Source organism: Labrus mixtus, chromosome 7 (genome assembly GCF_963584025.1).
Source record: "Labrus mixtus chromosome 7, fLabMix1.1, whole genome shotgun sequence".
NCBI classification, from domain to species: domain Eukaryota; kingdom Metazoa; phylum Chordata; class Actinopteri; order Labriformes; family Labridae; genus Labrus; species Labrus mixtus.
Window position 1 is genome coordinate 8,344,305 of NC_083618.1, and position 228,731 is coordinate 8,573,035.

The 228,731-nt window shown below is 39.0% G+C and overlaps 4 protein-coding genes across 6 annotated transcripts; 3 read left to right on the forward strand and 1 right to left on the reverse strand.

The window, feature by feature from the left end:
- Positions 1 to 12,759: 12,759 nt before the first annotated feature.
- foxp1b (forkhead box P1b) lies at positions 12,760 to 144,376 on the reverse strand. Of its 3 annotated transcripts, none has more exons than XM_061042530.1 (18): positions 144,101 to 144,376; positions 107,802 to 107,867; positions 89,463 to 89,627; positions 65,468 to 65,578; positions 46,073 to 46,210; positions 45,737 to 45,832; positions 42,872 to 43,016; positions 37,329 to 37,518; positions 32,955 to 33,062; positions 28,423 to 28,510; positions 26,978 to 27,061; positions 22,770 to 22,974; positions 22,495 to 22,571; positions 21,705 to 21,806; positions 20,854 to 20,975; positions 19,958 to 20,027; positions 19,600 to 19,766; positions 12,760 to 17,039 (listed from the first exon to the last, which is right to left on the reverse strand). In XM_061042530.1, the coding sequence occupies exons 3-18, from the start codon at positions 89,613 to 89,615 to the stop codon at positions 16,895 to 16,897; spliced, it is 2,001 nt and encodes a 666-aa protein (XP_060898513.1). In that variant the 5' UTR covers positions 89,616 to 89,627; positions 107,802 to 107,867; positions 144,101 to 144,376; the 3' UTR covers positions 12,760 to 16,894. The 3 variants fall into 3 exon arrangements, with proteins under 3 accessions (XP_060898513.1, XP_060898512.1, XP_060898515.1); XM_061042529.1 differs by having other exon boundaries at positions 45,737 to 45,835; XM_061042532.1 differs by lacking the exons at positions 65,468 to 65,578; positions 89,463 to 89,627; positions 107,802 to 107,867; positions 144,101 to 144,376 and adding an exon at positions 53,282 to 53,514 and having other exon boundaries at positions 45,737 to 45,835.
- A 19,514-nt stretch (positions 144,377 to 163,890) lies between these two features.
- On the forward strand, positions 163,891 to 166,426 carry prok2 (prokineticin 2). The gene is made up of 3 exons (XM_061041853.1): positions 163,891 to 164,051; positions 165,262 to 165,387; positions 165,902 to 166,426. The coding sequence occupies exons 1-3, from the start codon at positions 163,980 to 163,982 to the stop codon at positions 166,022 to 166,024; spliced, it is 321 nt and encodes a 106-aa protein (XP_060897836.1). The 5' UTR covers positions 163,891 to 163,979; the 3' UTR covers positions 166,025 to 166,426.
- An 11,704-nt stretch (positions 166,427 to 178,130) lies between these two features.
- On the forward strand, positions 178,131 to 188,879 carry shq1 (SHQ1, H/ACA ribonucleoprotein assembly factor). The gene is made up of 12 exons (XM_061042533.1): positions 178,131 to 178,237; positions 179,221 to 179,389; positions 179,584 to 179,648; positions 181,880 to 182,008; positions 182,111 to 182,259; positions 182,402 to 182,514; positions 182,595 to 182,692; positions 184,654 to 184,811; positions 184,961 to 185,014; positions 186,417 to 186,540; positions 187,419 to 187,539; positions 187,999 to 188,879. The coding sequence occupies exons 2-12, from the start codon at positions 179,247 to 179,249 to the stop codon at positions 188,612 to 188,614; spliced, it is 1,770 nt and encodes a 589-aa protein (XP_060898516.1). The 5' UTR covers positions 178,131 to 178,237; positions 179,221 to 179,246; the 3' UTR covers positions 188,615 to 188,879.
- Positions 188,880 to 198,784: 9,905 nt separating this feature from the next.
- rybpb (RING1 and YY1 binding protein b) lies at positions 198,785 to 218,492 on the forward strand. Its single transcript, XM_061042534.1, has 6 exons — positions 198,785 to 198,942; positions 199,535 to 199,660; positions 213,903 to 214,208; positions 214,291 to 214,338; positions 215,790 to 215,885; positions 216,169 to 218,492. Exons 1-6 carry the CDS (start codon positions 198,917 to 198,919, stop codon positions 216,416 to 216,418), a joined length of 852 nt encoding a protein of 283 aa, XP_060898517.1. The 5' UTR covers positions 198,785 to 198,916; the 3' UTR covers positions 216,419 to 218,492.
- The last annotated feature ends 10,239 nt before the right edge of the window (positions 218,493 to 228,731 follow it).

The window sequence follows — 228,731 nt, forward strand, 5'->3', positions numbered from 1 at the left end:
TGGAGACAACATAGTAAGAAACGTCCTAATGAAGCTGGTGGAACAATGTACAGCTACAGAGCCAGCTCTAGAGTTGGTTAAGTCTAAAGCCAGTTCTAAATAAGTATGAATATTTAATTATCTGGGTGTGCAGAAACACAAGCATCATGTCCAAACAAAATCAGAGTGTTGCTAAACTACTGGATATGTAAATAAGCAGCTGTATGCTAACAATTCTATTACATCAAATTAAATTGCAAGTTAAATCACATAAAATACTGACAGGATGAAGCTGAGCCACTACCCCACTCCCCAACAGAATTAGGCTAACATTGTCACAAAATGATGATGATGATGATGATTTGAAGGGCAATCAGATGTTTATCAAGGAAATCTTTATGCTTCATGGAAGGAAATGCACTTGTTTGTGAGTCGAATCCAATATTTAGAAAGGTGATCAATTGTATTTCTTATTCCTCAGTCAAACCCAAAACCAGTCCTTACCTTAAACTTTCACAAAACTACAGTATAAGTATATGAGGGCTGGCTCTCCGGTGGTGCAGTGGTTTGGGCTGTCACTTCACTGCAAGAAAGTTCCTGTTTCCAGTACCCGGTCCGACAGGGGCAGTAGTTATTTGTTTCACCTGTACTCGTCTGGGTGGCCTCAGAGTATACTCATCCCACAGTTCAAAGACATGATTAGTGACTCGAACATGCCTTTAGTTGTGAGTCTGATTGATTGCTTGTCTCTATACAGTATGTCTATTTTCCTGTATGTCTCTAGATGTCTCTTGTACAATGATAGCTGGAATATACCACCTAAGGTCCAGACACTGGTGGTGGTGGGTGACGACTTTGGCTAATGAAAAGATGAAGCTTATTAAACTGCATAGAATGGGCAGTAAGGGGGAGGGGCCCACATAATAATGGCATAATGAAATGAATGAGAGACAAAGAAGTCATAAAAGCAATATAATACTGAGACTAATATGGATTTAACCATTAAAAAAATAAAGCTAAATGGCAATTCAGTTCCATAGTCAGAGTGTCAGACTTGAAGAATCCCAACAGCTTCTACACTTCAAACATGGTTTGTATATTTAAAGTGTATGTTCATGTACCCCCCCCCCCCCCCCCCCCCCCACAAACAGACACACACACACGCGCGCACACACACACTTGTAACTTAAAAGCATACTTTACTACTGTGTGACACATACACAAGCACATAATTGCTAACAACACAAACTATCACTAAACACTGGGGTTCTGTTTTTTTTCTGATTTAAAGTGACATTTGGAGTACGACTTTAATGTTTAGAGGCCATGACATGATACACTGATACACTGCTTAAGAGGAGTGACAGCAGGATCACTTAGCAGGTAATGAAAGCTGACATATGGATTGAATCAGTATGCATGGATTTATTATGTAGCTGACACAAAGCATTTTTTTATTTTGCCTTACAAACAACTTCAGAGTGAGATTGCAAGTTTATATATATGTAAAACCGATTTGTAAGGTTGCAAAAAATATGAAGCAGTGAAAACATGAAGTATGCAGTTAGAAGATTATTACACAGTATTTCCTGCAATCTGGAGTATTTTTTGTATTTTTGTAGATTTTCAGTATCAACATATATATAAAACTTCTAAGCTGTGGCTCAGTGGCAAAGTCTGTCGTCTCTTAAAGGAAAAATGTGCGACTTTTTGATCTGTCGCCGTGAGCACCAGCATGAAACACATACAAACTGCTGTTTGGCGACATCTCCGCCCGGTGAGTCCTCCGCTCTCTGATAGCGACACACTACCAACCTCTCTCCCCTCACGTTTGCACGAAGGAGTTATCAAAGTGGAAAAGCACCATAATTAAGCACTAAGCGCAAGCGGCGGACAATGTTGTCCTTGTCTTGAGCTGTATTGTTGTGTTAGCAGGCTAATGGTAGCGCTCTTTCGTTTGCTGCTAGCTTCACACTGCATGTAAATTTACACGGAATGACCGTGATCTAAAAACGCTTAGATGACATTCCAATAAGCAGTGAGTACAGTGTGTTGTTCTTCCTTTCTGGTCGACCTTCAAGCCCATACCCTCTACAATAATCAAGTTTGCCTCATATTTGCACTTTTGAGGCCTAAAAAAGATTTCTTCAAACAGTGACGTGGATTCTTCGAGCTACCGTCCAATCAAAGTTAACTCAGGGTGCCATATGACATCTAGACATTTCATTTCATACTGTTGCTCCCAAATGATGCCTTACTTTTTAATTTTGCTTAACTGGGAGAACAAAGCCAATTTGATGTAATGGGAAAAAATGACCAATGCATCACAAATGAACCTCCAAATGCCATATGGTTTGTATTCATCTCTTAGTTCATTTCCCATAAATGTTTATTAACTATTCTGCAGAGTCAACATTTGTGACTTGGAAAACAAAAGGTAAAGGAGAGCAGTTTGTGGCAGAGACTTTTATTCTTCTTGCTGCATGTTAGATCAACTGCAAATCGTTTCCAAAATAAGCGAACGATAAAAAATGCAAAGATTGCCTTCAAAGCTTGTGCCAACACAACCATTAGCTAAGAAATAATGATTGAATATGGCTGACAGATGAATATGGTATTACCACTGACAGGGAAGTCAGCAGGTGTTCAATGCTAGAGGATATTGATGTGAAGATTTTCAATACAGAGACTTTTAGTGCTTTCACACTCAAACAAGCTCCTGAAAAACTGCTGATATTTACCGGAGGTGCTGAATGTATGAACTCAAACAGCCAAACTTTTCACTTTGACTTTACCCGGATTTTCTCCTGCCAGCCTCCAATGTTTTTTTTCCGTAGAGGGTTAGGGTTAGTCTGAGTAAAGCTGGTGTGGGAACGCATCAGGATATTATCAGGAGAATTCACTTCAAGTGAGATTGTAGGTTGTGGTGACGTTTATATCCTTTGATGGGTTCACTGTGCATATAGACTGTATGCACGAGACCGCTATGATCTCTGTGCACGTAACTGCTGCATTATGTTTCCTGTTCTCCAGTATGTTCTTCACCGCTCTTTGGTTGATATTGTGATTCTGTTGAACTACGTGTAGCACTCCCATCCAACAGGGATAGTCTCTCGGTGTAAGCTGCTGTGAACAGCCTGGTCAGGAGAATTTCAGGAACAGCCCCTCCTAAAATGATCTTGATATTTGAAAACAGTCATGGTTGATTCCAAACAGTAACATTTGACTTGCTGTCTATGCACTTTACTTGGATCACAGGGAGTCCAACATTTGTCATCAGAAGCTGCTTATGTGGGAACACTACATTTTGTTCCATTATTATGCTCAAAGATATCAGTAGAAAAACACAAAGGAATAATTACCTCACATCAAGATCAACAACAGACTATAATAACCCAATGTTCCACTTGCTTCACCTATACCACAACAATTTGTTTTATGTCAGCAGATGTTTCAGAAATAGCTTTAGTAATGACGATGATTTTCTCCTCTTACATTCCAACACACAGCAAGAAAACATTTAGTTACAACAAGTAAGTAGGAAGTTACAACAACAGCAAAACATTATGAGTACACATGAGTGCTGGACATTAAAATGCTAAATCAAAGAATCTGTCATAAGTCATTTGTTGTATAAGCCAAAATGAGACATTATAAGCAGTCTGTGGCTCTTGGCATTGTGAGTGTATACAGAACAGTGAGCTATTAGAGGATGCACTTCAAGCATGTGACATTTAGCAGCACAGGGTAAATTTATACCAGACAGAATATTCATGCCTATCCCTCTGGTCCCACCAAAGGCATTTTAGTCTAAGATAGTAGATCCCTGTATTTACTTTCAACAGGGTTTGAAGAGGAGAGCTATAATCACTGATTGAAATGTAAATGTAGGCCTGCTAAATGAAGTAAAAGGGGCAGCAAGCATGCAGAGTGGAGATATGAATTACAATCTGTCCGACAATTTTTTCTTGTCGGACATTATGTAAATGGAGGTATAAGTGACTAGTAGTATTTGAAACAAAAATCGATGCAGTAGGCGATAAGTGAGAGTGGTTAACAGAGTGGTTCTGGATATCCAGAGATATTTTAAATTCAGGGATGATAATTTGATCATGCAAAGTGTATTCATTACATAAGGGCTCCTGCATGATAATAGACGATGGCATTCCATAGAGTTAATATTGACCACAGTTGATGATATAAAACCTTATGTTATTATTATAGGAAGTTTTCTGATAATTCAAAAGCTGAATTTAAATTTAAATTTACTGTCAATAAAAAAAAGCTATTATATTGATAGTTTTACTTGTGTATTCATTTACTCTCTTGGGGCTTTGGGTTTCTTTTTTTAAATATAAAGCTGATTTTTTTCTGGATTATTGTGTTTTTTATTTTTTATTTATGGAGTAGCCTTGACAGGAGGGAGTTCAGGGGGAATTAATCAGGGTGGAGCGGCCCCGTCTGCACCCATCCCAGTTTTCCCTCTGTAAACAATATGGGTGTGTATTAGTTTGGAAACAATGTGTTTATTTGAAAAGCCCGCTTCCTGTATGGACTCAGCAAGTCTCCCATTAATTATATTTGCAGTGGCTCCAGTTCTGAGAATCATTGTTTAGAGGGGTTTAAGAAACAAAACATGCGAGGCAAAAAGGAACACTTTGCATCAGTGCTTGTTTCCTGTTTGATAGGATGACAGCAATAATAGAATTGGTGGTAAATTGTTGTGTTTTTTAATCATCTGGAGAAATCTAACAGTAGGTTCACAGGAAAAAAATAAAATGAGGAAAACCCTCAATGTTTTTGTTGAGTCTGCTTTGGCATAAGTTTGTTGCTGTGTGCCCTTAGTATAAAGACGTGAGTTTTATGAAAAAAAAACAAGGTCAAACAGTTTTTAAGCTTAGTCTACCATACTGCCATAAGCTGTCTACAGAATCTGCCTGCAGGGCCTAAGATTCATCTGAGGGCTGTGGAGCCAGGAGCAAAGCCCACCATGCCTTAAGCCACATCCTGTCCAAAAGGAAAAGACTTGCACTTTCTCCTAAGGAGAAACACATGCATTAATGTGATATCAGTTACCCATAAAGAAGTCCTGCAGCAGCACTCACACCTCACAGCCTCATTCAGCACATCCTGCAGTACACACGCTTTTTTTTTTTTTTTAACTAGTTAATCTGATTGCTCCTGTGGAAAGTTTTTAGGCCTTCAGAGCAGAGAACAAACAAAACTCCTTATGTCATTATATCAAGGCAAATTTGCTCTACCGAGAGTCCCAAGTGAAGTTTATGAGGTGTATTCTGAGTCTGACAGATATGGGGGGGGGGGGGGGGGGGGGGGGGGGGGGGGGATGAAAAGGCATTAAGAATAAGCAGTGCAACCTTAGCCCATCCAGACACTCGCTCAGAGGCCAGAGAGTAACAGGTAAACTCATGGGAGGGTGGTTAAGCCCTAGTTAGGCATGTAAATCCCACCCTTTACAGGCAATGCGCTCTAGTAGATCCCTGTCAATTTCCCGCAGCTGTGCTCGGGCAGATTTACATGAATACACTCTATCACTTGCGCTTAACCCCCTGTGTTATACATTTACTCACTTTAGTGTGGGTTTAAAAATTGCTTATTTTTCTTTATTTTTGACTTCTGTAGAGAGAAAATGGTTTTATTGACTGCATACCCAGCAAGGCTTCTGTTGTAAATTGACTCCTCAGTTTTGTCCACAGGCCAGTCACAAGAAGGTTAGCTGCCTGTTTCCTGATAAGCTGGCAGAACCTATCAAACCCCACAAGAAGATAGTGCTCTGTATTTCTGTCATGCTTTATCATCAGCTGGTGTGAAACTAAACCGGTGTTAAGCGAGAGTAGAGGGACCATTTCCCTGGATTACAGGCGTCAACTTTAATTTCAAAGACCAATGATGTATCCAGGGAAGGTGCAGGCTTCACTTGCCACTGATTGGCAGCAGGCTTCTGATAAGCACCCAGTAGCGTTGTTTGTATTCACTGCGGGGGCCTATTGATCTCAGAGCCGCTGGTTCATTTCATAAAATACAAGGCAAATGGTGTTAGTGCAGCAGTATGACTCCCTATTCACCAGACTCACAGCGTGGTGAGCAGGAAACACACTGCAGGAAGACAGTAATTAAGGAAGTAGGTGACAGTTCATGCTTTTTCTTATAGAATACAGAGCAAGAAGCATACGTGGAAAGAGAGTTTTCTTTACAACAATGCCAAGTGAGGTTGCCAGAAAAGTTCTATTGAAATGTTTTTTCCAACTCGTCCAACTATATCCGAATTAAAAGCAGAAATACAATTTTGAGTTACGTTCCTCTGAGAGTAGATTTCATATCAGCGTATTGAGAACTAATGCATTTTGAAATTTCTCCCTTTTTTTTCTCTCAAAAACCAAATTTATGAAAAGCATTTTATCAGCATGAGGACCCTATTATTTTATCACCAGTGGGTAATATTATTATAAACCATTTCAAATGATATGTCACATGGGAACAAATATCATTTACAAACCACTGATGACTTGCAAACACTCTTCTAGCCTCCAGTGTAGAATGACGCCTTCTCACAGTGTGTGCTCTGCTTGCCTCTCTACGGGAAGGTACAGACGGGCACTGCTTGACTTCCAAATCTAAAATGTACAGGAAAACCTTTATCTTTTAGCAGAAACCATGAAATGGCAATAACACATTAATTCTTAAAAATCAGCCCATTTGAACCTGTCATTACCACGGACGTCTAATGGTTTTAAGGTGTGTTTGTTGCAAAAATTCAAATGAGTCACTAAAATATGTACATATTCTCTGCAGAGATGGATTAGGTTTGGGATATTAATAATTAAGAAGGCATTATTACACTTTGCATCTTCTGCGTGGATCAAACTCACCTCACTGCTGGACTGCTAATAATGAGCTATCAATAAAACATTGTCATAATGCCAGGAAGACAAGTGTGTAGATGCACAGTCTAATTTTACACAGGCGGACTTGGTCATTAGTTCACTACAGCGTAAATGCTTCACAATGCAAAATACAGACGAGGTCACACAGTTGGCCTGATGTAGCCTGACAGCCAGTGCATCAAGCGGCTTCTTCATTAATGTTAATTATCTTGAAATTGTGAATAACCAAATCAGTGCACCTATATGCAAATATTTAAAGCATTTTACTTTTTAATGGAAAAGGTATTCTATGTTTCTGGTGAGATCATTTACATATAGCCGCTCTTGTGTTGCCGCAGACCGCCCTGCATGAACACTAAATAGTCATCTCTTCTTCGATTGACAAATAACATCAAATGAATTGATAGTACACAGATCTTCTGAGAAAAAAAGACGGAAAATCCATGAAAAGTTTCCTTCTTCAGGAATCATGCAAGCTGTTGGTGTCTCAACCTTCGGAATAATGCAGAGCTGTAATGAGAAACTAAGAAAAGCACGGACCAGAGGGAGAGAGCTGTCTTTATTGCCAGCCAGACATAATAACTTAATGCAAATTGTAACTAGTTAAGCACAGCAAAATAATATGATACCATCGTCTGAGGCAGATTGATATTATAATGTTATCATTTGCAAATAATCACATTTCCTCCCAGATACAATTACATTATTTGTTATGGTTGTATCATACACCAATAAAAGCAAACATCATATTAGGATTCATGGCACTTTTCGCATTGTGTTATCAATATGTGGAAATAATTGTCTGCTGAGAGGTTAAATTACATTATTGTGTATCTTTTTCATGCCTAATAAATAATGATGGATGGCTCTTATTTTCATCACCACCTGCAACCATTTTGTCTTCTTCTCCGTGCAAGTTAAAAATGAGAGAATAAATAAAGAAATAAAAGATGAGAGTTAGGAACCTCAAGCAATACAAACCCGGAGGTTCTTAACATTGAAGTTTCACAACCGCAAATTCAAGCCAGATAGACACCCTTAAGGTCAACATTACCAGTGTTTATTCATTGATAGTTATTCTGGCATGCAAACATAATAGATAAGGAATATCTGATTGACAAGGAATAGGCCTAGCATGGGTTTTGCATGTATTTCCTGAATATGACATGTTGTCCAATTCAACTGCTGTGCATCCCAGCACTGTTAATAACTGTCCAGACAGGCTACACAAGCTAATATTAAGGCTTCCATATTTAGTCATTTTCAGATGGATTAGGATTAATCGGGATCCTTTTTCTCTGAGGTTTTAGGTTTGATGTCTAATCATTTCACCATCCCTAAAAGTGTCAATCAGATTATTTTAGTTTCACAGTATCATTTGATAAAAAACAGGTTATAGGAGCCACTATATGAAATCCAACTCTAGTTATTTGAACTTGTTCTCGCAAAAAAAGGCAACTTAGGTTGTGTTTCCCATGCTTTAAAAAAATGTCAGCCTAAGTATCTAGAGTGAGTTTTGCTTGTGAGAAAAATGTGATCAAGAATGTAAGGATATATAAAATATCTGGTTAAACTTTTAAAATTAAGTTGCTATGACAAAAAGGAAACATCTTTTCAGATTCTCAATATCAAGATTTCTGTCTTTATTGATTTTTTTTTTTTTTTTGAAACATCACACCTTCCAATAACTATAAAGTGTACAGTTACTCTAAAAATATGCATCCAGAGTGAATCTTACTTTAGCTGGTTTAAAACAAAATACAAAACATAGACAAGTACACCAAACCTGTTAAACAAAGTACGACCTGGTCCACTTGACAATACCAATGAGCAGGGGACATTCATAATGAAGTTGACCACAGAGAGAACAATGATTAATAATCAGAGCGAGAACAGACAAGAAAATTCATGCTTAAATAATAGATGAATATGATTATGAATATTAAATGTAGTATATCAATGGAAGTTGATCTTAACAACATGAACGTATAAAGTTTTTATCCTGATGGAGTAAGTGTAAATCCCTCAAATAATAAAATAGAAATAATAATCATAATAGTGAAAGTTATAATATTAGAATGCATCAAATCAAAATGATAAACACTGCCCAAGTACAGTACAAGCAGTGCAGTTGTTTTCTTGTCCTGTCAAATAGTCTGATGTAGCTGTTTTTTGACAAGCAGCAGCGGCCAGTAACTTTAACTTGTTTCTTTAAATCCCTTTAATTTGAATCATTCCATTTGCACTATAAAGATAACAGAATGTATTAGCCACCACTCACCACACAGCTTCATGTTTTCTCTTTTTCCTCCAGTGCCCCAATCTTACATGTCAATACCTGAAACTCTTGTTGCATGTAATGCATTTGTTGTCGCACTATTATACAGCGATAAAACAAGGTAAGGACATTAAAGTCCTCCCACCAGTTAATTGGCATCACAGAGAGCAATGCTGTTATAACTTCATAATGTCTTAAGTCATGCCTTGTGCACAGCTAGACGTACAGGGTTCTAAAAAATTTACATTTTAATGAAATATTTGAATAAGTACTTGAAATTCACTCTGCCAGGTCTCCCGTTCTAAAACCAACATTTCATGTTTGTGTTTTGAATGACAGCTTCAGAAAAATTAACATGCCAGTCATAAAGATTAGAAGGGAATCAGTGTAAAGTCACATTCTTTCTCAATCAAGGTTCACAGCAGGTAAACACATGTTTTAATGATAGATTTTTTTTTCTTCTTCAAAGAATGGAGGAAACTGGTTTAGATTTGGGGGGGAAGGGAAACTAACCATGTAGGTATAAAAGCACCCAACAAGTGAATAGAAATGTGGACTGTTGGCAGTGAAAGCTATCTACAGTTTACAAAAATGCAATTTAAATCCTGACATGAGTGGCGCTAAAGTAATGACAAAGGAGTTGTGGAAATTTGTTTGGGACTATTTGTTAGAGTATTATTTTGAATTTTATTGAAGAATAAACTTACTACTTGATATCAAATCTTACTATAATGGCCCCTATACAATAGGAAGCAACACAAAGCAGGTTAATATTAAAATAAAACTTAGAATGGCTGAATTGGGGGTGTTTTGTGTTACCATAATAACATCAGCAAGTGTATCGTAAGCCAACAGTAAATTCACATCGTAACAACTTAAGTGTATTGCTAGTTGTCTCAACCTGTAAGTGGATCAAACAGCTCCTCCAACCCAAACCTTTATCAGAAGAGTGGGTCATCTGAGCATCTCAGTTTTTTTTTTTTACTTGTTGAGCATAATTAACATTGGCTTCTTACATGAGGCTTTCTAACTGATGTGATAAGTACCTTTGTACTTCCTATGCTTTCCTCTTTAATTGCTTGGACTCTCTTTCCAGTCCATCTGTGCTTATTAACAAAGAAGAAAGTATGCCCAGCTGCAAGTAGCTGATTGTTGTGTTGGAGCTGGTGTTGGTAGTGAAGCAAGCCTTGAGATATAGTTTTGTGTGTGTGTGTGTGTGTGTGTGTGTGTGTGTGCGTGCGTGCGTGCGTGCGTGCGTGTTACTGTGTTTGTGTTTGTGTGTGTGTGTGTGTGTGTGTGTGTGTGTGTGTGTGTGTGTGTGTGTGTGTGTGTGTGTAGGGGTGGGGGGCAGCGAGGCATGGCTTTTGAACAGCAGGTGGTAATTGAAACAAAACAAGAGCTGATTAGGGAAGCGTCTGGCAACTCATGATCCAAACAGCGAGCCGCCGAGGAGTCCCAAACACAAGAGCCCTGGAATAAAGTGGTCATCATCTAATTAACAGAACACGTTTTAATTACCGGGTAAACCAAGCAGTGCAGTGTGTCAATTTATCTGATGTGGTAAGTGCCAGTTTACAATATCAGAAACAGACAAATAATTGTAATCTAATTACAAGCAGGTCTGTTGCACACAAGAGCCCGAAGCGCATCTTAATAAACAAATTTTAACATCGAATCATGAATAACAAACACTACAGGACTGCTAATTGCCTCTCTGCAATGTTGGGAGTTTGCCAGCTCTGACGCAAGCTCTTTTGTGAATGGATGAGGCTGTGCCGCTTTAATTAGAAAAGTGAACAGCACATGTCTACATTTGTTTTTGCTATCTAAGAGAATTTAAACACAATTTGCCCAGTGAACTGTGATAGAGGCTCAGTTCGGGGGCTGTGGCTCAGTTGGTAGAGTCATCGCCTCTCAACCGGAAGGTTGGGCGTTCAATCCCCAGCTCCTGAAGCAACATGTTCACTGTGTCCTTGGGCAAGACACTTAGCCCCAAATTACTCCCGCTGCTTAATCGGCGGTATGAATGCGTATGAATGGGATTAGTTACTTCTGATGCTCTCATTACATAGCAACCACTGCCGTGAATGGGTAGGTGTGACATGTGGAGTAAACGCGCTTTGAGTAGTCAAAAGATAGAAAAGCGCTATACAAGCTCAAGTCCAGTTATAGGGTCAACTAAGAACACCTTCTAACTTAAGCTCAAGTGCTATCGAAGCTTGTAGATAGATTTTGCTTTGATATCTGAGAATTCGGATTACACTCAATATTATACTCAATGTTGAAACAGGTTGGTTAATAATAAATATTTTCTTAATTTGTTTTATTGTGTTATTCTTTTTTAGTTGGAGACTGACATCATAGGGTCACTGCCATCTTGGATTTGTTTCTCCAATACAAATTAGGTGGTGTTAAGAAAAAGTTGGGAATTGATTTGATTTTGTTAATTTTTTCCAGTGTAATGTTGATATCTGAACAATTCCATTATCTTAATGCTAGGAGTGAATTAATGATAATAAAGTATACATTTACTGTATATATTATACTGGACATTGAAAAATATATGTTAAAATATCTATTGTTCTGATCATTTTCATCTTATCCTTATGGACTATGTGTTCATTTTGGAGGTTACTATTCAAATATGTATTTGGATGAAAGCTTCTTCACCTTGCACATGCAAACACTTTCCATTACTTTTTTTTAACCTTTAACTTTGTGTGTTCCAAACAGGTTTGTGATCAGTGCCATAAAAACACCATAGATATACATATATCCTGACCATCCAGTGAAATACTGCTTACCCAAAGATTGCTTGTGATTTTATATCGTTTCCATTAAATCTTGTCTTTCAAAGGCCTTAATTAATAATATACTTGACATTTATGTTTTCCAGCAATAAGCTCGGAAAGAAAGGATTTATGCCCCCTAAAGCTTTTTAACAAATCAATGCAAGTATTTGTAATTGCTTGTTTCACAAGATTAAAAGTGCTTAGTCTTGAACTCTGTCTCCTGTTTAGTGGCTATCATGACCTGCAACACTGTCATAAAAATCGTCAGTGTTAGCTCCTGTTGTCAAGTCCATATCACTATTATTTCTGGAATTTTAATGTCGTTCAAATTTATAGCTTATCAAATGCAGTTACCTAAATTGCTGTGAGGAAAAAGACATTTTTACTGTCCCCTTTTAATTACGATATAATTTAATGTTCAGGTTGAGCTGAGAGTTCTACAGGAGATGACAAAAACGTCTGTATAAAAACTCGCCTGCCAACATAAATAATAAGAGAAACAACACAGGGAGGACATGACTGTTACTGTTAACCTGTTAATGTATCCGCTTAGATTAATTCATGTTGCAGTACACATTCATCTTATTCACTGACTTGCAGTTGAATGCCTTGCAGAAGATTAGGAAAAGATGTAATTGTGGGACAGGTGTGACTTTGATGCAAGTGAAAATACAAGTTGTGTTCATTCTTTCAAAATGAGGTGACTCTGCCTTACACCTTACATTATTAGGTTTATTTGGCTGTGATAAAGTAAAATGAGCAGCTCTGTGTTGCATACTGAACCAAATATACAATGAGAGACTTGGGAGAAAATCTGAACAATGAGCATTTTATTGCATGTTTAGAATGCTCACTTCAGTCAGCGCCACTGACTACAACAGAGTGGTCTGCATCAGACAAATGGAATGATGAGAGGGTTACAGACTGATGGAATTGATCAGCAATTATACTTCTCTAGCGAAAATAACAGCAAGAAGAAACTAGAAAGTACATATTCAAGAAAAAAAAAAAAACAGAAGAGAAAGCTCCAGCAGGATGACAGAACCCTGACAGCTCCTGCCTGACTCCCCAGATGGATGGCAATGCATAAAACAAAGGTGCCTTAGCTCAGGTGCCAGCACTGATATTGAGAGATCAAATGCCTCTAATTTGCAGTTTGAAGGACGCAAGTCTTCAGCAGCATCTTACTTTTTACCTGCCTGCAGTTCTTGGTTTGAGTCATTTACAATGACTCTAAAAAATATTCATATTTTTATTGATGTCAAACAGAATCTGACTACATTAAATGGATGAGAAGCACACATCTTTGATGCATGGAAAAGAGATTATTTTCAAACAAACAATAAAAAAACAGCAATATTCTTTACATCTTGGCACTTTTTAAATTTCCTATTAGTTTCATATAAAATATTATCAGATTGATACACCCTTTTATTATGACTGACCAGTTAACCCCCCCCACCCCACCCCCCATATTCCCCCATATCTCTTTGACCCTGGGATTAGCCATGCAAGATATCTCAATCTTGTTGAGGAAATATAACTGTGTGCCCTTTTATTAATATACAGCCACAGAAGGCAGTGGTTGGACCATGAAAATAAGTATCAAAAAACAGCTTAACACAATGTGGGAAAAATCTGTACAAAATGCTTCGGTCATGGTAACAGAGAAAAGTCTGTTTACTATATTACAGTTAAAATCCAAAATCAGGGTTAATCCCCCTCCACCAGCCTTCCCGTCCAGCTCAACCAGAAGTTTGCGTTGTAGTTTTTTTTTTTTTCTTATTTTAAAGCAAGGATTAATAAGTAAAATTCCTTTGCGGCACAGTTTGCTATACCAATACATACAGCAGAGTTCTCTTAGCTTTTTCAATTGAACAGTCAATACAAAGCAATTGGGATAAAGCAAACACCAGACCACAAATTCTTTTTTCATCCCAAAATAGGAGGAGATGAGGAGAAAAGGATAAAGAGATCATGAGAGAGAGAGAGAGAGAGAGAGAGAGAGAGAAAGAAAGACATGAGCTAAGCTGACATGTATGTACACCTATTAAATCATCCTTAAAATATACCCATCATTACATCAGAGAACAGACTTAGACAGGATTGTGACTCATAGCTGGGTGATATTTCAATGAACATCAGGTGATCGGGTTGGCAAATAAAGAAGAAGCCTTGCAAATGAACAATTTCTAATTTGACTTTCTAGTTTATATTTGTCTCTCTACAGTATCAGAATACACATGCAAGACATACAACTAAGTGCAACTGGTGTGTTTAGTTTTTTCCTCATTGAATTGAATCATTCTATAATGTTTGAACTGAGATATGCATACAAACAGTTTTCTCATGCTGTCATTTTAAGTCATTTTAAGCTACACATGCTGAGAATGTTCTAATCCCACCAGCACTTTTTTCCTCCTTTTTGAATATCAAACAAACCAGCAACATGACTACAGGGAGGTTTATGGATGAGCATTAGCCTTGTTCTCACAATCCACATCTTGCTTTAAGTGACTCATCCCACAGCTGCCTGGATAATAAATACATCTTCTGGAAACCAATGATTGCCCTTTGCATTTTTAGTAAAGGAGCAGTAAACTTAAAAATGATAATGATAATAAAAACAATGTCTGCCATAAAGTACCTTGTACCCAGCTTTTGTGTGACAGGAGTGGTTTTTTTTTTAATATAAAAAGTAATTAAATGACAGAAAACTAAACAAAATCATAAAGTCTTGTTTACTCAAACCCCACAAAGCGGGATAAAATCATTTTGAAAAGGATACAAATGAATTCAGAATAAAAGCAGAGTAACATTGAATCATTGTGTGGTCCAGTTGAAGTATAGAATCCATTTCACATTATTGTCTGAAAAGCTTTTACCATCTACTCATATATTTTGTCCTTTATCTACATACCCTTTGTGAGGCATACAAATCTGCCTCGGACCAAATAGCTCCCTTTTCAACTCACTGGCCTAAAGACCAAATTTTTCCCTAATTTGGTCATCATGGTGTCAGACTCTCAGTGCCTCCCATTCAGTATTGGACACTGCAAACATTACCGCAGCTGTCCTGTTCAAGACACCCCCTTTGGTTTTAATATTAATGAAAACACCAGGGTTTTTGAGGAGTATTTTCCTATTCAATCTGTCACCGGCTCAAACCCAGCTACTGAGATTGTGCGATGGGAGAGAAAGAAGGAGAGATATTTGGCCTCATCTGCTATTGCATGGAACCCACAACATTGACATTGTAGTTTATCTTTGGTAAACATAGAACAAGATATGACAACACATCAATAACTAAAATAAAACTAAAGAAAACATACAATAAAAATGCTAATAATAAATAAAAAACAATTAAGTGGTTGATTGCAGTCTTGAAATTCATGGTCTCTTCAAAATGTAACTTTCTACCAAAACTAGAATTTTTGGTGCAGCATCACATATCTTAGTGGATACCTCTTTGTTTAATGCTTTGGACTTTTACTTCTAGATTTGGGATGAAATTCAATATTGAGGCATCCACATCCTGTGAATTGCATGTGCCTTGTGTATTGGGCTGTCAGCTACTGGAATGCGTAATGTGTTGGTGAACAATAAAAAGCATTTTTCCAGTGTTCTATTATTAACAAGGCTTATAATTTTACATTTGTCATGCCTGTAATAGAAATAAAAAACAGGGAATGCCTCTTTATCTTTAAACACTGAATGGAATTATAGTGTAGGAAAGCAGACATGTCTAATTAATAATGGCAGTTTTGTATATCACAATTAGTTGTTTTTAAAACATTAATATCACCATTGCACTGTCATTTTAATTTTCCTTTAAAAATAAAAAGAAGCCTGCAAGTGATTGTGTTGCAGCTCAACATGCTTGGCTTTGAGGGGCTGATCTAAAGTATAATTTCATAAGGATAAATCATAACCTGCATGATTTTTCTGTCATTCATTCACATCTTAAATTAAACTTCATTGATGCGTGAAGAAAGCCTTCATTATGATTAGTGCATTGCCAATGGACTTCATGAGCAGGGGGAAAAGGAGAAGAAGGGAGGGGTGGACTACACATCAGACTGACGATTTTTTTTTTTTTTTTGAAGGCTGAAAAAAATAACAGAAAACTACTGCTTGGACAGTCCGCTTCATGCATGAGTTAAAAGAACAACATGAAAGGAAATCATAAACATTCATCAAGTGCTGACTATATTGAATCTCAACAGCTTAGGCATGAGGTCTGATCAGTTCAAATGAAAAAAAGCAACAATTAACAACATTAAATGTAAAAAAAAAACACATTTTGTCAATGTTTATAAACTCTCAATACCAACATAAAAATCGCCCAAATAAAAATGACATCCATCTCAAAGTATAAAGAACTAAAACAATGAAAAGTGTTGAAGGCAGTGACAATTAACAGAACCCACACTCTTCCTCACACACACATAAACATAACCTGCTGGGGGTGTAAATTAAATGTCAGTCATGTTCTCTCTCTCTCTTCAGTTTGTGGTCAGGTGTGTTAGTTTGAGAGATGGAGGGAGAGAAAGTGTGGTTGGGTAGAGACCATATCACTCTCACAGTCAGCCAAGTACAGTCTTCCCTGGCTCATTGAGGGTCTCTGACCACCAAACATGTCACCCCTGTACCATACAAGTGTAACAAACACAAGATAAGAAAACAAGCTTTTCAGTTTCTGAGCTTAACTTAAAATAAAAGTAAAAAGTTATCTGCAAAAAAAATGTTGGGAGTATTCAGTGTTTTTGTGTATGTTTTATCTTGTATTGTAATGGCACTAAAAAGTTATCTTGGAGACATTTTAGAGCTGTCAACAGTGGCTGAGACTGCAAGTCAGTGTTTGTTATCTGCAGAGGGTTTCTGTTCCCGAGATGACCCAGACTGCCTCTGCCTCTAAAGCAGGGGAGGGGGAAGCATGAGTGTTACTGCATGTCATCTCTTCCCTGGTCGTCATCAAAATCTCGGTGGTGTTCAAAATCTGGACTGTGATTGGCAGTCGTTACCAGGGAGAGGGGTCCTTCGTGGTCTTCGGGGTCCAGTGGTTCCTCCTTTACGCTAATGTGATGCCTAGGGAAGAAGAAGAAAAATGAAAATAAAATATAGCTCAATTGTTTTAACTTCCATCCTGTTTATAACCTTTTACAGACTTGGGCATAAAATATATAGAATGCAAGCCAGCGCTGATTCTGTTTATAAAGAAGGAAACAGGGGAACAAAAACAAATGTTGGGCCTCACTGGCGCTGATGATCATTAAAGCTTTCTTTTGAGGTTTTCCAATCCCGGCAAAGCTGCAGGCTTTTTATTTCATGGCAACCGACAACAGGGTATTCACTTAGAACTGATAAATGAGGAAGATTAACAATGTGAGACGAGAGGAGAAGAGAATGGACTGTCGGGAGTGAGTGGACTGCTGTTGTCAGCCTCCTGGTGGCGAATGATCAGCGGCGCGCTGTGTGTTCTCCTTCCTGCTCGTTAACATGCACAACCTGCAAAGCGGGTCTCCAGAGGACGACCCTGAGCCGGCTCCTATCATTAATCAACTTCAAGCAAACACAGCGACCAGACGCTGCTGTACATGCTTTAAACTCCAGAATTAATGCATATTTTCAACCAAGTGTCAATAAGAGAAGAAAAGCTCTGGCAGAAAAGGCGCGCAAGGAGAGCAGCAGCGGCGCACTCGGCACAACACTGTGATAAGAAACAGAGCCCTTAAGAGAATAATAACACTGTCATTTGTAAACAAGGCAAAAAACATGAGCCCCCCAGCTCACAGCCTGGGCAAAAGAGCCACTAAAGAGATGAGATCTGCCAAATTTCTCATTACAGAAACAGAGCAGGAATAAAGCACAGAGGGAGAGGAGGCCTGGCTGTGGCAGAGAGGAGGGAAAAAAAAAAAACATTATAAGCAGCTACAGGGGACCTGCCGTTCTAACCCGTGGTGCCAGGCTGCTGAGGTAAAGGTAAAACAGTGTCAGGATGAGACACTGGGCTCATTTACTACAAGAACAAGGAACAACTGGCAGATCCTTCATCACCAAAGTCTGCATTTGATTTATTCACAACAGGATGTGTGATTTGCAACTATTGTGATGGAGACACTTATATGCAAATGAGCTGACATATTTTTGTGTAAATTATAAAAAAGGAAAAAGTAAAGTCAGCTTTTGTATCATTTTCACATCAAAGTAACTCCACAAGTGCCATTGCCTCAGGTCTGACTCTGTGGCTGCAGGGCAGACATGAAATTGTTATTATTATTCTATTGAACTGCATGCTGATTTTACACTTTGCTTATAATTAGCCGTCTCTGGAAACATGATTCTGTGTTGCTGTTAAAGAGAAGTGCCCTAATTTCTCCACAGTGTTGAACAGCTGCCTCCTGTCAACCAACAGCACACTTCATAACATATGGAAAACATGTGTTTTTACATAGTTATCAGTGATGATGAACTTGTGTTTGGAACACAGTGAGCTCAAGCATCTTTAATAAAAAAAATAAAAAAAGGATATTTTTGCATTTGTTAGTTCAGTGCTAATTCTATGAAAAAGGAGGAGACTCTCAGGGATTTTGCTATTGTATATTTTTTTTGCTAAAGCTCAAAACATTGTCATGAAAGCGGTAGAATGTTTTCTTTAAAAAAGGGGTAAAGGTAGATAGTTTGGCAAGTTTGTAATCGAATAAAGCGTATACACATAATTACAGAGAAAGAGATTCTGAGGTCTATCAGCCTAAAGATAGAAAGCAGAGGGAGAAGCAGGCAGCCTTTAGGCCAACACACCCATCCTGTCTCTGCCTTTCCTGTTCCACAGCCATGCTCAGAGCTATGTTCACAGTGATTAGGGATGGCACTTTCCTTTATTTGGCCAGGAGCTCATTACAGCACCTTTTTTGTATTCAGGCAGAAATTCCTCCTAGCTCAGACATTTCAGGAGGCCATCCCTGAGTCTATGCAAGCTGTACATTGATGGTCTGCCCCCACATCTGGAAATGATGCAGCGTGTGCTGTATTATGCTAGGCTTCAAACAGCTTAGCAGTCGCTACTGTACAACAAGTGAATGGGGAGCTGTGGTTTCCAGGCTGATTGCAAGTTTCCCATATAATAAATAGTTTCTTGTCTTATTTTGATTGGGGTGGGGGGGGGGGTGTTCAGAGAGTTAGAATTCTGAAGGCAGTTCATGTTTTACAGTGTCAGACCTGGCATTAAGAATATATTTATATACATATTAGAAATTGGACTGCTGATTATGAAGGACTCAGACAGACAGCAGGACACAAGTTCATAAACTTGCTGTTAGAATAATAGAGCGGCTCTTGCCTTTTCTTTATTCAAAAAGGTGGAGTTTCCTTTTCTGCTCAGAGAGCCAGCCACAGCTCTGGCCATGACCCCACACACACACCTCTCTATTTCCTCTCTACTTGATTTATTGTCCTGTCAGCATTGTTTCTGTTTCATCTAAAGCCATGCCTTTGGTAATACAAGTCCCTTTTTGGTCAGAAAATACAATTATTTCCAAATATATTTAGCATGTTGCTGTCACCGTGGAGTATCAGCTGGAACTCTTTTCTACTCTTCTGATTTCTAACACTGACTTTGGTGGGGATGGAAAGTGTGAATGCCACTCACATAGCTGGCAAGGGAGAGCGTCCTAGGCTACTGTCACTGCTGTTGCTGTTTCCATGGTCCATTGCTCCATTCATCTCCACACGGATGGCGTTGGCAAGGGAGTTGAGGGTGGGACTTCCAATGGAAGCAGTAGTGTATAGAGGTATGTTGTTTTCTGCCATTGAAGCCTGAAAAGCAAAGCCCGTAGCATAAAATGTGAAACTGAAGGGAGTTGTCAGCACTTTCTCAGTTGCACATTACTCCTTTCAAAATCCTTCAAAAGAAAAACTCTGTGACAGGGCAAAGGGGTGGAGAGGTTTTTTTTTTATCTACTGTCTTTTGGAGTTCTTCTTTATATGAAGTAAGTTTTTATTTTTACCTGGAAGGCAGCAGAAAGGGTTGGACCATAGCCTAGGCCACTCTGAATGTTCTTCACTAAGGCTGGACTTCTGCAAACAGAAAAAATCTAATTACAACCGCAAACACATGGCTCACCTAACATGAATTTCTCTGCTACAGTATTGTATTTCAAAAAGGAAATCAATGCACTTTGTATAAGAAGTAAATACATTTACTGGTGTAGTGGATATTAAGGCTAAGTCCTAAGATGATAAATCACTTGACACTATCAAACAGCTATCTTTAACACTTTGCATTTCATGGAAAGTCAGAAAAAAAGAATGAAAGCTGATTTTAAGAAAGCATGATGGATGGCAAGCTTGCAGGCATGATGACAAAAGGGGAGTGGGGGAGGGTGGGCTTTGCCAGTGGAGTTTGCCAGAGCAGGCGGAAGTGCTTACTGTACAATCACCTTGACTATGTTCTCATCAGCGTTGTTTTTCCGAGTGACCTCGCTGTATGCGGGGGCCACGCTTAAATTCCTCACCATCCATAGTCCAAAAGGACCCAAACTCATCCTCTACTCTCACAAAGCACTTATGCAGGGAAAGGTTGGTGCGAATGGCACCCTGGGAAAGCAAATCAGGGGGAGGGGCATCCAGATGCATATGTAGTGATCAACAGCACAGACACAGGATGCAGATAGACAGACACAGGGAGTAGGGAAAAGGGTGAGGATCAAAATAAAAAAGCCATTGGGGTTTATGAGAAATCACCACAGGGCTCCTGAAATCATGAAGGGGGGGGGGGGGGAATCCAGCCAGAGCAAGCAGAGACTTATGGCACAGAGACAATGAGAATGTGTAGCAGCAGCCTCTTTCTGAATGTGAACAGTGAGACAGACGCTAAAGTTGAGGTTTTAAAGGCTGAACCTACCCACTGATCTTTTGAGGCCTTCTCTTTTGGAACTCAATTTCATCGACTGTCCACACAGCCCCTTTAACGTTTTCTACTCGCACAAAACACTTGTGAAGACTAAGATTATGCCGGACTGCATTCTGCGGTTGGTGCAAAAACAAAGAGAGAAAGGAGAATTTTTATCAGTTTTGTGAACATGTCTGCATGGGAGAAAAAAAAATGTTACTGGGGAGACATCTTTAGTTTTATATTTTTTTAACAAACACCAAATGGTTCTTTTTTTTAGAACTGCCACTTCTGATTACAATTTTTTTTTTTAAAGATTATTAGCCCTGCAACAACGCCTGCATCGTCCCGTTGTTTTTCCACAAGCTAGTCTGAGTGCAGATGTAAAAGAGTTCAGTGTGCTTTTGGTAGTTTGTTAAGAATCTATTATTATGGCACATGTGCCTCTACTGAAGGGGAGAATAAAGTGTTTTTTAAATTCAAATAGGTCCATTCAAAAGTTAGTGTAGAGGCACAGTTGGAGGTAATTGGCAAATAACTGCATTGTCAAACATTTGCCACCATTACTAAAGTTAATTAACCATTAATAGAGACATATTACAGTGATATTTGTTTCTCTTCTTTTTCCCCATTTAGAAGAACGCACACATCCCTCTCCTTGTTTATTCAATGTGCCGTCTATATTTGTTTAAGGGCAGTTCATTTGGACAGATTAGTTGACTATTGATATGTATTCGGACAGAGGTTCATTTATAGAATTATTATCCCTGGACATCATTTAATCCTCCATAAATATAATTCTCCCTAACATTTGCACAATGTTTCCTTCTGGGGTAAAGACGTCAAGAAGAGCAGCAAATTACCTTCCACGTTGCTGCATTCCGCCTAAAATATGCAAACATTCGTGTGAACCAGTTGTAGATTTCATTTAGTGTTAGCTGCTTTTCTGGAGATTCGAGGATTGCCTGGATGGGGAATAGTGACAGAAAAAAACATTAACAATTTTGCCTCCATCAAAAAGTGATCAATAATTCACAAGAGGGATGTGTGTTAGTGTGTGTTCTCTTGAGAGAAAAACACACACACACACACACACAACAGCGCAGCAACTGTCTACGTGAAGTATGCTCCCCACGACTCTGTTTATAGAAGCCCTCTGCTCTTTTTCATTCAACAGGGCAGATTTGAATACATTTTCTTTTGTTAGTAAAAATGAAGGGCAAGCAAAAACATTTCTCAGGCAGATTACAGGGCAGCAATTATGGCCAGCTCAGATTAATTCCTAAGATCCCAGATTACTGTGGCCCGCCTGTAATTGACTGGTCATCTTAAAACAGGTTCATCCCTACTGTTGTGTGAAATGAATTTAGTAATAACCACAAAAACCGAAATGCTTAATCAAATGCAATTGTCATATTTTCCTGTTATTATTGGATCACGTACTGCTTCACTCATTTACAGATGACTAATCTTGTCTCTGTCTAGTTTGTATTTAAAATTTTACAACAACGACTCAGAGAAGATTTGACAGAGAAGACAGAGAAATGCGTTTTTTATATGCAGTTTGTGACCTATCTGAGTGTATATATGCTGACAAGGCAGGTTGATATTTCACAAGAATAAATGCAATAAAAGCACAGGGAAACTCCTTACCTGTCTTATTAGTGAGGCATATGTAAATGGTGGTCTAACATCTGCATTCATGTAAAACTCTTTGTTCTGATTTAGATCTGAAAACAGAAAATGAACACAAACTGTGTTAGTATAAAACAAATGATCAGGTACCAACTGTAAAGCCCTATCAGGGACTCACAAGGCAATTCATAGAAGTGTAAAACTGCTGCATGTTTATACAGATGCGGTTTTGTTTGTGTGTCAAGTGTAAAATGTATTTGTACATGTGATTCTGGGTGTTCTTCCTGACGTACCTGGAGAGATGGGCATATTGTATTTGTCTGAGTAGCGCCGTCTCATGGGACCTACGCTGTGGATGCTGTTGGCTGTGATGACAGAATGGGTCTGGGACAGGGGTGTTAGGGGCTCTGTTGGTGTGGTGGGGGTCCGGGGCAAGCTCAAAGGGGGAGAGGCCTCAGGGGCTAATTTGGACAATTTGACGTTGGAGACAAGGTTGAGCTGAGGAGAAGAAGGCCAAAGACACATACAGACAAAAAAAAAAAACAGGAGAAAGATTAGTCAACTAATTACCCCTGTGTCTCAGACGCCTTATTGATTATGCATGTCTCCTCTCTAATTAAAGGTGGCCGCTGAGTGATCCATGAACTTCTCCAAATGTTTGGAAAGCGACCCTGGAGTGTTGCTTCTCCACCTCCTCTATTCTTCACACTTTGCTCCCCCTTCCTCTCTCTTGTTGGCGTATCAGGCTTGAACCCGCCTTTCTTTTTTCTCTGCCTTTGTTAAATCTTTTGTTCCTCTTGTCCTGTTTGGACAACACGCCCCCATCACAATCACCCACTGTGGCTCCGTTGCATGGGAACTATTTGGAGTTAAGTAGAAGAAAAATGACAACACGGCTAAAAAGGAAGAAGCCAATTTGGTGAATAAAAAATGGACTTGAGCTTCTATAGCACTTTTCTAGTCTGCTGACTACTCGAAGCGCTTTTTACACCGCAGGTCACACCTACCCATTCATACACATTCACACACAGATGGCAAAGGTTGCTATGTAAAGTGACCATCAGAAGTAACTCATCCCCATTCATACACATTCAGCCACCGACAAATTAGAGGGAGCAAATTGAGTGTCTTGCCCAAGGACACATCGGACATGTATCTGCAGGAGTTGGGGATCGAACCCCCGACCTTCCGATTAGGAAACGACTGATTCTACCAACTGAGCCACAGCAATTCAAAGACAAAAATGTGAGCTAAATAAGGCAACAATGTTAGTGGGACACTTCCTCTTTGACATAATTTGTGCTTATTACAATATCAAATTGAATTGAGAGGCTTTGCGAGCTGCTTATTGAGGTGACCTGATGATTAACTACTCCATTTGACTGACCCATCATTATGGCCTTGATGGCTGTGGTAAAGATTGCCTCACAGACCTTTTATGGAAAATCTTTGTAGAGAACGTTTTGTTGTCCCACTGAGGCCTGCATCCATGGGAAGTTTGGATAGGCTAAGCAAAAGCATTGCAAACGCAAAGTTTAGCCATTAATGACTAAGAACAATGTGGTGGTTCCAAGCCAAGTGCCAAGCTTCCATGCTGGGGCAGCAGTCAAGCTGAAAATGTTAGCCTGCCCCCCTGCTAGAGCTATAACTGGCAGGACAACTACTGACACAGATACATATTCCCAACAAAATTGTTCTAATTGCTAATTTGCTGAAGGCAAGTTTCAAAATTAAACATGACTATGAGATAAAGGGAAAAAAATTATAAGACAGAAAAGTAGAGCTAAAAGGGGCAACACTGTTAGTGGGACACTTCCTCTTTGACATAATTTGTTGATGATTTGTGACTCAAATCTTTGATTTCTGCTGATAATGGTCGGAAGTCATGGGTGGTTTGAAAAAAAAGTGTGGAATCCCCACAAAATCAGTGGTGATATAACACTGCCTTAACATTTCATTTTGAAAATAATATTTTTATTGTTAAAATGTTTGCCATTTTAATAGGTAAAATAGACATTATTTAATGTTAAAGTTGTAAATAGCTACCAGCAAAATAAGTCACATTTCTGTTTTCTTAGTCCTTGCAAAATGTATTTTTGTTTTGAAGGGCAAACTGGAGGATCTGCTCTTATAATTTGCATTAATACTGTGATGTAAAAATGCAGACAACATGGTTACCATCAGTAGCAGAAGACATTTTACTTCAAAACATGAGCAAAATAAATCACACTTGGGCCTGCATGTTTCTTACACAATGCTATCAATAGAATGTGCTGCAGTGTTGACTTCTCTTCCTGTGGATTAGCAGGCTTTGTTTCATGTTTCATCCATATTCCGTAGCAATAAACACAGAGAGGCTTCAACAATAGGCCAGACAGGCTGGTAATAGCCTTGCCTTTGTTTGCCTCACCATTTGGGCTCACTCCAGTGCCTAGACAAAATGAGACTTCAGACTGAAATTAATTAAATGGTAATTGGTGATCTAATTATACTGGCTTTGACTCGGCAAGCTGCTAAAGAAAATAAACAAAAAGTCCCTCCTTAATTATGTATGGCGTAAAAGGTCAGATTTCTGACAAGAATGCTTAGTGACACTGAGTGCAGACACCCACCCACACACTCAGAGGCAAATACAAACACACACAATAACAGGCTTAGACACAAAACACGCATTTCAAATGTTCTACATTTGTTTTGATATACCCCAGTCTCAGATGAATAAAATGAATCCAATTATTTTATTTTAAATTTGCATGCATAGTATCAGTTTGTTTGTCTTTAATTGTAACTAAATGTAAACCAGCAAATTCATCTGAGCTGCTTTGTTGAATGACAGTTTCTCATACATGTCTTTATGATATGAAACAGTACAGCGCAGCTGAAAAACAAATCTAGCCATTTTGGAACACAATTCTTTCTTCAGAGGATGTACTGTATCTGCTGTCAACTCAGTGAAAATACTTTCATTCTGCATCTACTCGGATGATTTTTGTGTTTTTCAGTAAAGATTCAATTGAACCTTATCAAGCTTAAGTTGGGCATTAGACCTGTGCAAGTTCACCGTTTACAAAGTTGAAGCCAGACGTACTCATCACAGCATTTCATAGTGGCACACAGCAGGCAAAGCAGCAGTGGAGTAGGGATTGAATTTATTTGAATAACAATGCCCCTTTGACAGTATTAATGCTAGGGTCTGACACAGCCATTCTCAAACCCCGGGGAGAGGGGAAAGGAAGTGAACTCAAGATGCTATCTGCCGTATCTACCACTTTTCATATACAAATGTCCCTGGGACATAGCCTTTGTTTTGCACTCAAATCTACACAATCAGTGTGTGTGGCACACGCACAGCTTTAAAACAGCCTATTGTCCTTCAGTAGGCGCTACTAGCGGTTGAACTTGGTGGAGTGGCGAACATGCAGATTATGTCTGTCCACGGCCACCTCTCCGACTATAAATAAATCATCTAATGATCTAGGTATAAATGATAAATAATCTAAGTATGCTGAAAGACTTGACTGCTTCATGTATACTCTGCATCTATGTGTGATCTCAGATTCATGCCCTAAAGTAAAATGATCTGACCACGTTGAGCTCTCTGAATGAAGTGCTATTAAGATGAAAAAGGGTAGTCCCTGTCCCGTCTGAAACGTGACTAAAAGGCAGATACTAGAATGCCATATGTTTGACCTATCCCCTATAAGATAGGGATTAAGCTGTAGGCCTTATTGCATATAATTTAGTTTATAGAGTTTTAGAGTTATAACCAAGAAGTCAGGAGATAGTAAATTGACCTACTCTTCTATTTATTCTAAATTCCTGTAGTTCAGCTGCAGCTCAATCAGGTAAAGCACTACTTGTTTTCTTTTCTAATCATGCAGTATTCTAATGTTAATAAAATAACCTGTTTACTCTTCATTGTGGTATTGACTTTGACAATAAATTTTGAGAAACATCTGAAAATGCTTTTCAGATTTGTAAGTGTTTCAGCAACTTTTATTATTTTAAATGAATATTTGACTAAAATGCATTATACCTTGAGCCTTGAAAGATAGCTGTGGCAAGTTCTTGACAAATGTTGACCCATGAATGAGGATAAATTGGAAGCATTTTATACATAAAAAATTAATATTAAAATCAAAGTCACCATCCCTGTTGCCAGTAAGTAATTCATTAATAAATAATTGTATAATTTCATACTATCAGCAACTACTTGTAATTTTGACATTTCATGTGGGAATTTGGCATTATATGTATTATTACATTTATTTTTTATTTTTTCATATATAGATTTTTATGTATCAACATGTAGTGCCATTACAACTATTTATTTTATTGCTTTTGCATCCTGTTCATAAAAAGGTCTATTATTGTGAATAATTAAGAAGATGGAGGAAAAGATGAATGGATACTTAATGGAATGGATTAATGTTTGCCAATTAAGACAAACAAAAGGACGGGGGAGGGCAAGCGGTGAAATGTATGACAGGATGATACTCACCGGCTGTGGGGTCGCTTTTGGTTCCGTGGACTTGACATGGAGGTGCGTCATCATAGCTTGCAGACGCTCTTTGTCTTTTGCCAGCTGTAATGAAGATAGAGAACATTCCATATCTTTAATTAACAAAGGCGAATAATTATCTGTTTCTCTACCTCTCTTAATTCATTTAATCCCTATGCAGTGAATGGAGTTAGAACAATATTTTTGCCCCTTAGAATTGTGTAGTTTTGTGTTTTGAAAATTGATTTTGTATGACAGCCACTGTGCATTTGAAAGTACTGAACTACTGTCTCTAAGGTTAGAAGTTAAAAGCCCAGAACTCTTCTGTCTAAAACTCAGCTCTGTCTTGGCTGCTAGCTTTAAACAAAGTGAGCTGCCTGCAGAAAAAGACGGTCTGATAAACCCTCGTTTATCATTCCGGATAATGCATAACCAGAGCAGAAATAACAGGATGTCAAGAGGTGTTTTGTTTTAGCAACTGAACACACACTGTATAAGTTAGACGTTTTCACATTTCTTACACTCATTATCAGTTTGTGTGAGTGTGTGTGTGTGTGTGTGTGTGTGTGGGGGGGGGGGGGATTACATTAATTGTTTTTATTATTATTGTAAGATAATTTTTGTGCTTTTTTGCCTTCATTTGATAGGACAGCTGTAGAGGGACAGGAAATGTATGAAAAGACAGTGGGGGTTGACATGCACCAAAAAGAAACAGTTTAAGAGTTGAACCTAAGACGAGTGCTTGGAAGCTTTGCGTCTGTACATGGGGCGCCTGCTGTACCAACTCAACTTAACCAGTGCCTCTATATGAATCATTCATGAGAATACTGCATAAAAAGTGGAACAAATTGTATTTCATCGTTGTATTTACTTTGAAACTGTGAATACAGTTTATTAAAAAAACTACTGGTGAATGACATAATTTGTTTCATAATGATGAATGAGTTCAACTTTAGGCATAGCCTACCCAATGACAGACAGGCATGACAATGCACTCTTTGTAGCAGTAGTACTGTGAGTGCAGTTTAAATATTCACACACATATTTTAATTTGTCTCTAAAATGACAAAGAAGGATCACATGTAAAGGAATCATAATGAAATCCTCTGAATACCAAAATTGAGTCTGCTGTTTCAATCATAACTATAGACTTATCCACATGTTATAATTTCACAGAGTATCATTATTGGTCCCAAACTATAAAACATCTTTAAACCTAGTTAAATAAATAAAAACCTTCTATACCTAACCCCTTACATTCCCTTGCTATCCAGCATACATCACACATTTCTGGTGACAGATTATTTGCAAATGTTAAAATTGTAATTTCATCCCTCCCTCTTCATGAGTGACCCCATGGCTGATAATAGACTGACAGTGAGAGGTTCAGCAGACACTAAAGAGAGGACATAAATATTTTGCCAAAACAAACTCAGAAACAATACCTGCAACTCCAGCTGTTGTACGACCTGCATTTGCACCCGACACTGGGCCGTGCTCCTGTCATCCAGGGCGTGCTCATTGTTAAGATGCCTGGAAAACAAAACAGATAAAAGATAATGTGTTAAACACAATACACATAGAACATAAGGTAACATCTAGGTATATTTGATGCAGAGTTTTAACATAAAACGGTGCTTCTTTTAACATACTAGAATGAAACCTGATCATTTATGACAGTCAGCTGTGATTAAATTACAGTTTACAGATAAGTGGAGAGATTAAAGAATTACGTTTCAAGTCGTTATTGTTGCTCTTACTTATTCCAGCTTCTTGTTGCTCTGTTGGATATGCAATATGTTTTGTTTGTCTGATAATTTTGTCATTAAAATTAAAAGAATTGAGTATAGCCTGAGTGTACGCTGAGGACAACAGGACAAAGAGATGAGATCTGTCACAAACTTGAATTATGACTATAATTATTCATGATTATTTTATATAGAGAAGATGTTCTCTTTTTCTGTACGTTTATAACTAATCTAAATAAGTAGCTCACTGTGTTGCAGACAGGCTTTTTTTCTGTGATTTATATAAAATGGTGGAGATAAGGTTCACCAGTGAAGGAAATGTGATTGGAGGAATTTTATCAGCAGCCACATGAATTACTGTTTGAAAATGCTTATGCAGGGGCATTTCATTAATCATTTAATCATAATCCGAGCAGGATGTTTGAACTGATTTCACAAATACCCTTTCATTTCACTACTTCATTATGCTCGCTAATGGATCCAATATATTATATATATCATAAATTATATCACATCTTCGGTGACCATGTAGGTCACTGTAGCAAGGCATGTCTGTGTGCACGTCGTGAGATGGGAGAGAGATGCATGCCGTTTCAAATGCACTTTTTGTCATTTACTGCAAATTACAAAAAGGAGCCAAAGTCAACCTGCAGTGGTGGCATTGCCGCCGAGATAGCCCATTACATTTGATGCCATTTCTTTATGTACACACAACACATTTGCGCATTCAACACCATCCTCTCAGAAAGCAGACACATGAGTACAGAAGGAAACATTTTGAGCTGCTCCTAATGTCAACGTTGCTGTTAAGCTACTCTATTTTCAAACTTGAGGTGACCAGTTTAAATCTGCGAGGGAAATGTGTTCTCTTACCCCCTAAAGGTCTACCTATTGTGCTTTGATTATACTTTCTTTTTTTTTTTTATGAAAGTGGCATAACTCAAAGTTATATATTGTAGCTTAATAGAAATCAAAAGGCGTCGTTGTGAGCAATAACCCCATTTGCTGAAATTAATTCAGAGTTCTCTGGGCTTCCCATTTCTTTGAGCTAAATAAATGCCAATTTAATTAAGTAGGTCAGAAAATGAAGCAGGTAAACATTTCAGGACATCTTATTTAATTTCAATGGAGAAAATAATAGGTAAAGACATTTCAACTTCAATTTAACTGACAAAGACGGAATTTTCAATGAAGTGTTGCCTACGTGAGCAGCTTTGGAATTTCTGCGTTCATAGGAGACATGTGCCTTGCCTCTTTTCATCCTTTGTTACATTCCACTTTATTTTTTTTAATGACATGGAGAGTCACAGTGCATAATTAATAGGAAATGAAATATTCAAATGGCCCTAATGCAGCCTTGAGAGGAGTGTCTGGACACGGGAGCAGGGGATACGGGGAATTGACATCGAGTGAGACTATGAACGTTGGCATGTGTCACTTTCTGGACTTCAAATGAAGCCACTTCTAAAAGCTCTCTGGCAGGATGACAGTCCCTGATGTAAATTGCCACAATAAAACAAGTTAAACAGACATTCTTGCAACAGTCGGCTTTTTAACACCTCACTTACATTTCCTGCTATTTTTCTCTCTAACAAATTCCGGTTATATAGACTAGAGGCAGAGCTTAAGTCTGTCTATGAAAAGGTTTATTAGCTACACTACTTGGTCGCAGTTCAAATTAAATAAGAAATCCTTTCAGTTTCTAATGCATATGAAAAAGATGCATATTTTTTAGCTATAAAGTATGCGTAAAATAAAATAAGCAATTTTGTAATAAAAAAAAAGATTATATATTTCATCATTATACGGTGGCATATCAATTTTTCGTTTCCATGACAGTCCGAGTCTGAATAATACACAAAACAATAAAATACTTGCACAATACATATGTCAAGTTGAGGTGTGAGAGATACATAAAATGGTTGAGGCAGACACTGTCAAGATTTGTTGGTGTTTAGTTTTGTATTTTGTTGAGTTCAGTGCTGAGATTTCCTTTATTGTTGTCTTTTGTCTCATTCTTCTCTGGTGTTGCTTGTTTCCCTTTTGTGTATTTTTATTGTATTATTTCCAAGTTTAGTCTTCAGTGTTACCCGTTTTATTTTGTAGTTTTTGTCCCTGTGTATAATGCCCAGTGTTATTCCTCCCTTTGTCTTTTTTCCATCCACTAAGATTGTCCCAATTAGTTTCACCTGTCTGTCACACCTGTGTTTAATGACCCCATGTATTTAGTATCCAGAGCCAGAGCTTCCCTGTGTCCCTGTGTCTATTTTCCTCGTGGCTCTGTTTTGTCTTCTATTGCATATCTTTTTGGACTTTTAATGGACTTTGTGTTTGAACTGGAAAAAGTAAGCTTTTTTTTTTGTTTTCCTTTTAGTCTTTTTGTTAAATCATTTCTTTAGTTTTGTTATCTGCACTTGGGTCCTCTTCTTTGTTTCGCATTGACATGACAGACACAAAGTGCTGCCCTAGAGGCCGCTGCATTGTTAACAGGCTCTGACCTCTGACTGGACATTAGGAGAATAGTCTTGACCCTATTAACCTTACTGACTCATAACACCAGGCTCCAGTGTACGCCCGGCCCAACCCTTATGTGTGCTGAACCCAAAAACAAGAACAGACATTTGATAGAGCATGAAGGTATGTAATGTTTTCTTTGAAAGATAGAATAAATACACACACAAAAAAAACATTTCAATCCAGTTTTGGTTGTTGATGTTGGCAGGTGGATCTGAAATCTGGTTGAAGTTAGTTACCTCGCCTTTCTCTCCTCTAGTACATAATAGACTGAGTTTTGCTGACTTCATACCAACACACACACAGACTTCTTGACACAAGAGTTCGTTACTTCTTACAAAATTTACAGACTTTCGTAACCGATATATAATGCCTAGTGTATTCTTTGTTTTATCTTAGATTTTTTTTTGTTGGGAGGCCCAAAGGATCAGTCTCTTAGATTCATGTGGAAGTGCTTAAGGGTTTGATAGTTAACACCTTGGTGAGCTGCATGCACTCTAGCCTGCTGTTAAACAATGGCAGCTTTGTGCAGACTCTCCCCTGATGTTTTCTTAACATGTTCCAAGCAGTTTGAGCAGGCAACTTAAGTAAACAAGATGTTGCCATGATAAACACACTTGTGAAAACATAACACAGTGCACTTAGGGAGTCTTTTGGAGGTAGAGCAAAACTGGGCCCATTGAATTTCTTCTCTTCTCTTCTATAAACAAGGGGTGAGGCAATGCCGGAATACAATACATGGCGATGGATTCAAAAGTGCACTGAAACTGTAAAATGTGTCGGTGTGTCTAAGGGTTTGTTTGTGTCATTTGGTGTGAGTATTTAAAAAAACAAAAAAAAAACAGGATTTTAAATCAATGCAAAAAATTACATATTAACCTTTTTTTGATTTCCCTAAAACATCTCATCTTTACAACAATGAAATCCAGAGTAATCATCATTTAAGGGTGCCCCAAGTTGTTTAAGTAAACCAAAAGGAAAATACAAATCTTGACAAGACAGGCAAAAATGTTCCGCTGCATCTGAGGTGTTGGTAAGAAGCACCTTTCTCTTTTGCATATGTGATGAAAGAGCTTGTTTTAGAAAAATATAACATATCTTCTTTAAAGTGTGACCGATCCCAGGTTACAGTGAGTCATTGATCTGCTGCCACACATTGGCAAAAAAATGTTATCCTCCCTGTAACTATGGCACTGTTATGTGCTGGATTACCTAGATTGGTAAATGTATACACAGGGCTGATAGTAAACCAGCAGTGTGTGTCAGAAAGAGGTACATGGTCAGACCACACTTAACACTGAAAAGGTGCAACAAAGCATAAGAAAGGGGAGGAAAAGCAAATAAACCGCTGAGAAAAAGTAAGATACACACAACAATCCCCCTTTCCAGTGACAAGGGCAAACATGCAGAGCACCCTAAGCACAGACTGCAGCAGATAAACATCCTAGCATTGTTTGTTTGGGAAAAATGGCCCCTGTCACCATAGGAACTGCACTTATCACAGGAATTAGAGGTCCATGCCGTTCTCAGAAGGAGACCCCTCCACAGTACCCTTGTCAAGGAAAGGCCAACCCAGGCATCCACTCTCAGAAATAACAAACAACTGCACCTGTAGTGCCTCTGAGTCAAAGGGGGTCACCAAATGTGTAATTGACCCAACAAGAGAACAAGCAAACTGTGATAGAAACACACCTATGACTATAACTCATACTTACTTGAGAAATGAGTGGAAATCGTCAAATACAGCCTCACATCCAGGCCACTTGCAAACACCATGACCATAGAGAGGGTGACAGTGGGGGGACAGCTCTTCTAGTGTGGATCTAGAAGGGAAATTCACAGAAGAGCAAAGGTTATTTAACAGATTTAAGAGTTTTTTTCAGAACACTAACACCACCTCAGGTCCTTGCCAACTAAATATGGCAAGATATGAAGGAAGACCAGTAAAGTTGGTGCCTAATAACGGCTTTCCTGTTTGTACTGTATTATGTTTCTATATGAAAATATTGACTTAAACTCAATCTGTGGTCTTTTTGTGCTGACTGATTCATCATGTCTCAGAGCCCACCTGGAGGAGGGTTTACAGCAACATGGAACCCCCAGGAGCATCAGGGACTTTCCCCAATATGCACCAACTGTAAACATCCCTGCCGAGGAAAAACAAATATATACTGGCCAATCCCATGTCACCAGAGGCTGACAAGCACACATCAATTGGCAGAAAACAGCTTTCGACACTCAGTCTGCAAAGCTGCAACATCCCTCAAAATACAGTTTACAACATCTTCCATATGGTAAGGTGTGGTACCACAATCAGTGATGAGAGGAAGGGGCCAGTGCAAGACGATGTCTGCGAAGAGAGGGAGACAGGCAGCCATATGGACACGTGCGCAATACAAGGCACACAACTTGCAGCAACAAGAGCCTAGGGGACTGGCCTATATTGCTACCACCTGTGCTTGTGGTTGTTTGTGAGCACAACATTGATACAGTTTGAGCCATGCTCTCTAAAACATTGAGACGGATAGGGAGATTTATTACAGCGAAACTGTAGTAGTGCCATGTAGGACTAACTCCAACTACTAGAAATGATTTCATACACTGTAGATTTATTGAATAAAAGATAATGTCTAATACCAATATTTCAAAGGACCTCTTAAACATACAAATTTAAATACTGGAAATAACATTTGACATTGCTTAGCCCAAAATCTATCTGCTGTGATTTTAAAATTGATTTCAAATTACTTAGTAAGAAAGAAAGTATACCTTTTTGAAGAATTAACAAGACGATGGTTAGAAGAAAATCTGTATATATCAACAGTAGTAAATCTGTACCTTAAGTAGGCTACTTAATTCTACACAGGTTTCTGTGTTTTAAAGACTTTGCTTAAGCGTTCAAAAGAGTTCATAATATGTGAAAATTGCAATTGGGGAGCCGTCAAGCATTCATGGATTTGGTTTATTAACAAGTCAAGGAGTTATTTTCTCCTTCTTTCAACAGTCTTTATTTCCAATAATAAATTCTGCATTTACATGAAGACCTCTGTCTTGATACGGTTAATAAGTAGTTGTGGGAGGTCCTATTAATGTAAAATAATTTTTAACAAGAAAATGTGTGGACAGGAGCAGGCAACCCTGGTTTTCAATTTAAAGAGCTTTATAACCGGTAAGCAATATTGCTGTTAATAAAATGATATACTTAATGCAAAGACTTCTAGAAACACAGTGTGTGTGTGTGTGTGTGAGCAGTGAGAATCCAGCCACAACCCTGTTCATCCCTGATGGGAGTTAATATACCTTTTAAAAGAAATCCTCCATCCATACCCTCTACCCTCCCCTTCATTCTCATTATCCATCTTCTTAAACAATTGTTGTATTACAGTCTCAGAGCTGTGGTTACTGATTATTGTTGGGAAGCAAAGTGGGCCACTTTTTGACGATGCTTCCGTTTACAGCGCTGATGCCGAGCTGTATTGGGAATTGTGTCAGACACAGATCAGACACATTTCATTCAATTAAGATATCATTTAATAAAGATGACCTCCTTCACAGGGGTATACATCTTTCTATGCAGTTCTTGTGCTGTAAAACAACATGGGTTAACAATTTGAGGCACTCGGTCTCTGGTCACATCAGGGATGTTGCTCAAACAGATATTCAGCCCGCTTGCCAGATTGTTCTTTGAGACAAGTTAAATCAGAAACACGTGCCTTGTCTTCTTGTGTCAAGCCAGCAGTGATTGAATTTCTCCTCCTTCCTTAAGACGGAAGTGCAAAGCCGGTGAGTGATTCCTGTGGATGCACTTAAGGTTTTAGTTGCAGGCGTCGTTGTGACTGGGTAGATTTTATATGACACATGAAACTAACTACATGGTACTTAGGGTCTGCTGTAAACCAATCTGAAGCCAGCCGGGAAAACAGGCCCATCAGCACAGAGGCTTGTTTCTGGTTCATGACAAAAGGACTTGCAAAACAGCATCAATTAAAAGTTCATTAAGTTCAGCACCAGGAGGATGAGTGGATGCTCTCTATTAACAACAAGACCGGCCCAATCCATTATCTTCAACCTGATTATTCAAATCCCTGGATTATAACAGTCTTTTCTCAGAGCCTTGCTTGGAATAATCTTACTGAATGATATTTATTTTTCCTCCCATAGAGTCTGATTGGAATTGAGTCAGCATCATCAAAAGAGGAACGATGGTTTCAGGGTTTCAGGGTTTCAATGCTCTGGAATGTAACACAAAGATTAGTTGGTTGTATGAATCTATGAGCATTTAAAAAGAAATGTTTGTGTTCACTTTGCATGACTTATCTTGTCTTAGTTACTACACAGTGAAATCTCTGAGAAGGTAATCCTCAACTTCAAGGAGCAGCAGGGCTGGATGAGAATAAACTGCTTGATTTTGTGACAGATTTGTGATACTGTAAGAACATTTAAAGCTAGACTGCCTTCTTCACTTAAGCTTGTGCTAAAGTGCTGTTGACGTATTTTTTAATCTCTGTCAGCCAGCACGAGGCAAAGGAAAGGCCACCTCTTGCATTATGTCTTTTCCAATGTTTCATGGTGCCCTCAGGAGACAAGGGATTTTACCATTCCCGCTATCAATACACACCTTGTTTGCTTCCTTGATGTAGTGTAGGATGGGGGGGATATAGTTAATATCATCATTTGTGATTTCTTCTTTAAGTACTTAAAGAGATTAAGCCAGACCATGTTTTAAAGTTTTTTAAGGACTAGAAGCTGGTGGATATGATCAATTCTTGGAGCAATAATTGTATTACCTTTATCACGTTTCATTGTATAAAGATGACTTTGAAACATAGCAGGCCTATAGAAGAAGAATTGTTGACAGGTTATATAAAGTTTAGAACTAATTCCAACGCCTCAAAAGAAATAGATCTAAATTCATTTTTATCTCTCCATCAGTGCATTCTGTTTTCTATCAAAGTCACTTAGATTCTCTCAACAACCCATCCATCAGCAACCCCTCCTCACCTCCAAAGGTCTGTTGGTTTACTGTGATAAATATTTCCATCAAACATATTTTCATCTGCTTTGCTTTTATAATGACAATTAGGTTTTGATCACGGGAACCCAATGCAGATGTTAGGTTGAGAGCCAATGACGCCTGGAGGCTCCTCACTCCTCACTCCTCAGTTCAAAGATTAGACTCTTGTGCAAGTAAACAATGAAATGTGTGAGAATGCTGTTTTTAGTGTTTTTGTAGATATTGCGTTTGTAGATAAGGAAGAGTTTTTGAGTTCTGAAAGAAGCTGGCAAACATTGTACTCAAGGAAGCGTATCTGAAGTCACAGCTGCCCTTGTGCAACTGAAATAATAGCAGTAAGGAGTCAAAACTGCTTACTTATGTAGAGTGATCCCACTTTGACTCCATGCACACTTCTCCAAATCCTTATAATCCCTTTTAGGCGTTCTTATCAAATACCCAGCAGTATTGGCTCAGAGGTAGAGTCGGTTTTCTCTCAACCATAAGGTCAGGGTTCCCCAGCTCCTGTAGCCATATGTCGATGTGTCCTTGGGCAAGACACTTAACCTTAAATTACTCCCGCTGCTGCGTGAGCAGTGTATGAATGTGTGTGAATGGACCAGTTAATACTGATAGACACTTTACATAGCAGCATCTGCCATCAGTGCGTGAATGGGTAGGTGTGACCTGCGGTGCAAAAGGCGCTTTGATTAGTCAGAAGACTAGAAAAGCGCTATATTTTCAAGTATATTAACCATTTAGGTAATGACGATTATAGTTAAAGCTAAGAATTAATTGCAATCTCTGTGCATATCCAATTAGGACATGTCAACAAATGATATGTAAGAGATAGTTATCTTAAATAGGAATATGAGGCACATGGGCCTTTTGATTGCTTTACTCAAAAATGACCGTGAAGACTGATTCTCTTATATCTTTACCAGTTGTAGACTACAAATAACACAGGGACAGTGCTTTCGTAAGCATGTGTCCTTGCTGACCTATATTCTCATTATGAGGCCATGCAAAAGATGCAGACAAATGCAAATTATACAGAGAAAAAAAAATGTAGGACCCCACAGAGGGAAAGACTCACCCTTCTCTTTTGTGACTCATGTACTGCCCATTTGTGGAGACATGCTGGTTGAGTTGTGTGTTCTTTGGCTGGGCCGGGGATGACAGGTCTAGGCCCCGGTGGCCATTGTTGCTGCTGTTGTTGTGCTCCTCCTTCACATGAGCATTTGTCACCTCCTTCCACAGTTGCTGCAGCTCTGCTGGAATCATGCCTGTGACCAACAAATTGGATAATTAAATCAATTAGCAGCTAATCAAACTCTCTTCTTCAACACTTAATTAAATCAAAGCATCTGTAAACAAAGCCAAGTATTAATTAGAAAACATTCCACTACAGGGTATTGTGCAGAAGGCTCCTGCCCAGCCCCCCTCCCCCCTCCTTCCACCTTACACTCTCCCACCCATTTTTATTCTGTGATCTTGAGTGTGTTTGTATACGTAAATCCCTGGCATTCACGCCAATTTCATGCGAAGGGTAAATAATTAACACCCAGACAAGGCATGAAATCAAAATAATCCCTAACATTTTCCTTTAACAGCAGAGATGTGCAGAAACATACACCACAACAAAAACATTCAATAGCAACACAAGAAAACATCCAAACCCTGCCTCCTTGAGGAACAGAACCCTGGGGTTATATTCTCCAAAGCACATTAATGTGCAACATACTTAAAGCTCTGCACCACCTCAAATTGACACAGACGAATTAAACCTCATTAACAAGTCAAGCACACTGCGGCTCACACAGTCCTTTCAAAAAGAATCCCTTCAAGACAGAAGACGTTTCTGTGGGCTATAGCACGGTGTGTATTTACTGCCTATGAGTGACGGCAAATCCTGACAACCAGGGTCAGAATCTGTTTGTACACCCCACTTTTATGTCTGAGAGAAGAGAGCCTTTGATGGAACACAATATATTTGTGTCGATCTATGGTGTTTTTTTGTTCATGTGCCAAAAAGATGCTGTCATTTGACACATATATGAGGATCATGGTTATGTCAAATAAGATTAAGCCTTATAGGCACAGAATTTCACCTCCTTTATTTTCAGTAAAAAAAAAAGTATAGCATTGTGGTTGCCATGATTTTAATAGCATAAAGATGTAATAGTTTGGATTTATTTGGATTTTTAATGGGTCTTCAAATATGTGTTTAAATAAGCCACTTATTTAAAGCATTGGGAAAATGTGGCAATACAAATCCCTTTGAAATGTTGTGAAGACCTCTAATTTAACATTACAATCTAATAAATCCACTGTCAAATTGAGAACTGGCAAATTAATGATGATCACATGCTTATCTTATTGGGGTTATACTCTCCAGCTCCCCCCCCCCTCCCTTTTTCTCATCGCAAGCTTAATAGATACCAGAAGTGCTCCTTTCAAGCACCAAATTGTAATACATTGTGTGTAAAATGCTTAGTCTTCATTTACTCCTGTTGTGGAAAATAACTGTGAGGTGAAGATCTCAAGACGATCAGCAAAAAATATTTTTAATTTGATAAGCTACTAAAGATTTTAATTATGCTGGTAATGGAGGACATTGGCCTAATGAGGCAGAGGACTCCAGAGAGTCGCAGGGGCTAAGAACTGTGAAATGAGTCTGATAGGATTGCTGTAAATTCACACTGGATAGTTTGCATATCAAAGAGCAGGAAATGATTGCAGGACAAATCAATAACCTTTGCACGTTCCAAGGAGTGTCTTTTCCTCATTAGAATATTTCAACACCATCGCACCATCGCTCTATTCTTTTTGCCTGTATTCTGCCTCTTTCTCTTTCATGTGCCCCAATTAAAGAGAACATCCATGCAAGTCTGAATATTCCTAACATACTGTATATTACACTATGTTATGATCCACTGCTTGCTGATCTCCAGTTGTCTTATCAAAGTATAGTGTTGTTTTGATAGTTTATGAAGAATTTTAAGTGTTTGTTTCCTCTTTTCTGTGATAGCGATGTAGTTTAGAATCAGAAGGTCACTGGTGATGTGAGTGTCCTGTGCTCCGACAGCGGGAACAATCATTTTCCCCCACTTGGTGCACGGTGACAGTGGGCGATGTATTTTTAGCCGATGGGCTTGACAGGGCAGCCCGCTCTGGCTCAATTACCCAGCAGTCCTGGTGACCCCAACACCACTGTTTACTCTGATATAACTGCAGAGGAAAGACCGGCCTGATGAGCGAGGTAACGGAGTGGGACAAGACTGTCTCTTTCAGGATCAAGTCCTTAGTTTTATAGCTCTCCGTTCTTTTCCTTTTCCTACCACTTCTATTTTAGCTTAACCTCTTCAAACTCAACAATAGAAATGGCACAAAATTCCATATAAATGAAAAATAAATATCATTACAGTAATGTCTCAGGGGGTATTGTTTTAGTGTTTGGCCACAATGCATTGACTTCCTCTCCACTGAATACTGTAGGACATACAATGACATATATCTGTAAATCTTCTTTCCTGGGTCCCCAGTTTGTCCATCCCTTAAATGCTGGATTGGTTTATCTTTCCTCTTTCCATTTTTCAACACAACTTTTCCACTCATTACGAACGGGAAATACGGACAAGCACTCTAAAAAATGTATGTTGTTGGGACACTTGATTGATCACCAGCCTCCCAACTTAATTTTACCTCTGCAGGTAGCTCTGGCACCAAGACAGGCCGAGCTCTTCAACCTTTTCATGTCCTTGTCCCCCTGTACCCAGGTGACCATGTTCAAGCAAGCAGAAAGTTGATTTAAGGTTTATAATGACATCAGTTGCAGGCCATCATCCTCCAAATAAAAAATGGCCCCCAGTGCTCCAGGCTCTTTAAACTGAGCTGTTACTTCTCACACACAGAGTTGGTGCCATGGGGAGGAAAGTGACATGGCTATTAGTTTATTGTTCTGTCACACTGGGACTTTTACTGCACCCCTGTTTATGTTGCTGTGATCACTGTCCTTCTGATATGCACCCCTTAGGCCTGGAATATGTCCTGTCCCAATGCTGAATGAACTATCACCAGTAACTAATTGCTTGTTTTGTCAATCACTGACAGGTCCCACATTACCCGACCCCTATCCCCGATGTGCTGCTGTTCTGTGAGCAAGTCATGGTTCGCAACATTCTTTGCTTTCACAACACCACCAAATGTTTCTTGTCACTGTCGCCCTAGCCTCTCCTTGCAGCTGAAATGTTGTTGTTCAGCCACAAAAACCCACTTTCTTTCATACAAACTTCAGAGGATGAGTGTTCATTTTGGAAAGGACTTGCAGCAATTTCTAAAAAAAAAAAAAATGGGGAAACAAGACAGGGCACATGCTCACAGGTGCATATACTTGGCAGCCAGACACACGCTTACACACGCTTACACACGCACAAGGTCAACGAGAAAAGGGTTTTGGAGGGTCAAGGGCGAAAACCCAAACTGCAATCTACAAGAGTATATCAGATATATTACAATGTTTGATACTAATTTACATGTAATCCTTCATTCCATCATTTTTGTCAGAGAAAATGACAGAGATTTGTCTCAGCCAGTTTTGTAACAAAGCAGAGCAATGATGCAAACCAGAGGTAAAAACTACATACTTAGTACCACAAACATAACTACAGGTTATAACTGATAAGATAGGCTTCATTATAAGGAAATCTACATTTTGAAATAAAAGTAAAAAAAAAAAAAAATCATCATGCTAATTTACCCTCCTCAAGTTTAATCCTTTATCACTTGAAGCCAATAGGGCATCAATCAATCGCCTACAATGCAGTGCTAACTGCTAGCTGAATATTGCAGATAAGATCTAAGCACCTTAGGCATGGCCTGCTGATGCATGAAAGAGTTAAGCGATGTGGAAAACAGAAAGGTCATCAATAGCTTCAAACAGTCAAGCAGAAAAATTTGTAGAATAGGAAGAATAACTGAGGGCCTCAAGCACAAACCCAAGTGTTGAATAAGCTGTCAGACCAACAGGACTGGCATTCCATGTGTTGCAAAGACAAACTAACAAGGTTCAACTAGTCATAACAAACTTGAACAAAACACATGGGAACATTTGGTTCCTTAAATTGATGTTAATACCATGAACAAAGTTTAGATTTAAGCACAGCTCATTCAGTTCATTGTTGTGGGGAGAAATAACTAGCACAGCTCAATCAGAATTTAAACATGAGAAATATTGAAAACTGAATGTCCTGGTGAGATGCCTTAGAGGAAGATGACATTGTGGAAACAGGATGTTCTGGGGCTGTTGCTAAATCCATCATGAGTACAGTTCCTAGTAATACCAACTTAAAATGCTTTACTCAAGGGGCGTGTGTATGTTTGCCAGACATCTGACACGGAGCAATTCAAGCACACTCACAACGCAGCAATGATCCACGCCTGTGCCCATGGCAATCGCCTGCGAGTAGATGAGTGACTCCATACCCAGTCCAAACAATAATACCACTGTACAGACTGTGTTTGTGTTTGCCTATAAGCAGTTCTTCCCCTAGCTCTCCCCAGTTTTTATTGCCCTTATCTTGTTATTACAGAACTGTTTGTCTTAGCTGTGGATGAATAGTAAATGTCATATTCCATAACCCCTTTGATGATGCCTTTGTTACAAGGCTGCCACTTCTTTAAAGATTATTAAATAATAAAAACAAAGAAATAAACTTCCTGGACCCAAAAAGGGGCATTGACTCTACCAAGTTTGAGACACTTTAACACTGATAACTAAGTTCACTGATGGTTAGACAATAGATCCAGTCTTTCTCCAAGATGAAGGAGATTGCAATCAAGGAGTCATTCACAGCCACTGGATCACAAGTTCAGGAACAAAGCATGGATAACAAACTGTATCATGCATGACAACAGCATTTGACTCGCAAAGTCAAAGACAGCGATAGACAACATGAAAAACAAGACTAAATGTAATACACTTGCTCACTTAGAGAGGTTGATTTGGGACAGTATGGAGTGCAGTATGTGGTTACATATTTAAGAAGTGAATTATTCACTTTGACCATGATTATTTCCACAGGTATTGCTGCAAAGCAGTAGCGGATCAAATCTCTCTGAATAAACAAATACATGAACTGGATGTCAAAAATGCCAGACCAATACCTCTGTCAAACGGAAAAAAATCTAAATAATCTCATTCATTGTTACGGTATTTAAGACCTATAGGAGTACCTTTGTTTTTACACTGTGGATACAATAAGTTTGTAGCAAGAAAAGAACTAAACAAACAGGACCAGATCTGTGTGTGATATTTCTCCCAAAACTATAACAATATAGATTTCAAGTGATAGCTGACAAAGATTTATTGTTGATTAAAATTCTCATACATGAAAACTGCATTTTTTAAATTTAAATATAAATGGCAAACTCTCCTTGTATGTAATGTTTAGTGAACAATTCCTTTATTACCAGCTGAAACAAATCAAATGACCAATATTGTTTTCTTAAAGACAATAGGCCAACCCAGAATCATCCGATTTATAAAACAAACAATTTTAAGTTGTGGGCTGATGGATAGATTTGACGCAGTGCTCTACGCTATTATTTCAGTAAAGTGGAGTAATCTTAGGTACTGACCCTGAGTGAGCGAGTGCATTTGTAGGCCAGTCTGTCCAGGTTGGATTGTAAGCAGCCCTTGCCTCTGAAGGTTGAGCAGATGCTGCTGCTGGACCTGCTGGACCTGCAGGAGTTGCTGCTGGAAGGCCAACTGCTGTGCTGACACCTGCCAATGAACACGCACACATGAATATACACAATCAAGATAAAGAGACACACTATCAGAAAACTTTATAAGAATAAGAGTCAATGCAAACATGTAAAGCTGCTTTCTGGTTTGTACATCACTTTATTAATGTAAACAGCTTGTGATTCATTTTGTAAAATTAGGACTTGAAAAAGGTACTTTTTGTGATTAAACACAAAAAAAATCTTGAATAATTAAACATTGTGCTCCTATCGAGGGTAAGTCTCAGCCCACTGAAGAGAGGTTGAGTATACATCTCTCGCTCTCTTGACTAATGAGTCGGGAGGCAAATGACAAAGAAACAACAGAGTAAATCATTCATAATTAGAAGCACACAAATTTAATTACAGCCATTCATAATTCAGCAAACAATGTGTGACAAAATCAAAGTGCTTTATTACCACCCTTGCAACTGTAACAACTATACGAAGCTCAGCGCAGAGCTCAAGGATATACCCATACCAAACCTGTGCAGCACGCTTTGCTCAATCACATGCTGCTGATTGACTGAGACATGGCTGTTTAGTTAATCTAAGGCTGTTTCATCAAGACATAATTGATGAAAAGTTAGAGTCTCTTAACAGATTTATGTGTTTGGGTGGATATTATCTTTTTTGAAATGTGTGAACTTTGATAGGATATAAAAGTGATACGAGTGTAGAGAAGACAATTGGAATTAGAAAAACGTTACAACCAGAATACTACATAGAGAGTAAATTATCCTAAATTCCAAATGAGTGTTTTGCGTGTGAATTTTTTTTAATTGGCTTTTATTTTCTTCATCTCCCTCATAAGGCTCTACACAATGCCATCTGCTCCACCACTGGATCAGTAAAAAAAAAAAAAACCTCTGGGACACAGTGGTCCATTACATTTGAGCATGGTCACCAGAATTGGATTGTTGACTGAGGTAGCTCATAAACTTATGAGTAACCACATTCATTCACATTGTTTTAGTAAAAATTTGGGATGCAGGTGGCCTGTTATTTCCTTGATATATAAAAGGATGTTTGTTCTTTAACCTTTTCATCAGTGTTAGAAATATGACAACTGATTTTCTGTTCTGCTTTTTCCCGTCATAAGCCAGATACAAAGATAACTGTGCCACGGGTGTGGCTTCACAACGGTTGAACGCAACGCATTCACAAGGACCAATGTCTTCCATCAGAAATGCTAAATAACTAGATGGTTTATTTTCAGAAAAAAAGCGGGGAATATAAAATAAGTATTAAACATAAATTTCCCTTTCTGCCCTTTACTTTGTTTTCTTCTCGCCCCAGCAGATGACAGCTGTTATGCTCCCAGCATGAAGACTGATTAAAAACCTTCGTACCAATAGTCCAAATAAGAGGTTAACTAGAAGTGGCATGAAGGAGTGAAAAACACAGTTGCAGACAAATGATAAAGAGCGGCACTGGCAGGCCTTTATTGTCAAGGTTCAAATATAAAGTTAAAGATCTTTGAAAAACTAAATTTTGATGCCTTTACAATAAAAGAGGCACAAAGCAACAACAGGGGGTTATTGTCTGGCAGCCACAGGGGAGTCACTGCATAATTCTTGTTCTGTCTTTTGATGGCTGCTAGAAATGTGACTGAATAAAGAGGGAGCAATGCGGAGAGAAAGAAAACATCGGCAAAGGGGTAGAGCCTCTCGAGGTTGCATTCCTGTGATCATACATAATATGCTTCAAAAAAGATTTTTTTTTTTATTCTCATGCCTAATTCAACTGATCAATTGCAACTCCTTGTGTCGCCCCATCACCTCCCCCCTCTTTTCTCCTTTGCTCATCTAGTGTTTACATCAGATACGACTCGGTGACAGGCCCTATCTGAAGCCGACAAGCTCCGCTGTCATGTTGATTTATGGGAGAATCAGGCTACAACTTGTCCAAACTGAAGCCTGCAGTTCATTAATTAGGGAGCAACGACTTTGAAGTTGGGAGCTTGGTGTAGATGTGTGCGTGTCAGCATTTAAAACTGGTCTTAATGTTCTAAGCTTCCTCATATCATCAAACAGGGAAGTCAACAGGGACAAGAGCAAAAATTCCCAGATATTCTTTGAACTTCTTCTGACCGCACAATAATAGTTTGCTTTGTCCACAGTGATCCCTGTATGCTCCAATCATTAACACGCAGTATGTTGCTGAGTACATCCTGCTGACTAGAGGGAGTGAAAGAGAGACATTGATAAAGACGGAGAAGAATAAAAAAAAAAAAACTAAACACAGAAAACAAAGTTGGAATCACTTTCTGCACTCATATCTTACGATTACATGGCTTCTCTTAATCTGCCATTTCCATGTTAAGTACAGAGAGTAGCCCGTCAGATTGACGAGTTTTGAGTTCTTGCTTTTTCTCCCTTCTTTCTTCATTAATATCCTAAACAAGGCCAACATAAACAGTCATCTCTTTGTTAAATAATACACTTATTAAACTTGGATAAAAAGTAGAACAAAAATCTAAGGACGGGGCCTTAAAACATTCTTTTGCTTTAATGGGGATGATTAGAGAAAAACAGACAATGTTATCTTAGCAATGCACCGTTCAATAAATGACCATTTATCTGACATTATTGCACTTGATTCTCCCCCTCCCCCTCTGCTATAACCAAAGCCTGGAAGCAGATGAGGTTGAGAGATGGAGCACACATGACTTCCATACTCTGTTAATGTTAGGCAGTAGAGGTGATGTCATCCTACCTCTTTACTAGGCTTATTGCCTGCATGATGCTGCTGCTGCTGTAAGAGCTGGAGGTGGAGCTGTTCCTGCTGCTTCTTGTAGAACTCTTGGAGTTGCTGCTGCAGGAGAGACGGGAAGGCGAGTGTAAGTGTATCAGTCATGTTAACTAAGCAGTGGTAAAGAATGTTGTCTTTAAGGCTTGAGGGTAAGAAAAGAGAGCAGCTCAAAGATGATTTCTCTGTTTAACACTTGTATTTAACCATACCATGATTTTAAGTCTTAAACTGAAACATTTATAATTTTTCATTTAAATCATGTGATGACTTGTCTGACAAAATGATTTCCTTTTACATTACCTGCTGTAACATGAGGGCTTGTTGCTGCTGGAGAAGAACCTGGAGCTGCTGAGGGCTCAGGACTTGCTGCTGAAGTATCTGCTGCATCTGTTGTGGAGTTATAACTTGAGGTGTCATCATAGCCACTGACACTGGAATCTGCACAGACGGAAAAAAGAAGCAGATAAAAGTCAACTGAAGTAGTCCACGTATTTATCTATTTATCTATCTGTCTATCTATCTAAAAATAGCTTATGGATTGAAAAGGAAATTAAATTAGCTAAAATGAACAGAACAAAACTGAAATGTTGAAAGTCACAGAAGGTGTCTAATGGCACAACATAGTACGCGATGAATGCAATACTTTAAAAAAAAATTAAATGTTTTAATCCCTTACAAACACATTTATCTCTCTCAATGTCTATATATATATATATATGTGTGTGTGTGTGTGTGTATATATACAATATATAGATAAACATAGATAGACATCGAGATAGATAAATAACATTTCAACTCCTCTGACCGTTAAGACATCTGGTAAATAATAAATAGCTTCTTTAGTGCTTTTCTACTCTTCTGACTACTCAAAGCGCTTTTACACCACAGGTCACACACTGATGGCAGAGGTTTCAATGTAAAGTGACCATCAGAAGTAACTTATCCCATTCACACACATTCATACGCTGCCAACAAAGCAACTTGAGGTTAAGTATCTTGCCCGAGGACAAATGGTATATGGCTGCAGGAGCTGGGGATGGAACCCCCGACCTTCCGGTAGAGAGATGACCGACTCTACCAACTGAGCATCACAGTCACAGCCACATCTAGCCCACATCACAAGACTGGGGTTGGCTACAGGACGAGCTGCAGACAGGCATACATCATGTCTATGGAGTATCAGACCTTCACCTTGCAGCATTCCTCTCTCACACAAAAACCAGGATACTTCTCAAAGCTGGCCTTCAATACAACATGCTTTACCTAAGGACATGGAGGATTGCCTTAAAAAAGCTATGTTAACGCTAATTGCACAACGTATCTTGTGAGAATACTTTATTAGAGGCAGGGTCAAATGTGAACTGCTTTTGAGGGAGGATTTACAGTGAATAACAGGCAGGCCTCAAAATCTTACTCCAAGTAGAAGGTGTGAGTACTTGACTCAAATCAAGTGATTTGTTATGACACTGAAATAGCACCCACAGTTGCCAGGGTGACTTGATTTCTCTGGCTGCAAAGGGGACTCTGAGTGTGTCTTGATGCTACTGATCACTGCTTAGATTGTGATCCCATAAAAATCTATTTTCCTGCACATTTCAATGACATGCTGCATTTTTGTAGTTAACCTGTTTGGTGATTCTTTTGGATGCACCTTTACATTACTTGTGAATAAAGGTGTGACATGCCTTGTTTAAGTCTCTCTCAAGAGCCAATCAGCAGCTAAAAGAACATGCATAACGGGTGACAGTCTGTCATCACCAAGGTTACCCAAATTGTGTGACCACCCTTATATCTAATGACACCCTTTGAATTTTTCATGCTTTTCTGAATCTGATTTTTTTTTTTTAGAATCTCCTCTGATAGCAAAAGGGGCTTCATGTCACACACCCCATATGCGCATCACCTTAGTTATTCTCCCTAATGTAGCATAAAACGAAAACAAAGTGCAGCCATAATGAACAGCCTGTACTGCAAATACAGAGGAAAGGGCAGTGATGTCAAGAAGGAACAGCTTTGATGCTCTCAGGGTAATTTACTGAGCTGCTGTACAACAATGTGCTGTACTCCAACCCCTGAGAGAATGACAGAGGTTCAGCCCCACCCAGGACTAACACACACAAGACATTTCTTATTTCCATCATTAGGTGTATGGAGAAAAATGCTAAATTAATCTACATACATACACTATTTATAGTATATATATTAGGTATATAGAATTAGGTCCAAATACTAAGAACGTCTTGATTTTTGCACGACTTGTCATGTCATTTGCATAGCCCACGTCGTTCATGTTAAAATTTTACAGTCACATAGAACTCCTTTATTTCTGGGCAATGCACATTTTTATAACATTTTTGAAGGTCAACTATGCAGCCATTTCCTGCATGACATGCAAATGCCATGTGTGATATATATGTCCTCTCCAAACACAAAATGTATCCCTTTGATCACTAGGATATAAATAGTGCCCCTTTTTTAAGTGCTTTCTGTCATATTTTTGCTACCATTTTCAAATCACAAATGTAGTCTTTTTTATTTGTTATATATTTTTGCCAGATCATACAAAGTATGATGTGAAAATCAAGGAGATCAAATGACAAGTGAGCAGATTTTACATACTTAAATTGCTCTCAAAAGCTGTCAATTCCATCACAGAGATTTCCATCAATTCACTCGTCTTTAATCCTTTCTCCTTCTCATCAGGATCACAATTCTTGCCAGGAATGTCTGGCTCACAGTCACTACTGCTAGAACAGCTCCCTCTGTACAGAGCCCTAGCAAGACGCTATTACAGACCTCCATTTTATTACCCATTACTCCATTACTACTGAGGTCATTAACAGCAAGAGGAATTGTCTGCCTCTTAACCTATTGATCAATGCAACTAATGCCATTTAATCCTGTGTTGAAGGAGTGAAAATCTACCTAAGACTGGTTCCTATTGATGGGAAAGACTGGGGGAGCACTTTTACTGAACAATGTTAACCTGGCGCTGAATCATGCCCCATTTAAAGCATACACAGGACACCTGTCACCATTTAAAGTGCTCCCATATAGTGCAGTCCCTTATCACGATCCACAAAAATGCATCACCATCCAAAGATAGTCTAAAGGAAGACATGTACTGAGCTAATAAAGAGAGGGATCCGCTGACCCAGCTGTAATCTTCTATACAAGATGAGGGTATAAAAGGGGAAATTTTGAGGATGCCAAAAACAGTTCACGTTTATGAATTTCACAAAGGTGTGGTGTTCTCCAGGTGCCTCCCATATACATAAGCATTCTAACCTTGAACATTCTCACACAGCTGCGGAGTCTAGAGGCAATACCAGCATAGGCCTGCTGGCCAAACACACACATATCTAGACTTTGGCATGCTAACTTTCACAAGCACACACAGGCACATGTTGAGCGTATAATTCACTGTATTTGAGAGCAAAACCATATCTTTGAAGAAAGAAGAAATATGCAAGTAAAAACATTTACATGGAATAAAACTATTAAATATTGAAATATTTATACACTCTTCTTTAAGAAGTGTCACTTTTACAACACTTTTTTTGTCAAAAACAGAAATATTTCCTTTTTTTAATTGCCAGCACAGCCTCTAATATGCATTACCACAAACAAACACACAAACAAACCAACAAAAAACCATGGCAAGACCCCAACAGAGAATGGAATTCTCTTTGAGATACCTTAAAAAATAGCCTATCCTAAAGAGGTAATAAAAATTAATCCATACATCCTCAAGCGACTGATTCTGAGTGAGTGAAGATGCTCCCTAAATGCCTCCTTCTACCATAAGACAGAGGTCAAAGCCTGCCGAAAAGGAGTAGGGATGAATGAATCCGAAAAGAAGTACCCCCAGGTGATTAAGGGGCAATGAAATGAGGGACAAGGAGGTGAATATTAGTGAGACTAGCCGAAACCTTTTACTGGCTGCATATGAAGCTTCACTGAAAGAAAAAGGACAGAAAAGGAAAATAAATTAAATTTTAATTTTAGCCCCCTGTGGCTATCCTGTTTGTATGGGCATCAAATGGAATGGAAAAGTAAAAAAGACATAACAAGCCCTTGAGAAATTACCAACTCTAGTCTGTTTGATGCTGTTGTTTTACCTTGGCCTGAAGTGGTGTAAGAACACAACTATCCGACTATTGTCTCTTTCCATGAACATCTTGGAGAATTCTGCTTTTCATATCAATTAAATCTATCAAAATGAGAAAGATGAATTCTTCCCTAATAATAATAATACAAATACAAATAATAATAAAAATAATAAAGCTTTATCATAATTATGAAAGGATTTATTTTGAGTACAAAACAACAATTTTCTTCTGTAACCCTAAACTGGACTAAAAATTCAGGACAGAGTTCAAACATGTGTCTTATGTACAATCAAGTAAAAAAAAATATATATATATACATATATATATACATATATTTATTTATAATTATATATTTATTTATATATACATTATTCACAGTTCAGATGAACAGACTGTCACAGCTATGTTATACCACCATTTACTGTAAACTATATAAATATTCTGATTTGGGTATTTGGGTGTGTGTGTGTGCTAGGGCTAAAATTATTTGCAGCATGTGCAAAAACAAAAGTCAAGATTGTATTTTAATTAACGTTTCAACTACAAACAAACAGATTTTCGCCAGAGCTTTCCCAGTGTCTGGTTTAAGCAAACAAACTGCACGCTGAAGCGACTGAGCTCTCACCCCAACAATAACAGCTGAGCTGCAAGTTAAACGCTGATTCCCACACTGGAGGCATCCACCACTCCGGGCAACCACTGCTGACCCTCAACCCTCTCTCTCCCCCCCACCCCCCCAGCAACCAAACACACACACATACCATCCTTTGTGTCACCACCAAGTTTTGTCTGGCAATCCAAATATACTATTTATATTTTAGCCTTCGTAATTGTGAGTTTATTGTATAACAAAAAATCAGCTAAAATCACAGGGACCAGGTGATGTCTGCATAATGAAATATAATTTTTAATATTGGTAATATTATAGAAATAGAAAGAATACAACTTTTATACAAAAAAGTTCCCTGTGAGAGTATATTGGAAGTGAATTTGTAAAATATGACGGGAAACTGGATATCCTGCCCCTCATTTTTACGTTTAAAGGCACACTTCCATTTTACTATTTCTTTCAAGTTTGGAAACCTTACTTAGAAAATCAAAGTGACAACCACTATCCCCCACACAACAGTTACCTCTTTTAAGATTGCTTATAGGGCCTTACATTCAGTGTTCGGGTGGACTGCATACTGTATCTGTGAAGTATTCTGTACTGTTAATAACAATGCATGTTATCCAGATCAATTATTCTAGTCAGATAAGATTTAATTAAGATCACAGTCTCTAAAACCCCTTAAATTTAAACTACAGTCAAAAGACAATGGCTAATACATCATCATGCAGATTGTTTCTATTTTCTACACACCAGCAACGCAAAGCTAATCCTTGTTCCATTACCGCAGACAAGGGGGCTTTAAATTATATTCAAGACAATTCTAAAGTTGCCGTGTTATCTGTTTGCCATGAAGTATAAATGTGAAAAAAATGCATCTCTTCAGTATGTCTAAGCATAGACAAAAAATGAATGAAATTATATTTGTCCAAACAAAACACAGATGATCAAACAATATTCCCAATGAGTCAAATATAAATGTCTTCTTGTCCTTTAGTGATATACAGACATTTAAGTCAGGGGGGAAAATGACTGATGAAAAAGACCTGCTGCCATAAAACACCACACCGTGTAATCTCATCATTATGCCACCATCTCAAGCCTTTGAAACACATGGCATGTCAAGTTTAGAGTTAATATCCCTATCTGAGACGGAGACACACTAAGGCAGCATTGTAAGAACCCTTTCAAATGAATGAAAGCCTTTTTAAAGAAAAAACATATATCAGCCTGTAAAGCTATGGAATAAAAAACAAAAGGTTGACGGCTCAGTGTATATCTGCTTAAGAATTCTGTTATCTCTCCGCTCTTTTTCCTGCCTACTTCAGTAAGTAAAGACTGTCCCTGTAAAGGATATCCCACCCTTGTTTCCCCCTCTCTGGGTACACAGCTAATATCTGGTTGCCTATGTCATGGTTTAGAAATGACAGGTGCTGGCAGCCCTTTGCCTTGACAGGCCACTGCACAAATAATACTCCTGCCTGAAAGGGCTAATGCACTACTAATGAACAATAAATCAACTTTGATTACAAACTGTCAACCCAATCAGCTCGCACTCCAGCTATCCCAAACTGTGAATCTCGGCACAGCTGCACAGCATTACTGTGCACACTGCCCTGTTAAGGCTTCCTCTTTCTCCTCCTCAACAGTCTGATTTTCTCCACACTACTTCCCACATCTCTATTTATTTTCAGTAACACACTTTCTAAGCTCTGATGCAAGTTCCTAAAACATGTATCCAAAACACTTCTTCAGTAAAATGGGAAACTCAGAGGCAAAAGAAAAACTTTAACAGAGGGACCACAAGTATTTTTAAAGTTGCATTGCATAACTGGAAAATATTTTTGAAAAAAAGCACTTGTTTTTAAGGACTTCGATAACTGTAAAACCTCAAAGATTGCCAATAGCACTCAAAGTTTAGTGAAGAGCAAAAGTACAACAAGTCGCCCCTCGTAAATACAAACTCTTTGTTTCAACTACAGGCACACATAAACACAAGCGCATAGAAAATGCTCAATACACTTTCAGGGAGACATGTGTGATGTGATTTGAATTGCCAGAGTCTCTCTAACATGATTGTGAGGTGATGGTCACAAGTATAGAGCTGTGCCAGCCTGTCTTAATTTACTGTGACACCATGAGCTGAGTAAGGATAAGTCCAGGCCACAGCCTCACGAGCAAGAAAAGTCTGAGCTGCATGTATTCACATAAAAAAACTAACAACTTAAAAAATAAATAACAAAAAAAAATAAACAACAATGTGTAATATAGACCTGTATGTGTCTATACCCTGTAAGTATTCTTTACAATAAAACAAAAATAAAAACTAATTCTTAGAAACAACACTGTAAAAAGGAAGACAAACATGCCGTCTGTTTTTCCTGCAACTTTCAATAATCCAAACTACATACACTACATTTCAGATCCTGCTTGACTGGTTAGCTCACTAACAGAAAAGTAAACAAAACTAAACAAACAGTTGAAAATGACAGTCAGGAATGATTCTAAATTGTTAGGTATATAATACTGTAACTGACAAACAAGCAGGCAAAAAGACATATCCTTGAACACAAGTGTTAAGTTTTCAAAACCAACAGCCCAGCACCGAAACAAAAAAGAGGCAAACAGTCCAATTTCCTTATGCACATTCTTATAAAAATCTAAAGTACATGAGCGACAAACAGACACAAGCTTTCTTTAGTCTTTTTACCCGTGTCAAATTAAATTGTCAAGTTTTTTAACACAAGAAAGCTGGCAAAATCACAGAAATCAATCATATTGACAAACCTGACAAACTCCATTTAGCTGGCAGGGTAAACAGAGTGCTGGGCCACGCGGTGTGGAGTGAAGCAGAGCGAAGAGCTGAGCGGAGAGGGGAAGAGAGAGAGAGACAGAGCGAGAGAAAGAGAGAGAGAGCCTGTGAGTAAGTGAGTGAGAGGTCGGGAGAGATAGAGGCACACAGGCAGGGAGGCTGAGAACTAGTGCTGTTGTGTTGTGAAGTCTCCAACCTTCCTCAGGATACAGACAGTTTGCACGCAGATGGTTGCTCCCTGGCTGACAAGATACAAAACTATCCAATCAACCACACCCTTCTCCACCAATCACAACCAGCCCTCTAAACATAATCAATTCAAATGGGGCCACACAATAGGGAGCCGCGGCTGTGCTGCAGGTGAACCCGTGCCTTTGTGAGGGGGCCCCTTTAAAAAAAAAAAAAAGGACACAGTTGACGGCTGTTAACCCTTTGACCCCTTCTGGGACTCCGGCCATGGTATTGAAACAATGGGAGCTGAAAGAAAAGAGGCCCTTTAATTAAAAAACAGATAAGTAAACAAAGCTAGCAGAAAGAAAGAAAACTGGCCCATTTATTAGCCCCGTTATTGTTATGCTTGATGGAATGTTTACAGTGCAGGAACAAAACCACAACTCATTTCACAATCTGAAGATAAAAAATACACATGGACATTAACAATTACTTTTCCTTTCTTTAGAATTCCAAGGTTGAGACATCAACACAAGTCTTCATTTTAGAGTTGAAATATATATATATTTTATTTTTTTTTAAGTTTGGCTAAATGTGTCTTCTGTTCATCTCTGTGTAAATTATTGGATGAAAGCTTTAACTATTTACAAGATTGTTTAAGACAAGTTTGTGTGTATTGGTTCAAAAATATCTACAAAAGCACTTCTTTTTTTTTTAGCTATTCTTCAATTAACAGACAGACCTGCTAAGACCACTTTCATTAATAGGTAACATTACACACGCTTTCAGGCAATCCATCGACTCCGTCCCAATGAGAGCAATTAGCTGTCATAATATCATCTCAGTCTTTAACATCCATATGCACTTAGAAGAAATGCAGGAATTGGAAACAAGACTCTGCCACCTACTGGAGATTCTTCTGAACTCATTCAGGAAGGGAAAAGGCAGAATAGGAATCAGGTCTGATCATGTAACTGACCAAAACTCACTTTTTATCATTCTTTCAAATTGAACTAGAAACATGGGTCTTTATTAAATACATAAAAACATACATAAATGGAATGAGTTGTTAATCAGAACTACTTAAAGTAATAGTTCTATAATCTGGCTCACTAACTTGTGCAATTCACTTAAAAAACTAAAGGAAAGGCATGAATGCAAGATTACCACCTCCCTTTGTTAATTATCATAACAATAAACACAGAGCTGAATAACAGAGCTCTAAAACACAGCTCATATCAACAGCTATAAACCCTTGGCAATGGATGAAGGAATGTTCATAGGATACATTCCAGTCCACAAACACACTGATAAAATAAACAGAGTGCCTGCATAACAAACCACTGCTCTCATCTGCTAATTACTTACAATGAGCTCTGCTAAGCCGGCCTGACCTATATAAATTATTGACTTGGACACCTCAAGTGTCAAAGTGACAATTCCAATACATATCATAGTGAATAATTAAGAGGAACAAAAGGACACTTTTTTTCTATCTGACATCGTCAAGACAGCTCACACAAAAAGACACTGACATGCAGGCATGCACTTATTGCTGCATGCACGCACTCGGTACACACACAAACACACCTATGCACAAAGTGGTTTAGGAGGTAGCCACACTCTTCTCCCTTAGCATCCTCCCTGGGGTAGTATGTCGGCGTATTCTCAATAAAACACCTTCTTAGCAGTAATAGGCCACTGTTCTCATTTCAACGCTCCCAAAGGCCTCATGATAAATTTAGCCGACGCACAGTTCAAGCTTCTACTTTCACACACTGTTTTTGTAATCCATTGCCTGTGCCTGTGGAAGATAAAATAATTACATTTATGTGAAGATGTGATACACATGCTATATAGATTTTTTCCCCCTTGTGAACGGAGAAACATCAATATCTCTGAGCCTTCAACCAGTGTCCCTTGTGATAGTTTACAGAGTGTAACGAGCAGTTTTGCTCATGACAGAGTGGATGATATTATAAAATACTCCAATTTCCTGCTTGAGTAAGAGTGAAAGTATGAGTTAATGTCTGGCCTGGCCTGGGCTTTGCTCTGCACATTTCTGGCTAAAGATCATTTGGGCCTCATTCACAAACAGTGTATACGCACAAATCTGTTCTTAAACCATTCATACGAACGTTTGCCGCACAAATCTGAGATTCATAAATATGTTTTTACTTAAATTTATTCTTATTCTGTGAACAAATATAGAACTTCCTCAGACCATACGTACACACCCATGATTGACCAGCTTTCACAGAATATGTTAACATACATTCTCTAAAAATACATTCAGTAAGAAAAAAAAATATATATACATATATATAAACAGTATATAAAAAACGTTGAATAGGCAATAATTAAAACCGTTAATTTACTAATGCATGGACTATATGTATTAAATAACCATGAACTGTATGCCTTTTAATCCTTATTATACTTCTTTTATCCAAAATCTTAAATCTAATCTTCGACCACTCCCACCAATAGTGCCATGAAATATCACATCTGTTACTAAAACCAGCTGATTAATTTGAGCCTATTTAAGGTCATGCAGGGAACATACATGATTGTGATATATATACAAGAAAGTGTAAAGATCCAGCTTTCAGAAGAGAGTGCATCAAATCGTCAAAACATGTCTGTCAGTTGATTCTGACTGCCAAGGCATGTACCCAATTGCTGCAACAATGTTATTCCCTGTAACGGCATCTAAGCCCCCAGACACACCGCTCTTTTTAGCCTTTTGAAACCATCTCTTTCAACTTCTACATGTCTCCAACATAGACTGAATGTCTCCACCTCACCACTCCCGTCCTGATACACCAATCGGATGTCCTTATGTGGAGAGAAGGGGGCGTGGTAGAGAGCTGATTGCAGGTTGCGGGCTGGCTGGAACGCAAGTGTCTGGAATCCGACGGTAGAGGGCGGAACATGGGGTTAAACTACGAGAGCACATTTCCAGGTGGATCGTGATATTTAGAGGGAACATTGCGTGCAGGTGTGCGCATAATAATTAAATGATTTAAATGATAAATTTAAATGATTTATAAATCTGAATTATTGTGCGCACGCCATTTCCGTGTTTTTCGCGCATGTATGGATTCTACACATTGTTTTATAAATGAGACCCCATGTTCCGCCCTCTACACGCCCACATTCAACCATAAACGGTCAATGTAAAGCACCTCATGACTAAAAGTTCATACAAACGAGCGGGAAGATCAAAGGATTCCAGCGCTGGATCGCAGTGAAGACCGGGAAGTTTAGTCAAAGAAAATAAACTTTCTGAGCCAGTAATGGAGGAGCTTGTGAATGAAGTGAAGGTTAGAAAGCACATATTGGTAGTCTGCTGCAGTGGGAGGGTCAAAAACAAAATCAGATAATGACACCACGTTGCTGCTGCGTTCACGCTGTCCTCCTACAGTGCCAAAACATCCACCGTTCATCACACACACGAGTGTATCTGCAAAATTGGGGATTTTGTCTAGTTTGAAACAGGCGCGTACACTTAAATGTAGCGGAAATCAAGTATATCCTCTGAAAATAAGTCATGACTGTCTACAATGAGTGTCACACCCGCTATCTGTGATGTTTTCTGAGCCGTATCTAGATCGTGTTTACATGGACGGGACGGCCGGCCGGCTCATCACCTTGCGTAGAAAAGTTGTTTAATTGAGGGACTAGAGAAGAGAAGAATAACATACTGTACTCACTGACATTTGAATGTCACGTAAGCACTTTTAGATTTTTGGTCATTTCATGTAAATTTACTTGCAGTGTGACGAGACGAGCAATATAAAGAGCGCTAGCATTAGCATGCTAACACAACAATGCAGCACGAGTTGTTTTGGTTTCATGCTGGTGCTCAAGGGCGACATCTGCTGGATCAAAAAGTTGCATATTCTTCCATTAATTGGTCTCAAAACCTTAAAAAAAGACAGCTATGAGAGACATTTGAAACGTTACATTATGGCTCGTTTTGCATTATTAGATGATTTAGCAAAACATGCGCTGCGCAGTTTAGCTCCTCTTTTTTATTATGTTTTAAACATTGACCTCTATAGGTAAAAATAGCCACAAAGCACTTTATTAAATAAATAAATCACATCTACATTTAAAGAGCAATATGTAAGCTATCTACTGAATTAAATCTTAGAATGACCTTATTATATGATCAGACATTAAGCAAACATGCTATTTTGACGTGCTGGCTTCTCTGACAACAATACAGCAGCCAGTATGTCCTCCTTTGTTTGATTCCAGCATGGATTGGTCTTCTTTTCTTTTCTTTTTTTTTTGACCAAAGAAGGTAGTCAGTTTTAAGAACGACCCTCGGTTTGCCAGATATCTGACCAGTTATCGCGGCATGTGTCGCAGCAATGGAAGCAGGCAAGTGAACTGATTCAGATAATTAGTTGTACTCGACCTAAAAAGCCTCTGCATTTTCCTTAAAAGCTCCACAACAAGAAACGTGGTTTAACTAGGATAAATATTGGAGATGCTTTAGAATGCAGAATGGTTTCAAGATGCATAGCTGGTTAAACACTGAAGCTTCAGTGTCCGCAACATGTCAACCTGCATGCGCATCTCTATTCTGGAGGAAATTGGACTGCAGTACCAATTTGAAACGCTAGGTGAAGTGACATAGTCATTGCTGCTGCCGCTCCATCTCTGCTGCCTGCCTCCATGTTATGTGTTGTATGTGCTTTCAATGTGGCCCGTGATTACTCTTTTTCCTCGTCTCCTCTGTATTGTCTTTATTGCATGAACTGCTTTGATGTCTTTGCTTCATCTGTGCCTGCTCCAATTGTGTGTGACATCCTGTGTGTCTCTTTTCCTGTTGCTTAGGCCTGCTTTAATTACAAATGTGAAGTGATTTATTGTATTTTACTTGCATTTGAGGTTGCCTACTGACAACTGGCCGGGGACTACAGCTGGAAATTAGCCGGAAAGGCTAAAGCTGCTCCTTTTACTGTACAGTTAATTAAAGGGGACTGTCCACGAAACAATAAACAAATAAACTGAACTAACCCCCAATTCACGCATACTCTGTGAACGCCGCGGTACGTCAGCGCCACAGTTTTGCTCCTTCAGAAGGCTTTCTGAGGATGATTTGTTGTTCATTCGGTGCATGGTTAAACGTAATGTTGATAAAGTGATGAAAAGTGACATGATCTCAAGTCTGTATACTGAGTTTTATTTTGAAATTGACCGGATGCTCTGTGCGTTTCCTTGTCTGACTTCCTGTACGGGTTGTCATATCATGTCCAGCTTGACGCTTGCCTGCAGCATACTCTGTCGAAAAAAGACTCGCAGCGTATTTGAAACGGAGCAGAGCGTAGTGGCGTTGGTGGCACGCTCCGGAGACGGACCGCGGCGCTTGCTGTGTGCTGTGCGCGGTGCTGATGGACCACGGCGCACAAAGTATCTGTGAATTGAGGGTTAGTGTCAGAGTTACATATTTCTCCTTTAAGCGCATTGCAGACATTTCCTCCGTTTGAATCTGGTGACCCACTCACTTGCAATGATAACTCTCTGGAGAGTTCCATGTTTGTTTGTGTTTGTTCCTTTGTTTGATTTCAATAAAACAAGAGCATACAACTTTTGGAAGAGGTGAAATAGTCCCTCTGTATGTTCAGTGTTCCAATACCTTTATACTGTTCTATTTAGAGTTGACGTAATGTTAACAAAATGTTTATTTACAACGTAATACACAATATAATAAGTAGTAAATGAGGTATTCACATGAAGCAGAGTGGAGTTACAGTAAGTCATGTCCAAGTCACCGAGTTCGTCCTAGTCTTATATTGATTTACTTTTATTATCAGTATTTTGGAACACATTTATTTTTGGAACTCTGTTTATGGAGATGATTGTGTTTCATCTTGCAGAAAGTCTGTCTTTTCAATACTTAAACACTGAAGTGTTTGTGCAACATCAATATAAGGAGAGAAAAAATGTGTTGTTTGAATATTGATACTTAATGGTATGACTGGAGTCAACAAGTTAACACTCATTAAAATAATTTTTTAACAACAAAGATGAATGCAAAAGTAACAGCAAACTATTTGTCGATTTGACAAACACTATGTTGATGCTGACTTGACGGAACCTCACATTTAGCTTTTAGTGTTTATAAATGCCATATCTGTGCATCCATCACTCCTTCCCTCCCTCTGCAAATGGCATATGATTCACTTCAAACAAAGACGCTTTGACATCAGGATGTAGTGCCAGAGGACGACACAAAGATGCATCAAATTTTAGGGTGTTGTTGTGTGTATGTGTATGTATCTGGGTGAATGACTAAGTAGGGTGGAGGGTTGAGACAGTCTATGGTTGAGAGGATTCACAGCTTGAAGGGAAAGATCAGAACTGAAATACTAGAGGGGTCCTGAAAATGATAAGTAGCTCCTAGTGCTGTGACTAGAGTCAATTTGACAGTCATCATCTTGGCTGAGGTACCCCGCTCTCCGCTCTCTACTTAGCCGCATGGAATTGGGACGTATGACTTCATTCTGACAGCATTATCCCAAACCTGGTTCTATCTATCCACTACACATAATGCATTTTTACAAAGTGACAAGAAAAACAGGCAGCAAAACAGACAGCTTGATCCTGGGGTTCAATGCTAGCACCGACCTTGGTTTTGATATGATCATACCTGACAGAGTTTATCACCTCAAAGGCAGACTTCCGTCACAATGCGGGTTTTATTACAACATCACCTTGAGACTTTTTAGAAACCAAAAATGATATACTCCTTCTGAAGATCACGCATGGAACTGATGAATAAGGGGATTTAACAGTTGGAGACACTTTGCAGACCGATAAGGGCACTTTTTCCCTAATATATTTATGGTGACAGCATATCCTAAAGGTAAAGAATCAAAAAGAGCAAATGAAAAATAAAACATAATTTCATTCAAGAGTATGAGGGAGAAAACACTGATGCTCAGGAAGGAATTTGCCAAAAAAAATTTAAATGTACCATTAAAAGTCTGTATGTATGATTTAACATTAAAGTAGCCAGGTAGTTGGCTCTGTTTTGCTTTTAGAATATAAACAGGAAAATGATGACTCCCTGCTCCATCCAAGGGTAACTAAATCCAACTACGACCTCCTTGAAAGCTCATCAAATAACACCTTCTATCTCGTTTATTATTTGGTGCAAAATTCAAATATGCAAAGTAACATCATGCTACTTTGGCTTAAAATCAACAGCTCATTGACTTTCGCCAGGGACAGTTCATTATTCCAATCCTGGAAGTCAACGACCAGTTGATCGACAACAAACTCCCATTCAAGGCAAACAATGAGATCATTTTTTCCAAATGACACTGAAACGTTTTCTTCTTACTCTGTAAATGCAGATCAATCAATCAGTATAACTTTCTTTTTTCAAGTGCTTCATTAAAGCATTTTAACCTCAACCCTCTCAACTACATCATTCAACTTAGCAGTAAAATATTGAGTCTTAGACTGGACTTAGAGCAGCATCTACAGCAGAAGGAATATAAAGAAAGAACTAGAAATAGCCTCAGACACCTCACACACAACCAATACACACCTTCAGGGCCAAGGTACGGATCTCTACATCTCAAGTCAAAGCAGCCATGGCGTTATGCCCAATTCTATCAGACTTAAGGCTAGTCTGGGTGCTTGACCCACCGCTAACACAATTATTATTTATTAATGGACATTTTTAATCTTAATTATTCTTACTGGTGAAATTATAAATTGCCTTTAACATTTCACGTATTTAACTTTTCATCTTGTCAATTTTCTTGTCTTCACAGCTTTGTGTTGTGTGAAGTTCTTAAATTAAATAAAGTTATTTTAATTGAATTGAATACAATACTATTTTACCATATAGTCACCTTCCCTTAGCTGGTTGTCTAGCTCCCCCTGATTCTATGAGCTTGCCGTTAAGTTAAGCTATAGCTGCTGGAAGTATAGCTTCATGGGAAATGACAGTGGAATTAACCTTATAATCCACACCTAGACAATAAATAAGCAAACCAACCCCCCCCCCCCCCCCCCCCCAGTGGGCTATACCATTTCCGTGAACTGCTGGGCCATTTGTGGTAGCGGTTTTGGGAACCTAAATGCTGCCTCTGATATCCAGAACTGGCTAAGCGCACAGGCTGTGGACTAGTGCCCTGCAGACTTATAGACTGGAGTGTTGTGGCATAGATGTGTCAGAACAATACTATGGCCAAACTACAAAACAGTAGGAGAGTGAGGAAAAGACTTCGCTGGGGACTTCTCACCCTAAGACCTGTCAGATGTGATCTTGGCCCCTGGATTGTGCATCTCATCATGCTGTCCCCCAGTGGACCACAAATTAAGGATGTGAGGAGCAAATGTGGGGAGGGAGAACACCGGAGAGGTGCTGTGCAACTTAAAAAGGTTTCATCTTGTTAACTAAGAAGACATTGTCTTTTGACCTGGAGATGACCTTTGTTGGCTGAGCACTACTTTCTTGTGTGTGTGTGTGTGTGGGGGGGGGGCTGCTTAGGGACCCTTTAACAACTGAACCTTCGACTGCTTAGGGTACTTGTTCATGTGCAGCCACCTAACTCTAATGTCACTCCGTTACTGTATGTCCACTATATGTCCGTTTGTGCTTTTGTGTTTCTTTCAGGCCTTCGTGTGTAAAAATGAAATCCCCCCTCAAGTCCTCATAAAGTATCTCTTTGCCTTTACTGTCTTCATCAGTGAAAAAAAAGAAGGAAATAACTTGAGGGATTTAAATTAATATGTGTATTAATAAGATTTTTTTCTGCATTGTTTCTCAAAAATTATCCGTTGATTATCTGTGTTGGAACAACTCCAGGTGATGCACCTTTGACATCATGACTTTTCAATGCAAAATTGACAAGAAAATATTGATTAGTGTAATCAAGAAACAAAGGCAATCACAACATTCCAATAAATAGGTAGCTTTCATTTTTTCAGATATAAATTATGCTCTTTAAGATCAAACACAAAAGCTCCCAATAATAAGTTAAGTAAGGTATAATTCCCCCCCCCCTCTCTTATAAGCAGACACTGTGAAAAGATGTTCTGTCAGCATATCTTAACTCTCCTATATTTCATATCTGCTTCTACACAACGTGGCCCCACAATCAGTGAACAAAACTTCAAACAGAAACCAGAAACAATGAATGTCATTCAAGCAGTGCCCAGAAATGGAACTCAAGCTGTTTGCTGGCCAATCTGCTCACTGTACTGATAAATTAATAATAACCTCACAATCCTGGATAGGAAACAATCATGATAATAGTATTTATTACAAAGACAAAATGTTGCGATGACGTCTTGATACCAGGTGAATGGCACATAATCCCCAAGAGGATGTGCATACCTGAATAAAATCTCTTGCAATGAGGTGTAGTTAACCAGCTAGGTTTGTGTGCAATGCAACAAATGAGCTTAATTTCCCCCCTCCCCCCAACTTTTTTTCCTGTGGACTATCAGTGAGGGTCCGACAGTGTTGTTCCTAATTACCTTTTTCTCCACTCCTGATCCTGGCTGGCATAATTAGTTACCTGGGGCTGCAATCCAATTTGAAGTGATGACAAGAAAGTGATCCATGAAAAAGTAATAAGTTAAATCCAATTTCAGACTGCCACTAATTAAATGCACATGGAACTAATGAGTCAAACCCCACCATTTCACAGATAATGGTAATTAGCAGGGTGGGAGTTGCCGGCACTCAGCATTGTGCCACTGTAGGTGTGAAGCGCATAAGGTAATAGCCGCATGGGTTCTTTTAATCACACATGTCATTCTGTCAATGTAATTTACCTGCTTTTTGACCAGTCAAGTATGTTTAGCTGCTTCCCAGCCCGTCTAGCAGCTGTTTGTATATCTCATATGATTAAAGCACCTCTATGCTGCTGAGTATCCAGCAGAGGGATCTTTATCAAGAGCAAGAGTGGGCAGTGTGTGTGTGTGTGTGTGTGTGTGTGTGTGTGTGTGTGTGTGTGTGTGTGTGTGTGTGTGTGTGTGTGTGTGTGTGTGTGTGTGTGTGTGTGTGTGTGTGTGTGTGTGCGTGTGTGCGTATGTGCGTGTGTGCGTGTGTGCGTGTGTGTGTGTGTGTGTGAAAGCGTGTGTGTGTGCTGGTTGGGGGGGGGACTGTAGTTGAAGATATAAAACCAAAGAACCATTTAATGTGGATCAAGGATCCTGAGGCTTGTTTGATACATATTTTATTCTCTTATGTTACTTTTTGCAGATATTTTTTTTTCTAGATGTTTTGTGTATAGCGTGCTTCATTATTTTTCACTTGAATAAGAATGAATTTGAAAGTGAGTCACATCTCCAAAGTCTCTGCATATATCCTCTTGCCTAATGGGAAGGCGGCTGAGATGAATGGAGCCGTGTGTGCAGATCAGGTGCTTTCATGGGTGTCAGCTTAATACATAGCCTCATGATTGTTGGATCATGTCTTTTGATAACCAGTTCAACATAGACTCATTATTTAAGCAGTTTGACAGCCTTTTGGTGTTTCACAACAAATGTTTGTTTGAGAGAGAGTGGGGAGAAAAGGAGAGAAAATAGTAAAGAGATTTAATACATCTCCCCACAGAACACGATTTTGCTAAAACAGCGTGTGTGTACGTGGTTAGTGTTTGTTTGTTTGGCAGAAAATGTAATGCAGAGATTCAAAGAAAAACATTTTTTGGACCTATATGGGTTTTTCATAATGGCAGTTTCTACCCAGCAAATTGCAACACCCAACATTAGAGAGCAGACAATTTGCAATGATACTTTGGTAGCAAGCCTGTGCTCTCTTTATAAGAACCGGGCAGGAGAGGGGAGGGGATGAGAAGAAGGGGAAGGGCCCGACTCTCTTTCAATAGCTGAGTGACAGCTTGGCCAAGCTCTCTGTATACATTAATAAATTTGAATTTTAATTTAGTCTTTGTCTGTAGGAGATGGTCTAGTAATTCACTATGTACCAACAACTTGTATTACGCTGGAGTCTGCTGTTCTGGTCCCCTCTGTTGACCTCTGCTGTACAATTCCCTGCTGCAAGGCTCGGGAAACCGTTTAGTTTGATCCTTCAACTTATTTGAATCCTGACAAATACGTACGCAACAGAAAGGTCATCACAGTCATATTTCATTCACTGGTGTTTTGCGTCTGCGCAACAAAGAGGCTTTTTCAAAACCTGACATTCAACCTAGTGGCTCCAGTTGCTCATTAAAAGCTGCTCCAATTGCTCATTAAAAGCAGTCCCCCAATGGGATAAATTATGAGCATTTGTTTGTGTGTGTTTTATATATATATAAGGGCTGTCAGCATTAACGCATTAATTGCAATGAGATTAAGGACTGAAATAAATGCATTTATTTTTTAAATCCCATTAACCACGCGCTATTTTGTCCCTTTCAACGCACCGTAGTTATACACAGTGTGTGTGTGTGTGTGTGTGTGTGTGTGTGTGTGTGTGTGTGTGTGTGTGTGTGTGTGTGTGTGTGTGTGTGTGTGATCATATATTCATGTCCACAGTCCAAATCACTGTTCCTTTTCCGCTTTATCACTCCCTAAACTCATACTTCCCCAACCCATGCAAGTCTTTCTCTATTCCAAATCAAAGTTCTCCAGCTTGATCATCTAACCCACTGACCTCCTGTTGTTGGTAGGGACCTGACTCCTTAGTTTGTTTCTACTTTTCAGGTACAAGGTTTGGACAAGACATTGAGTTCCCTCAGCATGACATAACTCATTTCTCCAAGACTTTCTCAGTTCTCCCTAGTCTACCCTTTTTCAAACTGTTCTTGTGTCACAAAACCTGTACAATTTTGAAAATATCAGAGTGGAAAGAAAAGTTGTAGACACCAGAACAAAACTGAAATGTTACAATTTTGATTATGTTTGATCAACTAAAAACCATATAATGCACCTTGATAAGTTTGGATTAATAAACAAGTAACACGTGTCAATAACTGAGAATGACAACATATTTGGAGTACCTGCAGGCTTTGGTGCTTTTCGTTGGCTCTTGGGGATTTGCGGCCAGCGTTTTGCTGTGACTGCTGTTGATGTTGCTGCTGGAGGAGTATCTGCCGAGCCACTTGGAGAGCCTAATAAAGAGAAAAATATAAAGAAATGTAAAAGTACATAGGAACATATAACAGTAGATATAATGAAAGACAGTTCAGTTTATGGAGTTAACAAGCTATGGAGTGTCCCAGTTTATATGGAGTTTACAAGCTCAAGCAGGAGGACTGGTTATATTCTCTCACACATTCATTCAATTTTCTTCATTCAACTTGGCCACTCCCTCTCTACCACCTCCACCATCTCCCTGCTCTGGTGATCAGATGAATAATCCAACCTGATTCTGCTACAACCTCTCTCAACCAATCATCCTGCTGTGGTCAAATTTCAAAATCTGTTCTCTCTCTTCCACAGTCATCTTGTCATTTCAGTGCGATCCCTCCTCCTCCTCCAGTCACCTCCATTCCAGCTCAGCAGAATTCAGATACAGCCCCAGAAACCCACATCCTCATCACATCATGCATGCTTCTATCACCATCACCACCAGTGTCTGGACTCCATATCTTCTCATGCTGTCGGCCTCGCTACCCCTCTGAGTGCATGAGGTCATCATGACAGAGTGTAATCGCCAAAGACGTAGCACAATTATCTTTTCCTAAACTGTTAAATAAATAATAATAAACTCTGACTTAAGTCTTTCCTGGTTGAACTGATAGAATACAAACAACATTTTAGAACTTTGTTTTATACTCTAGTATTTAGAGAAATCAATCTAAGGCGACATAGACAACCCCTCCACAAACATACAGTGAGACTGCAGGAGCTGGGGATCTGAGAAATGACCGACTGAGCCAAAGCCAGCCCTCTGTGCATCTTACAGGTAGTAATCTTTATTAAAGCTAAACTTCACACTTGATGTTAAATGCATAATATTGGATTAAAAAAAAACTAGTGGCGCTATGATTTTTGTGTTAGTCTACTTTGGATCCCTTCATCAGTGATTGTGTTAGTATACAGGCCGGTCCTCTGTGCTAAGGTGGGATAACGCTGATGAAATGTGGCAGATTTTAGTATTTTTATTTTACATTTCTATCTTTTCATGTTGAAAGTTACTTATGGAAAATGGCCTACTACATGTCTGTGTATAAATGAAACTGCCGCTTTGTATGATTATGATGACGTGGATCTGTCAGTAAAGTTTAAAATTCAATTCACCACATCCCCTTCTATCGCTTATTTCCCCTGCCTCCAAAATGTTCGTACAGTTTGCTTATCGGTGCGCACACCGTCAGGTTTGTTTTAAGAGATCACAAACTTAGCGTGGGAAGTGGCATATGGCAGTTTAAGGCCCCGTTTTGTGGGTACCTGTAAGGTGTAGACAAGTCACAAAGACACTCCTCATAAGTGCATTTGAACCTGCAAACTCCCATATAAAAGGCGTTATTGTTGCTTTAAAAGGAATCACTTGACCTTCTATCAGGAACAGAAATGCAACGCAGTCACATGTTTATTGTTTCAACAACTCCCTTTTGCCTCACAATAAATAATCAAACATGCAGTCCAGAGCAAAAAAAAATGAGGAGAGCAGGAGGAGGGGGAAGGGGTGGTCTTGAAAACTCTCAGCAATACCAAGAAAAGTAAGCATTGTGTTCCCACAGTGAGCTGGCCAGCCTCACACCTCCACCAGAAAACCATCTGGGTAAATAACAGACCTCATTCTTTCTGTGATTCTCAGATGATTGCTCCCACAACAAAAACAAACAGTCAGGGGGCAAATCATTTGAGAAGTTCAAAAAAAGTAAACGTATGAATGCTTAATAAGAAAAAGTGATCGAAAGAGATGAGAGCACAAAGAAGTAAACAAGAATGACATGCAAACAATTCATCAAAAAATTGTGAAAGACTGAATAAGATACCAACAAAGAAAGTGTGAATAGAATGCTCAGAGAACAGATCATTAGCGAGAGTTACAAGAACTGGTCTTCCAGTGCAAGTGAAGTCTGACAATTCTGTCAGACAATGAAAAAGACTAAAAGGGGGAAAGACATTCAGCGTGAAGGTTGTAGTAAAACAGCAGGTGGATGTATCTTTTTTATTTCACAGAAAGATAATAATGCTTGGGCAACATATCTCAATCTGCATTACTATTCTCCTTTGCTTTGAGATTTTTGTGGGGAAGCCCTGCAAGCAAGTATACAATTAAAAAAATGTGTATATTATAACTGAGAGCTATGGGAGCAAGATTCACTCCCACACAAGTGCAGGAAAAATTTACATTTTAGTCATCTAGAAATGTTTCCAGGGCAACGTTCAATCAATCAATTAACTATTTTTGTTTATATAGCGCCAAATTGGAAATAAGTTATCTCAAGAAGCATAACGTATGGAGAAGGTAGTAGACATAACTATTTGTTAAAAAATATTGAAACAACATCAACAAGAAGCCTGGAGTAGCACCATAGTCCAAAAATAGGCTAAAAATGGACTAAGTGACTGGTGGCTGAAACTGGAAATAAAAACATGATGTGCTAAACAGATTATGAAGAGGAAAGGAAGTGTATGAATGCAATATTTAATTGTGAAATAATGTCTTTCATAATGTGAACTGAGCATTGTGCACTGTTCAAAGAATGGGTTGCTTATGAGTACATTAATGTTCCAGTATACAGTATATTTCTATATTTCTATTATTATGCCTATTATTATTATACCAATGCTTTACTCAAAGTAAGGCTGTTTGAAGAATATTATTGTACTCAGGTTTGACAGTCAAAAGTGTCCCAACAAAGCAGCAAGCAAATTCCTGCAGTTTTTTTTGGGGGTCCACTTGAGGCTGGCCCCAAATGGAATTGCAAACTGAGTTTCTTTGCACATTCATTCACTGTTTGTGGGTGGACATGTACATTAAAACATACACACATATAGAAGAAGTGTTCCCTCCAGGTGCCTTTGATCATAAAACAGCCTCAAGCACATAGCAAAGGTTTTATTAGCAACAAAGCCAGTACAATTTGGGATCCTTTCAGTTTCAGTCATTTTCATGTTCCCCTTTTTTAAATGTGTTTAAAGTTCACACCCTCTTCCCCATTTGAATGTAACTTCCTCCATAAACAACAGCCGTTTCATTTAGATCTACTTCACACCCTATTAGTGAAGAGAGGCAGGAACCTCTCTTATGTCCCTGAGCTATCACTCTGTGATAAGGAAACAGCTAAGTACTGGATGTCTTTATGTGCAGTCTGCTCATGTGGATTATTTACAGGCTTTGGGGTTTCCTGCTGCTAAAGCCAGCTCTGGGTGTCTTACAAATCCCAGCTCAGAGCTTTGCAACATATTCAAGCATGCTCTGTGCTGTATCCGCCACCTTTTTTCCCACCGTGTCAAAAAAAACAAAAACATGTTTCACACGTGACTGTTGTTTTCCTAATTCATTGTAATTTGAGGTAATAAGCAGAAACTGTAGCAGAAAGCAAAATTGAACTGTGCATAAAAGAAAGGGTTCTCAGAGAATCCCTTAATTAACCTCACACATGAAGGACCCATATAGCTGTCATAACATTTTTCAAATGACACTTTCGTAGAAATCAAATGTAATAAAAAAAAAAAAAAAAAGACAGAAGAAAATAGAGATGATCCTGATAAGTGTTAAGGAGTAAGCTTCAGGGGGATATCAATCAGGGGGTGGATTTGGATTCTCCCTCCTCCTTCACTATCCTCTTTACCTTAACCCCGGGGAAAACATCATGAGGTTAAGGAAAGATGTTAGGAGAATTCATAAAGGACTTAGGAAAAGGCGATCGCGTTGCTCTGACAATCCGACCGCATTTCCACTAGGCGATGTAACGACGGCGGAGGTTATTGACGTGGGTCTGCCGTGGTGAAACTACAATGTTCCGAATATGGACTACTAAAAGCGCATCGAAAAAACTTTCCTCTGTGCCTTCTTACTGGTGAAATAATCCTAATCACCACAAGGTTGGGATTGAAATAAAAGGCATATAGGCTACCAGGCTACAAGTAAGAAAAGTGAAACCATCACATTCCTGTCCACTCAGAAATCAACATTTATCCAAAATAAATATGATTGTATGAAATGAATTGTTACATTTATGCAAGATATACATAATGTTTTAGGCATACAAATGTACAACTGCACAAATAATTCTTAAGTGAATTAAATATGTTGAATAAAACATCATCAGGATAAAAATGTCTTTTGTCCCTTTTTCCTGAAAGACAGTGCTCCGTGTTATGGTGATTATAATCTGATTAAATGGCTTTACATAATAGCTTAAGATCTACCACACAAATCAGTAAGCACTGTGACATGTAGACTTTATTGTGCTTTGAAGTTGCTATGACTGATACAGGCAGTGCATGTGCAATGTGACAAAATAGTGGATTCTCTTTTCGGTCATCGTTAGTTTTAGTGAACGGTCGGATGCGCGAGTCACTTTGAATGTTGCGGCTGCAAGGAATTGTCGGACGACATTATCTGATCTCCGTTCATAAAGGATGGTCCAGTGTACCCTATGCTAAAGGAGGAAGCATTGACGCACCTTTTCTTAGCTTTTAGAGAATTTGAACGGCAATTATCATGGCCGCCACTTAGATGCTTCTGGGTCATTTCACTCAGTTAGGAACCTTCCTAAGCAATTCAAATGCACCCGGGGTCTCCATTTGAAGGTAGACATAGAGAAATGGGCCAGCATTGTTTGTTCAGAACCAACTAAAAGAAAGACCTCTGTAGTATTATGACTGTCCAGCTGCCCTGGCCTACGCAAATGAAAAGGTTCAGAGCGGATAGCTCCTAATTGCTCAAAGATGTGCGAGAAGGTGTAATTGGATAAGGGATGTTCATAGTGATTAATTTCACAGTTGGTTAAATTGAAATTCTGACCAGTGTTGTAGTCTTAAGTTAAAAAAACACCCAAAAATCTGCCAAAATTGATCACAATTTATTTTAACACAGCTAAACACAGGATCACAGTGCCTAACTTTAGCAGTAGTAGCACCACTAGCCTTCAATCCTCCTTATTGTCCACATGCCTGTGCTGGTTACACATCCAATTAAGTGATTATTCTGTATGCCAGTTTAACCTGACACAGCCTAAAATATTGGCAAACCGTGCTGCTCCTACGAGATCTAGTCACTGTTTACGTCTCAGTGGTAAAGCATTGATATGCCAGTAGCCAATAACTCAAGCCACAGCTCAGGCTCAGGGTGTTTTTCTGGGATGGGGGGGTGCCTTTTTTAAGATAGGTCAGCTGAGGACAGACAGGAAATGGTGGGAGGAGAGAGTGTGTGTGTGTGTGTGTGTGTGTGGGGGGGGGGGGGGGTGACATGCAGCAAAGGGGCGAGGTCGGATTTAAATCCAATAGCCACTGCAACGAAGGACTACATACATGGAGTGCACAACATAGACTTTCCAGCGTCCTGGTTGGTTAATGTTTGAACACAGAATTTGACTACCATTTTGGGCCTGAATTGAAAACAATATTAACAATTAGTTAAACTCACTAATAATCCGAGTGCCAACTATAGGGAGGGTGCCTATACTTTTATCATTTAGTCAGCTAATCATGCACATGCCTAAACTGGACCCCTGCGGAGAGAACTTGGAGAGAAGGAGAAGTGACCAGATCTGTAGCCTATGGTTGTGTGTTAGCTGTATTCAGGTATGAATTTTAGAGTTAAGAGATTTAATTGTGAGTTGAAAGTTAATTCATTATGGAATACATGTCATTTAAATCTAAATGCATAGTCACAGATAAGCAATAAGGATCATGTCTATTTATTAACTCTAATTTATTTTTTCTCTCTTCCTTAGACATTTATCTGGGATGCAAAAAAGTAAATACATTTTCTGAGAAAGAAGGTGTAGTGTGTTTGTGGTCATGTGTGCATGTGTGCAGGCATGCATATTTGTGTGTGTATGTGTGTACATGCATGGATGTGTGTGTGTGTGGGGGGCGGGGGGGTGGGATGTCACACACAGGGATAAAGAGAAAAATCATTTCAATATGAGAATAGACAGGTAAAAAGGAAATAGCAAGAGAGGCGAAAATTGCAGAACAGAGGCGGAGGTTGGAGGCGTTGCAGAGGTAAGCCAATTTGGGTGTTGGAGCCTGGTACAGAGAGGTCAACCCAAATTCAACCCCACCCTCTTCACCCAATCTGGCAAGGTCAGATCAGCTATGTTGCTTCCGGTTGCTGTTTGCACTGATTGTTTGGATAGTACAGACTTGCCAACAGTTTAACAACAAATGGCCAAAGGCCTCTATTCAAAGTGGTTCACAGCAAAGAAAATTCCCACCAAGGAGGGTAAACAAGCTGCAGACAATATACAAAGACATAAAAATTGCTAGCATATAAATCACATAGATTCCTAGAGTTGCACATGCTGCAAAAGGGAGAATAGTACATTTGCATGCTGAAAACAGAAACTTAATTTGCCAGCAATGATGCAATCTAACACAGTGATCTATGATCTAACATGCAACACATACAAGTGAGCAGATATAGGTGTTGGCATTGTCTGATACCAAACAACTTTTAATGATTTAATAACTGAGCAGTCTTGAATTAATGTATACCGTTATTGAGAATACCATGTTTTTTATAGCGTAAGTGCAATGTAAACTCGTCCTTGAGTACAACAGGAGTTATCTTCTAAATATTGTTTCTCTCATGAGTCACGCTTCCACCTCAATTACGCCTTTCAACTTCACAGTCTCAGTATGATTAAGTGGCAGTTAAAATCATTCACATTAATACACCATTGTGCATCTGGTGCTAAAGGTAATTAAAGAAGTAAATGACTCATAAGAATAGACATATTAGCCACAAAATGAACGGCAACTGGGCTGCCTCATGAAAATATGTACCATTAAGATACTGCATTTTCTTATTGGGGTAATCAGCTCCACTAGCCTGATGCTGATTTAATCCACTCCAGCGGAAAGTCTTTCAGCGCACAGCTGCGTGTCACTGTCTGTCTTATGTCTACTCACCAAGAGCAAGGAATTGTAGAATAGTATAGCCTTTGAAATGCCATTTAAATGTGCAGAGGTCTCATACAGGCAAATCATTCAGAGGAGCAGGCAATGCATTGGTTTCATACAGAGGCAAGTAGGGAGTAAGAGAATGAGCAGTAGGATGATAAAAATCTTAAAAGAGTAAAAAAAATAAGAAGGCAAAAGAGAGAACAATATGGGAACAATGCAGAGGGCAGATCTCAGCAGCCCCACTCTCCCTGACCTTAGCTTTTGTTCTAAGCATTTGATGCCTCAGGATGCCCACCATTGAATACAGCAATAAAATCCATCAAGGTGATAAAGTGGGAGGAAAAGAGCACATGCATGCCAACTGTGCTGGGTACTTAGATGGAGTACACATGCTCCCCCCCTATTGCATCTCCATTGGAAGTGTTGCATCACTTTGTAGCAATGAGTGGTGTGCTTGGGAAAATGGGTGCTACCAAAAGCCCAGCGTGAGACCCAGAATACTGTGAGCAGATTTTATCATGCATGAATGATATTGTTTAGAATGGGAAGATCTATTTGCCCTGGTCTCATAGACGGAGGACTCAACATTTTTGATACACTCGAGACTTCCGGGATACAACTAGTAAAACCCTTTATCTGCCAATTTAGTTGTGTTGAATATAGATGAATGGAATCCACACGCAGCTGTAAAATAGTACTTGAAGGGGAGGAGAGGGATCAGACAACTGCCAAGGCTATGAGCTTTAATAGTTAGTAGTAGAATTGTAGAATTGTAGTTATACCCCACACGGTTTAATGATTAACTCCATGTGGAATTAAAAGCAACTCATGAAGATGAATAATCCAAAGAATCAGTAAAAAAGAAAGCAAGCATGACACTTCCAACATCTAATTTTGCCTTAAAGATGGAATATAAATTACATCTGCCCAAAGAGCAGATGAGTATCTCCTGAAAGAGCTATGTTCATTTTAATAAGATGCTAAAAGCAGAAATCTCTCACTTGCGAACAAGCTTTTTTTAAATATGTATCTTGCATCAAACAGCTGTGTCATAGAATTTTTGGTAAGGCTTACTATGATTTGAAACTTTATATATTTTCCCACTGAAGCTCACTGCCCGTAACTGTCCTAACTTGTGAAAAAAAAAAACATTTGAGCTGCTAAGGGAACATTTCCTGCATATATGTGTGTGTAGTGAGAGTTCCTCCAAAGGAGAAGCTTTTTCTATAAATCATAGGCCTGTCCAATTGGCTATGGATTGAGTTGCAGCAAGGAGAGACATCTCTCTGGGAATAGCACTGTCTCTGTTGAAGTCATTCCAAGATGGGTAATATGATCAGATGCCGCCAGGAATAAAGGCAAGGAAAAGAAACAGAGAGAAAAAAATGATTTCTCCATCCATAAAAAGGAGTAATCTCCAGCGGGGTCAGATACATCACCTGTCATACTGGACTGTAATGTGTTCTGGTCTCACAGGTAAATGATGTGATACATGGTGTGTCTTGCTTTTGGGAGGTACAAGAAATATATATTTTTAATATTATTTTTGTTTTTACTGGGAATAAATGTGTATGTATGGAGAACAAAGGATTGTCACTTCTGGTCACAAGGAAGATGAAGACCCTTTTTTAAAAAAAGAAAAGAAAAAAGGTGTCCGTTTTACACCAGATATAGAAATATTTACGGCTTGGTTAAAATAAAAACAGGCCGTAATAAGCTCTTTTCTTTATTGAGTACGGATGGTATTATTTTATTAACATATCTGTTTTGATTGTATTAACGTTTAGCGTTATGTAAACATTTGCATAATTAGGGGCATGGTTGAGTTGACTGACAGGTTGGTGGGTTGTAGCTGTTATAGGTGGCTTAAGGCCTGTTTCAGCTCCATCTCTTTACCTGTTATTAGACTGACTGAAAGTTAGAAGGAGAACCCTTCCAAATACGACTACCTTCATTGTTCAGTTTCAAAATGACTCTTCAGAAACCAATGGGTGACATCACTGCAAGGTCGTCCATGTTTAATTACTACAATCTACAAAAAAAAAGCAGAATTGTATTTTAATCTCTTTTTTTCTGAGCACAAGGATGGTTTTTATTTTTTTTAAAACCATTGTTAATTTACAGCCAGTCATTATTCTCTCATTAGATTACCTGATATTATAATAATGAAGTATGTAATTAGTGAACCTGCAAAGGGTAACCCGGGAAGAGCAGTATCTGGTCCAAAGTGTGTGGCATTTGATCGAATCAATCAAACAAAATGAACATTTTTGCATAGGGAAAGCACTGTCACTTTTTTCTGGTAATATGTTTCGAAAGAACGTTCCTAAAAATACTCTTCCTAATAAAATTTACAGAGCCCTAACCGAATCAACTTCAGCAACAGAAGCTATTTTAAACTTTTATAAATAGGCAGAAAACAAAATTGAACTGACATGATGGCGGCCACCTTCTTCCACACAGATGAGCATCAGAAAAATAAATGTCTTTTTTTTTTTTTTTTTGAGAAAGCAGGGAAATGCTGAGATTTATTACCTAACTAGAAACTGATTGACTGCCACAACACAAGTAACACACAATCAATTCCTTTCATGCTACCAAGACTTTTGGTCTCTGGCTTCTGTTATCTGGTCCCAATAGTATTATGAAGAAGGATGTGAAGAGACCAGACTACAGGCTTCAGTAAATATTGCAGAAGATGATGATCATAAGTCAAATTAAATAATGGTATAAGCTTGAATGACTTATCACCCATCCCCCTTTTCAGATAATGGTATGTAGCAACTGTTGGTGTGAATACGGTTTAAAAGTAAAATTCTGGTAGCAGAAGTAGCCCAAACAACAAGCTCTGCAGGAACCAAGGGCATGTGGGCTATAGAGCTGTTGGTGTGGTGGGCGGGGGGGATGACAGACTGCTGTTCAAGTCCATTAGCTGCTATGTGAGAGGGGTGCATCTAGCAGCACACGACCTGTGAAGAATCTTAGATCTCACTCTATCTTGAAATGGGGATTGCTGCATTAATTCTAGGAAACTGTAATCTCTCAAGCAAATCAAATTACTCTCATTAAGCGCTAGAAGAAAACTGCTACTGTTAAATGTATGTATAAAAAGTATTTATTACCAATAATCACCTATTTAACATGAGGTAGCACACAATGGCTTTTACTTTTGCTGATTAAGTTTAAAATGGGGAAACAAGATAGGGCACATGCTCACAGATGCATATACTTGGCACTGGGACACACACTTACACAAACACACATGCAATCGTACACAAAAACACACACACACACACACACACACACACACACACACACACACACACACACACACACACACACACACACACACACACACACACACACACACACACACACACACACATACACATCCACATCTCGTGAAGTTTATGAGAGCGGTTGATGCAGTGATTAAAGGGGTGGAATGAGGGATACAGTGCTTAGGGGCCTTGGAGAGGACATGCCTCACCTAGTCATAAAAACACACCTCTGTCTTTAAGCTAGCACAAGAATCACCATGAGTGGGGTCATTTGGAGGTGAACTGCAAAATAATTTACATGTAAAGTAGAACATGTCATCACCCAGACAGTGCGCTTGCACTCATAGTGTTACACTTTTACTTGGACTACTGACCGCCACATATTTGCATTGTTGAGTGTATTATGGTCTAACCCGTGACAAGCATTTTGAACAATGCTTTTTCTGAAATACACACAGCTGCATTATACTATATCTTTGATGTGTATGTTTGTTTATCTATCTAGACTAACTAATCTACTATACTATTCAGACATTAAATAAAGCTGAACAACTTTGTGAGCATAATGACTGTGATGGGATGTGAAGTCTTTGCTCTCCTTCCAAGAAAGGATATCTTTCCACAAAGCATACTCTACCAGCTATGATGTTCTGGCTGGTAAATGGGATAAACACATATACCTCCATCCTGTTTCAAGTATTTTATTCTTCTTCCACCAGTTAATTACATAAAAAACAGTACACAAAACCACACCAAAGTGGTTGATAAAAATAATTTGCCTAGGCAAATTCAATTATGACTAGGGGTCAGTGGTTCAATCATTTACTGTTTCAGCATAATTACCTGATTTTACTTTCCCTCATTTTTTCTTATTCATTAGAGACGCTGATGCTCATGCAAACACACAAGAAAAAATGACTTTTTTGTTATCATTCAAATTAAGCATCAATTCCTGAGAGAAAATTTCTTTCAACTACAATGGAGCAAAGCTAATATGGTCTAAAAACAGTCCCCTGAAGCAATGTAGGGGAATTCTATTAGAAGCCAACCTACATAGTGTTGGTTTCAATTAGATTTTCTTAATCAGATAATACATATTTTTTAAAACATCAATTACAACAAAACATTTGGTCTTTTAGAATATGAACACTGATTGGTCTTTTAACAGAAACATGTATAAGGTCAGGTTCCCAGGTCCCTTGTGAGGCTTGTCTTCCCTGGCACATCATCTGATTCAAATATGAGCCATGGCTTTAACTCCGAAGTTTTAAAGAGACTTGACATAAACACACGTATAGAGGTGGGTAACTTTAATTTTTTCCTTTAGTTTATCATTTCTTCATGCTCGGTGGTGAATCAGCAGAAAGATTTCCCACATTGGGGCGCTTTCCCGCATGTCATTCCCAACTCTGTCTCCCTGATTTCCGACTCTATCCACTTTCCTATCTCTCCATTAAAGGCACAAAAAAGCCTAAAAATCTAAGATTTCCCAGATTGCACTTGCCAGGAAGGGATCATTCTCTCTGTTTCCAGAGAGGCTGCTGGGATATGCAAATACATGAAGCTGAAGCAGGAGCATTTTAATTCATGCTTCTACAGGCAGGGCAATTGAACGTATAGATACATTTTTGGAGTTCCCTTGAAGCAGTGAATGGAATCAACACAAAGGTATCCATAGCCTAACATTCATATGACGGCAGCTTACCCCTGAACAGGACCTCCCCCCTTCATAACAAAAGGAAGAAAAAATGTTTCGGTATACACTACCGGTCAAAGGTTTTAGAACACCCCAATTTTTTAAGTTTTTAATTGAAATTCAAGCAAAAAAAAAAGGTAAGGTTACCCAAAACTGAAAAATAATGTACATTTCAGAATTATACAAAAAGGCCTTTTTCAGGGAACAAGAAATGGGTCAACAACTTAAAGCTGTTCTACAGCAATGGAGGTTGATCAAGCCTTGAAAGTTGCTGTTATATCTGCCAAAGGTGGCTACTTTGATGAGTCAAAAGTTTAGAATATATTTTGGTTTATGAATTGATTCCATGATTTCTTTTTTAATTTCAATTGTTAATTTGTTACATGCTTTTATTTCAGAGTACAATGAGACATTAAACTGCATAATTTTCAATAAAAAACTGGACAAATTGGGTTCCACAGCTTTTAACCGGTAGTGTATATGTCATTTCTGTGCCATCATTTTATTTCAGCAGAACCTGAACATAATACATTTGCTGCCATGGTAGGTAGGTAAGAGTTAAGTTTTGTACCAAAGTCAGACATGAGCAACTCAGTACGCATTAATCCCAAAAGGTTTCAGGACCGTATGCCTTTCAGAGTAAACGTCTGTTTCTGTAAAATAAATAGACTTGTTTTTCATAAGCAACATTCTGCCAATAAAATGGTATTCTGTCAAATTAAAAATAGAATGTGCATCTTTCCTTACTTTGTAATAACTTTGTAATCAGCCTCTTTGTCTCAACGGCCTGCTTTAAAGGCTTAACAAGCAGAACAGCTTAGGGGGGAGTGTGGTAAGATTAGACAGTTTTTTCTTATGTGGTTCTCCAAGCAAGGAAAAATGAGATGGAAGTACAATGAACATATTTTCTCTTATTTTGGGATGTTGCCTATCAACTGAAAATGTAAAAGTGCTTCTAAATTCTGACAAAAGGCCTTGAAAATATGACTTTAGAAAAAAAGTGCTCCAGTGACTAAACTTACCCCAGACTGTGGGTAAATTGAACTGTGTCAGTGGGTAAAATTAGCCATCTCAGGGTAAACTGATCATCCTATTTCTCTAATTTGAATGCAGGCATCATTTAAAGAAAATGACAATACTATTTTGAAAGATTTATTTAATGACACATTTACCTTTCCAAAGGATCTTGTTAAATTTTTAAAGCTTTCTTAAACAAAACAAAACAAACCAATTAAAGTTTTATAATTAGTTTGATATCCTTCTTTTTTTTTACAATGCTTAACAAAAGCTTTAAACATTGCTGTGAAGTGAGGGTATGGCCATCCTCAGAATTTCCGTGCCCCCATGAGGAAATTTCACATTGGGTCCCTCCACCACAGCCTTGGTCAACCCCTATATTACTATAACCACACCTTACTATAACCACACCTTCATTATGCAAATGACACATTCAAATATTTAAATTATATTCCCTTTAAAATGATTTTGCTTGGATGCGTGCACACTAGTGTTCTCTTTATAAATCTTGTAGTTACAAATATCTGATGCACAAAACCCAAAGTTGCAAACCCAAAGACAGTGTCTAATTCAGATAATTTCTTGTCACTGAAAAGAGAAGAACACCATTTATTGTTGTCATGGAGCTTGAGTTCTAAAGGCCCTAACACACCAAGGAGATCGTTGGCCGTCGGTGAGCAGTGGTCACCCTAGTTTTTGCGGTGTGTCCGGCTCCGTCGTTACCCATCGGCCTTCTTTTTAGAATCGCCATCGTGAGAGGAAGCAATCTGATTGGTTGATTCATTTATCTCCAGCTCTCGACAAAGATTCAGGAAAGCCCCTTGAGGATGCCGCTGTAGTATCCATGCTTTCACCGATTAGTGCAGTTTCTCCTTATTTGTCTCCCTTGCCTCTTCTTTTCTTTTTCCACTAAAAGACCAAGGGCTGACAATGCCATTGCCACTTTCAACTTTTTATCAGACATTATTCTCGATTAGTAGGCTACCTATAATACGAGTGATGGCCGACAGCGGTGTGAAAATGGTCTTCTCGTATCATAACAATGGACTACCACCGCCTGCTGGCATGGAGAGCTATTTCCTCTCATGCATGCGCAGAACATACGTGGTGGTTGGCTTAGAAATAGTCCATTAAATGTGGAATATGCATTAATGTGGCTTTTACAGCTTTGATCAAAATGAATCAATAAGAGGATGGACCAAATTTTGATTACCATTTGATTATTACATTTTTCTTACATTTATTTTATTAATTCATAAATGAAGTGTGCGAGGAGAGAGATGGTGCCCCTAGTAGAAATGCTGCTGAGGTGAGGGGCTGCAGAGTCAAAGATGTATTTTCTGACATGGTTATCTTGTCATTTGACAGGTAGAACCATTCAATCAGCCAGCAATGGCTGGGCACAGGCAGGCAATACTCTCAAATCCCCCATATTTCTGAGGAGACGTAAGCGAGGCCAACTGTCTCTCTATTGGAAAGTAAGGAGACAACAAGCCAGAATGTGTCTTACTCCCTCCACCAGATCAAAGAACAAAGCATTTATATGCCACAGACAGCCTGATATTAATAATAACAACCGTGAATTAAAAAATAAAAGCTTGACTGTCCATTAACGGGACATACCGATTAAAAAAAAACTCAACCTTGCATAGGAGTTGAGATTTCCACTGATTTAAAAAACAATATCTTACTGAAATGTATTTTATTAAAATTTAAGAGAAATTTGCATTTAGCACAAGGGATAAATAAATATAAAGTTGAGTATGGACATAGGAGCTCAGTAATTAGGGGTAGACATTGCTGTGGTGGAAAAAATTGAAAAATGAACCGACTAGTTTGTTTCTTCCCTTGCTGCCCTACAGATATCTTACATTATTCAATCCAAAATAGCATCTTTCTGGTTCTTACTTTTCTTTCTTATGTTAATGTTTAATAAGAGCCCTTGGCTATCTATGGGCACAATTATTAGATTTCCGCTGAGAGAAATTGAAAAATTAATCATACTCTCAATTTTGTGCTTCTCTTATCCATTGGAAATGGCTCTAAGAGCTGTGGCTTCTTCCCTGTCAGAAGCATAATCTAATGACAATTAATCTGCTGCCAGGGATAGGTTGCTTCTGCCACAGAGACAATTGCTTCAATAAACACAACAAGCTGATTAGCTATATGCTGGTACTTGTACGAAGCTAAGCCTGTTAAGTGATGATCATTACAAAGATGGTCTGGAAAGGAAGAGTGAGCATGTGTTAAAATATACAAACTATTATCCGCAGTGGCATATTGGAGATTCATCCCACAGGATGTTGTTTCAATAAGTGCTGGCAGTTGGCCTGAAGCACATATTATCAGCCAACACATAAACACGCTAAAACACTCCCTCGATTACACACAGCACCCTATTAGGATTCATATGGACTGACAAGAATTGCAAATATAAAATTGCTAAGACCAGGTGTCTTGTGTTTCTTTTTCTTTTTTTTCTTTTTTTTTTTACTTTTATACAAGTCAATTATTTATATGTGGGCTTGGTAGGATTACCATAATCCATGTTTTGACCCTTGCAATTACTGCATGCAATCTATGACAACACAGTAAACGGAATATAAAATATCTGCAGAAAAAAAAGAGCATTGAATTCAAGCTGACAGAGAAATTTATTCAACACACTATGATGATTTTAAGTGGCAATTTTAGCATTTCAAGGCAAAGGTATAATAAGGTATCATGAAGTATCTGATGTAACTAAATTCCAATAATTTGTGAATCCCCCAGTGAGATTTCCTGTACCTTCACTTAGGCAGTTTTGTAATGTAAAATTCCAATACTCTCCTCTACATGCTTATACAACTATGTTCAGTACAAATATGAAAAGTGCATCTATTTGTTTTTACTTCTGATTTACAGTAGCACTATAATAATTGCATCTAACAACATACTGCCTGTTATCCATGTGACCCCTCCAAGGTAAAAGGGACCACCCTGAGAGTCAGTTCAGCCAGCCTGTCCTTCATTGGGTGTTTTTTTTTTTAAGTTGATATTATCTATTTTGTCTAGTAGGGAGAAAATAGTCAAATGAATGCATAATTAAAGCTGCAGCCTTCATGTGTAAGGATTCATCAATGCATACACAACAAATAAAATAACTAATTAGATTCAAGAATTGAGTTAGAAAACAACAAACTTGTAGTCTGCCTTTTTTAGCATCATTTAAATATTTTTTTGTGTTTCGTTGAACAAGACATATGATGGATCTTGTGCACTCTCTGTCTGCCTCCCAGTAAACACATTGGACTGACTATTCCCTCTATCATGCATCAATCCTGACCCCCAGCTCAATCCAATCCCATCCACAGGCACATACACAGACATGCACAAACAGCCCCCAGGCAGAATGCCCTCCCTTCCTCTCAAAAAACTCTTTCTTTAACATCTGCCAAGAAGCAGCACTGCTGCCTATTGTCCACTCAATGTCTCCTAAGGCATGTCATCCAACTCTAATCAAGCAGAAAATGGTCATAAATATTTCTTTCTGCTAGATTTCACATTCACATTTCACGCAGAGACATAACATTTTCGCTTCTCCTCCAGGGACAACCTAATGCAAAAAACAGTTACTTATATTCAAGGCTCATGTTCGTTCAGTCAAATGCAGAACATGTTTTTCCCGTTTGCAGGGGCAAAAAAAGGAGAAAAGAGGAGGGGGGAGAAATAAAGGGCTGTCTTATTTTTTGTGCCATTTGCTGGTTAGTAAGGTGGCACAATGTTTCCATTGCATCATGTAAAGGTTGTAAACAAGCAAATAACAACAGTGCACAAGAGACCAGCGAGGGAGCAGCACAAATTGTCCTGCTCTTGAGGTCTCTCTGCCAGCACTGATGTGGAAAAAAACATTTGTTTTACAGTCCATTTAAATAATACATCTCTTTTTTGTACACAGGAAAAGGTAGCATAAGGATTTATGGGAAATATTGTCTCTGGCCAGGCTAAGTATTTATGTCATTCACAGGGTGCAGACAAGGTACCATCACTATTATTTATGTCAAGACATCCCATCATGGCCTATCATTCTCTAAATGGTACAAAGGCATTCACCAATAAATGCCGACCTGTGCCATTTTTCTCTCAAATAGAGGCCATGTCACTGCTGAGTATGCAGAAGAATCGTTATTAATCATTGATACATTTTTGATGGGTGAATACATGTCAAACAATCTTATTTACATTAAGAGACCTATACAAGGTGTGGCTGTCCATGCCTATTTACTTCAATGAAGGTTCATTTCATGATCAGAATTGATTATTCATCATATAAGAATCAACGGGGCAAAAACACAACTGTCTATGTTTTTCTGTCAATGACACAAAAGAGGATATACACTTTGTCATGACAAATGAAAATCCATTACCACCGCAAATTTACACAAGATTAAACTCAATGTTTATTCATTTGTTTTTTATTATGTTTTATATGTGTTTGTCCAATTTGACAAGATACATCTCTTCTTGGCCATTGACAATCTGTTTCTGTTAGTGGTGATGATGATGATGATGATGATGATGATATTGATGCTTTAGCTGTTGATGTTTTTGGGAAAATAAATCATATATATATTTACATATACAGTTACACAGTTGAAACCATTGTCTCAGGGTGCCTATGGGAGCAATATCGCTCTACTACTAGCAAATGAGCAGCAGGTGGCAAACATGCATTTTGCATTTTCAACCAAAACCCAAGTACTTCCTGCAGCCAGGGCTTACAGGCCGACACAAAGATTGAATTGTGATGTATTTTACTAACATCGTGTCGAGATTATTGATAAAATATTACAGTCAGGCTCAATACAGGATTTTCACATGTGTCTGTCTGTGTAATGCCCGCTATACATACATGTATACATTTCAAGATGCCTGCTTGTGCCATGTACACACATGCACACACTTTTACCATAACTTGGCATATAACAATCAACCCTTACAAGCACATATTGAGTCTCAGTCTCTATCAAGCCTCCGAGATAGCTCTACCTTTAAAGCAATTTACAGTTCCACCAAAAAAAATGCCATAATCTGAAACAAGGATTAGTGTTTATTGAAACAAACAAGTGTTTTATGAAGAGACAGTCCCAGTTTCAATTTCAATAGCTCATTTAACCCTTATCTGTCCAAATCTTCAGGGACCATTCTATGTTAATTGGATCTACATTGCACTAGCATTGGGGGTGTTAACAAGCACAGTCCATGAATATTAATTACCCAAAAGTTTTCCGTACAGGAAAGACTTCAGTGGTACATATTAATTCTAAGAACTTTTTAAAGTAATGCTCTTATTAAAAATGAAAAGGCCCTGTGCTTAAATGTTTTCCCAAGAGGAAATGTGCATCATTAAGTCTATTACCAATAAACTGGGTCGGATTGGCTCTCCTTAAAGAATAGCTTCTTTTTTTTTTAAATGGCATTATTATTATTATTATTAAACTAAATGTAAACACATGTCAATAAAGGTTTTGTTTTCATTGTGTTTTGACAAAGGCTATTAAAGCCGGTAATTTCTAAATGTGTTTAGTTACACAGTCTCCTGGGGCCCTTTTAAAACTGTTACTTATTTACATCACTCAACATACATACAACATACAAGACATACTAGTTGTTCATTTAAACAACACAAATTCACTTGTGTTTCTGCGTGTATGTGTCATGTGTGATGATGTGTTTGGGACTGGCTGTATAGAATTCAAAAGCAGATGTTGGCATTGCTCTAACTGAAACATTTAGAATGCATTAGTCCTCTTGCTAGCTAAGGCCTCTCTCTGAGGCATTTATTACTGAATTGACACAGACAAGTTTAGAATATGACCATCAATTACATTTTAATTAATTAGTTAATAAATGAGAGAAGTAATGAAGATAAAGGATGAATTATAAACCAGTCAGGGATAGACACGTATAAGTTCATTTCATATTTACACATCAACATTCTTTCTGTTCCTTTTCTTTTGCTGGAATAAGATGGAGATGTGAAATGGTTGTGTTTGTGTGTGTGTGTGTGTGTGTGTGTGTGTGTGTGTGTGTGTGTGTATGTGTGTGTGTGTGTGTGTGTGTGTGTGTGTGTGTGTGTGTGTGTGTGTGTGTGTGTGTGTGTGTGTGTGTGTGTGTGTCTTTGAACCTCCTAAAGCCAAAATATTTAACAGGATCTTTACCTGAGCAATAGTAAAACGTTTAGAATTATGGTTGCAGCATCCAGTCAACCTGCGCTTAATCCCTCCCATCGGAAAGAGGTGGCTGGAGGTAGTCTCAACAAAATACCTGTGTTAATAGGCTTGGAATTCTTAAAATGCAAATAAAAACATAAAAAATAATAGGCTTGCTGTTGTGAAATGCATTCCTAAGAGAAACAAGAGGTGCTGGCTGAATCACCTCTAAATGGTTAACATTATCCTAGTAACAATAAAATGTGCACCTAGATTCATTTTTTTTTGTTTTTGACCCCAAAAAAAATGACATTTTGTTTAAGAAAGCAATATGATTCAAGTGAGAGGAGATGAAGATCGTATAAAAGCAGACCAGATATTTTCAGTGAAACGCAGCATATTTTTTTTTTTTTTACCATAATTATTATTTTCCCTTCTTTATGGCAGCACATCACTGTTACATTTTCACCTCCATCTGTGTGATTATTAATCAAATCATAGATCAATTGCCAGAAACAGCAAAGAAATTCAGCACGCAATAAAACTGTCATGTGCTGTGCTACAAAGACAGATGTTGCGAGTTGTGTGATAACATAATTAAACCGTTCTGTGAGGGATTCCGTAAAATTATTTAAATTGGACAAGCACTATCATTTTACTAATAAGACAATTTAGGGCAATATGCAGTGTCATAACACCGATATTATCCTCTCCACTAGATTTTCCAATAAGTTGCAGCCTCTGCCTGTTCCCCATGATTTGATGAACAGTATATAAGATACCTGGGAACACCTTTAGATAGAGGAGTACAACACCAGTAACACCATGTGGTCTCACATCCTTTCAGTGGGTTCGTTTTCTGGATCCACTAAAAATGTTATATAAGCCCATCACTAATATGACAAGGCACAGAAAAGAAGCACATATTAAGAAGTATTGTGCAGTCATTGGTCAAAGAGCACCTAAAGTAAAGAAGCCATTATCACACCAGTACTTGTCAAATATTCAGCAGTGAAATAAACAGAGAAATAATTCTGCAGTAGAGGGAAATTGCATTCATAAACGTGGTGATAAGAAGGCTGTGTGCTTTTTGTCAAACACACATTTTCAAACCAGGCATTTAACACCCTCTAGCCCACCCCCTACTACCACCCTTAACCACCCACCACCTCCTGACCTGCATAGTGCATGGCAGTAAAGGCTTTGTCCTCCCCTCGATCTGACACTGTTACTCTCTGAGTCTGACTGTAGCTAATAATGTAGATCATCTCTGTAATGGGCCTGCTCTGGTCTTTCAACACACTTTACACGTGTCACTCTCTTCTCCACAAGCAATACAAAAGACACTTGGACCACGCAAGCAGATAAAAGAAAAATAAAGTTATTGGCTGACGTTACAGTTCAATATGCAACAAAACTTTAAAGACTATTGTTTTGTTTTTTTATGAACGGATGTGTGTCATTCCACCATTCATCCTTAAATCTTAACTATTGTGATATTGTGGGCATATAAGAATTGGAATTAGCTTTTTGTCACTCTACTAGGGTACAGTGAAAATTGGAATGCCATCTCTCTGTGTAGTGAAGTAGCAATACAAAAATAGTAAATCTATTAGTAAAAATGTAAGAAATAGAGCCATAAAAACGTTAAAAGTGACAATGAAAGTGGGCATTGTAAAGATATGTTATACACAGAATGAGGTGTTTTATAGCAGCACTCCAGCTCTGTGGGTGGAAGATGTGTGTTTGCCCGAGTCCAACTTCCTGTAGAAGGACTGTGCAAAGTGACAAACTAAGACCTAGGTGTCAGTTTCTCACTTGCATGGTTAAACACATGACATAATATAAATGCTATGCTGAACACCTATCACCAAATATGTGTTACAAGTTGAATGTCAAGAATTTACAAGACAAAAGTGTTATCATCACTTTATATTTGACTACTAGAGCTACAGAACACGCCTTCCTGTTGCAAAATTGTGTAAATCACAAAACAGGTTGTTGCGAAACAACCCTCTTTCATGCTTGTGTTTTTGTTGTTGTCAGTATCTTCACTTCCTCATGAGGATATGTTAAAACCACAACTTCTCTAACACAAACAAAAACACAGACTGCTACACAAACTAAAAAACAACTACAGTGAAAAAGTGACAAGATGTAAAACAATTATTAATTACAATATCCAAACACCTAACCCTGCAACACTAAAGTGAAATATTTTACATTTTCGCAGCCTCATTAAATAAAATGTTAGACCAGTAGCTCCTTACTTTTTCTGTTTTTTATTTCTGACTTAACAGTATTTGATTTACTAATAGAGCTGCTTAAATCATGCTTATGGTCCCCCAATTTTCATAGTCTACAAGATGAATTCCCCTGTCACAGTCAAAATGATCAAACAGATAACAATTATTTCATCCCCCATCTTTATTAATGAGGGCTGTCTTTCATGGTAATGCTCCATAACAACAATAAATGATATGCCACTGCCAGGTTTGTTGTTCCTTCTCACTCAAGGGACTTTAAGACATTTGCACTTAAATTATAAGAATATTTTAAAATATATTTTTGTGTTCCCAAAAGGGGTAATAAGCTGCTAAATGTTCTAGGGGGCAAAGGGGATGGGAGGGGGTCCTTTGTGTGTTAGATTTGTAACAGTGCAAGATGCAAAAATAAAAAGAGAGAACATAAGATTTCACAAAGTGAAGTTATTAAGTCACTGTGAAGATAGTAATCCTGGGTACAATTAACGATGATGCACAGTGCATGAGTCTATATCCTTGGTTTTTCTAGACCGCTTGCCTGAATCTCAGTCACACTACACTATGAAGTGCAGTTACAGGAGCTGGAAGTAAGACATCTCGTCCTTTTTCCCAATCCATGATTAATTTATCACACAAATATTAATATATATTAATATATATATTAATATTAATATTAAGAGCCTGTTTCAAGTCCAACCACAGTCCACAATTAATCACTGGGTTAGTCAAAAAAAGCACAAGGAATAAGTGCTATTGGTACTGTGTTACTGCTATTTAACACAGTTGAAAGCAGAAGGCAGGAAATGGGACTTGCTTGTTTTGTCTTATAGATTATAGAGAGTACCAGCTCTTTTTGGATGACTAGAGATAAAGGAACATGCTGTGACGAGTGGCTCTATACTAACAGGGAGGATTCATTTCCATCCCTTCTAGGTGTCAAGTGCCCATCCATGCCCCTTGTACTCTCCTCCACTCCCTTGCCTTAATATATCAAAGTTGTAACCGTTTTGTCTTTGCTGAGCAAATCAGAATGTGCTGCTGGCAAAGTTGTAAGGAAAAGTCTGGAGGAATTCAGTTTCAGTCCAACTGTTTACTCAACTGTGGCCTGCAGTTAGTGAAATGTTATCCATGGTTTCTCATGAGTACTGCAGTAATGAATTTGGTATGGCTGTGATTTTCTTTCTGATGGCATGCTTATTTTGAGCTGGAAAAAAAGGTGGACAGAGGGATGGGGTCTAGGACCGGGATGAAGAAGATCTTTGGCTAACGGCCTATCAGTGTGAACTAAAGGCGATCATATCACATTTGGTCTGTTTCCTATATTTACCCCTTGCCAGTTATTAATACAATCCTTTCTCCTCTACAGGTAAATAAAGCAAACATGAAATAGGAAATAATAAATCTACCATTGAAAATCAAGACGTAAAGGCAATTACGCTTATGCTGTAAAAAATTATATATATGCACAGCCAATCCATTTTAGTCATCAATTTCACCATGATAAATTGTGTGTTAACAACTCTTTACCCATGCAATTATCAACATATTACATCAAATGATATGTAAATCAACATCTTCTGAAAGAAAACATAGCTTTATCTTGAAGATGTCGCTCGTATACTATCAAAATGCTTTAAAAAAAACATGAATGAATTTCCTTGTTATTATCAGTTCTGGACACAGAAGGGTGTAACACAGTGTCGCAATATCCTATAATAACTATGTCCTGATGGTTCTTCAGAAAGATGATACATAATAAAACCCCATTATTGCTAAGCTTAATATGTTGCCCATTCTGGCAGTATTGTTGCCCTCCCTGTTCAAATACTGATTAATGTACTGTGACAACCGACAGCGACACAGAGTCTGTGCATCATCACCAAACAGCTCTTGACAACCACCCAAGATGTCAGATAGACTGAGATTGCAGAGGACACCCTGATCTTTTCAATGCTGTTTCCGTAAACACACTGTCGTGTGCCACACATAACACTGACACCAACAGAAAGTGCTTGTCTGTTTGCCTCAAGTCTAAGATGGTAAAAATGTTTTGGGCTTCACAGACGATAACAGTGTCGTGCATCTTCAGACTTCATTGGTTAACACAGCAGAACATTGCATTAGTTATGAGTGTACGGTGTGTTTACATTGGGTCAGGAGAAGGTGCTGGCATCCTATTGGATTTAATGGTTTCTTAACTGTCAACAAAATCTTGTGGCACCTTAAACTTTAAAATATGCTAGAATATCATGATAAATATTTCACTAAAATGCAGATACTGTATGCTGTGATAAACACGCAAAGAACTCAGCACAATCTCACAGTGAGAGCACTTCCACTTTTTTAAAATATTTAAAAAGGCCTCATTATGCATAAATAATAATAATAATGTGTTTATGTACTTTGAGTTGGCATTAAATATTAAGTGGCACTATACGAGGAATAGGCCTGCAAATGAAATGGCTTCATAAATTTAGGACAGGTGTGAAATGGGGACTACAGTAGTTTACCTGGTGCTGTTGGAGATGCAGGAGGTCAGTTGCAGTCAATTCAGCTGACGGCATGACACTCTTTGGATGTCCATCCCTGGGACTGTCCTCTGCACTCTCTGCTGCATTTGCTGTTCCGTTGCTTGTCACCTCCGCCCCAGATTCTTGCATCATGACTTAGTAAACCTAAGATAAAACACAGAGAGAAGAACAGCAAGAGGGACAGGGAGAGAGACACAGTGTGAGACAGACTTCAACAGTTGTGAGAAAAAACCCACAGCAATGAGGTTGCACTTTAATCCTTGGCCAGACGATACATTTCTGTCAAACCCTTCCCACAATATAACTAATTGTAGGATTTCCTGTTGGTTTGTGCATTGTTTGTTTGTGTTGTAGAATACGTAACGAGACAAACTACCACACACTCTGATCTAATCTCCTTTGACAAGTTCAGAGAAAAGGGAGGGACTTAGGCTTTGTTTGTGTTCTGCATTAGGGGTATATACAAGGGTGTCACACACAAATTGGAGAGGAACCCAAACTCAGTTAGTGAGAGCAGACAAACCAAGTAAACAAAACACTTTCTATGGAAATTAATATGTTTACTTAAAATGCCCCATAAGAAACATATCAAACTGTTTTTTAATCAGAAACAGGGTAACTATACACTATGAGACCTTTCAAAGGATTTCCATGATAAAGGTCCTATTTGAGGCTAAGCAACAATTCTCCAGGGCTCAAAAATTCATTTTTTTCTTTACAATTTATTCATCCTTTTTCAGTTTTTGAGGGACATGTCTTTTATACCTAAATATATAAAGATGATGCAAAAATACTAGCAGGGAAGCTTTTAATAGTGCATGCTTTTTACTTTACATTAAGTTGTAACACCAGTGATCAGCCAGTGTTAGATGGGAAAACGGCTAAATGCTTCAAGCAAGCCAATGAGTATTCCTTCATTGCTCCTCCTCCTGATTATATCAGCCTGCTCCCCTGTTATTCATCAAGTGATCATATTGCGGTGCAATTTTTTCTCCATTCAACGCTAGATTGTTCAATAAACCAATAGAGCCACATTATGGCCAACTAAGTTGTCCTTGTGATCATTAATGGAGTTTATTTGTGTGAGGATTGTTGCTATTCTCCTGTGCTCCAGGATAAACCTCTGTCACCAGTCTGCCATCTTTATCAATCAATCAATCAATCAATCAATCAATCAATTTTTATTTGTATAGCGTCAACTCATAACAAGTGTTATCTCGAGACACTTTACAAAAAGCAGGTAAAAGACCTTACTAATTGCTATATTACAAATTACATTTATCTCTCCACTTAGCCAATCACTGCCTACCCACCTCTCGTTCCCCTATGTGAAATAATGTTGGTTTGTAATTATAATTTTCTTAAAACATCATCCACTAAGACAACTGTGCCATTGCTCTGCACAGGGCCAAAGACAGCCATTTTTACATGACAGTCAGGTTGACACATTTGGAATTGGCTTAACATCTTGAAGCAGTAGAGAGTATTCACACAACATTGGTGAGATTAAAGTCGAGACATAGTCTTTAAAAAAAGTAAAATAAGCAGCCCTGCTCTCTCATTGCATGGGACAATAGCCCATAGCAAGAAACATATCCAAGTGAGTCATTCTACACTGGCCTGTGCCAATTCAGTTGTGTGTCACAACACCCCTCCAATAGGGGGCCTGTCTAAGCATCTTGGACGCAGCCTACATGCACTTTTCTCTAGGCAGTGGCTAGAGCCAGCACATATGTTGACATATGTTGACCTGGCTCACCCCTCTGGTCTGGGGCACTCTCTCTCCATAAATTGATTTTCAAAACAGGGAGTGAGCAAAAGGAATACTGTCCAATAAGATGCGTCTAGCTAGCCAAAACTCAATTTACAGGCAATTGCTTTCAACATCTCACTCTCCACGATGCCAATCAGAAACTAATTTTCCATTGAAATTAAATGCCATTTAAAATCAACCTAAACATACATTATTCTTCCCCTGTTAAGTTTGAAATAAAGACATGTTTTGTCCACATTGTTATCTTAAGGCTGCGGCTGGCACTAGCCTACACATATTCTTGAAAATCTTGATATTGATTTGGGGATAATGGCATGGCTGGCTAGCAAGCTAGAATTGTTGTTAAACATACAATGAAATTATAATTACTGTTTTAGTACGCCAAATTATTGACTTTAAATCTCGCTAGCAAAAAGTTAGCTTTCTGGTTCAAATATGAGCCAATCTAGTTCGTAGGTGCCCTGGTGCAGACTGCTAGAGTCTCATCACTCAGAAGATGAAGAATGAAAAAGGGAGTTTGGGGGACCAATTAAATTCATTTCGGGCATGGTCAAGGCAAACCCTTGCCCCGCTCTACAGATGCACAAATCACTGTAGTGTGCTCCTGTAGAGGCAGGGGCCTCGCAAACTTGTTATTTGTGAACGGAAGACCAGCATTAGAGACTCGTATAGTGGCAGATTCAAGCAGTTGCAGTTATCGACTTGTGTTTGTGTTAGAAAAATATCCAGGAAAAAATGTGAGAAAGTATACTACAGGTGTGTATCTCTTGTTGTACACCAGGTAAATAAAAGGAACGAAACATAGGGACAGGGTGCAAATTGCTGGGGGGGAAATGTAGGATTGTCCCCCTTCTGTTTTTAATTCCCCCCTCCTCTCTGATAATTAATTTACATCCCCGGTGGGCATACATTTTATCCCTGCTTCTGCGTTGACCACATGCATTTCCTATACCCGACAACAGGTGGCAACATTTAAAAATATTAATATTTCAAAAAGGTGTTAGGACTGTAAACCGTCCAGGTGCAACCGAAAAAAAGCAGAAGTCAGTCTTCAAAGCAAACTGATCTGCTAAGCAAATTCAAGTGATCATATGAATACATTTTGTTGTATTTTATTAAACATATATATATATTTTTTTCCATTGCTAGACATTACATTTTTTTCTTTAGAAAATGTCTCCTCTCTGTATTTTTAACAAATCGCACCCTGTAGAGGGATATGTGACAGGCAAAACGTAAATTGAATCTTCAGCTTGTTCAGCTTGCTCTGACACTTAAGAGCAGAACCAAATGGAACCCATACACTTAATATCCAAATGGCAGCACCTCCTCCTCTTGTCAAAGAGCATGTCAATACAAAGAAAGTTAAATGTGGCACAGTATTCAGGTTAATTTGTGCACTCTCTTCTCCAAATGTGATGATTAAAAGAAGCAGGCTGGGACTTGTGGTCACAAGAGAGGTTGCAAATACTGTAACTGCCTACAGTGATATTGGAAAGCTCCGCTAATTGTAGCTCCGCTAAAGCTCAGTTAATTTGATGATTAACACTTTTGATTTTGAAAATGTCATCACAGTTAAAGTTACCTGTTTTTATTTTGCGGAAATGCCGTGAAACAGCCGTATCCGGAAATGGGGTGTTTTCAGCATTTGCAGTGAACATAACTCCTTAGACAGTAAGCTAAATCAGATGTCTCAAAATGTAGACGCACCAAACCAAATTTCTACATATTGTTTCTTTAATAAAATTAACCCATTATCATGATCAGGCTCAGATAAATTAGCAGTATTTGGGATGATAGATGGCAGACTCCAATGAAAAAGCTGGGTGCAGATCCATTATTTAGAAAAAATATAAAAAAATCACTATAATATCCTTTGATGGACCCAACTGAGACACACCTAAGTCTAAAAGCACACTGAGTTCAGACAAGGATTCAATAGAGCAAAGTCAACTAAGGCAGGAAAAAGATCAACTAAAGCCGCTGTATACCAAGAAAATAGAGAAATCTAATGAGTTTAAATCGGGTTGTCTATGAATGGGAATTATAATTATGAAATGTGTAGCCTCTTAAAGCAGTGAATCACCACACATTTTCTCATTAACTCTCCTTCATTTGACTTTATCTCACTCACATGTGGCCCATGCCCATTAACACTACGGCAAGAGGATAGACACCAGGAGACAAAGGGCCTCTTTTTATGACCATAGGCTCAATGCAAATGAAAAACCCCATTAACGCCAGCAACTTATCTAATGATAAGATTTGTCAAACAACATACCCAAAGAAAAAACACAACATACATTTTAGCATCCAATGGGATCTTCAAAGCGCATTTGTTAAAAATTGCTTAAAGTGTGTGACACATTTTTAATCTTTCTAACAAGAATTCATGAAAGAATTGTTCCTTTGGGTATGGGAATGCAAAGTTATCAAGAGGAAATGTGTCAGATGCATTTCCTGGGATAACCAAGGTTAGCCTTAACGAGTTTTTCTAATTAATATTGCATACTTATGCACAGAGAGGACAATATTATTAGAACTGCTGTCTTCTGGGCATATGTCATCTCACTGGAGTGCAGCCTTCTGACATCATTCTTTTTGGGAAGCAAAGCTTGTTATTTAAGAGTGTTAAATCAGACTTTTGCCAAACTACTGCTTTGGACGTAAAGTAAGACACTAATTACAGTTGAGTAAGCCAACAAACAAGATGTTTTAATCTTTTTTTATCTTAAGTACTGCTGTAAGTGTGATAACTGTAGACTTGGTTTCAGAAGTAGCCTCTGCCTTTTAAGTTATTATTGCTGTGAAACTAACATTTTACTTGAAATACAAAAATACAAAGTCAATTTCCCACCTTGCTTAGAGGCTGTTTAAGGCTGTTATGGAAGACCCTACTGGAATGCACATGTTCACTCTTTTGCTAAATGAATTGCTTTAGTGAGCAAATGACCCCACATGGCAGCTTTAGATACTACAATAGGTCAGCCTTTGGCACCAGTTTCACCTACAATTAGAAAATTGGTAGGCTTATTTATCACGTCAAGTCATGATAAAATGTTGCTTATTGTCGTGGTGAAAACCCAATAGAAAGTGAATAATAATTTAAACAAACTCCTTCATCCAATCTTCACAAAATTTTGACATATTTTTGTAGACACCTACCTACCTATTATGTTTTTGTTTTTTTTTTGGTTTTTTTTGTCAATTTGTCAAATGATCAATTGTAACTCTAACATCTTCTCAAACTTTAAATGTAAGAGGAGAGTCCTGTCAATTAACATTTCGAAAGACTTGCCTATAGCTATTGCATGTTTTATTGCATGTTTTACCCTATTACTGTGTGTATTCCTCTCACCCATTGATTATATCCATCTCAAATGTGGTCAGGTAGGCCAAGAAATATGGAAGTTTATCCGTGTCATTCAGTTTCAACACTGAATAATTGTACATTGAAATTATGTATCTGAATTTTTAAATTCTATAGACCAAATTCAGATGCCAAAATATGTTGTATAAAATTCAGCTAATATATTTTCAAGATGCTTAAATTGGATTGGCAAGTCAAACCAACATCTAGCCTCACAATATGCTCTATTAGACACGTGACCACGGCTATCTCGGTCCAAATTCTCCTGCACTCGCTAGGAAAAAGTTTCTCCCCTCGGTTTTTTAGTGTTGGTTTACTTCTAAATAAACATTCAGTCAATTATCAAAACCCATGGTAAGCATGTAGAGGTGATTCTACTCCGGGGCAGCAGCTGGATAGTATTGGAAATGTGTGTGTTTGTCGAGCATGCCACTCCCTATGGCAGCAACACCCCATTGTGCACTAAGGTGAGAGGGCCTGTTCATCGCTATTTGCGGCTTTTATTTCAATTGTTTCTCATCTTCAGCTGTATATGTACTGTGATTGCTTAAAGTTTAGACCAAAGGGCAACCTCCGGTCTTGAAAAATGAAGCCTGCAGTTGGTCGAGGGTCCACTTAAGGCTGGCTCCAGGACAAAATACCACCACAGCAAAAAAGCCAGTTTTGACAGTAAAAATCAACATGTTTACAGCCTGGTACAAAAAACAAATAGGTCTTATTAGTTATGGTCATCATGGGAACACACTGAATGGGGGTGGATTTATTTTACTGAACAATACGTGTTATCAATAGTTAGGCGCTTAGCTGACATGATTGACAGGTGGGAGCTATGTAATGGTTTGTCATTAGGCTTTAAACCCGCTCCAGCTCTCAGCCTCATTAGGTTAGCAGTCGTTAGGTTGACTTAGGTTGAGACAGCATATCCAGCATGGCGGCTGCTGCCATTGAGCCTCTGGAGCCCCGCTGCCGCAACAGATGGGTGAGGTCACTCAGACTTTGTCCATTAATATTTACATATGGTTTAGACACATGCAGAACAATAGTCACTTTGCTTTTATGCAACTGATTGGCAGCTTCACTGTTTACGGTATGGAAGTAGTTCAAGCTAATGACCCTTCCAGCTGCTTTTGAAGGAGTATTGCAGAGGGGTTGGTTTACGCCTTAAATTTATTTCCAACAGCCCCATTTTCCAAGAAAAAGAAAATGGAGGGTTGAAAAGTAGAGTAGTTTAGCCTTTTATTAAGCAGTTACATTGAAAATATACAACCAAAAAGCTAAATACCAAAAGACAGTACTGTACATTTCAGTTTATTTCAGTGTTGTAATAGAATTGGGTTTAACAACTCTTTTTTTGTCTAATACAGCAGCATGTCAGGAGGATGTGGCCCACTAATAAAGCAGCACAATGGCAAATTGTAGTTACAAAAGGACATAGTTCATCATGACATTTTCTGCTATTCCCAACTGATTAAGGTCATTATGTTGGAGGCCTGATTTATGCTGTCATTTCCTCTCACCGATACTGCATCAATGAATCTTAATGAATTGGTAAATAAGGGTGAGGATTAAACTGTGTGACACTGCAACATTTTTCACCCACTACGGCCGAGATTTATGTAGCCAATTAAAGACTAACAGGGAAAATAGGCTAGCAGAAATAATATTCTTACTGGTACAAATGGGAGCAAGATTCTCAGTGAAGGACAATTGCATTGTCATTGTTAAAATCCCTGTTCTAGTCTCCTGACCTAACCCATCTTAAAAGTGCATAGGGTGCTGTCATATGTTTGCAAGCATGGGATGTAAGGACAAGTTCACAACATTGTGTGTGTTGACCACGTGGTGAGCCCAACTATTCAACATTCATTCGCCTTCTCCCATGTGTGACGTAGCATATACAGATGCCTGTGCATCAAGCATGGTTACCCACATCCAGAAAACATCAAACAATCAGACACTATAGCATGTCAAATGAAAACACATGCAGGAGCTTTTAAGAGCATTTGTCAAAAGAAAATACCCCATATAATTCGCTCTTACAGAGAATAAGGAAATATTTTTGCACTTAAGTTTTGGTGATAGGCAATAAATTCTTAGTTAAAAAAACATTACTATTCCCTCTATCTTTTAAATACAATGAGTGTGGAAAACAAATACTTTAAGACCACATATCTTATCTGAACTACCTAATAACAAGCTCTTAAAATACTCTTAGTTAGCATTATGCCTCAGATTAATAAAACAATTTTTGAATATTATACTGTATACTGAGAAGAAAACAAGTTTTTGTATCCCAACACGGGATGAAAAGCTTGTTTGCTTTTTAATACAAGAGCATTTTGAGTTATAATGAAACTCTTTTTGTGTTACATATTGTGACTAGATTTGTGTGTATGAAGAAGCGCCTCTCCACATCAAACACACTGTCCTGCTATAAGATGAAGAGGTTGAGGGATGAGGGATGCAGTGTGGAAAATTAGAGCTGAAGCAAAGCAGAAAAGGGCTTAATTTACTGGCATGTAAAGTATGCAAATGAGATTACTCTCAGCTTAACTGTATCATTCATGTCCATAAAACAGCATAATCATTACAGGACTCAATTTAAATTACACAGTAATTAGCATATCAAAGTTATTGGTTAAAGGTTAGAAACAAATACCCAATTTAGGGAATAATTATTTGCCATCACCATATAGACTCTTAGTAAATACATCCAAAACAAATCTGTTTGGAGGGGAGGAAGGAATATCCTATCTATAAGACATTACTGTGGGCATACATGTGTTTGTGTGTGTGTGTGTGTGTGTGTGTGTGTGTGTGTGTGTGTGTGTGTGTGTGTGTGTGTGTGTGTGTGTGTGTGTGTGTGTGTGCGTGCGTGAGTGCTTGGGTGTGCGTGTGTGTGTATCTCTGAAGGGAGTGTTCACCTGGGGAGCTCCACTCACTCATAATATATTTCCATAACACCAGGAGATCAAAGATCCAATTTCCCACACTTGCCACTTCAGGAGCTCATCAATAAATACTAATCACTTCACGCTTGATTCCTGAATGTGGCCTCAGTCGAACACTTAAGTAGACTTCCGAAATCACAAAAAAAAAAAATTTTACTATCTTGACTGTTACTAAATATATGCAGACACACTTCTGCATAGACACATATCATTTGCAGCTAGGTTTATTCAATAGCTGTGCAGCTTCTTTTTCTTAGATAAAACATAGTGAATTTTTAGCATATTTGCACTGTAGCTCAAAAAGCCTTCCTCAGAGGCACCCTTTTTAATATGCAGGTAAATGAAAGTTGACTGAATAGCACTTTTTTAGTCCAAATATAAATGATATAATACACATTTGAAAACAAAAGTTACTAAAAAGTTAAAGCAGCAGCTGTGATGATGTACATTTGGGTATGTTGCAACCGCAGGGGAAGCTGCGTTGGGACTGCAGCTATTAATAGGTCAATTTTGAGGATCAAAGAATACATGTAGAGGTTGTTAGGCTGGCACTTTTATGAAATCTGTAAAATTTGGAGCTAAAATATCAACCAAGTATCTTGAGGTCTGATGTCTTTTCTAACCACTTTTGGGCTGTATAGGCTCCAAAGCAGCAATACATTTAATTTCCTACTAGCACTAGGGGGCACTATGACCTTGTACAAATAGTCACACAAAGGTGTGGTCAGGCCAGGACTCTAATCATACATGAAAACATTGAAGAAGAATAGTGTATGAACAGTGTTCTTTCACATGGTGAATAGAAAAACATTACACTTTGACTGCACGCCTTTTACTGACACTAAAATCTCTCCCTTGCATGTCTACAAACTCCCCAATTATGAGAAAAGTCCATCCTCTCTGTCTATTGCCTGCTCCACTTTTCAGTAAATGTGTTCTCAAACAGGCCGTTTGGAGTTTTGCCCGTTGTGACATCACAATGGGAAGTAACCCCTCCCCCAGGTGGGTGACACAACCACAGCTAGGTGTTTGTTCTGTCCTCTTGGTCCGCCTTCTCATCGTAAACAATCGTGCATGGAGTGAGAGAGCCCAAGCCACCCAAGCCCTTCCAGGCGGTCAGAAACAGCTTAATTGCATTGAAAGCTATAGACACAGAAATAGCCTTTTCTGAGCAGGGCTGAAATAGTGTGGGGTTTATAGGCATGCTAAAATACAGGATCAGAGTGGATTTTAACAAGAAACTTCAAAGACATGTTTTGTGAAGCTCTGAGACTTATTTAAACTGGTTTAAAACAAGGACAATATGTGACCTTTAAAGAATGCTCAAGCTTTAAATAACTTACTTGTACAAGTTAGTACAAAAAAGTACTTTTGTTTGTCATTCCTGTTTTCAGTGCAAGAGCACCCCTGCCTTTTATAGCTTGCCGGACAGTTGAAAACAAGGCTAGGCCAAGGCTAAAATGTGAGAAAGACAAAGAAAAACTGCCTCTAGTTTGACCCATGTCCCGTCTATTGAGGAGGCAGGGTTTACTCAGTCCATTTTTAATATTCAGTCTTTGTAAATCACTGTCCTCTATAAATTCACATTGTTGGTAAATAGTAACTAAAATGACCCCTCTAGAAAGTTGTGCTCCCAAAACGCAGGCTAGCCTGTGGCACCTATTGTATCCAATAGTTTTATTGGAGGAAGTTAGTTCATCTTAAAGGAATTATATGGTTGTGCTCAGTCATATATTACCTTACAGCAGACTTCTCGGACACAACTTGAAGGATAGTGGCTGCAGGAGTTTTACTTCAGCCAAGGCTTTGAGTGCTGCATGGACATCTCAGTGTGAGGTAAGTTCCAAGGCCCTGAAGTCTAAATTGGTTGGCCCCTGTGCTGTCCTCTGCGGTTTTAGAGGTCGGTGCTAGTCATAGTGGCCTTAGGGCTGTCCTCTCACAGAAGATGCACGGTGATGTGAGACTGGTGGCTTAGGCCAGTAGAGATCCCAATGGGATCACCTGGTGGAGAAAGACAGGGTGTTTTTACGCCAGCTCTTCCGTGTTGATGAGTTTCTCCAACTGCATTCCTTAAGCAAGATACTTTAAATCTGCTTGACCAAGAACATGACTGCTGTGTCATGAAGTGGTACGGAACGCTGCTGTTGGCCAGGTGTTTAAAAATCCTGTACCAACCTGTACCATCTTGTGGGTTACAGTCAATGCAAATGGTTCCACCGAACTGTTCAACACTGTTGACTTTCTCCTGGGCCAAGTCCACGACCCAGTACCAGGCAAGGTACAAGATGGGGTCATCAAAGACCAAGCTAGACTCATGCAGCTGGTTGACGGAAAGAGCAGCATGATGAGCAGGTCCGGGATGCAGCTCTTCCAGTGAGCCAATTGGTGTACCCGAGAGACCACAGCCCTAGGGACTGCCACAAAATCCAGGATCTTTTGAGGTGAGAGTTCTACCAGGTTTTGAGGGCCCCCTATGGTGAAGGAGCAGTTTACACTGTGGCACTTGTGTATAAGGTCTTGAATGTGTATAGGGACATGTTGAACCCTGTGGTCTGGCCTTAGGCTGCCACTCCCCCACTGAAGGTGCCATCTCCATCTGTTGGGAAGTGTTGGACAAGACTACTCCAGTGATGGCGATCTATGGCTTTTGGTTCCTGAGACCCCTCTTCCACCACCCACAGCTTGCGTCTTATAAGTCCTCCTGTCATGACCTCGTTGCAGGCCAGGCCCAATCTGGTAACACCTTCTGCAAATGGAAGTTCCACACTGCCAGCCCTGTCACTGTCCCCTACTGACCAGCCAAGTGCTAGTCAGAAGAGATTGCTATGAATGCCTCGTTTTCCAGCTGGCCACCATTCTGATGTCCCCTGTCATCCTTGGCCTGCTGGCAACAAGAATAGTGCAGTCCCTCTGAGCAAGGAAGCAACAGAAACTTATCTTAGTGAGATGGAGGCGGGGTTGACCCTGTTGCTAGGTATGACACTTTTTTTCAGAAGCTGTGATTTGTTAATCCAAAAAATTTAGGAAAAAAAGTGCTCTTTTAGTGATAATGGGCATAGATGAACAGTCAAATCCACTGGGCCCAATCATAGGATCTAGTCTGCATTGTGTAATCATGAACACTATGAAATTAACATCTCTGTTGGATAAATCGTAAGACATACTTTAAAAGTATTAAGCTTGTTTGAAATAACACACTCCCTTGTGCAGCATGCTGATAATTATGCAAACATGTAAAGAGCCTTAATTAGTGATTGGAAGCACATGTGGAGGTAACCACATGTAGAGAAACTCAACATGCATTTCTCACTTTGCACTGAAATAAGTCATTGATGGATTGAAATGTCAGCATAAATAACTCCAGTCTGTTACGCCCACCTATGATTCAACAATATACTTTATTTAGTGTTTGGAGAACATTTCTCAATTCAGGAAATTCTGAGAAAATGCCTTTCGTAGAATGTTGTCACATAGGAGTAACTCTTAGTATTTGAGAGGCTTTGTGAATATGACCCCTGGTCTCACTGGAAGATTTTGAGGGGATTTGAATGACTTGAAGGTACAGTATATACATCTTAAGATGTTCTGCCTGATATATTTACGATTGTGGTCAGACACTTTGATAACTGTGCTGCTGCCATGGCTTTGTCAGGACACTCTTGAAAATACTTTTTTAATCTCAATGAGTTTTCTCCAGGTTGAATAAAGGTTAAAGGTTAAAATGAAATATGTCCCTGATGCAGTTAAAAAGGGTTTCTGAGGTGCATTGTAACCCTGCGACTAAAAAATAAAGATAATGTAAATAAACACCGCTGGGAAAGAAAAGACTTGACATAAGTGCTCAGATGATCCAATGTTGGTTGGTCTGTAAGTGGTCAGCCTAAACACAAATGAGAGACAAATGCACCACAAACAACCTTGAGGTGAACAGCATGTAGTGTTCAATCATTTCATTCTGCACTGTGCATGACATGCAGTTATATCTCCTGGGCAGCCACTCCCAAGTTGCAGGTAATAAATAGTCAGCTCAAACAAGTTACCATAACTGCACAGGGGTGACAACAGTCTCTCAAAGAGTAAGTCATTTGCATGCTAAAATGTTCTTGACCTGGAACAAGCTTCAGAACAGCATTCTACAAAGTCCAACAGCAGAGTATTGATTGGAGTGCTCTCGTATGTGGTATTCTTGCTCAGAGTTTCGAGATAAAGAGGATTTTTCATGCTCTCTAAATTTGGTTCAGTGTTGGGGCCAGAACTGCTGCTGGTGTTCCGACGGATGGACACAAACGTAACTGAAGCTGAATCGTACACAATTGTCCTTGGAAGCTTATTTTTGTTATAAAAATATAAAATTCTATTCTGTGACATTTCAAAATGACCAGCAATAGTAGCTACATTGTTGTTTTGTGTTCTCATTCACATATAAATGTACATAATGTGATGTATAGTTTGAGTAACAGTGTTCACATATATGTTATATAATGTTTATTTTATATGCACTTGAAGAACTGTATGTTCAGGTTTTATTTTATTATTCATGACGTGACTTATTGTCCTCCTGATTTCCTATTACATCCACTGTCCTCTAAATGAATGCAAAAAAATATCTTTAAAATTAATATTGTGTACTCGTAAAAATATTAAGAATACGTTTGAATCATACTTCCTATTCTAATTATCTTTCCTTTTCTAATTGTATTATCTTTATACTTTTCCTCAAGGATCAATAAAGTTTTTCTGATTCTGATAGGATGACAAACTAAATTCATTTGAATGCTCTCCTGCGCAAGTACATGCTGTCTCATTAAGGTGGAAGCCTGATGTGATTCCCTATCCTAAACAAGAAGAACACAGCAATAAAAGGGATGAAATGATGTAGGGGGGAAATGTTTTATATTTTTCGAAACGGGTTTGAGCTCAAACAAATAGATTTAATTTACGTAAATGAACACCTACTGTAGGTAGCAATTATTGAGGAACAGAATGAATGAACTACTATTAAATTGAACGATTAAAATCCAATATTGCAAATTAGCTTTCTGATTCCTACAAAAGCAAAGAACTAGCAAGCCCATAAAGTTTATTATTACCTGCTAGACTATTTGGCTTTATATTGAGTCAATCTTTCTCTGGCCTTGTCTTTGTGTATCTCCTCATATCTACATCACAAAAAGAAAAAGAAGTATGCTGGAAATGTCAATAAATAGCTATCATTAACAACAATGATCTGCTACATATTACTAACCTACAAATTAAGATCGTGTAGGGAAAAGAGACATTTTAAACTGTCTATCTCTGACAATACATCCTAATGATTTCAGCTATCATTATCTTAGATGAAGTTAGTTTGCCAGCAGGATTGAACTTGGAATGATTCAAATGTAAACTGACACATCAACAAGTCAAAATAAATTCAACACCGCTAACTACACGTCCATTTTAAGTAACCCAGTTTAAGTTTGAACTTTTTGTCTATAACTGCTCTTTGTGATGTTTTTATTTTTGCCTTTCTTGCTGTCATGAGCCTAAGTCTCTTTATTTCTGTTTTTTATATACATACCTGCTTTTATTGAAAAATAATTCCAATTACACTTTCTCTTGGTTGTAAAGTTACAGTGTTAACAACATGGTAATGACAACATGATGATTGTGGTGATAAAAACAGCTAAAACAACCTCTTTCAGTATACATTTATACATTATACATTTCACCTCTGAGCTCATACCTAGCAACTGGCGAGAGACAGTATTCAAAACACTCAACATAGGATGTGATCATGTTTTTTAGGGTATAGTTTACTTTCTCTGTATGATGGTGTCCCATGGTCTGAGAGGACGCGGTAAGGAATGCCCCGTCTGGTCAACATGTCTAAGCGAGCAACCAAGATTCAGCCCTATCAAGTTATCTGCATTGTTCTAATTGTATTGTGGGATGATTGTTGGTGTAGATGACAGAGAAAGACATGCATTAAGATATGAATGAACTAAAAGGTGTGCACTAATGTTATTCTGACGTTGTAGGCGCTATAGGTTTTTTTTTTTTTTTCATGGGTATGACATATCCTGAGATCTCAATGAACATTCAAAGGCAGAAGCACACATTCATGTTGTGCCTTTACGTCTATGGTGATGTCTTGGTCAGAATGATAAATTGCATTTTCACGCTGCCTTGCATTTATGCAACCGCTTTCTGTTTTTAACTACAGCAACCAAGCTTATATAGATAATGGTACTTACAGTGCATGACAAAAACAGCAACAAAACTGCCAGTGTTTAACATTCTTGCTAGAATACCCCCATGTGGCACTTTGACTACAGCAAGTTGTTTATTATGTTCCAGGCAAGGCATAAGCGATTAAAGAAGCTCTTAAGATTCAAAGTGTTATAAATGCATGGAAACACAGTGGACTGTAAATGCCAAAGAATTAGAAGCTTACCAAGCTTTTATTAATACATAGCAATTTTCTGCTTGATGCTGATATAAAGAAATTACTTTTTTAAAGTTAGACATAAATGCGCTGAAGAGAACTATTACAGAGACCCTATTTTTATCCCTATATATAAGCTCACACAACCTTTCTGTTGGCTCCACTCATGAATACACTTGTTTATTTTTAATATTTCCATAGAAAGTGAATTATAAAATACCAACTAAAACTGATAAAACAACTAAAACTAAGGACATTTTCACAAGAAAAAATTCAGCAAAATAAGAATTACAACAAATGGTTTGTACGTTCTCCTTCACATGGATTTATAACATTTAAATCATGTTGATAATGAGCTATGCAAATTTTGAAGTGCTTAGGGCATCTGAGGATTTTATAAGAGGAATAGTTCTTGAAAGATGGATGTCATCATGTCTGAATAACATGACCTTTATAGGTAGAAACGCATCAGCTCTATGTATGAGGATATGGCATATGCTGATGTTGTATTCTAGATATCTTCATTAATACATTTGTACGTATCCTCAGCTTCAATTTTCTTCAAGTCTCTTTTTTTAATGAGGGGTTCAATTTCTGAACCAATTTATGGCAGCCTATAGGCAAAAAGTTATACAAAATTATTCATTATTATTAACAACTTACTCTTGATTTCGCTATCGATTTTCAGGTCACAGATTGATTGATTTTCTAAGCCATTTGTACATTTTGACAAGAACTCTGAATACAAAAATATTACAAATTTGAATTTGCAGGGGTTTTCCTGCAATAAAAACTTGGAGGTCACCGCCTCTGCCTAATATCTCCCTCCCTCATAATTAATCTTCTTTGCTTTAACTTCATCATTCACCATGCCTATGTTGCTGTTTAGTCTGATTGTTGGTTGTGTCTTTTGTCTGATGTGATCTTTTTTTATGTGCTGCAGAAGAGGAACCTGTTGTAAACCAGTTTTAACTCAGTCAGGCCTGTTTAACTGTAACTTTTGTTATGTTTCTTTTAATCATATTACTTAATCAATACTGTATAATAAATTAAATTAAATGAAAATTCAAAACTTCGCAATAGAGTAATTTAACTATATAAATGCCAAAATTAGACAGTGGGCAAATTTACGACAAGCACATGATGCATATGCTATCACACAAAGTGTGAAATTGGCATCCAAGAGTGATCTAGTGGGGGGATTTACAAATTGCAGAACTATCATTGATGCCATCAGCATGGCATCCAGCACAACTGTAAGGAAGAGGAATGCTATTTGATCAGGGTATGTCCTTCAAAACCGACAAAAAACAAATCTCATGGACAGCCTTTTTCACCTTCACAACAATCAGGCACAACCCGTTTCGAAACATCGCAGATAAACTAGCCTACGCATTTATCACCTCTAGTTTGGATTATTGCAATTCCCTTTTTGTTTCAGGCTGCCCTGACAAGTCTGTACAGACTTTTTTAAACTAGTCCACATTCTGCAGCATGTGTTCTGACTAGAACTACAGAAAGATACATTACTTTAAAACTAAATTAGCTTTTCTGCACTGGTTCCATTTAAAATCTAGAATAGAAATTAATTCCTTCTTCTCACTTACAAAGCACTTGATCGCTTGATGGCCAGGCACCATCAGATCTTAAAGAGCTCATTGTGCCTTATCACCCCCCTGGAATCATCCACCAGTCAGGGTCCAGGAGGCAGACACCCCCTCTAACTGAGACCTGGCACACTGAGCTGCTACACTTGAGCAAATGAGTCAAAAAACACCTAATTCACAGAGCACCCTAGAGCGATAAATACATTTAATTCTGGAACGTTTTCACAATAAAAGCACCTTTTTGTTGTCTCTATGAAGTGCTTTTATTTTGAAGCAGCCTTATCAGGAAGTTGGGTGTTTTCAGCTGCAACAACTTAACAGAACTCAGAAGATCAAAAATAAAAACTTAAAACCAAACAGATTCAGTTAGAAGCTTCAGCGTATATCCTACTTCGAGGTAAACACACAGTGTATAAAAAAATCAATTTAAAACAATAAATAGATAGTTTTGCCTCTCAGGTTTAGTTGCAGCCATAACAGCCTTTGATGACACAGCTGCATTGGACACTAACCAGCCTCAAAATAACAAACTAAAAACACTTAAATACTCATTAAACTGTTTATAAACTGTTAGTATTATCTTGTATAGTTTAAACATTTCTATTCATAAAACATTATATTACTTCATTATAATATATCACATTATAAGCCTTGATTATAATACATCATTAAACATGCTGTTGGTTGAAAAAAAAAGTGGCTGGTACAAAAAATGGTGTAAATAAATAAGTGTAATATTGTCTATGTTTATGTCCTATGGACAAGTAAAGCACAAAAATCTTGTTTTAAGATTTTGTGTATTGTATGCAATATTAATTTCCTTTGCTATCACAACCTGTTTAAAAGATAAACTGAACTACCTGTGGTTGGTTTTTGAGTTTAAAAAGACGTTTTATATATCACGCTACAAGTTTTTGTCTATAAGCTAAAAATGGTAACATACAGCGCCGGCCTAAAGAAAAGACGAAAGAGAAAAATGACACTTTATACCCCCCTAAGGCTTTTAAATGTCAGGTGTCCACTTGTTTTTTTTTTGTTATTGCACTTTAATTTGTAAAGATTTGCATTTAATTAAAAACAACTTTGAGATTTGAATCCTCTTGTCCTTTTTGCACTACACAGGACAGACCCGTTGTTTAAAAAAGAGTAAGTAGTAACTTTTACTTAAAGTACATTTTAAACAAGCTACTTTTCACTTTTACTTGAGTACATTTTTAAACTGTTAATTTTACTTGTACTTAAGTCAAATTTGATCAAAATAATAGTACTTTTACTTGAGTAGAATATTTGAATACTCTTTCCACCTCTGATATTCATCATGTGTGTAATTATTCCAAGGGCAAAGCTTGTTTTTTGTATTTTAATAATCATACCACTAAACTAGTTTACATCTCAGAAATTAGGCTTGTTGAACACCAGTTTCATCTCACATCTTTCTGTTCAGAACAACCTTGTTTCTTTATTTTCCTCAAACATAAAATCACTGTTCAAAAATACAGTCCAAATACAATATGTGCTAGCAAGTTGCAACATACTGACAGAAGGCAAGAGTGAGTGAGAAGGAGAAGAAATGATAGAAAAGGAGGAGGAATGTGGTAAAGATATGAATGTTGAAGCTGTTGCAGACAGAAACGAGACATAACTGTTAACACCCCTTATACCCTGACAGCATGCTTCGCCCAAAAATACATCAGAGCAGACCCTATCTTTTTCTCCTAACAGGGATGGGAATACGCAACAGACAGACAAGATAACCATAAAAAAGGTTGAGTTGCCAATGGCAGTAATACTGTTAATCACTCACACCTTTGTTTAATAAACATTGCTTTAACACGTTGAAGCCTTCCCTGATAAGAAACAACATGTACAAATATCTGGAGGTACTTTGGTGTACAAATAACTCCACTGTTAGATGTTAAACAGTGCAGCAACTCATTTCAAACTAGTAATGGGACTAACAACTCTACATTTTGACCTCTGTGCTACTTTTTCTCTTGTTATTTCACTCACAAAGAGCATCTGTTGAACTATCCACCACCAACATTTCACCCTCTTGCAATACATACACACTCAAGAAGACTGTACACAGCAACCAAGTCAACCACACATATAATAAGTTATTAAGCCAGTTCAATACAGCATTCAAATGCATACAGAGAATGGAGACTGGTGAATGATTTCATGCTTACCTTCTACAATGGTTTGCTTAGTTGAGCAAACTTAAGTTCCAGCGATGATAAAACAGCCTCCTGGCCCTGTGGACATGAAACAAAGAATTATTTAGGGTAATTAAATATTTAATACATCCAAACATGAGGTGTATCATCAGCATCCACAAAATGACTTACAGGAAGAAAAAAATGATTGCAGGTATAAGTTCACCTGAAGTTCACAGTAGGTTTCAAACAAGTTTCCTCTGATATATTTGGATAACATGTACGGTCTGTGTATGTTCTTAGTAATTATCCGTACTTAGTCACTGCATTATTTGCTCTTTGCATGTCGTTGTTTGTCTGAAGCCATGACGGTCAATGTACCTCCCTCTGCTGCTACAGGCAAACAGCCACAATTTCTGTCCTGAGCAGGGCAAAAGGCACTTTTTTTTTTCTTTCTGTTTGGTAACCACAAATAAACCCAGTCATGATAACGAATCAACAACGGAGCAAGTGAGTGAATGACTTATTTGCAAGACAAAAACTCATCATGTCGCTGACAATAGATGTCCTTCTCCTGGTGGTGAACAGTGTACCTGTACCTGCTTAGCCCAATTCACCTGCAAAGCCTTGATCAACATCCACAGCTTTCCTGACTGAGCTCTCAAACCAGGAAATTAAGGGGGGGGGGGGGGGGGGGGTGAGAGGGGAACACAATCTTATTTTCATGGTAAACTGAGAAGAGACTGTTGAGCCATATCTCTGGTGGATTTAAATAAAAGCATTAAAGCATAGCCGAAAAAAAGATCAGAATCCCTCTCCCACTGTTCTTTTTCGCTGTTTACATTTGACAGTCAAAACTGTGGTCAGGTGTTTGAGCAAGTGTACATCTAAAGCAGACTTAGCATAGATAGAAACACAAAGTGACACCTTGCTCAGTTCCAGTTGTAGAAAAGTCAACGTGCAGCTAGCTCAGAGCTCTACTGAGGGATGAACAATTATCCACAATAAACCATTCCCACACAACTTCTTTTTTTTTATTCATTAAACTTCAATAGTAGTACAGTGTGTGACAAATTAAAAAAAAATAACAAGCCACAACTAAAAAGGAAACAATTAAAAGTGATAATGTAACATGAAACTTCCATTGTGACATCTGGTGAAGATTAATCTACATTTACCTGGATATCCTCTCACAAAACTTGCCATACTCTGGATACAGTGAAAAATGTGATGTGATCCCACAAAACGCATTAAGTGTATCTAGATGAATGTATCATCATTTTAATAGAGGGAATTTAGCATTTTAGAGAAAATGCAAAACAGGATCCTGAGAGCATCTGTACTCTCCTTGTAAAACAGAGCTCATCTTGTAATGCATAAGCAGATAATTGTCTCCATTTCAAACAGCAGAAGACTGTAATATTGCCATTTAGAACAGTAGGAGTGCACAGAATGTAGGGTAAGGATAAACAAGCACATGCTGTTTCATCCGGATGGGAAAACCTAGCCCATCACACACTCCCACATTGAGATTTTAAGGAGTAGAACAACTCCTCGTTGAGATAATTACCCACCCAGGTGGTTTATGTGCATGCTCAGTAAGAGGCCTAAGCAAAGAATATGAATCAAAATGTAACAATTTAAATAGACAATGGAATCCAAGGAGAATTTGGCAAGGTTCTCTTTTAAGGTCTTCAGATAATACTGTTTGTGCGATAGGTCAAACAGAGTGGAAAATAGGACATTAAAGACTTTTGACAAAGAAAAATCCCATTGTAGTTTAAAAAAATGTGTGTGCAATAGACAGCATGGCCGTTAACCTGATACCTAATAGAGGGTCATATGGTCCAAATAATGTTCCATTTTCTATGCAAATACTGCAGGTTTCATTATAATTGTTTGCTGAAAAAACATATTAAACAACCTTTTTTTAAAGGAGAAGGGCAATCAAAAGTGTTTTTTTTTTCTATGATAATGAACTGCTGTGATTCTGAGCACAAACAAAGACTCATTTCAGTCTGTCCACACACCTATGGAGTGGAGTCCCCTGTTTTTGAGAGGGTCAGGACTTTACAATATGCTCTCTAGTCTCAGGAATGTTAGCAGTACCTTTTGCTTTGTGGTAAGATTGCATGCAATATAAACACACCTCCATTGAAACAAACCCAATACCAACAAAAGGCTTGTATTCACTGTGGACAGCTCTTCAGCTTCACTAATGGACAAGCTTTCATCTCTCTTCACACTGTGCAGACAAAAAGCTGAGGGCCCATGAATATTTACCACTAAGTAAAGTTATTCCATTAATTACTCCAAGTACACTTAAAACTGTACATGTGGCTACTTCTCTGGCACCTCATTAATGAACCTTCTCATATCATTACCATATTAATGTATGCTCAACTCAATCTTTGTCAATCTCTTTTGTAGCATAACAATGAGTAAGGTATTTTACCTGCTCTTTTGTAATATAATATAACAAAGAGTAAGGTCTTTTACCAGCTTTTTGCAAAGTGTCTTGAGATAACATTTGTTATGAATTGGCACTATATAAATAAAGATTGATTGATTGATTGATTGATTGATTGATTGATTGATTGAATCGAAGTTTGACAAAATTCCCCATTTGGGAGAGAGAGTATCAGAATCTAAATAAAGCTACTTTTTATTTATCATTCCAGGGCCTAGCAGTTGGTTTAGAAAAAATGTGTTTGTAGGTATGTATATTATATATATATATATATATATACATATACATATATATATATATATATACATATATATACATAAATATATATAGGTTTTTTTTCGCTCTTAGCTCAATAAGCATCAGTGCAATCTGGTGAATCTGGTGAATAGATGATTTGGAGAGGGAAAAGTCATCATTCTCCATAAGAGATAGAAAGATATGGGCTTTTTCTACTTTGAATTACATTTCAATTTCTGTTTGATTTATTTATTCATGAAAACATGAGGAACATAGCAATGTAGTTTCACCTCCTCTGTGAGGCACGACCATTCAAAAATACTACCAAAATAAGCTGAATGCAAACGGGTGAAGTATCCCTTTAAGTTTTTTCTGTTTGATTTTGTAGTTCTTGTCCTCAGTGTTTCTTTCTTGTCCTACTTCCTCTCTCTGTCTGATTGCCCTAATTGTCCTCACATGTGTCTGTGACCCAGTGAATATAGGGTGCCTCCAAATTGCAAAGTGCCTACACAATCTGACAGTAGAAAGTCCCTTCTATCCATGCTGTATAGTGTTAGGACCTACTGTTCAGTAGGCGCGCACAGTAGACTGCTTCATGTTATTGACACACCAACTCAGATGTGATATGCACGATGGCTCAATAAATAATACAAAACTTCACATTGCATGTAAACAATTTAACATCTTAACATTTAAAAAGGTGCGTTACCCGATCCGGTCGCATCCATCCAATTTTGATTTTGAAGCGCACTTGAAGTGACGTTTTAAATTTCATTTCACACAGCATTGTGGGTGTTTAAATACAACTCATATCCTTAAAGGATGCATCCAAACCATACTGCACAAAACCCAGAAGTTAGCATTCATTCTGAAATGTTCAGTCTACTGAAGTGGACCCAAAAAATTACCACTGAATGACCATGAGAGTTCAGTCTACTGAAACCCCCTACTGAAAGTCTGCACTCTATTCTGAACTGTGACTTTTATCATGGCAGCCACTTAAATGCTTCCGGGGTTAAGGTAAAGAGGATAGTGAAAGGAGATAGGAGGGACAATCCCAATGCACCCATTGATTGTGGATGGAGGGGCAGGAGTGTGCAGGGGAACAGTGACTGGCCCATAGTTAAACAGACAGATGTGAACTTTCACAAGCACAGTTTACGATGTGCCTTGGTGGCCTTGGCATGCAAGACAATGTTGTGCTCATTACTTGTCTTCATTCAAAAAGGTTGTCTGAAGTCACATACACAGAGATGGCACATAGGGCTCCTGTATTACCCTGTGGTATATTAAAATCCATGCAAGTCAATGGCAAGTGGGGTACTGTAACAAACTTTATATATATTTTCCTTTTTCTCTTTTATTCAAACCTCTGTGTAGATGAACTGATGTGATATTTTCATTTTCCTCTTTTTCAGCATACCTTATGTTCACAAGGAGTCAATTGCAAGATAGCCCCCTTTGACTCTAACTTAAATTATACAGACTGACAGGCAGCAGAAGGGGCTGCAGCATTAAAGCAAAACCAGTCCTCTTTGTGACTTGTCAAGGGTGGGAGATGTCTACGGATAGCAGTACAAAAGATCTGCCTTTCCTTTCCACAAGAAAAGAAAAGTTTTTGTTTCATCAACTCCGGACTAACGCATAATTATCTCCCTACAGACCTTTTCACCAAAAGACTGATAAAAGTACAATATGTCAGTGTCTTCTTCAGCCATTAAGGTTTTTAAATATTGTATTTTTTCATCTGTACTTTGGACCGGCGAAATATAGGGGCATAAGTGTTGTTTTGAAATTTTGTGAGATGCAGTAAACGATTTGGATGAGCATGCTTAAAATTTGCATGAGTATGCCGACTTTAATCATATTTAATCCTGCTGTTTGGTCTGTTGACCAACTAAGCCCAACGTTTCTATTTTCTCATATGAACCGAAGAATGCCTTTTAACTCAGGTCGATACAGTTTCGGGAATTTCCATCTGAAACATGGATGGCTCGGAAGAAGATGTGTGCGTGTTTCAAATCTGTCTTATCAACCCACTATATTCTGTTGGTTTAGCTGAGGGGCTGAGCTTGAATACAGCTTGCAGGAGGAGGACTCATCCTTTGTGAAGTTTAATTCATGTAGTTTGACTTTTCCAAAATAGAATTGAAAGAGTGGAAAACAACATGCAGGTAAGCACAAATAAATTACATGAAGGAGGTAAACTACATGCAAGTTTATGAATTTTATATACTAGTTATCACATCAGCTCAGTCACATATTACTCCGTCTTTGCAATAGGTAGATACTGTAGCACGTTTAACGCTTGTTTCAACTGATTCACACATATTTGTTCCTAAATTTAGCTCCTTTGGGTGATATCAGGTTAAGGGCTGCATTGCGTTTGTCAATAGGGCTTTATTGTGCAGATTAACATAACTAGCTAAAGGTTAGACTTGCTAAAAAATCAAGAGGTCCAACCTTTGGAAATGTATGTAATCTGAATAATTTAGATTGGTTGAAGGTGCTGGCTATACTCAATCCTACAATCATAAGTCCTTGGAGAATTGCATACTACAATATTAATGAAATAAATAAATGGATAACTAGATTTAATTAGCTCATAAGAAATTATTGCCATTAGCGGATCTCACCCAATTGGGTTGAGGCATTTTTCTTGGAGAAACAGTCATATTTTGTGACGATGAGGAGACAAAGGGGTTTTAGAAAAGGAACTGGCGAGCCAACAGCCATTTTAGTTCACTGAGACTGAGGTCGAGTTAATTAGGCCATTGTCATTTTAATCAGGACAGCTCGGCGGCCATCACGTCCTGAAAGAGGCAGTGGACTTTAAACAGCTGAGGGGATTTTTGTGTGTGTTAACATATGTTGTTGTGTAAATGTGTGTGTTCGACCCAAGATGTCACCCAGCCTTGGGTTATGGAGTATGGTCTGTTTCTCTCACATGGTTTGAACATTAATGAGGTAGAGACGAACTGAGAAAACAGCAGCCTGGAGGATAACCAAGGGAAACCACTCACCCCTGCTCTACTCATGTCTCATTTCATTTGAAAATATTTTAGATATCACAGATTTGAAAAAAAAATCCTTCTCCTTGGCCACCAGATTTTGAATCAAGTCTTTCATGTCTTCTTTATTGTGTTGTTCCCTGACATTCTGATTTAAAACATATTCATTTTCATTACTTGTTCATAAGTGTAAGCTAATTTTCTAATTATGTAAAATATATTTTGTATCTGATAAACATATTTATCATATCGTCCATTAATTGTCACTTTGTTATTTACAAACCAAAGAATGGCAAATAATACTGAAAATCTTTTACTGTATCAGTCACTGAATGATAGATTTAAACAAATCAATACCTTATAGATTTATCAACTTTGAGATGCCCTTAAAGTAACAACATGTAGCTTTTCCACCCTAAAATTGCAGTTTTAGAGGTGTGCAACTTCCAAAGGGAAAAATGGTGTCTGTCCTATGTCAACAGCACGGCTGGGTAGCCCGTTTACTGCTTTTTGTAACTTTGGAAGTTGGCCGTGATCACCTCGCAAGAACGGCGTGCAACATAAAAACATGTCTTGTCTTTCTGAGGATGATTTGTTGTTCGTTTGGTGCCTGTTAAGACATAATGTTGATAAAGTAATGGAAAATACCATCGTGTTTTATTTTGAAATTGACCGGGCGCTCTGTGCGTTTCTTTGTCTCACTTCCTGTCTAGGTCATTTTATTCTGTCCAGCTTGACGCGTGCATGCATTGGGCTCCTTTTACAAGCGTGCCGTCTTCCTGTCTTTGTATGTTCATATTGATTCTGCGACGGCATAATATTGGTGTCCCAGTCTGTGAATTTCCATTGCACGGCACAGCAGGAGCTCCAAATACACACACAGTACTGTGCTCCCTATAGCTGGCTCCACTGAAACCGTGTCGCCTTTGTAACGCTTCTTTTACTACCATTTAAGACTGTTACATCCTACTTCCAGAATCATTCAATAAGGATACAAAAACAAAGGTGACCAGAACATATAAGAAGCCAACACAGATACAAGATTTAACCCCTGAGCTTTATTTGATCAATACCCCCCCCCCCCCCCAAAAAAAAAAGAAAAGTAGTAATCAAAAATAAACAACACAACAAACTGTTCATCTTTAACCAAAAAGAACAAAGATGGGACGGCACCTGTCAGAAAGGTGGTTCTGACAGATGCATAGATTGGACTTGAAATGGTTAACATGGTCATTATCACAATAAGCACAGCTTTCAAACAATGAACGTCATGAGTTTTACATCTACATAAAACAGTTGTGTACACAAAAGTGAGTGTTAAGAATACACCTCCTGCATGGCAAGCTTATCACGGACGGGCCTGCCAGGTCTCTAACAGGATAATAATACACTACAGCTTGTACCAAATATCAAAGGTATTTCTAAGTAACACAAGGTGGAGCAAACGGTTACGCATCCACAACTTATTTTTCACTCTGGGTTTGGTTCTACCACCATCGGACTGTGTCGTCCCTCAACCACCCGCCCGACGACTGGAATGGCATCACCTTGTTTCATGACAAATAACAAACACAAGCACAGGAGTTTCATCCGTACATCTCAGCTGTCTGTTGGACGGTTTTCAGGATAGCCCCCTCTCACCCCTACTTAATCTGAAAGTGGTTTCGTTTGCCCCTCTCAAATGACAGAATTGATCTGACTCAGTCAAGAAAGCCAAGTGACTGAGGCTGCAGCCCAAGTCTCCCCGAAGAAAGCAAAATCAAGATATTAAGATATTATTTTTTTATAAATATTACCTTGCAGTAAATACTGTCCACTTTAAAGCGATATCCATTGAGCTAGCCAAATCTTGATATCAACAGATTCATTCTAATCTTTAGATTCTGATATTCCATGTGTTATCTAAAAAACTCAATGTTTTTAAAAGTCAGGTAAGATGATCACATTTTCAGTCTAAAAAGAAGGAAAGTTAACTAAGAAATAAGGTTCTTTACTAAGGTCAGTTGTACATTTTTAAGGGCACGTGTCACATCTCATTTGGTTATTTCCTTGTTAGCACATCTTTGATGCCAGTAGATTTTTTTCCCCAAAAATCTTAACATTGAAATTACATTACAACTGTAAATAATGGCCTTTAGAAAATGTCTTCAAGAAGATATTAGTCTTGCTCATTACAGCTCTGTTGGAAACAATATAGCAACACCTGTTAATTAAAGTTTAGCGGTGCAAAGTTATAGAGGTTTTCCTACAGGCATGCTCAGTAGTCTCCACTGTGCCATTTTGGCACAGACCTCTATATATTTTTATGTCCCAAGAAAACCAACAAAGGCTATGAGGTTCTACTCAGATTTATATCATAATCTGAGATAAACACTACAAAATAATTCATTATAACAAATTAAAACATAGTGATCCACATTTTGTATCATCCTCGTGGTTTTGCAGTCAGAGATGTCCTTTCCACTTGAGCTGTCACAAGTCTCACTCTTGGAGGGTGGTGTAATGAAGGATGTAGTTGATGGTGTATAATCTTCATCAGAATGATCCTGATCTTCACTTTGGAAACTAGAAAAAGAAGAAAACAATCTGGGTTGTAATGTATGTGTTTACTCACTGGCCAATACTTGTGAGACATGGTGAATGGAAAGATACTAAAAACAACAAATAGTCTGCATTGATTTGTAATGAGAGGGAATAACAGTGACATGAAATAGTATTATAACATATTGTACAGTACCGTGTCAGAAAGTTGCCATGTGAGGTTTATAAACTGATATAATACTTTATCTTTACACCGCACTTATCATGCATTCTCTGTTTGGTAATGACAACTCAAAGCAGTAGCGTTATTCAGTGTTTACAGTTAGACATAAAAAGACATTGTGACACTGTGCTGATAGTCCGAAAATCAAATGTTCTCTGTTTACTAATGATAATGTTGTTATACAAATACCTGTATTGTTTCATTGTGCTAACGACTTTCTTTACACAATGCAATTTAAGTGGACAATGATGTCACCCGCAGCAGAGTAAACAGACAGGCGCCTTTTAAAAACCGGGTAAACAATGCAAAACAAACAGACTTCACACATTAAAACGGTTCTAAACTAGCTACGACAAAAGTAGTCTGAAACACTTTAGAGATTCCATACTTTTCATTCACTGTATATTTTTGCCAGTAGATCCATTTCTTGTCAGCTCGTGAGTCAAGTGCTTCAGTATGGTGAAAATTGTAGTCCTCATCTTTCTTAGGTCTAAAATGTTGTAAGTCCAAAGGAAAAAACGTTGTTTTCGGCTGTAATGCACTGATTTAATGCATAATGTATCCTGTTGTATTAGGCGGGAGAGCTCTGGTGTTCTGGGGTTGCGTTCATGAATATCTCTGCAGTCCATTGGTCAGTCTGGATGGTTCCATCCTTTCGCTTCAAGCTCTTTGCCCTTCAAATTTTTGTGCAACTGGCTGATTGTTTGTCAATCGAACGGCTCAACCAATAGATGCCGCCAAACATTGTGTATTGAGATTGAGGACCAGCTTGAATACTCAAAATGACCTTGAGACATCCATCAGTTGTGGATTTGTTTGACACGGACAATTTTTTCATCACAAAATAATCAAAGGTACGACAAAATTAGAGTTCCAACAGTAATTGGGAAGCTTTAGTTGTCTGTTTGTTGGCCGTTTATTCTGTGGGTTTCGGTCCACTGGAATTAGCAGAGTCACCTTTTGTATGACACCTTGTTATGTGTGTAGCATGATGTAGCATGTGGCTAGTAGCAAAATAATAATAGTAACAGAGATAAATTGTCAGGACATTTAATCACACTGCTTTGACACCAGTTACATTTATACTCAAAGTTAAAATGCATAAGCCTAGCTTAATGCGTGCAATATTCATTACTGGAGGCTGTTTTGGGAAGTATTTGAAATTAAAACTTTATTTCCAGGATTGAAATGACCGTTACCTTTGGATACATGTCACAGGCAATCCTGTACTATGTTAAATACTTTCATAGCCACAGGTTTCCTGCAACTCTTCCCTACTTCCTGTCAACATTCTTCTGTGTCTCCCTGATTTGCTTTCAGAGTTTACCTACCTACAAATTGAGTTGCAGTTACACAGGACATGAAGTTGCAAGGACACAGTTTTCATGATTTCAGAGTTTTGTCCTAAGATACTTATTTGATGATGTGTGTGTGTGTGTGTGTGTGTGTGTGTGTGTGTGTGTGTGTGTGTGTCTGTCAGTCAGTGAGTTTGTATGGCGTTACAATCCTTACTGAATGTTAAAAGCTTTGCAATAACAGAACATGACCAAATGCAGTACATATTCAAGTGACAATCCAAGCATTATATGTAACTTTGAAGTCACATTTTGAATTAATATCTAATCAGAGTACAGTTGTGTCAAGGAAAAAAAAAGATGAGTAAATGCATTTTACATTTTTTTCCTTGAAACATAGTTAATTAGGGGTGGACACAATATTGTGTCAAATATGCCAGCTGTTTCAACTCTAAAATGTTTGCTTTGGGAAATAATTTCTAAAGTTACCAGATATCATAATCCAAAAAACTACAGACAAAGGTTCTGTTGGGTGCATCATATCCGTATCCTCCCTTTGCCTTATCATCACCTCTAGTTCACAGCAAACAGAGTTGTAAGCAAATACTTAAATCCATAATGTGTTTTATTGTTTGGTGTTAACATTTGAGTATTTAAATGTTTGAGATCTAGTTTACATATACTGTTGGCACTGAGTGTAGGTGGTTAAGTTTGTAGACATGGCAAGCAAGGGACTGAGCACATTTGCATTGTGTCTGGTTTGACACAGTGTTATTTGCATAATTGTATTCTTCCATCATGCTTGTTAACAATGCAAGTTACCTATATTTAATAAATGACCACTGTACGTGTCAGAGTCACAGAGCTGATTATGTGAATCACCCACATATATTCTAGTCAACCAAATTGGCAAAAGCTGATGAGCCAAATTTACATAGAACTGTTACTGTGAATGATTCCTACCAGTAAAACTCCCCTCCACACTGTAATGGAAAGAATGGAATATAACAAAGTGTGGGTTAACGCTGCCCTCAGGAAAATAGCTCAATTACAGTACACCCATGGATATAAACACTCATGTAGCCGTCAGAGTGGTAAACAGATGTGTGGTGAAGTCCGTGATGCATGATGATCACTCAAGCAGAAGTTTCTGCGCCTTCATTCATTGACTTGTTCTGATGATGGATTCCTATTTTTCCCCCCGTAGCTCAACATGTAACAAAGTCATTTGTGTATGGGGCAGTGGCCTTCAGCAGACAGAGCTGTTAAGAACATCATTAACATGTTCCCTTCTGCATTGCTAAAGCCGACCACCCTTTGATATTATCAAACCAGACAGTTTGCATGATGTAGTAAATTTCAGAAAGGGTTTCACACTTGCAGAAAACTCCTGAAAAACTCCTGATATTTGCTGGAGGAGCTGCATGTGAGAGAGAAAACAGCCAAATATTTCATCTGGGCATTATCTGCAGTTTCTCCTTCCAGCTCCATAGTATTTTTTTCTGCAAGTCCAAATGATCTGACATTAGAACGCAGCAGTATATAATATGGAGAATTCACCTCGAGCGAGTGGAAGGGGGTGGTGACGTTTATGACCAGTGCACGGTGCATGTATACAACGCTACAATCTCCGTGCACATAATTATTCTGCTACATTATGCTTTCTGTTCTTCAGTTTTTTCACTCAACTCTTTTAGATATTCCCATTAAAGCGTTGTATAGCGGACTCTGTTGCCTTGTCTGCTACGGTCTGTGTTGGTTTTTTTACGTCATGACCCCCCCCCCCCCCCCCCACACACACACACACACACACACACACACACACACACACACACACACACACACACACACACACACACACACACACACACACACACACACACACACACACACACACACACACACACACACACACACACACACACACACACACACACACCTGTCTGACCTCCTGCTGTGAGGCACATATGTAAGGTCAGGGGAATTTCAAGAGCAGTCCTCCTAAAATTGTACAGATATTTGTAGGAGTGCATATGTGAAAACGGCTGTAGAGTGTGACTGAAGACCTTGGACTGTGAATCAGTACAGCTCTCTGTTATGATCTGTGTTGGGCACATTACTGAAAATTACTAACTAGTTACAATTACTAGTTACTGCTATCAAAAATAAACTGAGTTACTAACAGAGTTACTGCTTTATAAAAGTAACTAGTTACTTGGGAAAGTAACTTCAGCATTACTTTTTTTGCTTTAATCTTCATTTTAATGTTAACATTATTTTGTGTTGCTGTGGCAACAGTGCTGTGACAAGGTGACACGGTGTAGGTGTATGTAGAGGCAACAGACTCAACATTTGTTATGAAGCTCGTCGCTGCGTCAACATACCTGTCTATCAGTCTTTAGTCTGGCTTACAGAGTCATGAAGCAGACGGTGTTTTAAATCAAGCCGGGGGTTTGTATGGAGTGTCTACTCCTTGGTCTACCGAGCAGCTAACGTAAGCTGTACCTGGGTCTCCGGCGTCTGCAGCACCGGGCTCTCTAACAGCTTATTTAGTAGAAGCCTATGGTTGTTCAGATTGTCGCTTCATTCTTGGGAGCAAAGTTTTCCTCCTGCACACAGACTCCAACTCACCACGTTATTTTTGTCATTTAACTCAAGTCTGAAAAAAATGTGTCTGTATCTTAGAGACAGAAAGCTGACCGCAAATGATAACTTGCCTGTGTTTGTTTACAGTGCGCATCATTCTTTCTCTCATGGATGCTGCTGTGCTGACATCAGTTTCACCTCGCCTGCCTGTTTCACATAAAGTAACAAGTAACGAGTGCTTTTTAATGTCAGTAACTGTTATTAAAATATGGAAAATAACTAATTGGTTACTAATTACCACAAATAGTAGTGTAACACGTTACTCAGTAACTAACGCAAGTCCAAACACTGGTTATAATGTGGAAAAGTTGACACTGTTACCAACTTCTTTTCGTTTTATTTATAGATAAGAGCACTCAAAAATGTGTCAAAAGATTTTATTTTGTCTTGGCCCAGAGTGCATTTGAACTGAGTGCATTGAAAAGGACATCCCCTTTGGCTGTTGTCTCTTTGGGAGCCTACCTGTCACACAGCTGATATAACGCTCTTTGAATGTAGTGTGTATTTGTGATCAGAGCAGCAGTAAGCAGCACATGACATAGAGACTAAGGTTGTCAAAGCAGTCTTCAAACATGACTGTCCTCTTCAAGAAAGGAAGCTGAGAAAAGCCGAGACGCTGCCTTGTCTCATCTGCCAGCAGCGCTCACTGCCTTACCGTCTCATCTAGCAACTCTGTCTGATGATATGTACAACTCCATGCTGGACAGCTGTTTTGATTTCAGCCTGCATGACACATCTGCTGTTTGTCATGTTGTGTTGCCTTTCTTGTGCCGAGTCCCACAAGGGCAATATGTTCCTTATCCTTCTGTCAGTGTTTACAGCTAGGGCTAAGGTTTACAAACAGACCAGCATGGTGCACATTTGGAAGATGAGGGAACTATGTGCACCTGTGCATCTGTTGTCAAAGCAGTCAGTCCTTCTGCGTGGTTTTTAGGCTGTAGACTGTGACTGTGCAAGCAAGGACATAGAAAGGAGCAAACATCAATAACTGCCAACAAACAGTTTTAAATAAAGACAAGACAGGTGACAAACAGTTCACTGAGGCAATACACAAGGTGCAGAGAATATTTTTATAATCAACAACATCAACAGCCTCATCATAAATATCATTATCATGATGAATATCTATATCAACACAAGCCTTTATATCATCATGATCAATGTCATTAAATAGGAATTCATGATAGGGCAGAGCCTTAAGCTTTTTCTAAAACGTTTTAAGGGACTTTTGAAGTACTTTATAGGATAATTTCATAAAACTCCCAAAATTTAGGATATTTAAGAAACAACAGCTGTCAGCTTAAATAAGATATTGTGTCCAATTTTATCCACCAAATCCATCTATCTAAGCTCTAGCATAAGTTCAGTCAGGAAGACTATATAATTGCCTTCACGATCGGGTCTTTGCCATTTATCCTTTTTTGCACGCTCACTCACGTTTCCGCTGTCATTCTCGAGCTGTCATCCTTGAGCTGTCACTTTCTGGGGCTGTCATTGGATAATCAGCTGTGTCGTCAGCGGTACTCATCTAACCAATTGCATGGCGTTCCTCCCTTCTGCTCCCCTTTTTCTCTTTCTCTGCCTTAGTTCATGCTGATGTCTCACGCGCCCCTCCACCTCCCCCAACACAGCCAGTCTTCGCAGAATCATCATCCATCAATTCTTCACCCATCCGGTCTCAGCAAGTCATCAGCTTCACCACCACCAATGTCTGGACTCGATGGGGGAAATGATTCTGTCGACATTCAGAATTGTCATTCTCCAAACACATGACCCACCCCATAGAGGCCAAAGATTTCTGTTAATTCACATTTCCATGTTTTTCATTGTAATAAATAAATGTATTAATTCACTTGTCTCTCCTGACTGAACTAAGAGTGCGATGAGTCCAGCAGTAAAGAACCACAAAGTATTTATGTTTCAGTAGCACAGAGAGACCTCAGAAGGGTGAATCAATAATGCATAAAAGATTCTGTCAATTTCGAAAATGCCAGTATGTGCAAAATTGAGGAGAAATACTTATTTTTGTGGTTTTATGATTGTATAATTTTCAACATGGTCAGTTCTTATAATTATCTTTTTTATCTAATATTTTCTGTTTTTTTATCTATTTATTTTTTCCAGTTCAAATTATTATTAGATGAACAATTTGCAAGAGTACCTAGGACCAGCCTGGTTTGTAAATGCAATGAGGGTGGGTAAACATATCAAAAGTCTCAATCACATTTCCAAACGACACTACACTCACACTTTCTTTTTGCTATTGCAATGCTTCGCAGAAACTTTGATGAGTTAAACACGCTGAGTGTGTGTGTGGTTCATCAACAAGTTAGTGTAATAATACTGCTGTACTTAAACTGAATGCAGGTTGTATGGTGCACAAATATGATCAAACACCATAACTGTCATTTTGAAGGGCGTTACAAGACCACAAGACAGCAGAGATGGCACGGCAGGGAGGCAGAACACCGCTATGGGGCTCTAATATATTCAAAGAGGGATCATTTACTTAAGACTTGCATCCAAGGATAAATCTGGCCTTCATTAGCCTCAATCTGACACAAATGTGAACAACATGTTGGCTTATCACATGAACACTGCCCCTCCCCCCCTCTTTGAGACCTGCACTGCAAATTCCTCTGGAAATATCACAGTTTGTTAGCATTCCAGGGATAATGTAACATTCAGGCCTTCATTAGAGACATCATTTTATCATGAAGCAACTGGGCTATACATATAATACATCAGCCTCCAGCCTTCTCTTAACAGGAATTAATTTCTCCAGCTTTAGATCAAAACAGATTGCTTTTATAACTATTGAAAATAACTACCATACGTAATTAACATACGTTTACAAAAAACAAACAAATGCACAACCTCACATTGAAAACAAAATTATAACCTTTGTCTGAAGTCCATTTAGTGGCCACCAAGAGACCTCAACCTAAATGTCAGTAAGACCAGCTCTGCAACACCGACCTGAAAAGAACTAAAGGTGTGTAAACTACATCTGACCAAGGTCCACATGGAGCTTTTATACAAAAAGGGAAAACAAAAAAAAAGTGTAAATTACTTTAAACATAAAAGTAACCAACCCAAAGCAAACACATTCACTTTTATATACACAGAAACAGGCGAGGTACCATACCGCAGATGCTAATTGCTTGATGGTTAATAGGCGAGTGTTCATATGCACTGCGGAGTGCATGTTGTGTTGAGTGTGAGAGCAATAGTGGAGGGACACCAAACAGGTCAATTTTAAATTAATATTCATTAACTCAGAATTAAAGGCAGAATAAATATGTTTCACAGCCCCCCCCCCCCCCCCCCCCCCCCCCCCCCCACACACACACACACACACACACACTTGAACATTTTTGAATATGCATTTAGCATCTCAAATAAGAACTCCCTTGATTACATAAAAAATGACACATTACCAAACCTGTAATAGAGTTCAAATTAATTTAAGCATTGCACCGATAGCATTTAAGCACTGCTCCTCCCTAACCTTAGATCAAGCACTGTTTAATTACTATCTTCCCAAGACTGAATCCCTGAATTCCCTGTAAGGAAGGTAGCTATTATTTTACATCATCTTCTATTAAATATTTTAACGCTATATTTCGGTTAATTGGATTCAAGACAATAGGATGTGTGTTTACTGTTTATTTTTGTTGATACAAGTTGATACAAAAACTGCAAATTTGCCAATTAATTATTGTCTCCCACATTTAAAAAAAAAACACCAAAAAAAACCAAGAATACATATCTATTTGAATATTGAAATTGTGTATTACAATATCTCAAGCGTTATTATTCAAATGTTGTGATATATAGAGCAAGTAACAACTGCTTTAAAAGAAAAATATTTGTTTAAAAAAAATTGCCAATCAAGACCTACTGCATTACCATATTTGGAAGAATAAATTAGAGAAAAACTTGCAGAAAATATCCAAGCCACTAGCCAGTTGTAAATTATTTTGAGATTTTTTTCTAAATGAAATATATAAGAAATAATACTGTCTCCCATCTGTTCATTAAACAACAATAAAAAAGAAACAGATTCTGAGGTTTATCCAATCTAAAACAAAAGCAATATTGCTTTTCTTCAGGAGACCCATTTACTCCCCCAGGAATCAAGAAAACTTTGCAGGAATTGGGAGGGTCATGTCTTTGCCTCATGTGGAAGTAGTAAAAGTAGGAGGGTAGTAATCCTAGTTTGTAAACAGTTGCAGTTTAGGTGCATCAGGGAGCACCAATTATAACTGAGGAGATTGCATGGGTCATTAAAAGTCTCTTGACTGGTAAGGCCCCAGGCTTAGATGGCTTCACAGCAGATTTTTATAAGGCCTATGCTGATGAGCTCGCCCCTTTGCTTCAACAGATGTATATTGAAGCTCTGGATATTTGAAGTCTACCCCATACATTATCTGATGCACTCATTTTCCTTATTTTAAAGAGAGATAAGGGCCCACTAGACTGCAAAAGCTACAAAGCCATAAGCTTGACTGGATGTGACAATAAGATCCTTTCTAAGATCCTAGCCGTTAGACTAGATAAGGTGATAACCAGCCTAATTCATCCTGACCAAGTTGGTTTTATTGCACCCACAACTCTGCTGATAATATTCAACGTTTAATTGACATTATGTGGATCAAAAATAAATGAATCCTTCCAAACAAACTCCCATTTTAACGTCATTTGAAGTTTTGTGTTTTGCCGACATAGAACTCACAGCGGACATCTCTCTCTTTTTCTCTCTCTCTCTCTGTCTGGGCCCCCTGCAGAGTGTACAGACCTGCGACATGTATGCGAGGGGTACAGAGTGAGGGAGCTGATCATTTAGTTCATTGGTCTTAAAGGGGTCATATTATGCTTTTTCTGGTTTTATATGGTCTTTAGTGTGTTTTCCATGTATCCTGTGCATGTTTAGGCACATCTATGTGCAAAAATTCAAAGTCCGCGGAAACGTAGATTCTCCTACGTCCTCCTGTTAGCTGCAGCATTAGCTGCATGTAACGCTCGGTTCTAGCCCCCCTCGAAAAAAATTAGCCAGTGTGACGTCTTGTCAGTGTGATATCACCCATTGGCTCGTTGTGGCAAGCCCAGCAGCTCATGTTGCAGGCCCATTAACTTCTGTAGCACGCCCACGATATGCCGTAGCACAGTAGTGCTAAGGTGCTAATGTTTTTGCTCCCTTCGGAGCCAAAGTGGCTGCATTCCCAATATGGTGAAAGGGGCTTGACATTTCCAAGAACTGTGCTGAGCGACTGACCAATCACGACAGAGCCGACAGGCCGACCAATCAGATCAGACTTGGCACACGTGGGGACTCTGAACGTGGGCACATCAGAGCCTTAGAGACAGAGTCAGAAGCGAGCCGGTGCATGCCGGCACCCCTAGAATAACATGCTGCATTGCTAGATCCCCCCAATACAGTTCCAGTGTTGCCAAAACCCAACCTACTCTGTTTGTGATTTGATAGTAAATTTGTTTAGGTTGAGAGCGAGAGCTGTTTTGTGTTGCATAACATTGGTAGGGTAACGCCATTGACTCAAACTTTATCAAGCACATCCACAACAAACTCCCACGTGTATTCATATTTATTATTCTTATCTTTTCTTCTCACAGCCTCACGCCAGAGATCCAGCAAGGTGCAGGAGTACTTTAAGGCCTGACACTGAATTAAATTAGGATTACAGATTAAGAATAGTGCAACAAAACTGCATTTGTTTATCTTGGAAACAAGTCCTCTGCATATGAAATGATAACAGCATTAGAGTAAAAGTAAAAACAGTTTACCTGTAAGTTTTACTGACGCATTACTCTCCTAAACACCTCTCTTTCAATATAGATGTGCAAAGAGGCATTTCTATATGTGAAAAATGTATGTGGCATAAACCCCTTTAAATGATATGCTAATGCTACATACAAGGAAATATATACTCTTGCTATTGATGTGGGGTTTTCAAGGGGTCACAAAACACTATCCAGAATGGCTTGCCTCATCTTACACACACACACACACACACACACACACACACACACACACACACACACACACACACACACACACACACACACACACACACACACACACACACACACACACACACACACACACACACACACACACACACACACACACACACACACACACACACACACACACACACACACACACACACACACACACACACACACACACACACACACACACACACACACACACACACACACACACACACACACACACACACACACACACACACACACACACACACACGATAAAAAGATAAACATTCCAGCAACAACCACCCTATCACAATGACAATAACCCCACCATGAACCAACTGGACACACCGCCCTCCTTGTTTACAAAGTACCCAGCCAGAGAGTCAACCTCTCACCAAAGAGCCCTACACCTTCACAGAAATGAGAGACAGAGTCACACAGTTGGAAATAAAAGCAAGTGGAGATAGAGCAAATGATTAACACTGGGCTGCTAACCCATGGCAAGAACAACTCCCCACCAACCTGGGAAAAATCCTCTTTATAATCATAAACCACAGACTCCTACATTTCCTTACTGAAAATAACATCCTCAAAAATTAACAAATTGGCTTTTTACCAATGTATTGTACAACAGACCATATGTTCACTCTTAGAATCCTAATTGACAACCAAACTAAGATTAAGAAAATGGGACAAACATCAAATTGTGATTTGTAAATCCATCCTTCATGTCCAAAAGAAAAAAATACCAAATAATGCAAGCAGAGCAGAATTTGACGATATCCTTTACTAATCTAAATTCAAAAAGAGAGCATTTAAAATGTCTTCATAATTGAAGGAGACTCCCACACAATAAATACCAAAGCCCTCACCTCCAGAGAAACTGTAGAGAGCTGCCCTCCTCAGACAGCTGGTGCTGGGTGAATGTTCAAAAGTAGAGTCTTCACACAGAAAACCAATCAGAATAAACAATATTAATCAAAGAACAATAAGTTCCAGGAAACAAATTTAGAGGGACAAGAGGGTGCAGGATTTGTGTTGCTGCTGAATGTTTTGTCTACTACGCTTCTGCGTTAAAGCAGTCAAAATCTAAAGAGAATTTTGATGTTGATGGTTTTTTGGGTTTCTGCTAGCAAAAAGTTAACCGTAGTAGCTGACTTTCATCTTCCCTTTGCTGCAGTAGCTTTGTGTTGAATGAGCAGCGTTTGCTTGTGTCTTTGGGTAGTAAAACTAACCATTTATATGCTTACGCATTTACTGACTTATTATTTTCTTTGAAATTATACATTTTTACAAAAATATCAAAAGCAAGAGGAAAACTCCAGTAAAATTTAAGAAAACTCCAGGCTTGTGTTTTCATTGGGAAACTATTTTAATGTGTTCTGGCTGTCTATCCTTGGACATAGTAACGTGCAGAAACAGCAGGAAAAATTGAATGACATATGATGGATTCAAGTAGAGCATTCACACAAAGGCTGAGTTTTATGTCCAGTGTAGGGCTCCATAAATAGAAAATCAGATACAGTCAAACAAATCCACAAAGGCAGGCGAAGGCAGAGTCAGAAGTGAGGCAATGATCAAAACACAAGTGAGTAAGAACAAGTAGGTGTAGGACAAGGTGACACAGGAAAGCACATTGAAGTGGCATATAGAGGAGGAACAAACAGGGACTGTGTCCAAGATTACACATACTCACCATATAGTACACTAAAGGGAATATACCATTTTGTAGTGCTGCCCGAATTGAGTGAGAATTATTATACATTATATAGTGGATTCTTTCTATCCTGCGATGCATTGTGAAAAGTAGTGTACAGCCGATGGTCACTAACCATGCACTTTATATCATCATGCATTGCAGTGCAAAGGTAAGTGGCTGACAGAGAAGTAACACCAGAAAAAGTATATACCTCATTATATGCATTACGCGAGATATTGAGTAGTATAGAACATTTTTTTCTAATTATTATTATTGTGTTGATGAGCTCACTATAAGTGAATGACTATGTGATATCAGACACAGCCAGGGGTAAACAAGACGCAGTTAAGGCCCGGTGAGATAAAGCTTACACAGGTTGCAGGAATCACAAGGTGCAGGCATCTAGAATCCAGACTTTAGATGAGGAAGAGACAGGTACGTTCCAAATAAAACAGGATGGTACAACACTGAGACAAAGACATAACCTTAGGTAGCTTGACGGGGTGTGTGACTTAAGTTTTTTGGCTCTATATACTGGTTAAGTTTTCCCTTTTCAAACATACCAAGAATACCCTAGATTATTAGCAGAAAAAAATATTGAAAGGCTGGAAACCATCATGCTATTAATAGGCTATACAGTATATTAATATATATATATATATGCATTACTGTGGTACAACACTGCCTCTCTTCACTGCTGTTTACATTACTTGCTGCTATTTTATCATACCAAGTCACTTTAATCATCACTTGTCACTTTATCTTGTCATTCTCTGCAAATACTCAATTCTCAATTCCCCCCAGTTAAGTTCATCATTCATTTTGTACTTGTATATACCCCCTGTTTTTATTTTTATTTATCTTATCTATTCTGTTTAATGTGGATTTTGAGTTTTCTTGTCTGTGCTGCTGTAACGCCCAAATTTCCCCTCTGGGGATCAATAAAGTATTATCCTATCCTATCCTATATTCAAAGGAAGGATAGATTAACAACCTCAAACAATCTTTACACCGTTTTTTTTACTCTTCTTTGAGGAGCTTTAGCTAGCTGTGATACAAACTTAATGCCGATGCCTCAATATTACGTAAAAAATAAACAAGACCAACCGCAATATAAAGTTATTGTATTCATGTTTTGAACAAATCATCTATAAATAAGTTTCACCAGTTAATTTAAGGCATTAAAATACCCATGTTCAAAATAACAGCCTCTTTTAGTTAAGCTCTGCCATTCACTTCCATTGCATGATGCCGCTTTACTTCTTCCTTCCTTTTGAAAACACATAGGAAAGAAGCAGCACAATGTGTTTCCTGAAAAGGGTGAGAGTTGAAAAAAACCTGTCCTGCTCGAAGAAACACTGCTGCCCCACCAGAGCCGCTACCACTAGTACTTCTGCAGAGGTAGCAAAAGTTCCCCTGAGAGGTAAGTGTCTGCCAACTCAAACAGGGTTCATTTTCCTAACTGTGGGCTGCCAGCCGCCCATGTTGGCCTGTGCTGTGCTTCCTGAGGGCTGACAGCAACTGGAACTCTTTGAATAAAGGTAACAGCAATGTCACAGCTACTGTAAACTTGCTAGGCGGATCCTGTCAGGACATTTCCAATCACAGCAGAAACAACCGCACCTTAAAACAATTCCCGCAAATCACAAAGAGAGCAGAGAAGCAAAAAGGCAGAAATAGCTGCCCTGATCTTGCTGAAAAAAATGCAAGGAGATCTGACGTGACTTTCAGCTATTGGTTTTAAACAAACAAGCAATTTGAAATAAGTTAAAAATCTTCACTGTTTTGTTGATCACCTTTTCATAATAGAGGAAACCCGTACAATCTAGCTGATTGTTTTCTTCTCCATTCATTTAGAATTCGAAAATCAGGCATTGTGAGGATATAAAACCTTGTCATTTCCAGGGTTTAAGTTCCATATATACCCAACTTTGACTTTAACACACAAGAAATGATTAGAATACCAACTCCTATACACAATGTTATGAACACTCTGACCAGTTAAAGGCACTTAACAGGAAATTGAGTTTATGCTTGGTTTAAAATGAAACCATCACAAATGTGACATGGCCAAATAAAACCGGATAAGCAGCTTGAGAACAGGGGTGGGGGGGGTATACAATCCAACAGGCTGAACACAGCACCAGTTAGGTCCAGTTAGCTACTCTACCAGCTCCAGAGATCCCCCTTACAGGTAACTGAGATTCTACTGAGGGTGGTGAAAAAAATCCTCAACATGTAAAACTATTTTTATATAGTTCGACATATACTGTAAATAATCATAACACACAATGTTTCACCTGCTGGGTGGTGTTAAGTTTGTGTTTAGCCAGCCTTTTACAGAAATGTAACCTGGAGACACTATCTTATAGAATTGTACTGCTACTCCCCAAGCTACAGTGGTAGGGAATGTATCATCACTGAGGGTCTGAAGACGGATGGGCTGTCATTACCTTCTCCTGTCCAGGATTCGGCTCCTGGGCTGGGTTGTAGCTAAAAAAGGCTTGGCTATGCTTTCCAGGCCTGCATCATTTTCTAGGAGTAATTCTCTAATGCCAGGATGCTGCCAACGTCCTTGCAGCCAATGGCAGAGAGGCCAGTAAGTTCAGATTAACTGCAGAGTGTAACTGCACTGAACATCTGCTCATGAATGAAAGTACTGCCCACTAACTCAACGAGTTGAGGCCCACTGATTAAAATTCAACCAACTCCTGGTTGGAACACTTGTTTTGTACCGTTCTCCTGAGCCTCCAGAATTATATTAAGAGAATTTCAGCACGTGTATCTGAGAGAACAGCTGGCACTGAAAGGGATCCGCCTCTCGGCAAGAGCTCAGGGACTTCACACAGGAACTGTCTTCTCCTACATCATTTGTCCTTGAAGGACAAACAAGTGTTAAGCACTGAGATAATATTAAGAAAGCTAATTCTTCATTTAAATGATTACACAACTCAAGTGCAAAAGCATACTTGGCATTACCAGTAAAGAGTTGTACTCATACGAATTGCAAAGAGACGGTAGAGGGATAAGTGTGAAAAGTAGCTTCCTCAGGAGACCTATTAAATGTACCTCTCAATTTTTTGGTTTGTTAAGATCATTAAAATTGTAACTAGTACAGATCTGCCCCCAAAACTTCAATATGGAAAAAGTTGATTCAGGAACAGAAGAAGTCTGTTAATGAGACCACTTTATCACATTTTAGAAAGTACAAGGGCTGTTAATAAACCTGTCCTTCAATTGCTCCAGTTATGTACCTGTTATGTTTATCATATTACTGGACAATATGGACAAAGTGTATGGTTAACTTTAAGCCAAAGAAAGCAATTTCAATCAGTGGTTAATATAAACTAAAATGCAATTTATCATGAAATTAACCTACTCTATACTCTTCAAATGATGAAGAGTTTCTCAATCAAAAATAACTGAAGATGGGATGCTGGTTTAGCTCAGTCGATAGTGCAGGAGATGGAATACATTCCTTCAAGCATCAGCATCTGGTTCAATTCCCGGCCTGAGCCCTTGATGCGGTTCCACTCAACTCTCTCCTCTCCACATTCCCTGTTACACTTCAGCTGTCCTATCTAGTAAAAGTAATTCCTCGCAATCACCAAGAATAAAAGATAATCACACGCTGTAATTTCAATTTTCTCTTTCTCCATTCTCTCTATTAGTGGTGAAATATGGCCTTCTTATAAGAGTCCTCCTTTATCAAATGTTGAACTTGACATGGAAATAGGAAATGTTACATAATCACATAGACAAACAATTACAACATCATTAGCAGTAACCACTGGCCTGAAACCATAAAAAAAACACAAATTTGCACACCATGCTAGCCATCTGAAGAGACTCATTAAAATGATGAAAAGACACTAGATTCAGGGACTTGAACCGGCGAACAACCCAAGTCCCTTACGACTGAGCTACTGTCGCCCCCGGTGGCTAAATGGCTACATTGGAGAGGGTCATTTATTATGTTAGTTTAGATAGGTTTGTAAGGCTTTTACTTAAACCAATTGTACCTTATAAAGTGAGACAATAAACTTAAACATCAACAAGGAAAGATGAAACTTTTTGGTGTAAGATGGATATATTCATGATGGCACCAGATTCAGGCTGCCAAGATCGAGAAAAGGGATTTACATATGGTATTTTTTAGATCTAGCAAATGCATTTGGTTCGGTAACGCACAGCCTGATATGGATGGTTTTTGACTTCTTTAGAGTGCCAGGTGTGATTGTTAAACTTAGTGAAAGAATACTTCCAAGCTATTAGAATGTGCTTCACTACAGACTAGAATAGGGGCGGCTGTGGCTCAGTTGGTAGAGTCGTCCTCACTTTGTGTTTTAAACACTTCATGTGCTTTTACACATTTTGTGTCTATGGTGTGATACATGTAAACTATGCTTAATTATGTATTTGGATTTAGTTCATTGCAAATGCCCTTATAACGTTGTGATTGTTTGTGCCTGTAAGCTCTCCAGGAAATATGCTGCTTGAAGCAAAACTTGGCGATGTCCAAAATTGTGTTTAAATAAACAGAGCCAAATCTGACTGAATTTTAATGAAGGTATGCATGTCCTATTTACTCTACAAAATAAATGTAATTGATAAAATGTTAATAAAATAAATATGTTCACTTTATAACATTTTATACACTATATAAAGTGTTTGTTAATGATTAGCAATTGATTTGTATGTCAATAAAGTTTGAATGAGTTTATTAGGAAAAAAAACATTGCTGCACATTATCAAAATCAGATTGCAAAGTTACCTTAGTTTGTGACATATCGGATCTGGAAGTGTAAATAACGGTGGTGTCTGCATTAAGATGAATTTGCAGTTGGGGCAAATTTGTGGAAGGTCATTGATAAAAATGCTAAACAATAACAGGCCTAAGGAGGAACCTTGAGGTACACCTTTATCCATGATCATATAATCAGATTGAAATCCTTGAAGAGAGACACACTGACGCCTGTGATGAAGATACGAGTTAAACCAGAGAAGAAAATGTTGTGAAAGACCAATTGCATAAAGTTTGTCGAGGAGGAGGTAGTGTTCAACCCTGTAAAAAGCCTTGGTAAGGTCTATAAATATGGCAGCTGTTAGCATGTTGTTGTCTGAAGATGAGTCATTAATATATTGGGAAAGTTGATTTAAGATTTTATTTTCACATGTTTTGGCTACACAATTAATTATTGAGAAAGATATATAATTGTTGATATCATGAGGTTTACCAACTTTGAGCAAGAGGGTAAATCGAGCACATTTCCAACTTAATGGAACTTAATGGAAGTGGGTATGACAGAACATGAGAGGCAATTTTTAGAAACTTAATCTCCAGACCATCTTGGCCAGTGCCATTGCTTGAGTTAAGTCCATCTATGACCCTGAGAACAACCTGCACTTTCCAATCATTAGCACCATTTAGTGGGTCTGACTCCTGAATGCCTAAAAACATACCTCCTTTTAGGGGTGATGGCAGCACAAGTAGCCCTTATCAATAATTTAACACTTCTAGGCAAATGTTGTGATACTATCAAATAAAGTTGCACCAAAGTTAGAAACCATGGGAGATGTACTATGATTGAGTTTGATGTTTTTGTGAGAGGGTGAATGAGGCTGTAGTGTAACGTGCTTTGAGTGGTTTGAAAACTAAAGGCTCTCAAAAACATCCAAAAGAGCAAATAAATACAGACCTAGCATCCATAAAGTTAGTGAGATTTAATTGTTATGTAACCCAACCTACAATCCTTAAAGGAAGAATATGGGATTTTTTGATCCAGCAGATGTCGCCCTTGAGCTCCAGCATGAAACCATAACAACTTGCACTGCATTGTTGTGTTAGCATGCTAATGCTAGCGATCTTTATTATGCTTGTATCTTCACACTGCAGGTAAATTTACACAAAATGACCATGATCTAAAACGCTTACTTGACATTCAAATATGCAGTGAGTACAGTATGTTATTCTTCTTTTCTATAGTCCCTTAATTAAACAACTTTTATACACAAGGTGATGAGCCGGCCGGCCGTCCCGGCGATGTAAACAAAGTGTAGCTACGGCTCGGAAAGCTCTGAAAGCATCACAGACAGGGGGACTCGGCTGTCGCACTCATTGTAGACAGTGATGACTCGCAATTATTTTCAGAGGATATATTTGATTTCTGCTACATTTAAGTGTGAAAAATCGCATATTCTTCTATTAAAGTTAAGCTAGTGATCAGGTATTGCAGGAATGCATTGATAAAAATTTGTGCTAAAACAAATCAATGGCTTGAACCATTAAGACACCCCACTCCCAGTACCTCATCTAATAAAGGACAGTCTCTGGGAATACACATGACTGACCCATGCAGCTGGGGACAATTACAAGGGATTGGTCTTTTAGGGCTGTCAACCACTTACTTGACCCGGTAGCTTAAAGACATAGAGAAGATCCACATGATTTAAACTCCTCCCAGAGAGGTGCTCTCAAGGTTGGAGAGTCAATGCAGACATTAAAAGGTCAGTGTGTGTCCCACTTGGGAACAATTACTCCTAGTCACAGCTAAGTGGACACTTGATTGAACAGAAGAGAGGTAAGAGACAATTCAACAAATAACAATCCCAGGAGCCATTTGGGATCACAGTTAATAATAATAATTAAAAGCCCTGGTGATACAGCCATTTTCCCTTTTAAAGAACGAGCCAGTCTTTGGAAGAGATAAATCTTTCAAAAAATGCCATTTTCTAGACAAACTTGTGTTGCTTATGGCACAGAAACCAATGCAGGGTGACTTGTAGAAAAAGCTGCATAATGGAAAGAGCTATTTCGATTTCCCATTCACTTAAAATGTATATCTCATAGAAAACACAGCAAGTCTTGCCAGACACATTGATGAAATACTCAAAATTAGGTTGAACTTCAACAACAAGAACAGGACAATTACGAGACAGAAATCAGAATTCTTCAACACAGAGACATAAATATAAAATTGAACAACAAAGTTAGTAAAGTACCGAAGTAACAGTTTGACCCCTCTCCCACCACAAATACAAAATCTATGCCTCTAACTTCTGGTGTGATATGTATGGACAGTAATAAACTATAAAATATACATTTTAGAGTGAGTACATATCACAATTATCAATAACTACAGGTTTAATCTCAGTATGTGGGGTTCAAGTGTGTCTAGTAAAAAATATGATGGGGGTGCAATTGCCAATAAAAAAGCCAACTAAGTAAACAGGAATTCTGAGTAAAATGGTCAACCTTGTCCTATAGTCCTTTTGTACACGAATAGGGCTTATCAATTTTGGAACACATTTTCCCATCATTTGCATAAGCTGTGTGTTGTTTGTGGTACTGAATCTTTTTTCATAGGGTCTGTTTATTTGTTTAATTGCATTAGAAAATCAGTTTCACATTGTTATTTGATATGCAGATGTGGCTGGCACTCCACTTTTTGGTTGATAGTGGCTATAGATGACAGACAAGCACAGCTGAAGAACAAGCAGCAGGTTTCAAAATGCCTGCAGACGAGAAAAGCATAAGCCCTGGAAATAGGGGTGCTGAAAATCGCACACAAATAAAGCTATCTGCTTATACGTTATACTTGTTTTTCCATTGAGAATCTCACTTGGTGCAATAGCAAAGCGCATATTGTGCTGTGGAAACCTGTGGATGCTTGCTTTACAAGCAGTAGCCCAAGCAAACCTCAATTATTTACAATTCCACTAGCCACAACCAGTGGCAGGGCCCTGAATAAAAGTGGACGAGCCCACAATTCATTCCATAAATAGCGCAATAGCTTTTCGTTTTACAGTATAGCCTACAGCAAGTGTTCTGCTATGTTTTTGCCTGCTGCTGTGCATTGAATTGCTTTTTGTGTGAGTGTGACATTATAGATGCGCTTGCTTTGTGTTAGTGTGCACTGCAATGTTACTGATACATTAAAGTACAGAACGGCCGCCTCATAGCCATCAGGGACATTTAAAACTATGATCTATAAGAACAGATAAAGCAGTATAAAGTAGTTGTCACACTAAATTTAGAAATTCTAGCTGAATATTATTTTGGAACCTCTAGAACAATGTCTGCGGAACAACTGCACAAGTCTAAGACATAAGTAGGTACTTAGAGCAAAACGCCAACTAGTAACACTACTTCATGCCATTTTAATGAGACCCAAGATGTCACTAGTTACACTAGTAGGGCTCTTGTTGGCATTAGTTAACTATGTATGGTTTTAAGTAAGTATGATTTTACATGTTTACTAGTACTATAGTGCAAGCCAAATGCTTACTAGAAACACTTATTGAAGTACACGCTAATGAGTGGGTAGGATCGGGGCATACTCTGAACCATACCATTGGTTCGCCACATAGACCTCCACCAGCCGAAATGTAACCCTTTGTAAGCAAGTGCTCTTAAGCACCTGCTTCTTCCTTACTTTCTATGGAGACTAAAGCATGAAAATTATATATATATATATATCTATAAAATGTTATAATGATTAATGAAAAGATCAATTTAACATAGAAGATCATCACTGTTCTCATGATTTGTTGTTGTTAATTGTTTTATCCCATCATGACTGTATTTACAGAAATCATAAGTAAGTGCTCAGGATGCTTGGTCTGTCACCAATGCTAAATCTTTAGTTGTGAGTTCCCATTCTTCCGCCACAGCTTGCAACCATTCCGCCAAATGGGCACCCGTGTGACTCGGATACACAACTCTTGTTTTGGAGCACACGTGACTGTAGTTGCCAGTCGTCGCTAATATAATGAGTCACCGTTACACAGAAGTCTGTCGCAACGGACGTCCAAGAAACGCAGGTTATTACCACTCGACTAGCACTTGAGAGTGATTCAGTTAGCTTTGGTATCACTGTAAAGCTCTGGTATGGCCGTGTCTGTGAAGGATCGCAGTGATGGGACATTGAACCTCGGATCCAGGGTAGGCAGGAGAAAACGAAAGCCATTCGTTTTCCACAACGGAGTAAGGTCGCAAATCCTTAGCAATAAAACTTGCAACAGATTTTGTTATCTTTTTTGCCCTGTGAGAGTTCGGTGCCGGCCTTGATACGAGTGCCTGTTCAGTATGGGCACAACTTTTTTTTCCCCTAACATTAGCTCGGGGTGGGAACGGGCAATATGATTTCTCATATTGATGGTGTTTCCTGTTAGAGAACCTCCCTCAGATAGATCATGGCAATCCACAAGATGTCAAGGGGCAATACAGGTAGCGCAGTTATGACAATTAATCATAGCGGTGATGCAAAATGCAGTTAGTCTGAAGTCTTGGAAGAATGTAAATGGTAAATGGACTTGAGCTTATATAGCGCTTTTACACTGCATGTCACACCTATTCACACACTGATGATAGTGATCGCTATGTAGTATTATCCATCAACAGTAACTAATCCCATTCATACACCGCCACCGAAGCAACGTGAGCAATTCGGAGTTAAGTGTCTTGCCCAAGGACACATCAGACATGTTGCCCAGCTGGGGATCGAACCCTCGACCTTCTGGTTGAGAGGCGACAATTCAACCAACTGAGCCACAGCCGCCCCTTATGCGACATTTTACACATAAATACAGCAGAAATCAAGTATATCCTGTGTAAATGTCTCTCTGAGTCATGACTGTCTACAGTGAGAAGCCTGAGTTGCGCCAGCTGTAATGTTGTCGGAGCCGTGTTTACATCATGTTTACATGGACAGGACGGCATTGCATATAAAGCTGTTTAGTCGAGGACTAGAAAAGCTTTTTTCACGGTCATTCCATGTCAATTAATGCACAATATGAAGCTATGAGTTAACCAAAGTGTGGTATCGTTAGCCTGCTAAGACAACAATGCAGGCCACAGGCAATCATCTCCAGCAAAGGACAATTTTGTCAGCCACTTGTGCTTAATGGTGTGTTCTAATTGGATTACTCAAGTTATGCAATGCTAATGCTACTACAGTGACCTGTGTAAGCAAGATGATGAGCGGAATGATGGCGCAGATGACACCAGTCGTGTCATCTGCGCCATCATCAGTGGTCACACGTTACTTTGCTGATATAAACACTTAAACTGCGCTTGCGGGAGATGAGAATATCCAGTGAATAATCACATCACCCTGAGCTTAGCGTCTTTCATGTTCAGTTCAAAAAGGATCAATAATGAACTCACTGTGTCCTGCAAGGCAATAATGAGTGGCAAGCATGGCTACACTGTTTCTGTTTCTTTGCACACTATTTTTATTGCCAGATGCCTCACTACATACTGAATGACAAGTTCACTATAGCAACACCCCTAGCTCCACTTGAGCCCTATGCCCATCAAACCAAGCCTTCCTGCAGTAAATCGACTTAAGCTTGTATATCGCTTTTCTAGTCTTCTGACTACTCAAAGTTCATTTACACTGCAGGACACACCTACCCATTCACAACCATTCACACAATGATGGCAGTGACACACTGATGACAGACAAATGTCAGTCACACTCTTCGATCAATACAGGAAAACGACAGCGAGCCTGAAGGTTAACTGGGAAAGTAGGGCCTCAAACCGCAACAATGGGCATGAACATTGAGTGGATCTTATTTAGGGCTGAACGACATATCGTTTGACCATTGCAATTGCACCTTTGAGGGAGTGTATTACCATTAATAATGTATGTTTTCTCAGTGCTTGTTTAAGCTATGGCTTTATATGTGGTCTGTTAATGAAGCGAATGTGGCACAGAGTTTTTCTTTCAGCAGCTTCAACTGCTGTGTACTTATAGTTTAGTGATGTGTGAGTTAGTGGGAGATGGTGATCTGGGAGTATAGTTTGGTGAAGTGTGAGTCGGCAGGTAGTAAGAGATGGTGACCACCCATTGTCCCATGGGTTCCATGCTGCTGTCATGGTCACTAGCAGAGGGCTGAACCAAACTATATATCACAGAAAGAAAAAATATTGCAATGTCAGTTTATTCCTAAATCATGCAGTCAATAACTCTGTATGATTACATAAATCAGCAAGCAAGAGATAGTACCTAAATAAATTATGGAGACTAGGAGGCCGTAAGAGTTAACTCAAATTAAATTGAGTGCCAAACACTAAACACACCATTCTTGCCTCAACAAGAGTAAGAGTGGATACTGTCACCACCCTCCCTGAATAGGTCACAAAACTGTATCAGTATGCTATCCAAATATAACAATCACAGGAGTAGTTAAAGATGGAGCCACCTTAAATTTTTAGTGTTTACATGGAAGGGCTGTGACTGGTGTTTGGACCTGTGAGAGCCTGTGACTGTAATGAGATTCCCTGCTGTGACGTAGTTGATAACTGTGGTAGTGGGGTTGTTGTAGGCTCATCTGTAGGGGAGAGACGTGTAGGTGGCTTGGGGGAGCAGTGCCAGAGTTAATTACCACAGGTGAAATCTGTTAAGTGATTGCTCTCCTTCTTCTCTCTGTGCAGTAGCAGGCTGGAGCTGGACAGATACACATACTCACAAGCCCGAGCAGCAGTCTGTACTCCTCGCTGGAGGAGCATTTTCTTTTTGGACTTTTAAGATAAAAGAAACTTGAATAAGGTCTGGAGACACCGGGCAAGCTCTGTAAAGATTTGTTTATGTTAGCTGATAGTGTGGGTGTGCAAAATTAAAAAGTACCATACCAACTTAATGTAGCCGTGTGCATTTGTTGTGCTTAACCGAACCTAGTAGCAGTCAACTGTTACAATAACATAGTCAACGCGGGTGGACTTGTAATGCCCCTTAGCGCCACTTGTGGAAACTAGTTGTAATCGTTTATGCATCCACCCGGAGAATCAGTGATTTTGAAAACTGAAGTGATTATTGCATCTGAAAACAGCTTGGCTTAATAATGTTTGTGCCAGTCTGGCGGACCTCAGGTTTCTCTCTCTCTCTCTCTCTCTCGTACCCTTCTAAAAGTAATCCTAAATATTTTTTGTCTCTGCAATTTGGACATGGATATGTTTAATCATGCCTACAGCATTTTTTTCCCTCCTCTGCTCAAACCCTTCATCTCAGCCCTCCTCAGTGTGCTGAGTGTTTTCTGCCTAGAAAAGTACATGTGAATAGGTTTCATATCTGTTCTTGATCTGAGATCAAATTTAAAAAATATATAGCCTATTCTCAACTGTTCAGCAAGAGTTCCGAAGCAGCTCTGCAAAAATCAGCTGTAAATGTACCCGACATAAGAGGGCATTAATTTTCAAGCTACAGTAGATACACTAAACGCACGATACATGTCATGATACCAGGCTCACAATTAGTGGGGTAAAAAATCAATACAGTACAGTATCCCGATATTTTGTGTGGCGATATTATATTGTCTCATGGCAGCCAATTATCAATATTTTTATTATGATATTTTTTATGCTTTTTTAATTTGCAACTGCTGAAGGGGTGGCACAATTAATTTTGAACAAGTTGCATTGTTAAAGGGATACTTCACCCATTGAAACATGAATCTGTATTGACATTGGGTCATATATGTAGTAGATATGTGAAATAAATGTTGAAGTTGGTGCCTTCTTGGCCGAGAAAAGGCAGAAAGTGTCTTTTTGGCTCATGTGGATGAGAGACACCAAACACCAGAATACACAGCACCGCAGGCCACTCCCACTAAGGTCCTCTATTTACAGACATATTTACTTCAACACATACGGCCGTTTCCTCAACTGATTCCGAGATTTCTTCCAGAAGGAATTAGCATCTTGGAAATTCCTGGCAGAAAACAGACTCTATGTCCGTGTCCATAGGCAAACAGTGAGAGCACAGACACTACCAGTCCGCCCCAGCTCGAGCCGGCTCCTCGTCCTCACCGCCGCCGACAGGCAGGCCTTATGTCTCGGCTGCTGAGCTGGCAGCGGCAGGCGGCGGCCAGCAATATAGCAATACAGCCGCGAGACGGTTGCTGCCAACAGGCCGGTTTTGTTTCTCGGCTGCAGCGGGCTGCGGCGGCCAGCGGTCTGCGGCCGCAGCAGCCAAGACACAAGACCGACACAAGACCGGCCTGTACATACAAACTGTCAATTACGAGGACCCTCACTTAATGGGGAGTTTAAAATGATGTTATAGGTAAACAGAATACTCTGAAGATTAAATCAAACATTTTGAGACATTTATACGTCTAAATCTAGGTGTTTTGATATTCACAACAGCAAAATCTATACTGATTCAGTGCTGTGATGAACAGACCAGACCTTAAATAACAAAATTTTATTCACTGATGAGTTAAGTTTGGACAATAACATTGTTAAATTTAAAGGCAAAGAGAACAGAGGCAGTCTATTAACAAAATGTGCATTGCTGCATTCTCCCCATGGCCATTACTCTCTCCTTACTTCAAACTACTTCCTGCTCAGATCTAAGTATTCTGATGGCTTATCACACAGTGAGCAGCAGGTTTAGCTGAAGTAAAGCGCCCAAAATGCATGATCAAAGCACACCAACCTTCCACCAAACTGAAAACACTGCCAGAAAGTCAAGGATTAAGCCCTTTAAGATGTTCTCCTGCAACTTAATGTGAATTATGATGGCCACTAAAACTTGCACCATTTAAAAAATATATATATTTTCTTAACCATGTTGTGATGATCAGTGAAAGGCACAAACATTCCCACTATGGAACAGGTGATGAAGCAAAGCACCACCACAGCAGCAACAGTTATCACCAGAATCAGAGAGAGAGGAAGAGAGAGAGAGGGAGAGAGAGAGAGAGGGAGAGAGAGAGAAAGAGAGAGGGAGGGGGGGATACGCACCACAGACAATGACTACATCCAGACCTCACTGAGTTTTGGGACATGGAGCAAGTTTTCACATTAAGATAGTAGGTCTGTTGTTATGTGTCCTCCAACCAAAATCATACTGTACAGATTTTTTTTAAAGGCACTGTCTTGGTGACTTGAGCTGATATGACAGTGCTTTACTTCAGCACTAGGCACTGTGCAGTGTCTGCAGTGCCTTTTGATATGACTGTTTGTGTTCATTTATGTTATAAAGCACTAATTAAGATGTCACACAATTATTCATTTTGCTGACACTCTTCCCCTGTGCTTGTGTTGGGTACATCTAAGATGTGTAAATCACAGGAAAAATCAATGTGCCAAAATAATCCCTTTATTCATCTGCCCACTTGTCATGCTTTGTGCAAAAATGTTAAGTTTTGGTAAGTTCTATGCAAAAATGTAATGAAGGGTAAAAGCAGCAAATATATCTAAAAAATACAGCTGCAGAATCCTATTAACCAAAATAGGGTATTTAAATGTGTGGTCACAAATATTGTGGCCTTCTTGTGAAAAAGGGTGCCATTCCACTCAGGGCTTAGAGTCCCCACATTATAGGGATGAGTGACTGATTACATTTTACCAGTTGGGCCTCACCTCTATAAAAAAAAATAGCTTACGCCCCAGCATGAAGAGGTCAAACTAGAAACAAGGACATATTTGGCCATTAGGGACTATGCTTCAATACAGTTTCTACACTAACTCTATCTCAGATTTCAAGATATTTTATTCCCAACAACCACTCACCCTGCCAGCAGTTTAATCAGGTGTAGTATTGGGCAGAGCTATTCTTGTTTTTAAGGGCAAATGTAGGGACAGTCTATGATTGTATAAATGCTAGATGTCTGCATATAATAACTATCAATCATCAGAAAGACAAAGTAGTTTATTCTGTGTTTTGTCCACATTTGCTTGTTGGAGGCTTTTCACTTTAATTTTGTGACAAAAATGTGTTGTTTTGTTTCTTTTTCTTTCGATAATAACTCATCCAGATAAAATAGAGAGGGACGAGGGAGCACTGTTAAAGCTGCAGTTTACTTTATGTTAACATTCAAATGTTTTTAATATTACTCTTGTCAGCAGCTCTCTTGAAGTGTATTCTATAAGAGAAATATGTATTTCTTACCTGCATGCATGCCATTACCAATAGATTTGATCATGTATTTTGGTGAAAGAAGTACATTTTTCTTGCATTACAACAGTGATAAAATATATGTGATATTTGTTTTTGTACAAAGGCTTGTATTTAATATTACAACAAAATAAATATTCTAGTTGAATTCACTGGGCTCCATCTTGTCTGTGTATTGTTTTTTCATTTTTTTTATCTGCAGTAGTCTACCGTGCATAACATGATGTAAGTAACTCATTTGGTCAATTTGCACTCTAAGAAAATAACATAATAGTTCAACATAATAGTTGTACATATTGCTATAATAAACTGATATTTTTTCTTTCTTCAACCAGGATATAGACTTACAACTTCAGCCAATTTACATTCAACAAAATGTCCAACTGGCACAATACATCTTACCTGATCCAATCAAACTAGTTCAAGGTGTGAAAAGTACTGGTAAAAAATTGCAATTGTTAAATGTTAAGTGTGAATTTGTGATGTAAAAACATTAAATTAAGGTAGGTGTAATTTATGTAATAATTAGGCTACTGTTAATAAAATAAAATAAAAACTATCATGTAAACACCTGCTTCATGTGTAGACTAGACTATTTTGTGCAGCATAACAACAACAAACAGCACTAGGAAAGCCTCAGCTCCGTTTGGAGGAAAGTAAGCACGTGGGAGAAGTTCTTTCTCTGGTCTTAATTCAGAAAAATCACAGCACTCAAACTTATAGGCATTGTAATAGGCCTAACTGTTTACGACTACCGCAAAGCAGCCCCTAACCAAACTCATGTCCGAGAAGCCTCGACTATGACAAAATAAAATAAAACTTTCAAAAATAGTTAGATACTGTTAACAGCCGCTCATTAAACAAACATTAAACTGCGATACCAGCCACTCCTTAGCCTTATAATACAGGTGTTTACCCTTGTATTAAGATATTTAAAAAAAATCAACACTCAGTAGAAGATGACTCTGTGTTAGTGAGTGCAGCTGCAGGATACGATAGGATAGGATACGAAAACAAAGCCAATGTGATCACTGCAAAAGTGAAACTAACCATTATTCAAAATGTTTAACAACATCAAACCGGGGGACGCGAACAGCACCAATTCATATTAAATGAACGAACCCGAGCACGCACGCTTGTGTACCGAACACACGCTAGACAACAAATACACACCAACAATTTTCCTTCGCTTGCCTCCGGAATTTGTAGCGACGCTGGGTGGCTGGGGTTAGGTTTCAGGACGACAAACAAACTTAACTACAAGTAGAAGGAGAAAATCTTACCGAGGCATCAGAAACAGCAGATTGTGGAGTTTCGCACTCGCTGACACACAGCCTGTCCCGTTTGAAAGGCAGAGCTCCTTTATAAACGGAGTTATTAGTTTTAACACACCAAGGAAATAATAAAAAAGGCAAGAATCGCTGATTTGGATGTTGTTGTTTTGATGTTCCCATACCATGACGTCATATCCACCTGCCGGGTAAATAACGTGCATATCATCAAGTTCCTTCAAAGAAATAAAGTCAAAAGAAGGAAACAGTGGCACTTTGTCGGTCGTTTCTACAGTGAAATGTAACGATATGCGTTAGTTTGAGCTCAAAGTCTAACAGGAGAGGGGCTGTCATATTTCTAAGCTGAATAATTACAACTGAGGCGAATACAATTCTGTTAATTCAGAAAATTCTACTGTCCTTTTTTGAGGTCAATCGTACATTTTCCAAAGCGTCACTACAAAATAAAAAAAAGGGGGGGTGTAGACATTAGGCTCCCATGACATGTTTTATATCAACTGTGAGGAGTCTTAACTAAAACAATATGGTTTTTGAAGGGATAACCAAAGTGCTGACAGGTTCCTTTGATGTGTTAATAACCACATTGCCTAATAGAAAGTTTGACTGTATCTAAATTTCAAAAACGTTTTGAAGAATCTCTGTTTGTAAAATGTATTGCAGTTATAAAGGTCTGCTCTGTTTTTAAAAATATCCTTCAACATGTGACACAGAATTATCACATTACACTCAAGCTGTCCAGTTGAAAGCAACATTAAGTTCAACTCAAGACAAATGCATTAAGAACTTTATACCTCAAAGCTCATTTCGGGACACTATATTTATTAGATGCATGGCAGGAACGCTGTTGATAAACCCCTCAACAAAGTCTGTTTCTTAGTCAAGAGCGCCACCCTCTGACCATGCTCAGTCACTGATTTATTAGTTTCTTTACACAGAATTTCCAAATCAGTTTTGTGACTTTATGAGGATTTAAGTTAATATTCTTAATTCTTTAAGTCACCACACTATTTCTTACCTATCTTTTTATTGCAATAATAATAATAAAAAATGCTGAGGAAATTTTAGAGCATTGCATTATTAATTCAGAAACCCCTCAAAAAAGTATAACGCATTTCTTAATGCAAACAGAAATTCATTAACAAAAAAAGGAACCATTGAAGACTTTTATTGTACATACATTATATTGTGTTACATACGAGTTATTGTGACAGCTGACACAAAACAAGTAAACAGAAAATCACAGCATTATCTGCTTTTTCTCCTGTGTCACAAACCTGGGGTGTTTGATATAACCTACCAAGAAACATTTAAAACACAACCTCAATTTAAATGAATAATAACAATGTTTAACAGTTAACACCATTAGCCTACACCATAATTGTCATAAGCAAAGGGGTTTGTACAAAATGTTCAAATAAAATGAAGGCATAGTCACATACTGTAAATTACATTTTGCAAAAGTAAATGCATATCCTTATCCAACAGCTAAAAAAAGACCATAATAAATTATTATTATTATTATTATTATTAATAATAATAATAATAATAATAATAATAATCCAAAGTTCCAGAGAGTGGGAGCAGAAATGGAGAAAGACCTGTCCCCCCAGGACCGATAGTACCAATTGTGATTAGGGTTAGGATGCTACAGAGGTGATTTCAGACATATGAATTGAGGCATGTAAGAGTGCAAAATGTAACAATGACCCGAAATGTAAAAACGAACCAAAATGTTGTTACGAAAAACGAAATAAATCCAGAAATTTAATAACTGGTCGATAATGTAACAAGATGCTGAGCCCAAAACGTAATAACTTTTTGCCCAAAATGTAACAACTTGTTACATTATGGAGCAGGCAAAAATATTTTTCTCTTAATAAGGTAATAATTTTATTACATCATATACAAAGTGAATTTATGGATTAAATGGCTTATTGCTTCTATGTAAAGTGTAGTATCATACACAAATGCCCCCGTCCCCCATATATATGCACTGGACTTGAACTGCTTCAATTTCAATAAAACTGGAAGAATGGGGTTGTTCTAACACTTTGGACCTTAAGTTTATATATCTGTATACAGTCTATGGTATTTATGTATGATTGCTGTTGCCCAAGTAATTTATAGTTTTCTATCTTAGAGGATGAAAGTGAGAAGATTACACGCGAGACATTAAGAGGCCAATTATGGAGACATAAACATAATACACATAGCAATAGAATTTGAATGTTTGAATTTGATCTTAATGTGTTTAATGCTTATACATCATTTTGTACTGATGATTGGAGAAATTGATTCTGATGCTTTGTCCACACTTAAATGCAAATAAAGACATTTGAATTTGAAGAAAATAAGTTACACATTGGTCTTTCTTTGGTACCTTGATTACATGGGCTCAGCAAAGCCCAGCAGTCATTTGTTTGGGTTTTTGAAATTGTCATCATGTTTATACTTCAGGAATTGTGCTGGTTATGGGTTGTGTGAATTAATGTCTGACTTAACAGGGTTATAGTATGTGATACAGTAAGCCCTTTTACTGCCGGGGGCTGTATTATTTAGAGTGAAATGAAATGGAAAGAGAAAATCATTTAAAAAGTATATGTCAAGACACCTTGTGCAATGACCGCAGTTGCAGTTGTATGTGGTTGGCTAAGGTGGCATGCTTTATACAATATTTCTTAAACTATAAAGTTTATTTCATTTGAGAGAAGGAGGAGCATTGTAAGGAAAGTCCTGAGTTTATAAGATTGCACCATTTTTTAATAATATAAAGCCAAAATCAAAAAGGTTTAATGCTGTAAGAAAGTTTTTTTTTTTTTTTTTTTTCTTGGTGTCCATGAAACCTGTTAACAATATTTTAAAATATAATTTTTCATTGAAATCTAGCTTATTTTCGCATTGATGTCCATGCTGCACTGGTTTTCTAAATTACCCACTAGCCTCCTGAATTAATTTTATAGCCATAGCCGATAGGACTACTTAAGAGCCACTCTTAAACCTAAGAAAACCACCCCACAGATACCTCTAAAGGTTAAATTCTCAATCAATCTTATACACATAACTGTCAGTTAGAGATCAAATGTATGAGATCAAAATTCTTTATCTAAATAAAAGTTCAGTCTTGATTGCATGTTGTTTGCCACGTCAGAAACCATGAAGTGTTTTGGTTGTGGTGGAGAGGGACATTTAATCCGCTCCTGCCCAGAAAACATGTTTTATGAGCGGGAAATGCTCAGGCAGCCCCGGCTGCTGGGGCTGTGGGCCGGACGATGCTGCCGCCGTGGAGATCAGCAGAGGTCGCTGTAGCGGGTCCTAGAGAAGCTCTCAGCTGGGCCCCAGAGCAGTAAAATGTCTGATGGGGAGAAGCTGTCTTGTGAGGTAAATGATAAAGGTCAGGTAAAAGACAGCAAACATGGACAAAGAAAAATAAATAACTGAATGTGATGAACAAAGTGAGAAAGAAAATAGTTTGATTAATGAAGGTCAGGAAAAGCAGGTAAGCCAGGAAAATAATAAAAGTGTGTGTGCTGATTATGTTGAGGATGAAGACATGTCTGATGAAAGAGGAAGAGCCCAGAAAGCATGCAGGGAAGTGCTTAAGCCATGAAAGTAAAGAAGGGTAGAAGGGCTGGGACAGTGAGGGCAGAGAGCGACAGTGATTTCATGTCCACACAGGAGGAAGGTCATATCACTTACACTTCAGCTTAAGGACACTTAGGGGCTCAGACCTGAAAACGTTTCTTAGTTCAGTTAAGCCTTTAACTAAAAGCTCCATGTCTTTTGGTGAAGAAGGCCTCACCGATAAGGTGATCTGTCGTCTCCGTAAAGTGATCCATAACGTAAAGCACAAATTAGTGATGATGATGTTTATACAGCGTTTCATGTCTTTTCTCTAGTTGTATTGTTCTTGTTTCTTTTTTAAACTCGTCTCTCTCCTTCTGAGACTTCAAAATCTGCACTTCAATTTCAATCATTAAAATGGGGCTAGATATGACACAAAAAGAGTTACACTCTTTAAACTGATGGAGTTAAAAAAAATAGATATTTCAATTATTCAGGAGTGACTCTGATAATGAGAGTCAGTGGAGGAAAGAGTGGCCTGAGGGAGGTCATCCTGAGCCATAAGTCCAGCTGTGGTGTTGGCCTTAATTTTTTCCAATGGCTTTCTGCCTGCTTCATGTGAGGTAGAGGAGGTTATTGAAGGCTGTTTATTGGAGGTTAGAGTGCAATATGAAAATGTTAAAATGAGTCTGATTAATGTGTATGTTCCATATAATACTGTGGACAGATTGAGTGAGTTGAGTGTTTTTATTTGATACAGTACATAAGAGTATTGGGGGGTAATTTAACTGTAAAGAGAGTCCAGGTTAAGACAGAATCACCAGGAGCCTCACAGCGCCTCCTCACACAAACTGCGATGGTTTATAGAAACACACAAGCAGCTGGAGGAGTTTACATCACACACACAGACACATGGAGTCAGACAATGTTTTAACTCTGGCTAGATTGGATCGGTCTATTGTTTTAAACATAACATTGATGCTTTTAAAGGGTGTCATATTAGTCCTGTAGGTTTCACTGATCACTGTCTTGTTTATTGTTCGGTTTTTATAAAAAATGTTTGACTGAAAAGCGTTTATTGGCATATTAATACTGCACTGCTGCACCAGGCTTTAAGGTCTGCTTTGTAGTTTTTCTGGGACACTCAGACAGTTAAAGTCTGATTTTAAAACTATCCATCAGTGGTGGGACTTTAAAAAAAAATTCAAATCAGGCAAGTGTGTCAACAGTACACACCTAATTTCACCAGGAACATTACAAGGGGCAGTATTCACGAAGCCTCCTAAGTACAAAGAGTTGCTCCTAGTGACAAAATTCTAAGAAATTTTGTAGACTCAGGAAAAGAATGTTCCCTCAAAGTTAGGACTAGATCCTTGGAAATCTAAAAGTTATTCACAAAGTGTCTTAGTCCTTAAAAGAGCTCCTAATAAACTGTTAGGAGTAGTGAGGAGGACTTTTAACCGGCTTAAGAGTTTCTCAAGCTGAGGAGAAAATGAAGAAATGTTCTCCAAACACTGAATAACAAATATTAATTTTGACTAATAGTTAGGCTGAACAGACTAAAATGATTTGTGCAGACATTTCAATCCATCTGTGACTTTTTTTCAGTACAGTGAGACATGCATGTTAAGTTTCTCTACATGTGGTTACCTCCACAGGTGAATCCAATCACTAATGAAGGCTCTTCACATGCTGATGTAACTATCAGCATGTGAAGCTGCAGCACAAGTGGACATGTGTTTTCAAACATTTTGTAGGCTATATACTTTTAAAGTACATACTGTATAACAAATTATCGCATAGTTGTTTATTTCATAGTGTCCACAATTGCACAATGTCTGACTAGATTCTATGATTGACTTTTTCTCTCAAATTTTTTGGATTAACCAATCACAGTTTGTGAAAAAATGTGTCATAGCTAGCAACGGGGTCAACCACGCTTCCTCAATAAGCTAAAAGGGTGCATCCGAATGGTCCCTCCTATCCCCTTTCACTATCCTCTATACCTTAACCCATGGGAAGGACTTAGGGAAAGGCGATCGCGTTGCTCTGACAATCTGACCGCATTTCCACTAGGCGATGTAATTATGCGATGGTGGAGGGTAAAGACATGGGTCTGCCGTGGTGAAACTACAATGTTCCGAAAATGGACTACTAAAAGTGCATCGAAAAAACTTTCCGCTGTGCCTTCTAACCGGTGAAATAATACGAATTACCACAAGGTTGGGATTGAAAGAAAAGGCATATAGGCTACCAGGCTACGAGTAACAAAAGTGAAACCATCACCTTCCTGTCCACTCAGAAATCAACAGTAATCCAAAGTAAGTATGATTGTATGAAATTAATTGTTATGCAAGATATACATAATGTTTCAAGCATACAAATGTACAACTGCACAAAGAATTCTTAAGTGACTGAAATATGTTGAATAAAACATCATCTGGCTAAAAATGTTAATTTTTGTGAACAGTCGGGTGTGCGACTCGCTTTAAATGTCTCATCTCCTTTCGTAAAGGATGGTCCAGTGTACCCTATGCTAAAGGAGGTTATAAAGGAAGCATTGAAGCACCTTCCCTTAGCTTTCAGAGAATTTGAATGGCTCTTATCATGGCCGCCACCTAAATGCTTCTGGGTCATTTCACTCAGTTAGGAACCTTCCTGAGCAAAAAAGACTACGGGTACTTCTCATGTCTCTTATTTTTCGTTTCCTCTCTCCTCGATCCTCGCTTGAACCGAATGTCGTTCCGTGCCGCCATGTGGAAGGACGTCTCAAGTCGCTTATTTCGGCAAATAACTCGGAGGAGACATGATCAAGGAAACAAGAGACCAGCCTTCCTGCAAGTCTTTCGGCTGTACGCAATTTCGTTGATTTGCGCAGCCCTCACAGCAGGCAAATATAATATGCGGAATACCTTTGCAACAGCTGATACTTCAAACATGGAGAAACAACACAAATGTAAGGGCCCCGTTATTTTAATGTTTGTTAATATGCCGATGCAGGAATGTGAGGAGCTATCATTACACAGGATTTCTGTGTGCAAAAAGATTGTTTGCCATTCGGGTGGGAGTTGTAATTAACACCTTAAATAGCCTAGAGCAGTTTTCTGATCCAAAACCCGTTTCTGGTGCAAAACATGATAAAGGCTATGGGAAACTTGGTCAAAACCACTCAACTTCAGTCCGATTGATAGTACCTGGAGAAAACAAAAAAAACGAAAATGAATGCTTTTGCAGATGAACACTAATTTGCGTTAGTAATCACATCCCTGTTATGGAAACTCCTGCCTATTTAACCATCTTGAAAATAACAGTCCATCTTCCCATTTCACTGTTCACATTTGCCATTACATTACTTAATCATTTTCAACTCATATTAACTATTGTGCTTGAAACAGTAACCACTTTACAAGCATTCATGTGGCTGCCACTATAGCTGCTCATTTAAAGGACCAGGCTGTCACTGATACAAACCAATAATTTATTGATCTGCATGTTCTGTTATGAAATATTGTATTGTGGCCTGTTGGCTGCCTTTTACTGACAGGTCTGTTTAACTTAACAGGGACCGATGATGACATTAGAGCCTTAATTCATTTAAGGACTGAAAACGACCACTATTTCACTGGGAGGAGGCACACAGCCAAAAAGCATGAGGGTGAGTCCACAATGTTGTCCATTTTCGCCATGCTATTCTTCTCACCAGCACAAGCATCTGCACTGTGTGATAACTAATGCAATTTTGTGCAATCACAGTCATCTACGATATATATAGGTCTTTGCAAAAATTGTTATTCATCTCCCTTATTGTAAGTGTTAACACTCAGGTTCTTCCACCCACCTTACATATGACACTCTCATGAGTCCACTACCATATGTGATAATAAACCTTGCCGGCAACATATTGACTTTGAGCAGCACAATGCCACAGCTGAATATGGTCTGGCATGGTCACTTTATTGTAATATAACATTCATCATTAAGAGATACCCTTTTACTCACATTGAACTTAGCCATGTTGTGTTGAAGATCATACCAGGGATGCAATAAGTTTGCCATGAATTGGTGCTATACAAATAAAGATTGAAGTTGATGTGTTTGTCACTCCACAGTGAAATCATAAGGATGATGAAAAAAGAAGGGGAAATCACCCACTCCCAGATTGCGAAGAAGTTGGACAATTTAAAGAGAAAATACAAGGTAAGGAATGTGTCACAGTTTTACATTACTCATTACATTCTAATGGTGTTTACATGTCACTGATAGACCCCTTGTCTGATATCTTCCAGGAGCTGAAAACGCCTCCAACGGGGACAGTCAGGGGCGAGGCCACAGCAGCTACTTGGCCCTGGTTTGCCCTCATGCATGAGGCCACCGGGGCGCGGCCCTCTATTGAGCCCCCAGTCCTGATGGACTCAAGTGTGGGGGGAAACCAGGAGCCTGTGGCTGATGTGGCCCTGACAGTGCAGCCGCTGCTTATGACGAGCCATCCACCTCTGGCTGCCCCTGTATCCCTCAAGATGAGGCCTCCACCTCAGGTAGTCCCCAAGGCCCGCCTGCTAAACGATCCCGTGCCTTCAGGGGGGCGTTAATAGCCCTCGGGAGGAGGCAAGGAAAGAAGGAGAGATTCCAGGCCCAACAAGCAGACTCAAAACGCTTTTTAGATTTATTTGAACAATAAAACAATAAATTAAAAAGACTTGAGTTTATTTGTATCTTAGTTGGCTATTCAGATTTATTTTCTTGTTTATTTTAGTTTGATTAATCAGAAGAAATTTAAGTTGCATTAAAACAGTTGTGACCCTTTTTTTATGAAATCTTGGGATTAACCATTATGTTATCACACTTAACACTGTAGGCAATAGCAGGGTGTCTACTCTTTGTGGAGCTTCAGTGCTATATGACCGCAAGGGATCAATATAGTGGAGTCAAGAGACAAGAACTTGGGTCAGAGGTTATGGTTTTATGTCCCATATCAAAATGTAGAAATTGTCAAAAACACACTGCATAGGTCTGTCTATGCAGGGGTAGCCACCATCACTCACAGTTAGGTCCGGAAAATATTTGGACACTGACACAATTTTCATAATTTTGGCTCTGTACGCCACCACAATAGATTTGAAATGAAACAACCGAGATGCAAATGAAGTGCAGACTGTCAGCTATAATCCCAGGGGTTGAACAAAAATATAGTATACAACGTTTAGGAATTGCAACTGTTTTTATACACAGTCCCCTTAATTCAGGGGCTCAAATGTAATTGGACAAATTAACATAATCATAAATAAAATGTTCATTCTTAATACTTTGTCGAGAATCCTTTGCAAGCAATGATTGCTTGAAGTCTGGAACCCATGGACATCAACAAACATTGGGTTTCCTCCTTTGTGATGCTTTGCCAGGCCTTTACTCCAGCTGACTTCAGTTGTTGTTTGTCCGTGGGTCTTTCTGCCTTAAGTTTTGTCTTCAGCAAGTGAAATGCATGCTCGATCGAGTTGAGATCAAGTGACTGACTCGGCCATTGCAGAATATTCCACTTCTTTGCCTTTAAAAAAATCATGGGTTCCCTTCGCCCTATGTTTTGGGTCATTGTCCATCTGTAAAGTGAAGCGCTGTCCAATCAACTTCGCTGTACTGGGCTGAATCTGAGCAGACAATATATCCCTATACACTTAAGAATTCTTCTTCTCCATACTTTTTCCTTCCCATCATTCTGGTATAGGTTGATCTTAGTTTCGTCTGTCCAAAGAATGCTGTTCAAAAGCTGGGCTTTTTTTAGATGGTTTATCTGGCCTTTCTATTCTTGAGGCTTATGAATGGTTTGCACCTTGTGGTGATCCCTCTGTATTTTCTCTTGTGAAGTCTTTTCTTTATGGATGACTTGGATAATGATATGCCTACCTCCTGGAGAGTGTTCTTCACTTGGCTGGATGTTGTGAAGGAGTTTTTTCTGTTTTTTTTTCTTTTTCTTTACCATGGAAAGGATCCTATGATCATCCACCACTGTTGTCTTCCATGGACGTCCAGGCCTTTTTGTGTTGCAGAGATCACCAGTGCATTATTTTTATTTTTTTTAAATATACCAAACTGTTGATCTGGCCACTGCCTTTTACCTGCTTAATTGATGAAGAAATAACAAAGGAATAGCCCACACCTGTCCATGAAACAGCTTTTGAATCAATTGTCCAATTACTTTTGTTCCCTTGAAAAAGAGAGGGCTACATATTAAAGAGCTGTTATTCCTAAACCCTTCCTTCAATTTGGATGAGAATACCCTCAAATTAAAGCTGAGCGGCAGCACTTTAAGCCCATATTCATTTTTTTAACTGTAACTTGAATATATGTTGGTCAACAGCCAAAATAACAAAACTTGTGTCAGTGTCCAAATATTTCCGGTCCTAACTGTACCTCTAGTGCGGAGTGCATGGCCCAACGCAGTCTGGCTCTGCTGCGCCTTGAGGCCTCCTTGGCATTGGTCAGCGTTTTCCATCCTGCAGATAGCTCCATGTTTGTCATGTTGTTCTCTAAATTTGATTTGGCATCTCTTCACACTTAAATAGACCTAGTATCTGCTCAACTGATGAGTAACAGCTGAATGTTTGTGGACACACCTGCCTTACCCACATGGCAGAGTTGGTGTGGTCCAATGATAGTCCTATAACTTGGCCATCCAGATGCAATCAATTCAATCGTTTTGGTCTACAATCACTAACATAGGTTAGTTTTTGTAGATCAATTTATAATTTGTACCCAATGGGTACTTCTCATGTCTCTTAAATTGCATCCATGTTTCCTTCACTTGCCTCCCTCACTTGCGCCTTAGTCCCTCCCACCAGAGATGCATGGAGAGATGCAAGGAAACGACGCAGAGGAACGAGGAAATATGTTGAGAGAGACATCCTCTCCTCCTTTTGGATCGTTGCAGAAAATAAGCTCTGTGGCAAACACACGTTTCTGAAGTGTAGGCATTTTGTTCAGCAGGATAATCTTCACAGATGAACGCCATTTTTATGATGTTTGAAGCGTCAATGCGGCTGACAGAAGTAAAAAGCTAACGTTATGCTACAAGCGAACTACACCACGGTTGGATGATTTTGACGTCACTATCGTTATGCTTCGGACGATCTCCGATAAACTAATCCACGTAGCTAAATAAATTGTTTACTAACCAAATATTTGCCTTAACCTAAAGATTAAACCTACAGGAGACATCTCCGACTAGTGAGAGAGTTCCCGGGCTCTGTGTCCGGCGTGATGACGTTTAATGTCCCCAACAACCACTGTAGTCACATTTAGCCACTTGTTAGCAACCACCTTTTTAAAGATGTGTAAAAACTTCAAAATTCACAAGTGGGGGTATTACCTAACGTAGTTTGTGTGGTCTGACAAAACGCCAACATCTCTTAAGCTTGTGTTAACCACAGACCTTAATTTCAGGCGTCTAACCACAAAGCCATTCAAAATCCCCATTGACTTTTAGACGTTAGACCCCATGGCGCTCAAATGCTAACTTACTTACGGGTTTTAGGACTCATTCCTGTGGCGCTCTATAGGCCATACGTGCACATGAAGAACAACCTACAGTCTGCAAAAAAAAAAAACATACAGAACTTTTCTACCTGCAAACCGTTTATATATAAAATTATTTATTAATTATTTGTTTTTACTGATAACCTACTCTGATAGTGAACTCTGTATTTTATAAACACTAAGGCTGTCTCATGATTATTGACATTTTCTTATAAGACTGACAAGGCTTAGAGGCATTATCAATCGAATTAGCAGAAAACCATGGTGTTGAAGACTTGGCCTGGAATTTCTTTGATTCCCTGTTTGGTAAATGGAAGTCCTTCTTCACCTCAGCCTTTGTTGCCATCATCTGTTGTGTTTCAGTATTAGCGGGATGTGGCTGCTGCTTCATTCCCTGCCTACGCAGGTTGTCTGAGAAGGCCATTGAATCTGCCTTGACTCAGAGACTGATGCATGTTGAGACTGACATAACTGACATTCTGGCCACTCTTCTTTTCTATCACAGCGGGCGGCTGTGAAGTAAGTGAATTGTAACATTGTAACATGACTCAGATGAGTCCTCTGATGACGAGAATCATGACTTACATGGATAAGTATGACGAAGTATTCTGCGTCTTAAATCTTCTATGACTTAATGCTTGCCATTTTTTAACAGCCGTCTATGGCTACAAAAACAGCGACTTGCTTTTCAATGTGAATTTTATGATGTTGTGATTTGAACCTTAGGGATTGTCATAACTGATGTTTGCCTTTTCACAGGTCTTTTATTCTTTTAGGTGATTAAAATATAATCAAAAGGAGGGAAATGTAATGGAAAAATTCTGTTTACTGTCGAGGACACATTTTACTTACAGCTCGCTTGAGACAATAATTTAATACATATAATATTCTTGTTTTGTCTTTACCCGAGGATGAAGGTTTCTCCCAAATAGCTAAATATCAAAGATACTCAGACTTGAAGTTTCCTTGACATTACTGTTGTGCGACGTGTTGAAATGTATGACAAAATGTATTTGATATTTGACTGCACCTGTATCTGCAATCCTTATATAGGCATGAAGGTTTTTCTGTGAAGCATGTGTAAACCCAAGCATATTGTGATTACTTTGAGCTTTCCTTCAGACTGTATTGACACTCTGAAGCTTTGTTCCTTCTACTTGCAAGAAGAATTAAACTAAACAAAGACATTGATTGACTCATGATCCTTTCTTTTGCATTGTTAACCTGAAATTTCCAGCACAAACTGACTGATGTTTACTGATGTTTACAGATGTTTACATTTCCGACGGTCCATTTAGCGTCTTTTTAATGTCCGTCTTTTCTCCCTTATTAAACTCCGCTGCAGCATCCAATCAATGATGGAGCCAAAATAAGTGATTTGAAACGTCCTTCAACATGGCAGGACAGAATGACTTCCGATTCAAGCAAGGATCGAGGACACAGGAAACGAAAAAGAAGAGACATGAGAAGTACCCCATTTGAACGCATCCATTAGGTTCCAAACTGAGTGAAATGACAGTTTGTATGCTTAAAACATTATGTATGTCTTGTATACATTTAACAATTAATTTCATAAAATCATACTTAGGCTATTCTCGATTAATGTTGATTTATGAGTGGACAGGAAGGTGATGGTTTCACTTTTGTTACTCGTAGCCTGGTAGCCTATATGACTCCTTGCTAGGAATTTTGAAGCTAATTAAGGACCTTCCTGAGATAATTCTCAGAATGTTTGTGAATACAGGCCCAGATCTTTGAGAGAGCTAAGACTGAGTGGTAGAACTGCAGGGCTAAGTTGATGCCACAGGAATTACAGACATTTAGATTCCCTAAAATCTATGAAGTCGGTTTTAGCCAACCTGCTTGGCATGACAGCACAGGGGGTTCTGGGCCTGTATTCACAAACTTTCTGAGAATCCTCTCAGAGAGCTCCTAACTTACCTTAAAGGCTTTATATGCGATTTTTCACACTTAAATATAATATAAATCAAGTATATCCTCTGAAAATAACTCTGTGAGTAATGACTGTCTACAGTGGGTGTAACACCCGAGTCCCACTGTCTGTGATGTTTTCAGAGTTTTCCGAGTCCTATCTTCAGTTTGTTGACATTGCCTGGACGGCGGCTGACTCCTTTTACAGAAAAGAAGAATAACATACTGTACTCACTGCTTAACTGTGTTTCTAGATCACGCTCATTTTGGGTAAATTTACATGCAGTGTGAAGATACGAGCATAATAAAGATCGCTAGCATTAGCATGCTAACACAACAATGCACCGCGAGTTGTTTTGGTTTCATGCTGGTGCTCAAGGGCGACATCTGCTGGGTCAAAATATTGCATATAAAGCCTTTAAGAGTGATTTAGGAACATTCTCAGAGCAACTCTGAGCAAGGAAGAGACATAAACTTGTATCTTAGTGAGAGGGCGTGGTTTACCCTGTTGCTAGGTATGACATCTTTTTTCAGAAGCTGTGATTGGTTAATCTAAAAAAGAAATTGAGGAAAAAAAGTCAAACATAGAATCTAGTCAGACATTGTGTAACTATGAACACTATGAAATTAGGATCTTTGTGATAATTTGTAAGACATACTTTAAAAGTATATAGCCTACAAGATGTTTGAAATCCCTTGACCACTTGTGCAGCAGCTTCTACACATGCTGGCAGTTACATCAGCAGGTAAAGGGTCATAACTAGGAGCAACTAGTACTTAGGAGGCTTTGCGAATACAGTCCCTGGTCATGTCTCAGTTCCTGGATGTCACCCAGATTGACGATCCGTCTCAGTTCTTTTTTGGTGTGGAGAAGAAAAACCGCCAGAAGAAGATTTTTCACTCAGTATGATCCAGCAGTGGACAATCCATCTCAAATTCCTCTTAGATCAGAAAACATGCTGCCGGTTTTTATAGAGATCTGTACACAAGTGAGTTTGTGGACCATCCAGAGGTGTGTAAGCCAGTGCAGTTCAGTGCAGAAAACAACAGAGAACTTGAGGCCCATCTGTCTCTCTCTGAACTGTATTCTGCTGTTAGGAGTCTGCAGAATGTAAGAGCTCCAGGAACTGATGGACTTCCTGTGGATTTTTATAAAGTGTTTTGATCTGCGAAGGTGGGAGGATCTCCTGGAAGTTCTGAGAGACAGTTTGGGTTGTCTGCCTCTGAGCTGCAGGAAAGCAGTCATCACTCTACTGCCAAAGAATGGTGACCTGCAGGTTTTGAAAAACTGGAGACCGGTGTCTTAACTTTGCACGGAATAAATCCTGTTCAGGGTCTTGGCATCCAGACTAGGTGATGGGGTTAATCCTTCACACTGACCAGACCTACTGTGTGCCCAACAGGCTCATGAGTGATATTACTCTGATTCAGCATGTTTTTGAAGTCTCTGTTTCATTGGCCGTAGCAAGAGTGTCAACCTCATATTGGGTTGGGGGCCGGATTTGTTCAAATGAGACCTCCAGTGGGCCGGACTAGTTTTGCCACTATCTCTATCTCTGCATCTCAGTTCTCTTAAATGCTATCTCCTCGGTCCTTGCTCCTCGGCCGAACCGGAAGTAGTTCTAGACCCGTCATGTTAAGGAACGTCCCAAAGCTCTTATAACTGAAAGGAGGAGAGAGGATCGAGGAGAGAGGAGAGAGGAGAGAGGAGGGAGATCTGAGGAGCGATGACCGAGGATACACGAGAGCTGACTTTGCGGAAGTCTTTTTACTGACAGGCACGCCTCCTTCTCGAATATCACTAATTGATTGGACGCTGCAGCGGCCCGGACTTCAGTGAAACTTATCAACATCAGCGGAGTTTAATAACGGAGAAAAGACGGACATTAAAAAGACACAAAACGCACCGTTGGACATTTAAACAGATTATAAACATCTGTCAGTTTGTATATCTGTGATTATCTGGGATTAACTGCAGATTGTTCTGCATAAAGAGATTAAACGCTGTTGTGTGTATTTTACTAGAAATAATCCAGTGCGGATTTGTGCGGAAATAAACAGCTGTTAAAGCCGACGGACAACTGAACTTGATCAGCTGATGTCATCATCACAAACGGACGTCGTTTCACGTGACGCTGCAGAGGAAAGGACGTCTCAAGGCACCGCTGTGCCTTGTGCGTTATTGCACACACTAGACTAGGCCAGGCTGCAAGTGACAAAATGACAATTAAGTTAATTGAAAGCAATGAGTAGGTTAACCAGTCTGCTATGTGATAGGTCAGATGCACATGCAGTAACATATTTAAATAAGAGCTTTAATTGTCATCAACTCTCAGCATTGGCAGATCTGGCTCTATGAGAGGACCTCTATGCGCCCTCAAGACGGGAGAGGGTTTTTCACGACCGCAGAGATTTATTTTATGGAAAGCGATGAGCGGCTACTGAGTCGCTTTCGACTGCCAAGGCAGCTCCTTACGGAGTTGTGACAAAATCTAGAACCCAATTTGAGGCGGGACACCCGGCGCTCCGATGCCATACCTGTGTCAGTGCAAGTGCTCTCCACGCTGGGGATTTTTGCCACCGGGACCTTTCAGCAGGAGATCAGGAATAGGTCTGGTATATCCCAGCAAACCATCAGCAGAATGATGCCAGCCGTGTGTGCAGCCATAAAGTCGCTTTTCTGCCCAATACGTAAGATTTCCTTACAATGATGCTCAGCAAACTGTGATTAAGGGAGGATTTTATGAGACTGGTGCGATTGATTGTACCCATGTCCGTCTGAAGCCACCATCCATGAATGATTACGCATACAGTAATTGTAAAAAAATTCCATTCGATAAACGTACAGATCATTTGCGATGCCAAGCTCTCTCTGCTAAGATAACATATCTCCATCTGTCTCTCCAGGGCCCCGTATTCACAAAGCCTCCTAAGTACTAAAAGTTGCTCCTAGTGACAAAATTCTAAGAAAATTCTTAGAATCGTGACATTTTCCCCTCAAAGTTAAGGCTAGATCCTTGTAAAGATAAAAGTTCTTCACAAAGTGTCTTAGACCTTAAGAGAGCTCCTAAGGTGTCAAACTGTTCGGAGTGACATGAAGAATCCTTTTCACTCCTAGTTGGGCAGAACAGACAAAAACGATTTGTGCAGACATTTCAAGCTAACAATCACTTTTTTCAGTACAAAATGAGACAGGCATGTTGAGTTTCTCTACATGTGCTCACCTCCACAGGTGAATCCAATGACTAATTAAGACCCTTTACCTGCTGATGTAACTATCAGCATGTGAACAAGCTGCTGCACAAGTGAGCATTTGATTTCAAACATTTTGTAGGCTATATACTATTAAAGCATGTCTCACAAATTATCACACAGATGATAATTTCATAGTGTTCATAATTACACAATGTCTGAATAAATTCAATGTTTGACTTTAATAGATTTTTAAATCATTTATATAAACAATTTATTAGTTTCTGTACTTGCAGTGCGTTTGATGCTTATGCAGTTGTTTTGCCTCTTTGCAGCGCGTTTGTGTCTTTGCAGCGCGTTTCAGCCTTTGCTTTTGTTATGGTAGTTTGCATTTGCTTTTGAATGTGCAGCGTTTCTATATATGCTGCACGTTTTTCTAAATGTATGTCGTTTCATCAGTTGCTGAGCATTTTACCTAAGACACACTTACTGTGTGTACTGTGTGTGCTGTGAGTGCTTAACGCCGTGCAACTAAAAACTTTTGTGTCACACTAAGCATCCCCTGTGGACAAAGTTTTACCTCTTATCTCTTCGCTGATCTTGTCCTGTACTTGTGTAGGTTGTGTTTACTGGTGAAAAATCTCCTTCTGCCAAGTTTGAACCGTCAAATAAATCCCTAACTGTGAATCTTGGCTGTAGAAAATGACACAAAGCAGTAATAACAATCACTTTGCTTTTGAAAACCATATAAAGGTATAAGTTTAAGGGAGCTTCATAACCAACTAAAAATATCATCACAGGAGCTTTGAGAAAACCATCAACAAAGACAACACGACCAAATCAAGACACCATAACCGTGTGTGAGAGAGAGAGAGAGAGAGAGAGTGTGTGTGTGTGTTTGTGTGTTCCCTGCTGTGATTTTTTTACCTTTGTGTGGGTTTGGGGGTGGGGGTGTTCAACTGCACTGCATATTGTATATTTTTCTTTAAGATGTGAATCTATTTGTAACACCAAGGATTAGTTTGCGTTCAGAAGCCTGACAGTATGTTGTATTGTCAATGTTTTCTTCTTTTTTTAAAACTGAACCCACATGGGTAATTACTTTCAATTGATATTTGTTCTATAAATTATCATGGATGAACAGTTTTCTCCAAAAATAAACGATTTTATTGACCACAGGCATGTTCATGAGAGAATTTTAAAGCAATAAGGTTGAGGGAATATGATACAACCTTGCAAACAAATTACTGGTCACGACCGAAACACTAGATGTTTTTAAGAAAAAAGAAAGTATATTTAGTTATAAAATGTTATGATACTGATAAGTTAAACTGTATGTTCCATTTCATAAATCATTAACTCTGAAATCAATCTGATCAGTGTTATACATTTTAGAAAGAAAGATTGCACATAGATTTTGAAGAATTTTATAAATTGACAATTCTTTTACTAGACATGTGTACTTCAGATATGGTACTATATATATAGGGACAAAGTTTTGGGAATAAAACTTAGAAAATTGTAAAACATTTCCAACCTGACTTTGTACCAATTCGGTAGAATGGCCCATATATACATCTAAAATTGTAATACTTTATACTTAAATGTAGAGATGTAACGATTCACTCAACGATACGATATGATTCATGATACTGGGTTCACGATACAATTCTCTCACGATTTATTTTAAAAAATGAGACTGTAGACAAATTATGGCTGAAGAAGATTCCTTTAGCTGCCAGCTGCTGACGCTCACCATATTATTGCGATTCATTTTTCAGAGAACTGATGTGGATCTTGACACCTTTGAATCGATTTATCACGATTTTACGATTAATCTTTACATCCCTACATAAATGTTGAAATATGGACTCAAATTGATCAACAAAACTACTTATTACCAAAATTGTACATGGGTTTTAATCTGAAAAAAGGGCCTTTAGTTATTGTTAAAGGCTTAATATGAGATTTTTCACACTTAAATGTAAGATAAATCAAGTATAGCCTCTGAAAATAACTCTGAGTCATGACTGTCTACAATGGGTGTAACACCCGAGTCCCACTGTCTGTGATGCTTTCAGAGTTTTCCGTGTCCTATCTTCAGGTTTTTTACATCGCCGGGACAGCCGGCTGACTCCTCCCCTCATGTATAAAAGCTGTTTAAGTGACTAGAGAATAGAAGAATAACATACTGTACTCACTGCTTAACTGCGTTTCTAGAACACGGTCATTTCGGGTAAATTTACATGCAGTGTGAAGATACGAGCATAATAAAGATCGCTAGCATTGGCATGCTAACACAACAATGCAGCGCAAGTTGTTTTGGTTTCATGCTGGTGCTCAAGGGCAACATCTGCTGGATCAAAAAATTAGCATAGTAAGCCTTTAAGTTACTCTTTAAAATGTTGTGAAGTTCATATTTCACACTCTCATCAGAATCAGAGTGCACTGTTTTGAACATGTTGGAGTTTTTCCCTGAGTGTTCAGTGCAGTAATCCAGCCTGGAGGAGACAAAGGTGTGGATGAATTTTTCTACATCTGGGAGGGTGAGTTTTGCAATGTTTCTGAGTTTTGAACAAGACTGTTTATTGTAGGTCTCAAAGATCAAATGAGGGTAAAATTTTACTACTAGGTTTGTGACTTAAGAGGAGTATTGTGGCTAACTACATACTATTAGTGACAAAGTAAATCTTAATTATCTTGAATTTTGCCTAAGGTTGGAAAATGTATGCTATCAAACTATCAGATGTAGTAGGCAGGGACAGAGTGGTCAGAAATACAATCATTTTGGGTTTTTTTTTTGGTTTTTTTTTAAAGTGGTTTGACCCAGTGGCACTGGTAGTTATGTTTGAGGATTAGAAAAAAATAGCTCTCAGTTGTGTGTTATTGTGTAAGTGTGTCTGTTTCTGTGTGTACCAAAGAGAGGGAAGGATGCAGGAAAGTACTGTGCACCCCCACTGTTCATCACATATTCAAGCCTACCCTGCTTTATCTTCTAACTTATACAATAAAATATATTTTTTTAAAACATGCTTTTGTTTTCTAATGAAGGAAGATGTTTATTAATTGCTTTTGTTTTGATATGACATTTCTCTAAATCGTAGATATGTAAGTGCCACTAATATATAGATAATATTTAGAACCAGAATTCTCAGTTTGAGATAAAAGTGGTCCATACCAGGAATACAATCGCCTCTGAAATGCTTTCATCATGAACGCTGGAGTGTGTGTGAAAAGATGTATTCAAAACTGTGGCCTTGAAGTCTGAAAGGTATTACAAATATAATAGGAAGGCATACTGGCCTTGATCAGCAACAGCATAGAGTATCAATAATGTGTTTTTTATTGGTATGACTACCAACATTCATTGTAAAATATATAAAGGAAAACAATATTATCTTAATAATTAAAGGCTGGGGCTTTGTCATGTAAAAGTTTACCTTGGTCTTTTCCATGACTGTTGGGTCATGCTGGTGTGAATGAGTCAGAATCTTTTGTATTGTGGGCTGGGTTTATAAATCCTCACTAGATACATAACTTCAGAAGACCGAGCTGTCACCTGTCACCTATGCACACACAGCAAGGTCCTTCATCCTCTGCATCCTTGTTTTTCACTCTGGAGGGCACAGGAGCACATCGACAAGGGCAGACTTTCACCATGAGATCCATCTTCATGCTTCTATTCTCCCTGTTGTTGGTACCCCATGGATCTTCAGCTATCATAACTGGGGTAAGTGGGAGCTGACAGTTGTAAATCCCAATTGGGCATTGTGTGTCTTTCAATGTAAGGGGAATACAAAAATAAGTACTTAATTTACCAAAGAAAATCATTAAGGGAATGCTGTCTAGAATTTTCCATTGTCTCAGCAGCTAAATTTAGCATCACTTGCACCAGTGAGCATTCAGATGTTTTCAACCACTACAATATGCAAATTCTTGGGTATCACAATCACAAAATAAAATTGTAAGGAAAGGACACATCAAATTAAACTATAAAGTACCACTCTAAACCCATACCCCATGTCAAAATCATAGAAAATTATGATCCTTATAATGAATGCAAGTTTTTGCATTTTACTGTGCTTTCACAGATTTTGCCAAAAAAAATGTTATAGCTTGGACAACTACTTATTAGTATATAGAATGACAGAGAAATATTAATCTATTTTTGAAGATATACTGTATATACCAACAGGAGAGAAAAAAAGGATTTTTGAAAAAAAGTACAATTAAGAAATGGCTCACAACAGACTTGTACAAAGGTCATTTTTGTAACCTAAAAAATTACTGAGGGCTAACAAAAGTGTAAATTTGCAATTATATTATATCTGTCAGTTTATCAATATAACTCTAAAAGAAACCAATTGTGATCATATTGATAATGAAGCTCTTGATAAATAAATAAAATAATCTATCCCACGTACCCTGTGCATTGCTTGTGTGCACTGCCTCAGCCCCTGTTTCCGACTTTGTTTGCACTTACTAATGTTGTTTCTTTCTTTCTCAACCCTTGCTTGTGTTGTTCTTATGTATGTCAATTTAGAGTGTCCGCTAAATGAAATTGTAGAAGCAACCACCAGTGAGGTTTCAAAATAATTATCCAAGGCAGGATTTGTACAATATCATGATCATGTATCAAAGCCACTAATTATTCATCCATCTGTCATATCATCCTTTTGGGATATGACTAATATCATATTCAAACCATTGAGGTAAAGTGCATTTAAGTAGAACCTGTTTGCAGTGTGCATAGCACCTCTTATGTTAAAACATATCCAAGCACTTACAACATCTAACCTGCCTTTTACTGTTAAGTATAAAAGTTATCAATCTGATTCTGTTAAATTGCATGCCATATTTCGTTACTGCATTAATCAAATAAATATTCACATTATAACTGATTCCATTTCTGTGTGTGTGTGTGTGTGTGTGTGTTGTAGGCCTGTGAGAAGGACTCTCAGTGTGGAGGCGGGATGTGTTGTGCTGTGAGCTTGTGGATCCGCAGCCTGCATATGTGCACGCCGATGGGACAGGAATCAGATGACTGTCACCCAATGAGCCACAACGTAAGATTATCTACACAGATTAAGATAAAATAAGATAAGATATACTTTATTCATCCCAGCAGGGAAATTTAGGTGTTCCATCAGCCAGCATACATACAAACACACAACACAACACATATATACATACATATCCCACCCATACAAAAAAACTTGAGCCCACAATACAGTTTGATGTATGATATATGCAACTCAGGCTATCATAGCTGTAAAGTGTATTGGATCATCGATTTCTTCGCCCAGACGACAGTGATGTTGCAGCTTGTAGAAAATACAAGGTTAAGCTCATTAACAAAAATAAAGAAGGCGATTTTCTCTAACAGAAAGGGATTCAGGTCAGATTACCTGACCCTGTTGCTACTTAAATGTGATACTTCAATGTGTTTGTGATCTTACTTCTAAACCATCTAGACTATCCTGTTTAGAAATCAGATAAGATACCAGAAAATAAACATTGAATACACAGTATCTTAGGAACATGAAATGTCATACCAATAGTCTCCCTTTCTGCTTGCAGGTTCCTTTCTTAGGAAAAAGACTCCACCATACATGCCCCTGCCTGCCCAACCTGTCTTGTATCACTATAGAAGAGGGGAGATCCCAGTGCCTCTCTCCATCGAAGTATCCATACTACTTCTGAGCACCAACACAGTTAGATCTACCCTGTTAGCTGCCTGCACTGTAACAACCCTTTTTCCATTTTGTGGTCTTACAATTCAGTTATATATTGAACATTGCATCATATCATTTGTTCAGGTTAAATTAAACTATGTTCAAAGTAGAATCTGAGTCATGGTCTTTACCCTTTTTATTTCAAAGAAAGTTTAATATTAGTAGGAGTTGTGAGGCTGCAATGCCTCGTTTTGTGTGGACTTTGATGCCCCTTGTGGGCAAAGTATGTACTGTGAAGTCCCATTTAGAGGCACCCAATCCTGCTTTTGGAGGTTTTTTTTTTAAACGTGATAAAAACGAGCTAAATTCAGTATTCTTTGTAAGAAAATAAAAGGAGATGACTAAATCCAGATCACTTTTATTCTGATTACACCTTTTTAACAGCCCTACAGATTAAGTACTGTATCACTTTCGAAAAATAACCTGGACTTCTGAGGATTCTGTATAACATCCAATTGGAGCTGAAACAATTTTCTCATATGTAGAACATAGAATTGGTTTGCCAATAATTTAAGCCACAAGCTGTTTCCGGTTCTTGGCCAAAATAGAAAGTTAAATGATACATAGAGAGCTGTATATAATCCCATCGGACACAATAGTGACAGAAAAAAATATTTTCAGTAAAAGGGTCGTAAAAATGTAATAGAATTATGTATCAATGCATGGAAAACTGACAAAACAAAACCTCTCAATGAAGTGAATTTTCACATGACCAGAGCTGTTTACGCTTTCGTTGGAAGAGAATGGCTGTATCAAAGCTCATACAAAAGTATGTTAATATTAAGATAATAAAAATATTTTTGGTACACATTATATTGAACTTGTCTAGTATTGATATATGTATTTACTACGGTGGCCCTGAAGTGCCAAACACAACAACAAATAAGAAAACACAACGACATTAACTTTAACCGAAAAAGGTAGGTACCTGCAGTTGACAAGGATCGTCGCTGATTGGACAAACGCAATGTCCGTCTTTTTAACAGGAAGCATGCTGCATCCGCGAGTTGATTTGAAAACATGAGCGAAACCGGAGAATCAGACTTACGCTGTATCAGAATTGCCAAGTACCTACTCAATCTTTCAGTAGGCAGTAGGCAGTACCTACTATCCGTGCTGCATACCGTTAGTACCTACTATTCAGTATGCACACACAGATATTTGTTCCTACTTCTGATTCATTCAGTATGGAAGTGACGTCATTTACGTTTCCCGAACCGGCCGCATCCACCCGTTTTTTTTTTGTTGTTTTTTTTGTTTAGCTTTATTAAAGAGGAGTAATGCGCATATACAGTCAGGTAAACAAAAAACAATATCACCATGTAAATCAAGTAAAAGGCAGATTAAATAACTAAATAACATACAGTACATAAAGGAAAGTACAAATGAAAGACAGTAACATACAGAATATAAAGTAAAACAAACCAATAAAGACGCACATAAATAGTGAAATCATTATTTAAATAGAGGGGGAAAGGTTTTATAATAATGCACACATTTGTTATATTTTCTGTTGTTAATTAAAAGTAGTGGTTTCAGTCGGGACTTTAACTCTAGATTAAAAATGTATTCAATTAATCCACGCTCGTTTGTTTTGATTTGGAGGCGGACGTGACGTGATGATTTACGTTTAATTTCGCACAGCATTGTGGGTGGTAAAATACAATTCATTTCCTGAAAGCACGCATCCGATCCATACTGCATGAAACCCGGAAGTTAGTATCCATACTGAAATGATCAGTATACTGAGGTGGACACAGAAAATGCATACTGAATGACCACGAGAGTTCAGTATACTGAAACTCCCTACTGAAAAGTATACGTACTGCATACTGAACTGTGACAATTCGGAAAGGGCCTTAGTCTCTACTCTCAGAGAATATTTTGATGCAGGCCATACATATGAGGTGATATTGGATATGCTGTCGACCTTTCACAACATTCAAATTAGTATCCGTACGCTAAAGACACGTTTAAAAGAAGCAGGTTTGTACAGACGACGGAACTATTCTCCACTAGCCGAGGTGAGACGTGCCATTCAGACTGAGCTGCAGGGCAACTCTTCGGCTATGGGACTATGTGGCAAGTTCTTCAACAAAAACACAAACTACGTGTGAAACGAGAAGTAGTAATGCGCTTGTTGAAACAACTAAATCCACATGGGACGGCTTTGAGAACACGCCGGAGGTTTACAAGACGGACATATCATTCCATGGGTCCGAACTACATATGGCATGCAGATGGCGATGACAAACGGAAACCCTTTGGATCGGCCCTCTCAGGATGTAGAGATGGCTTTTCGAGAAGAATAATGTGGTTTGTTTGTGGAACTACTAACAACAACCCATCTGTCATCGCGCACAATTATATTAATTGTATATTAAAAGTGTTGGGTTGATCCAATGAGATTCAGAACTGACCTCGGAACAGAAAATGGGACAATGGCAGCAATACAATGTGCCCTACGCCATGCACATACGGACTACTATGGAGGCTCATCAAGCCACAGTTACGGCTCATCAATAGGGAATCAGCACATCGAGTCATGGTGGTCCTTTTTCAGAAGAGGAAGGTATGTAACTATGTATTGCTTAGTGATCAGATCAAACTGAGAAGTGGTGACTATTATGAATTATTGTTTTCAGACCACTCTTTAAAATGCTGATAACATTCCTCATCTCAGCCCTCTAGATATTATTCAATCAATTCAAAGTTTCTCCTCGTGTGTAAAAAAATAAACAACAACTTTGCATTTAATGTATTCCTAGGTCTCAGTTTTGGATGGACCTGTTTGGAGACCTAAGAGACTCTGGACACTTCAACGGTTGCCATGAACACCAATGCTTACTGAGATTCTGCTTCAGTAATGTTCTGCAGAAAGACCTGGATGAATGTACTGGAACAAGCACAGGATTCGACCATCCAGACTTGCCTCATGTCCTGGAGGGATTCCAAACGAACTCTTTTTGTTGCCTCACAGGTAATCCACATCAACTCAGAGTTAAATGATCATAAACTGAATATTGTATTATAACAAATTGCACTGCACTCGTTATGGTAACTATATTTGGATTATTGTATATTTTTGTAAATTATAGTATTTAATATAATTTATAGGCTAGTTGTCCTGCCTTTGTTTACTTTCACATTTCTGTAGATCAACAAGCAAATACATCTTATTTACAATGGCCATTTCAAACTACATTTCTAATATCTTGGTAAAAACCCTTTCATAATTCTATAATTGTCTGAATTTGCAGGTTTGGTTCAAGGGACTGTGGATTTGCTGTCAGACAGCAGGGAACTACATGTGTTTCCGGAGGACAGGCAAACAATTGATTCATGCGGTGACCCAGACATTCAGGTTTATCTACAACAGGCTGTGGAACAAAATGGATTACAGCAGCCACAAGATTGGAAGTCAGCCTCAGAACTGTACATTACTCTAAAGGAAATAGCTGGGCTACAGATATGGACTATACTGAAGCCCTTACCACATGTATGTGGAAAAAATGTTTCTGCTTTAGCAGGAGATGGCTTTAGGGCCATACATTACTGATTGGACTGTAAGTACTTATATTTTGGGAAATGCTAGAGTCTTAATTGTGAACTGACATATAAGTGGCATAAAGGGTTTCAATTGTTAATAAAAGGACGATCTACCAACATTCTCAAATGTGGTCCTTTCAGTTTTCAGGTTTGGTAACTGGAATTCTTGCAAGCACAAAATATTTTAGTCTGTGTGAACTGATATCACTATTTACACTAGGCCTACATGTAGAACATCTAGTAGACAGTTTCCTTGTATAGTATGCCATGTTAACAGCAGATACTGTGCATTAATGCTACAGAAGTCACAAGCTAAATAATTCACAACAAATTACACAATTGACATCTGTACACACCAGTATTTTACCATCATAAAGGTATTTTTTTTATTTATTGAAAACCAACATAGGTTGCTGGAATTTTCAGGGAACTTTGGCCACTATGAGCATCTTATATTGTGATGAATAATAAAGAAAAACATAATAGGTCCCCTTTGAACAAACTAGGCAAAAATGAAAGTGAAGCTGGCACCCGGATTTGGATGTTTAAAAACATCCAAATCCGGGTGCATTCTGTATGCCAAAGTCCATGTTGGTCATGAAGACATTGTATGACTCCAAGAGTGGAAGCTTTAGTGTATTTGCACAGGTGTTTGCCATTGGGAACGGTGAATCCGTTAAAAGCTGGATGCATGGTGGAGGTTCTATTCCCGCAGGTGGAAGTGATGTTAATCCTGTTGCAAACATCAACACCTCCTGGAGGGACACAGATGTCACTTTTTCTGAAAGGAGAAAATCGTTGTGTTGCATTTCTCTTGACTCTGCATTAACTTAAAATACATTAAGTGAAGCATTTGTCTCCTATTTTAGAGTTAAAGACAAATACAAGATTTACAAACAATACTACATTATTTACAAATATCTTACAAAACAGCCATGACAAACCTTCACAATCGAGAAGATAGTCTGCCCAAAATCCCAGTGTTTGGCTTCTTTCTGCCGCCTGTTGCTTCTGAACATGAGGTCTGGTCTGAACATGCTTTCCATGTCTGCAGCAGTCAGGGTCTTGGCAGAGTGGTACAGGACAGGGGCCAGCACACTAGAATGCTGCTACAGTGCATCCAGAAACTGCAGACTTGCCAGTCCATCTTTGAATCTGTCAAAGAACAATGATCGTGTAACGAATAATTTATCAGTTCATAAAGAAGAAATGAACTATCAACTGTTAACACTTTTAGCACAATGTATTCTCCTACAGACAAGGTACCTATGCCTCTTCTTTGGACATGTTTGTTATAACAAGAAACAAACTCAACTAAAGAGAAGCAGGGTGGTATTAGAGTAAGTTGGTCAACCTGAGCATAAACTTGAATTCTGAGTTGATGAACTCTGATGAGAAACTGAGTTTTTGGCTCCAGATCAGCTGATCGCTGTCAGTTATATTAACTTTAGTGATGTTAATTCTGGGTAAACGTTGTTCATAATTTAAAATAAAACATTGGAGCTCAGATAGTATGTTGCCCCCACAGACTGTATTGCATCATGGAAAAAGGTAAATAAAAGACAGATTGTGCATTTGAATCCAGTGGACTTCAAGATATTAATGTATCATGAAGAAGTTGTTTCTGCTATGAATTGCCTTGTTGCTGAAATGTGTAATATAAACTTGCCTTGCCTATTAGATTTCCAAATGTTACACACAAAATGGACCTTTATTAATTCCAAATGTCACTCAAAGCCAAGTGGTGTTTAATTAAATTCACCCTCCCTCCCACATCTGTGAGTGACCTGAGCGGGGATTCAATAAGAGCAGCCCCGGTACGCCAGGAGAAGCCCGGCACCATGTAGCCGATGGTCCCCCCAGTAGGAATCCCCCCTCAGGTCGCTCACAGATGCGGGAGGGAGTCGGGGAAGTGGATTTATTATCTAAACATCACCGGAGCAGCGTTTCGCCGAGGCTATGCCCCACTTTCTATTGTGCGCAAACACGACTTTGTAACATGTAGGAGGGAAAAACACAACTTTGAGAAATTAGGTCTTGTTGACCGGTAGCTTTGCTAAGTTGGCTGCTCGGCTACCGGCACCGTTGCCCCGAGTACGGGTCTTCAGTCCGCCAGGATTTTGAACTTGTCAGGCCCGGGGCAGAGGGCTCTCCGTGGGTGAAGTGTCAGTGTTTGATGACAGGGAGAATGTTAAACTGTAGCAAAGAGATGAGTAGCAAGTTCAACCCGGACTCCGGGGATGGCGAAACTGGAGAAAATGTTCTCTCAGTAGGCTATTCACAGAAGAATATTCATTGAGAAAGGTTTGTAACGTTACATGAACAATTTCATGACAGGTCTCAATTCTTAGTCTGTACTTGACAGAAAATGAAAATGTGGCCTTGTATCCAGGACCATCTGGAGTGTACAGCTCATTCAACCTATTCAAACATCGGGAAAAAGAGTTTCCGAGTTGTAAAATGCACATGAACACCTGCTCAAGTCGGACAACAACTCGGAAACTCGGAAAAGAGTTGCCCGACTTCCCGACTTGATGTCAGAATCGTCATCAAATGGGGGGCAAAATATTTTTTGTCAATGTTAAATGATGTTAACTAATTTATAAACAAACTGTCAGCTCCGCTCACATTCACCGCTCCCTCTCTGACTGTCACTCAACCACTCACGCCGCTCTGCCCGACCCTGATAACAGCAGGTGAGGTGAGAGAGCACTCACAAAAGGTGCTCTAGCTATCGTTAAAAGACAGAGTAAGAAACCTCCGTAGTGACTTCTTATCGAAAGTGCATTCTTGTCTGTGATACAGGCATACAACGTGTGATGGATGAAATTCCCGCTGGAGAGTTGTCGCATGTGATGTGGTAAAATATATAAATGAGTTTTAATTTTTTATCATTCTTCAAAGGAGTTGTAGTTGTAGAATGACGTTTTTAGTTAGTTTCCCTTGCTTCACATCGCAGGACTATTGCGCATGCGCACATTGCTATGACGACGATGAAACGTAATATTGTGCAGCCCTACTTTGCAGTAGGCTACATACTTTCGTGCAGTCATTTGAAACAAAACACAATATCAACATGGCCAGTGGAAAAACGTTGATATGTTTCAATGTCACCTTAACAGACCATATTATTTCCAGGCCTTGTGACTATCGAGATCATTTATAAACGCAGCCTTTATAATTACTTTATCAGGGTTTCCCCAGCCTATCCAATTCAAAGTTTGGCCGCTTTGTATTTTTGGCCACTGCCTGTGTCAAAAATTCAGAAATGAAACTCACTCTTTCCAGCAGAAACCTCTAGGGACCAAGACAAGTCCAGAAAATATGGGTGTGATGGCAATTCTCATAGGCGCACAGTAAAATAATCAAAGTATTAATCAAAGCCACAGTATAAATAATATTTTATACCAAGGCTTCCGTTTTGCTAATTTTTTGTGTGTTTTGCTCTGTGTATTTAACTGTTTTATATACCATTTTGAGTTGTTTTCACAGATGAAGTACAGGTTCAAAGACAGGTGACACAAGGCAAAAACAAGCAGGCAGGGTCAAGGCAGTGTCAGGTGGGGCAGCAGCTCAGGACTCCTGGCTGTCCTCGTACAAGAAATGCAGTGGAACACATTATGGCCAGGTTTGAATCTGTTGTAGGAATTGAAGTTTTTTCTCATGATCAGTGAGAGGGAACTTTTGCTTTTTTCTCTGTTTTCTGGCTACAGAGAGGATCATGCCAGGCAACAACTGATGGACAACATGTGAGTCCTCAAGCAGAACTAGTGACTGGTGAAAGATGGAAGTTCCAGTTTCTTGAAAATCGTGTCCACGTGAAACTCTATCCTGACCAGTCCAGTCCTGAGTGCCCTCTTCAGTCAGGACTGGACTCAGTGACTCATTACTCTTGAATCAATCCATGGCAAGTTGCTATTTTGGCCATCATATGTCTTGATGTACAGTATATCCATTCCTTTATGATTTACCACATGGACACTTTTTTTTCCCCAAGATCTCAAAACTGTTTAGTGAGTATGTTGACAAGTTATCCAATCAGTTCAATCTGTTTTTGACATATATTGTGTAAATGCAAAAAGCTTCTCATAGTCTGACAAGTGATGGTCTGTGCCTTGGCTCGGAACTGGCAACCACAGCTGCCGGTAATTTACCGCTAAATTGAAGTAGTTTCAATAAAGTACCGTATTACGTATTACAGTTTTACTGTGTTTATTACTGAGATAAACTGTATAAAGGTTTATAATATAACTGTTATTTTTTACAGCAAATAACCGTATACAGGTTTATAATATATATGTTATTTTCATAGTAATTTACCGTAAACAGATAACAGTTGTCTACCGTAAAATGTACGGTAGCGTGGATTAATTGAATCAATTTTTCAATCTAGAGTTAAAGTCCCGTCTGAAATCACTACTTTTAATTAACAACAGAAAATAAAACAAATATCTGCATTATTATAAAACCTTTCCCCCTTATTTAAATAATGATTTCACTATTTAAATGTGTCTTTATTTGTTTATTTTACTTTATATTCTGTATATTACTGTCTTTCATTTGTACTTTCCTTTATGTAGGCTACTGTATGTTATTTAGTTATTTAATCTGTCTTTTACTTGTGATATTGTTTTTTTACCTGACTGTATATGCGCATTACTCTTCTTGAATAAAGCTAAACACAAAAAAAAAAAAAAAGAACGGGTGAATGCGGCCGGTTCGGGTAACGTAAATGACGTCACTTCCTTACTGAATGAATCAGAAGAAGTAGGAACAAATATCTGCCTACTGTGCGCGCCTACTGAATAGTAGGTACTAAACAGTATACAGCACGGATAGTACGTACTGCCTACTGCCTACTGACAGATTGAGTAGGTACTTGGCTATTCGGATACAGCCAGTCATTTCTAAAACAGTCATGGAGAACTTCTGAAAGTTAAAACTTGTGCTTTGAACCCCGGACACAAAGCTGGACCTTTTCTTAACTGAGACTTCAAGCCTTGAGGAGCTGATGTGCTGCTGCTGCTGAGGAGGATTGTTTCAGGACTGAACACTGGTGAGACATCCACAATGGAAAATTTGATTTAATTGCTGCTCCCAAGTTGAGCAGACTTGTGATTTTATTACCTGTTTGCCTAAACAGGTCATGCCACATTGCCGGAGCAATGAAGATGGCGAGCTAAAGGAGCAACTTCAAAAGACTCATGGAGATTCCCTCAAAAGGCAGGCCTCAAGCCTGGCTGTTTGGCTGAATGGTGTGGTAGGATTCCCCTACCTAAATAAACACTTGAATCATTCAGACATTCTGCACACACATAACAAATAACTGCAGTAAGTGTAATGTGTTTGGTGCATTGATTTATATGAATAGAATTGGGAATGTTTAGTCTATGCTGTATGGAGGGTAAAAGTGCCCTTAAGAATCTGTGAATTGAAGGCCTGTTTTCTTTTATTTAATTGTGGGGTTTTCCTTGATTAATTTCAAGTGTTTTTTGTTATTTGTTATAAATAGACATTTGTGAAATACAAAACCTTACATTAGCCCGGTACACATTAATTTGTTACATCTTGTTTTTTTGATAATTTATTATTTATAAATACATATTTTATTTAAACTAAATTTTGTATCTTGAGTGTTACATGTTTTTTTTACAGTGTATGTTCTTTGGTGGGACTTGTCTGTTTGGACAGTAATGGTGCTGTGAAAAAGAATTTCCCCTGGGGACAATAAAGTAAAAAGTCTAGAAGTGTAAAGTTGTAAGGAAGAGCAAGCAAGCAAGCATTTAAATCCTACTCAGGATAATACTGTTGGGAACAGAAGATGCAGAGCAGTGGCAAGAAAGACTGTTAAGGATGCAAAAAAAATAGTGTTGGAACTTGGAGAAATGTTTATGGGACACTGGATCCTGATAACCCAGTCAAGCAAATATGGGCCAGAATACAGCAAATGTCTGGGGAAATAGGAAGAACATCAATCTGGCCCTTAACGATGGACAGTCTGACCCCCAATTCACACTCACGCTCGCTCCCATTCACTCTGGATCCGTTTCGGGGACGTCAGCGCAGCGCAGCGCACCCATGACACATCACAGGAGAACTACAAGATCCCGCGGGAATAAAGAGAAAAACATGCAAACAACATGTTGCTTTGTCTTTCTGAGGATGAATTGTTGTTAATTCGGTACCTGTTTTGACGTAATTGCCGTATTGCGCGGCGCTGACGGACCGAGGCGCGCATGGAGTATGTGTGAATTGGGGGTGAGGCTGCTAGTAGTAAAGAGAAAACAGATATGTGTGTCAAGGCATTTCAGGCAATTCAAAATCACTGGGAGAGAAGGTGTTGAGAAAAGGGAGGAATTCCTCAAAGGGGCAGAATGGAAATTGAACCTTGAAAACACTTCGTATAATATGTTTTTTTCTCTCTGAGGGAGCTAAAAGATGCAGTGCAGGCCGGAGCAAACACCACTCCAAGTCAAGATGTAATAAGTTATGAAATGCTTAAACATTTAGAAGATATAGTATGTGATGAAATTCTTGCTCTGTGTTATTATATTTTGGAGGCTGGTGAGCTACCAACAAAGTGGAAGCAAGCAGTAGTGGTTCCAATATTCAAACGGGGTAAAGATCCATGCTTTCATTCATCTTATCGGCCAATAGCTTTAACACGTAAGGTGATGGAAAGAATGGTGCCAAATAGAATGGTGTATTTTCTTGAATTTTTTTTTGTAAACTATCAGAATGTTTTCAGGATTGGAAGAGGTACTATGGATTCTATTGCGGTTCTAGATCAGGACATCAGGAAAGCAATAATCAACAAAGAAGCTGTGCTGGCAGTGTTTTTAGATATTGAAAAAGCATATGATTCAATGTGGAGGGAGGGTGTGCTTACCAAACTCCACGATGCAGGTGTTAAGGGTAGAATGTTTATTGGATTAAAGACTTCCTTAATCATGGGTCAATTCAGCTGAGGGTTCGGAGAGCTTGCTCAGAAACAGTTGACATTGGAAATGGAACTCCCCAAGGCTCAGTAATCAGTCCAGTCCTGTTCAATGTTATGATAAATTATTATCTTTTTTCAATTCATGATGGCTTTGGTATGTCCCTGTTCCAGATGATGGCGCCATCTGGGGGTGAGTGAAAAATATTCAGCATTTGTTCTTACGAACTCAGAAGGCTTTGGATCAGGTAGTGCAGTGGACGGATAGGTGGGGCTTCAGGATCTCTGCAGCTAAGACTAAGTTTATGATTTTTGGCCTCGAAAGGAAAATTTAAATGATTTAAATCTTTGTTCCTTAGAAAGGGGAAATGTGTTTACATTTCTTGGTGTATGGATGAATAAGAGACTTACTTGGAAAATGAATGTACAAAAATCATCTGTCATAACATCCTCAGAAGCCTAGCAGGAAGTGAGTGGGGGGCTGAGATGTGAACCTTGTATGTGATCTATCAAGCCATTATAGATCTACACTGGATTATGGATGGTTTTGACTAGGTTGAGGTTAGTACATTGTGGTCTGGCCTGTTATTTAACGGTAATCGGTAAACACCCTAATGGTCTGTGCCAGTGTGGAAAGGAGGAAACAGTCCGTCATGTTGTCTTTGTTTGTGTTAAATATAGGAAGTCAGTTATTCAGGGAGTTAGCCTATCTGACCTGGGACTATCATCTTTCTCCTTTAAGTCAATATTTTCTGTGGATACAAACTTTCAATCTTTTGTGGGCGCAGTTCTTAGATTTTGACATTCTACTGGCCTGTATCATAAGATATGAATTAAGTACATTCTTCTAGTCTGTGGAGGGCAGCATTACACTCTAAAGTGTATATCCCACCGGAAGTCCATTAGAAGAAGAAGAAGAAGAGGAAGAGGATTTACACATTCCCAGGTGGTTAAACAGGGGACAGATGTGATGTTCATGTGGGGTTCCAGCACATTCAGGCATAGCAGGAAATGAAAAGGTGGACAGGTTGGCAAAGGAAGCTGTAGAAGAAAGAGAGGATTGATATTAACATCAAATTTGCTAAGTCAGAGGGGAAACGAGTCACATGGAGTAAAATTAAACAGGAATGGCAACAATATTGGAACAGTCAGACAAAGGGAAGACATTTATACTCAATTCAGAGGGAAATAGTAAAATACAGAGGGAGCAACAGAAGAGAGGAGGTCGTAATGTCCAGGTTAAGAATTGGTCACAGTAATTTAAATAGCACTCTACATATCATTGGAAAACATTCATCCGGTCTTTGTGAGATATGCAATCTAGCAGAAACAGTTGAACATGTAGTTATTAAATGTAGAAAGTATGTAGCACATAGACATAACGTGATTTCAGAAATGGAGAGAGAGGGACTCGTAAGAAGAGACTTCAAAAGTATTTTGGAGTGTGGGGAGAGAGGGAGAGGACGAAGATGCTTGTTTAAATATCTCTTGAGAACAGGTTTATTGAGGAGGATATAGGAATGTGAGTAATAATTAAATCCAGCAGATGGCAGTAATGCAACTTTTTGGATGCCAGCTGCCAATAAAATCTGAAGAAGAAGAAAAAGAAGAAGAAGAAGAGGAAGAGGAAGTACATGGCTCAGGGCTGACTGGGAAACGTGTTACACCATAGCTTGATAACTCTGTGACTTACTGGTGAGTGTTTTTCTTTGTTTATCGTGTTATATGTGTTGGGTTTTAGGCACTGTCACATAAATTAGATATAAAACTGCATTTTGTACCGCACCACATGAACCGTAATCTGTGGTGCAGAATTGTTACTGTGGTATGTTAACAAAACACGGGTAGACTATCATGTGTAAAACAAACTTATTTAACCTGTCCAATCATTCAAAAAAAAAAAAAAAAACTTAACGACGAATTATAAAGTCTAACACACAAATCACACATAGCCTACACATTCCCGTAAAGACCAAAACAGCGACAACATGTGATTTATCGTAATGCAACATGTGTTGTGGTAATGTTTATGCTGTGATGTGTGTACACAAGCTGTATATTCACAGTAATATAGACTGAGAGGGGCTTTTAAAGTAAAAGTAGTTGTTCTACATTTAAGATCTTTTTAAATGTATAGCCTACGTACTTTCCAAAGTGCACTTTCATAGACAAATTTACAGCTTGCCTTATAACCCTGTCAAAATAAATTCAGGTTAATATTGTAATCCTTGAAGGGAATTTCAGTTTGCTTTTATTTTATCAACATAATTGAATATTAGCAGTCTTTTTATATATATATATATATATACATTTTATTTTATTTTTCAGAAGGAAAAATGATTTGATTGAAATCGTAAATCTGCTGTGAAAAAATTACATTTTATTTTTAGTCCATATTTCCCAGCCCTGGTCTGTATGAAATAACAGTCATTATTATAACAGAATAATGACTTTTGAACGCCGTTAATATATTAAAATGTTTTAATCTTGCTGCAGTAGGAGCAGAGTCAATGGGTTTTAGAAAAGCGCTGGCCACATCAGGGGGGCTCATGTGAACTGCTGCATGTGTGATCAACTACAACATTTCACAAAGTGAAACACAAGGGACCGTGATATTGTCAGCTAGATGGTCATTCATTCTTTCAACATGTTTTTTTTTCTTGTCATTGGTGCTACAGGCATAGGCGTTACATCCGTATCCATAATGATAACTCCTGCGTTTGATCTGAGTCAAGATCCTGAGTACCTGATCCTCAACATTCGTGTGCCATACACCAGGACATCAGAGTTTGATCTTTATATTGATGGAACAGATTTAAAGTTCTACGCTAAGCCCTATTTTCTCAGGTGAGTAAACCAGCAATGTCTATTCAAATCTAACCTTAAATGCACATTAGTTTTGTTTCCTGGTCATGTAATAACTCAAAATATCTGATTACAGATTAAAAAAAGATCAGAAAAGATTGCAGGATTCAACTGTTTGGACATGTGACTTTGTCTCTGTCTGTCTGGGTAAATGTGAATATTTATGTTACCTTCAGATTATCGCTGCCTGGAAAAATAGTGGAAGATGGGAGAGAGAAGGCCAAGTTTGACATTGATAAAGGTAAGTCACATTGATATATAATGAAAACAAAAAAATTGCTGTTAAGCCAGTTGATAGGTAATGTCTTCTGTAATGTAACAATAGAAGGATCTGTTATCCTACATCATGGGTGCCCAACCTTATTAAACCCAGTACAGTGTATGATGATAAAGACATTAACTAATGAGACCAAAATCATTTTTTTGTACCAGGCTGTAAACTTGTTAATTTCTGCTGTGAAAACAAACGTTTTAATATGGGGTGTTTTTGGGACTTTTGGTGCCGGCCTCAAGCTGACACTTAAGGAAATACGTTGGGTTTTTTTGCACTTCCGCATTAGCTTCATTTTTCAACATTGGAGGTTGCCACTTGGATACACATTGATTTTGGATAATTACCATGTCCTTCATGAAATTCTTAGTCGAAATTAAAAGCAAAATCAATGCAAATACAAATTATTTATTTAAGCAACGCAGTTTCTATAATGAACTGACGATTGGGGATTACATAGCGTGGTTCACTCTCATTAAGCAGTTGCGTGAAGCCTTTGTTATCAACTACACTGCACAAGCACACGTCTTTACAAATAGAGCATAAAAGTGCTTTTTGATCTGCTGAGCCCACTTAGAAGTCGAGGAAATTTTGACTTGAAAGCGTCTTTCAGTGTTGGTGGCCCTGTTTAGCGGGCCTCACTTTTGGTGCTAGCTGGTCATAAGGATGGTGTCTGGTAATGTGAAGATGGAGGTTAGTCTGCAGTATTTTACATTGTTTTTGTTCAATATTCTAAAATGCTCCTATATCTTTGCTTTCAAAAGAGCTTCTGCACTTAATTTACTAGAGCTGTGCATCTTCACTGGTCTTACGATTGGATTACGATTATCCAGTCAACGATTCGATTCGATATCACGATTCATCCTCAATTTTCTATATTACTGCACATGGCTGCTTTTTCATAAACAGAGACAAACAGTCTTATAAATATGAACTCCTTTTGTGTAATTTAAAAAGTGATTTAGACAACAATCTCATTATCAATATCTTTACATTGTAAATTAAAATTAATACATTATATAGGTAGTCGACAGTATAGGTAAAAAGAATACGTTTTTGTGTGTTTAGTTTATTATACGAGAGAAAGATGTTTTTAAGTCACTGTGTGTTCTCTTCTCAGGACGTTGTAGCCTTGTCGGAAATAGAATGTGTTTATTATCGAACGAACGCAGCTTTAGCGGAGGTGCACTTATAAGCTGTGATTCTCGATGACGCTGGGTTGGGAGTCTACTGTGTTTACAGCCGCTCACTTTATCACGAGTCACCGCCACAGCTCCCTTCTTTTAGTTGTCCTGGACTTAAGACAGCGAGGCATCAGTTTAAACACACCTTTAGGTGTAATGAAGATGCTAATCCGTGCTGCGGTCGGCTAAAGAGACACCGAGTCAAGCCGTTTCAAAGGAGGCTGTGAATGCTGTTACTCCTGACAGCGTTATCGAGAATAAACATTAAGTGCAGCTCCGCTAAAGGTGAAGAGTGATTAAAACATTTCATTTCCAGGAAGTTATTCACCATGAAATTCAATTATTACTGTCTATTTGAGAAGAAGCCATATCAGCAGTATAGGTGTTCGCAGCTGTAGCAACTTAACAAAAATCAGATGTCTGAAAATAAAAACTTCAAACCACACGGATTGAGTTAGAGGCCTCAACGTAGCCTGCTTAGAGGTGAACACACAGTGACTTATAAAAACATCTCATGTAAGCTCATGTAGGATCATTTTAAAACAATAAATTGAATATCTTGCCTCTCAGTTTTAGTTGCAGCTAAAGCCCCTGAGTGAACAGCTGCATTGGACTGTTAAAACTGTGAGTGAGACGAAGAGCTTGTCAGGATTTTTCTTGGATAGTTGAAACATTTCAATTCATAAAATAGCTTACTTGAAAATAGTTTTACTTGAACGTTATAAACCTTGATTATTAATTATATGCCATTACACTATGCTGTCGTTTAATAAGGGGCTGGTACAAAAAAGGTGTAATGATGTTTATGTCGTGTTTTTGTCCCATTTGTCCTAAATAAAGTGTTTATCCGGAAATCTTCTGGTTTAAGTTTGGACTTTGTGTATTGTATGCAACATTAATGTCCTTTACCAGTCACAAACTTTTAAACTGATAAACTGCACTACTTGTGGTTGGTTTTAGAGATGTAACAGATGTTTTATACATGGTGCTACAAGTTATCATACAACCCTGCCATAGGTCTCTTCACTGTTTGGGTACCCAAAGAAACACCCGGAGAACACTTTGAAGGACTACAGATGCTAACAAGTCTCCTTGCCCCTAAAGGATCCCGTTCAGCAAAACCATTGATAGAGGTCTTAAGCACAGGTACGTAAAATCTATTTAATATATTGTTTGACTTAAAAAGTGTAGATTATAAATGGAAAACATGGTGTGTGTTTGTATTAATCTAAACCTTTGTTTGTAAAGAATCTAGTAAAAGTACTGAGAATGATGAAGATGAAGATGAAGAAGAATTTGACTGGAGTTTTGAGCAGGAGGTGTTCCAGGAGAGCTCTGAGGAGAAACAGAAATACGGCTTTGGCAATAAGCGGACTGGAGTATTTGCAAGACTACAGGTGATGTCAAAAATAATGGTTATTTTCATAATAGAAAAGTCTCAATATATTTTATTGATATTATCAGTTGTATCAGAATTTGCAACTGTCATTTAAGTAGATCTAAGATCGAAGTTTGAATGATTTATGACTGTCTTGACAGGAAGAAATAAGTGATGTGACTGATGTCAAGAACCCTGAAGACACCACAGCTGCAGAGAGGAGACAGTCACGGCTGCATGCAGAGGCGTGTGACTTTTCTCCTGACCATTACCTGTGAGTTTATCAAAGTTAAAACCATGCCTTTATTACCCACTGCCCTGTATGTGGTATTCAATATCTTCCTTTCTTTGCAGTGCAGATTTTTTTGAAGATGATGAGATACAGAGGCTGCTGAAATATAAACCATGGTGGGCGAAACTGAGTCCTTCTAAAGAGCCGGAGGGAGAAGCTTGTGAGTGAAAGCACACATCTCTGTGGAGAGCAAGTTGAAGATAAACTTGTTTAGATAGGGTTCCATTCATCCTCACTCTCTTAGTTATATTGGTTAAGAAGTCAAGTATCCAGTCAGTCTGTTACCTTAATCAAATTGTTCTTAAAATCTTGGTGTTAGATGGTATTAAAAGCAGAGCAAAAATCAACAAATAAAAGTCTATTATGTCATCACAATTGATGTAAGGGCGCCTCACCTAAAATCATTAAAGGGATACTTCACTTGACTCTGTATTGAAATTGGGTAATATATGTAGTAGAAATGTGAAATTCATTTTGAAGTTGGTGCCTGATTGACTGAGAAAAGGCAGAAAGTGTATTTTTGTCTCATGTGGATGAAAGACAACAACTCCCAGAATGCACAGCACCGCAGGCCACTCCCACTGAAGCTAGGGTGCTCTATTTACAGACATTAACTACAACACATACGGCCGTTTCCTCAAATGATTTCCAGAAGGAATTAGCATCTTGGAAATTCCTGTCAGAAAACAGACTCTATGTCTGTGTCCATAGGCAAACAGTGAGAGCTCGAGCCGGCCCAGGCTCCTCGTCCTCACTGCTGCCTCGGCTGCAGCAGCCACAGCAGTCAAGGCAATAGACCTGCCTGTCGGCATTAGCCGCCTCGTCGCTATATTGCGGCTCGTAGAGATGAACATCTGATTCGAGCACAAAATCCCCTTCATCCATATCAGTTTGAAGTTCAAACATAATTTTGTCATACTTTCGTTCTTCTGAACTTTCTCCACAGAGCCTGTTAGCATAGCAAGCAAGATGGCGGACTTTGAGTTTCGACTCTGGGCGTGAGGTCCCACCCACTGATCTTTAATAGGTCTGTAGCTTCAATGGATCCCCCCCCATGGGCGGGTTGAAAACATGAGGAACTGGCGATGTAGTTTCACCAACTCTAACCAAAGCAGCCTCCGATGACACAAAATGACAATTTTTGCGTCATCGGAGGCTTCTTTTCAGACAAGAAATATGGAGCATTCCCGTCTCAGGGGAAAATGAGGGCGGGTTGCACGACCATTCAAAAATACTACCAGGTTTCTAAAGATACAAAGCTAAATGCAAATGGGTGAAGAACTTTGAGGAACTAGTTTTGGCAACAAAGACTACCAGTGCATCCTCCCAGACCTGGTGTATGTTGTTCCTGAAACAATCTGTTAAAGATGTAGTGAAATTCAGGTCCCAGATAGCACAAAAGATTTGATTAGAAGGCCACAGATTTGATCAGGTCAAAAACTTTTAACTGAGAGAAAGGCCTGTTCTACAGAATTTTGGGATCCGTCAAAGTGCTGGTCATCCTTGAGTTTAAAATTAAATTCTTGAATATCTGATTTTAATTCTAAAGTTGTCAAAAACAATTATAAAAATTATTCAAGGAATTTTCAAACTCAGTATCTGAATTTGAATCAATTCAATGTGGTAAGACGGTAACTCTTTGAATTTCTGAAGCCTGCTATGGTCTTCATGCTCAACCAGACTGAGGCGAGATTGTTGTGGCAATCTTATTCTCTAATTCAGATTTATAATTTCGTTTTGCTCTGAAGATTTCAATCTTCTGCTCCTAATTGCTGCAAGCAGGCCTGAGGTTGCTCCCTCTTAAGAGGCACGTTTTCAGTTTTTTTGACAGATTTGTAGGGCTTTCACACTTGCAGAAAACTCCTGATATTTGCCGGAGATAAAAAAGATCCTTAGTTCCAGTGCAATGTTTCACAGTTAGCGGTATGTTAGCTAGTTAAAGAAGGTAGGAGAAGATAATTGGATAGATAGAATACTGCACTCACATCAGGATCAGTCAAGACATTGAACTTTGTCCATGAGGACGGCCACATTTACTGAGAATTTGATTGAGAAAATACTGGATGGATGAATACTGGTGGCTTGGAATAACAAACAGTTTTAATACTTGTTTTCGTGCAGCCATATCCTTCATGGACATTGAGAAGGAACAGCTAAGGAAATTCAACAACCGCTCCTACCTGCTAGATAAGATTTCCCGGGACCAAGTGTGGCTAGGCCTTGTGGACATCCTGCTGGCTTATTCCTATGAAGTGCGATCTACAGAGGGAGAGCACAACGTGAGTGTGAGCTTGTGAAAAGAGGCAACTCTTTGAGCGTTAGCTTTCCAACCTTTGTCCAAGCAGAATTAGTTGAACAACATTTTTGTCTTGTATTATTTCCTGCCTGCTATTGCTGTGATAATGAGTGGTCCTATTTCTCCCTGCAGGTTGAGTCACCTTGGACTGTCAGAAAACTCAGCGGGACTCTATGCTGGCTGGAAGTGAGTCAGTTATTGCACACAAAAATTAGATATTTGAAGACAATGAATGAATAATTCTGACACATTTAAATGTTTTTTCACTATATATACCAATATAGAAGAATATTTTTTAGTCTGACAAAGATAGGATGCAAAAAGGGCCTATTACTCCTCCTTTAAATAAGAAAATAAAAACAACCCTGGGTTATATTTAAACAAGGCTAACTGAAAGTAATGACTCCATTGAGCTGTGCATTCCTTAACCCCTTGATAGTAAGGACTTCATAACTCTTTCTCATAACAAAAGCCTGTAGGACTGTAAAATGAATACAATTCAAACTTGGTATACTTACTGGACCTATATCCTAACATTCAGAGATCTTATTACAAAATACAAATGGCCCATTGTAAAGCAACTAACACATTTAGATATATCAAAGGCTGAAATGCTACAAACAATTACAACTTTCGCTTAGAGTCGTTTTCACATATGCACTCCGGATAATATCTAGATAATTACAATAGGACTGCTCCGGAGATTCTCCCGACCTAGCCGTTCACATATGCTCCTCACAGCTGGAGACTATCCCTGTCAGAGGGGAGGGGGGTCGGGGGGATTTCCTGAGGTAAGACATGACGTAAAAAAAACAATGTGGAAGTAGCATACGAAGCAACAGAGTCCGCTACTGTTAAAGTGATGATTAATACGATCGCGAGTCTGTATATTCTGTTTTATTTTGAAATTGACCGACGCGCTGTGCGTTTCCTTGTCTGACCTTGTCTGTCTGGGTTTTCATATTCTGTCCAGCTTGACACGTGCTTGCAGCATACTCGGTCGAAAATAGACAATGCGCAGCTTTTTCATTTAATTTAACAAGAGTACAGACATACTTCACAAAGCTATTGTGTGTTAAATGTCTTGTTTGTTTGTTTACCTACTTAGCTCCAGTTCAAATAGGAGCTTTTGTTGTGACCAGATGGCACTATGTGAGGCCATTGAGAGGGGTTAATGCAACAAATGCATACATTTTTCATTTAATTTTATCAGTATAAAGACACGCGTATCACATGAATGTGAGTATTAATAAGATGTTTCATTAAATTCAAGTTCATTTGGTAAATTATTTCTAGAGCTAAATTTTACATCCCATACTGTATCCTTCATACTTTTGCCAGTACAGCCTTGAAGTTTGCCTTAAATTTCATTTCATGTGGTATTAAAATGGTCTTACGTAGTCTTAAATTAACTTTGAGAACCCTGGGGGGTACCTGTATTAACAATACTAAGGCAGAAGAGGTATTTAAGGCCTTATTTTGCTGGTACTTGTTGGGAGAAATTAAATGCACTGATTGTTCAACAAAACACTGTTTTTGATGCTGTATGCTGGGCAGATTTCTTATTTTAATGTTCTATGATTTGCAGACATACAGGTCCTTGCGAGAAGTCCTGTTGTCGTTTGGACGGAGGGTCTTGTGCTACCCACTCTACAGACACTTTGCTATGGTCTCTGCGGCCATCAGTGACACAGCTTTGCTCTTGAGGCTAGGTGAGTATCCTTAAAACACCACAGCAATAACCAGGATATGTGTATGAATGGATATGTTACTGCTGATGGTCTGATATGGCAGCCTCGGCCATCGCTGTGTGAATGCGTAGGTATACCACTTTTCTATTCCTGTGCTAGCCATGTCTCAAACTGCATTTTACAATAATAATACAAGCAGTTAGATAAACCTGAACCTGCTCGAAGTGCAAGTCTGTAAAATAAAAAGCTGCATCATTTCAATTACAATAATATTAACATTACAATCTTTCTGTTAAAAAAAAAAAATGTTTGCTGCAATCTACAAGAACTATTTTTTTTTTTTTTTTTTACATGTATGAGCTTTGACAATGTTGATAATGTTAAATATGCGAGATGTGTGAGGCAGACAGAACAATAGACACGAAATGTGTGTTTAGGACTATACCTTCAGTTTTTTGTAAGTAACTAGTGACCAGAATTTAAATTAAAAGGCTTATTTGAAAATGAAAATGCATTAACAATAATTAATTTTAGAAATGTTTTAATTTTCACATCATGGGCGCATTGTCTGACAAATTGAATTTTTTTAATTATGTCAAAGACTGTGCATTCTGGAAGAGGAAAATTAAATCCCTATATATATATATATATATATATATATATATGATTGGATGTTAATTTTATTTCAGATAATACACTACACGACCTATTTAAACGCTGACCTCTATTACCTGAGACTCTGCACAGGGATCTATGGCAGTACATTTATTTTATGATATATTTTTCATAGATCGCTCATCACATGCGGTCAGGCCCTTTTATCTGTTGTATGACTTCTTAATACTTTGTGTAAATAACACTTTCTTTATATGCCTGTCATGTTGTGTTCCTGTGCCCAGGGAAAACGTGTGTCCTTAAATGCCTGCTAGATATTCACAAAGTCTTCAGAGAGAATGACCCGGCCTACATACTGAACGATCTGTATATCACAGACTACTGTATCTGGATACAGAAGGTCAAGTAAGTTTAGCAACACATGAACCCCACACTTAAGAAAATGCCACTCAGCCCAAATGATGCATCAGTAGTATTGAGTAGTGGCCTGGAAAGGTCTTATGCTACAACAGGGCATTCAATGTCCATACATTCACATCCAGAAGGACTTGCACAAAAGGAGCACATTGAAAACATAATTATTGAAACATAGAAGGACTTATAACAAAGACTGTTTATGCAGACATTTCAGTCAATCTTGGTCTTTCTTCAGGGTAAAGTGAGGCATGGCTGGTGAGAGGGTCTCACCAGGAACCAGGGCTATACTAATAATTAACACTTTGTAGATGGTTTTACCACTGATGAAACTGTAACTGGATGTTTTTCTTTCTGTCATTTTGTTGTGGTCATACACACAATAAATAAGGTAAATTAAGAAAACGTTTTCTAGTCTGACTTGGCCTTTCTCACTCTTTATCTTCTCAGGTCAAAGAGGATGACAGCCTTGGCTGAAATCTTACAAAATGCCTCCCTTCATAAAAAAGACTTGGATCTAGAACTTGAGGAGCTAGAGGATGCAGCGAAAATGGTGATGGAGGAAGAATTCAACCAGCAGGGGGCCCTCGAAAGTTCTCTCATAGCCCATAGTGACAGCAGGAGCTGTTCCAGTGACTGCAGCAGCAAGTCAGCTGATGACAGCAATGATTCTGAGGATGAAGGGCAAGGCTGCAACAAATCCAACCAGGGAGGAGGGTTATCTAAAGACAACCCTCTACAGCCCCAACCCACCTCAACTGTCTCTCCTAATCCCAAGGTTCCCCAAACCCTACTCTTCTCAGCAGAGAGGAAATCTGACACCCTACCCTCATCCTCAGAAGACTCCAGACAGCTGATCCAAGAGCTGGGCATAAGAGTGGCGGATGAGCTGAAAATCACTCAAGAGTCCAGCTACAAAACACTACAAAATAGTCCACAGCTGAACAACAGTGCAGAAAAAACAGAAGAAACCTCTGGAAGGAGCAGCTGTGGGACATTCTTAGAGATAGATCCTTGTCGAAACCCTTTGCTGGTCATCCAAATGAAGGAAGATCTTGATGGATGACATCATATGCTGACAAAAAAATGTTGTGGAAGACATTTGAGAAGTATGAACTCTTTGTAAGTGTTTTAGAAAATCTTTCTAAACAAAATTCTTTCAAAGATTTAATTTCCATCCCATTTGTTCAATTGTTTTGTCCTTGTGATTCATAGTAGAGGTGTGCGATATTGACAAAAAATTATATTTTTATGTTTTTGGTGATTTTTCCGATAACAGTAATTGACAAAATTTGTATCCTTCAAAATGTTTAATAAAACCTAAAAATGTGTTTGTAAAAGTCTTGTATTGTACAATGGAAGCGATTAGTGATCAGAATTCAAATGATAAAGCTAATTTGAAAATTCAAATGAATTAACAGAAATGCTTTTTAATTTTCAGAATATGGGTGAATTATTTGACTCAAAAATAAAATGATGATTAATTTATCTAATTTGAATTTTAGCTTTCAACTTCAAAAATGCACATTCTTTGACTAAATTAAAATTAAGAAAATTACATTTGCTTTTTCATTTTCAAAAAATGCCCCGCTAAATTCATAATTCAAATGAAAAAGCTAATTTTAAAATGAAAATGCTGTAACAGAAACATGTTTTAACTTTCAGAATATAGGTGCTTTATTTGACCTATATTTAAAATGAATATTCAGTCATCCAATTTGCATTATACTTTTGCTCTCTATGTATGCGTATTGTATGACATCATTCAAATGGTGTACATATTTCCTTGCGGACTACCACTGTGTTACAGTACCTCTCATTAATATAAAAACAAACTCCGCCCCCGGTTGATTTGTTTGTTATGAGAGGTGAGCGGTACATGCGCACAGGGTAGCCTACACAAAGCCACGTATAGGGAGATCCTCTTCTCGATCCGTATCTCTCAGCCCAGCCATGTTTCAATAAAAGCAAGTGAGCATGTCTCCCTGAAATCGCGGTTACAGATGGCATGGGCCTCCAGCTCATCCAACTTGTTGCGAATTGACTGCACGTTAGACAGCAAAACAGTAGGGAGGGGAGGGAGCCGGCGTCTGTCATGAAGGCCATACTTCCTTAGCCTGCGTTGTACGCCACCTCTCCTCCCTCTCTTCCTCCGGGGATTTTTGGAAGGTACCCTGTTCGCCGAATTATTCAGACTGTCACAGCGAAGTGATCGAGGGATGTGTGATAGTTTGCCACTTACTGCAAGTGGACGGAGGGACAGAAGACCCTCTCGGCTGTAGGTGATCCTGTTGACAGAGCCGTGCCAGTGCCGTGGAGATGACCCCAGGTATATCGGCTAAAAAGTGTCCAAAGTGCAGCAAAAATCCCAGTGTAAACTCCCCTCATTATGGAAGCGACGATTAATACTCCACAGGGATACAGATAGGCAGCATCAACAAAGACAACACGAACATGAGCTGCTCCCGGGTCGCACAGCAGCATGAGCACAAACAAAGACATCACAACCAAATCAAGACAACACAACCAAAGACATTTCTTGATGTGCTTGTGTTGTCTTTGTTTGGTTGTGTTTAGAGATGCACCGATCCACTTTCTTTAGTTCTGATCCGATTCCGATACATGTGTACAGATGCCAATACTGATTCCAATATTTTTTTGTTGTTTATAATGTTGTTGGTATTATGTGTAAGGCTACACAAAGCTGGAGTAAAAAAAAGCATTGCATTGTGTTGGTGTCACATACAAACAGGAAGCAGCAACATCTGTCAGGTTTTCAAATTAATATTTTTAACTGAAGTCTAACAATTGTACTTTAAATCACTTAGAAAGAGATGTTCCATCTCGTCTGAACGTTGTCATGGAGACGATTTGTGGTCACTTCTTACTGTTCAGTCTGAATGTCTTCAAAGTGAGACTACGAGCTGAGACTGTTTGAAGTGCCCAATGGTCTTATTAATCGATGACGTGGATCGGCACAGTCAGTCCTATGTCCGATTTGTAAATTATGTCAATATCAGACTAGATATTAGATCAATCGGTCCCATCTCTAGTTGTGTTGTCTTGATTTGGCTGTGTTGGTTATTTTATGTCTGCAGTTTCAATAATTTAAAGATGATATAACCTGTTTGTTTTTCAGGAATGATTATTTGAGAGTCTGTCTTTAAAGCAGCAACAAATTAAAGCCAACTCTCTGAAGTATATAGCAAACTATAGACAGACGACATTAACCAAAGTAAAAAGAATGCCCTTAGTGACTACATAAAAATTATTCAACCAAAATAGCTATTGTAACATTTTTTGTTTAAACTTTTTAAGTTTTCATCCTAATTTACCTCACACATATTTATGCCATCTTAAGAGTTTTTTGTACCCCAGCTCCATTGGTTGCCTGTTAAATCATTCAACAAAAATTGCTATTTTAACTTTTTTTGATCACTTCTACTTAGGGTATTATAAAAAACTATCCCTGCATCCAGTAAATCCTTTGGAGTAACTAGGGTTCTTCTTAAAAGCAGGAGATATGGTGGCTACACGGCGTCTTTATATGACTGAATTGCATTAAAAAACTACAACAGGCTGTATGGTCGATATACAATCTCATACTAGGTGACAATATAACTGAAGGCAGTTGGTTGACTCCGAGCGTTATCATATTAATAATATGTAAGAGAAAATATGAGACAAAATGTATTAAGAATATCTATAAAATGTTTTACAATAAAGATATATTATAGACTACAATTAAATTGTATCGTGTTGTTTAGTCTTGATCTATTTTTTGTTTCTTCTCTTCCCACATAATCCATAGGGCCCCATTTTACAGGTCGCCGTGAAATCCTGGCTCCACTAGTTTCCTGTTAGGGGCTGGTGACAGCATAGGGTCAAGTGAAAAGTCATATAACTTGCTTTTATGTTAAGATAAAGACAGTCTTAAGAAGATACAAATGAAAAATGTTAATGATTGGTGTCCTTACTTACAAAATGACAGACTTTGATATACATACCTTTTGAATTTTTGTTTAAATTTTCAAGTTTCGTCTAAACTAGTGTTTAGGTGTGTATATTTCGAAAATTGAAAATGGTATTGATAAAAACTTAAATATAATTAATAACTACCTTTGAACATCCAGTCCAAAGTTGGTGACATTCTGATTTTGATATACAGAGATACATGTGTAAGTCAGGAGCTGTCCCTTTCGGAGAAGTCCTAATTGTCATTATTTTTGGTAAGATGCAAAAAAAAAAGGAATTTTGCAGTAAAATATTTTTAAAGAACCAATCCATTTAATAAACTACACATGTTAAAGTTATAAAAAAATATGGTTGTGCTTTGCAGCTGGGGCTCAGTTGTTAGATTCTTCATCTCAAGCGGAAGGTCGAGGGTACGATCCCCAGCTCCTGCAGCAACATGTCTGATGTGTCCTTGGGCAAGACACTTAACCCTGAATTGCTCCCACTGCTTTTTTGGCAGCGTATGAATGTGTATGGGTTACTTCTGATGGTCTCACTAGATAGCAATCACTGCCATCAGTGTGTGAGTGGGTAGGTGTGACATGCGTTGTAAAAGCGCTTGCGTAGTCTGAATTCTAGAAAAGCGCTATATAAGTCCATTTACCATTTGTTCTACCTCGGGTAAGGGTATCTCAACTTTTAGGGGCCCAAGTTCCTCTACCATATCTCTTACTTGCCTAAATGTGTGAAACTGAATGGAAAGTGCAAAGTGCATACTGCCAATTTAAAGCTTTGTAAATGCATGAAGATCTGTCAAGAGCATTTCCCTCTTTAATTCTCAGAGAGGCTCAACAAGCAGAATACGATCAATCCTATTTTATTGCCATTCACAGATCCCTTGCTTTGACAGTTTGTCTATCATTAACCATTTCTAACACAACCTTTCCCATTTTTAATAAACAATGAGCAAGAAAGCTGTGCGATTAAGATTTGAAGGTTTGTAAAACTGAATTTCCCCTTCTTTTTTCTTTCTTTTTTTTTTTTAAAATGGAAGCTTGTCTGAGGTGGATTTCATGGTGTTGTAGTAATTTTTCCTTGTTATTGGTCTCCCCCCATAGGTTTGATTTTATTTTCCCAGTACCAGGAAAAAAAAAAACATTTGTCATGGGAAGTACACCTGCCTAAAAGCCATATGCTGTCTGCCATTTACTTTCACATGTGTTTAATGTTTACATTTACTTGTGTCGTTTCTATTGTTTCTATTTTCAATATTCCTTAATACATTTGTTATAAAAACATAGTTGCATGTGCCAAATCAGTTTCATAGTGTAACAGGGTTATTGTAGATAATTGAAGTTCGTCAAAATGTATTGCTGTGTTCACTCAGTGTTCCTTTAATTTTCTGTGATCTTATTCCTTTGAGATATAGATTTAATAGACAGTTGTATCTTTCATCTCAATTTATGCAAGTCTCTTTTTATTTATTTGAGAACAGTGCCCTCGTGTATGGAGGACTAAAAGTGCCAAAATGAAATATATAAATATATAATTCATTAAATCATTAAATGTGATTATTTAATATTGGAAATAAATCAACAAATATATAAATAAATATTTAATTAATTAAATCATTCAAGAATGTCCACGTTTGGTGCACGAGTACCTGGGCTTGCGAGCAGAGCTTCCAGGTCCAGGGAATGGGGACGGCACCGATCGCCAGCACCTGTTACAACACCATAAATAACAAGTTAGTTGTGGCCAACTCAAACGTTGCGACAACTCTCGGAAGAGGAACAGACGTTTTTCAAAAATCATTGAACTCCCACGGTCACCCGTGTGCTGCGCCCTCTACAACAGTATTTTCAAACAGGTCGTCTCAGTTTGCCAAAACGGCGTCGTGACGTTGTGGAACATCATAACCGGGAAAGCTGAACTGCAGTTCGAAGTCACTCCGGACCAGCAGGTGGGGCTCGTCGCCGTCTCGTTCGATGAACCGCAGCGTAGATTGATCGCAATTTCGCAGGACGGGAAAATGAGACTCTGGAACTTCAACAGCGGACAAGAGCTCATGGTTCTCTCTGGTACCATGCCGAACAAGGTGACGGGTATTGTGTGCGTCGACGACAGAATTTTTGTGTCTGGACTTAACTCTAGGACCATTTTCGACATGGACCTGGAAGACAAAGACCACAGATACATGAGGCACAAGTACTTGAAAGATATTTCCTTGATGGATGTGCATGAAAACATGCTAATCACCGCCTCTAGCAATGGATATATTGTCGTCTGGAAATTGTGGTCTGTTGAAGCTGCAGAGGCCGCCTTTTGGATTAATACCCATCAGAGTCCTCACACATACATGGTGGACAAAAGAGATCCAGGACAGACTGGGTGTCTGGCTGTGGATATGTGTAAAAGGAATATCGCTGGAAACAAACAACGTAGTGCAACTTCTGGTCAGGCTCCTGAATACAACCGTTCTCTAATATGTCTGAAGACCAGAGAAATCAGAGTAGACATAGCCACACTTTTAACTTATGCAGGCGACTACATCTACGCCTGGTCTCCTAAAGTCAAGGGAGGTCTGTTAGGGAAGTTCAAGGCAGTGGAAGATGAAAGTGCCGTCCTTACCACCATGTCAACTGACGTCGATGAGCAGATTTTACTCACCAGGGACAGTCTAGGGAAGGTTAGCCTGTGGGACATTGATGGATTTTGGTCAGGAAAAGAGTCACTCAAAGAGCCATTTGAGATTACAGATGGATGGAAAGTGTCATTGTGTCCTCCCCCTCTGCTGGGCTCCTGGAAAGCTCACCTGACAGAGGTAGTGAGTGTGACGTTTGACTCCAAGCGTGAACACATAGTCACCGCAGGGTTGGACTGCAATGTTCGGATGTGGACGAACTCCGGCTGCTTTATCGGCCTCTTCGGGAGGCACCAATGGGATTTGATGTCTTAAAGCCCTCAAGAGAATTTTGACCACGGGCTACAAGAAATTCAAAGTGCGGAAAAGGAAAAGGATCAAATACTTGCAGAAACACAAAGCGTCCATAAGCGGTGGGAACAAGTATATGAAGACATACAAACAAACACAAAGAGCACTTACCAGATGCTAAAAGACAATTGCGTAGAAAATAGTAATTTTAGAATGATTGAAGAACACGAAAAGATTGAAGAAAGACAGATCAGACAAGGAGCTTGAACACAAGCTGAAAACAAAGTTCCAAGATTTAGACAAATGCGATACCCTCAGCGAGAGCATTGAAAAGGCTAGGCCGCCAATATCGGACGCTCAAGTATATGTCTTGTATCGGAGGGCGATGAAGGTCGTCCCTCAGATCGACATAATTGACAAAAATCCCAAATTGTCAATCTTAAGAGAACATATGAAGGAGCCTCAACAGCATGCTACCGTCAAAGTCAAGGAGGGGACTGAAAACCCCCCCGGAAACTAAGATAAAAAAACAAAAAAACAAAGATAACGTCAGCGCACCAGATGTGCAGGATAGGGTCCCGCCGCATGACCCTTGCACTCCGCTCAGTGGCTTTGCCAGAAAAGTTTGGGTCAAGTCCCCTGATTTGGACCACATTGTGGGCAGAGGTAACCACTTAAAAAACAATGTGCTCACTCCATGTCCTCCTGACACCAAGCCAGACCGCACAATATGCATGCGTAAGACCAAATACGGATGTGTGTATAGGACCTGTCAGAACAACACAAAACATGACAGCGCCTCCACACCGTGTCCGTCCAACCGTCCGCCTGGAAAGCAGCGGTGTGAGCAACCGCGAGAGCCTCTTCGCTTTCCACCAATCTCCGATAAAGGAACAACAGGCCATGGTCGCCTTGACAAGAGCTCAAGATACATGCTGGATCACCTACTTCAGTAAAGTAGAGATCTGAACGCAGACCAGAGCGCGACCATTTGACACCAATCTCTGATCATGAATTCTGTTGTATGGGTTTACTCCAGGAAGCTCTGGTTTGTCCCTTTATTTCCAACCATTAAAAAAAAAAGATTACTGATGAAGTAAGTATATTGACTTAGGTTCAGGAGCAGGACAACACCTAGACCACACATTCAATCACCTGATGAGCCAACTTATACCGGGCCATCCTTTGTCTCAGTTCTTCGACCCTCCCTCCCTTCCTTTCCTTTCCTTCCCTTCCTCTCATCCATCCACCCTCTATCCTCATCCCCTCATCCTGTTTGTCTACTTCTAGGCACAGTCTGGGCTCGGGGAGAACTATGCTTGAGACAGAACCCAGACCCTGAGTCTCCCTCTGCCCTTCAGTCAGTCCATCCTCCCAGACCAGCCAGCTGACAACATCCTCTTCCATCATAATCATTATCTCAACGTGATTTATTAATTTAATAAAAATATATTGCATAATGTTGCCGACTGTGTGTGGTCTCCATCTTTTGTCGCATACGGTTGAGCCAGGCTGTGACGTCCTCCAGGTGAGGTGGTTTGGGCATCTGATAAGGATGCCTGCTGGTCATGTTCAACTGGGAGGAGACTCAGGGTAGACCCAGAGCTTTCTGGAGGGATTATATATCCCTTCGGGACTGGGAATGCCTCAGGGTCCCTCAGGAGGAGAGAGATCTGTTAATAGGGAGAGGGACATCTGGGTCAGCGTGCTTAGCCTGCTGCCACGGCGACCTGACCCTCGAGAAGCGGAAGAAAATGGATGGATAGCTGGATGGAGATTCAATGCGACTTGTGATGTTTAAACTGTCATTAAAGAAATCGGAAATATGAGCAAATATAAACTGGTTTAAGGTCATTTCCTGCTTGCAGTGTGAACACAGCAAATGATGAAATATGAATGATATGTTTCCTCTTCCTACTGCCTTGCTTTTAATAATACACCTTATTCTTCTCTGATTTGGGACTCAGTTTCTTTTTCTGGTTCTCAAAGTATTTTAAAATCCTTATCACAGAAAAATCAGCTTCCCTGATTGGTCCTTGGCTGCTGATTGATCCCCGATCTCTGCTGCGTCGCGTTCTAATGACTCATCTGCTTCAGCTCTCTCTCTCTCTCTCTCTTTCAGATGTAGTAGCCTCTGCGCTGTGCGTTTGGGACATTCCTGCAATGTTTGATGTCCATGAGAGCAAGCGAGCGAGCGGCGTGGTCTGCACCGCAGGTGTTCGCTGAGCGTGCATGTGACAGATGATGCATCGAAGGCACCCCTGTTTGGAGTTAGGATCTCCGTGGAGGAAATATTTTTGCCTGTGCGTCGTGTTTATATCCTGACAGAGTCCGATACACTCTGAGGAGCTGAGTGATGAGCGAGCCGGTCCAGCACGCTGCTTTGATCTGTGTTCACTGTGGGATCTGCTCTGTCAGAAATAATCAAAATTCACCCTCTTTCTTACAGAGAAAGGGAGAGTTTCACACTTTTGTTTTTCTCGCTTGGCATGCAACAAAGTACATGTTTGGACTGTGACTTTTGTGTTTGGGAGAAAAGTTTTAAAGGTCCCATATTATGCTTTTTTTGGTTTTATATGCTCTTTAGTGTGTTTTCCAAGTGTCCTGTGCATGTTTAGACACATCTATGTGCAAAAATTCAAAGTCTGCGGAAACGCGGCTTCTCCTACGTCCTCCTGTTAGCTGTAGCATTAGCTGCATGTAACGCTCGGTTCTAGCCCCCCTCGATAAAAATGTGTCAGTGCGGCGTCATTGTCAGTGTGAGATCACTGATCTAAGCCCATTGGCTCGTTGTGGCAAGCCCTGCAGCTCATGTTGAAATTTCCGAGACACGTGCTGAGCAACTGACCAATAACGACAGCACGGATCGGCAGACCAATCAGAGCAGACTTGGCCCACGTGGGGTCTAACAGTGTGGGCACAACAGAGTGCAGCTGATGGACACTCTTTAATGATCAGAGGCACAAACAAGGATTGGACTTAATTTGTTTTTTGCACCAATCCAATTTTTTTTTTCTTATAAGCCATTCAAGGGCTACACAATACATTTTATTACCTCAATTTTAACTTTTACATTAAACCCCTCACTAAAGTCTGTGCATATGTACACGACACCCATCGAGGAAACATATGATAACCGCTACACTAACAATGACTCTGCTGTTTAACAAGTAAAGAGCTGTGGTAATATTAGTAATTCCATAGGCATAATAAGAGATTTCTGGGGGCACTGGTGGTGCACACGCCCCATGCATGGAGGCTATAGTCCCCCAAGTGGGTGGCCCAGGCTCGAATCCCACCTGTGGCTCCTTTCCTGCATGTCATTCCCCACTCTCTCTCTCTCTCTCTCTCTGATTTCCCACTTTCCTATCTCTTCATTAAAGGCACAAAAAAACAAAGAAAAAAAAAGAAGAGATGTCTGTAAAACTCTTCACAAGGAAAGCTAAGCTATGGCTCAACCTCTTGTGATTTTTGGATCCGTGCTAAACATTTTGTAAGCTGATGTTGAACTTGTTACTATAAAATGCACAGAATGTTTATCAAAAAGTAAACCTGGAACCTTTTTTTTGTGGCAAATTAGACTAGCCAGTCATTTCTTGTTGGACTGAAATGGCGCCACCTTGGTCCAGTATTCAGCTTCTAACCCATTGGCTATCATCTGACAAATATAAAAACTCTGAGAGAAAAGCATTTACATTGTCCAGGCCTCTGAGTGGCAGCCAGAGACCAAGACATACCCAAGACCAGAGTGCTCCGAGACTGAGACATTTAGGGATTGATGACCAAGGCAGGACGAGATCGAGACAAGACAAATATCACAGAAACATCACAGCAGGCATCTCACTACATTTGTTCTTTTAGAAAGAGGCGTTTTCCTTCTACTCACAGTGATGACGTGGAAAATTTGCTTTAATTATTTTTTTTACATTTTTATTAAAGGTAAGCTTGTCTAAGGTGGATTTCATGGCGTTGTAGTAATTTTTCCTCGTTATTCGTCTGGTTTGATTTGATTTTTCCAGTACCAGAAAAAAAAAAAAAAAAAAACATTTATTATGTCATGGGAAGTACACCTGCCTAAAAGCCATATGCTGTCTGCCATTTACTTTCACATGTGTTTAATGTTTACATTTACTTGTGTCGTTTCTGTTGTTTCTCAATATTCCTTAATACATTTGTCATAAAAACATAGTTGCATGTGCCAAATCAGTTTCATAGCAGTGAACTCTTCAGTTGAGTCGTTAATAGTAATTGAAATAGTTTTGAATTATCAATCCAGACTTTTAAACCCACACAAACTTTGATTGGCTGTGAGGTTGGTCACATGACGTAGTGCAGTCAGTAGCTGTGCCGTGCCTGAAGCCAGCCCTGAGTGGAGCCTGTCTTCCCACAGCTTCAGTAGCGGATCTATCTGGAAAGCACTACACTTAACTGTCAATTAAAGAGGCCATCTTCTCTTATTTTCGAGGACTAATTTTCATCATGGGCGATAAAAAGAGCCCCACAAGGTAATGCAATCATCCGCCCACGAATTGTGATTGCTTTGTGCGTTTTGGTCTCGATGTTAGGATGCGTCAGAGATCGTTTCTGCCCTTTTTTTCAGTCAGTATGCCACAGCTAGCTAGAACAGTGCAGTCACTATGGCGGCTTCTGGCTCCCTGTTACAGTCTCTTAACAGACAAAGGGAATTTTTTTTTTTCTGCAGAAAAAGAAGGCACTGCCTGTAAGGATTTGCATCACGATTGATCCTTTGGAGTGTCATTGTCAAAAAAATGGGTTGTGTTTATTGTTGGTTTCGTTAGCCGGCATGCTAAGTTTCGATGTCAAAAAAAAAAAAAAAATGGCAAATCTTGTCTGCCTGCTAGCCTAGTTGGCCAGACAACCACACGGTATGAAGCTGCGATATGGAGGGGAAATATTATTCAAGGAGCTTTAAACACCATCATCATTCCTGCTCTGATATGCAGCATGTGTTTTACCGTGACTAAACGTGTGTTGTTTCCCTCACCTTCCCCTTTCTTGTTATGCATGATATAAGTTAGCAGTGTCGTTAATATCCTTTTTGATAAATTGAAATACAACATTTGTCTCATTTGTAAGGCCAAAAAGACAAGCCAAGCAGACCGCTGACGAAGGCTACTGGGACTGTAGCGTCTGCACCTTCAAGAACACTGCCGAGGCATTTAAATGCAGCATCTGCGATGTGAGGAAGGGCACATCCACAAGGTAAAATAGCGCCCCCCCTACACACACACACACACACACACACACACACACACACACACACACACACACACACACACACACACACACACACACACACACACACACACACACACACACACACACACACACACACACACACACACACACACAGAGCACACATACCAACACACCTTTTTTCTCTCGGTCCCTGTATCTCCCTCGCCTGAGCGTCTCGATGTTCCCTACTTGGCTTGTTATAGCTGCATTGCAACTCATGGGAAGGACAACTTTGATCGACTGCCTCATTTTCAGTGACCAAATAGGGACTTGTTCAATGAAAAAATTGCCAACATCTCCTGCCATTGTGTGGATATCCGCAATCCCTCAGCCTCTGAAACTTGCATTGCATTTCTCTAGGTAGGTTTGCTGCATCAGTACCCAAATTGGGGGTTGGGTGGGGAAAAAGGTACCACTCTTCATACTGGACGTACTTTGCACCATCTCAGCAACACTTAGATGCATGCAGGGTGTTTGTTTTACCTACCTAAGGGATTGCAGATACGTATAATTGATGGTGCATGAGTAGGATGTACAAGAGATAAACATGTTTTGGAAGCTTAGAATAAAACCCTAGAAATACATTGACCATATTTCTTCCTTTCCAGAATTTCCCCAGGGGATGAATAAAGTATCTATCTATCTATCTGTCTCTCTATCTATCTATCCATCTATCTATCTATCTATCTACTCTTGTGCTATTAAGTTTAAGTCTGTTGTTTCACACCTGCCATAATGCAAGTTTCTTTATGTAGAGGAATTCATTGTTGTTTTTCTAAAAATTTAAATGATAGATTTAAAAGTTTCATAATTCTTTCTTTTCCTTTCATTTTTCTTTCATGCTGTTTATATAAGAGCCCGGCCGATTATAAGTTTATCAAGAGACTATCGGTATCGGCTAATTCTATCCCAGATATATGCCGATATTACTACATTTATTCACCAGTCAAATAGCATTTCATTTAAGTATAGTTGAATTACACAACAGCTCTCTTTCACCAGCAGAGGGTGCTGTGTGGGTTACAACAGGCATCATTACTCTCCAGAGTGTCAAGCGTTGACGCACGTATGCAGTTACTTTTCAGTTGAGATACCGTATACGTATCTTTACCACAAGACAAGTGTTTGATAACTGCATTCGAGGGTTCGACGTAATGAATGTGTTCAAACAGATCGAACTTACATCAAAAAAAGAAATCGGCTAATATCTGTATCGGATTTTTTCTCTTTCCAATATCGATATCTGTATCGTCCCCAAAAATCCCATATCGGTCGGGCCCTAGTTTACATGTTAATGCTCTTGTCTTGGCCCAAGACATGTCTTGTCTTTATTTTGCCTTACTTATTGCCACAAGCCTAAGTCTCTTTATTTCTGGTTTTCTTATAAAACGTGCTTTTATTTTGAAAGAATTCAAAGGGGACCTCCTCTACATCAGGACTATTCAATTACAAACTCAAAAGGGCCAGATTTAAAAACCAGGAAACTTAAGTGAGCTGGACATTTTCAGAAGTTGGCGGGAAAAAAAGGAAATGAATGTACTAAAATACAAAAATGTATTTGGCAATGAAATGGCCTGAACAGAATGAACCCAATATCATCACTGCACAGAACCATGGAAAGTGGCAATAACCAGTAACACAATGTTTCTCTCTGCCTGTTTTATCTTTGTTCCTCCTGTGTGTCTACCATTCAAACACACATAAAATGATTTTGAGGGTGGGAGGGAAGCTGCTGTGTGTCTCTGTTGGGCTGTGCAGGTCTGCACCAGCTTTACGTCTCCATTCATAAGCTGCAGACAAACTCTGTACTTTAACGTCCCTCTCCTGTGATCCCTCAGCAAAGTTAGTCCGGTTAAGTTGTGTGTTTTTCAACGTGATGCATTCGATTGTTATATTATTTAATTACTGCAACGCACTTGGTGCAAACGAGGCACGTTGGTTTTGCGTTTGGAGTTGTTAGTAAAATTAAATACTTTGCAGTAAAGGCATGTTAAAAACTGGCAGTTTTTGCTGTATAGTTTTCTTTTAAATCATTTTAAAAGCAAGGCTACTAAGCATGTTCTGAATGTTGTGAACACCACTACTTCCGCGAACGTCTGTTCTGATCAGTAGGTGACAGCAAACTCTCAACAAAGATATGAATGAAGTAAGATGCCTGACTTGCAAACTAGTTCCGTATGCTGTTAAATAATTTTCTTCATTATTGGATTCATGCTGATCGGTTTGGGGCCACTCTGAGGTTGCCTGCTGGCCACTTTTGGCCCTCGGGCCACCAATTAAATAGCCCTGCTCTACATCATTAGGTTATGGGAGTGAATAAAACAGCTTAAAGAATGACAATTAGGTATAAATACATTTGATGTCTTAGACATCCACGCCTTTTACATGGTCATGGAATGTGGAATAAATCTTAAAAACGTCAAGTTAAGTGACTTTCAGAAGGATGCTACATCCATTAATTACCTCTTAGCCCTTAGCCATTGATGAGACACAGGATTCTTTTCTGAATGCACGCAACTTCACCATGCTTTAACTGTAGGGATGTAACGATTCACTCAATGCACCGATACGATTCAGAATACTGGGTTGACGATATGATTCTCTCACGGTTTATTTTACAAAGTGAGAATAGACAAATTATGACTGAAAAAGATTCCTTTAGGGGCTTCACTTGTCAGTGTGGTTTGGCCTTTTAATGTTTTTTTTCTCGCAACAAGGGGAGGTGATTGGAGCTTCTCATTGTGGTGTCAATTAAATGCTGCATCATTTTGGTTGTGCTGTTTGTGTAGTTCCCTGTCTTCATGTCTGTTGTCTTCTCACCTCTTTCATTTTCTGTCTTGGGGAAGCCAAAAATGCTTCCACACCTCCGATTAAAAGACAGTGGTGCGTCCTCATTTTCAAAATCTTGCTCGGCAGCTGCCAACCGCCTCTGCTCTACAGCTGCTGAGTCTCACGATATTATTGCGATAAATTTTTCAGAAGAGAGCGCATCAGACTGTTAAAACACGTTTGAAGAGTGTAACGAATGACTGATCAGCTGATCCCGTCTGCCAATGCATGTTCTGCTGCAACTATGTCATTCACTGTAACGGCATCTAAGCCCCCAGACACACCGATCTTTTTGACCTTTTGGGGCCATCTCCTAAAAACATCTACGCGTCTCCACCTCACCGTTCTCGTCCTGATATACCAATCGGATGTCCTTATATGGAGAGACGGGGCGTGGTAGTATGCTGATTGCAGGTTGCAGGCACGCGCCTGACCATTTAGAATGATTCTGATTCACGAACATACGCAAGTTGGTGAGAACAAAATTGGCTGGTACGCACGTGTCATGAATCCGACGGTGATTTTGCATATGCACTTATTTTATGCGCAGAGTAAGAACATTTCTACGCACATATTAGTGAATGAGGCCCATTGTCTTGAGCAAGTCCTGTGTATCAAGCAGGAAATGCATAAACTGGACATTAGCATGGCTTTTGAGGTAAAGCTGTAAATGTAAATAGCCAAAATGTCTCTAAACTCTGGAAGTTGTGTGTTCTTGTCGTCTTGTTGACGGTGTTTCCGCCCTGCTTTCGAGCCGGTACAAACAGCGTTTTCTTCAGTGTCTATCGCTAATTTCGGCTGTGTTTCCATTCCGCTCCAAACGTCTGTTATACTATACTTAATTTGCTGCATTCTGAGGAATATTTATGCAACACTTTGTCCTGGAAATGTAAACATGGAAAATGAAACAAAGACTTTAATTTGCGCACAGCGACACAAGCACTAAGGGACGGTGACACACACAACAAGCTAACATGTCGGCAAAGGCGACGTGAGGTGCCCATCAGCAGAGGAGATAAAGGTTTGACACAGGAGAAGAAACACACACAGTTTCCCTGCACTCGCTCCCTCCTCACCTCTCTGCCTGTGGCAGATCGGGAGCAAACGTTAAAATATTGAATTAATATTTCCGTAATATTATTTGGTTTCGGAGGGACACCCAAATGATAAAACCTCAGTTTATGAGCACGTTTAGAAGTAGCCTTTAACTTTGCAGGAAATATTATAGATTAATATCGATAATTACCAGATATAAATGATTTGATTTCTCTTTGTAAAAACAAATGGCGATCACAGAGGCAGAAAGAAACAGAGGCAGACAGATGAGAGTCTGTAAGTGATCATTTTTTTCAGGAGTCAGGGAGAATTCAGCTAAACAGAGTCAAGCAGCAAACTTCTCTGTTTTTAAAATTTGATCTATTAATGAGATTAAAACCTAAAGGGATAACGAGTGTTAATAGCTGTTAGAATCTCCAGAATGTGAAAATGTAATGCAGAGACACGTCCACTATATAAATTATGGCTTAAAACTAAAGTAGAATACAAACGGATTTAATTTTCAAAATGTTCAAGTGGAGATTAATTTGAGTGAGCATGAGAGATAGTCACGTAACCTGCAGCAGTTTTTAATATTTTTTGTAGTTAACAGTCAGGTTTTTAAAAAATTGTTTTAAATCAAAGACATTTTCCTTTTTTTTGCTTTTGCTGTCAATAATAGAGCTTTAAAGACAGAAAATTGGTATCGGCTAAAATCGGTCTTGGCAGGTCAGACCAGGTAAAAATCGGAATTGGCCAGAGAAATTGCAATTGGTGCATCTCTAGTTTCAGCCTGCATCAAACACAATACAAAGCATTAAGGTAGCGCATGTAAGTCATATCCTAGCATGAGATAAATATATCAAACAAAATCATACCACAGACATGAGAAAGGCACAGCCACCAACTATTGTGACCATGGCTTTAACATGTTGTCAAAACTGATCCCATATCTCAGTCATCTTCCCTCCCAAATTAATTTCTCGTGTGTTCACATGATGAGATCTTAACCATTTTGTCAGTCCATTCCTTCACAGTAGGACACCTGGAGTCCTTCAAGTTTCTCAGAATAATTCTTGGGCTGTGGTATATCCAACCTTTACAATAATAGTTTTTTTTTTGTTATGTTGGGTTTCAATGTCTTGTTGCAAACGAGGCAAAGTCATGGATGTACCAGAAGAGTTGCGCCAATCCACTCCCCCAGCATCTCCAAAATACTGAACCAGAATGGATGCACCATAGCACATTCATAGATCATGTGTCAATATGGGCCTAATTCGTTCTTACACTTCCAGCACTGATTGCTATCAGCAATTCCCGTCCTGTGTAATTGGGTTGGCTTGCAGTGATATCTGTGTAATACTTTATAGTCAATAAGTTTCCCCCTGGCCTCTCTGATGTTTCTGCCCACGTTTAAAAGAATGTCTAACCCCTCATCACCTTGAATTGGTTGGAAAGACCTTCTGTCATACCAGTTTGTGATTATTAAAGCTATCCCCTGTAGACTTGTTAGTACATTTGGTAAAATAACTAAATCTAAATCTGCGACACGAGCTGTCATGAATCAAAAACCTTATTCATGCTTCTTGCGATCACGGTCCCTGTGAACGTCGAGTCGTTTCATACTGACTGCAGTCAGAGAGCTCAGCGCTCAACACAGCCTGAAGAAAGTAGGCTACTTCCGGGTCCTGTAGCCAACCATTGCAACGCGGTCGGCGCGAACCCGTCCGCATTGTTACAAAATCTTGGAGGTGCGTGACTGGCTGGGCGCTCAGACCCTTCGCAGGCCCTCCTCTCACTTGGCCGCGATTGCGCAATATCGCCGCGCTAACCGCAAGAAGCATGAAACCTGATCTAATGAGTCGCAATGTGCAGCACATGGCTAATTTACACAACATTATTTTTCCGTGAAAACACTGTGGAAAGATTCGGAGTCTGGCTAGCAAGCCAGCCTTTCTGTTAAACATACTGTCTGATCATATTTACCGTTTGGTTGCCATAGGTAGGCTACAGATGTTGAGAGAAACGTGTGCTAGCTTGAAGGTAACTTCATAGAGCTTTCTGGTTCATTATTATCTCAGGCAACATTAAAGTGACAGCTGGTCAACACATGTAATAAGGTAGGCCAGAGGGAATATAAACGTAATGAAAACCAGCAGGAGCAAAACTTCAGCTTAATATATTGATAATGTTACATATTTTATTATATGTGAAAATATTGTCATACTTGATGACTGTATTATGTTCTCTCAGACTCTTGCTCTGAGAGCTACTTACATAGTGACTGCCTTTCACATCAGCCCTTAGTGAAACATGGTAAGCCCTGTTCTGCAAATTCATCCCATTTATAAAAAGGGACTCAAGGTTGGGATCACAGGTCTTTCATGTTTCACTGAATGCTAAAATCGTCTGTAAATTAACATTTTAAAGTCCCCGGGGGTGCATGCCCCCGTACCCCCCTAGGAGGTTTGGATACACCTTTTTCATCCCAGATGAGTTTGCACCCCTGGTAACTGGAAGGAGTGGTGAAGTGGGTGAAGGGGGTCCTCTGTGATCAAGGTGGCTCTCCTGATCACAGAGCCGATTATTTTGCTGGCCAGATTAACTATGCGGGAGAGTTTGGTTTGGTGTTTGGTGGTGAGGGAGTTGTACCAGGATGAGACATTTAAAGTGAGGATGGGTTCAATAAGTGATTGGTAAACCAGAGTTATCTTTGCTGACATGAAAAGTCTTTCGTTTCCTCATCCGGTGGAGGCTGTGTTGTGCTTTTTTTGTTGTGCATGCTGTGAAAAGGAGAGACAGGTGTCAATCTCTGTTCCCTAATATTTAAAAGACTGAACCTGCTCTAGCTTGGAAGAGAGGTGATGGTGATGATTTTTCACTGCCCCCACAGCACAACTCTTTAGTCTTTGTGATGTTGAGCTCCAGCGAGTCTTCACCAAATGTCTGGACCAGGTTGTTGACTGCCTGCTGGTATTGGGTCAGAGCAGTGGTGTCAGTCAGGTGCACCACCGGGGCCATGTCATTTGCATACTTAAAAAGTGTATTTCCTTTACTGTTGAAGAAGATCTTGTTTGTGTAAACAGAGAAGAGAATGGGAGATAAAACACAACCATTTGTTCTGGTCTTTCATGTAAAAAAATTTCTTAATTCATAAACCAGTGTGGGGTGGATGTGAAGGTCCCAAAGGTGGTGCAGTGAGTGTCTGTGTGACCAGAATTAAAAGCAGCATTAAAGCATTAAAATTCTAGTGTGGGGCTTTGCAGAGTCTAGGTGTTTGGTGACAGTGTCTACAAGTGTGAGACTTGCATCCTCTACACCACACTTTGCATTATTGGCAAACTGTAGGGGATCAAGTTTGGTCACACACTACTCTCTCCATACATTTAAACAACACAGAGGTCAGGGCCACTGGTTTGTAGTCATTAAGGTCCCTAGCGTGTCTTTTTTGGGGATTGGGATTTATTATTATTATTGTGGATTCCTTCCACTGGTTGGGACACACCCAGAATCCAAAAGGTGAGGAAACAGCCTGGTGAGAACCCAACTTAGCTGGGTGGAGTAATACTTGAGCACCCTGCCTCTAAGCCTATCGGGCCTTGTGTGGGTTGACTCTGTGCAGGATGGAGGTCACCAGGGCCCTTTCCGAATAGCCACAGTTCAGTATGCAGTACGTATACTATTCAGTAGGGAGTTTCAGTATACTGAACTTTCGTGGTCATTCAGTATGCATTTTTTGGGTCCACCTCAGTATACTGATCATTTCAGTATGGATACTAACTTCCGGGTTTCATGCAGTATGGATCGGATGCGTGCTTTCAGGAAATGAATTGTATTTTACCACCCACAATGCTGTGCGAAATTAAACGTAAATCATCACGTCACGTCCGCCTCCAAATTAAAACAAACGAGCGTGGATTAATTGAATACATTTTTAATCTAGAGTTAAAGTCCCGACTGAAATCACTACTTTTAATTAACAACAGAAAATAAAACAAACGTCTGCATTATTATAAAACCTTTCTCCCTCTATTTAAATAATGATTTCACTATTTAAATGCGTCTTTATTGGTTTATTTTACTTTATATTCTGTATGTTACTGTCTTTCATTTGTACTTTCCTTTATGTACTGTATGTTATTTAGTTATTTAATCTGTCTTTTACTTGTGATATTGTTTTTTTACCTGACTGTATATGCGCATTACTCTTCTTGAATAAAGCTAAACAAAAAAAAACAAAAAAAAAACGGGTGGATGCGGCCGGTTCAGGAAACGTAAATGAAGTCACTTCCTTACTGAATGAATCAGACGAAGTAGGAACAAATATCTGCCTACTGTGCGCGCCTACTGAATAGTAGGTACTAAACAGTATACAGCACGGATAGTACGTACTGCCTACTGACAGATTGAGTAGGTACTTGGCGATTCGGATACAGCCCAGTTGTTCATTAATAGGGAGGGTTTGGTGGGGGGACCTTGGGGTTGGGCAGATACAGTTGGTTGGTGTGCTGCTGCTGCTCTTAAAACGGGAGCAGAAGGTGTTGAGCTGCTCTGCAAAGGAGCTAGAGTCTGGGCAGTTAATAGAGGTGGGGTAAAAAATTGATACAGTATAGTATTGCGATATTATATCGTCTCATGGCGGCCAAGTATCAATATTTTTGATATGATATTTTAGATATGCTTTTTTAATTTGCAACTGCTGAAGGGGTTGCATAATTCATTTTGAACAAGTTGCATTGTTAAGAATTTATTTTGTAGTTCAATTAGACTGAAATACAAATAAAAAGACTGAAGTGAGATGAACAGACTGGAAATCTTTCCTTATTTGACAAAACAGTTTTTGATTTAGTTAGGTGTAGTGGACATAATATGCAGTTATAAGTCTTAATCGCAATATATTGTATCGCAATTCTCAGCATATCGCAAAATGTTAAAAATCGCAATAGAATCGTATCGTGTCTCAAGTATCGCGATAATATCGTATCACTGGGACTCTGGTGATGATGACCCTAGCAGTTAACCAGTGCAGGTTTGGGGTTCTTCCCATCATTGTGTGTAAACCCTGCCATGTCTCACTTACATTTCCAGAAGTTTATTTCTGCTCCATCCTGTTTCTGTAGTTGATCTTAGCTAGCCTAGCTATCCTTCTGAACCCTTTCTCTACTTCCTTTACCTTGAGATTGTCTCTTTGTAAAAAAAAAAAAAAGCCCTTTTCTTCTGGACCAGGCAGAGTTTCATGTCTCTGTTACCCCTTTTTTATTGTTAGGGTGGATGGTTTGAGTGTTTAGTGGGAGTTACAGTGTCCTCACAGATTGTAATATAAGAGGTAAACATCTGCCAACATGTTGGGATCACTGCCGCAGTCATTAAAGAACAAATCCCAGTCAGTCAGTTCAAAACCACCTTTTACTGTTTCAGTTGCTTCTTTATTCCAGACTGATGGTTTTTGCGATGGGTTTACCTGTTTTCAGTTGTGACCTGTATCTTGGCAGTAACAAGATGACATTGTGGTCAGAGCGGCCAAGAAGTGGGCTTGGTTTTGAAATGTATGCATCAGGGATGTCTAAATAAGCCTTTTTCAGATTTCCCCTATTGTGTTTACTCCCTTGGATTGCCACTTCGTCCAGTATACTGTTCTCTTTCAAATGCGTAAATTAGTGTTGTACCAGAATGAATAGTATAATTAATTGTATTGTGATATTTTATACTTTCTATGAACCATACTCCACACACACTTGAATAGGGAATTATGGGATTTAAATAATTTTCCACCAGTTGGGATAAAATGGCAAGGGAGCAGTATGGGGTCGATCTGCTCTGACCCAGTGTTTCGCCAATTTAATTATTTCAAAAGATAAGCGATATACAATCTATCATCCATCTATAGTACGACAATCACAGTGACTATTTGTAAATAGATACTTTTTGATGACTTGAATTACACAGCTAGGCTAATCGCTGTCTGCGCAGATGTAACGCTTAGCAATAAATATTTGTGTGTGCATTGAAATAGATTTGTGAATCCTTCTGTGTGCATTCATGAACATTGAGACTGATTTAACTCCATAGAAAAAACCTCATCACCTGATATGGCATCTTCATAATAAAAGTATAGATAACAAATGAGGACTTTTATTGTGAAGAACTTTCAGGACATACAATGTATTTATCATCAAATTGACTGCACATTAGCGGAGCTACACTCAGCAGTGATTTTCAATAACACAGTAGGGAGTTACAGCACTTTCAGCCGACCTTGTGACCACAAGTCACTGCCACAGCCGGCTATTTTAATCATCTTGGACTTAGGACAGATGGGACATAATTTTAAACACTTCTTATGTCAAGAGTGTGCCGTGTTTTGGATGGCAGCTACGAGCTAAGCTAACTATATCAGGTTAGTATCTTTCGTTCTGACAATCAGTGAATGGTACCAAAATGGCTAAGATTTTTGAACTGAGACTCCACCACCAGAAAAGTATATTGCTGCTCCTATATTGCTGCCCTATTAATAATAAATAAATACTGACAGTGTGGCATGCCTGAACAACAAACAAACAACACAAATACATATACTGTATGGAAAAATAAAACATTTCTGCCAAATTAGCCACATGGCAAAAAGGCAAGATAAATTCCCCCATTAAAAAAAAAAGAGAAAGAAAGGGAGACATGGCCATTATCAAGCTCTTTGCTGTGCCACCTGACATACCTGGCTGTACTCCCGTCATTGGCTGCTCCTTTTTCTCCCTCTCATACCTGAGAAGTTATCTCCACCTGCTGTTGCAATTTTGTCTTCCCCACATCTTTCCAGAATTAACCTTTCAGCTTCCGTGCTGTGGGAGAGGGATTTTGACTTTTCAGCTGGTGTTCTTGTCTGGGAAGAAACAAAGTTCACAGCCATTCCACATTACTCCTATTTTTGCCTTGGCCATTTGTAGCATTTTCTCTATTGCCAAGGAGTGCAGGAAACGCATCTTCACCATCCTGGGGGGGGGTCTGTCCTCACTGCGGGTACTTCTTATGTCTCTTGGATGCATGGAGAGACGCAAGGAATCGAAGCAGCAGAGAGAGGAACGTCACGTGAAGCGATATCTGTTTGTGATGATGAAATCAGCTGATCACCACTCAGCTTTCAGTCAGCTTTAACAGCTGTTTGTGTCTGCACACATGAGCACTGCATTCATTCTAATAAAAAACACTAACAGTGTTAGTGTCTGTATGTTACCTGATAACAACTTGCATATGAAGAACAACCTGCAGTCTGCTAAAACATACGGGCCATTTCTACTATTTACAGTATTTACCGGATGATCATTAATGATCAGTCTTATATGAAACTTTATTAACATAATAAATACAAGGCTTGTTTCTGACTGACACACCGACTCCAACTCTTGTCAGCCTGTCATTCTCATCATAATAGGCTAAAATAAAAAATGTCAAACAGTCTGACTGACCATGGAAAGAAAACATTTCTGTTGTAATAATGGGGATTGTTTATGATCTTTTGATTTTGACACTTTAAATTCACCATCTTTTGTTTGATGATGATTCTGAAAACAAATCAAATATAAAACTGGTGGGGATTGGCCTGTTAGGCTACTCCATTATACTGATTTAAAGGAATTTATGTTGAATATATTGTTGTTAATCCTCATGTGAAACTCTTTTTTTTTAATCCCTGCTAATCACAGACTGACTCTTTAGAAACTGACATGTGTTTACAGTCTGTTAAGCGTCTTTTTAATCTAATTCTTTTCTCTGTTATTAAACTCAGCTAATGTTGATAAGTTTCATTGGAGTCTGATCCACTGCAGCGTCCAATCAATGAGTGATATTCGACATGGGGGCGTGTCTGTCAGTAAAAAGACAGTCCAGAGTTATTTCCTTGAACCTCATTCCTCATTCCTTGCTCCTCTGTCAAAATAAAAGACTTCCATCCTTTAACATGGCAGCACGGAACAACTTCCAGTTCTTGCTTGGCACTCACGTGACATCAGGGTGGCTTGGGCTCAGTGGAATAGTCTGACGTCTCTAAACCAAAAGGTTGGAGGCTTGATCTCCCCTGCTTTGTTGGTGGCGTATAAGTGTGTATGAGTGTGTATGACAGTGTGAAAGCACTTTGGGTAGTCAGAAAACTTGATAGTAAATGGACTTGAGCTTGTACAGTGCTTTTCTAATCAGTTATTTTTAACGTTCATTTGAAAACTGTAGTAGTAAGATTTTGCCACAATAAGGACATCAATTCAGTATTTATATTGCACACAAGCATTTTAAATTTAAAATGATTTTATTTTTAGTAGATTAATTATAAGCCTTTTTCAATACTCTCTATATTTAAATAATCGTGGCTTTTTAATGTCTTTACCCTTTAATTATCATTAAGTCTATAATGCGCCCTGTGATACATCTCAAAGTACGTTTGAGCTGTTCTATCACACACCTACATGCTGTTGTGTTAAAGAGAGAACTTTGTTTGCTGAAAATGTTAATTTAATATTATTAATTTTAGGATTGTTGGGAAGTTGTGTGTGACTACAGTAATTGTGAGAGACAAGGGAGGACAGTGGTAAGTAGACAGTAGTGTCGACCAGCGGCAAGATTCAACCCGCACAGGTGCGCTGGACATCTGAAATGCATATGACCGTTACAAATGTACCTCCATCTCTCTCTGAAGAGCGGACTGAACTGTTTCTGCACCCAAACTTGTCTTACATGTTCCTTCCTTTCTGCGCAAAACATTGAAATCACAATTTTAACTGACAACTACTTTGTTTATGAAGTCACACAAGGTGGTGCGTTCCTTCCTTCCACGATAATCTAAATAAAATCCTGTAGCATGTGATGTGCCATTATTTTCATATCTTGTAGTGTGTGAATGCTTTAGATCAGTGGTTCTCAAACTATGGTACACACAGGGCCCGCTCCCTGTGGTGGTACGCAAAGAAATCTCCTCAATATTTAAAAAAAAAAAAACGTTCAGCATAAAACGTAAAAAAAATTTGTCATAGCCTACTCTTATCTTATCTGGCTTGTTCTGTTATTTATTGGAGTTCAGCACAGAATCGGCAGCATCAGCTGTACATTAACATTTTTAAAACGGAGCCAGGAGATGCTTCTGTTGTGATGCATTTACAAGAGTGTACGGACAGTCGCTCACCCTCTCTCTCTCTCTGTAGCTCTGAAGCTGATGTGATTCTGCTCTATTTTGCCATCTTAACTATGCACAGGAGTCAAGAAGGATTTTTTTTAAAGGGAGTTTGAGTTGAACGCAGAGCCTTATAATACCTGCTCTCTCTCACACGCCTGCGCTCTCTCTCTCGCGCGCATGCAGCAATTTTATGAATAAATGAAAAATTAAATAAGAACAGGTCTGAAATATACTTGGGCCCAGGTATTGTCTTTGTGTGGGAAACACTGGAGACTAAATATTCTCAAACAGGTTGTTGGTATAAAGTTGTCATTTTTATTGTGCTGCACTTTCTTTGATTTGGGCAAATGTCAGAGTTGTGTTAGTTTAAGTACCAGTTCTAGCGCTAGCCCTTAGTAGTCCTACAGTGTGGCTGTCAACAGTCAATAATAAATAATATTCTTTTATGAATGTATTTGCCTCCTGCGTAAAATGTGTGTAGAAATAGGCCTACAGTGTATTTTAACATCTACCCTAATGGTGGTACTTGGAGAGGCAAATATTTTTGGAGGTGGTACGCAGTCTAAAAAGTTTGAGAACCACTGTGTTAGATTATATAGATGAATATCTGTTAAGATTCTCTATATGTGCATAATCCTAAAACGTAATGGCTTACCTATTTTCACTTTCAGTCCCCCAGAACACACACAAACACAAACACACACACAGACACACACAAACACTGCGTTAGACACAATATGTAATTGCATTGAAGGCCTTCATATATAGATAAATAGATACTGATAGGTAGTTTAGTTAAATGGATTCATATTTATTGTGCAGACTAGTGAGGGTGAAGACATTTAATTGTTTAGTCGGCTAATGGTGCACATGGTTTGTTTGTCATCCATCATGTCCCACTTAATGTTGGTGTATATAAGAGGACCTATGTGACGTGCTGCAAATATCTGACCTCGTGTTCAGGCACACCGTGGGGAAATGCTTTTCCATCATGATCAGCCGAGTATCCCTACTTCTGCAGCAGTACGGACAACCGTCCCTTTTCCCTTGCCAGCCATGAAGTTTGGGCACCTCCTTTTGTCAGTAACTCTACTGCTGACAAAACTGCTGTGTTGCTGCATAGCCAGAATCAGCTCCCAGCCCCTCTATCAGGTTAATCCACGTTTGTGCCTTCAATCTTTTCTACAGGAAACCAAGGATCAACTCCCAGCTTGTTGCTCAGCAGGTGGCTCAGCAGTATCCAATGCCCCCCCCACCAAAGAAGGAGCGAAGGGAGAGGAGCGAACGATTAGACAAGGAGCGCCTAGACTGCGAAGGGGAGCCAACCAACGAAGAAGGGCGTCCAGAGATCGAGCGTCCAGAGGGAGACAGGCCAGAGGTAGACACTCCTGTAAAGGAAAAGAGTGACAAGGAACAGCCAATCAAAGACAAGCCTGATACAGAGAAAGATATCAGCCCAGCTGTTACAAAGAAGCCTTACAGCAAAAAGACAAGGTGAGTTGGTAAGTTTTTACTTGCGTCTGAATGTTGCCTATGTGGGTATTATCTTCACTGGTGTTCTCTTGTTTTTTTTTAGAGAGCCATCCCTGACACACCAAGGAGATCGTCAACCGTCGGTCCAACGGTGAGCGTTCGTCGCCCTTGTTTTGGTGGTGTGTCCAGCTCCGTCGCTACCTGTCAGCCCCGTCAGCATTTTTTCAGCCGTTTCGACATTTTGAATCGGCGTCGGCGCGGTTGGTGAGAGGAATCACTCTGATTGGCTGTTTAGATAAACAAATCAGTGCTTGATAAGAAAAACTGAAGTGACTAAAGCAAGTAAACGACTTTTTATCAGACATTATTCTCGACGACTAGAAGTACCTATATTCCGAGTGGTGAGCCACGGCGGTGTGAAAATTGTCTTCTCTTATCAAAACAACGGTTTATATATCTGCATTCTTCTCCGCCCTCGTCCTCTTCCGGTGTACCCTTGTTGGAATGAAGATCACAGCCTGCTGGCGTGGAGAGTTATTTCCTCTCACGCATGCGCAGAAACGTATGTGGTGGTTTGCCTTTGGCTGTAGTCTTTATGTGTTCAAGTGCATCTTTTTGGCCAAGACAAAAGGCGTTGTAAGGCGGCTTTCATCGCCCCTAGTTCTTTGCCGTCCGCTTGGTCTGTCAGGGCCTTTACTAACAGTGTCCTCTACTTCCACTACAACTTCTCTTGGAAGACTATTTATAGAGTCCTTTCATTTCCAGTTCAAGACAGGACTGATAGACATCATGATGCATTGTCAAGGTCTGAGCCACCAGGATGGAACTGTGCTACTTTTGTATATGAGGCCAGCACTGTTTGTTTAAATATTAAATGATTCCACCATAAGAAAGCACTTGGCAAAATTTGGCAACAGTTGAAGGAAAAAACATCATTTAAAAATGCAGAAACAGGCTCATGGTGAACAGCCATCAGCTCTTACTGTATGGCCAAGAGGGAGGCAACGAGAAAGAAAGGGGGAAAGCAAAGAATTAGAAGGTGTGTGATCATGAAATCTACACCAGGAGCTACAGCTCTGTAACGAGCACTTCCCAAGCACAACACACATTTCTGCTGCTGTTTTAAACACACCTGGTACGCCCAAACTGTTGGATATTTCTTTTCAATTTAGAGATTTATCTCCGATGTCCCTGTAGGTCCGTAAACTAGAGCTGAGGAAAGTGGGACACCGTTTTTTTGTGGTCTGATCTTCCCTCCTGTTGGACGCGCGGAGGTGACTTCACAGAGCGACGCTCCCCAGTTGAACATTTTTTTTTTACTTCAGTTTAGCGCGCAAGTACTGCAAAGGAGACCTTGCACTGCGCTCAGCTCATCGGGGCGCAGACACACTCTTGCACAGAGCAACACGCGCTACCTTTTAGGGTAGCCTGAAAATAAGGAAATCGAATAATCAAGAATTCTGGATTCTGGAATTCTAAAGTGGTGCATTCCACTTCGCTGTGTTTGCCTTGAGTCACTTTTGTGACTTTGAGGATGCTTCTGGCTTCTTAAATAAACAATGTTTGATCACATCTTCACTAGTGTTTATCCATTTTGTCCAGGCCCAAATCAGACCATCAAAGCCCTACCAGTGACAAACACAGCATACTATTGGGAAAATCTACAACCAAAACCAACAAGAACTCTTACATTTCCAGGTTTGTTGAACCTTTTTTCTCTTTGCGTGTCTTTGGCAAAACAAAATGTTACACACCATTAACAACGCAGCACTTGGTTTTATAGAAACCCGTACAAGATATTTTAGACTGAACACCAGCTTTCACTTTATATACATTTGTTCTGACTGTTCATATGTCACCAGATGAATTACGTAATTTAACACATCCTCATTGAAGGCACCTTGTTGTTGCTGAGACATATATTGTATTGACATGGCTGGCTCTAAACATTCATTTTATCTCTTCTTCCTATGTCCATCAGGCCCAAATTGAAGAACATTGACAGGAGCACCGCTCAGCAGTTGGCTATTACTGTAGGGAATGTGACAGTGATCATAACAGACTTTAAGGAGAAGACCCGTTCTTCCTCCACGTCCTCATCCACCATTACATCCAGTGTGGGCTCTGAACAACAGCACCAGAGCTCTGGCTCAGAAAGTATAGACAAGGGCTCTTCACGTGCCTCAACACCTAAAGGCGATCTCTCTTTGGGGCATGATGAGTCATTCTGAAGCTCCCAGCCCTCCTCCCTCACCCTGCATCACGTTTTTCTTTTTCCACACTTCTGGACATATGTCGGGGGAGAGATACCGCTCCCATTGCTGCCCTGCCTTCAATCCATGACCAACCCTGGATGCTGACAGTAGCTGGCTGCCCTAAGAGGAACAGTGCAGTACATTTGCCAGAGAAACAAGCACCATGCTTGGGGAAATTTTGTCATGGTTACACCCATGGCACAGGCAAGGAGAGTTAGGCGAAAATAAATAACGCCTCCATATCCAAACTACCTTGCAGTAGCACCCGAACACATGTATGTTATGTTTTATATTTGTACGTGGATGTGAGGCCAAGTTGACATTTTTTTGGTAAAGAGGAATTCTTTGCTGGGCACAATAACCAACATCATTTATACGACTTTTAACTATTATTACCCTTATTTATTACCTGTTGCACCTGTATATTTTGATGTTCTCCTTTTATGTTTAAGCTTTGCTGTGCAGCACTGCTGATCGTTCATCTCGTCAATGTTTTTATTACATTTTAGAAAAGATAGGACAGGACTAAAGTCTTACAGACACATCTTACATACACACTGGTGCTAGATACACTGTGAAGCTTTTTTGTAGACCTGGGATTTTGCATACACATTCACTCAACGTGACAAAGTGTTGATGAATCTTATTCTCATTCACTTTGCTCAACAGCACTGTCTCATTTTGAAATTTTCAGGTCCTCAGATATCTGTTCTCTTGTTTTGTACAAGTCAATGTGCATCAAAAGACTGTCACCTGAGGCATACATATCTGAATTTTCAACTAGATTGTCATTGATTTAGTATGCTACAGCAGATCTCTTTTACAGTATATGATGTCCTAAACTTTGCAGTGTAGGCTATTATGTAAAACACTAATAGCTGTTATGTTCTGCATTCCATGCTAACATATTGAGTTTACAGGCTGAAGTTACTTGAGCTGGTTGTTCTGTTGTAACTGAAGAATGGATACATACTGTTCCACTTGGTAAATCCATGTCAAACTGTTCAAAGGCAAGTTGTCTCAAATTGTAGAGAATCCATTTTTCGTTTGTTGAACACAACTTAAATGCCTTACTTGAAAAAAAAAGCAAACATCAAACAATTTAGCACAGAATGATAATTCAATTGACTTAAAAATGTTTGCTGTTTAAGACTGGAGTCTTCAGTTATATTTTAAGTAGTAAATAGAATCATTTTTCTTCTTCAATTTTTACAACAGCAAGACATATTAAAGGGATTGAATTCACTTTTCATCATAACAGATACTAGACCGACCTAATTTCCTTTTAAATGTATGAAAATGTATAAAGAATAAATGTGTATATGATATCTTAGTTTTATTTATTGAAGGACCAAAGGAATTTCATATTGACATGCTAAATAGATAACAATTTGAAATGCCATTATCGTATGTATGAGATGAATATCAACTTAAATAAAGACTAATATAATCCATGTAAATGGTGTTCTTATTGCATTATTGGTAATGGAGAACTATAAATCCAGTGAGCCTGAAGATCATTGTCAGCTCTAAACCAAGTAGTGGATCAGGCAAGAGATGAGAATCATGACCCATAAGCAGGGTTTGAAGCCCAAAAGATTTTTTCATAATGTATTTCTTCCCTTTGAGGTTCTTTAGTAATCAATGGAATACAAATATGGAATCAGAGTTCATGGTCAGGGAAATAATTGAACTTGATATCTGGACTGTTAGCTCGCAGGGGAAACGATTAGTCAAACTTCTCAAATAATTAAAGGCTGCTTTGTTTAAGGATTGGTGCCTAAACACAATAATTTAGATGACATTTTTGCAACAGAATGCCCTTTACTGAGTACCCAACAGAAAGGCTTATTTGTTAAATTACAAAAAACTAAAGACTTTTAAACTAGGTTAAAGAGAAACACTATGAAGGCATAGGATCTGGATTCTTTTGTTTCCTTTCTCCACGCAAGCAGTTTTGTTCTTGTGTGTGACCAGTAACCTTAATTTACTATGTAAAGATGGTTACAATTTTTTTTTTGCTTTGTTTGTAAGAGACAGCTCCCCCCCCCCCCCCCCCCCCCCCCAACAAAAAAAGAAATGGCTCATTTACTAATTTAATTTAATATAATCTTACCACTAATTTCCAATTATTGTAGTCTACAAACTGATTTATTCATATAACACTGTATTTGTACAATGCTTTTAAAGTACGGTAATTGCTCAGTTGAATTTTTTTTTTTTTTTTTTTTAAAGTTAAGTACAATAATCCATTCTTGTTTAATCCAGCTTTAGTTATCCTTTTTGTGTCATTGCTTCCCTTTGTGAAATGGTCAAATTATGTTTCTGATGTGGAAATGTGCGCAACATTTTCAGTGGATCATGGCTTCTTGTCAGGCTTGTAATGATAAAAATAATTCATGTTTCTTGCATGTGCACGACTGCGCTTAAAGGCTAACGTGATCGTTTTCCTCTGCTTCAAATAGAAATGTCTATTTATGAACTTTGCTTGTAGTTTTTCACAAATAAAATTGTTAAACATACCTTTTTCTGTGCCCTTTGTTGATGCTGTTACTAACAATACTTTAACTTTAAATAATTTCAAGGAAAATATATAATTGACATGTTCTTTCAATACAATTTTTTTGGCAAAAATAACATTCTTCAAAAATTACACTTCACAAAGTGTAACTTTTGGGTTAGATCATGTGAGCCATGGTAAAAAAATTCCTACCCTTTTTTTAGTAGTACATAGAAGATACCAGATAAGAGTGGATCTGAGATGGCAGACCATTGATTGAGATAGTGGTGAGGACGCTAGCGTCTCAAACACCACCTTTTCACCAAAGCATTCAGCCTCAGTTAACACTCTTCATTTGTTTGTTTTTGTGTTATCTTCTTTCCTTTGTTTTTCATTTATTTCTTGTCTCCTATTACTGCCCCCTTTACTACTGTAAAGCGTCCTTGGGTTTCTTGAAAGGCACTATATAAATCCAAGTTAGTATCATCATCATTATTATTATCAAAGACAAAGACTTCACTGTGCAGATACACATTAGTATCTGTATTAGTATATTAGTATTAGTTGACATTAGACTTTCAGCATGTCCACATACTGAGTATATACTCAGACCCTCCAGCCAGTCAGTCCAGCCAATGGTCATTAAAAGATATGAAGTACAGAGAAGAGATTTGTTGATGCACACATTTGTTTTTGATGACTCAATTTGGTAATAATTATATTTAGATAGTAACAGCTTTTCTGTGTTTACCAACAACTCTTCATTGTTGACAATGAGGAAGAGTGTAGAGGACTGATAGAGAACTTCTCCACATTGTAGAACAGCTACCACCTGCAACCTTAACATCAGTAGGACAGAGGAGGAATACTGTCCCAATTATCCAGGGGAGGAGGTGGAGAGGGTGGACTAAAAAACGTGTATGGCAGTAACCAGCTACGAGGACGCCGAGGTGTGGACCTCAGTACATTTTTTTTAAACAAGACAGCAAAAATAGTTACCAATCAATGTATGAAGGGCTAGATGGCTTTTACTTTTGAGATACAGAAACACTGCAAAGGAACAGACCTCCTTGCACTGCCTCTATTTCCTCGCTGTGCTTAACAAGCACCATCTAGTTGTGGGAAAAAACTCTGCAGGTGAGCAGAGAGAGACAGAGAGAGAGACAGAGAGAGAGACAGAGAGAGACAGAGAGAGAGACAGAGAGAGAGACAGAGAGCAGTGTCTGCTGTTAAGACTCGTTGAATGTATTTGTTTCAGTGTATGTTTTTCTACTTCAAATGCCGTTCTTTTGTTCTTTTTGTGCAGTTGCTTGCTGCCGATGTGATTGTGCACTCTCTCTTGGTTTTTCTGCGTCTTAATTCATAATCTCCCCACAGTAGCAGTAGCCCACATGTTGTTACAGGACGAAGTGAAACTTTTTAAAATGGGACTATTGTTATTTTGCTCAGCAAGGGGAAACAAAGCTGCTCTCTTATTCATTCAAATTTTTATTTTTAAAGATGTATTTTTGTTTTTTTATGCCTCTGTGTCTGTCTGTTAGTCCGACTCTGTCTCTCTCTGTCTCTCTGCCATCAAACTGTGATGACCCCTCTTAAAACGAAAACAACCACCCAGAAAAACGATAAAATACGATCACTGTATGACCATGTGTCACAGAAAATTAATCACAACTGGATCATGTTTCAATTTTAATATTGTCGTACTAAATTTATATATCAGCTTTACATACAGGCTACTTGTATAGGCTAAATAAACTTTGCAGGGCTGAAATAGTGCAGAAACAACTCTCCAATGTTTATACAGTGTTCAATGAATGCCTTCATTATTGTGAATAAGACACAAAAAGGAGAAGAAGGCTAGATAAGAATTACAAAGTTCTGCAGAAAAGACAAAAACAGGTGAATAATTCTACTCACTGATCCACCCGCCCGCCTGTCCACCATGGGGTCCAGGGCCTTCAGCTGCTCTGCCCCCCACCTCTGGAACTCCCTCCCACCACACATCCGTAATATCGACTCTCTCTCCATTTTCAAATCACATCTCAAAACACATATTTTTAAACTGGCATATTCAGTCTGATCATTCTCCATCCGGTCTCATAAATCCTCTACGTCCTGTACATTTGTGTTTTTAATGTCAATTTTATCGACGTGTTGTTACTTTGTTTTTATCTCTGCTTTGTAAGGTGACCTTGAGAGTTTTGAAAGGCACATTTAAATAAACTGACAAAGACTTCTTGAAGTTATGGACCAGGCGTTCTGCCAACCCATTTGAGGCTGGGTGATAAGCTGGAGTTTTAATGTGTTTGACTGCATTCAATTTAATGCTGTCTGATGAAGCATCCTAGAAGCAAAAGCTAAGGGTTTCTCATCACAGCCAGGCATTTTGTGTGATATAACCTACTACCTACTACCCCTACTGGTGAAGCACCGCAAGCTAATATGAGCGGTAGATCTGGGTTGTAATGTCCAAGAACTCTGTTAGAGAGAAGTTGCTTCTTAGCGTCTTCAAATGCTTTCTGGCATGAGTCTGACCACTCCCACTTAGCATCTTTATGCAACAACCCAGTCATAGGAGCTATCAGGGTTGAAAGGTTAGGAATGAACTTCCCATAGTAACTCGACAGTGAGAGGAAAGACTTCAGTTGAGTGGTATTAGTGGGAACGGCTGCTTTAGCAATAGCCTCACATTTAACTTGCATGGGGTGCATTCCCTCTGCATTAGTGACATGTCCCAAATAAGACACACTGTGCTGAAAGAAATCACATTTTGCTTTTGTTAACCCGAAGGTTGTAGTTGTTAACTCTTTTTAACACTTTTCCATGTGTGTTTCTGTATCTGGCCCTGTGATTAAAATGTCATCTAAGTAGCAAATGACACCATCAAGACCCTGAAGGACTTGATCCATCAGTTTTTGAAAGATTGCAGGTGCGCTTGCTACACCATAGGGAAGTCTGTTAACTTTATACAGCCCCTTATGTGTGTTTATAGTCAAGTACTGTTTAGAGCTCTCTTCTAGCTCCACTTGTTGATAAGCTTGTGAAAGATCAAGCTTAGTGAATCTCTCACCCCCTGCTAGTTTTGTGAAAGGATCCTGTGGTTTTGGTATGGGGTACTGATCTACCTCGAGCCATGGGTTGATAGATACTTTATAGTCCCCACAAATCCTTACTGTGTGATCTAACTTTGGAATGTTTACAGTAGGTGCAGCCCACTCACTATACGTAGTTAGCAGGTGTAATTACTCCATCTGCTTCCATTTTGTTTAGCTGAGCTTCTACTGCCTCCCGAAGTGCATATGGCACTGAGCGGGGTTTGCAAAACTTAGGAATGGCCCCTGATACAACATGGAGTTTAGCTTTGAACCCTGTCACCTTTCCTAGGTTTGGCTGAAACACCCTGGGTATCTTTCAGTTAGCTCCTCCACACTCTCAGGTTCTACTCTGTTTACAGAGGACCAATCCAGTTTCAGCCTCCTGATCCAGTCTCTCCCCAGTAATGCTGGACCATCCCTTTTTACCACTAATACACTTAGTGTTCGACTGATTCCATTGCACTTTACATTTACTGAAATGCTTCCTCTCAGTCTAAGTGAATGTTTGCTGTAGGTTTTCAACACACAGTTTGTGGGCATAAGTTTTAGCTTCTTAAACCTACCTTTGTACCGTTTTTCAGAAATTGCAGATACTGCAGCTTCTGTGTCTACTTCCATTTTAGGCGTTTCTCATTTACCCTCACATATACATAGTAAGGTTTTTCAATCTGTACATCACTTTCAGAACCGGAGTCCTCACCTTTAGTCTCTATTGAAACCAGTTCAACATCCCTGATGTTACCTGCCCGGTACTCTGTAACAAAGCCCGGTGTTGAGCGAGTCTTTGTTGTCCCTGTGTTCTGTCTTTCTGGCTGAATAGGCTGGGTTGCAGCCTCTGTCTGCGGTGAGTCTACCTCCTTCTGCTGACCACATAAGAGCTGCGCTCCTCTATCGGCAACAGATAGAGGTTTTCTGAAATTGTAACTGCAAAGCCGACAGTGAGAGCAAATGTCTGATCAGTGAGAAAGAAAAAGAGGGAACTGTAAACAAAAGGACTGATGATTACAAAAGTGAAAGGCTGATTATTTACAGGATTATACAAATATTTTAATTGCAGGCAAGACTTTTTACTTTTAAGAGGACTTTTTTTTGCTTCAGTGAGATTATATCTCTCTCAAAGTCTTATTTTTATTTGCAATTTAAGAAGTTTTGTTAAGTCTTATTGGCACAAATAAGATTCCATAAATGAAGAAATATAAGATAAGATTTAAAAGAGAAAACTATATAATATACACAATGTAGAAAAAGTAACGTGAACAGTCAAAGTGCAATGTGCAGAGTTTGAATGTGGTGTGTGTGTACATCATGTATGTTACAGTCAGTTCCATGTGTGTTATGTTGATGAGGTGCTCTGTTTTGACCATACACTGTAAATATTACAGGTTTTGACCTGAGCAGGGCAGAATTAACAGTCCTGACAGCCTGAGGAAAGTAGCTCTTCCTGAGTCTCTGTGTTTGCCTTGTTTTGTCGAAGTCGCCTGCCAGAATGTAGCCACACAAACAGTCCATTACCTGGGTCGTTGGGATCACTCATGATCTTGTTTGCCCTGGCTGGACTCCTCCTTGTGAAAATGTCCTGGGGCCTCATGTATAAAAGAGCAGGAGCAGGTTGTTGACCTGGCAACCTCCCCTGTATACGTCCGCTCATCATTGTTGCTGATGTGACCAACCACCACCGTTTCATCTGCAAATTTCACAATGATGTTGGAGCTGCTCGTGGCCCCACAATCGTGTGTGCACAGGGTGAAGAGCAGGGGGCTGAGGACACAGCCCTGTGGAGCTCCAATGTTAAGGGCACAGGGGCTGGAGGTGTGTCTGCCGACTCTGACCACCTGGGATCTGTTTGTCAGGAAGTCGAGGATCCAAGCGCACAGGGTTTTTTTTAGCCCTAGGTCTACCAGCTTGGAATGAAGGTTGGCGGGGACTGTGGTGTTGAAAGCTGAACTAAAATCAATAAACAGCAGTCTCACAGCAGCCCCCCTCCCGTCTGTCCAGATAGGTGAGGGTTAAGGGAAATACCTGGGAGACAGCGTCATCTGAAGATCGGTCTGTCCTTGCGAAACACAGATAATGAGTCCGATGGCATGATGGTTTGATCCGGCACCAGAGGAGTGAGCCATGTTTCTGTCAGGCAGGTGATGGTACAGTCCCTCATATCCCACTGGTATTTTACACGACACCTCAGGTCATGCCAACCCCTCAGATCTTCCATCTTGTTATCCAGGGATTGGACGTTGGCAAGTAGGATGCTTGGCAGGGTTTGGCGTTGGGCTTAAGTTTAGCCTGAACCACCTTGTCGCCTCAGTGCTTTTTCCTCCTCTGGTCATTATTCCCGTCCTGTGTTGTGATATGCAGGACTGATCATCATGGAAAACGCTGGAAACTGTGTTTGTGACCAATCTCTCTATGTCCAATAGCGTACTACAATCATAGGTTATTTTTGCTGAAAAAGCTCATTTAAAAAGGTTAAGAAAAACCACATAACTAAAGAAATAAACACACAGCCTCAGTGGAGTAGTCCGGACGGCATCTGGAAACAGCCTTACCATCTTAACAATTATCATCTAACACTGTGTCCTAACAGCACGCGAGTGTTAGATATCTCTTTGCATCGCACATGATAGTAAGCTGGCTCTCCACACTGCATCCGTTAAATATTTAATTCTTTGCGCTTTGAATTTCAGATCCCCCTTGCAAACAATATGACATTTAGTGCTCTTGAATGTGGACTAACAGTTGTGTGTGTGGTGCTTTGTATTGTCGATCTGTTGACTCAAATCACGAGGGGACTGTGTAGTCCCTCTTAGGTCCAGCTCCTTCCTTTGGTCAATTATGTTTCTCTGTGAGAGCCTCTAAATGATGGAACCAATTGCCAGTGGAGATTAGAAATTGCACCTCCCACCATACATTCACCCACCGTCTTAAGGACTGGCTTTTAAGCAATCAAAAATGTGAACACCTTTTATAGTATTTAATCTGAGTGCATGTTTGTCTGTTGCTATGTATTGTTGTAGCTGTGCTGTCTAACCCATGGTGGTTTGTATGAATGGTTGTATGGTTATATGTTTTAATGGAGCCAGTATATTGGCATCATGTTATACTGTTGTTATCTGTTGCTGTGTGTATTCTTTAACATGTTTCTTTATTTTTTAGCCACCCTGTGCCTAGCTTAACATCTTGCCAAAGGACTACAGTTGAAAATTAACCTGCTGGCTAACACTGGCACATTTACAGAAATGTTGATTAATGTGCACTGTCCTTTAAATAAATAAATGAAATGAAACTAACAACCTGTTGAGTGAAAATAAGTGAGTGCCAGTGCCTTGTAGAGCCACCTCCTTCCCCGTTCCTCATCCATCTACGCAAGCGACAGAGATGAAAAGTAAAAACAGCGCATCGCGTCGCGTTACGTCGCGCTGTGTGGCTTGTGGGCAGTTGGGACACTCCAATAGGAAACAATAGAATAATGGTGCGATCCCACTGCATACAACAAGTTTTGAAATTTCACGCAAACCTTGCTTGTCACCTAGTCTCCCTGCTGCTTGTAGGCGTGAACCATGGCGCAAACGTTTACTCCATGGCCTCACAGACAGCTGTCAATCACAGCAGCGCATGCAAGTTCAAACTTTCTTTTTCTTTAGGCCAAATGGGTCAGGTTCAGAATTACATTACAAATATCTCGTACCAAATGTTTTCAGAATGAGGTTTCAGTGCATTGTTTGAAACATCCAGAATATCCAATTAAACGGCGGATGGGGCAGCTCACATTGTACTCATTAGAATTAGTGCTGGGTATTGTCCACAACCTCACAATTCAATTCAATTTAAATTCTTTGGGTCACGATTCGATTTGATACTTATTCAATTCAATCTTGACCAATATTCTTCGATATCGATTTAATAATATGCATAGATGACAGAAATACCCAGATAATTAATCACAGTAACTTTCCTATATTTTTTAAATAATGTGTGCATTATTTGTATTGGTTTAGAACAAATTGACTCAAAAATGTATTTAATCTTTTCATTATTCTTTAATAAAAAAACATTAAAGTACAGTATGCGGAAGTATGGCGACAGGCGTCATTACAACAGAAATAATCGATCTCAGGATTTCCCTGAACCGATATTATTAAAAATAATTGCAACCAACGCATTGATGAATCGATATTTGTAACCAGCCCTAATTAGAATATTGTTCACTGAAGTCCCACCCCTTTCTCGCGTCTTGTGCCTTGGCCTGCTCGCCAAGCATTCCTTAATCCTTTGCTCATGTCCAATACAAAGTGAATAGGGTGCGAGAATTATTGCATATAGTGGGTCTGGATCGCCAGTCTAATTTTTCAACCAACTGTCCTGAGGTATCTCTGGAGGCTTATGAGGTTGGCATGGCAGAGGAAGACTGTACCCAAAGTGTGGCGTAGGGCGGGGGGGAGGGGGGGGGGGGGGTCCTGATCCCAAAAGAGAAGGAGGCAGAGAACATCAGCCAATTTCGATCGATCTCCCTACTGAATGTCGAGGGTAAAGTCTTCTTCAGTATTGTTGCTCAGAGGTTGTGGGAGTATCTGCAAAGAAACAAGTACATTGATACATCCGTGCAGAAGGCAGGAGTATACAGGTTCTCTGGGTGCTTCAAACATTCCAGCATGATCTGGCACCAGATCCAATCTGCAAAGGCGGAGAAAAGGGACCTTCATTTAGTCTTTCTTGACCTTGCCAAAGCCTTTGGATCAGTGTTTTTCTTTGCCATCTGAGTTTACCACCTCTTCACAATGCCTGGAAGTGGGCATTATGGCAGGATGCACCATCTCACCCCTCACTTTCCCAATGTCAATGGAGGTTATCATCCATGCCTCAAAGTGGGTGGTTGGTGGACAACGCCTCACCTCAGACCTGCGTCTCTCTCCTCTCAGAGCTTTTATGGATGAAATTACTACTCTGACTTCCACCGCCCTGTGATATCAGCTGGGCTCGCATGAAGCTAAATGCACATCTAAATCACGCAGCATTTCCATTGTCAAGGGAGTACTGTCTAACATTAGATTCTTCATTGGGGATGACCCAATCCCAACAGTATCTGAGAAGCCTGTCAAAAGTCTGGGAAGGTGGTATGATGCATGCCTGAAAGACAACGACCAGATACAACAACTGCAGAAGGCAGTCTCCCTTGGCCAACAAAGACAGTGGCCATGATGGGACAGTTTAGAGAGGAGGAAGATCAGCTGGAAGGACCTTTGGGGCATGGAGGCAAGCCGACTAAGCTTTATCATTAGAGCTACGTCTGACGAAGCAACCAGGAGCAGACCCACTCCTCCAGAAAGAGGCCAGCTTCGCTTAGCCCATGACTGGATGATGCTAGTTGATATTGGTCGGCAGCTCGTATTTCCCAACCACCTCCCTGAGGTCTGACTTGGTACTCTTGTCTCCTTCTCTTAGAAAGGCCTTCATTGTTGAACTAATGGTACCCTGGGAGGTCTCAGTGGACGAGGCATATGAGCGGAAGCAGCTACGTTGTGCCGAGTTAGCAGCAGAAGCACAACTCTGTGGCTGGAACACCGAAGTTTGTTCTGTGGAAGTGGGGTGCAGGGGGTTCGTGGCGACATCTACCATAAGGTTTGCTCAGAGACCTAGGAATCAGAGGTCAGATCCTGACGGCAGTATCCAAAACTATGTCGGAGGCAGCGGAGAGAAGCAGCCAGTGGCTGTGGATGAAGAGGCAAGACTCCTGCTGGGCCCCAAGGTAGCAGTCCAGGTTGGCACAGAGGGGGTTGTTTCTGGGACGCCATTTTTTTTATTAATTTTTTTTTATTAGGTGCTTGCACATAAGGGATTTTCTACATCTTGCCCTGTGTTTCTTAAATCTGTCGCTAACTCGCTTGCTTAGTGTACTATTAGGACAAGCTTTAAAACAACTTGCAGATGCAGGGCGTGTTGCCTTTCAGGACTAATGGGGTCCATGATGCTACGACTTATTTAGACGAAGAAAATGTCATGTTTGCTAAGTTCTTTTTAATACTTTTTATTGAAATCACCATTCAGGACTATTAACAGTTTGAAATTCCTGCATCCAGATTCAACAAATGCACATGAGAGATGACCATTCATAAACAAAGACCAAATTTAAAATAAACAAGGTAAATAATAAAACACAACAAACAAAGGCAAAGCTCTTGACAAACCAAGTACAAACAAATACAAAAAAAAAATGCCTCCTGAATCTGGTTTACTTTAGGTATTACAGCTTTATTGTTGGTGATTAAATTAAAAGTCACAATACAGTTTTTACATTCACTGATGACTACTGTGAACCGTGGGTGAGACTAGTTGAATTTTGACTTATTAATGTCCCTTTAGTGAGTAGAAAGCGAATAATTGAAGCCATCTTCCTATCTGTTCTGGACTACGGGGATGTCATTTATAGACATGCTTCTGCCTCCACCCTAAAGTCATTAGACACAGTTTATCACTCCGCCCTCAGATTTATCACTGGTGACAAATATTCCACTCATCATTGCATCCTGTACGATAAAGTTGGTTGGCCTTCACTAACAGTTAGACGTGAACGGCGTTGGCTGCTATTTACTTATAAATCACTTGCGGGTAATCTACCAGCATACATCACTTCTTTATTAATCTGGGCTGATAATCAGTATCAGACTCGATCAAGTGACTGGCTGATGTTAACGGTTCC

What these genes read in the sequence shown, in the direction of transcription:
- foxp1b (XM_061042529.1), bottom strand. Translation starts at nt 89,615, where the DNA reads ATGATGCAAGAATCTGGGGCGGAGGTGACAAGCAACGGAACAGCAAAT. An exon ending in AAGCCCTCATGTTACAGCAG is followed by an intron (nt 45,836 to 46,072) that starts GTAATGTAAAAG and finishes TCTCTCCTGCAG; the next exon opens with CAGCAACTCCAAGAGTTCTA. An exon ending in CAAAAGCGACCCCACAGCCG is followed by an intron (nt 22,975 to 26,977) that starts GTGAGTATCATC and finishes TCTTCTCCTCAG; the next exon opens with CTCAACCTTGTCTCCAACGT.
- prok2 (XM_061041853.1), top strand. Translation starts at nt 163,980, where the DNA reads ATGAGATCCATCTTCATGCTTCTATTCTCCCTGTTGTTGGTACCCCAT. An exon ending in CTTCAGCTATCATAACTGGG is followed by an intron (nt 164,052 to 165,261) that starts GTAAGTGGGAGC and finishes TGTGTGTTGTAG; the next exon opens with GCCTGTGAGAAGGACTCTCA. An exon ending in GTCACCCAATGAGCCACAAC is followed by an intron (nt 165,388 to 165,901) that starts GTAAGATTATCT and finishes TTCTGCTTGCAG; the next exon opens with GTTCCTTTCTTAGGAAAAAG.
- shq1 (XM_061042533.1), top strand. Translation starts at nt 179,247, where the DNA reads ATGATAACTCCTGCGTTTGATCTGAGTCAAGATCCTGAGTACCTGATC. An exon ending in GCTAAGCCCTATTTTCTCAG is followed by an intron (nt 179,390 to 179,583) that starts GTGAGTAAACCA and finishes TGTTACCTTCAG; the next exon opens with ATTATCGCTGCCTGGAAAAA. An exon ending in GAGTATTTGCAAGACTACAG is followed by an intron (nt 182,260 to 182,401) that starts GTGATGTCAAAA and finishes CTGTCTTGACAG; the next exon opens with GAAGAAATAAGTGATGTGAC.
- rybpb (XM_061042534.1), top strand. Translation starts at nt 198,917, where the DNA reads ATGGGCGATAAAAAGAGCCCCACAAG. An exon ending in CCTTACAGCAAAAAGACAAG is followed by an intron (nt 214,209 to 214,290) that starts GTGAGTTGGTAA and finishes GTTTTTTTTTAG; the next exon opens with AGAGCCATCCCTGACACACC. An exon ending in AAGAACTCTTACATTTCCAG is followed by an intron (nt 215,886 to 216,168) that starts GTTTGTTGAACC and finishes TATGTCCATCAG; the next exon opens with GCCCAAATTGAAGAACATTG.